The sequence below is a fragment of the Drosophila elegans genome, unplaced genomic scaffold (assembly GCF_018152505.1).
Source record: "Drosophila elegans isolate 14027-0461.03 unplaced genomic scaffold, ASM1815250v1 contig_149, whole genome shotgun sequence".
In the NCBI taxonomy this organism is placed as follows: Eukaryota; Metazoa; Arthropoda; class Insecta; order Diptera; family Drosophilidae; genus Drosophila; species Drosophila elegans.
In genome coordinates, this window is record NW_024545513.1 from 5844396 (window position 1) to 6091101 (window position 246706).

General features: G+C 40.9%; 37 protein-coding genes across 58 annotated transcripts; 20 read left to right on the forward strand and 17 right to left on the reverse strand.

Moving 5' to 3' along the window:
• Positions 1 to 10790: 10790 nt before the first annotated feature.
• LOC121467516 (C-type lectin 37Db-like) lies at positions 10791 to 17346 on the reverse strand. Its single transcript, XM_041708936.1, has 2 exons — positions 17233 to 17346; positions 10791 to 11310 (listed from the first exon to the last, which is right to left on the reverse strand). The coding sequence occupies exons 1-2, from the start codon at positions 17344 to 17346 to the stop codon at positions 10810 to 10812; spliced, it is 615 nt and encodes a 204-aa protein (XP_041564870.1). The 3' UTR covers positions 10791 to 10809.
• Positions 17347 to 28246: 10900 nt separating this feature from the next.
• Positions 28247 to 32789, forward strand: LOC108141589 (syntaxin-4). 5 transcript variants are annotated; one of them, XM_017265045.2, is made up of 8 exons: positions 28247 to 28472; positions 28567 to 28884; positions 29806 to 30042; positions 31178 to 31271; positions 31334 to 31576; positions 31699 to 31772; positions 32363 to 32611; positions 32678 to 32789. In XM_017265045.2, the coding sequence occupies exons 2-8, from the start codon at positions 28852 to 28854 to the stop codon at positions 32747 to 32749; spliced, it is 1002 nt and encodes a 333-aa protein (XP_017120534.1). In that variant the 5' UTR covers positions 28247 to 28472; positions 28567 to 28851; the 3' UTR covers positions 32750 to 32789. The 5 variants fall into 5 exon arrangements, with proteins under 5 accessions (XP_017120534.1, XP_017120548.1, XP_017120527.1 ...); XM_017265059.2 differs by having other exon boundaries at positions 28687 to 28884; XM_017265038.2 differs by having other exon boundaries at positions 28247 to 28884.
• A 446-nt stretch (positions 32790 to 33235) lies between these two features.
• Positions 33236 to 39269, forward strand: LOC108141088 (protein cramped). The gene is made up of 7 exons (XM_017264287.2): positions 33236 to 33322; positions 33512 to 34085; positions 34483 to 34686; positions 34757 to 36222; positions 36935 to 37343; positions 38171 to 38322; positions 38405 to 39269. The coding sequence occupies exons 2-7, from the start codon at positions 33539 to 33541 to the stop codon at positions 38504 to 38506; spliced, it is 2880 nt and encodes a 959-aa protein (XP_017119776.1). The 5' UTR covers positions 33236 to 33322; positions 33512 to 33538; the 3' UTR covers positions 38507 to 39269.
• On the reverse strand, positions 39152 to 47638 carry LOC108141094 (zinc finger protein 808). The gene is made up of 10 exons (XM_017264300.2): positions 47025 to 47638; positions 46100 to 46495; positions 45128 to 46037; positions 43714 to 43844; positions 43079 to 43613; positions 42849 to 43007; positions 41230 to 41918; positions 40948 to 41169; positions 40654 to 40887; positions 39152 to 40596 (listed from the first exon to the last, which is right to left on the reverse strand). The coding sequence occupies exons 1-10, from the start codon at positions 47484 to 47486 to the stop codon at positions 39967 to 39969; spliced, it is 4368 nt and encodes a 1455-aa protein (XP_017119789.2). The 5' UTR covers positions 47487 to 47638; the 3' UTR covers positions 39152 to 39966.
• On the forward strand, positions 42226 to 44369 carry LOC108141518 (mitochondrial import inner membrane translocase subunit TIM50-C). Its single transcript, XM_017264951.2, has 5 exons — positions 42226 to 42752; positions 42819 to 42990; positions 43106 to 43634; positions 43699 to 43822; positions 43880 to 44369. Exons 1-5 carry the CDS (start codon positions 42530 to 42532, stop codon positions 44068 to 44070), a joined length of 1239 nt encoding a protein of 412 aa, XP_017120440.1. The 5' UTR covers positions 42226 to 42529; the 3' UTR covers positions 44071 to 44369.
• Positions 47639 to 48180: 542 nt separating the features above from the next.
• Positions 48181 to 53629, forward strand: LOC108140996 (putative ATP-dependent RNA helicase SoYb). The gene is made up of 4 exons (XM_017264074.2): positions 48181 to 48617; positions 48979 to 51171; positions 51859 to 52176; positions 52768 to 53629. Exons 1-4 carry the CDS (start codon positions 48336 to 48338, stop codon positions 53086 to 53088), a joined length of 3114 nt encoding a protein of 1037 aa, XP_017119563.1. The 5' UTR covers positions 48181 to 48335; the 3' UTR covers positions 53089 to 53629.
• A 194-nt stretch (positions 53630 to 53823) lies between these two features.
• On the forward strand, positions 53824 to 56177 carry LOC108141031 (mitosis initiation protein fs(1)Ya). The gene is made up of 2 exons (XM_017264125.1): positions 53824 to 53931; positions 53995 to 56177. Exons 1-2 carry the CDS (start codon positions 53890 to 53892, stop codon positions 56080 to 56082), a joined length of 2130 nt encoding a protein of 709 aa, XP_017119614.1. The 5' UTR covers positions 53824 to 53889; the 3' UTR covers positions 56083 to 56177.
• Positions 56178 to 56263: 86 nt separating this feature from the next.
• On the forward strand, positions 56264 to 57690 carry LOC108140633 (RING finger protein vilya). Its single transcript, XM_017263557.2, has 3 exons — positions 56264 to 56747; positions 57066 to 57229; positions 57367 to 57690. Exons 1-3 carry the CDS (start codon positions 56337 to 56339, stop codon positions 57551 to 57553), a joined length of 762 nt encoding a protein of 253 aa, XP_017119046.1. The 5' UTR covers positions 56264 to 56336; the 3' UTR covers positions 57554 to 57690.
• A 490-nt stretch (positions 57691 to 58180) lies between these two features.
• LOC108141007 (activating signal cointegrator 1 complex subunit 2) lies at positions 58181 to 60886 on the forward strand. Its single transcript, XM_017264085.2, has 4 exons — positions 58181 to 58450; positions 58507 to 59282; positions 59365 to 59643; positions 59740 to 60886. Exons 1-4 carry the CDS (start codon positions 58334 to 58336, stop codon positions 60821 to 60823), a joined length of 2256 nt encoding a protein of 751 aa, XP_017119574.1. The 5' UTR covers positions 58181 to 58333; the 3' UTR covers positions 60824 to 60886.
• Positions 60887 to 61063: 177 nt separating this feature from the next.
• Positions 61064 to 65947, reverse strand: LOC108141016. Of its 3 annotated transcripts, none has more exons than XM_017264104.2 (7): positions 65827 to 65947; positions 65536 to 65749; positions 65368 to 65460; positions 64322 to 64423; positions 62806 to 63735; positions 62400 to 62742; positions 61064 to 61576 (listed from the first exon to the last, which is right to left on the reverse strand). In XM_017264104.2, exons 1-7 carry the CDS (start codon positions 65908 to 65910, stop codon positions 61219 to 61221), a joined length of 2124 nt encoding a protein of 707 aa, XP_017119593.1. In that variant the 5' UTR covers positions 65911 to 65947; the 3' UTR covers positions 61064 to 61218. The 3 variants fall into 3 exon arrangements, with proteins under 3 accessions (XP_017119593.1, XP_017119585.1, XP_017119600.1); XM_017264096.2 differs by having other exon boundaries at positions 64322 to 64432; XM_017264111.2 differs by lacking the exon at positions 64322 to 64423.
• An 853-nt stretch (positions 65948 to 66800) lies between these two features.
• On the forward strand, positions 66801 to 68915 carry LOC108140946 (WW domain-binding protein 11). Its single transcript, XM_017264018.2, has 5 exons — positions 66801 to 66967; positions 67026 to 67151; positions 67213 to 67310; positions 67376 to 68574; positions 68657 to 68915. Exons 1-5 carry the CDS (start codon positions 66904 to 66906, stop codon positions 68847 to 68849), a joined length of 1680 nt encoding a protein of 559 aa, XP_017119507.1. The 5' UTR covers positions 66801 to 66903; the 3' UTR covers positions 68850 to 68915.
• Positions 68916 to 69081: 166 nt separating this feature from the next.
• Positions 69082 to 73957, reverse strand: LOC108140937. Its single transcript, XM_017264009.2, has 3 exons — positions 72607 to 73957; positions 70853 to 71434; positions 69082 to 69820 (listed from the first exon to the last, which is right to left on the reverse strand). The coding sequence occupies exons 1-3, from the start codon at positions 73369 to 73371 to the stop codon at positions 69239 to 69241; spliced, it is 1929 nt and encodes a 642-aa protein (XP_017119498.1). The 5' UTR covers positions 73372 to 73957; the 3' UTR covers positions 69082 to 69238.
• Positions 73958 to 75124: 1167 nt separating this feature from the next.
• LOC108140968 (phosphoglycolate phosphatase 2) lies at positions 75125 to 77215 on the forward strand. Its single transcript, XM_017264039.2, has 2 exons — positions 75125 to 75695; positions 76369 to 77215. Exons 1-2 carry the CDS (start codon positions 75180 to 75182, stop codon positions 76894 to 76896), a joined length of 1044 nt encoding a protein of 347 aa, XP_017119528.1. The 5' UTR covers positions 75125 to 75179; the 3' UTR covers positions 76897 to 77215.
• On the reverse strand, positions 77066 to 79000 carry LOC108140957 (translation initiation factor eIF-2B subunit beta). The gene is made up of 5 exons (XM_017264028.2): positions 78833 to 79000; positions 78692 to 78778; positions 78178 to 78634; positions 77434 to 77819; positions 77066 to 77381 (listed from the first exon to the last, which is right to left on the reverse strand). The coding sequence occupies exons 1-5, from the start codon at positions 78886 to 78888 to the stop codon at positions 77309 to 77311; spliced, it is 1059 nt and encodes a 352-aa protein (XP_017119517.1). The 5' UTR covers positions 78889 to 79000; the 3' UTR covers positions 77066 to 77308.
• Positions 79001 to 79740: 740 nt separating this feature from the next.
• LOC108141172 (UDP-N-acetylglucosamine transporter) lies at positions 79741 to 82879 on the forward strand. 2 transcript variants are annotated; one of them, XM_017264412.2, is made up of 3 exons: positions 79741 to 80038; positions 80141 to 80260; positions 81203 to 82879. In XM_017264412.2, exons 1-3 carry the CDS (start codon positions 80026 to 80028, stop codon positions 82150 to 82152), a joined length of 1083 nt encoding a protein of 360 aa, XP_017119901.1. In that variant the 5' UTR covers positions 79741 to 80025; the 3' UTR covers positions 82153 to 82879. The 2 variants fall into 2 exon arrangements, with proteins under 2 accessions (XP_017119901.1, XP_017119892.1); XM_017264403.1 differs by lacking the exon at positions 79741 to 80038 and having other exon boundaries at positions 80077 to 80260.
• Positions 82880 to 83141: 262 nt separating this feature from the next.
• On the reverse strand, positions 83142 to 85690 carry LOC108141161 (histone-lysine N-methyltransferase 2D). The gene is made up of 3 exons (XM_017264392.2): positions 85400 to 85690; positions 84988 to 85309; positions 83142 to 84263 (listed from the first exon to the last, which is right to left on the reverse strand). Exons 1-3 carry the CDS (start codon positions 85589 to 85591, stop codon positions 83371 to 83373), a joined length of 1407 nt encoding a protein of 468 aa, XP_017119881.1. The 5' UTR covers positions 85592 to 85690; the 3' UTR covers positions 83142 to 83370.
• A 761-nt stretch (positions 85691 to 86451) lies between these two features.
• On the reverse strand, positions 86452 to 87880 carry LOC108149859 (fibrinogen-like protein 1). The gene is made up of 3 exons (XM_041710674.1): positions 87566 to 87880; positions 86823 to 87430; positions 86452 to 86762 (listed from the first exon to the last, which is right to left on the reverse strand). Exons 1-3 carry the CDS (start codon positions 87827 to 87829, stop codon positions 86618 to 86620), a joined length of 1017 nt encoding a protein of 338 aa, XP_041566608.1. The 5' UTR covers positions 87830 to 87880; the 3' UTR covers positions 86452 to 86617.
• A 1012-nt stretch (positions 87881 to 88892) lies between these two features.
• LOC108149879 (protein RFT1 homolog) lies at positions 88893 to 91786 on the reverse strand. The gene is made up of 4 exons (XM_017277773.2): positions 91580 to 91786; positions 91284 to 91498; positions 89288 to 90545; positions 88893 to 89222 (listed from the first exon to the last, which is right to left on the reverse strand). The coding sequence occupies exons 1-4, from the start codon at positions 91637 to 91639 to the stop codon at positions 89085 to 89087; spliced, it is 1671 nt and encodes a 556-aa protein (XP_017133262.1). The 5' UTR covers positions 91640 to 91786; the 3' UTR covers positions 88893 to 89084.
• Positions 91787 to 96630: 4844 nt separating this feature from the next.
• On the forward strand, positions 96631 to 112505 carry LOC108149874 (A disintegrin and metalloproteinase with thrombospondin motifs 7). 2 transcript variants are annotated; one of them, XM_017277761.2, is made up of 12 exons: positions 96631 to 97205; positions 103394 to 104049; positions 104477 to 104596; positions 104656 to 105212; positions 105704 to 105802; positions 105873 to 105986; positions 108850 to 108996; positions 109544 to 110109; positions 110790 to 110917; positions 110983 to 111357; positions 111913 to 112090; positions 112152 to 112505. In XM_017277761.2, exons 2-12 carry the CDS (start codon positions 103546 to 103548, stop codon positions 112448 to 112450), a joined length of 3087 nt encoding a protein of 1028 aa, XP_017133250.1. In that variant the 5' UTR covers positions 96631 to 97205; positions 103394 to 103545; the 3' UTR covers positions 112451 to 112505. The 2 variants fall into 2 exon arrangements, with proteins under 2 accessions (XP_017133250.1, XP_017133252.1); XM_017277763.2 differs by lacking the exons at positions 111913 to 112090; positions 112152 to 112505 and having other exon boundaries at positions 110987 to 111170.
• Position 112506: 1 nt separating this feature from the next.
• Positions 112507 to 125728, reverse strand: LOC108149875 (myogenesis-regulating glycosidase). Of its 4 annotated transcripts, none has more exons than XM_017277764.2 (6): positions 125272 to 125728; positions 121218 to 121408; positions 117374 to 117542; positions 117204 to 117299; positions 114045 to 115890; positions 112507 to 113036 (listed from the first exon to the last, which is right to left on the reverse strand). In XM_017277764.2, the coding sequence occupies exons 1-6, from the start codon at positions 125677 to 125679 to the stop codon at positions 112900 to 112902; spliced, it is 2847 nt and encodes a 948-aa protein (XP_017133253.1). In that variant the 5' UTR covers positions 125680 to 125728; the 3' UTR covers positions 112507 to 112899. The 4 variants fall into 4 exon arrangements, with proteins under 4 accessions (XP_017133253.1, XP_017133255.1, XP_017133256.1 ...); XM_017277766.2 differs by lacking the exon at positions 125272 to 125728 and adding an exon at positions 121701 to 121934; XM_017277765.2 differs by lacking the exon at positions 112507 to 113036 and adding an exon at positions 113935 to 113988.
• Positions 125729 to 130130: 4402 nt separating this feature from the next.
• LOC108149876 (sorting nexin-27) lies at positions 130131 to 144552 on the reverse strand. 2 transcript variants are annotated; one of them, XM_017277768.2, is made up of 6 exons: positions 143715 to 144552; positions 132946 to 133048; positions 132448 to 132530; positions 131540 to 132375; positions 130776 to 130954; positions 130131 to 130299 (listed from the first exon to the last, which is right to left on the reverse strand). In XM_017277768.2, the coding sequence occupies exons 1-6, from the start codon at positions 144035 to 144037 to the stop codon at positions 130231 to 130233; spliced, it is 1593 nt and encodes a 530-aa protein (XP_017133257.1). In that variant the 5' UTR covers positions 144038 to 144552; the 3' UTR covers positions 130131 to 130230. The 2 variants fall into 2 exon arrangements, with proteins under 2 accessions (XP_017133257.1, XP_017133258.1); XM_017277769.2 differs by lacking the exon at positions 143715 to 144552 and adding an exon at positions 133140 to 133266.
• On the forward strand, positions 138750 to 140961 carry LOC108149877. Of its 2 annotated transcripts, none has more exons than XM_041709493.1 (2): positions 138750 to 139779; positions 140256 to 140961. In XM_041709493.1, exons 1-2 carry the CDS (start codon positions 138828 to 138830, stop codon positions 140699 to 140701), a joined length of 1398 nt encoding a protein of 465 aa, XP_041565427.1. In that variant the 5' UTR covers positions 138750 to 138827; the 3' UTR covers positions 140702 to 140961. The 2 variants fall into 2 exon arrangements, with proteins under 2 accessions (XP_041565427.1, XP_041565428.1); XM_041709494.1 differs by having other exon boundaries at positions 138772 to 139785; positions 140256 to 140331.
• Positions 144553 to 146092: 1540 nt separating the features above from the next.
• Positions 146093 to 155339, reverse strand: LOC108149870 (integrator complex subunit 6). 5 transcript variants are annotated; one of them, XM_017277752.2, is made up of 3 exons: positions 155188 to 155339; positions 152543 to 152871; positions 146093 to 151604 (listed from the first exon to the last, which is right to left on the reverse strand). In XM_017277752.2, exon 3 carries the CDS (start codon positions 151522 to 151524, stop codon positions 147496 to 147498), a length of 4029 nt encoding a protein of 1342 aa, XP_017133241.1. In that variant the 5' UTR covers positions 151525 to 151604; positions 152543 to 152871; positions 155188 to 155339; the 3' UTR covers positions 146093 to 147495. The 5 variants fall into 5 exon arrangements, with proteins under 5 accessions (XP_017133241.1, XP_017133242.1, XP_017133244.1 ...); XM_017277753.2 differs by having other exon boundaries at positions 155235 to 155334; XM_017277755.2 differs by lacking the exon at positions 155188 to 155339 and adding an exon at positions 154851 to 155161.
• Positions 155340 to 156362: 1023 nt separating this feature from the next.
• Positions 156363 to 161650, forward strand: LOC108149878 (regulator of telomere elongation helicase 1 homolog). The gene is made up of 7 exons (XM_017277772.2): positions 156363 to 157486; positions 158131 to 158678; positions 159308 to 159971; positions 160041 to 160183; positions 160662 to 160791; positions 160870 to 161082; positions 161148 to 161650. The coding sequence occupies exons 1-7, from the start codon at positions 156440 to 156442 to the stop codon at positions 161358 to 161360; spliced, it is 2958 nt and encodes a 985-aa protein (XP_017133261.1). The 5' UTR covers positions 156363 to 156439; the 3' UTR covers positions 161361 to 161650.
• An 816-nt stretch (positions 161651 to 162466) lies between these two features.
• On the forward strand, positions 162467 to 163729 carry LOC108149880 (general transcriptional corepressor trfA). Its single transcript, XM_017277774.2, has 2 exons — positions 162467 to 162762; positions 162901 to 163729. The coding sequence occupies exon 2, from the start codon at positions 162916 to 162918 to the stop codon at positions 163723 to 163725; it is 810 nt and encodes a 269-aa protein (XP_017133263.1). The 5' UTR covers positions 162467 to 162762; positions 162901 to 162915; the 3' UTR covers positions 163726 to 163729.
• Positions 163730 to 163840: 111 nt separating this feature from the next.
• On the reverse strand, positions 163841 to 166090 carry LOC108149881 (protein lin-52 homolog). Of its 2 annotated transcripts, XR_005977217.1 has the most exons (5): positions 165928 to 166090; positions 165703 to 165873; positions 165526 to 165630; positions 164618 to 164878; positions 163841 to 164485 (listed from the first exon to the last, which is right to left on the reverse strand). XR_005977217.1 is itself a non-coding variant. In XM_041708199.1 (4 exons), exons 1-4 carry the CDS (start codon positions 165965 to 165967, stop codon positions 164724 to 164726), a joined length of 471 nt encoding a protein of 156 aa, XP_041564133.1. In that variant the 5' UTR covers positions 165968 to 166090; the 3' UTR covers positions 163841 to 164723. The 2 variants fall into 2 exon arrangements, 1 of the variants encoding a protein (XP_041564133.1); XM_041708199.1 differs by having other exon boundaries at positions 163841 to 164878.
• A 910-nt stretch (positions 166091 to 167000) lies between these two features.
• LOC108149873 (N-acylneuraminate-9-phosphatase) lies at positions 167001 to 172346 on the forward strand. Its single transcript, XM_017277759.2, has 3 exons — positions 167001 to 167380; positions 169855 to 170340; positions 171010 to 172346. Exons 1-3 carry the CDS (start codon positions 167237 to 167239, stop codon positions 171436 to 171438), a joined length of 1059 nt encoding a protein of 352 aa, XP_017133248.1. The 5' UTR covers positions 167001 to 167236; the 3' UTR covers positions 171439 to 172346.
• Positions 172347 to 172876: 530 nt separating this feature from the next.
• LOC108149872 (MAP kinase-activated protein kinase 2) lies at positions 172877 to 177853 on the reverse strand. The gene is made up of 4 exons (XM_017277758.2): positions 177746 to 177853; positions 175315 to 175895; positions 174311 to 174726; positions 172877 to 173731 (listed from the first exon to the last, which is right to left on the reverse strand). Exons 2-4 carry the CDS (start codon positions 175871 to 175873, stop codon positions 173624 to 173626), a joined length of 1083 nt encoding a protein of 360 aa, XP_017133247.1. The 5' UTR covers positions 175874 to 175895; positions 177746 to 177853; the 3' UTR covers positions 172877 to 173623.
• A 588-nt stretch (positions 177854 to 178441) lies between these two features.
• On the forward strand, positions 178442 to 208130 carry LOC108149864 (centrosomal protein of 162 kDa). Of its 2 annotated transcripts, none has more exons than XM_041707140.1 (7): positions 178442 to 179425; positions 202890 to 203544; positions 204005 to 204218; positions 204289 to 204965; positions 206817 to 207010; positions 207083 to 207302; positions 207366 to 208130. In XM_041707140.1, the coding sequence occupies exons 1-7, from the start codon at positions 178757 to 178759 to the stop codon at positions 207482 to 207484; spliced, it is 2748 nt and encodes a 915-aa protein (XP_041563074.1). In that variant the 5' UTR covers positions 178442 to 178756; the 3' UTR covers positions 207485 to 208130. The 2 variants fall into 2 exon arrangements, with proteins under 2 accessions (XP_041563074.1, XP_017133233.1); XM_017277744.2 differs by having other exon boundaries at positions 207083 to 207235.
• Positions 179912 to 185441, reverse strand: LOC108149866 (carboxypeptidase B). Of its 2 annotated transcripts, none has more exons than XM_017277746.2 (4): positions 185088 to 185441; positions 181630 to 182061; positions 181416 to 181569; positions 179912 to 180910 (listed from the first exon to the last, which is right to left on the reverse strand). In XM_017277746.2, exons 2-4 carry the CDS (start codon positions 182033 to 182035, stop codon positions 180133 to 180135), a joined length of 1338 nt encoding a protein of 445 aa, XP_017133235.1. In that variant the 5' UTR covers positions 182036 to 182061; positions 185088 to 185441; the 3' UTR covers positions 179912 to 180132. The 2 variants fall into 2 exon arrangements, with proteins under 2 accessions (XP_017133235.1, XP_017133237.1); XM_017277748.2 differs by lacking the exon at positions 185088 to 185441 and adding an exon at positions 182594 to 182611.
• On the reverse strand, positions 188629 to 192262 carry LOC108149857 (carboxypeptidase B). 2 transcript variants are annotated; one of them, XM_017277736.2, is made up of 4 exons: positions 191794 to 192262; positions 190807 to 191145; positions 189959 to 190322; positions 188629 to 189491 (listed from the first exon to the last, which is right to left on the reverse strand). In XM_017277736.2, the coding sequence occupies exons 1-4, from the start codon at positions 192197 to 192199 to the stop codon at positions 188702 to 188704; spliced, it is 1899 nt and encodes a 632-aa protein (XP_017133225.1). In that variant the 5' UTR covers positions 192200 to 192262; the 3' UTR covers positions 188629 to 188701. The 2 variants fall into 2 exon arrangements, with proteins under 2 accessions (XP_017133225.1, XP_041563075.1); XM_041707141.1 differs by lacking the exon at positions 190807 to 191145.
• LOC108149863 (fibrous sheath CABYR-binding protein) lies at positions 193081 to 198531 on the reverse strand. The gene is made up of 5 exons (XM_017277743.2): positions 196194 to 198531; positions 195935 to 196123; positions 194693 to 194834; positions 194098 to 194623; positions 193081 to 193475 (listed from the first exon to the last, which is right to left on the reverse strand). The coding sequence occupies exons 1-5, from the start codon at positions 198526 to 198528 to the stop codon at positions 193182 to 193184; spliced, it is 3486 nt and encodes a 1161-aa protein (XP_017133232.2). The 5' UTR covers positions 198529 to 198531; the 3' UTR covers positions 193081 to 193181.
• A 390-nt stretch (positions 208131 to 208520) lies between the features above and the next one.
• On the forward strand, positions 208521 to 210326 carry LOC108149867. The gene has a single exon (XM_017277749.2). It carries the CDS (start codon positions 208823 to 208825, stop codon positions 209876 to 209878), a length of 1056 nt encoding a protein of 351 aa, XP_017133238.1. The 5' UTR covers positions 208521 to 208822; the 3' UTR covers positions 209879 to 210326.
• A 1213-nt stretch (positions 210327 to 211539) lies between these two features.
• LOC108149865 (trichohyalin) lies at positions 211540 to 214076 on the forward strand. The gene is made up of 2 exons (XM_017277745.2): positions 211540 to 213708; positions 213767 to 214076. Exons 1-2 carry the CDS (start codon positions 211670 to 211672, stop codon positions 213816 to 213818), a joined length of 2091 nt encoding a protein of 696 aa, XP_017133234.1. The 5' UTR covers positions 211540 to 211669; the 3' UTR covers positions 213819 to 214076.
• A 13206-nt stretch (positions 214077 to 227282) lies between these two features.
• LOC108149861 (larval cuticle protein A2B) lies at positions 227283 to 228585 on the forward strand. The gene is made up of 2 exons (XM_017277741.2): positions 227283 to 227368; positions 227738 to 228585. Exons 1-2 carry the CDS (start codon positions 227357 to 227359, stop codon positions 228170 to 228172), a joined length of 447 nt encoding a protein of 148 aa, XP_017133230.1. The 5' UTR covers positions 227283 to 227356; the 3' UTR covers positions 228173 to 228585.
• Positions 228586 to 234563: 5978 nt separating this feature from the next.
• Positions 234564 to 237326, forward strand: LOC108149862 (proteasome subunit beta type-7). Its single transcript, XM_017277742.2, has 3 exons — positions 234564 to 234752; positions 234809 to 234988; positions 236399 to 237326. The coding sequence occupies exons 1-3, from the start codon at positions 234658 to 234660 to the stop codon at positions 237072 to 237074; spliced, it is 951 nt and encodes a 316-aa protein (XP_017133231.1). The 5' UTR covers positions 234564 to 234657; the 3' UTR covers positions 237075 to 237326.
• Positions 237327 to 243848: 6522 nt separating this feature from the next.
• LOC108149860 (dopamine N-acetyltransferase) lies at positions 243849 to 245027 on the reverse strand. Its single transcript, XM_017277740.2, has one exon. It carries the CDS (start codon positions 244960 to 244962, stop codon positions 244294 to 244296), a length of 669 nt encoding a protein of 222 aa, XP_017133229.1. The 5' UTR covers positions 244963 to 245027; the 3' UTR covers positions 243849 to 244293.
• Between the last annotated feature and the right edge of the window lie 1679 nt (positions 245028 to 246706).

Below are 246706 nucleotides of genomic sequence, written 5' to 3' on the forward strand. Positions count from 1 at the left end.
AAATGTATTTAAATTGCTGAACCTTTAATCAATTAATTTTTTCAACTTAATCTTTAATACTTTCTACTTTATTAAAAAGGCCATTAAATTGTGGTGTTAAAAAACAAATCGTATAAATGTGCACTAAACGAAAACATTTATCTACTTTTCGCTTTCATTTAGCGAATTATCCCAGTGCTCACTTAAGTCATAAACATCTCAGTGGCATATTCAATTCGCTTAGAAACTACCATTTTGCGTTAAGAAAATGTGGGAAAAGTGTGGGACTAAGTACTAAGCCCGCTAATTAGTCAAAGGAAAAATTTGTTTGCAAATGTTTGTCGCAAATAGATAATTGCAGCTGTGGCAAAGGGAAAGAGGAGGGGGAGAGGTGGTGTCGAGTGTGAATGCTGTGGCAACTTATGCCGCACACGTTCGCCAGGACACTGGCTTAATATGACATGTGGGCGGGTTCATTCCGCAGAAGTCCTGCCGCAGACAGAGAAGCCGCAAGTCGGCAGCAGGAGCAGCCAGGAGATGAAACCAGTCAAAAGTTGGGTGGGGGGGGGGTTGTTAGGGGGTCTGCCAGGACACCTTTGCATGTGACAGGCGCCCGCAAAAACCCCTACAAAACCACCACCCACGTAACGCCCTTCACCATCCGCTCTGCCACCACCCAACTCAAGTTTCCCGCGGAGAAAACCTGGATTTTTTCCACGTACAAAGACTTGTCAGAAAGCTGTCACTTAAAAATTACATTTAAAATGCCAAAGATTGAATTTCTACTTCATTTTAAATATTACAAATTATTGCAAACATACTATGGGGCCAGCGGATACAATAAGAACAGGTTTCTCTTTAAGAATTTCATTTTAAATGCCTCTGTTTCATTTCCTAATAAATACAAATAATTGCAAATACATTTTGTTGTCAAGATATATAATTGGACTTGGCATTTTCAGTACTTAAAATACATAGTTTAAAGTGCCTTCATTTAACTTTATATTTAATTTTCATTCCCTAAGATAGACAATTTAACCCATAAAATAGGGATTGCGACACTTAAGAAATTCATTTATAAAAAAAATAATAATATGTTTTCTGTTTTATTTTAGATAATCACCAGTTTTGCATCGAAAATTAATTGACAAGTTGCTCTCATTAAATATTTACATTCAATTCAATGTCTTTTTAATAATATTTTAAGTCACAGCCTAAAACTATTCCTTATAATGTTTTAAAAATGCCAAAATATATTCTACAATATTAAGATAATTTTTAGATCATTTTTAAAATGTGTATTTTTTAGGCCATAACTCTGAAGAGAGTTTTTTATTTTGGCTCTAAACAAAAGTTATTATTTTTGTTTACCTGACAATGTGGTTATGTTTACCCATCAAATCAATGTCTTGGCCATAAACGAGCTGAGTACTCAGCACCCACATCTCCTGCAGCGTCATGACCCCCTCTCGCTTTCGGTGGGGCCAGCAACCCCCTCATCTATACACATCCCCTCAAGGATCCTGGAATCTCGGATGCTCCGCAGTCGCTGTCGTGAAGGTGTCGTGTTGAACATGTTAGGTGTCTTGTCGCTTATCATGTTAAGTGGGTGCACCCACGACTACGTGCCCAGTATGTGAGCACGGGAAGGGGGCGGAGGCGGGGGCATGGCCTCCCCCACAACCCAAGATGGGGGTGAGCGGCGGCCATGTGTCTATGGTAATTTTCATGGAAAATATGTAAAATTTCTGAGACGCACAGACAGACAGACAGTTAAAGAAAAACAAAAAAACAAGAGCAGAACAAGTGGGGGAAATTAGCAACAACATTTGCCACTCATCTCGATACTAAGAGCACTGGAAAAAATAATTCTTTTGCGTGCAATTTAACATATACAAAAAATTCTTTTCAAAATGTATTATATATTTGACATTAAATAAATTACTCAGGAAATAATATGTCTTCGGTTTTCCTATAAAGAATTAAGAAAAGAAGAAAAAGAAAATTGGTATTTTGTCAAGATTAATATATTTAAGAATATAAAAAAAAAGACCTTTCCTCGAGTTTTATGGACAGTGTACTCTTGAGCTGGCTGCTCCTTGGATTCTCTGCCACTTGGCCTACTCCTGGCAGCTAATTTCTTTCTAAAGTGCGCGACTCTGGCTCCTTGGGCTCCACGGCTGATGCTGATGCTGATGCCGGGACAAGCTCATTTGCACCTCATTAAATGCTGCCACTCGACCCGATGACGACAACGAGTGGAACAAGAAACGACAGCAGCTAAATCAGTGCCCAAAGAATACACGGCATGTGGGCATATCCACATCTACTATACGACACCCCGAATGGAGGGGATTTTCTGACGAGGGCGCAACCTGAACCGGCGTTTACATCTCGCGGGCTAATGAAGACCTCATCCACGTCCACATGCCCAGCTTCATCCTTGTTTCACACGAGAATTGATGGCGTTTTTCGACGTGCCAAGAACAAACATAAATGGCTAGAGCAAACACTTATTACCCAAAACAATTATTCTTTTCTATTCAGATAAAATAGAAAGTAAACACATTTTGACACATATTAAAAAGAAAATATACATTTATTTTAACCCTTCTTTAACAAAAAAGTTCGAGTTAAGTTATCTTTGAAATATGGGAAATTTGATTGCATTAATAAATTATTATGATGCACAATGTTTAAGCATTTAAAAGTTCGTTAAAATTGGAGAATTGGATTAGTTCCTCTTTTCTTACGGAAAAATGTTACTTAATTAAAACTCAGCTATATAAGATTTCAATAAATAAATCAGCATCAAACAAAATTTTGTACTAAGTTCTGATATTCATGGGACATCCTGTGTAAAATATACATTTTTATACACATTTTTAATAACATTTATTTCACAGAGTAGATTAACACGGTTAATTTTATATAAAATATTATTAGATTTCAAAAATATAGAAATATATATAAAGGGATAGATTTTTATGGGATGCAAATGTAAAATAAATACTATTTTTAATCTAAAGTTAATGCTACTTTAAAGTTACCAAGATATGTGATAATATTCGATATGAAGATGGAATGTGAATTAAAGGATACTCAGCGGCAATGTGGATGGAATGCCGTAGCTCTCGAAATAGAAGTCGTCGGCAATTAGGCCGCGTTTTAATTGAGCTGCATTGTGGTGCTCTCGAAGATCTCATCCACTCACCCACCCACTCACTCGCCGTGGAACCCCAGATCGCTATTATTATCCGTCAGACGGGCTCGCGTTGCCCATTAAATCAAATTAAGTTAATTTGCCGCACTGCGCACACAATAACGTCATCAGAGAGCGGAGAGTGCCATGCCACCGCCCTCGAGTGTGTCTGAGCACTGCTAATAAACGTCATCGATGCATTGATGCATGCCAATTAGCAGGAGGAGCTGTAAACTGGGAATAACCATCATGGACATGGAGCCACTGTGGCTACCCCTCCACCTCCTCATCATCATGCCGCATCATCTTTGGCACAAAAACTCAACTGCAATTGCCGCATTAATTGCAACTGTCAACCGGCTGTGACCCGCTTAACCCTAGGCTGCCCGCCTTCGCCTCCGTCTGCCAGCATCCAACATCCAGCATCCAGCATCCTGTCATTCCAGTCAGCTCAGTCACCTCAACTCAACGCAGACTGCCTGGCAGCCATCCTTCCACGGAAATCCCCGCGGCCGGAGTCAATCATCCGGACTGGCAGCACGGTTTTCAGCAGTAATTATGGCCACACGGTCCACAGTACGTATGAGAGATAACTATAAAGTTCATGAGAAGGACAAAAGAAAAATTATAAGCAAAAAAACCAAATAATTATAATAATTGGCCAGGAATCACACTGAAAATATCTAAAGTACAATATTTACAAGCGTTCACAGTGAAGTCCTCAGTACGTATGCGTGATATCCCACTGAATAAATATATAAAATTTGTGAGAAGGACAAAAGAAAAAATATAAGCAAAATAAAAAACAATAATTAAGGCCATTAGCCAGGAATCACACTGGAAATATCTACAAGGTTTAAACCCAATCACATTCACTGTGAGTGTCCACAGTACGTATGATTTTTTTTCTTCATAAGTGAGATATTTTTAAATAAAGAATTAAATTTTTCAACATTTATCAACTTCAGCAAACAAATTAAACAAGAAAAATTATATAAGAAAAAAATAAGAACAATTTTAGCAAAATGAGATAAAATTTTAGTTTCTAAAATTACGTTTTTCATTACATATTTATAAAATGTACTCCTATTCGAGTGCAAACTGTATTGGCAGTAATTTGCTGAGCTAAATTACATGCCGCAACTTGCTGACATCGATATTAGAAACGTGTTAAGGGAAACCCAAAAGAAAATTAAGAAATTTGCTTACTGTCAGGTGAAGATAATGTGCTCTTTAAATTTTATTGTTTGTTTATCTTTATGAAAGTTAATTAATTAACAAGGCTTTAAGCTTAATTCTTCAATTTAACACCCTTATCCATTAAATATAGTTTATTAGTCTTCCTAAATGTTTTTGGAACTTAAGAAAATTGAATAGCATTTTTGTCTTGCTTTATTCCATTTCTGCCGGCTCTCCTTCATCCATATGGACAAGTTGACAATCTCCGGTCCGGTTTTGTGCCATCCAGGACGAGGATGAAATGAAGATCATCCATCAGCAAATCATTGACCATCAAGGAGTTATTGTCCGGGCAGAGATTGTGCCTTACTTTATGTCCAGGCCATTTCTTTGCCATTTATTCTGAGCCGGGCTTTAAGTGTTTTGCGATGGACGAAAAGGGGTGTGGCTGAGGAAGGGGGGGAGGAGAGGAAGGGGAAAACTTTGAAAAGCAAATTTCCCCGAGGATCCAAGAAGCCGGAGCTCCGGCTGCCGTCGACTATAAACGTCATCGGAATTCCCCAAAGCCATTAAGCGCAAATGTATGCAACACCCAAACCCAAGCCAACCGGAAAAAAGAGGAGCTGGAACTGAAATAACTGAAAAATGTGAACTGGCATGTCCCGCCAATATCTCACGCCCCCGACCACGCCCCCCAATCCTCCAATCTTGGCAACACTTCATTAGCAAGCAGCGAAAAAAAAAGCGCCAGGACCGCCGTCGTCCCACACTCAATAATTTCATTTTGCAACACTATTGGCTCGCCTTGAACTAAAAAGTAATTTCATTGATTACCAGCGAGTCCTCGCGCAGAAAGGATAACAAGCCAAGCCAGCTCCCAAACGAAAGCAGTACACTGCAAAAAATGCATTTGGCATTTAAGGCTTAAGAAAACAGTTGCACAAAAAAAGATTGAATTTATGTGTAACATTGGGTATTCAGGAAAATCTTGAACTTTTAAACAAAAGTTTTAAATCATTAAATAAAATTGTATATGTTGGATAATCAAGCAAATCTTTGCCAAAACACATAAACATAATTTATTAATTCAATAAAACATAATTTTTCTCTGTTCAAAAATGCTGTAAAAAATATTTTAAAAATTTTTTTTACAATAAATATTAAATATTTCTGCATTTTAAATATTATTCTCTACAATAATTAAATATTTCTGCATTATAAATATTATTCAAGCTTTTAAAGTGAATTAATTTTTGTCATTTTATATATGTATATATATATATAAAACAAAAAGAAATAAATTAAAATATCTATGCTTAATTAAACAAATGCCCCGTAGAAGCCAGCACTTTTTCGTGGCAGTGTAATCAGCCAAAAGCCAAGCATAACCAAACCGAAGCCAAACAGAAGCGAAGCGAGCAACGACACCAGCCACTTGGGATTTGAGGGGGGAATGGATATTGGTCCTGTTCCTGTTCCTGGTCCTTCCTCATCCTGGTATTGGCATATTGGAGAGGATTCTACGACGCCAGCTGCAGTATTCTGCTGCGGTTATTCCGTGGGTGGATGGGTGGCCATCGATACGGCATCCATTGTTGCGCCGTAAGTAGCACTTTCATAAGCAAACACAACGAGCGCAAATCAAAATCGTAACGCGTTCGATTTCTTAAGTAAATCAAATAAAAATAAAACAAATCATCTACAGATAGACTTCGAATAGACACTCGCACACTGGCAGCAGACTGTAAATACAGATTTAAAAATTGAATTGCTTTAATACTTCTGATTAAGTATATTTTATTTATTGTATCTACAGGCATGTTATGCTTAATTTCTTATCTTAATTTTAACAATTCAAATATTGATAGGTACGCTTAGCTTTCCTTTCCTTATTTGTTCATTTAACTCGTGAAAAATTTTAATAAAATTCTCTAACTTTTAACTTTTGTTTCATATATTCTTAATACGATTGAATTAGGCCAACACATTTTAATTCATACTTCATGCAAATAAAATTTATTTTTACTATAATTCCAAATACATAAGCATTGTGACTTTTATTTTATATTTTTTGTTTTTTTTTTTGTTTTAAACATTGGCAGCCCACTGTATTAAATGGATGGATGACTGACTGTCAGCCTTTGTCTGTCGGGTGACTTGCCCCATCCTTTTCCCACTTGCTGGGCAATCAAAAAGTCTTGCCCTTCGACCCCTTACAGAAAATGAATGATTGGATCAATGACGATGAGTGACTGAATGAGGGTTATTTTTGGAGGTCAGAGCGGGGCGAAGGTTGAGTCTTTGTAACTTTGAATGCCTCCCGTTTGTCCGCCATCCCCCCCACCCCTCCCCCCTCTAGTTTTTCCCCCTTTTCCGCCCCCTGCTGAACCATCCACACAAAAGCGCTTTAATGGCTTTGTTGCCGTGGGAATCCTTTTTGGCTGTGTGTGCAGACGATGAAATCGCTTCCAATGCCTTTAATGATAAGCTGGCAGATTGGCCCGCTTCCCCCAACGATTTCTCACCCCCCTCTTCTAACGGCGAAAATTAACTTATCAAACATACATTACCGAACCAGAGTTAACATTTAACAGCATTAACGTTAGCACACAAACGGCAACTCAAGTGGGGATTCCCCCCATTTTCTACACCTCTTTTCTTATATTTTTTACACAGTAAATATTTGGAAATATATAGATATACGAGTATTTTATATATATTTATAACCTTAATTTATTTATATTTATAGGTCTATTTAAGAATTTACAATTCTTGATTAAAGGCAAACAATTTCCTCTTGTACATGAAAACAAAAACCATTATAAAACATTTAAAGTGTACTTTCGTTGAACTAATTCAAAGCTATATATTATTTATTTTTCTGCGTGTGCCCCTTTCTTTGGCCAACAATCGACCTCAACTTTAACTAATGGCAGAGAACGTTCACTTCGAATTCCCCAAACAATTGAAAGTTGCCGAGATGCTGCGCCTGCCAGGATTGGAAATGTGGAAAAGGGGGTGGCAGGGGGTTCGGAAAAGCCAGAAAAGCGGGAAAAAAAAGAAAAACGTACACATAGCCTAGAGCTGTTGTTGGTCGCTGATTGAGTTGGAGCTACAGCTCCGATGGATAATGGATAATGGGGACCGACCCCAACCAAGAAATTAACTATACAAACAATAATACATTTCTTTAGTTATATTTAACTGAGCATTTGAAAAGAGAATATTAAATGTATTACTTATAATTTAGCTTAAGCTTACACTCAGTTCTACAGATCATGTTCATAATTATTTTTTTTTAAGCATTGGTGGTATCAAATGATGGGCATCATTAGCTTAAGCAATACATCACAGCTAATGTTAATGCCATTCGATTGACAATTTAATGACGAATTTGACGACATTTTCGGAGATTTGTCAAAATAAAAGACATTTCTTAAAATCTTTTTTGCATTTACATTACGATTTTGTGCGACAATTTTTAAAAGATAAACATTTTCAGTTGTGAATGCCCCTCAATTGGAAATTTTATGACAAATTCAAAGGTGTATGACATTCCAACTTTGGACCATTATTTCCCAGGGTTTTGACACAAAAACCAAGTTTTTAATGTGTTTTTTGGGATTTTTGGCGATTTAAAAAAAAAATATATTTTGAAGAGTCTTTTTGCTGTAACTTTTCCAAAATAAGACCCAAAGTCAAAAGAGTTCCTATTTTGAACAGCTGGCAACCTATGCCATCCATCCCTGATCAACGAAAAACAATTAATTTAGTTTTGACAAAAAAACCGAATTTTGAAAAACGTTTTTTGAAAAATTTATTTATGTCCAAATTTCTGACTTTTTTGTAAGGGGGTACATCATCATTTTTTGCAGAAATTTGAAAATCTGAAAAAAATTTAACTGTGAATGCCAATCGATTGGAAATTTTATTACGAATTCAACGGTGTATCACATTCCAACATTTGAGCATTATTTCCCAGGGTTTTGACACAAAAACCAAAATTTGAATGTGTTTTTTGCGTTTTTGGCGATTTTTCAAACAAAATTATTTCTGAACAGTCTTTTTGTTGTAACTTTGCCAAAATAAGACCTAAAGCCAAAAGAGTTGCTATTTTGAACAGCTGGCAACCCACACCATCCATCCCTGATTGATTAAAAACAATTAATTCAGCTTTGACGAAAAAACCGAATTCTGAAAAAGATTTTTTTAAAAATTTATTTATGTCCAAATTTCTGACTTTTTTGTAAGGGGGTACATCATCATTTTTTGCAGAAATTTGAAAATCTGAAAAAATTTTACCTGAGAATGCCATTCGATTGGAAATTTTATTACGAATTCAACGGTGTATGACATTCCACATTTTGACCATTATTTCCCAGGGTTTTGACACAAAAACCAAGTTTTTAATGTGTTTTTTTGGGTTTTTGGAGATTTTCTAAACCAAATTATTTCTAAAGAGTAATTTTGTTGTAACTTTGCCAAAATAAGACCCAAAGACAAAAGAGTTGCTATTTTGAACAGCTGCCAACCTATGCCATCCATCCCTGATCGATTAAAAACAATTAATTTAGTTTTGACAAAAAAACCGAATTTTGAAAAACGTTTTTTGAAAAATTTATTTATGTCCAAATTTCTGACTTTTTTGTAACATCATCATTTTTTGCAGAAATTTGAAAATCTGAAAAAATTTTAACTGTGAATGCCATTTGATTGTAAATTTTATTACGAATTCAACGGTGTAGGACATTCCACATTTTTACCATTATTTCCCAGGGTTTCGACACAAAAACCAAGTTTTTAATGTGTTTTTTGGGATTTTTGACGATTTTTTAAACAAAATTATTTCTGAAGAGTCTTTTTGTTGTAACTTTGCCAAAATAAGACCCATAGTCAAAAGAGTTCCTATTTTGAACCGCTGGCAACCTATGCCATCCATCCCTGATCGATTAAAAACAATTAATTGAGTTTTGACAAAAAAACCGAATTTTGAAAAACGTTTTTTGACAAATTTATTTCTGTCCAAATTTCTGACTTTTTTGTATGGGGGTACATCATCATTTTTTGCAGAAATTTGAAAAACTGAAAAAATTTTAACTGTGAATGCCATTTGATTGGAAATTTTATTACGAATTCAGCGGTGTATGACATTCCAGCATTTGACAATTAATTCCCAGGGTTTTGACACAAAAACCAAGTTTTCAATGTGTTTTTTTGGGGTTTTTGGCGATTTTTCAAACAAAAATATTTCTGAAGAGTCTTTTTGCTGTAACTTTGCCAAAATAAGACCTAAAGCCAAAAGAGTTGCTATTTTGAACAGCTGCCAACCTATGCCATCCATCCCTGATCGATTAAAAACAATTAATTTAGTTTTGACAAAAAAACCGAATTTTGAAAAACGTTTTTTGATAAATTTATTTTTGTTCAAATTTCTGACTTTTTGTAAGGGGGTACATCATCATTTTTTGCAGAAATTTGAAAATCTGAAAAATTTTAACTGTGAATGCCATTCGATTGGAAATTTTATTACGAATTCAACGGTGTATGACATTCCACATTTTGACCATTATTTCCCAGGGTTTTGATACAAAAACCAAGTTTTTAATGTGTTTTTTTGCGATTATGTTGTAATTCAATCTACTTTTATTTTGTATGACATTCCAACATTTGATCCCATTGCATCCCAGGGCTTTAATATAAAAAGCGAAACTCGAGCTGTTTATCGTAACATTGTTAATTATTCAAAATAGAAACAAATATCAACATAGCATATGCAACACATCTTTCTAGCCCGAAAGCAGAAAGGGATTCTTCTGTGTTCTGCCTTGTGCTCACCATCTGTCTGGCGTCGAAATAAAATGATTTAGTGGCGAAGGCACGAACAATAAGTCTAAGAGCGACCAAAATGCCAGCAGCACATGGACGTGGTGTCCTGCAACCCAAACACCCTTTCATTCCCCGAACCCCCCACCCCGATTTCCCAAACTTCATACCATCCAGCAACTGAAATTATTGGAAAATTCATTAATAAGCGAACGGGAAATGGGAAAATTGCGCGAACGCAGCTAAACAACAGAAACGCAAGGCGACACAGAGCGCACTGAAAACAATTGCATAAGATGAAGAAGTTTTTTGCAATTTTTGTTTCTAATATTTCATTTTAATGCTAAGCAATTTAGTTATATAAAAAACTATAAAATTTGATATCATAGTTTATAATAAACAAAGTATCATAATTTATTGAAATATATTATTTAAAAATACATCCCTAATGTATGTATTAATATAGATCCACATTTATAAATCAACATTTATTTCATATTCAAAAAGGATCATGACATGGCATTTATTTAATATTCAAAAATTATTCTATCCCTTAACTGAATTTGTATTTATTTTATTATGCAAGAAATTAAAATTAATATTAAATATTTTGTTTCAATTTCGATCTATATTTTATTGTCTGCCTGGCAAATAAAATAGGTTTTATAGTTGCAAAAAAAGTCATGCATTTCCCCGTTGGAGATCCAAACGCAGTTCAGCTTCTGTTCATAGTTTTTGGGATATCCTTGATGCCACTTCAAGAATTTGGCTGGCAAGCCGGAGGCAAGTGATTGAAAGATGCCGCTTTTTTCCCGATCATGGATGCCAAGCCAGTAGTAGGAATTGGGATTGAGTTGGGCTTTGATGGCATTAAGCTCCGATTCATTTTGGATTGCCGCCAAATAGCCACCCATTTCACGACACGTGGCTGCTGCCTCCGTCCAAGTTTGAATACTATATGTTTCTATGTAAAAGAACCTCGAACCGATTTGCTCGAATTTCGGCGGTATAACTTTGGGATTCTTTTTGGAAAGATCTTTGTGAAGGGTTTTGTTGAGAAGCGCTTGTATCTTCAGAAATTGCACATCCAAGTGGGTCTGTAGGTCCTTCAGTCGCGTCTCGAGGTCCTATTTAGTAATCATCGCCTTCAATGATTCCCGTACTTCTGTGCTCTGCTCCCCAATGCCAATCACCTTTCTCTGGACTTCAGGAATTAAATCGATCATCGGTTGCACTTTGGTGAGACAATATGCGCCACACTGACTTGGAGGATCGTTCAGTAGACACACGGACTGGCCATTATCCTGGCTATCAGCCAAATTAAGGACCAAAACGGTACACAGAAAATAGCTTACAAAATGAAACATTTCTTTACTTTCAAGACTTAACCACTGAAGGCGAATGTTTCCAACATACTGAAATAATAATTTTGTTGAAGAGACTTTAAAGTCTTTAAAATAATAAGTGCGCATTTATATTAAAATATAATAAGTATTCTAATCGCATATTTTTTGTGGCTTGGCAAAATATGTCTTTGCTTAAAGATATTAAGCAGCCTAACAAAAAAAAACAATGCGTTTTGAAAACAGTGATTATGCGGTCGTTGCACTTATGACAAAATAAGTAATGATAAAATAGTTCATGTTAAAATAAGCTACTTTAAGCAAGTCATATTTTTGGCATTAAAATATGTATTCAAACTAATATAACTTTTCTCCATTTTCTTATGAAGGTATTTTTATATTCCAATAATTGCTTTTAATGTTTAAAATTTACAACAATTATAACCTAAAAATATATCAATAAACCTATGTTTGTTAAAATACTGTAAAAAGCTTCTTGTCAGAATTATTTAAAGCAATGTACTTCAAATATTTATACGAATAGAACGAATTTTTTCGCAGTGTGAGATGTCGGAAGCGGAGATGAGATGAGGATGCCAGATGGACAGACAGACAGTTTCGTTTAATTGCACCCACATGGACTGCCTCGCATGCACACACACACACACACACACACACACCCTCCACACAAACAGCCGCACATACACACACACACGCACACATAGGCAGCTTCTGTTTTGTGTTTAGGCTGCATGAATAATTGCCAAACTGGCTTCGCAGGCCGCGAGGTGCATTTTACTGGGGAAATTGAGAGGATGCGTGGGGGGCTATATGGTGCTTCAGGGACTACAGGGGCCACAGGACCCCACAGGATCGCACAGGATTGCCGAAAGTCGAAACGGCACTTAAATCATCAATGAATGAACGAGTGAAATGCGAAGCGGTGAAAGGGAATTGGGCAAATGAGCGAGCAGATGGCAAATTAACATGAAGAAAATACAGTCATGGGATGAAGACTTCCATAAAAACTGCGTACTTAAATACAGATGTATTTCATATCTTCAAATCTACGTTATTTGTGTATTAAATGCGCCCAACCACGTCATAATCACTACTACTCAAAAACGTATGACATTTGAAAACATAGAAAAATTATCATCGAATGAGCTTATAAAATAGAAATACTAAATTAGTTTTATTCTGTACCGAAATATTATACTTAACATTCTAATCGATCATTTAAGGGAAATATCTGCGAAATATCAATAAATAAGTAGGAAAACATGGAGTTAAATGCAGCAAACACGCGCCAACTTTTAATGCACCTAATTGGCTGAAGGCTTCCTACTGACCAACTGGACACGGACTACCAACTGCCACTGACCCAGACACGGAAAGTCCTGCCCCACTCAAGTGGGGCACCTCAAGTTGTTGCCACATTCTTTCGAATTTGTGGCCAGCTTTTGGCCCGAAGGCGTAGGGCAAAGGTCACGCGACCGCAGAAGTATCACAATCCCCAAAAGCTGACCACAGCAGCGGACCCGCTTCGTTTCGGTTTGAGGCGGTCTGGTTCTGCGTCTGACTCCGGGGACTTGCCCCCAACCCAAAGCCAAGGAATCCACAACTGACTACGTGATGCCACACGATGCACTTAAAAGAAAAGAGCCTTAAACAAAGTACCTTTTAATAGAAATTATAATGATCAGACACAATTTCACAAAAAACTATTTAAAGGAAAACAAATGGTAAGTCAATAATATTGCAGTCGAATAAAAATTGGTCAGCAACTGTCGTTAAATGTTGGGCAAAATCAATACCATAGCACTATAAATATAATTGAATAAATATAACTTAATAAAAACTAAAAATACTTAAAAATTTAGATAAAATGACTTAAAAATACTTTGTTTTGAAATTTAAAGGGGGTTATCAACGTTTTTAAAGCTAATTTTTATTATAATAGAAACTTTAGCAATAATTAAGCTTGCATAATTAAATTATCAATTAAATATAAATAAGAACCAAAGGGCAAAAAAGCTAGCATTTGACTTCGAAATTTGTAGAGTGTATCTTTGCCGCTCGACTGCAGATACTCCTCTATATATTTTATTTGGTTTTATTGATTTTATAAAAAGGTTATATCTATGACTCCAACAGGGAAAGCTGCTTGATCGGGCGGTAGATATATATATATACATATATAGAAAGAGGGGAGGGGAAAATTGGGAGCAGCCAAGTTGAGGCATTTTGGCTTTTAATTTCAATTTGACAAGCAAAACAGTTGGCACTTTTTCTCTCTCTTCGACTACGTGCAAATCGTTTGGGGAGTCTGGGGAGTTTTCCGTTTTCCGTTTTCCGCTTTTCCCGCATTTCCACTGCCACTTTCCGCCCATCGCCGATATATTCCCGTCCGCATTAGAGTCGCAATTGAAGAACTCGACGTTTTACAATAACTCACGGCATTTGATGACGGCTTCTGGCATTCCCTATCTTTCGGTATGACTGTAAGGTACGGTACGTAAAGATATGGCCGAAAATTCAACAAATTGGAGCTTTTTATGAACATATTTAAATGAAATATGGCTATATATAACCAGCTTTTCAGAACTGTTAATATAATTTAATGATTTACCTAATTTTTCGTGACTCTAAAAATCTTTATTTTATCGGAAAATTATCTACTTTAATTGGAGCTTCTTATAGAATATATTTAAAAATAAAAATGGCTATAAAATATAAGCTATTCAGAGCTGTTTATAGAGTTTTGTAAAATTTATATACAATTAATGATTTACTTAATTCTTTAAAGCTATAAAAATCGTTACTCTATTAAAAAGTTATTTACTTTAATCAAAACCATACAATTTATTTAAATTACATAGCAAGTTAAAACTAATGATCTAGAAGCTTAGAGGGTTGTTTAGTGACATTTCCCTTTTAAATAAATTTCCCCATCAGTTGGGAAATTATGAGTTGAGTGAAACGCACTGTCTGAGTTTTCCTTGGCCCCATGTACGTGCGTTTAAATCTTCGATAACTTTTCTGTCGCTACGTGACTAAAATGCAATGCGACCTATAGAGACTACCAAATGTCCAAATGGCTGGGATATGTGTGCACATCCCTCGGTTTATGTGTGTGTGTGTTTGTAGGATATGATTTCGGAATTTTCCGAAAAATGAACAAGCAAAGGGGCTTTTTCTCCAACGGGGGAAAGGAAAAGGCAAAGAAATGGAAAGAGAGGAAAAGGAGCTGGATAAACCGGAGTCGAAAGTCTGTCCCGTAACCTTTGTTCCTGCATTCCAAAATATATTCAGCTTTAGCTTTCGATTTAAAGTTGCCCCAGAATTAAGTGCAAAATGTCTGCAGAATCATAAAACATTGATTTTTAGTGTGCGGCTGCAGGATATTACATTCCCTTGTCGCCCAATAAAAGCGATTGATAAACGTGCGCAGGTGAAAGGTGATTAAGTGAATGTGAAAAGGATCAATGGCAGGACGATTGCCTTATGGAATGCCAAGTGCTTGTAAAGTTTAGCCATTCAAGTTTCCTTTTCACAGTCTGTGATACTGGAAATGTATCGAGAATTTGACCAACAATTAAATTAGTAGCATTATCCAATTTCAGTTTCACAATTATTCCGTAAATGTTGTTGAGTTTTACTTTTAATTACCAATAAAATTGCACAATTCCTTGTTTTAAATTTTAAAGCCTTTCCTATGTTTTTTTGGATTCACAACTATTTTGCTCAACATTTTAACTTCAAGCAATTTAGCTTTTTCCATAAACATTTTCCATACAATATGTATTTGAATGCATCTATCAATGTGGCTTTCTCATTAATTAAAAATAATTGTACTCTAATTGATTACATAATCAGTGAGGTATGCCACTATTTCAAATATATTTGTGGCTTGTTTATATCTACTATAGTCACTGCCTAATAAATTATACAAAGTATGTAAGACACATTGTGTACATAACACAAACAAGAATTAATTTAAATTGAACTTCTGTTTGCATCGTTTATCTAATCAATCAACGTTAGCAAATTATTATTTTGTCAGAGCCAAATTCCTTATTGAAACATGCACTTAAAATTCAATTTGGCAGCCAAGAGATAAATCATAAACATTAATTTAGAGCAGTTTGGAGTTTGGGTAAATACCACCAAAATGCAGCAGATTATCAATAGACCGATTTTGGCACTCGTGGCAGGCGCTTAAATCCTTTTGAATTGTGGTGAGGACATATGTTTGCAGCTAAAAAGGCGCACAACTTCCGTTTTTCGAATCGAACATTTTTCGTAGAAACTTTCCAACTTCCTAACTTGTTTCCGGATCCAAGGACCAAACCCCTTTGCCCCCGAAAAAAATGCTCTGGACACAGCTGGCCATTAAATGCAATGCTCTTCGTCTTTTATTTCTAGCTATCCTCCTTTTCTGATAAGTGTATTCACTGCCAAAAAGGTTTGATTTTGTTCAATACTTCTTAGCTGTTTTATGGAACACGTTGGTAATAATAGGGACATAGATATATGCAAATACGAAATGTTTTTTAAAAACTCATTCTTGTTAAACGACAAAACTTTATCAAACTTTACAAAATAAAATTGTTGTGCTACTTTGTTTAAAGTAAGAACGAAACAATTTTTTGAATTTTTAAACACAATCACGTTGCGAACTATTCCTTGACTTAAATAAAAATAATAGTGTTTTTTCCAGTGCATTTATCCTGGCCAAGGAGCAAAACTATTGAAGATGGCCTGCAGCAGATGTGGGTGTTGACATCTCTGTCCTTCCATCTGTTTGTGTGTGTGTATTTGGGTGTGTTTGTGTGTGTGTTGCCTGTGGGAAAATGTGCAAGGAAAATGCAATGACAAATAGGCGACAAAACGAAATGAGAAATATCCAAGGCGGAGAGAAAGGCGGAGAAATGAAGAAATAAAGAAATGCTCGAAGAAGGCAATGTTCCAGCTGAGATTAGAAAAGCATTTGTTCCAATCAAAAAGCCAACAAAAGGGAAACACAACACAGAGTGGGGGAGAGAGAGGGGGCTATGGGTGTGCGAAAGAGACGGGTGGCAAGGCCACCAAGGCGGCGTGTCCTTTGGCCCGGCCAAACAAAATGAAGGAACAAAGGACAAATGTGTGAAGATAAACTGCCGAGGCACGTGAATGTGGTTGACTCGCTGATGGAGGAGGATACAACTGGGGGGTGTTTGGACTTGCAAAATGGGTGAAAAGCGGATGGAGAACAAGTGAAAAGGGGGCGGCGTAGGGTGAGGGCAGGGCCAAGTTTCAATTAGTGTTGCAAAACTTAATTAAGCCATAATGGCCGCAGCTATTCCACACTTTTCTCAAGCCATTGCATAAATAACAGGGACAAAAAAATAAATGTGAAAGCAACTGAAAACAAATATGATGGAACCACTGCTACCATTGTTAATGGAAAAACAGCTGCAACACAAGTTCTTAAGTAACCAAAAAATAAATTATATAATGCTCTTCTTGCAAAAACCCAAATAAAAGAATAAATAACAAATAATATAAAGTAATAATAATAATAGCTGAATGATGTATTCCTGCAGCAAAAACAGGGTATTAGTCCGTCAGTCCAATCAATCGATAGATGAATGACCAGTTGACTGAATGACTGAGTGACTGGATGACTGACTGGGCGAGCAAGTCAATGGGTGAATGGCTGACTGAGTGGATGAGTGGATGAGTGAGTGGCAGCGGACAGGATGCGGCTGGCGGTGTCATTGGCACTCCTGTTCCCAGTCCCCAGTCCCCAGCCCTCAACTGCAACTGCATCTGCATCTTAGCCTGCTCCCATTGTTAAATGCATGAAAAATTGCCGACACGGCGACGGGATGCTTCAAGGATGTACGGTTGACTTTCGCCTCGGCTCCTCGGTGCCTCGTTGCATCGGTTCCTCGGACCAGGTGCCGTAACTCATACGACGCGTTGCCCGGCAATTTATGGCCACCGACTGCAAATGAACAAAGCCGATAGACACCTTCTCTCCAGACCTTCACCAAAATGTACTTAGAAAACAGAGATTATTTTAATCAGGAGTAATACTCGCTGCAAATTTATTAAATTAATTGCAGAGTAAATAAATTTTAAAGCAAAGCAATTGTAAGTTAAGTAAATTGCTAAATCAGTAAAAGCATACTACTGATTATGATAAAATATATTAATAACTATATTCAAAAATTTCTCAAATTTATTAGTTATAATAAATCGCAAAACATTTTTTTTCCATTTTTTAAAACACTTAAATTGCAACACTATACAAAAAAATTCCAGCATAATTTTATTATCTAAATATTATTATATTATTATTTAATTATTAAAATGCTGGCCAACATTAAGTTCCTCGTTTTATAAAAATTATATATTTTTTCCTGAGTGTAAGATGTTTTTTCTTGCCAATTCCACACAAATTAAATTACAAATGGGCAGGTGAGGAACAGAAAGGGGGTGTTGTGGGTGAAGTGGGCGTGGCAGGATGCTGCCAAGGATGTCGCCTCATCAGCTGCGGCATCCACTACGGTTTCCATGGTCAATCGCCCTTAATTAACCAAGCGACCAACGAATTAATTAGCTGTAATGCGAATCCTACACTGCTCCAAAATATGATTGATTGTGTAAATTGTAGTTCAAAACTGGGTTAAAGCTCTAAAAACAAACTGTTATTTAAATTTAGCAATGGGAAAACATTTTTTTAAATCTTAGATTGTGTTTTATGGTTAATCAATTCTATGAAATAACATTTTTTTTATTTAGAATAATTGCTAGCAATCACAATCATAAAATCTTATATTGACTTAAACAAATTTTAAAAGAAGTAGCAAACCTACTAAGTAAAAAAAGATTTAAAAGAATACATAGTTTTTCCTTCATGCTTATGCTTGTAAAAATTCTAAAAAAAATTAATAGCTGTCATAAAGCCCCTTTTGCAGACCCATTTTCAGTGTTTACCAGACAAGAGTCCCCCATTTTTTTGTTGCTCAAATCAATTTGCCTGGCCTAACACGCTGTGAACAATAGCGATTTGAGTTTAATTAGCGAAATCGACTGCTAGAAAGGGGATCGGGGAAATCTGGGAAATCAGGGAAATCGGGGAAATCGGGGAGCAGGCAACTCCACGGTCTTCGATGGAAACAAGGAGCCTCAGGTGGGACAAGAGCCATTTGCATTTAATGCGCCACATTTGTTCGTGTCTGTTCGCGTGGCCAACTCGATGGAAAGATGGATGCGAATAACGTTAAGGACTTAGCCTAAGGATGAAGGATTAAGTACGAAGGACCAAGGATGATGCTGACCACTACGCAGGGAAACTATGGAGATTAATTATGACTCCAGAAATTTATGACGCCCAATCTAAGCATATACATCATAAAAAATACAATACAATACATTTTACGAATTTTTTTTAGTGCAGTTTTTGAACAGTTGCAAATCATCATAAACAAATCATAAAAAATCATGAAAAATACAAATTAATGAAAACTTTAGAATAAAATTATTATTATATTATATTTTGAATAAACAATAATTTTAAACTGGTTTCAATTAATTATTTTGTATCTTCATTTTAATAATAGCGTAATAATACACTTTACGCTTTTACACTTACATTACAATTGCATACATTATTAAATTATGTTTTAGTATTCGATCAAATAGCAGTTATTAGTATCATGTTAATCCTCCCAATCGGCTTTACTTAATTGTCCATCCTTAAACGCCAATTTGCTATCAACTACATCCAAACCCAAAATCTTAAGAGAACAAAAGGTTAAAATCGGTGGTCTATTTTCGGGCTGCGTGTGCTAAATCGTCTTTGCGAAAAGAATGCGGGGGGAAATGTGAAAATTGAGGGCTCAACAGCCAAAAATGACTTAATAACCAATAAACTTTTGTTTTCTTTATTTGCAAATATAGCGTTAAATCATCATAATAAGTTTGCGGTGTGGAAAACGCCAACGACTACTTTGCGGTAATTGAAGTTTTTGAAATAAGTAAATAAGCGCCTTGTTTAGCAAGTGCCACGCCCCCTTCGAGCCAACCACCGCCCCCAATTGCTCATTGTTTTTGGCCACGACTCGGTAATATATCAGAGGTCAGTCCCAACTGTCTGACTTGGCTCGCTTTTCCACGCATTTCCCCCGTTTCCATGCCCCAAAAATAGCAACAAATAAAGTAAAGTAAAATTAAGTGCTTAAGAAACGATTGACTCGAAGAAATAATACTGTAGAAAATACATATTTATGAATTGATTTATTTTAGATTGTTTGTAATTTAAATGTTTCAATGAGAGTTAGAAATTTGTGTTTGGCAAAAATAATAATTAAGTATTTTATAAGCAAAATATAAATACGTAATATATGAATTTATCAAGATATTTTTGTATTTTTTGTATTTTAAACAAAATATTTACAGAACATTTTTGAAAGCTTTAAATTTTGTTTTAAAGTTTTTTATATAAAATAAGATAAAATCTAAAAAAACAGAATTGCAAATATTGAACTCTAAAATGGTTTTCAATTTAATTTATTCACTTTTTGTATAGTTTTATGACTTTTATTTCAAGTATAAATTATCTAAGAAAATCTGGCAAATATATATTTATACAAACTAATTTCCAGGATACGTTTGAAATAGAATATTTGTTTTTTGGTAGGTAGGTAGCAGGCATAATAAAAATATTTGCACAAAAGTTGAGGCCGAAAGGTGGAGCTGCGCTGATTGTGTGCGGCTCACGTAGTCGGACCGCAATAAATATTGATGAGCACACAAACACAACATTAAAACATTGTGCGTAAAACGGTCGAGGTCCTGCCAACAGGACCTTATATCCGCCGGCTTCCCCTAATTTGTCTGGCACCCGCAGCAACAGTTAAAGGCAGTAAAATTTAATGACAATAATAATGCTAGTCCAGGAAATTCGAGGACTTCGCTTTTATTTTTATGCCAATTGCTGTTTGGGCGTGGGCCTGGGGATTACTTCCTACTCCCCGGAAAGGTTAGATGCTAAGGTGAAAGCTTTACGGGAATGGCCGGGAAAATATATTAAATATTTACAGCCACAAAGAGGGGAATATGTCTTAAATTACACTCCAGTCAAATCATAGCAAAAGTGGGTGGTCTTATGTGTTTTAAGATGTGATACAAAAAGTCTTTTAACGAAAGCAGACATCTATAAGTTTGGCTATTTCTAAGTTTTCGAAGGCTTGCAAAACAGCGAGCCAAAAACTCACTTCCATTAGAAACACGATTCTGAAGTATTTTAATTATTTTCTATTTATTCTACACAAAATTTTAGATCCACCCTCGCTTTGTAGAGTAATTGAATTGACCCCGCTCAGGTGTGTGTGTGTGTGTTTGTGCTTAGGGGTTCATTTAGTTGGCAATTTATCTAATAGGTTTACACTCAATCTACGAGGCCACATGGTCCACCCTAGAAATGTTTCCAAATCAAATTGCACAGAAAAGAAGACGGCACTTTTTTGTGCTCCTTCAATTTGGCAGGATTTTCGAGAGTTTTCCCCTCTAAAGACATTACTGCGGAAAACGAGGGGAAAAGCGGCGGCGAAAAACCGGGGAAAACGGGGGAAATTGATAGAAGAGCTGGCCACAATTAATTTGCGGCCAGGCTGCAATTGATAATTATCGAAATAATTCATGTAATTGCCCGCGTTTGAACAAATCGAATCCCACAATCAATGTCGCCCCAACCGCACGCTGTGTGGCGACAGGAGTCTTCTTATTATGTGCACTGAAAGAAATATTTGGTTAATTAAATAGGGAGTGCTTTTTTTTTAAGCATCAGAGTATCAGAGTAGTAGAAATTTCCCAAAAAAAAAACATAGATAAAATCCCTAAATACACACATAAATAGATACTAAAAATATAGATAATAAAATCCCTAAAAACATTAATAAATAGTAATAATATTTATATTCATTTCTTATAAAGCCAACATATCAATGAACACTAGACAAATCAAAGTAACAAATAATTATAAGCTAACATACCAATGAACAACTCTAAATAAATATTGAATAATATATTTCCATTTATTCAGTTTTTTAAGTACCATATTTTTTAAACAATGCTTTCATATTTTCATACTAATTTTCCCCAAAATTTTAATAAATATATAATAAATGCTTACTTAATTTTTTTCCTGTTTATTGAACGGGGTGTTAATTTCAATTTCGATTAGATTCTGCCTTCTCAGCAGTTGCCCTAGTGATACAAGCGGTAATCATCGCAGGATCCAGCATAGGGAGTGTGTATGCGAAAAGTAAAAGGACACTGCCACACACTTAACATTCAACTTGCGGTCGGTTGACACTTGTCTCCGATGTCTTAACTAGAACATGAAGGCTAGATTAAGACTCAAAGTCCTCAAGTAACAGAGTTAAACATGATTGGTAAGTCGAATGTGTGAATGTTGAATGCCTTAATGAAACTAAAAAGTATAGAAGTTATATTATTCAGAATTCTTCAACACTGTCTGTAGTTTATTTTTAAGACACATTTGTAAACTAAACTTTCAGTTTTTTTTTTGGGAGTACTCTAAAAAGACATTCTATAAAATTACAAAAAAAGCTATAAATATTGTATAATTACAAATGGGTTTAAAGATGCATTACCAAATCTTAAAAACCAACTTAGGTTTTTCGTTGACATTTCATATGAGGCAAAAGGCATTTCCAACCTCAGTTGTGAAAATCTGCGATAAATCCGTCGGATGCTCTTCAATTTTTAAGCTGGCAAGTGCAATCCTGCGCCCCATCGCCCCCAAACCTTGTTTAAATGCATTTTGCAGCGTTTTACTAGCATTTTCCTCTCCATATGCGAGTGATTTTGCCCGGCGAATAAGGCAAAATAAAAGAGATTTCAGTTAACAAGTTTTAGTCTCTTCATATGCTTTGACAAATCCTTTGGCTGTGGCAAGGACTAAGAATGAAATTTGTCTTCGGACAGGACAATTGCTGGCTGAGGCGGCAAAATAAGGAAAAATAAGGAAAAATTTAGGGGAGCGGGTGGAGCGAGTTGAGCGAGTTGAAAAAGGCATTGAGTGGAAAGACGTGTTGGCCAAAGGGTCCTTTCTAAAGATGGGGGGGGAGGCTAAGGGTTAAGTGTGGCAGCATCAGGACAACATGTCCTTGCAGCACCAAATCCGGGGCTCTGATTACAAAGTAAGCCGTTTACTTTGCTGTATTTTGCTTTATACAATCAAGTTGCCACGAGGCCACCATAAATATAGTCTGCTAAAGGAATGAATAAAGTTTAATGGGATATAAGCTGCAAGATACAGCAAAAATAAGATTAGGAACACCTATATTTGTTGTGCTGGAGAGAACAAATCTTTTCATACTTAAGATTTATTTAAGTATCGAATTGATCGAATTTCTTACATTCATATTTATACTTTTAACAAATTGCAACAAGTGTTCTCCCAATTTAAATAGCCTGCAAACTTTTTCGTATCTGGCAAGTTAAGTAGACCTAGTTTAAGTCTGAGTTCTGCTGATTTAATCCACCTTTAAGACACTTTTGGTAGTCTTGCTGCTTATTGCGTTCCCTTGTCGTTATTTTCGATTTTTCCCAGTACTGCGAGTATCCATCGGCTTGGCGAACGTGTCACTTCCTGTCGCCGTGCATCACTGTCCCGCATCCTATCGGCGAAGAGTGCTTTGTTGTCCTTTTGTGACTTTATTATAAACAAATAGGAGTGAAAACTTCCTTGGCTCTCAGCGAGCTCCTATCGCCTGCTCACAGTGACAAGGCAAAGCACAGGATGCACACACAAGAGGAGTGCACTGACAAAAATGTAATTGTCTTAAATAGAAATAAATACTCTTTATACAAGATAGATGTAATATACAAGTATGATCGAAATAATATTTATTAAAATATAAAATTATACGAATTACGAAGATATTGATTGTTACTTAATGATTTGTCCGATATTTAATCAATATTTTTCGCTGTCAAATTGAAATTTATTAAAATATTAAATTATAAGAATTTGAAAATTGTAAAGATAAATTGCTCTAAAGATAAGGAGATATTCTTGCAATTAATCGATAGACACTTATCGAATATTTTATGATTAATTGTAATCGGTATATTGTCGCTGACATAGTTTGGTCGATAAACAATATTAGCAATAAGCCATAAAATATGGTCTTTTACAAGAAATACCCTTTGGTTAAACCCTTAGATTTTGCTGTAAAAGTAGTTTTCAGTGTGTGGCCAGTGGGCGGTGGCGGGGTACGCAGTGGGCGGGGCCAAGGCGCTGAGATGGTGCAGGGCAAAGCAAAATATTGTCGCCTGCAATAAATGCCAAGCATCCGCTGCGACAAGGAGAACCGGAGCGCCGACGGAACGACGACAGGAAGCGAGCGAACCACCAACCGCCATTATGAATGCAGCGCCATTTTGTTTTGCCCCCATCCGCTCTATCTTCCCAATGTGTAAGTGTGTGCGAGTGTGTGTGTGTGTATGTGTTATACTCCCCCCCATTGCGTACACGATAAATAATGCGACTTGGCAATTTTCATTGCCTGCTCCGGATATTATGTCTTTTTTTGGAGTCCCAACTTAAAGCCACCCGCCACTTAAAGTTATCTTAAAAAGTTGCCAAGATCTCTCAAGTCATATGAAATATTTTAGACCTGGCTAAATGATAAATTTATTCATAATCTATGGAATATTCTTTGTGCAATATGCTAAATTTATAGTACATTATTATAATTTACAAGTATGATTTTGAAATAAAGTAGAATTAAGAGAACAAATAACATAAATGATATTGCGCATACGCACCATGCTTCAATTAAATGTCCATAACTCGTACTTCTTTATCTTAATTTGAATGTACAATAAACAATCATAAGAGCTGCGCAAATATAAGGGGAGAACCCCTTTTCTGAAAAAGAAATCAGAAAAGCCGTGATTTGGGGAAATCTGTCACACTTCGCATCACTCATACGCCCCATCGGTTCATGCAAAACCCAGCAGCAAACAACTATGAATAAAAACAGCCCCCCCGGCCTTGTCATATCCAACAAGTTTAATTAAAACATAAACTAAGAGCATAAACAAATGAATAATTCACATTATGATGAGGTGCACGCCCCACGTGAAGGACCCTCTGCTGAAAGCCAAACCATCGAAACCAAACACTTATCCTGACCGCAACTAGACAAAAATTTGCATTAGTAACACAGAGCAAAACCAAAAAAAGACCCAAAAAATAAACCAACATGGAAGTGGGAAAGGAAACTTTTGGTTTTTGGTTTCGCTGGTGTGACTTTTATGCAAATGGAAAAGAGAAATATGAAATTTCGTTGCATAGTTTTGGGCGCGCATTTAAATTGGTGCGGATCAACCTTCTCATCCTTTATCCCCATCGTCCTGCACTTGCAGCATGCCTTAAAGGCTTTAAAAGCAATTTGTCTACAGTATTTTTTTGGCACGTGAAATATTTGGATATATTTCGCCACCAATATGGTGAGTATGCTTGGGTATATCGACACATTTCGAAGATTGTTTATAGTATGTGGGAATAATATTTAAATGATTATTGGAAACTAAACATTATACAACAAATTTTGGAAAGACAAATTTCTTATTTGTTATAGTTAATATCTTGGAATTGCAGGATATCTCCTAGTCCAGCCCATTCAGCCCAAGCTCAATTATTTATTATCCTTTTTTTTTGTATCATTGTACGTGGCCGTGTACACAAAAATATATATTTTTTAGTTTTTTGACGCGTGCGAATTTAATCAAAAGTCAAAAAGCGCACACACAACCTCCCCCGCCGCCCCTCTGATTTTCCCAAAGCTATCGCTTTCCCCCCCAGCTCCTCCACTTTTTCCACCAGTTTTCATTTCTCGTTTCGTGCGTGAGCCTCTGACCCAAATAAAAACAAACAAAAAAATAGCAACAGAAGTGGTAACTAAGGTGGGGACAACGCACAAAAAGACTCATCAAAAACTCATAAATTTGCAATTTTCGACACATGACAAAATAAATTGTAAACAAATGGCAAGCGCGAAACCCGAGAAAACTAACAAAACAACCAGGACAATAAACTTGCCTACCCATGGCCACATTTCCCCTTGTTTGTAGTTAATCAATGAAACAATGTGCAAAAAGGTGTTAAACGTAAAGTTGCCATGAAATTGGGACTCAGGCGAAGGTGTTCCTAAAACGATATGTTTTGTTGAGGAAAGATATGATTTTAAATAAAAATGAATAGAAGAAAAATAAAGAACATAAATTGTTAAGGTTAGAAACTGAAATGAGGAAAAATATAAATGGCATTTCCATTGTATTAAATTATCAAACGACAAAGGAATTATTTATAGTAATTCAACTTTTTTTTTATTGTAGCTTAGCAACTCAAATAATAGTTAATATTCTGTCTTAATCACTGTTGTATCATTATTAACAAATCTTAGCGGCACCTTTCGCATCCGAATGGATCCCACGGATTGATAAAAATAAACAGCTTGCATGGAATTGCATTGTAAAGCATTTCTCGACACTCTTCTTAAATTGAATTTAGCTTTGTTAAAAATTTTTTATACTAACATATACATACATACAAGTGAGTATAAAATACAATATCTCCATTGAGTCAGAGTTGCATACATACATATGAATTCACGACTCTCGAGCAATTTAATGACTTTTAATAAGCGTTAAGCGAAAAATCGTCGATGAGTCAGAGGAGAAAGAAGGGAACAGGGCATTTCCCAGGTAAATGACTTATAAACGTCACATTATACTCCAAAGAACTTAACTGATAAGCGATTAAAGGTTTTAAATTCCAGAAAGGGGCGAGAAATTCAACTTGAACTTGTTTACAAATTTTTGTAGAACTTTGAAGGTAAGTACAATTTTTTGTATAAGCTCAAGATTTATGCTAAAATCATAAAGCCATATTCTTATAACTCATAAATACTTATTAGTTGAGTAGATGTTACAGTTCTAAATAATTGAAGTTAAAGTATCTTTTGGTTTTTATATTGGAAAAAAACTAAATTTATTTTTATTTTAACATTAACTTTATATTTGGTTTAAGTCTTCAACCATATTTTGAGTTATAAAACTCAAGTTCAAATAAAAAGTATATCGACGAATTCGCATGGCTCACAAAATTTTTTATAAATCAATTTAAATTTCTTAACCTTTTGGCGTTGCACGCAGTTCAGTTCACAGTATCAATATATCATGTTTATCTACTCTTTTTGTAGAATCATTGGAGAGAGAAGAATTATTGTTGCTATTCTTTTGTGCCGTCTCTTTCTATGGCATGGCAACTTGAGAAGAATTGCGAACCGAATGAGAAATGGAAATTCGCAACTGTCTGGTGTTGATGGTTTTATTTTTTTTTTCTTGTTGTTGTTGACGTAGTTGAGGGCAGTTCATAAGCTTCGTTTCGCAACCGCAAAAATAGAAAACAAAAAAGACGGTACACTATGACAATACCCTTGAAGTAAGCAGTACTTTTAAAAGCTAATACCAGGCACCCCAGAAAAAAAATAGTGTAAATACATAAGTTAAACTATTTTTTAAATGCTTTTGTATTTAAATATTGTCTTAACAAACGAACAATCCAAAATACTTTCAAATTAAAGTATTTATATTTAAATAGTATTTTTTTATTACCTTTGAAAATAAAATTTGTACGTAACCTGGTAGTATTTTTTTTTATTCGAGTAAAAATAAGTAGATATAACATGAGAGAACAATTTCTATCTAAAACCGGGATAAAACGGCGTTGGTAAGTAATTAGCTTTTGGTATTTTATAAGATTTGCATTTCGCTAAAAATGTGGCAATGAACAATGAATACACCCTTGACCTACATCAATCCCACCCGTTGATACCCTGTAAAATGCATATGCTGGTATTATAGCAAGCGAACGGCAATAGAAAAAAGTTCAACTAATTAGCGCAAGTGACTTTTGAACGTTGTCGTCGCAGGTTTATTTTTATTTATTTTTTTTTTCAATTGAACAGCGGCATGGAGCGTGAAAATACTGCAACTACAACAATGACAGAACAATGTAGAAATATTTACCATACAACACAGTAATAATAATAATAAAAGCAATTAACACATTTTTCTTCGCCGTCAACCAGTTTTCATTTCGGGGGCAAAAGACGATTTATTCATTTTATTCGGAGACAACAAAAAATGTAGATCGTAACTAACTACACATAATATAGTACGAGTCTCCATCTTTATCGCTCTCCAGCAAAAGCACACGAACGTATCAAATACAGTCGTGTTCAACAAAGTAGTAGTAATAGTAGTATTATTTTCGAAAATTAAAAAAAAAACAAACAAAAAAATTTATCTCAATTTTGTTATATTTGTACAATTTTATTGAGAAATATTAAATGATGAGATCATACAGTGTTTGAATAAGTACAAACGAGAATATAAATATAATATTATTATATATTATTGAATACTTTTTCCTGTTATAATGAATATATGCAAATATAGTATAATTTTTGCATTGTTGATTGAAAGTAAGGTCTTTATTGCATATAACTACTATTGTTATACACCCAGCTGTACCCAGAGTGTTTGCTGTCTTTAATCTTTTTGAATTGAAAGAAATCTCGACGCGACTTGGAGGCTCTGCGTTTTTTGTGCCGGCGTCAATTTTTTAGTTCGAAAACGAATGCGGCGCGGTCAAGACAAAGGAATCGATTTCCAATAAATCGAATAACAACAGAAAATGTAGCGGAAAAATATACAAAAAAAAAAATTGTTAAATATAGAAAAGTTATTTCCAAAAAATTCATTTTATTTTATGTGTTGTGGAAAAGTGTAGTGAAACGAGGACAGGAGAGGAAACTGAGTGAAAAGAGCGGCAAATAAATGGCAAAAAGGTGATAAGTGATACTAGGGGCTTTGCTCTCTCTATCACTCTCTCAATAACCCTCCCTCTCTTATTTGTTCTCCCCTCTCTTTCTCATTGTGAAGGGCATTCCGTAAATATTTAACCGGTCATTATCAATTCACCTGATAAGCTTTGATAACAGATAAAGCGAAAAGTTTCGCTCTCTTTTGCGCTCTTCATATAGTTTTCTCATTCGCGAACAGCTGTTGGAGCCAACAACAACAACGACAATTAAGAACAAAGCTCAAAACCGCAGCAAAAACTACGTTAAACGCTTGAAAAAAGGACAAAAAGAAAAACAATTAAACAAAACATTTGAAAGTTGAAATAAATTTCAAATCACATAGAAGTCAATCCAAGAAACCGAAATGGGAAAAGATCGACTACCTGAGCTTTTACAGGTAAGTGAAGCGGCAATAAGAAAATATAGGATTTGTGGGCGGTGGGAAGTGTGGATGAGGTAACTGCTAATTACCTTGAGGCACAGTGGTTAAATAACATTTAATTAAGCGTTAAAAAATAAAAAAATAATTTGAAACGAGATTCCATTTTTACAAAATCCTACTACACGATTTTTTATTTAAATATTTAAAAAAAGCTAAGACTGAAATTTAAATTGTAAACAAATATTGAGAAAAAAAACAAATTGTGTTTTTTAGACAAAACTGTCGTTAGTAAAAATTACTAATATGTATTATTATTCTTTTATTAAAATAAATATTATTTTGAAATGTTGTTATTTAGCGTTGTAATGATGTACAAGTTTAAAAAATGATATCATCAAAAGTTCTCCCAGATTATTGTCACATCTGAAATGAAAATATAAAAATATTACCCTCCTTCTCTATAATCAAACGTAAGATATTAAAAGACAATATATATATAATTTGAATCATTTGATGACCACTGTTCTGCCGTCTCCTTTGCAATTCGCTCAATTTCTCACAATTTTGTGGCCGCTTTTGGCACTTTTTGAGTTGAGAACCAGCAAAGAGGGGTTCTCTATGGTATTTATCAGATCGGCCAGAGATAACGGCGATAATGTGGCCACACATCACACTTTCGGGGCACACACACACCCCACACCCATCTCACGTTCCCCTCCAAACTTTTAGCACTAAGTGAATTTCAGTACCGAAGTCATTTTTATTGTTCATTTACACCGCGCCAGATTGTGAACACACAAACGTAAATAAAAAAAACTCAACCAAAGTTGGTAGTTTCTATTTAGTTTTTCTCAGTTTTTCGCTGCAGTTCGTTAAGATCGCATGGACCCATATTGAATTTATTTGGGAATTTTTTTTTTTTTTTTTCGATTCCAGCGCTCGTTGACCACGAACTCAAACTCGAATTCGTCGTCCAACGGGTCACTGCTTTTGAACGTGTACAGTGGAACCACGGAGTTCATCATCAACAATACCGGCGGCAGCAACAATAGCTACAGTGTTATCAGCCAAACCAGCAACAACAATAATAATAACATTAGTAGCGAAGCCAAGGATCGGATCAGTTCGAAAATGGCACAGTATGGATCGAACGTGGACGATATACTCAATCCGGTGAGTTTAAAACAAGGATTTGGGATATATTTTAAAATCAACCAGTGATTTAAAATCATCGGTTTAATAATTTAAACACTGCTTTTAAAAGTGAGTTTTTATGAATTTACCTCTGTACTAAAACAATAAATTGACAACTTTGTTGGCTCAACTTTAGAGCCATTATTTTGTGAATAATTAAGTGCTGAAGCATTTTTTTTACAAACAATATTAATTTATATTTGAAATTATATTTAAAATTTAAAACTGCATATTATAAGTTTTCCATGTAGTATGTATGCATATCTGCAAGATACCCTTAAATCCGGAAAAGAGAAGCGTATAGATAATCATAACAAAATCCGTTAATATCCAGTTAAAAAGTATGACATTTACTCTCTATGAGAACTCAAGAACAGAGAGCCAGAGAACCAGAGAGGGAGAAAAACTCTTTTTTAGTGAAGGTTTGTATATGAATCAGCTGTATTACTCAACCTCAAAAACTCGTGATAAGTGTAGAAATGAACCTTTTCCATTGAGTATATTAAGTGTGTTTTGTTGTGGTCACGGGAAGTTGGGAGAGCTGTGTAGAGAGAAAAGTCCCCCCCACTTTGTTTTGGGCGGTTTCTCAACTTTACGTCAATGTAAACAAATATTTTGCACTTGGCAACCGGCAGAAAATCTTATGGAAATAAAAACAAAGACGAAACGAAGAAGAACAAACTATAGATTTTAATACTCTCATTTCAATAAACTCTATTAAAAATTAGAATTTTTATTTAATTTTGTTTTTATAAATATTCTAGTACAACAAGATTAATATATATTAAAACCGCAGTTTTAAATGTTCTAGGTATTTACTATCAAGAACATATCTAGCACCTTTTTAGAATTTTGGATTCATAAAAAAAATGTTAATTTCTCTAAATCTATAGAATTTATAAAATAAAAAAAGCTTTATTAATGGCTGGCTGGAATACATATAATTTTAAAAGGATTTTTTTTACATTTTAGTTTGAATTAGTTTGAAGACACAGATATAATATAATCTTTTAGAATCATATACCAATGATTTTGGAGGCCCATCTGTATGCCTGATTATAAGCTTTTTTAAATATATAAAAAATAGTTAGTATATAAACTTTTTCGTTTTTAGTACACGGAGATTCGACAACAACTCGCACAGATAGCCGCCAATTTTGAGGCGATGAACCGCATGTCCCAAACCATCAATCTGCGTACTTTCAACGGTGAGAATGGGGTTCCCAAGAAATAAGATTGGTTTATCTATAATACTTAGCCTATTTTCCAGAGAACGAAATGGATGAGCTTCAAAACAAGAACCTGAGGCTGGGCAATACGCTGATGACGAGATTCAAGGACTTCAAGACAAATCTGCCGAAGGAAAACGATTACAGTTTGGAGGCGAGGATGAAAAGGACACTCTTCTACGGCCTCCACCAGACTTTCATAAATCTCTGGCATAAAAACGAAATATTCCTACAGAACTACGAGACCAAAGTCAAAAAAAATCTGAGACTGCATACAAAAATCAGTAAGATTGCTCAGTAAATATATATAAAGTTATTTGATTTTTTTTTAAATAAGCACTTTCCTGTTAAACCTTAAACTTAAATGTCAAGCGATTTTGTTTTTAATACTTATTCATCCTTTTAGTTAACTCAGAAGCCAGCGAACAAGAAATCGAGTTACTCATCGAAAACAAGACAACCAAACTCTTTGTGGATAATGTAAGTACATAACAAACTGCGGGAAAAGAAAAATAACAATAGCAACATCTGTTTGATAATATCATCACCACTTAGAAATGTTGTAAACATATGTGCAGAGTAGATTTAAAGTTTTGATTTCTATAGTAGGCAACAATTAAAAATTAATTTACGTTTACTTATTTTGTTCCTTCCTTAGAACTTTAAATTTGTTTTTAGACATGTCATTAATTGAAATTTTTCTTAAAGTTTAATTTTTAAGTTTTATTATGTTGAATGCAAATTTATTGGTTTTTTAAAGAAACATTGTTTGATAATAATTAGAGTGGTCCAAATTTGTATTAAAATGTCAGGAAAAGAATTTTTTTAAATGCATTGGATTCATAAATGTTTTTTAACTGGCATTACGTATCGTATGAGTAATTTTACGAGAAATTTGAGACCTTTGCGCCACGACTAAAACTAGAATAAAATGTTTTGCTTTTCGAAAACATTTTTTGAGAATCACAATCTACCGTGAGAGTACAATTTTTTTTGCACAACTCTTATGTGCATTGATATGTATTTTCAAATATAATATTTTAATTTAAATTACATTATTTTATTTTCAGTTCCTGCAGGAGACTGAAAAGGAGCGACAGACGCTACGCGCAATGATGGATAGGTTCAACGAGCTGCGCCGCCTGGAGAAGTCCATCGAGGAGGTCCACGCCCTGTTCATGCGCATCCAGACGCTGGTGATGGAGCAGAGCGAGGTGATCCAGCGGGTGGAGTTCCACGCCCAACAGGCCACCCTCCACGTGGACAAGGGGGCGGACGAACTGGACCAGGCCGAACAGCACCAAAAAAAAGCGCGCAAGGTGAATAAAGTCTCCCCAAGTCCCCAAGACAATCGCAAATTCAAATCAATACTTCTCTAATTGCAGAAAAAAATAATGCTCATCTCGATACTTGTGGCCGTTTTGTTAGTATTACTCTTTGTTGGTATTTATTTGTGATCCATATAAGACAATTTTAATTTTTTTTGCTAATTTTTAAGTCTTTAATCTAAGAAAATAAACTGTAAAACAAATAGAAACGGGATTACGTTTTCAATGACTTCTGTGATTTGTCAACTGGTAAGCTAAAAATATTTTGCTATTTTAAAAATATATTTTTATAATTTCCCTAAAAAAGAATGAAGTCATTATCATTTAACATTTCTTAACGGTTTTCTTCAATTCTTTAGCTATCAAAAAGCTAATATTCTTAAGATGTGGCAAAAACCATCTATATTTAGCTTGAAACTAGCCAATAAATGTAAGCTATATGGCAAGTGACTAGTTACTAGCTAGACCTAGCTAGAAAAGAGCTCGGTAGTCAGAACTGGGCGTAAACAAAACAAGTTAACAGCACGAATTTCACTGTTAACGGTCCCCCGTTAGAGATGGCAAAACATGGATGATGCTCTGCCCAACATCGCCAGTGCCGATGTTTTGAAATCATCGATGAGATTTGGCATCGATGTCCACCTCTAATATAGCATTTTTAATATAGCCATATAGCACCGATTTTCCATGTCCGATTTTTAGGTGAGTGCCCGCGGGAGCCAAGCAAATGTTCGGGCTCGTTACGGTTTAGTGAAGGAGCAATCCGTACGCACGGTGCGGCAAGAATACCAAACAATCCGCCACTCCGGCGGCGGCGAGCGCCATTTATGCCCACCTCTCCCCCAAAGACTACGCAGTTTAATTGGTATAACCATTGGTAATCCTGTCCAGGCGACAAGCGGTTGTGGACTGGCCAACATGGAGGACCTGTGCAAGCCGCCGCTAGCCGTTCCCGTCGAGGAGCCCTTGCCAAATGCCAATGCCAATGCAAATGCAAATGGCAAAGGAAGTGGAGGTGGAGGTGGAGGTGGCCAAATGCACTTGAAGACGATCCAGCTGCCCAAAGAGGAGGAGCTCCTCGGCTCGGTGACCACGCACAATTGCCCGGGAACGCGGGCCAGTGCCCGGGTCATCCAGAAGATGAAGCAGGACCAGACGCGACCGATGACACCGCCGCCCAGCGAGCGGGAGGTGAGCAAAAAGGAGGAGAAGGCCGCCCAGAAGACGCCCAGCCAGCTGAAGACGGGCAGTGGGAAGACCACCTGGACGAACGTGGAGCGCAACTGCTTCTTTGACGCCCTCAACGAATTCGGCAAGGACTTCGAGGCGGTGGCCAACTGCATCAATGCCAAGCTGAAGCGCCGCAACGCCAGCAGCGACTACAGCTTCAAGACCAAGGACCAGGTGCGCCAGCACTACTACCAGACCTACCACAAGATCTGCAAGTATGTGCGCTACTCGGAAGGTAAGCCAGCTCCTCCAGGATTCTTCTAGTCGCCCCCAAACCATCAAGCTTTCGTAAATTGGGTCAACAAATCAAAAAGTTCTGAAAGGGAAACATGCAAAAAAAAAAGCATTCGCAGAGGTTCTCCTATCAATAATGATCCAAAACTTGCCATATATGTAACTTTCAAATGAATGAACTTATTAAAGTTATATTGGTTTTGAAATGAAAGTTGTTAATATGGATAATCAAGGTAAATTCTAAGAATTAATTAAATACACAACTAATACCCTGCTTCCTTGTTAAATGCCTTTGCCTTTTAAATGGTTTTTAATAGGTGATTGACTATAAAACCCATGATATTAATGGAACAAATACAACTTTAGATCGCATTACTGATGATTTGTGTACTTTTCAGAGCTGAAAAAGCCCGCCCAGGAGTTGTACACGCTGATCAACTACGGCGAGATGCGGCGCAAGCTGCAGTTCCTCACCGAGAAGCACTTCATGAAGCTGAAGCAGCTGGTTTACCAGGGCCAGATCACGGTGCGCTGCAAGGGCAAGAACATCCGCATCAAGACGCCGTCGTGCAAGGCGCTCCGACGCCTCAATCAGCTGGATGGTGAGTCTAAGGTCTAGGGTCTCCCCAAAATATCATTGTCTAATGACAACTGGTGGCCAATCATGAACAGATTCCCTTGAGGACATACGGCTGCCCAGCAAAGTGGAGGTGCTGGTGACGCCCGCCAACATGGAGGCCTTCGGTCGGGTGCAGTCGCTGGCCCAGAATCCGCGCGGCAGGATCATAGTGCCGCTGCACAAGAAGCTGATCGGCCTGATCAAGACGTTCGAGTTCAAGTGGCGCAGCGCCGACCAGCGACTGCACGAGGAGAAGGCCGTCTTCACCACCGTCGCCGCTGCCGCCGCCGCCGCCAATAACAACAACGAACCAGAGCCGCCGCCGACGACGACGACGACGACTACCAGTGCCGCCTCGCTGGACCCATCGCTGTGCTTCCAGCCGCGGCCGGGAGTGGCCATCCACCGACCGCTGCTCAGCATCACCGCCTATCTGAGCAGCATCAACATCTGTCTGGGCGCCTACGAGGAGCGCATGGGCTTCAAGGTGCGCAGCGAGACGCTGGGCAGCCAGCCGTTCATTCCGTCGGCGGCCAGCAAGCGACCCCGCACGGAGAGCGGCTCCGAGAAGCGTTCGCCGGAGGCCAAGAAGTCCAAGTCGGGCGCCAGTCCGCCGCTGGAGAAGAGTCTGGACGATGCGCTGCCCTTGGAGGGCAACCTGTTGAAGCTGGAGAGCAGCAGCGGCGATGAGTTGGGCGAGGAGATTCACGAGTTTCTCGGCGACATTGTGGAGGCCACGATTCAGACGGTTCAGACGGCTCTTGCCCCCGTGCCCGCCGATGACCAGCAGCCCGAAACGTTGGCTGATCCGGCTGCACCGACAGTGGCCAGCGAGCCGGCGCCACCGGCACCTGCCACCCCAGCAGCTGGTCCGCCGGCCGCGCGCTCCAAGCGCAAAGAAGCCAAAGAGGCGGCGGCCGCGGCCACGGCGCGCAACTTTAAGCCGCTGCTCAGCGACGAGATACTCAAGCGCATACGCAAGGGCTGGACGGAGGCCAATGCGGCGGACATCACCATTGGCGACCTGTACGTGGTCTTTGGCCAGGACTCCAAGCTGGAGCTGGAGTACTTCTGGTGCGAGACGGAGAGCAGTTCGCTGGCCGTGGCAGCCAGCAGCACCTCCTCCACCTCGTCGTCGGTGGCCACGCAAACGGGCAACAGCCAGGCGAGCAGTGTGTCTTCCAACTCCAACTCCTCCTCCGTCGTGGCCGCCGTCTCGTTGCCGTACAATCCCAACGACTGTGATAGCGTGGAGCGCGTGAGGGCCGTCACCACATCGTCGGTGGGCAACAAGCTGAAGCACCTGCTGCTGGTCGCCAATCTCAGCGAGCGCGTGCGCAAGCGGCAGTGCACCTGCGGCCACACCTGCGACCGCAAGCGGGACCTGACGAGCAAGGCGCAGCAGCTGGCGGAGGCGGCGGCCGCCGGTGGCGTCATGGAGGGCACCTTCCGCACCCCGATGCTGCCGGTGCGGCGGCCCATAGCCAACATCATCGATCCCGTGCGCCAGCTCTCAGCGGTGAGTACTGCCCGCTATGGATTAAGGGGGTGTTCTGGTCGAGAAGCCCAAATTTTAGGCATTTTTTTTTTTTTGAGAGTTAGATAAAGAATTGAAAAATATGCACAGGTTTTTTTAATGGTTTTTATTGGCATTTTAGGAATACAAAAAAATATTAAATATTATTTAAATATTTGCCGAGATATGTGGATCGGGGTATTAAAATCGCTGCGTCCTGGTTGACCGCATTACAACCCTTGTAGAGATCGGAAAGCAAAATCTATATAAGTAAAGAGACCCACATTAAAAAAATAATAATTTAAATTAACAACAACAAATTTTTGTTTTTTTTACCAAGATCGAAAACCTTTTAGAATTTTTTAAAAATACTTATAGTCAAAAATTTTTCAAGTCCCAGGCAGACGCGATAAAGAGTAGTATAAACAAGATATATACCAAATTTCGAAGGAATCAGTTCAGTAGAACTTGAAATATCATATCAACCTTCTCAAAAAAAAAAAAAAATAGTTTCGAGAAAAACGCATTGAAGATTAGGAAACATTTATAATGGCTCGGACGCCACGTCCAATTCGAATTTTGAAAAATCCTTTTAAGATCAAAACTTTCAAAATATGAAAAAAAAAAAAATCGTTTCTTTTCTTTAAATTTCTATACCAGAATACCCCCTTAAATCCCTCAACTCAATCACTAATCCCCAAATCTATACGCTCAGCTCACGCGCCAGAAGATGAGTCGCCAGGTGCTGGTGCAGCGTCGCCTCCTGCCCCCCGCCTCCATGGGCGGTCGTCCGTACGATCTGCTGAGTGTGCGCCAGCTCCACAGCGGCCTCTTCGAGCCCATCGAGCGCCTGGGCGACGGCGGCGGCGGCGTCGGCAGTGCCAGTGGCCTCGGCTCATCCGCATCCGATGCCAGCGGCAGTGTGGTGATGCCCCCGCAGTACCACCAGCAGCAGGTGCACCCGCAGGCGATGCAGCAGCTCCTCGACGAGGGATCCGCCCAGGGCGGCGCACGGGACATGCCCAATCTGGACTTCTGTGTGGCCACCAGCACCACCGGCGGTAGCGGCGGCGGCGGCGGCGGCAGCAGTTCCCTGACCGAGGCGGTCCAGGATGAGAGCACAAGTAGGAAGATCTTTGTCTAAGAATGGTTTCGGTTTTGCCTTTGAGTTCACATCATCAATCGAATTAAGCACTTGTCTGGGCAAAGCCTACATTAAATGCACTTCTGTATTGCATACCATTATTTTGTTTGGTTTTTGTTCACTTTTTAACATATTTACAACCATGTAGATGCTTAGGAGCCAAGCTTTGAATCATTTATCATAATATTTCGCTAGTAAAATATTATCTTTTCCCTGGCAGCACACAATTTAAATGTTTTTTATATGGCATTTAATTATTGATTTAGTTTTTCATCAATTAAATGCTTAATCATTTATATTATTTTTTCGCATTGCAATGTTATCTTATTCCTGGCAGCACAAAATTACTTCAATCAATCAGATTAATATTTTGCCAGCATTATTTTGTTTATCATTAAATGAATTTTTCTTTAGTACATTAGAATTATTTATAATATTTTTTTCTGGTAGAACACAATTTCTTCACATCATTTGAAAACATATAACGAATTCATGTTTTTATCTTCTGTCTTTCATTAAATGCAATTATATTGTTTGTTTATTCATATTTAAACATTTTTACATTTAATTTAGTTAGATATTTGGAATATTAAACCTTTAATTTCACTATTACAATGTTTATAAATCATTCAGCAACAAGAAACGAATTCGTGCTTTTAATATTTGTCTTTCATTGAATTAATTTATTTTGTTAAATACAATTTTTCTGTTTCTTTATCTTTAAACTTATTAACATTTAAATTAGTTGACTATTTAGAATATAAATCTTTTAATTTCACTATTAAAATGTGATCCTTTCCCTGGCAGCGCAAAACTTCTTCCACGGCAACGTGAGCCCGATGCACTTGCTCAGGGATTCCACTTCCAATGCGCGCTGGCTGGAGGACAACATCAATGACTTCTCGTTGACTTCGCTGCTGGGGCATCTGGACGAGATCGATGCCACCCGGGACATACTGGTAAGGCAGCCCTTGTTTTGGCCACTCCTGCTCGATGATGAAGAAATGGTGTTCACTTCTTCTCCCTCTCGCCCCCCAAAAGGATCCCTCGTCGAGCATGTCGGTGATCAGCGAGAGCAGCGTGGACTTCCGGCACAAGTTCCAGGAGATCGCCGCCCTGCTGCAGCAGCAGGAGAAGGATTAGCAGTGGCGAGGAGTCTGCCTCGTTTGTTCACACAGATCCGGAGATCCCTGAGAGGACGGGGCTATCAGCTATCTACTATCAGCTATCAGTTATCAGCTATCAAGTCTCATGTCCCATGTCTCAGTCTCATTTTTATTTAACTCACTGATATTATTGATCATCCCACATGTTATATGGATTAAGATCTGTTTTTACGCGACTCCTTGTGATCTATTCTCATTTTATGTCTGCCAAGTATTAGCAAGCACTCACATTGTCTAAACATATATATATATATTGATATTTATTTATGCATTAACTTTATGTGTATCCACGCGATAGAACGCGAAGGCAACTGCAACTGCAACTGCAACTGCAACTCCCATTTTAATTAATTCTCAGCCCCTATGTTTGTCCATTCGCTCGCACACTCGTTCCGCACTCCTCTAATTGGTTTCTCAGCATGTAAGATCGGTTCAGCATAGTTATTAAGCATGGGAAACACCAATCCCAATCGAAACTTCCAGTTGTATGATAGAGATTCTCCGCATGAGAGGCAACCAAAATCCCGAAACAAGACTCGAAAGTTTTACAAGTCGGGGAAATGTTTTTCCCTTCCACGGCCCCGCCCCTTGTTAATATATATAATATATATACAATACATAATTAAGTTGAGAGCAGAGGAACAACATTTAATCCTAGAGCGTATTTTGTGACAGTAACACTCAAAACTTGTTATTATACAAAGGCAAATACCGAAAATAAAAGCAAACTAAACTAAAAACTTGACTTTTTATTCTCTCTTTTCTATGGTTTAATGAAGCAAGGGGAATTCAAATAATTGTTGGTGACTTTTAAATGGACGGGGAATAATTAAAAGAAATTAAATAATTTAACATATAACATACTGTTTTTTGGTGTCGCATTTTAAAAATATAAACTAAATAATAATTTTCTATATGAAGAGATATTCAAATATACACAAAATTAAATACTAAATTATTTATGCTTTAGAGAAGCAAGTGAATTTCGTTTACTTCTTGGTTATTTTACTTTAAAAGTGACTTAAGTGAACTGGGAATAATCCAAAATAATTAATTCTTATTGAAAATTAAGAACAAACATTAAGCATCTACAGTTTTTCAGCAAGCAACCAGCTTTTTGGTGTCGAATATTAAACATAGTTATAACAAATTAAAAAGTAACTATGACCTAATAACTATTCTGTTTATGAAGAAGTATAGAGATATATACTGAACTAAGAACTAAGAATATTTATGGTTTAAATAAGGAAGGGGAATTCGATTGTTGGTTATTTGACTGTAAAACAGACTATTAAATGGACAGGGAATAATCCAAAAGAAATTAAATAATAATATAATCCTCTGTGTTTCAGTAAGATGCAACTAATAAAGTAACTATTAACTAATTAACCATTCTGCATATAAGGAGATGTACGAGGTAAAGTCTAGGTCTAAGGATCAGGTCTCTTCGTGGCTGTCCAGATGCATGTTCAGATCGTCCTTCTTCCGCTTCCTGCCCTCCTTGTGCGACTGCAGGTGGATGCCGAGGGAGACCTGCCGCTTGAAGGACTTACCGCACTCGTCGCAGCCGAACGGCCGATCGCTGCTGTGGACCAGCATGTGGCGGTTCAGCTCGGAGCGACTGCCGAAGCTGCGCTTCTGGCACACCTGGCAGTGGTGGGGCTTCTCCTGGCTGTGGCACCGCTTGTGGGCAATCAGGTTGCTCGAGTACCGGAAACTGCGGCCGCAGATGTCGCAGCCGTGCGGCTTCTCGCCCGTGTGGGTGAGCATGTGCTTCTTGTAGCCGGACTTTTGGGTCAGCCGCTTGCCACAGAGGCTGCACTCGAACGGCTTGATGCCGCTGTGGATCAGCAAATGGGTGCGCAGCGAGGAGGCCTGCCGGTAGACCTTGGAGCAGGTGGGGCACCTGTTCGGATTGTTCGCATTGTGCAGCGTTACATGGCCGTCGTGGGCGTTGCGCGTCTTGAAGGACTTGCCGCATATCTTGCAGGCGTACGGCGTGGCCGTGCCATGCAGCTGCATGTGGTACTTGAACGAGTTGTTGGTGCTCAGTTGCTTGCCGCAAATCTTAAAAAACACAAGAGTTAACCACCTTTTATGGTCACATCTGTTTAGCCAACCAACCTGACACTGCAGCGAGGGATTATGGGGTTTCCCTTGCCGGCTCCTGCTGGCCAAAAGCTTCTGCATCGCCAGTGGTTGCTCCTCTGGCTCCTCCACAATCTGGTAGAGATCGTCGCCAGCTTTGGCCTGCAACTGGGACTCTTGAGGGCTGTTTTCTTGTCCATTGTTAAACGGACCATGGAGTTTTACATGGTTCTTGAAATTCCGGTTGCTGCTCAGTTGCTTGCCACAGACCTTCGATTAGGAAAACACAATTAAAAAGCTTTCTTAATACTCCTCATGCAGCCAACCCACCGGACACTGTAGCGCGGGATTAGGACAGTTCGCTCGCTTTCCGTTGGTGGCTAACGCCTTCACTACAGATTGCACCGGCTCATCCACAATTTCATAGAGATCTTCACCAGCTTTGGCCTGCAAAAGGGGCTCTATTTGGAGGGTTTCTCCAACGCTTTGCGGGCAATGGAGCCTTAAATGGGACTTGAAGGTTCTGTTGCTGCTTAGCTGCTTGCGACCGACCTGCAGAAAATGTAGATACCATTAATATCTGTTGGTAATTCTCGATTTAGTCAAACCCACCGCACACTTAAGCAAGGGATTGGGAGTTTTAGCTGGCTGAACTTCCTTGGTTTTGCCTCCCAGTCGCAGCACTTCAATGGTGTGATGCTGCTCCATCTCTGCGATTGCCTCCTGGGCCTCCAACTCCAGATCCAGCCTCTCTTCCTGCAGAATAAGCTCCATCTCCTGATCTGCCTCCAAGTTCAGGTGTTCCTCCTCGTTTGGGCTAGATTCCTCTTGATTTTTCAGCTCCTGCTGGGGATCGTCTGCCATTTCCTGGTCATCTAGGTCAAAGATAAGGTCCTCGTTGATTTGAGGCGACTTCCCAGCCTTGGTATTCGGTTCATTGTTTCTTTGGTTGCGGCAAAACTCCAAATGACTTTGTCTTAGAAGTTTGTCCATCTGGTGGACCCTCCGCTTGAAATCCACCGCCAGCCATAATGTTTCCACGCATCTCGGGCAAATGTGGTGGGGCAGGAAGAGCTCCGTCTCCAAGACCTCCAGGCCGGTGCAGAACTTCAATATGTTGGCCAAAGTTGTTAGTCTTCCGGAAACCAAATTATCAAGTGGCTTGAAAAGGGGCAAACAGAGTGGTGATGAAATGTGGCAAACGCGGCACAGGGCGTCCATTGGGGATTGGGGACGACTTGGCAAGGGACTGCCCAGCAGCTCCATCGAGTCATCCAGCGACATGGCTGCCCTTGGTAAGACTGCCATCAAAATAAAACTGATTTAAGCGTCTTAATTTGCCAGCTTATTTTGTTGTGGTTGTTTGCTTGCAGCTAATTGGCAACCAGTGTTGTCAAATGGTTTCGGCACTCAGCTGACGGACCAGTGTTGGTAGGTACAAAAGCCCAAGTCAACCACAGCAGCTTAAAAAAAGCTACATTTGTACGCAGTTCATGACAAATTAAATATCACTGAGATAGTGGTCAATACAGGAAAAAATGTTTTTACTAGGAAAATATCGACATTCTTTACATATACATTTTTTTTGAGCAGCCCGCAAAACTTGTTTAAAATTTATTGTGCACAGTCTGCATAAAAGCAATTGTTTTAACGAAAGGTCACAAGACTCAACAATATACAAAAGAAAACAGCCAAATTTGGCTTGCAAAACTGCAATTCATAGCTGGCGCGCACCACGTGCTAAATGTACTAACGCCTTCTGAAGACAGCCAAGCCAAAAAAACCCTAACGCCATCACCGTGCCGGTGCGAGGTCGAAATTTTTATTGGAAATTTTGTAAGAAAAAAGTCGCGGCGAGCGGGCAGGACTCGTAACCAGCGCAAGGACACGAAATCGGGAAGGGAAGGGAAGCATGACCATGGCACCGGCCACCGTCCTCCAGATGCTGCGCAGCCTGAGCACGCCGCACATTCTCACCCGAATCCACCAGCACCGCGCATTGGGTAATCACCACCATAACCAGCTCCACCGTGCTGCATCGCGGCTATCCCACTCCACATCGCTGCCAGTGGCTCCTCCGTCGCTGTCCCCGATCCTGCACACTGCCCGCGGCTACAGCAGCAGCAGCACGGCCAGTAAGTGATCCGCTCCAGAAGCCCACCGAATGCCCCTCCAATCATGTGTTTTTTTCCCTTCGACAGAACAGGAAACTGGGGGAGCCACCGAAGGACCCGCCGCAAATGCCCCGCTGCTGGCCAAACTGTTTCCCCAGACCGCTCCGGAGGTGGACAGTACCGCCGAGCAGGAGCGCCAGAAGCGCGAGGAGGAGGAGGCCAAGGAGAATGAGCGCGCCTGGAAGCGCATGAAGCTGGGGTAGGTTCTCGCCAGGACTGGGATCTGAGAGGGTGTACAATGGGTTATGCCCAAGCCATCCACCACTTCCCCCATTGCAATTACTTACCCAAAATTGAAACCCCTTCTCCGGCAGCTTCGCAATCTTTGGCGGCGGCGGCGTGGTCGCTGGCCTGTGGGCCGTCTACGAGTTCGGGAAGCCCGAGGTGGATCCCAACGGGCAGACCATCGAGGACGAGTTCACACACAAGCCGCTGGTGCAGCAGTATGTGCAGCGCATGTGGAAGAGCATCCACTACTACCAGCGCATGATCCAGGAGCCGTCGCGGGCCAAGCTGCTGCCCGATCCGCTCAAGCCGCCGTATGTGCAGCCGCGCTACACGCTCGTCCTGGAGATGAAGGATGTGCTGGTGCACCCGGACTGGACGTACCAGACCGGCTGGCGCTTCAAGAAGCGCCCGGGCGTCGATCACTTTCTGGCCGAGTGCGCCAAGGAGTTCGAGATCGTTGTCTTCACTGCCGAACAGGGCATGACCGTGTTCCCCATTCTGGACGCCCTGGATCCCAACGGGTACATCATGTACCGCCTGGTCAGGGATGCCACGCACTTTGTGGACGGGCATCATGTGAAGAACCTGGACAACCTGAATCGCGACTTGAAGAAGGTTCCATTACGCCGCTATCCCCCGTTTTGCATTGAAATCTCTAACTGAACTGAGTTTGTTTTAGGTGATTGTCATTGACTGGGATGCGAATGCCACCAAAATGCATCCGGACAACACATTCGGTCTGGCCCGCTGGCATGGCAACGACGACGATGGCCAACTGCTGGACCTCATTGCCTTCCTGAAAAGTGAGTTTCTCCGTTTCTCCATCTATAAGCAAACAATAATGAAAATTTACTCCGTAGTCATTGCCCAGAACAATGTGGACGATGTGCGCGAGGTGCTCCACTACTACCGCCAGTTCGACGATCCCATCAACCAGTTCCGGAACAATCAGCGCAAGTTGGCCGAGCAAATGCAGGAGGCGGAGCGCATCGAGCAGTCGAAGACCAAGCCCATGGTCAAGCAGTGGTCGCGCAACATTCTAGGGCGCTAGGAGGCTGGCCAAACCGCACAACCCGTTCCATATCCATACCTTAACCTTCCGCCTGCCGCCAAGGCCACGTCCAGCCCAGAAACCAGAAACCGCAAATCGCAAATCGGGATTGGCAACGATCACTCACCCTCGGAACAGCACACTGGCCATATATTTTTTGTCGATCAAGGAGCAGGAGTAGCAGGGTGGCAGGATTGGAAGGCACGCTCCTTTTATTACCTTCTTGGGTTACGATAAGGCGAATGTTTTTGTTTAAATAAATAACTAAACTTGCTTGTTTTTGTTGTTTGGCAATGTAACCATAATAATATTATTATAAACGGATGACCTTAAAGCGAAACCAAAAACAAAATATACAAACCCATATGTTTTATTACAAAAGTGGAGGGCGAATTTGAAAAGTATTTTATGCGCTATCTTATCAAAGAGACTGGATAAGAGCACACATTATCGTTAGTGGCTTCACCAAAATAAGTTTCTTTAAATTCCATGTACATAGATGAGGAAAATATTTAACGGACAAAACTATAATATTCTCCTGTTGCTTTAAAAAATTAAAATTAATTATAAGAACTTTTATCTAAAATGCAGTTGAAGCCATGCATAATAAATCAGAGACCATAATAATTGTTATTAATTTGATTGCAAACAAATTAGAGTTTAATAATTATTGTTTTGAGTAATATTTTATTGTTCAAAAACTAATTATTACTTGAAAAAACTGACTCCAAAAATAATTGTTATTTGAGTGATTAAATAATACTCAATTAAAAATTATTAAATTGTGATTTTGTATTATTTCACATGTAATGTTAAGTGTCCTTGTAATATATAAATTATATTTACTAATAAAATAATAAATATAATAAATCTTTATACACCCCGCTAGATTAAAAACAGACTGTTTTGTGCGGGTAAAAAAATACATGTACATGGTACAATGTCATTAGCGTTTAATCGATTCCTAACAGCTCCAAGTAATCATAAATGTAGATGTAAAAACCTTAGGCTAGTCTTAGACCCTAGAGCCGCACCCTCCGCCCGGCAGACGCCGCTCAGAGCACCACCACCACTTTGGAGGTGGACACCGGCTGCTCAGGTACTTCGGTCAGGTGGTGGCCAGTCGCTGCTCCGCCGCCGGCTGCTCCGGTTGGAGCGGCGCGCCGGCGATGATCGATGCCGCTGGCGGTGGAGGTGGCCATCACTGGCGTCTCCTTGTTGTGGACCCGCAGGTGGCTGTTCAGACGCTTCTTGGTGGGAAAGGCCTTCAGGCAGACGTCGCACTTGAACGGCTTTTCGCCGGAATGCAGGCGGACGTGGGCATTGAGGTTGCTGGTGAAGGTGAAGGCCCGGCCGCAGATGTGGCACTTGTGCGGCTTGGCGCCGGAGTGGACCAGCATGTGCTTCTTGTAGCCCGACTTCTGGGACAGGCCCACGCCGCAGATCTCGCAGGTGAAGGCCTTCTCGCCGGTGTGGCTGATCTTGTGCTGGCGCAGCGAGGACGAATCGTAGTACGCCTTGTCGCACAGGTCGCAGGCGTAGGGTCGCTCGCCCGTGTGCGTCAGCTTGTGGCGCCGCAGGTGATCGTAGGCCGCATAGCCCCGCCCGCACTGATCGCAATTGTAGGGCTTCTCCTCCGCGTGCGTGCGCTTGTGCGCCGCCAGACTGGAGGTGGTGCGGTAGAAGCGGGCGCAGACGTTGCACTGGTGCGGCTTGACGTTGGTGTGGGTCAGCATGTGCTCCTTGTAGTTGCGCAGGTGCTTCAGCCGCTTGCCGCACTCCCCGCACTCGTAGTGCTTCTCGTCCACGTGGGAGCGCATGTGCTGGTTGAGGCGGCACTGCTGGCGGAACGCCTTCTGGCACACGGTGCACACGTGCGGCAGGGCATCGCCGGCGGTCAGTTGCGTGGAGTCCAGCGACTCCTCCAGGAAGTCCTCCTCCTCGCAGACATCCTCCGTTTCGGCCAGCTGTGGTGGTGGGCAATCAAATGCTTGGATTGCTTGTCAATACTACCAACTCGAACACTTACCAAATGCTCCTCGCGCTCGTCCTCGTCCAGTTCGAGAGCCTCCTCGCCGATCACCTCGTCCATGGCTCCCTCCGCCGGTATCACAATCAGCTGGCCCTCGATTATCTCGCCGTGTGCGCCTGACTCGTCCATCACCTCGATCTCGTCCTCCTCGGTGACAATCGTTTCGTATTCGTCCTTAATCGTCACGTACTCCACCTCGGCGGGCTGGAACTCGTGCACACTCTCCATGGTGATGTGCTCCTCCTGGTTGCCCACCAGCGTGTGCTGGTGGTTCTCCTCCTCCGTCAGCTCCTCCTCCTGTTCGGCCACTTCCTCGATGACGAACTCTTCGTCGTCCTCGTGGTTCGAGTGCGAGTGCGGATGACGTTCCGCCTCCGCGTCTTGTTCCTCCACCTGCAAGATACCAAAGTCATTATAGGTTCTTGTTATGAAATTTGTGTCTGTAACTTAAGAGGAGAGTACCCTGAAGTTGATTTCATATATTTTTAGGACAAACTAAAGAGTCGGATTATTATGCTTTTAACTAGGATTGTCTAACTGCCTAATTCAGCTGCAAAGATACCCTTTATATTGGTTTCTTACACTTTGTGGCTTCTGCTCGTTATAGCGCATCTGCATATTAATAATAAGGCTCCTTTTTTAAGGTTGTCACATATCACATTAAAAGTTGTATATATAGAACACCTATATATTGGCTTCCTACGATTCTTGGGTTCTGTTTCTTATTGAGCATATGTATATTAATATATTGATTTCCTACAGTTATGGGTTTTTGAATAAGGTTCTTTTTAAGGTTGTCACAACTGTCCCATCCTATCATAAAGTGGCTCTATAAAATAGAATGTTACAGTGCATAAGACACTTCCTGCCACTATTACCACCCCGTTGTAAGTTTAAAGACCCGTGCATACTGGGTACGTACAGTGCATGACTCCTGCTCCTCGTTGAGCATCTCGATCATGACGTATTCCTCGCTGGGATCGGCGGACTGCAGTTGTTGATGTTGCTGCTGATGCGGGTGGTGGTGCTGCTGATTCTGCTGGTGGTGGTGGTGGTGCTGCTGCTGCTGCGGCTGCTGCTGGTGGTGGCCATGCGCCTCGTCCAGTCCCAGGCGGAGCAGCTCGTCCGAATCGATCACCATGCGCTTAAAGTTGAACGCCTGCTCCAGGAGCTGCAGGCAGTTGAGGCAGATGTGCTGCGGCATGGCGGCGCCGTCCTGCGGCTCGAAGGAGAGCCCGGCGCAGTAGTGGAGCATGCTGGCCAGCGTGGTGCTGCCCTCCGGGCCCAGCTCGATCTCCTCCTGCAGCGGCTTGTGCTGCTTGCAGGCACGCGTGCATGTCCGGCAGTTGAGCACCACCACCCCGCCCGCCTTGCCACTCATCATACCGATCCTGTCCGTCTTCCTTTTCGTTTCCGGGCTTGCTTCCGTCGGATTACGCCGTGTACCACAATAAAATGAAGTTTAGCTTGCTTTTTTTGAAAATTAAAACTAAAAACTTTTTTGATGCACTGCACTAGAGGTGGCCAAACATCGACACTTGCATCAGTGTCATCGATGTCTTCAAAAACATCGGTAGTATCGATGTTTGTCAGGAATCATCGATTGATTTTCCATCTCTAACTAACGCTAAAAAATGGTCACCCGAAAAATAAAAGCTCCACTTTTTGCGCAATATTAACGATTCCACTCCATTTCTTAATTTAAAAAAAAATACTTTCTAAACAAACAAAAGTCAAGAAAATAGTAAATAATAGTAAATAAATAAATAAAATAGTTAATTTTTGACAAATCTAGCCAAAGTGAAAAGCGCTTGGGAGAATATCCAAAATAAAATATTTAACGAAAATGAACAAAGGGGAACCCCAAAAATCATCACATAAAAATGACTAATTTTTCATCTTTCACAAACAAATATTAGAAAAAACGTTTAATTGATTTAGGGTGGTGATTGAATCGAAGTATATCGAGTACATATTATCGATAAGTATTCAAATTTTAAGAGTATACATTATCGATTAGTATTCAAATTTCAAACTTACATTAGACTGTTCATTCTTTTTGTTTTCGGCTTGCAAGCGGATGTCACTTGCTCTCTTCTCAAGTGGCTGCTTGGCCATTAAACTTTTTTGATTTGTTTATTTTCCCAAGTGCTTTTGGGCTCGTGCCCTCGTGTTTTTTTCGGGTTTTAAAGTCTTAAAGTGCTGAATCGGATAAAAAGGGTGCATCAAAGCAATGAAGCCGCTGCAGAATGTTGAGGTTCCCAGCTTTACGGTCGAGTCCCACGGATCCACTTTCACTTACGCCAGTCCAAAATCCGGAGAAGCATCCATGGACTTTTTAGCGCACACAATCGGGGGAAAAGACCCGAGCAAAAGTAGAATTATTTTGATATGTCAGCAAAATTCAGAGAGCGAGCGTCTGAAATCGGAGCTTGCCATTCGCAATGTAAACACAATTAGACTTTCAGCGGATGATCCAATGGCCCACCAGTTGCTGCTCCTCTGGTCCAAGGGCGTAAGTTCCGACCAATCTCCGATTTAAAAAAATAAATATGGTAAAAAAAAGAACAGGATAATACAATCGTTATAAATTTGCATATTAAATTGAATAAAATAAAGTGCTCAGTTAACTTAAAAAATATAACAAATTATTTAAAGAGCTAGAAGCAAAACTTGCATTAAATTATTTTATTTTTATGTTTATTTCGCTTATTAATTTGCCTTTTTCATGTAATTAAATGCAAAAATAAGAACAAATTTTAAATACACAGAATATAGAAAATTATGATGAAGGTGTTATTTTTAAAATACTCCACTTCTTAGTCTAGTTTCAAATTGCTTTGCATTTTTTGGTAACCATTTGATCCTATTTTCAGTACATTCAACAAGCTCTGATCCTTTGCGATGGTATGCTCAAGTTTCTTGAGGGGATCGAGGTGCATTTTGTGATCCATGCTACACTGCCGCCCTTGGAAAAGTTCGAGGAACGTTTGGCGATGCTGAGCAAGTCGGAAATTAAGACCGAAATGCTGGTTATTACTGGCCACAATGAGATGTACAATACAAATTCAGGCAACGATATAAACAATTTTGGCCCGGAAAACGCCATAAATGTGGTGGTTAATCAACCAAAACTAGAGAACAAAGCGTTGACATCCCAAAACATGCTTTTCGAAGATATAAAACCATTGGTCAGTGCAGAACCTACGCACTTAAGGCTACTCCATTTGAAGAAGAGGGTGTCCTCCACGGATCCTAAAGGCTTGGAAACGCCAGTTAAAGTTTCCGATCTTCAAAAAACCGAGAAAGCAAGCAAACCCTCTTTTGGCATCGCAGACATTAGAGGCGCCTTGAAAGATCTTCGAGAGTTAGTGGAGACAATCCCAACACCTCTGGATAGTATTGAACTTGAAGACAAGGAGCAGCATTGGAGTTCCATTGGATCTGCGAATTCGGGCAGCTCATCTTCAGCCATAGATCAAAGCATGACGGATACGGATCCCGACGAGAGCACCTCGCTGGAGTCGCACGGTTCTGGGGAAGATCCCCCTCTGGCGAGGGCTTCCTCTCCGGCAGCTGGAGTCCGACATCACTTCGGCGTGCTGGCCTGCAGCCGCCACCTGCTGTGCCCCTGCTACTCGATGAGCGGAGTGCCGGACATGAGCATGGCCGTCTGCCAGGCCATGCACAAGCTGGGCCTGCTGGACGAGCGGGCCCGCGGCGTCCAGCGATTCGCCTGGCCACATGTCGCCTCGGGCAAGTCCCTCATGGTCGTGGGCAACATGCAGACGGGCAAGACGTGGTGCTACCTGCCCACCCTGTGCCAGCGCAGCCATGCGGATCTGCAGCGCCGGCCGGCGGATGACCAAGGCTTTGGACCCACCAGCATCGTTGTGTGTGCCAGTGCCGCGCAGGGCAGCAAGATCGAGCACTGGGTGCGGCAGCTCCTCGGCTCGCTGGCGAGTGAGACGGATGTGGAGGGCTTGGAGGGCGTGGAGGGCGTGGTCGCGCTCTGGGAGAAGGGCAGTGTGACGGAGATCGCCTGCCGGCTGTGCCAGCCCGTGGGCATCCTGGTGACCAGCGCGGATCTGCTGCTCCAACTGCTCACGCAGCACCACTCGAAGAGGGCGCCCATCTTCGATGCCCGGGCACTGAAGTACCTGGCCTTGGATAACCTGCACGACATGGTGCGTCTGCTGCCGGTCATCACGATCAAGCTGCTTAAGCGGTTGCCCCAACTCTTCGACTTTGGCCAGGGCAGGTGCCAGCTCGTGGTCTCCGGACGCAACTGGCACGGCGGCCAGGTGATGGACCGCCTCCTCCCGCTGATGACCGATGTGCTGATACTCTTCGAGGATCCCCTGGAGGCCAGCGTCTCCAGGGGCCTGCGGCTGGATGCCCAGCTGGTGCAGGCGTCCCAGAAGTGTGCCCACTTGGTGGGCCTGATCCGGGGCACGAATCTCGCCGAGCAGCGTGTCATTGTGGTCTGCTCGGACAGGGCTGAAGTCTTGGAGCTGCAGCACAAGCTGGGGCAGATGAATGTGGAGGCCTTGAGCTGTTGCCTCGCGGCGGAGGGCCTTTCCCAGGTGGCCAGGTGGCGCGGGCAGTCCAGGACCTCGCTGCTCCTGGTCACGGACGATGTGGTGCCGAAGCTCAAGTGCGGCCCCATCGATCTGCTCGTCCACTACAGCTGGGCCAGCAGTTGGATGCGTTTCAAGCAGCGCTTCACTCTCTTCTACGAGAACTACAAGGCCACACAGTCCGCCCAGCTGGGCCACCGGTCCGTGGTCCTCGTCCAGGAGACAGGAGACGTGGACAGCATCTGGCTGCTGGCCGACTTCATGCTGAAGCACCTGCTCCCGCGGCCAAGCCACCTGCTGGACATCCTGGCCCACCGCCGCCTCGCCGACCAGTCCAATGCGCAGGCGCCCAGGCTGTGCCGCCAGCTGACCGCTTTCGGGGATTGCCTGCGGCATCGCTGCTCGTACCGCCACGTGCTGGGGCCGCAGGAGCTCCTGCCGCCGGATCACTATCCCGGCGAGAGCAAGATTCGCTTCACCGTCACAGCTGTGAGTGCTCTGAAAACAAAAATATACTTTATTTTAAACCATTTCTACAAGTCCATCAACTTTTTAGTGATACATTGCATGATTATATCTATGAAGATGGGAATGTTTGTTAGTCTTGTTAATTGTAATTGTAATTCTACACTAAAGGGTATTATTAATTACATATACTTATATTGGTATTTGTAATAAATAATAGCTGGCAATCTTGATAAAAACGATTTATATTATTATATACAAGATATATTATTATATATAAATATATATATAGGCATTAATTACATGTGTTACATATGCCAAGATAAATAATAATAAAATGTTTATCTGGATTTATGTGATAAATAATCACTGGCCATCTTGATAATTGTAGTTGATTTTTTAAACGATTATTATTATATATAGTATTGCTAGATTACGTAACAGCTTGTATAATGTTCCTATCTTCATAGATATAATAATAATACAAATAATTAGCAATAAAAATACTATAGCCTTTTCAAAAATCTGTAAAACACCTTTTCTTGTCGAAAATCTTTTGATCTACTTAGTTTTCAACTAATTTTTTGATAAGCTACTATATAAGAAGGCCTTGTCTTCGCAAAACATTTTTTTTTATTTATTGTATGTATCCCAATTTATTTGATGGGTTTCTTTTTTTCAATCGAACTCACATTTCAATCCTCTTTGCAGTGCAACAGCCCCGCCAATTTGGCAGTTCGTCTGAGCGACCGATTCCCCACGACGACCTACTTCCTCGGCTTTCCCATGTCCCAGCTGAGCGAGCAAGTGCAGCGCCACTACGAGGTGGATGCCAACCGGGTCATACATCCCAATCCGATGCCCGGGGAGAAGGCCGTGGTCAGGAACCTCAACCGCTACGAACGGGTGCTCATTTTGGACGTGGAGAAGGAGAAGAACGACAAGGTCGTGGCCCGTCTGCTGGACTCGTCCGTCGAGATTCTCACCTTCAAAGCCAGCCAGTTGTACATCTGCGAGGAAACATTCAAGGTATTAAATATATTTTATATTTAATAACTGCATTGCAGTGTTTAGGGTTTGATTACATTCTACGATAAAAATACATTCTAATAAAATAATCAAAAATCGATTCTATATATTATCAAATTCGGGGATAAGCTTCTTTTGACTATAACGATGTCTTGGTAGATCTATAAAATCTTTTCAAATTATTTTATCATAGATATTATATAATTTTGGAATAAACAATTTTGACTATCCTTATATCTGATTTTTTTTCTGATAATAGGTTTTTCTTAATTACATTCTTTTTCATATTATATTATCAAATATCGATCTTAAATATTAGCAAATTTTGGGTTAAACAACTTTGACTATACTTATGTCTGATTTTGTCATGATCAAAGGTATTTCTTAGGTAATATTATTATATCTTTAAATTAACATTTTTTCAGATTATCTTAGCAGAGATCGATCTTAAATATTACCATGTTGTGTGATCATGTTTTAACTATATCATGGGTATTTCTTAAGTAATGGCATTTGCTAAATAAAATTACTATCTGGTCTAAACAACTAGTAACTCTTATTGTAACCGATTAAAACCCAATTTCTCGACAGGATCAACCCGGGGAGGCGATGGAAGTGCGGATCCTTGGCCTGGAGCCGGCCAACCTGGAACGCATTTGGGGCGAGGATGAGCGCCAACTGGTGCGCAGCCAGTTCTTCAGTCGGACGTCCAATAAGCGCGGTCGCCTGTTCACCGCCCACGTGCAGTTCGCCATCCACGAAACCATCTTCGTTGACAACGTTTACGACAATGAGGGCAACGACCTGCTCGGCTTTATTAAGGGTCGCTTCAACTTTTACCAGGAAAATCGTTGCCTGGGCAAGCTAAAAAAGATAGTACAGGTCACCAGATCATGCCTGAATAGCAACTGATTTGATTTTGGAACTTACTCAACTTTTACTGAACATTTACATAATGGATTTCCTTTTCCATTAAAACTAAAAACGGTAGTGTTTTTGCTTTTAAAGTTTATACAATTAACCTCACCAATCGTGAACGTTGCTCTAATTGTTAAGACAATGTTTGGGTATTTCTATACTTTCCACAAATTTAGTTTAAGATTTTTATGCCAATTTGCATTGTGCAAATGTATTTTATTTCATTATTCCTGCATTTTAAAAATATTTTGTTGTGAAGCAATTATTCCAATTTTTACTCGGAGAATCAATATACGTTTCTCTGATAAATTTATTTTTCTGATTTGTAGTATTCGATTAATTATGATACCTAAACTTAAATATAATAACATTTTGGAGTCAACCACTTTGACTTTCCTTATGCCAGATTTTTTTCTGATTACAGGTATTTCTTATGTAATGGATCTTTATCTTCTTAAATTCAATTTTTTGTAATGAATGTTTGCTTATAATAAAAGAAGGTAACTCAAAAAGTTCAACCTTTGGAATCTTGAAAGATAGAGGTTAATATTACAATCATAACATTGGGAAAATCACTTAATTATTGGGATTAGTTTGGGTTGAATGGTAAGTCTTCAAAACATAGCTATAAATTTAAAACAAGTCTTGAGTTTAAATGCAAAAATACCAATCGATATAAGCAATACCAATTTATAGCACTATATTTACCATATCTATCCAAAGAACCGTTGCATTTTCGTGAGAGTGTGTGTCCATATCTGCATACGTGTGTAAGAATCGCAGTTTCCGCATTTGATGTCTTTTTCCAATGTCTTAACCATGCGACAGCCCGACGAGGTAGTGCATCCGTCCGAACATCCGTGTGTCCATGTACCTTAATGATTGCTCTCCGTTTTCCAGGGCAAGTGTCACTTTTGTAAGCGCGTCTTCTGTTGCGGCAAATGCCGCCAGAAGCATCTGTTCAAAGCGCACGCCATTGCCGTGCGCGAACCATTGGGATTGAGGGCCACCGGCGGCGGCGTCACCGAGCACCGCCAGCAAATGGAGTCCGGAGCGACCACCATCTACGTGTTCTGCCCGATTTGCGAGCGCCGGCCACTGCTGCTCCGCGAGGAGATGCACGGCGAGCTGTTGGCCCACATCGAGGCGTGCCACCTGCCGTTGAGGTGCCGCAAGTGCCAGCGCAACTACACGCGCGTCGACGATCTGCGCGAGTTCAGCAAGTGTGTGGATCAGCAGCAGAACTGCACGGGCACGGGCACGGACATGGGCACGGGCATCGGCAGCGGCAATGATATCACCGGCGACACGGAAACATCGAAGGTGACGGTGCGCAAGGCATGCAACAGCACCGCCATCTCCACGCAAACGTCGCCGGTCGTAACGCCCATTTCGCTGATCAACATGCGCTGGAAGGCCAAGAGTCGCATCGCCCACGAGGAGTTCATCAGCGACAGCGTGTCCTCCATCCGCAACCTGTCGTCGATCAGCAACAGCTCCATACGCCGCTCCATTGGCCACCTGGGCGTGAACAACCCGCCGGAAACTGTGGAGAAGGGGAAGGTCATACGATCGACATCAACGCCGCTGCAGGTGGAATCGGTGTTCGCCAAGCCCAAGGAGCCGATCACCTTCAATGCCTCCAATGGCGGCCATGTGTCCAGCATCTACCAGGAGGAGCCCAGTCCAGCTGTGGACAGCAATCCCGTCCAGCAGCAGCCGTTGCATCAGCGCAACTGGAAGATGGGCGCCCGCAACAAGATGAGCGCCGCCACGCCACTGCGCCAGGTCATGTCGAAGAGCATCCAGAAGGCCTTCGTGGAGCATGGCGGCATGCTGGTCCACCAGCCCGCATCCGGCGTTATCCAGCGTCGCGTGCGCCTCGATCTCAGCGAGCACAACTCGACCGAGGCGGCCGGATCCGGATCCGCCGCTCTGGACCTGCGACTCTCGCCAGTGGTGCGGCGCACCCAGAGCGAGTCGAGTAGCTCGGAGGTCAGCGGCTCCTCCACGCAAAATCCTGATCTCTACCAGCGGCCCTTCTTGCTGTCCGCCCAGAAACTCACCACCGAATCGATCGTCATCACCCGCATGAACTCCAACTCGCGGGAGAGCTTCTCCACGGTGTTCAACTCCTGCGAGAGTGTGGAGATCATACGCTCCTCCTCGGAATCGGCCGAGGTCCATGTGCCGGCCATCACGCCCATTCGTGTCACTGGCGGCGCTCCGATCAACAAGAAGCAGATCAAGTTCGAGACGCCGACGAAGAGCTGCCAGGAGCTGGTGCTCAGTGGCGAGGGCGACGGCGATGGCGAGGGTGACGACACCAAGGATCAGTTCTTCACTCCGGAACCTGGGTCGCCGGAACGCCCAGAGCGGCGTCGCCAGGCGATTGTGCCGCGCCAGCTGAGCGATCAGTTTTCGCCCAAGAAGGACAAGTCCAAGGAGCAGGAGCTGAAGCAGGCTCTGGCCCTGATCTCCCCGCCAGCGCAGCGCCCCAGGGCACGTCCTCCGTTGCGGGAATGCCGGCAGAAGAGAGTCTTTAGCGGCGTGCAGGATGTGGGATGTGGACCGGAGGAGGAAGGGGAGGAGGATGAGGAGGACGAGGTGTTCCGGCCCACGAACGCCTCCACGCGAAATGACAAGAAACAGGAGGGTGCCTCCTCCGGTCGCCTGTGGTCCTTGATGAGCTCCATGATGCGGCTGCCGGCCAGCCTGCGCAGCGAAATGGACAGGGATAAGGACAAGGATCAGGATAACAAGGAGAACGCTGGCTCGGGATCCCTCATCCGCCGGTGCGCCTCCATCGCCGGCTCCCTGGTGCGTCCCAGCGCCAAGGAGTACTCCATGGAGGACAACCAGACCCTCAAGCGGAAGCGCACCCAAACGCTGGACAACCAGTACTGCAGCCCGTTGTCGCCGTCCAGCTCCTCGAAGCGGTACCGCATCCGGCCCAGGGAACCCATCGAGCGCATGCGTCGCCACTAGAACTTGAGTTCTCATTTTATTTAATTGCAAATTTGTGTTTTGATTGTGAATTTAGTTTCTTTTTTAATAAATGTTTGGTATTGCATTCGCCGTTATCCGGGGCGTTGCCAATTGGGGGGAAAAAAAGCTATTCTTGCGGTATTAAGATGCCGGAGTTGCCAGCTTGACTTAAAGATCCTGTGGCAAAGAAGAGAGTGAATTTTGTTTGCGGCGTAATTACTTGGACTTAACCTGAAAACCACAAAAACCACGGGATGTTCAAGACGAGACCCGTTTGCGAAGTTAAAGACGATCAGGAGGACACCTCCGCCTCCACCTCCAATGCTCCGCAAATTGGCGAAACCGAAGCCCACAAGCTGTGGATCCACTGCAACTCCTGCTGCGAGCTGTTTTGCAAAAAGAAGTTCATATTCTTCCTGCTCGCCTGCCACCACGTGTCTTGCGAGCGGTGCGTCAAGGTCGCCGCAGGACGCACGCCCAGCGACGCCTCCATCTACACGTGCCCCGTCTGCAAGCGGAGCGTCCGTGGCCGCCAGGTGAACAACGCCATGCCCACCAACTTCAAGAACTTCTTCCACCCGGAGCCCTACGCCCTGACCAACGACTTCCTCGAGACGTTCCAGCGGGCCAACCACCGCCACTTGGACAAGCACAAGGAAAAGAAGGTGCGATTGAAGGATCTGGAAATATCTCTCAAGTATTTTTAGGGTTGCCATGCACATACAAACGATTTTCCATCATCAGAGGATTCGAGTTGTATCACGTCCACTCCTTAAATTATTAATTAATTATTTCGCCAGAACACATCAAGTTGAAATATAAAATAATTTGTCATCTTCAAGGATAAACACGAGGATCTACACGACCTACAAGTCTCTTCAAATATTTATAAACTAACTAGGAATATCTAAGCATTTTTTAGATGTGTTTTTTAAGGCTCTTAATTAACTTAAACTGTTTAAATTGTTAAATTGTTTTTGCAGGAAAATGAAATGGACAAAGTGCTCAAGGACATTGAACTGGTGAAATCCGTGTGCCAGAAACGCTACCTGGAGTATCAGATGCTGCGCGTGGAGCGCAAAAGGATGACTGAGCGGACACGGCAATTGAAAGTGCAATTGGCTAATGAAAAGGCGGAAAGGCAAAGGTTTATATTATACGCTAGCGACTTCACTCACCTGAAAGTCTTATTAACGATTTAAATTGATTTGTTATTTATAAACTGGACAGAACAACTGAGGCTTTAAACTAACTAACTAAATTATTATTGTCCATTCCCCTTAGGATTGCTCAGGCCAAGATTAACCGCGTCGTGACATCGCAGAAACCCACATCTTCCACTCCTGATCGTGCAAACTCGCAAACCTCTCAGAAACGACGCAGTTCAAAGGAATTGACTCGCAGCACTTTAGTCAAACGAAAGAAGGTCACCAGCTTTAGCCACCAGCCAAACAATTCCTTCAATCTATAATCTACATTAATCTTCAAAAATAATGTGTGACAATTTGAAATTTTTTGCATTGAAAACTGCATTTATGGTTTTTGGATTTTCTTTTTTGTTAACAAGTCTCCTTATGTAAATATATAAATTTACAAAAGTTAAACTTAAAAGTTGCATTCTGCAGAATATATAAATATATAAAAACTTTAATTAAATGGAACAGCAAATAGTTGCAAAAAATAAAATGCAACTAAAACTTTAAATGTTTAAGCTGCATTAATATTAATTATTGTACACCTTTTTATTTTAATTGAAGGTTTTGAATTCTAAAGTGTTTAATTTAAATATTAATTGACCATGATAAAGTTGTGAAAAAAGTTGTTGCTATTATTTAAATAATAAATGAATTGGCCTTATAGTCATAATAAGTAAATAATAAATGATGTACTAAAATAATAAGTATATAATGAATTTTTTATGTCGACCCAATTTCTCCAAAGTAGTAGTTTATTATAAGTATGCGATACTTTTTCCAAAAACTCAAAAACGTAACAGAAAATGAATTAAATTTCTTATACACTTTGGCTTTTTTAACGCTAGAAAGAGCTTTTTAATCGCTAATTTATCTGGCAACTCTCTTCCCAACATTCGACGTCACAGATTGGAGTTTCGTGCGTCACCCCACCGAAGTGTGGCCACCTTGCGCTGCCGTTTTCTCAACAATTCGCATGAAATTCAATATTGCAAGAGTGCACGTTCCATTAGACCAATCCGCATAGTTAATGGTTTAGTTAAGTTAAGTTAGCGAACATGCTGGACAACGACACCAGCAACAACAACAACTGCAACCCACTGAAACTGCCACTGGGCGACTTGAAGTTTGCGCTTTCTGGAAAGGATGGGGTGCGCAGGCATGTTCCGGCACTGGTAGGTGGTCACCATGGTCTTGTCGCCGATACATATATTAATGCATTTCCCGACAGGACGAGCATTGGGTGCGTCGCGAGAAGCCCTTCGGCAGCTACCTGTGCCAGATGAGCTCCTACGGTCGCCTGAAATCCGGAGCAGCGCTGGAGGAGTGGAGCTTTGCGGCCAACAACTGTCGCCAGGACATGGAGTTCCTGCTGAGCCTCAGACAGCACGAGTTCTGGTCCTACATGGTCTACGAGGAGTCGGCCATGGCGGCCATTGTCACATTCCTGCAACGCGCCAATCCCTACTACAGACAACAATCGGAGGCGGAGTCGTCCGGCCGGGACAAGGAGCTGGAGCAGGCCCACCTGCTGTACGGCCAGCTGCTCGATCTCGTCGTCCGCCTGGTGATGCGGCTGTGCACCGCCGAGGAGTCGGACACGGAGTGGATCAGCCCGCAGCAGCACAGCAGCCTGCTGTACACCAACTACCTGGTGTCGGTGCCCATGCTCTTCGATCTGCTCATTGCCGTGGGCGATGCGGAGCCCGCCAATGTGGAGCTGCTGCGCCAGATCTTCGAGAAGGTGCTGCGCCAGCAGCCCGAGTACCGCAAGGATCTGAACGAGGCGCTGGCCTTCTACGAGAGCGCCTTCCTCAGCATGCAGATCCAGGTGGAGAACGAGGGCTGTGAGGGCGCCGGCGGCGGGGCGCCCCTGGATGCGGACCTGGAGACGCCCTACGACGACGTAGTGCTCTTCGCCATGGACTGCGCCTACACGCTGCGTCTGCTGCTGCTTCTCTGTCCCGAGCTGCTGGAGACCATCGAGCAACTGCGTTTGGCTCAGAGGTGAGTTGCGTTCGCCGCTGCCAGCTGTGAGTTTGAATTGAATTGAATTGAATTGAATTTGGCATCTCTTTCGGTTTCGCAGCATTGCCAATTTCTATGACATGACGGTGCCCATGCTGTACAAGAACATCTACATGGTCAATCCGGGGGCCAGCTCGCTGCGCTGGCTGAACGAGACGCGCCAGCAGTTCCTCAGCGTCGTCCGTCGCCTGGTCAGCCTGCAAATGGAGGCGGGACGCGGCCAGCAGCTGGTGGAACTGCTGCAGGAGTGCCTCTCCGCCCAGACCTTCGTGGTGGACTACCAGCGGCAGTATCCGCTGGAGCACGACATGGCGATGCTACTGCAACGCTGCCCGAATATGTGAGTTGATAGTTGATAGTTATGTGAGCTGATAGCTGATAGCGGATAAAAGATTGATGAGAAAATGTAACCCGTGCATCTTCGGCTCTTCGGCAGCAAGAACTACAAGGTGGACTTTGTGATAGCCGGTTACCAGAAGGCGCTGAGCAGCTGTCCCGGCGGCATCATGGCCGACGACATGGCCCTGGACAACCTGGTGGACACCGAGGAGGAGGACGACGAGTTCGATGACGAGGACTCCTCGCGCACCTCACCACTGCCGACGATGACGACGACGACGACGACGGCGGCCAACGGAGCCGCCAGGGACCTCGACCTGGAGGTGACCGCCGTGCTGGACGTGCTGCCCGATCTGGGCAGGGGCTTCATCCGGCGCCTGCTCACCCGCTACGAGAACAGCGAGCAGGCCATTGCCGCCATTCTGGACGACAACCTGCCGCCGGATCTGGCCCAGATGGACCGGCAGGAGGTGTACGTGCCGCCCGATCCGCAGGACAAGCTACAGCGTCGCACGGGCGTGCGCCACTTCAATGTCCACGACGGCGATCGCTACGATGTGCTGACGCGCGACCAGCCGGAGTGCATCATAAAGCAGGGCAAGGGCCTGCCCGGAGCGCCGCGCAATGCGGAGCAGCTGCTGGACGACAAGCGCGACCTGGAGCAGCTGAAGGAGCGCTACCAGCAGTATGCCATGGTGGAGGAGACGCCGCTGGAGAGCGGCGAATATGACGACGAGTACGACGACAGCTACGAGGCCCTGAACGAGGGTCAGGCGCCGCCGGTGAGCCTGCTGCGGGCCAGGCTCCAGGGAGCCGCCTCCAACTCTGCCTACGAGGCCCAGGATCAGGTGGAGGACGACGACGACGACGAGGAGAGCTCCGGCAGCGGATCCGAGGCGGAGACGGCCAAGCGCAACGGTCGGGACTTTTGCGAAAATCCGGAGGTGATACGCGCTCGTTACCAGCAACGCCAGATGGCCAAGTACGGACAAAGAAATGGTGGAGGAGGAGGAGGAGGCGGAGGTGCTGCTGCTGCTGTAGTGGGAGCACCCAAGGGCCAGGGCCAGTCGCAGCAGACGCAACGCAACCGCGGCCAGAAGGAGGCCCACAAATCGTCGCGTGCCAACCACAATCGCAAAGCTGGAGCGGCATTCAAGCGCAGCAAGGGTATGATAGGCTAGAGGAAATCCAGTTGTGGAGGAAAAACAAATAAATAGATATTTATACTAAGTATATTTCACCAATCGGAGTTGAGTTTGCTTTGGGTAGCGTTGAATTCAAAACACCATCTATAGTTTATAGTTTAAAAACTAGACACCAGAGTAATTTAATTTAATTCCGTAGCGTTGAATTCAAAGAACCATCTATAGTTTTATTATTTTTTTTAATGTTTTTCCTATTAAAACTAAAACTTGCAATTATTTTTGGTTTTAAAAACTAGACACCAGATCAATTTAATTTAATTCCGTAGTACGGATGTAATACAGCTTGTAGTAAATAATATGTAACATTTGCCGCCAGCATTCCTTAGGGGACTTAATATAAAATATACAAGTTCAAACGTAACAAAGGTGCTCTAGCAACAGGTCGGATGGACCGGATGGACATGGACCTTCGAGTACTGCTCATTGAGCAGTCGCATTTTGGTGCTGTGCGTGGTGCCACCCATCTCGCCCAGCTTCAAGTAATGCTCGCGCACGAAGTTCCTGAACGGAGTCATCGTCGGATCTGGTCGCGATCCGGTGAACAAGTCCGCTTGGCAGTACTTCTTGACGCCCACCTCAAACTGGCAGTAATGACAGCGCAGCTGCTCCTTCGGCAAGTCGATCCTGCCGTACGCACAGCGGGCGCACAGGGAGCAGGTGTACTTGAACGTGGGCTGGCAGTCGGCGATCGCCGGCAGCTCCGGCATCGCGTGCTTGGCCTGGTAGGCCCTACAAAAGGAGGGAAAAACCGAAATCGGGAATACCGGTAAGTAATGCAGTATGCAGGTAGCAAACAATATATTCATAATTGCCACTAAAAGCTGATTGGCTTTATTTTAGTGTTTCAAAACTACGTTTTTAAAGTTGCTGCCCCGCAAAACTTCAAAACTTATGCACCGATCGTTTTGAAGTCTTTAACACTGTTTCTGTACAAATTGGTTAATATTTAGAATTCTAAATTAACAAATTAACCAATTTTCCCTTGAGTGTTTAAAAAAAAGATATATAATTTTGAGTTTTTAGGTTCAATTAAATAAGCACCGCAAGAGCAAGAACTAAGAGGATTTTTTTTGTAAATGACTATAATATTTATATACTATAATATATACTATACTATATATATATACTATAATATTGATATTTTTGTATAATATTTCATAAATGTGTTTCTTTAAAAAAAAACTTCAAAACTTATGCACCGATCGTTTTGAAGTCTTTAACACTGTTTCTTTGCAAATTGGTTAATATTTAGAATTCTAAATTAACAAAATAACCAATTTTCCCTTGAGTGTTTAAAAAAAAGATATATAATTTTGAGTTTTTAGGTTCAAATGAATAAGCACCGCAAGAGCAAGAACTAAGAGGATTTTTTTTGTAAATGACTATAATATTTATATACTATAATATATACTATACTATATATATATACTATAATATTGATATTTTTGTATAATATTTCATAAATGTGTTTAAAAAAAAAAAAAATAATCAATTATTCTACGAATTAACCCTACTCCCCCGTTAATGAATAAACGAATGATCTCGATCTTACCATCTGCGGCAACTGTCGCCGTGTCCCGTCTCCCGGTTGAAAACAAAGGCCGCCGCGTGGATCATTTCATGTAGCAGCGACTTGATGAGCATGCACGGGTGGCTGATGTGCTCCCAGAGCAGGATGCGGGCGGTCCGCTTGCCGTTGGCGTCGATGGCCAGCTCGGCCTTGCAGGGTGTGCCAATGCCGCGCTTCCAGAGGATGGGGGCCACCAGGCCGCAGCGGAAGATGGCGTGATTGAAGATGTTGAAGAGCCGCTTGGCCAGAGCCACTTTGCAGCTCTCGAAGTTCTTCTGGCGATAGTCCAGGGCCAGCGGATGGCAGAAATTGATCGAGGTGACCGCTGGAAAGGCAGCAAGAGATTAACGCGTCGGCATTCAAGCTCTGCGACTCTGGCACAACTCACGATCGAGCGACTCCACGAAGCGGTAGAAGTCGGGATGATTGTCGAGACAGGGAACGCTGCCCTTGTGGCGACGGCATATGATCGCCCGCTGGCGATGGCTGGGCAGCTCGCTCAGATCGATGGGCTCCTTGAGGAAGTCGGGCGTCTCCGCCTCGAAGGAATTGGCATTGGCCAGCAGCACAAAGTTGTCGAACATCTTCGTCTGGCGCTCCTTCTGGGTGGGCGGGTTGAGGTGCGACAGGTTCAGGCTTGCCCACGAGGAGCTGGCCGGTGTTGCTGGCGGCGCATTGAGGCGCTGGACTGACGATGGCGATGGCGATGGTGATGGCGATGGCGATGGCATTGTGCCTGGTTTTGCGGGCGAGCAGATGGAATTGATCAGCAGGCAGCTGAGCGATAGGTTCGCCACCTCCTTGCCAATTTGCGGCGGTTCCGCTGCATCGCCGTTCTCGTGAGGATTGTACAGCTTGCGACGGTGCGCCACCAGACCCAGAAACTTGTGCACCTTAGTCTTTAGCTCGCCATCGGCCTCCAAGTCGAGATCGGCCTGCGGCTCCTGCCGCACGATGGCCACTGGCAGGCCCAACTCTAGGAAGATGATGGGCAGCACCGGCGACTCCGGCGAGGAGTGGCTGTCGTCGGTGCTGGAGGCACTGCTGCTGCTGTTGTTCCCAATGCTGCGTCGCTTGCGACACGGCCACTGGCTCCCCAGGGGCTCCTCGAAGGTGGCTGCCAGCTGGTAGTCCGCGTCACCCTCGTCGTCGGTCTCCAGCGACGGATCGTCCGACTCGTCCGCGTCCTCTTCCTCGTCCTTGCCCTGCGAGGAGGTGTAGTCGAACTGCAGGTCCTTGCGCAACACAACCGCTCGTCCACTGCGTGTGACGACCAAGCGATTCGATGGGGTGGCCACGACGTCCGGATCGCGATGAGCTGCGTTATGATAATGATAAAACATAATGGTTTCCGTTAAAAATGGGTTTTCTAATACGACATTCACATATACTACATATTCTACTATTCTAGGTTCACAAGTAGAACTAATTTCTCACACGGATTCGTCTTTGGCCGGTCAATCAATCTTGTGACGATTTCAAATTGTTAAAAATGTTAGACGACTCACTGCCATTCAAATTAGGCAAAATATGCTTTTGGGATATACAATCGGGCAAAAACACATAATTGGATTACTTAACCATGATATATTTCCTCGAAAACCACATTTTATTTGTATATAAAACAAATGTAGAGGAGATTATCAATGCATTAGAAATTTACTGCTCATGCGTTCGCATTTGAAAGAAATACATTCATCAGCTTTATGGATCTCTCAAATATTTACCTAGTGAAGCGTTAGAAACTTTTTGCTTTTTATAGCGCAGTAGTATTAGTCATTATCCGTAAAAACGAGTAAGAAGGCAATGGCATAGACTTGAGCATTAATTTAGTTTCAAAAATACTGTGTTGCTGTGTTGCTGTGGTTGAATGAGCCGGTATATATTCCAGCATTCCAACTCACGTTTCTTAACCGAAGGACCATTCCCATCGTGGTTCGCGGAGCCTCGCTTCAATGGAGTCCTCATTGAGGACACGACTTCGGCGGCAGCACTTGTACTGGGACCTAAGGCAACTAAAATATATACATATATACCCCAGGAGTTACTTAATTATTGATTCAACAAGTATTCTTCGTCCGGGTTCTTAATACTTGTCCAGTGATACAAAAACATAAAGTCAATTCAAAAACGTTGGTATTATTTTTGGTCTGCAATTAGTTAATGGTCAACTTAAGCTCCACCAAAATATACAAAATCTTTTAGGAGTCAAGTATTGTGCAATAAGATTAAACGAGTTTGCAATGAGGCTTAAGTAACATTAAAATAAGGCCCTGTTCATCATTGGTCTTTCATTTCGCATCCCAGTACGATAAAAAAATTCTATTTATTCAACTAGAGCATCATTAAAACTACTGAAACCTGTGGATAACATTAAATTCAGTGATTTTGCTCATGCTCTCAAGTTAAGAATATTTTGGCTTATAAATTAACTGTGGTTGAAATATGTTCCTGTTTGTCATTTAGAAAAATTAGTTTCAGAATATTTCATTTTAGGACCTGCAAACGAATTATTATTATTAAATAAAATAGAAAATACACTTGAAAATGGAAATTCCAGTAATGTTCCATAAACAAGATTTGGAGTTCAACAAATACATAATAACATATAATGTACACTAGGTTGTTTTTTGAAAAACACTGACGTGGTGGAATATTTTCGTAGCCTGATTGGGATTAAGGACAAGGCCATATAAATTAGAAAAGTATACATTTTATAAACGAATCTTTTAGTTTGGCAATGAAAGGGCCGTTTTCTCGTCCACATGATACTGCAAAAAAGGTTTAAAACTGAACGAAATGTATCAAAATGTGCAGTTTAAAATCCACTTTTGGCTTGGCATGAGCAGGAGAAACGCGCACAAGGATTGCACATGCTATCTGGCCTATGGATGCCCAACATTCACCCAGATCACCATCTCGGCAAGAGGCCAACCGGCTGTCCACTTACGTTTTTTGATCTCCAGATCATCGATCCCGGGATCTGGGGAGTGCCGCTTCAGAGAGGTGCTGGCACTCATGCCGACGTCGGCGGAACCAGGACCTAGGACAATCGATATGGAAATGTGGGTGTTACAACCGGGCGTGTTATTGTTTTGACGCGGGGGGGGGAACTCACGGCTGGCGGACAGGGCAGCTTCGCTGTCCGTGGTGGTCTCCTCTATGGTGATGGTTCCCTGGGACACTTCCGAGGACGAGATGAATTGGGATGTGTGCAGGTAGCTGACTATTGACGAATCAATCGACGACACCGAAATAACGCTGCTACTTTCGTCGGCGTCCATGGATGAAACACTGTCGTTGGTGTTCATTTCGATTTGGGATTGGGGCGCCTTGCACGGCGACACGAAATGATTGGGATTGGATTGGTGTTTGGTTTGACTCGGCTGACAGAAAAGTCACAACTTACCGGATCGACATGGCTCTCGTCCAGGTGACAGTTCATGAGCATCTCCGTCAGACTTTTGTCTGGATTATGGTTTGAGGACGACATCGCATGCAAAACCAATTTCTTGTTTTTTGCGGCTTCATTCAACGGTCAGTGTTGGATAACGGCCGCAGGTGCTGCCGCCGGGTAGCTCTGTTAACGGCAGTGTTGGGCAGTATTGGCTTATAGCGGGTAAATTAAAACCAGAAAATATAGTATTGTTGAATAATTTAAGCACTTAAATAGACATAGCAAATTAAATTCCGATTAATTAAACAGTGGTATTTCTTAAATAAGACATTATATGTAAGTGAAAACCAAGTGTCATAGTAAACGAGGAGACTAAAGAGTTTTAATGAGGAGAGAATGGTACCCAAAAAAATATCTTTAAAAGCTGGCTTTTGGCAGTTCAATGTGATAGAATAGCCAAATTGCTTAGATAGGAATCAAATACCTCAATCCTTCATATGTAGTAAACTCTGTTGGGCAATATGTAAAAAAAATCCTTTTTCCTAATTCCTTTCAATTATTTCGCCCGGCTTTTGTATTTTGAATATGAAAGTATAAGAGAATTTGTTGGATGGGAACCCGATTACCGATTAACGACTATTTGGATAAGTTTAAGTAGACACCTTTTGGACAAAAATAACAAATAAAATGAAATAAACACGTAATATATAATATTATTTGTTAGTTATTTGCTTTGCGCGCTACCTAACAATTTCGGCACGGAATTGGTCAGCGAAAAAAAAATTCCAAATTCACAAGAGGTTACGAAAACACATATATTTTAATTAATTAGTCAGTTTAGTTTTAGTTTTTTAGTTTTCCAACTAGCTTGTACTAATTTGAATCTAGTGTTTTACAGCTTAGCTTTTTTTCTGATGGCAATTAGCTATTTCCCGACAGTTTTTGAGTTGCCATGTTTTACCACACTGAGCACATGACATTTTCCAGCACTAGACTACTGTTTATTTTTACTTGGGCACCAAAAAACGCCGCCGCTTAGGTTTAAAGTTATATTTTGCTAATTGCCAGCCAATATAACTCGCCGCAAAGATGGGGCGCCGCTCCATCAACACCACCAAGAGTGGCAAGTACATGAATCCCACGGACCAGGCGCGTAAGTACGATAGTTGGCCCACGGCGAAGTGTTGAACCCACCAGGCGCTTTCTTTCAGGCAAGGAGGCTCGCAAAAAGGAGCTCAAGAAGAATAAGAGGCAGCGCCAAATGGTGCGGGCGGCGGTCCTGAAGAACAAGGATCCCTCACAGATACTCGAGGAGATGGAGAAGATCGACGAGATGGGTGGGTAGCCGGGTAAGCAAGCATTATAACCATTCACTGATGCAGTGCCTCCGCTTTGCAGAGTACAATGTGCTGCAGCCGTCGCCGCTGAACGAGAAGGTGCTGCGCGACAAGCGAAAGAAGCTGAAGGAGACCTTCGATCGGGTGATGCGCCTCTATGTAAGATTGGCCCGAGTGCCTGTTGAAATAAAGCCCCCTAATCAGCCCACTTATCACGCTTCCAGCACAACGACGAGCCCGAGCACTGGGCGGACCTCAAGCGCAAAGAGGTGGAGTACGAGAAGAAGCGTCTGAAGAAGCAGCAGTACTACGAGAGCGTCAAGCACGCCCAGAGCGTCCAGATCGATGAGATTCCCCTGCCCGCTCCGGTGTCGGCGGCCATTCCAGGCGGTCCCGCCGGTCCCACTGGCGGACCCGTTGTCGGCGGATTTGGGGCCGCCGTTGGCATACGCCTGCCCCCGCCGCCCATGACCATGGCCCTGCCGCCCTATGCCCCCGGGGCTCCGCCAGGCGTGGTCAAGAACAGCGATGCAACGGCCAGCGAGGCGCAGGCGGAGAAGTCCAAGGAAGACGAGGAAAAGGATTGGTTGGGTGTCCCACCGGGACCGCCGCCAGATCTGTTTGCCCTCTCCGAACTCGACTCCGATGCCGAGGGCAATACGGACTACGATGGCGAGGCCGAGGAGGAAGAGCAGGAGTCGCACAAGAAGAGCAGGGACAAGGACAAGGAGGCCAGCGAACCGAATAACCAGAACATCGATGACTTCATGAAGGAAATGGAGCATGTGCACAAGCGCAAGCATCGCAAACTGGCGGCCAAGGAGGACGAGGCGGATAAACAGCGGGACCGGGACGAGGACGATGACGACGAGTCCGAGAAGCGGCAAGAACGCAACTCTAGCTCTGATAGGAAATCCGACAGCAGTAGCGACAGCGACGCCGATCAGGATGAGGATGAGGATGAGAAAATGGCCGAACTGTCGGCCAAGCCAGCGCCAGTAAAATCCTCCTCCGCCTCCTCCTCCGTTGCGCCATCACAGCCAACACCAGCTCCTCCGACGGCGCCCACTCTGCCGGCTATTCCACTGCCACCAGCGTCGGCGGTGCCAGCGCCACCCCAATTGCCCCAACTACCGCCCTTGCACAGCCTTGGGCCACCGGGCATCATGTACCGCCCGCCGCCCATGCGGCCACCGCACGCAGGCTCCGGCTTCGGCCTGCGCATGCCGCCTGGACCGCCGCCGGGAGCCAGGCCGCCTCATGGACTGGGACCGATGCCCCGCATGGGCATCAGGATGCCACCGGGTCCGCCGCCGGGCCTGCCACCTCGTCTCGCCCACCACAACAAGCAGGGAGGCGGCGGAGGTCCGCCCAAGGAGTCGGCTAAGGGGGTGACCACCATTACAGCCAAACCACAAATCAGGTGGGTTGTGACTACCCTTATTTAATATATGTATATGTTATATATATATGCACCACATAATGGCAACAAATTTATTTATCAGGAATCTGAGTGCGGATGTCACCCGCTTCGTGCCGTCCACGTTGCGCGTGAAGCGCGAGGATCAACGCCGGATGGCGAGGCCCAGGCATGCGGCCAACGATGGCCACCACGCCCCCTCGGAGACGCACAGCAAGCCGCCCACCAAGGACGACGCCTATCTGCAGTTCATGAACGAAATGCAGGGCTTGCTGTAGCCCCAGCTGCGAGTCCTGTAAATTGTGTAGTCTAAGTCCTAGATAAAATGAGTCATCCAAACCAAATACCTAAGGCGTTTCACTAAGTACTTGGGCACAGGATAAGGCAAGTAATTGAGAACAATGTTTTTTTTTTTTGACAGCGACAACAGGCTCCATTTTCATTCGGCCCACTTTAATATTTTGAATAGTTTATTTTCATATTTTCAGTTTGTTACAAAACAGAAATATGTAAATATTTTAATTTACATTTTATTATGTTTTAAGTACATACATATGTCATTAGATTTAAAACATTTGCTATATTTACATGCTTTTATGTGGAGTGTTAGAAAATTGAATAAGTTACCACAAAAAAAAAAAAAAGGAGGAAAACACGTATGGAATCGCTAGTTGCCATTAGTCTGGACTGCATTTGGGGATCCTGCTTTGACTGGCTTCTTGCTGAACGGCCGCATCTCAACCAAGTCCGCCTTGAGGGCCCGGAAGCTTCTCCTCAGCGAATCGGATACCTTTTTCGTGTAACTCGTGCTGTTGCTGCACTGGGAGAGCTTGTCGTCGCCATGTTCGTTGCGCAGATCGCCGGCCAGAGGACGCAGTTCGTCCTCCAGGGGCGTCGAGTCGTTCAGAGTGTTTCGCAGATATTTGCGATTGAAGTGCAGCTGCGGAGTGCCCCACTTGCGCTCGAGTTCCAGTCCCCCGGCGCCATCTCCATCGCCATCGCCGCTGGCCACCACATCCTCCTCCGAGTCCGGACTGGCCACCTCTGCCCTGTTGGCCTGGGCAGCCGTCGCCTCGCCAATGGCCTCCTTATACGTGCGCGTAATGATCATGCTGGTCGGCACGCTCTTCCCATTGACTCCGCCGTTCGCGGTCTGCTCCAGGTCTACGGGATGTGGCAGACTCTGGCGAGGAGGTTTCGCCCGGCGCGGTGACTTGACCGCCAGCACACTCACGCGGTAGTGGAGAACCTGCCAAATGGCAAAGGGCGTTATTTAAGATCGTGCTATGGTTTGTCTTTTTACGCTTTATATGCCAATAATGCAGATTAATTTAAATTAATTTCAATAGAAATACATTTGTATATACAAATATTTCTGATTAATCACAATAAGGTTCTCTTTCTTTTTTAGTTTCCACTTACTAAAAACCTATTTAAAAAATTTAAAAACTCGCAATTTCATCTAAAAGTTAAAGATTAACATATAAAGGTTAATATTTGATATTTCGGATTAATCACAAAAAGGTTTTTTTCTTATTCAAAACCTATTTAAAAAATTATAAATTAGCCATTTCACTCAAAAATTTAAGATGAGCAAAATTTTTTTTTTGTTTAATTTTTTTAAACGAAATTATATCTTGAAAATAAAGTTTGAAATAGGTTTGCTTTTAAATTCCACTTTATATTTTTAATGCGTTTAATAGGCAACGTATTGTAGGTGGTAAAATAAATTGCTTTAATAAGCGCATATAGAGTTTAATTCTAGAAAACTAAATTCGAAATTATTATGTGTGATATTTTATATCATATATACAATGTTTTTAATGCCCGAATATTTGCTTGGATTGAATTTGATCTGTGCTTATAAATAATAATGTTTTACATTTTATATATATTATAATTATAAAATAATTTTGCCATATAAGAAGCTGGTTAAAAAAAATTGCACGTTATATGTGCAGATAACTTTTAGTTGTTAAAAACGAAATTCCAAATGATCAAATTTAGTTTGTATTTGATAATTGGGACTGCGTTTTGTTCGTGTGTATATAAATAATAGGATTGTCAGTTTGTTCTATTTTCGGTTAAAGAAGCCATAAAACGCTTTTCGAAGCTAGTGAAAAAGCGCAGATAAGGTTTGATAATATATTCCAGCTAACGGGCGATAAGAAAAATTCGGGGAACTCTGATCGTGAAAATCAAATACTTACCACTGTGGTAAATTTAACCAAGTAATACAGCAGGGTACAATAATAGAGTACAAATCCTGCACAGAACTCACCTTGTCCTGGTCCAGGAAGCGGTTGAGCTCCGTCAGCGGAATGCTGACGCAGGTGCCCTCCATGAGGATGTCCTTGTCGTACTCGCTGTGCACGGGGAACTTCTGGGTCATGGAGAGGGCCTCGTTGTCCGGCTGGAGCACGGTCACCTCGTAGGCGTAGTTGTACTTGCTGTCCCGCCGGTTCGAGGTGCAGGTCATGGTGAACAGGATCCGCTGGCGGTCGTGGATCTCGTAGAAGTTGAACATCTCGTCGTGCGCCTGGAAGACGTAGTAGCCGGTGAGCGGCTTCCGGCGCGTGGCCAGATTCCATTCCAGATCGGCGCTGCCGGCGCGGAACAGGCGGTCGCCGTGCTCCCCCTCCAGATGCTCCTTCCACTGCACCTCGCGTCCCTGCCAGCGGCAATCGCCCCACACGCGGCCCATGAAGCACTTCATCGGCTTGTACATGCACTGCTGTTCGTGCCACGGCAGGAGCACCACGGGCATCCGCACCTGGCAGCCGCCGGAGGCGTGTCCGCACCGGAAGTGCGCCTTGGCACAGAGCGCCTCCACGGTCAGCGATCGGGAGGAGGTGAAGGGTTCCTAAGGCAGCAGGACATGGCATTACTAATTACTAATGGGCAATTATATACGAAAAGCATTTGTTTTTATAGAATGAAGATGGTATGAATGGTGGCCCAAACACCACAGATCTATATAATACAATACTCAGGTTTAATGTTTAATATTTAAGGTGTAATTGGGTAATTATATGTAATGCATTTGTTTTTAAAGAGTAATGATTATGTGAACTTTTCTGTAATTTAGTACTTATTTTAGAGATCTAACTTTGATAAATTATTATAGATACATTACTCATAAATAAGACTTTTTGACTTTATCTTCTATTACCGAAACTTAAAAGGATTTATAAGATAAATATGTACATATTTGTAGTGAAGAAGGCAGATACTTAGTTAGGGAACAAACTTACCAAAATAATAAAGACCTTATATAATTATGTATGACACTTTAGAAATCAGATAAAGTTTCCTCTTAAGAATTAAAAAATTAAAGGCGTATTTGAAATTTCAGCAAATAATAATAAGGAAAACAAGAAGCTGCCGGACAAGACCTATTCGATTATAATAATTTGTATTATTAGTAGTAAGGAGTATATTTTATAAAAAGCTCTATAGTCAGTTCATAAAATATCGAAAATATTAATATGGCTCGTCTTGAGAATTAATTGAGCATCCTTCTCCCTTAAGAAAAAACGATATTTAAAATTCGAGATAATAATAACGAATATTAAAAACTAACGCACTAGACCATAACATTTAAATACTTTGAATTATTTATAGGAATGGCTAATAACTTATTTAAAGTAAGTAATATAGCCCATACAAAACTTTATAACCACTTTTAAAAATTCCTTGTAAAAAACTCGATAGTCAGTTGCTGAAACCCAGTTGCTAACGGACAAACGGACAAACGGGCAAACGGACAAGGTGTATTTATACTACTTTATAGAGCAGATAGTGGCTCCTCTTGAGAATTGATTAGAGCACCCTCCGAAAGGCAATAAAAGTAATCGCAACCGGAGATCACGATCACTCTGTCCTGCGCCTGTCGATGATATGATGGCAATCTGCGTCTAATTTCTCAATAGTTTCCACCTACAATATTTGCACGTCACTAGATAAGGAAAACATGAGGGCGGGGGGGATGTTGAGATATTGATAACGACCGGGGCTGACGTCAATTTCAGTTACCTTGCACAGTGGGCACATGAGCAGAATCCGGGTGCACTGTTCGCAGACACTGTGGCCACTTTTGCAGAGCAGGATAGGTGCCTTCATGGCGCCGGCGCATCCGGGACACCGCAGCTCCTCGATGAGTCCCTCGTAATGCCGGGCGGACACGGTGGCGGGTGCTTCTTCTTTGGGAGTGGGAGTGGGAGTAGGAGTTGGAGTTGAAGTGGCTGCGACTTGAGTTGAGGGAGACTGGGGCCTGATCTTAATCACGCCCTCGGGAAAGCTCTGGCGGATGAGGGAGTTGTCGGTGCCGTGGCCGGTGCCGTTGCCGTTGCTCTTGCCATCGCCGGAACCTATGCTCCGGGTGCGACCCAACATGGGCGGCTTGGGAGGCGGCGAGAGCGGGGATCGCAGGGTAGCCACATTGGGACTGGGAAGGGTGGCGTATTTCACATTCAGGGCGAGCGTGTTGGGGGGCTGCGGCTTGGACGGCTCCCCCTTTTCCAGCTCCTTCTTTGGGTCCACCTCCTCTGGGGGTGTTCTCTGCTTCTCAGCCTCGTCGTGTGTTTTCTTCGTCTCCAGCTGCTCCAACTGCTTCAGATCCTTCTCCAAGTCGTCCTCCTTCTCATCCTGGCTGGTCGCACCATTGGAGCCCTCCGAAACCTCCTCGGTGATCGTGCCATTGAGGAATATTCGGCGCTGCTCGTTGATCTGCTCGATGCTCCTCAGTTGGCCCAGAATTTGCAGTTCCTCCTCCTGTCCACCGTTAGCCAGCGCAGACATTTTCCAGAATTTTTTTTTTGCAAAAGGGTTGTATAACCGGCGGAAACAGTTGCTCCAAGCTCAGGGACCACAATGTGTGCTTTTCTTCCAGCGGAATTCTCCGCAACTCGTACTCGTACTCGTACTCGTAGTCTCGTATCTTATCAGAGAGACGCCTAACTAAACTAACTTGCACCGGCAATCGATTTGGACTTGTGACATATGAATACACATATGTATAGTCAAAAACCAAACCAAACCGAACCGAATCCAAAGCGACACACACATATCAAGTGCCCGCCCCGTTGGCCAGTTCTTTGCCTTTTTTTTTTTTTTGTTTTTGCCTTGCCTTGCCTGCTCCGCTGTGGAAACAAGTGTCTTCCGGACACCACCAATTGGAATGCTGCATTTGAATTTGAATTATTGGCCATTTGTGGTTTCCTCTGTTTCGGTTGCACTTTCAATCCTCGTTTTTCGCCGTTTTCCGTTGGCCAAATGCCGCAGCAATCAATGTCAGGGTGTTAACGTGTGGCCATGGTCTAGGGCACGGTACAGTACGCCATCTGTAAGGTGAACCGATTCGGTTGTTGAAGGGACAAAAATTCACCTGAAAATATAGCATATTTCAAAAACAATTACTTATAAATTATGTTTTATTTCTTGATGATAAAGTTTAATTTAGTCTATTTATTTTTTTGGACAATCATACTTTTTTTTTGTATTTTGTCTCTCGGTCTATATTTATAAAGAAACACAAGTAAATAAGTTGTATTTCTGTTTTTTGGGAAAGTACTCGTAAGCAATTTAAATTAAAATTTCAAACCGATGCACTTTTGAATTTTTTCTCTTTTTCATCCGGGAGCTCACTGTGCATGTTTGTGCATGCAATAGTTATAAGCTTGAACAGAACAACAAAAGCAATAGGCAATACCTTTCAACGGTGTAAACAAAAGGCCGATGCACCGATCGATATTCCTGTCAATCGCTTTTAATCACATACATATATCGAAGTGGTTTTAAAATTAAAGGAATATTTAGTGGACCACCGTTTGGAATAAACATGCATTGCAATCCTTGGCATGTAAGTGAAAGCATGGTTAACTAAAACTAAATTACTGGTTTTCAAAATTTATAAAACAGTAAAATTTGACTCTTTTAAACGATTACATTTTTAAAATATTAAGAAGCTGACTTCAGCCAATCATTAAATATTTGAGATTATTTCAAACTCGATACATTTGAGTGAACTTTACTATCGAACTAGTTCTATTAAATTCAAAATAACATTTTGGAAGATTATTATACTTTAATGTTAGTGAAATATAAAAAATATGCTCTATTCTTAATCAAATAATACAGTAAGTTTGATAATGTTTGATAGTAAACTTTGAAATCGATATATCTTAATTGTATATATCGAACCAGTTAAAGTGCTACTGCAAATACCGCTATTTTCAAACAAAAAATAGAAGTCAAGTTCAATAAGACATTGAGAATACTGGAATATAATCTTCTAGATAAAGGTTAGGAACTCACGTTTTAGCTGCTTGTCGATGCCAACGATAGCCAGGAAGCAAAGGAGACATTTTTTGTGTTGGTTTTGATTTTCTTTACAGATAATAAGACTAGGGAATAAGCAAAGCACGCGTCTTTCACGTCACGTCCCACACGGAAGAGGCATCTATTTACATACAAAATCTTATCGGACGAGGCACTCAGCCAGTCGGTTCGCTAAATCGTGTAATAAAAGATACTTAACATATATATATGATATTTCGGTGGCCGGGGAATCGGGGGAACAATGTCAATGCGTTGACATTGAAGGTTAAATGCCGGCAAAGCCAAGTCAGTCGGTTGTGGAATTTCCATGCGCGCGCAACCAGCATCCGTTGTTCATCGTTAACCATATATTGCCATATATTGCCATTTATTGCCATTTATTGCCGCCTATATCCATGTCGCCGCCACGTCACATCCTGAAGCTGAGCCTGGAGGAGCAGCGCCAGTTCATCGACTCCTTCGACCTGGTGATCAGCGACTGCGATGGCGTCGTGTGGCTCCTGGTGGGCTGGATCCCCAACACCGGTCCCGCCGTCAATGCCCTCAAGGCGGCCGGCAAGCAAATCAAGTTCGTGTCCAACAACAGCTTCCGCTCCGAGGAGGGCTACATGGAGAAGTTCCGGCACATTGGGGCCAAGAATGTCCAGGAGGACGACATCGTGCATCCGGTGAAGACCATTGTCAGGTACCTGAAGAAGCACAAGCCGGGGGAGCGGGTCTTCTCCCTCATGTCCTTGGAAGCCAATGAGACGTTGCGTAAGCACAACATCGAGTTCGAGTCGCTGGTGAGGAAAATAAGTTATTATTAGCTTGCAGTCGAAGGACAAACAGTAACGTAATTTAAGGAGCTTTTCGATGACTTGCAATCTGAAAACTTGGATTAACTACCATTGATAAATTCATAAAACAATATTTTATTTGAAAATATACGCAACTAAAGTAAATTTCATTAAAGATATAATTCAAATTTTTACATTTTAGTAAACAAGCAAATGTTTTAAGCTAACTACAAGTTTTTTGGCCTATTAATATTATGATAAAGAACGTGAAAGTGATATTATAGTCTATTCCTAAAACTAATATCTACATCATAATTTTAAGATTAAAAAAAACTTTTAAGCTAATTATTTTGAATATTATATTTAACAAATACCTTAATCGTTAGCCAACTACAAGTATTTTTAAATATTAAGATAAAATACTGACTTGTTTTTGTAAACATACTTACAGTTCTAGCCAAATTCCTTAAAGAAATAATTTAAAAAAAAGTTCCACACTAATTATATTATGAATATTTAAATAATACCTAATATTTGTTCAACTACAAGTTATGTTGCAAGCTATTTATAAATACATATATATAAATATTTAGGAAACACTAATTATTTTACTAACTACAAGTTTTTTTGCCCATAAATATTACGTTAAAATACGGACTTGGACCTTCTTACCTGGCAGCAAGTCAAGGAACACCTGACGGCCGCCTCGCTAGTGGATCACCTGGCCATTGAGAAGCCAGTGGGCGCAGTGCTCTTCGACATCCACTTGGATCTCTCGTACGTTGAGCTGGCCAAGGCCATCAGGCATCTGCAGGAGAACGAGGACTGCCAGTTGATAGCCGGTGGCAGCGATGTCGTCATGCCCCTGGCGGAGAACCTCAATGTGGCCGGGTTCTTTGACTTTCTGGAGCATGTGAAGCGCTACACCCAGCGGGAGGCCACCTTCCTGGGCAAGCCGTCGCCCATCTTGGGCGAGATGTTTGGCGAAATGTTCGAGATCCGGGAGCCCAAGCGCTGCATCTTCATCGGCGACACCCTTGTGCAGGATGTGCAGTTCGGCAAGGCCTGCGGCTTCCAATCCCTGCTGGTGCTCAGCGGCTGCCTGACCAAGGAGGACATGTTGAATGCCCCGGTGGCGGCCCAGCCGGATTACTATGCTGATAGCTTGGCGGACTTCACGCAGCTGCTCAACAATGTTCAAAAGTAGGTTCAAGAAATCAAACGAGACAAAAAGCTACCTGGAAGAAGCTATTATATCACAGGGAGTGGAATTTAATATGTTCCTAAAACGTAAACCGATCCACCGCAATGTTTGATGTTCTGTTATTGCTTTCAGGTAAAATCTAAAGAAAACTATTCAATATTGTTAAACATTGTTTTGTTGTTTTGTGAAATAGGCATTTACTTTCGAATGCACATAAGGCGTATTTAAAACGAGTTTATAAATGTTTACGATCAGGAAGTTTAAATAGTCTATGGTGTTGTGAGAAGGCCGTGCAAACGAAATAAAATTAGACTAAAATCGATCAAACCCGAAAAAGATCGGCTTTTAGTTTTAAGATTTTCGGGTCAGCGTTTATTGGGCGATTTTTTGAAATGGTAACGAGTCAAACTCGGTTTCAAATCTCCAGGTCCTCGGGATGATAAAGTTCCGTGAGTAGGCGGTACACATACGAGGGGGCGTGCCCACCGCTAAAGGATAACACTATAAGTAGTTGTGAGACATATTAAAATCACTACGTACGTATTGGATATGAACAGGGTGACCAGTTCTGGTGGCACGTAATCGAACATGGGACTGTAGACCTTGGCCTCGCGTGCTGGAATCGAATCGTAGGAGATCACATCCTCCGCACAGCCGACCATGTTGAAAGCGTCCTGCTCGCACAGATGCAGTGGGGACAGTTTGTACATGGGCGCCAGCACGATCACCGGCACGGAGTAGTGTTTGGCAGCCAGTGCCACCGTGTAGGCGCCACAGGCCGCTCTCAGTCCGCCGTTGGCCAGCACACTGTGTGTGCCGATGATCACCTTGTTGACTCGCGACATCATCGCGAAGATGGCCGCATCCGGAATCACAACAATCTCCACGTTCTTCTCACCCGCCAAGCTGGCAGCCAGATTGTGACCCTGCAATAGGAACGCGGAAGTTATTAAGGCATATAAACATTAATACAACGAAATCCCTAATAGTAAGCTAACAGAAAATCTATAAACTATAGAAAAGGCATATGCAAATGGAGTGGTTCAAAAATAAGGACATGGGAATAAGCTTAAGGTCTGTCTTAATCTAGCATTCTTAACTACAAGATTATCACAAAAAAATCATAGTAGAAATAGAAACATAAATGACATTAAAATGCTTTAATTTTGTGACTTTAATGATGAACCATATAGCTCAGTTTCCCACTTTAAGACAACCAGAAGAATGCCCCTTTGAAATATTCTACTATTACAAAGCGGAATCCCCTGGAGGCTCACAACTCACGCGACAGGCAGGCGCACACTCGGCCACGATGATGGTGAGAAACTGGCGCTTCTTGATCGCCCGCTTGAGGAAGCTCTCGACACTGCGCGAGTGGCCCAGGGTCAAGATGATCTCCGAGGAGTGGATGTGCTCCTCGGCCTGCACACAAATGTTCTCCGAGCTGGTCTCCAGCTCCGTCTCCACCTCCTGCAGGTGGTCGAGCAGGGCCTCCCGCAGTCCCTGCTGCGGAACCGAGTAGTCCACGCTGACGTTGCTCTCGCTGGTCTGGGTGACCAGTTTGTGGAGCGACAGCGAGGCCTGTGAGTCGTCGGCGAAGTGCTGCACCTTGGCGTGCAGCAGGTCGAACTCCTCGCGCGTCAGCTTCAGGATCCTGCGGGCAATATTTGAGGTGACCGTCTCCTGGGGCAGAGCTGCCTGGAGGATTTTGCACTGGGTGCGCACAATCTGCATGAGGGCACTGCACAAAGGGATTAGTCCATGGGTTATACTGGCCGGGGGCACATGTTCAACTCACTCGGCGTTCTGCCAGCTCTTGCTCATGATGATGTATTTGAAGATGTCCAGCGTCTTGTTGGTTATGCTGTAGGATCCCTCTACCATCCTGCGGGAGATTGCCCATTTAGTGCGTGGCCAGAACGAATTTCAACCCACTTACCCCACTTTGATGGCGTGGATCAGCTGCGTGACCTCCTTCAGTGGCTGTTCCCGCATCCTGTCTCCTCTGAGTTTCACAATTTCCCAAAAAGTTACCAACTTTTTGTAAATATGCAAACCAAATCGCCACACGGAAATGTGTTATCGATAACTGGGTTGGCGAAAGCACTGGCTAGTGATGAGCAGCGCAGTATCGATAACAATCAGCTGCGTTATGCAAACAATAAAAGCTATACAATTAATAACGGCCTAATATTTGTTTTGTTTACAATTTTTTAAATTCTACTTTATTTTGTTGCCATATGAAAATTTGCAAGGACTTTCATATAAGTTTAAGGCACTATTTTAGAACTGACTTATCAAACAAATACATATTTTCTGTAGTTTTATGGCTCGTCAATTTTGTTTACCATTGACTGGTTAAAATAGCTTATTTTTTTAATGTGACGTATATATATCAGCACCTGAATAAATAAAAACAATATTAATTCAAACAAAGCACATTATAAATTTTAAATCTTGATTTTTGTTTCTATGCGTTTCGCCTAGGAAATGAGATAACAAAACAAAAACAAAACAGGCTGAACAACCACTAGAGTTGAAATTTAAGAAATTTGTACTCGTTTGATTAACTTCTGAAATCTAAGACTGATTTCTGAATTGCTAGTCTTATAAACAGTGAAGGGTATGAGAATAAACCAAACCGGGAAATCGGAAATGCATTTTCCAACTATAGCTTTTTTTGAGCATATAGCCAATTTTAGCTTTTTTTTTGTATGCAACTTTAGCTTTTTTTTCGCATGCATCGAAGATTGTCGCGCGCACTGGCCATCACTGGTGGCTATCGAAGTGCCGGCCGCTGCCGCAAAAGCAACAATAACAACAACCACATGGACGGCGCTGCGATAAAAAAGTCGCCGATGGCAGAAGCTTGGGGCTCAGATTGTTGTTTACGTGTCGCGATCCGGTGTCGTCTTCTTTTCTCCTCCTCCGGCCAACTTGAACGCAGCGATCCGCCACCGCCGCACAGAACGCTCCACCGACAACTGAACGATCTTGGCCAGAAACGGAGGCCGTTTGTATAGCAAACTCCCGGCATTTGTTTGCCTTTGGTTTTGGTTTCGGTTTCGGTTTCTGTTTCTATTGGTTTTGGAGTTTTTGGAGTTGAAGTTGCGCGACTAACAAAAGAGCAGCATGAACATACACAGTGAGTAGAGTATTTGGCCTTTAGTCGAGTGGCGTTGCTCCAGCCGTACTGACATGGCGCTCCTGCCCGCACCCGTCACCTATTCCTATTCCCATCGCCAAGTGAACGCCAATACGCTGAAGTACATCAGCCTGCTGACGCTGACTTTGCAGAATGCGATCCTGGGTCTCAGCATGCGCTATGCCCGCACCCGGCCGGGCGACATCTTCCTCAGTTCCACGGGTGAGTATTAGTTGTGCCCTCCAACGGGTTGTCAGCTTCATTGGGTTCATCCAGTTCACCGGGTTCATTCAGTTCACCGGGTTCATTCAGTTCACCGGGTTCTTTTGGTTCATTCGATTCACCCTGGTAGTTCCACGAACCCTCGACGTGGGTCTGTCCACGCAAGCAGCAACATCAGCAGAAAAAGCAAAAAAAAACAGTAGGAGGAGGTGGAGGTGCAGAAAAAGCAGGCAGGGAATGGCCGTTCGGGTAGATGTGAAGCGGCCGAGGAAGCTGATAAGCAGCCACTTCCGCATGGGGCACCTAATAGTTAGATAAAAGTTGTTTCGGTCTTTCCCAACAGTTAGAACAAAATTGTAGATTCCCTATTGAGTTTATGGAATTCCAAGTCTTTTAATCTTTTAATTTTTTTGGTTTTAGGCTATCCACAAGTTTTTTTTAAACTATTCCTAGGCTTACACCAAGTGTTACCATTTTTTTTTATTAGTTGACCTTATGCGTTATTAGATTTAAAAAAAATGTACCTTTATAATACAAGGTATTCCTAGTTTAGTATCTAATTTTCTATTCCATTTCATTAGTCACTCGTTTTTAATTTAGAAAATTTTTACACAACCAAATATTTTATTAATATTTTGTAAATTTGAATTTAAATTACAATTCTTAGAGCCTATAGGTACAAAACCATTTAAGTGGGATTGTAGATAAGCTATCGTCGCCCGTAAAACTGTTAGGGTTACTTTTTACGCCTTTGAATACCCAAAAATATAACTCAGTGATTAAATATAAATAACTTTTTAGTTTTTTTAATGGACGCTTTGGTAATAAAGGTAGTGTTTAATTGTCATAAGCCCAGAATGGTTTTTACGCAGTGCCGGCAGATCTCTATCGCCCTCACATGAAATTGTACCCACTAATTGCTTTTACCGCCCTCGTTTGCAGCCGTGCTAATGGCCGAGTTCGCCAAACTCATCACGTGCCTGTTCCTGGTCTTCAACGAGGAGGGCAAGGATGCCCAGAAGTTCGTCCGTTCGCTGCACAAGACCATCATTGCCAATCCCATGGACACGCTGAAGGTGTGCGTGCCCTCGCTGGTGTACATCGTCCAGAACAACCTGCTGTATGTGTCCGCCTCGCACTTGGATGCGGCCACCTACCAGGTGACGTACCAGCTAAAGATCCTCACCACGGCCATGTTTGCTGTGGTGATACTGCGTCGCAAGCTGCTCAACACCCAGTGGGGTGCGCTGTTGCTCCTGGTGATGGGCATCGTTCTGGTGCAGTTGGCCCAAACTGTGGGCCCGTCGAGCGGTCCAGCCGATGGAGCCGGAGCCGGAGCTGCGGCCACGGCCGCCGCCTCCTCCGCTGGCGGAGCACCCGAGCAGAACAGGATGCTCGGACTGTGGGCAGCACTGGGCGCCTGCTTTCTGTCCGGATTCGCTGGCATCTACTTCGAGAAGATCCTCAAGGGTGCCGAGATTTCCGTGTGGATGAGGAACGTCCAGCTGAGCCTGCTGAGCATTCCCTTCGGCCTGCTCACCTGCCTCGTGAACGACGGCAGCCGGATCTTCGAGCAGGGATTTTTCCATGGCTACGACGTATTCGTCTGGTATCTGGTCCTGCTGCAGGCCGGCGGCGGCCTGATCGTGGCCGTGGTGGTCAAGTATGCGGACAACATACTCAAGGGCTTCGCCACCTCGCTGGCCATCATCATCTCGTGCGTAGCCTCCATCTACATCTTCGACTTCAATCTCACGCTTCAGTTCAGCTTCGGAGCTGGCCTGGTCATCGCTTCGATCTTTCTATATGGCTACGATCCGGCCAGATCGGCTCCAAAGTCGAGCATGCAGGGTCCTGGCGGCGACGAGGAGAAGCTGCTGCCGCGCGTCTAACTCTGGATGAATCTGGATCTGTCATCAGTATTTGTCGACAACCCGGAGACCGTTCGATGATTGTATCTAGTGTTCTTGATATTCCCCACGTTGTGTGTATATATGTTAGGGTGGATATTAATGTCTGGACAATTCGTAGCACTTTCCGCTGGGAAACGATAGTTTTAATGTATAGGAAACGAAAAACGATAACAATACTTAATTATTTAAATAATATAAATATAATTAGGGCGTTCACCAGCTACTTTAAAGTATAGATATTAAAATGGTAATACATCGTTTTGATAAATCCTTTATTAAAGCTAAGGAATGCCAAACAAATTTTGTATTGTTTTGTAAATATCAACTTGAACCTGAGATTAGGTTGAGATATACTATTTTCATACTAAATTAGTTTCTTGGGCAATTCTCAGCAGTATTATTCAAGTATCATGAATTGTGTTTGAGTATATAATGTTCATTTGTTTCAAAGCCCTCTGAATAACTTATCATCCATCCTGAGCCTTATGGAAAATGGCTTCGAATTGTCCACAGAATCTTTTTTTTTCGCGTACATAAAATTATATTTTCGGACTCTTCCCTGATATTTGTACTGAAGTCGAATTAGTCGCCAAGCGTTACAAGTGTGATTCCATATCGAGTCAACGCAACTCTCAATATTCTGTCATTTTGTTTAAATAAAAATATGCATTTAACTTTGCGAAGTTATTTCAAATGCGCATTCAAAGTTGTGTGTACTTAGGATTCTCGATTTATTTAGAGTTTGGTAAAATTATAAAAAAAAAAAAAATATTAAGAAGAACGATTTTCTATAGTTTTAACTCAGAAATTCTTTGTTTGTTACTTTTTGATGAGACCGTTCCAAATGGGTTTTCAACGAGGTTAGTTGCCCACAAAAGTGTCACGTGCCTTGGTTTATCTATCTTTTTGATACCTTCCCGTCAATAAACTAGCGACCCCCTGGCTTTCCACATTTGAAAAAAAATGTATTTGAATAAAAGTCATATTTGTTTTGCAAATATAGCAGATGCAAGTGTAGAATTACAGAAGAACAGCTTAAAAACTGGAGCGCAGGCCAGACCATCCGCCGGAAGACTTAATATAAGCTTTTATTGGTGGCCAGCATACAAGGCCACGCTCCAGACGAGTTTATTAGATTAAAGTTACAGTGCGGCGCAAGGATCTTAGGTGCTAAGGAGGTGGCGGTTCTACTCGATGCTACTCGAACCAGGCGAGTCTCACGTCGTCGGAGCGACTCTGCAGGGACATGACGAGTTCAAAGACGCGCAGCGCCGGTCCCAGCTTCAGGCCGAATCCGTTCATCACATCCTGGCGGGTGAGCAGCAGCAGGGAGGCGCCATCGATGTCCTGGTAGCGGAACACGTTCGCCTCCTTCGGATAGTGCTTGGCCACAAAGCCGACGACCTGCTCCACGGACCAGCTGGACACAGGCTGGCCCTTGATGTCCACGGGGCTATCTGCGGCCGCAGGAGGCGGTGGCGTTAGACGTGAGGGATGCTCTGGCTGCATGTGCTCATGCTTATTCTCCCCATCATCTTCCTCCTGCTCCACCTTCTCCACTTTGACCACCACCACTGGCTGCTCCCGCTGCTCTTCCATCTTCTCCACCTTCTCCTCCTTGGCCACCTCCTTCCTCTCTTTTTTCTCGTCCATTTTCAAAGGTGGACTGCGTTTGCCCAGTTTCTCAATCTTTGCTGGTTTCTCCTGACCCGTGGGATCGGACTGGACGCGCTTCTTGCGACCCGCATTGGACTTTCTGGCCGCCACCACCACCGTCACTGGCTGCTCCTCGCGACTTGCGTTGGACTTCCTGCCCCCCGCCTGCTCCTCGCTGGAAGGGCTGGTGTTCTGGCCGCTATTACTCGCCTCGCATCGGAAGCACTTCCACTTGGGATTGGTGTCCACTGACTTGGCCTGCTTGATGGTGGGATCATTGCAGTCCGCATGGTAGGCGTCCACGCAATTGCTGCAGATGGCCAGATCCCGACCCCTCACGTTGCACACCTGGCAGTAGCGACACTTCTCGCACTTGTACTTCTTGCGGGCCAGGCTCTGGTTCTCGAAGTTGATGGGCAAACAGGGAAAGTGCCCTGAAAGAAGACAGGAAACAGGTGATGAATATATATGTGCATGTAAGTGTGGTCATATTATGATTTCCAGATATAAATCTTTACCAAACATACCTATTTAAAGCCTTTAAAATGGTTTGAGATTACTTGAACCATTCAAAACTATTTGAAATCCATAGGCAAATTAGAAAAAAAAAGTTAAATGATATTGATAATGAGCTTCGTGAACTGTAAGCAGCATTATCTTCTTATTATCTCTGTGAAGATATAGTAATCTAATAACACTTACAGATATCAAATTTTGCTTTGAAAACCTAAATTAATGTATAGTGTGGGTAAATATGGGTAAATTGACGAGCATAACGCCATTAAAAGGTAATATTCTAAATTTAAGGGCGTTTATTTTTAAATCATTAACCCAAATCTTCTTAGCACCAAAAAGTGGGCCTTGTGTAGGTATACTTTATACCTGTTGCAAGCATTTGATCTGGTTGCATAAAATAGCTAAATATATGGTAATTAATATTCGTAGTTCAAGAATTTGGCAAAGTACCAGGAACTAGTAGGGTAGCAGTAAAGCATTGACAAACTGGACAAATGTGTCCATAACAGTGTAGTGGTTTGGGAGCCCTGCTTATCTAGTGAAATCTACTGATCCAATACTTAAAAAACATAATTGCCTTGACAAACTGGGCAGATCTGGGGCAATCTGCCAAAGTACCAGAACAGTTTGGGGAATATTTACATTTCTGCATGCAGCCCTTGCAGGTGAGAAAGTTGCTCTTGTGGCCGGATCCCCGCTTCGGTTCGCTCTTGGAGCACTTCTGGCACGTGTCGTAGTTGCGATTCTGCGCCGGCTGCTGCTCGGAAACGGCCGTATTGGGTATGGAGTCCTGGGAATCGCTGGCCACCAGCTCTTTGGCTGCATCCTTGGCAGGTGATGACTGCTGGACACCGGGAATGACAGTGGCAGGAGCTGCAGCGGCTCCAGCTGCGCCGAGGGAACTGCGATTGCTGCTGGCCCGGGACACATAGTTGTCGGAGGGATCGTACACCAGTTTGGGTTTCTGCGGCGAGCGGATGGATGGTTGGGCAAGATGAGCCGGGATGTTGCTCGGGGATTGGGATTCCAATGCCAATTCCAATCACACACTCACCTTCACGCGTCCCGTCGTGCGAACGGAGGCTCCAGAGGCCGAGGCATCCGGAACGGCGCAGGAGGTGGCCGCCGGCGCAGATGTGGCCGCCACCGGAGATGGGGCGTCGTGGCCGTTGCTGCCGGCGCTGGAATTGTGGGTCACCGGCTGGGACGGCGACTCCTCCTTGTCCTCGTCCTTAGTGCGCTTCATGGTCGCCGGTGTGTCCTCGGAAAGCAAAAAAAAATGAGCAAAACAAAATTGTTGTTACTTGCGCGCTCGGTTGTAAAGTGTGACCGTCGGTTTGAGATTTAATACCAGCCCGGTTTTGGTGTGGCCGTATTTTGTTCGCTGGTATTTTCTTGCTCTTCTTCAAAATGTATACATGCACGTTTCCGTTATTTAATAAACTTGTTCTCATTCAAAAAAAAAACAATTTTCTTAAATTTCTATAGCTATATTTTTTGAGGGTAGTTTTAGTTTTACAATAAAACACGTTGGTGCATATTTAAGCTAAATATAACACATTTAGCTTTTGGTATTATTTTTATTAACATTGCTTATTATTTTTATTTATTTATAGTTGTTTATAGTAATGTAACAAAAACTATTTGCTCAATGATAATACACAATTTTTGTTGGAAGTTTGTTTTCAATTTGTTTAAAGTATACTAACCGTGTTCAGTAAATTAAGTGTGTTATTTCAACCAGTAAAGAAAATCGAATGAATAGTTATCTACAAAATGGTGTAGAAATCATGGATCGAAACGCTGTAACAAAATAAGTAATTCCCCCTTTTTTGACCAAAATTTCGGCCTTAAATTCTTTATAAAAAAATATTTGTCGGTATTTAAGAAGCTCGTCTTAAAATTGGACACTAATCGGTTTTGCCGTTTTCGTTAAAAGTTTGTATTTGTACTTTCAAGCACTTTAAAACGCCTTTTAAAATTTGCGTGTAACTTCAAAACTATTCCCCTGAACGATATGATATTTTTTGTGTGTAGCTTAGAAAATAAAATAAATAAAATCGGATATGTAACCCCTTAAGAAATCAATGCAATGAAACGAATACCTTTAGTGAGCTTCGTTAATAGGATTTAAAGTTCCTCAGGAGCAGCTCCACACACAAAATTGTGGTACGACAACTCCATTTTATCTATTGCAAAATAAATTATATTCGTTTTTCTATTCAAATCCTTTGGATTAAAACTATGATATTTGATCAATAGCAACTGTGCTTCATAAGGACTTAGGTCTTATCATCATTTCAACGTAGGTGAGTGATATTTTCACGTCGTAGTTATGCCATGAGATCCAGTATATTCCGTTTCTTATGCCTTTATTTGTTATTTGGCCATCTTTATAGTATTTTCCATTGAGCTGACTGTAATGTTAAGAGGTTAATTTAATAACAATGAATTAGATTTTAATTGAACGTTTATACCTTATTTCCCAAACGCCATGCCACCAACCACCGTTTTCCAGATCAGCTAAATTTGCATACCATTCGTCATTATCCCGATCAAATGTAGAGAACTTTTTGTTCTTATTGAATTTAAGGGAGTCTCCGGCTTCACCGGAATAAATCCCAATGCTCTTCAGCTCATACAATTCGTCCTCACTGCCAATTTTAAAATCGTCATAGTGAGCATAGCTGGTGGATCCATCAACCTTCCCAAGCTTAATGTAGAGTTCGTGGTGACCTGCCTTCGTCATCTGATGCAAATTTTCCAGGCCAATGAAAAATTCTCCCTTAACGTTTCCAAATCCTTTTTTGTAATCATCCCAGTTTCGATGGAAGTTCTCGGATCCGTCGATCCGTCTCTGAATTACGGTCCAGCCATGTGGAGACGACGAACATGACACCTTAAATGGTTCCATCTCATCGAGCTTTAATCGGCATTCCGAAAGCTCATTAGATTGGTTAAGTTTTGATGTTTCAATCCAATTCTTTAGGTCCGTGATTTGATCATCTTTATCGATTAGTTTTTTTTGCGCATTGATAAGATCGTCTTTGGTTTTGATTAGATCTTCAGATATTTTTAACTGACTCTGCAAGTTTGTAATAGTATTGTTTTCATGGTATTGTTCCGTTTGAGTTCATTTTTGGCATTGAGTTGTACCAAATGATTAGGGCATTAAAACAATAATCATTCAAGTCCGTCTGTAGATTTGTCAGCAACTTACCGCTTTTAGGTGGTTTTCGATTCCGGCTAATCTCGCCTCGTAATCATTTTTCATCTTACAGGAATCTAGCCCTGCTTCGATGCCATCCAACCTGCTTCGAATATTATCAGTATCGGCAAAGAGCGGATGTAGTGCGCTCAGGCAAAAGGAGCCGCACTGCGTTGGCGCATCCCGAAGGACGCACACCGGATGATCCTGAGATGCTACAAGGGATCCTTGTAGAGAAAGGACAATACAGACTGTGTACAGTGCCAGCCTCAGCATTTTGAATTGATATTACCGACGGAGTCTAAGTTTGGGAACGTACTGAAATCGAGGTATTTGTTGAAGAAACAACGAAGTCTCTAATATTGCTGATAACTAAAATAAGCCCCACAAGCATATATGTACATATATAATAGAAATAGCAGAATTGAACTGGATTGACAAAATATTTATACAGTGACTCAGAGTTTATTTCGATCGGAAATATTCGGTTCTCCAGTTAAAGGCTTTGCATTCGAATTACTTTTGGAAAACTACTGAACCGTTCTTTACAAAATTTCTCTGGCTTTTTAAACACCTGCAAATGTAGTTTTTAATCGTTCAACTGTGTTAATAACAATATGGTGTTATTTAACTGAATCTTTTGCCACAATATCTAGTTCTCTAGAATTTCGGTCACCGCAAAACAAAATCAATAAAAGGTCACATATTTATCACAGCCTTTTTACATAACAACTCAAATATTTTTTAATAAACAAATTACCCAAGAGTATTTTTTTTTTTAATAAAAAAAAAGTTTTTTAAAAATAGCCTGTGACTTCGATCTGCATAGTGGTCGAAAAAAGTCTTGACCCACTGTATATTATTTGTGTATGACATTTTAAGTATCTCAAATATTTTTCCATACCAGACTATGTTTTGGTTTCTTTCATATTATTTTATTTTTATGATTACTTTCTAAATGTATGTATATATGAACAAAAGACGGAGGTCAGACATCAGGAAAAAACTGATAACGTCTAACGAGGCCAGTTTTTCTTCTTAGAACTAATATAACATCCGTTTGAGTTTTATTGTCTCTCTGGATTTTTTCCAGTAAAGATAACTATTTATGTGTACATATGTATGAATAAATGCAGGTCAAAAGTCGAGTTACAAATTATAACGTGATGTGTGGCCACATTTGGGAATCACCAAAATTAAAAAGTGATTCTAAAAGCTAACCCCTCCAATCCACTGACCCACAAACCCACAAAACAATCCCTCAGATTTTGTTGACTTGCTAAGAAATTGAGATACTCTCATGCAAATAACTTATTCGTGGCAAAGAGAAAATGAAACGTTAACAGTAATCGTTGTCTTTTAATGCATGTCTTAACAATAGTAAGCATTCAAGGCTCTACAAACACTCGGTAAGTACATAACTTAATTTCGGAATTAATTTACAATTGTCAACTATATATAAATATGTCATAATGTCTCGAACTGTGCGTTTCATTGAATCGACGAGGGGTCCATGCGGTCCATGCCCCAGCTACTCGATCTTGATGCGGCGGCCATAGCGCCAGGCCAGTCGCACCAGATCCCGATGGGCCAGTGCCCAGGACAAGAGGCAGGCGAGGCCGGCCAGTACACCCACGCCCAGATGTGTGGCGAGGCCAGAACTTTGGTACTGCAGGAAGTAGGGATAGGAATAGGCCTCACTAATGAAAAGAGAAATAGCGAACGCATACTCACCCAATAGCAGACGATCCCGGCCAGGAGGAGCGTGCCGCCGAAGAGTTTGCCCGGCCAGAGGCCCAGCAGCGGATCCAGCGACAACGGTCGGTACTGAGCCCGGATGTAGTACGTGCTGTAGAGGATCCTGCTCAGCATGTTGATGCAGTTCGCAAAGATGAAACCGACCGGGCCGAAGATGCCCGTCAAAATGTAGGAGAGCACCAGGAAGCTGACCGAGAAGATGGCCATCAGGTAGTTGTACTTGTCGATGTCGCGACTGGTGTTCGTGGCGAACATGTAGCCCTCGCTGATCCCGTTCACGGCCAGCAGATAGATGGCCAGGCAGTGCCACTGCAGCAGGCTCTGCGGCAGTCCGCCGGCCACGAAGTCGGGGCCGCCGTAGAGCAACAGTACCGGGTACGAGTAGCTCTGGCCGAAGGTGAACGCAATCAGGCCGATGGAGCTGACGCCCAGGAGCAGGTTGTTCAGGACGCTGCTCGCCTGGCGGACGCGCTCCTGCGGCTGCTTGGCCAACTTGATGTCCCGGGACAGCGTCTGCGTGAAGTAGAAGTACGAGCTGTCCTCGATGGGGCGGAAGATGAAGCGGGCGGCCATGCTGCCCAGATTGTTGACCACATCGTAGGTGGCCTGCTCGCCGAAACTCAGCACTGGCGACACCGACATCACGTACTTCTCGCCCTCGGTGAGGATCTGCTTGAGCACGCCCTGCTTCACGAAGCTCAGCGTCAGCGTCTGCAGCTCACGGTTAAAGTGCTTGCCATTCGGATTGAACATCACGCCGGGCAGGAAATCGTTTAGCTGCTTGAAGGGGAAGTCATCCATGTGCTCGTACAGCGACACCTGCCAGGCCTTCGCTGCCGGCGGCTTCTTTCGCGCCTGTCGCGCCACAAAGTCCTTGAAGCCCCTGAGGTAGAAGTAGAAGAAGCCATACTGGCCCACGACAATGGTCACTGCGCTGGAGAGTTGGGCCAGCGCGAAGGCATTGATCGCCGCACTGCGGTCGCCGGTGACGATCCACAGGAAGATGGCCGAGCGCACCAGGATGTGCAGCGTGTTCAGCAGGATCTTCAGCTTCACAAAGCAAAACACCTGGGCCACGAACACCGCCGACTCGGCCAGCAGTTCCAGGACGCAGGACAGGGCCACGGCATAGCAGGCGAACTCGTATTGCGAGGCGTAGATGGCGTCCACCGCCGAGAGCCAGTTCAGCCAGATATACAGGCACGGAGCACACAAAACAGCGCAGATGGGCACCCTAAAAGAAAAGGTCTATTTAGTCAACAATCGGGTGGAGTTTTAACACAAGATGCAAGCCGATTTTCAACTGACTAGTTCACTTGAGTATGCATTATAACCTATGCCGATTTTTTAACTTAAGTCATTTACATTTACATTTCGTTCGCAGATGGTACCGGCCATGAACATAAGAACTTCAAAGCGGCAGGATACTATGAGTGAAATTAATACAACAAATGGAGATGGTAACAGCTATACAAATTCAGAAAATGAAGAAGGTATCCGCATTACTGATTTGAACAATAATTCACAGGTAGAGCTAAGAGCTAAACTAATTAGGATACCTAAAGGGTATTGACTGTAATGTTCTGACAATTTTGAAGATAATAAACAAAATGGACATGGTAAGAGCTGTACATATTCTTGCAAATTCAAAGCAGGATATCCTGACCACTTCCATAGGAAGTACAAATCTCCTGTGGAAATGGTAAGAACTGTAGGGGTGAAAATTTCACAGGACTTCAAGTTGAACACCATGAAGGAGTCCTGGCTTTTTAATGTCCTGGCAATTGGACAGTTAATGAATATAATGGAGGTGGTAATAGCTAAACATTTTCCAGCCAATTTCCTGATTTCCTGACCACTCATTTCTTGTTGGAATGGTAAGAACTGTAGGGTCATGGTGGAGACCATGAAGGTATCCTGCCGCCTGGCTTCCCAAGGACCAGGCAATCGACTTGCATCATGGAGTATTTACGTGAGCCACATCTGGTTGATCAGCTGCGCCCAGGAGCAGCGGTCGCCCTGCTGGGCATTGGCGCTGAGGGCCGCCCGGTTGATGGCCTCGCGGGACAGGAAGAGCAGTGTGCTCTCCAAGAGCAGCAGGCGCACGTTCATGATGCCCAGCACCTCGCGGCCCACATGCCGCACGATGTACGCGTTGATGCCGAAGGTGAGGATGCGGCACAGTATCTGTGGGGCGATAAGATCGGATCACACGGCGGATGAGTAATGAGTGCCCGGGCAGCGGACACAGTGGAGCGGCGCGCTCACCTGAAAAATGATGCTGAAGCCGGCGCCCAGCAGGCTGCTCTCGAGCACATTGCGCGCCATTGGACCCCGCTGGCCAGGCTCCTCCTCCGAACCGGGTCAAAGTGCTGGCCTCCAAATGGCAAAAAACTGTAGGAACAGGGCCTAGTTTGTTGGCCAAAACAACCGAAAATTCTCTAGCATCTGGATTTGCCTGCTGCCTATCGATAGTCCGTCGGTGGCTCAGGTGCGATAGCCTGGGCTATCGAAACAGCTGTTTTGCTTTCGCATTTCGCGCCCTCTGGTATCGAAAAGTGGTCGTTTGAAGTCCCAATTTTAAATTATTTTTAATAGTTAACCAAAGTTAAAAGAGGAAGTTATCTTCTTTTGGACTTGTTTATTTTCCAAATGGGTTTAAGCTTCGTTTGTAAAACTGTTTAGATCTGAAGGCCTTAAAAAAGTGTTTACAAATATATTTTAAAGAATAACTAAATTAATGTGATTTACTTTTTAGAAATTTGACAAAAAAAAACACATTTTTTAAGGTTTTTTTTCTTTTTGAAGTGACCAAAATAAGGCGGATAGCCGTAAGACTGATTTTGATAAATTAATTTTATGACCCATTTCTTCAATCAAGGGGTTACCTAAAACATTTTCCTGAAAATTGGCATACAAAAACAATTTTCTTTAAATAAGGTATTCCATCTTTTGACCATTACTTCCCAAGGTTTTCATACAGAAACCGCATTTTTTGGTGTTATTTTAGGGTTTCTGAAGATTTGTCAAAAAACTAAACTAACTATAGTCATAACAGGGAATGTTTTGTATAGTGGGCGACCTATGCTACCCATCCACAATCGGTTTTTATTAATTTTGATTTGATGCAAAAACCGATTTTTAAAACTCGATTTTTTTAAGAATATAATTTGTTGACCAGTTTTTGCATTTTTAATAAGGGGTTACATCACCCTTTTTGCAATAATTTACAAAACTGAACATTTTTAACTGTGAATGCCATTCGATTGACAATTTAATGACGAATTCACCGATGTATGACATTCCATCTATTGGTCATTTCTTCCCAAGGTTTTAATACAAAAACCGATTTTAGGCGCTTTTTTGGGTTTTTAGAGATTTGTCAAATAAAAAAGCGTGCTTTTGTTGGGGGGAGAATATTTAGATTGAAATTTGTTCGCTGAGTAACGTGTATCTAATAGTCTGGGTATTCGACTGTAGCGTACTTTCTTGTTTTTATTTGTTATCCTATTACCTTTTTTCCTATTATTTGGCGACTTGTTTATCCCAAAATACTTTTTTTTAAATTTATTTGTGTAATTCCCACACTAATGAAGCTTTTAAGCTGGGACACGGGCGGCGTCGCATTGATGAGACCTGGAGACTTGGAGATCTGGAGACATGGAGACTGACGCCACCAGACTAGTGAGATCTGCCAAAGATCAAATCTTGACATGGGAGTCACGCGAAAAATTACATAGACCACATCCACAGCTGCAACCAGAAGAAACAATGCCAACAGCACGGATGACGGACAGACGAGCAATGATGTTGTTTCAGTCGCTTGGAGCCGCCGCAGATACAGAGATACAAAGATACAATATCTGTAGGTCGGGGTGTGTGTGTCGGGACGGACTAACGCACGATTCTGTTGGATTTGTGGGATCTGTGGGACCTAGCTCCCATTTGGTCCCTGGCCACCGGCGCCACTGCCCGCCATTCAGGCTTCTGTGGGTGGCAGCGTGACACGAGCAAAGGATCACATTATTCGATAGTTTTAAATTAGGGAACTGTATGTTATATACCACCTTAACCAAAGGGTTAATGTATCATATATTTAAGAAATTAAAATACGAATAAAAATATAATTATTCAGTCTTTAAATTAATTTGAAACCTTTCATTGATATTTTTTCTCGGAATTGTTTGCGATGAAACCATTTTAGTGTTACCTACTACTAATGCTTCTCCATTAAAGTTAATGTATTAAACTTAAACTTTTTATTAACAATAGTTAATTGCTTTATATTAAAGATTTAAAGTAACAAATAAATTAAATCGTTAGTCATTTTTACGATTTACGATTGATTTTAGGAACCTTTTTATCCATTAAATGTTAGATTATTGTTTTAAATTATTAAGTATCGTTTTTGATTACGGGTCCACCTCTAGTGCGCACCGCAGCCAGGTAATCAGATAAAAATATATTATGACGTACCAGACCGACTTTTCATTGTTAATTGAGCGGCAGCGGCAGCAGCAGCTACGTAAACGCAAACCTTTCCCGGAGCCCGGCCCTGAATGATTGAGATTGAGACGTGCTTGATATCTGTTGGCATCGCAGCAGCAAAGCCACTGATACACCTAACAAAAATCCAGAGTCCTCCTGTCCTGTATCTTTTCATTTATTGAGATTCGAATAGGAAGTTTTACTCGCAAAGTTATCCCAGGGATACGTTTGTAGTATTTGTTTTTGTTTCTTGATAATAAGCTTTAAAGTAAGTTTCAGGGGAAATTAAGCTAACATAAAGTTGCCATTATAGATTAAATAAATTAGCATGTTGAAATATGGATCCTGATCGTTTTCTTTTTTCGAGTGTATAGGCGATGCTGCGTCTTCGCCGGCGTCATTGTTGTTGTAGTTGTTTTTGTTGTCTGGCGTCTGTTGGCTGTCTCTCTTATCTTGTATCTCTATCTCGGTTGCTCCCTCTCTCGCTCGTTCTCCTTGGCTTTTTTTCTCCTTTACCTTATCTCTACTGTATCTGCTGCTCATGTGTGTGAATGTGTGCACCGAGCAAAATAATAATAGTACAGGTGATAGGTGTAAAGACAAATGTATCTAATCCAAACGAAATTAGTAGTATTTTTAAGATTTAAGAAATATTTCCAACATTCCATTGAAAAGTAAATACTTAAAATATACAAAATATTTGCTTGACTTAAAATATTGAAAAAGGTAAATAACAAATATTGGTGTTAGTACTTAAGCATAGATGGACAACTTCTTTGAATCTTTTTACTAAATAATTCTCAAATCATTTAAATTTAAAGTTCAATCACTATTACCTTTTAATATATTCAATATAACAACAATGTGCAAATACACTATCCAGTGATTTAAATATAATCATTGATTTATAGTTTTTATTATTTCGTTTACAGATGTCTTCTTATTGGGCCTAATGGCTGGTTTGATAATTGAAAGTTGTACAATTTATTTTTGTGATCTCGATTTGTGCTTTTTTTTGTGCAGTGTACGGCTGAATGCTGCTGCCACGCTCCAGACGTGTCGCCGCAATTGCAATTTGCAGCCAAACGCCGGCGACATCGGCTTGGCGCCTAAAATCAAACGGGGGCCGAACGAAACGAAAAATTTTAAAAATAACGTGCAACAACGACGGCGGCTAATAATGTGATTTGTTTTGTTTCGTCTTCGTCTTCGTCTTCGGAGGAGATGGTGAAGGAGCAGGAGCAGAAGCAGGAGCATGGGCACTCCCCCTGCTCCTTGTCTCAATCGCATCCTCGCGGCGTCTTTAGTATGTGATAATTTTAAACAATTTACTCCCCTTTTTTTTGTGCAGGTCCGCCGGCAATTGTCTGCATTTAACGGTGTGTCCTTGGCGAAATACAGCGCCCGATCTTGAAGAGATCCCGCCCCACTCCACCTCCATGGACTCCTCTCCCTGGACATTCGCACAGTTTCTGGAAGCACTATATAAGATAAGACAGCAATTTCTGCGGATCGACGCCATAAAGCAGATATGCATGATACGATTATAATTATACGGCAAGCACGCATGGCAACAGTCTGCACAGCCACAGTGAGGATTGCCTATAGGAATTAGCCTTTTAGGGGGTGGAAGTCGAAAGAGAACAATTTTCAAATAGCTATATAAATTCATAAAATAAATTGTATTTTTCATATTTTTTGTCCCGTTTTTTAACGATTTAGATATTTCATAGGCTAGTCTTATCATTTACCTTAAAATTATTAGCCTACTTTTAAGCATCAACTACAAAGGAAGCTATTCAATGAATAGTTAAGGACACCAAAATTACTTTTCAAAAAACTAACGAATAGCAATTAGAAAAATCATAAATTTGTGTACTCCAAATAAGAAAAACAAATAAGAAGTCAGAATTAAATTTTTTGGGAAAATAGTAATATTTAAATAGGTTTCTGATTGTTCTAATTTCGAAAGGTATAAAACAATTCCCGTTTGAAAAATAAGATGTGTATAGCTAAGAGTTTTCATTTGGCGAATGAGTTCACTGTACCAGGCAGCAATATAGTTTGGATACAAGAAGATTTTACCGAAAACAATGGTAGAACTTTGAAACCCAAACTTGATCGTAAACAGAAATTAGTTTTCTAAATTTGGTTAAGTAGCAGATCATTTTTTAATAAAATCTGATAAATTGCAAAAACAGTAGTTCGTCCACAATTTAATGGGAATTTATTTGTTGAGCTTTTCCCCCCAACTGTTAAGCCAAGGACACATGCCGATGATTTTCACTGTTGACAAGAAGAGCTCTCTCTTTCTCGGTCAAGCCAAGTTCGATATCGAACCCGGCTCGAACCGGTTGCGAGAGATCAAGCTAGTGCTGTCGCAACCATTTCCACAAAAGCGGATAATTGGGATTAAGAAACAATCACACAAAAATCTCTTCAAAATATAGGTATGCATTTTTTTATTTCTTTTTATATTTTTGTATATACAAAAATGAAAAAACCTATTTTCTTTGTAAAAAGCTATAGAATGAATGAATAAATATCTAAAATATCAAAAAACGCCAACTTTTTATTTGTTGTTTTTAAATTGGCTAGCCAAATATAGCGCGCTAAGAACTTGCCAATACAAGTTCAACCAGTTAAAATGATATTTTGCTGTTTTAAAAAGATAGATAGAAAAATAGATAGGTACATATGTATATAAAAAGTGCTAGATCGGCAACACTGAATCAGGTTCGACGTCGAGCCGGCAGGTTCGAACAGATCGAGACCAAAATCTATTTAAGCAACACACAACTCTCGAAACTTTGTATTTGCACGATATCTTTTCAGCCGCGCTGCTTGTGTTTCGCTTTCGATTAAGAAAAGAACCAATAAGAAAACCTCATCCATATATTAGCCCATAGAACGCCGAAATTAAAAAAAAAAAGTGTCCAGTGAAAAATATGGATATGTTGTTTTTTTAGAATGATCGAACAGCGTCTGCGCAGAGCTCTCTCTTGAACATAGGAATACACATGCAATATATACGCATATACATATACAGAGGTCGGGCTTGTGTGCGAGTGTGATTGATTCGAATCGTAATATCTGTGTTTTCAAAAACGCGCTCTTTTTTGTTGCCTTTTTTTGGGTATTTCTTTTTTTACCAGTGCCTGTGAACCGAAGTTCGCGACTTGTGAAATCTTCGGCCATTGTTGTGAAAGAGCGGTTGTCTGAGTTCTCCTTACCTGGCGTTATAATCTCGCCGCCCCTAAAAAAAAAGCTACAACTGCCGTCGGGCTCTTGATTTTGATTTTTATTTGATTTTGCCTTTGTTTGCGGTTAAAATATTTGCGGGCTTCATCAGCGGCGGCTTTCGGAATTGGATTCGAGATCGAATTGAGGATCGGAATCGGAATCGGTAAGTCGCGGCATCCAAGGAATGTGTTATGTATCCCAGATACCATGATGGTATCACAGACGCCCTTTTTCTATATTGAAAATAAGAAAAACTATAATCATGTATTTTTAAAATTGGCAGGCAACATGCAATGGGGTAAACCAAAGAGCCTTTGTACATCTAGATAGTATCTTTAAAAACTATAAAAAATGTCAGATCTCAGTGATAAATGAACCCTGTAAATGATCATAAAACCCACCGCATATCTTTGTATTTGGTATCATATCAACACCGTCGATCCTTGACTTTTAGGGCATTTGCTATTCCCACTTCCTCTGCCTCTTTCGCTCCACACTCAATTTCCTGTGTGATCTCAGCGTGGCGACAAAAATAAAAAAAAAAGTATTTATATATATAAATATATATATATATCTATATATGTATATATGACTCCCAAAAACGGTAAAAAAAAACAAATACAACTAGTCATGTATGGTCACAAGCGACGAGATAGCAACAATGTCATGACAAATAAACCGAAATTAAATGATGTGCTCTGAAGCATTCTGTATTTTGGCCGGGACCAGTTGGCCCATCCGATCCGTCGACGGACCATAAAAACAGAGAGAACATCCCCAAGAAACGCTTGTGCAAAAAAAAACAAAAAAAAAAATGAAGATTAAGATAAAGACTCTTTCCAAGCAGACATGTGTGTACTCGCTAATAACACAAACAGAAAACAAATGAACTAATAAATCGAACGACGTTGCCATAAAAATACATTTTCGGCCCACATGCGAATGCGCGAAGCCATAGAGATTCAAATGTGCCCCGAGATAGGAGCGAAACCATCGGAGTAACGTGGATCCGGCGAGGGCGGGGCCCCCAGGTTTTTAGATGGGGGGCTTTTCGGGGAACGGGGATCGGAGACTACGGGGATGTACGGGGAGCTACGGGGAACCCAACCCAACCGTAGCCAAGCGAGCAATTTGGAATCGTCGTTTTACGTGAAAAGTTTCATTTCATTCATAAAAAAACGCCATAAACGAAAAAGAAACTAGCAAGAAAGACAACTTTGGACAAGTCGAAGCTTCTACACCCTTACAGAGTGCCAAACAAAATTAATTGCTCAGTAAAAAAAAAAACAATTGAAAACTTAATTCGTACAAAGCCTGCATATGTATGGAGAATTTTTTTTTTATTTCTCAAAAGATAAGTTTAAATAGAAACAATTTTATGACTATTTTTATAATATTAGTATATATATTACTAATATTATTTTATAATATTGAAACATTTTGTTAAAGACAAAATTTGTATAAACCCTCAAACCCTACAAAAACAAAGTTAGGAATGTAGTCGTTTTTTTCTAATCCCACTGAGGTCATAATAAAATATCAGTTTTATTTTAATTGATTAATTTCAATATTAGTTTAAGTAGAATCATTGTTCTGAATGTCAGGCCGTATTAATTATCTATTAAATCTAAGACTCAAGAAGTTTGAAATAAAAACCAAGATGGCTTATATGTAAAATCATGAAATCAAATCTAAGGCTGAAATGCCCTATAAAATGTTTATTAGCCGTTTAATCCTCCAAAATATTATTAGTAGATACTGAAATTTAAACAGTATCGGGCTTACAAATGCTTCTTGCTTCTTTCAGCCATATTCCCTAATAAATCGTAGGTAATAGGTGATAAAGCGCTGATACCCCTTTTAAAGGGTATCGAAAAATTGAAATTGTGAGCCAGCTTCATGTGCGTCTGTCTGAGTTTCTCAATGAAACTACAACGCATGAATGGCAAAACATATGAATGGAGCTTTCAGCCAAAGAGGCCTGCCCTGCTTCACTCCAATCCCCCATCCACATCCACATCCACATCCACATTCACATCCAAATCCACATCACCAGCCCGATCCCCGAAATCTACACAGCTAGCCAAGTTGGATCCATTTTGGTCCGGTCTGTGGCCTAGTCTGAATCCAAAGTCTTGGATACTGGATACTAGAGTCTGGGATCCGATCTAGCCAACTGGTGGGCGTACAAATGGCTTCGCCTCTCGGCTGGAGGCCTCCACAAAGTGAAATCGGAAATTCGCCAGACCCAGACCCTCTCGGTTTATTTCTGTAATATTTTTGTCTTTCATTTCACACATGTAGTCGTGGTCGCCAGGAAAGAGGAGGAGTACGTGTGTATTCGATCTTGATTCGGCCTTTCATTAGCATAAATATTCGTCACCGATGATCGATGGTCCGCTTGATCAAAAAACCAGAGGTGACAAATCTTTTCATAAATGTTGAAAATCGCCTAAAGATAGCCAATAAGCGAAATAATGAAACGCCAACGTTGGATTAAAACGTACAAATGGGAAATGCGGAGGAGGAATGACGACTTTACCAACTGAAGGAAATGGATATTTAATTCAAGTGAAATTTCCGAAACGAACCCATCCATCCAAAATGGAGAAACAAACTCACATGAGATCATGCCGCGTTTGTAGGGGGACATTTATAAGAATTTTGATCACACCCCATGTGACTCTCAATGAATTCTGTCTTTAAGTTATTCAACTTAGTCAGTTGTCAATGGAATATGGGGAAGTACCTTAATTCCTTTTCGAATTGGAAGTTATATTTGTTGACATTTAGGAGGTGGAAGTCTGTTCCAGAAAACCTCATCAGTACTATTTAAATATTGTCTTGAAAACAGTTTATTTTATTATCATTTCACAGATCCTAAATATTTTAAAATTATATAAAAATCATTGAGCTTATATGGGGTTGATTTATATTTATTATATTTACTTGACTATCATATCAAAATAAGAAGATTTTAAGATTATATGATAATTTATATTTAACTTTAATCTCTAATTTAATTTAATTTAATTTTATTTACACAAAAAAATTTAATTAACAAATTTCAATCTCAATTTTGTGTCATTTTCTTGGAGACTTAAAGGCGGTGAGCCTTTAACGATAATTTGCCAATTATTTAAAGTTCTCAGTTTTGTAGTGCTTTTTTTATAATGCAAGAATTGAACCCCGCAACTTTGAGTTTTCGGTGGCATTTGGAGAAATTTTCATGAAGATTTAAAGGAGGTCAGCCGGTTGTAAAATGCAATAATTGTCAAAACATTTAAAGTTATTTGTTGTTTGATGGTTTTTTTATACTGACTATGCTCAAGTTTAACCCACAAACTTAGAGCTTTCTATGGCATTGCTGATAATTTATGATTACCTTATAATCTACATATGATTCGATGATTGATCGTATGCGCAAGGAGGAGTCTTCGTCCTGTTTCCCCTTTTTTTTATTCGCACCCAATCAAAATGCAGCCAGCGAAGCGCCAAAGAAGTTGAATACGACTAGGTGGGGATATATGTGTATATATATGCTAAGATCGGGCGGAGCGGAAAGGGATGTGAGGGGTGTGGCAGACAGTCTGCAAACAATTGGCTGACATTTAATGGAGGGAGCCGTCGGGCGGCAGTGATTGATTGATTGATAATTAAGAGTGGCGCCTACTGGCATCCACTATTCGATCATTCGATCATTCGACCATTCAGCCAGTCAGTCAGTCAGTCAGTCACCCAGTCAACCAGTCAACCGGCGGACTGGGAGGCACTGCAGCATAATGGGACAAATGGACAAGTGGACACACGGATGGATGGATGGACAATGGCAACATTTTAATATATGTACGATCATGTGGCGCTTGCTAATTTAACTGGGAAGTCTTTCAAGTTTCGCCGCGACTCGAATTCGATTCACAGAATAAATAACGAAACAGGAATGGGAGTGGGAATTTCGGGTATTGGGTATCGGGTATATCCAATATTTAAGCGCATATTTTATTGCCATCATTATGGCCACGATGATGAGTTCGCATTGAATTCGGAATTAAGAACGGCACCTGCCCGAGGCGCCATCGCCAAGGTCATTGTCGTTAGACATATAATATGTTATGTGTATGTGTATGCTCTGTTTATAGCTGGTGGGGTAACTTCGAATCACAATCACTACAGAGATAGCGAAATATAATATAGCGAAATAGCCAATTGATGGGATTTCTTGAACTTATTTCACAATTCTGCAAGTAACACATATTACGCATATTATTAAACAGTTCCGGAATTTTTGAAATATTTCTGGAATTTCTATATATATTTACAAATAGGTAAGGTCATTTTATTCTGTCTAATCGTTATCACCAGCATTTTTATAAAATTTGAATATACTATCAGAATTTATTACCCCCTGTTTCCATATAAAAATTATATTATATATATTATTATATATTTAATAATGTTTCTTTAAATCTTTAATTTTAAGGTGGACCAAAATATTAACTGATAAAAAATAGTTTATTGCTTTTACTAATAAATCTATTATTATTATTATGACTTATTGGAGTTATCTAGGAATAATACAAAAATAATCAGCATTTAACGATTCTTAGTCTTTATAATTTAATACAAAAAATATTAACAATCAACGATTCTTAGTTCATTATATTGCCTACAATTGTCCGAAAATTACCATTAGAAAAAAAGATCATATTTTGAGTAATTGTTTGTGAGTAATTAGTGATAATTTCGATTGACGCAGAAAAAATGTGCTAATCTGGATTGTGCGTTCATTGCCTGCAATGTGCGACCAATAGCGTAACAATTGTGAAGCTGGTCTTTCACAAGTTTGCATCATTTCATGGGTGGCCAGTAAATTGAAATAAGAATTATAGAGCCAGACTTAAAGAACTTTCAAAGCTACCCACTTGCAGGGTATATTATGCGACTTTCTTGAGTGGCAAGGAGTCCGAACTTTTGCTTTTCCTTCGACTGCAAATCGGCTTTGGAGCTAATGAGCTTTTGTTTAATTTTATTAATGGAATTGCCAACATTTATCATAAATTACAAATCGTGATCGTGATAAGAGCGCCGTTGAATGCGTCAATCTTTTGAATAATTAAGTTGTCGTGTTGCTTTGATAATGACCATACAGTGTTGTTGTTTCTTCTCAATGTTTTTAGTTGTTGTTGTTGCTGTCTTTGAAGCGCCGCATTGAAAAAATTTGCTTAATTTTATGGCCCGTGTGTTATTTTTGGGTTTTTGGCCCCTCACCATTGTCTCCGTTCCATCTGGAAAGTGTTTGCTAAAAAGCCAAAAAGCAAATCACCTTTTATTTATTATATCTGGGGAAGTGGTCTCTTTCTTTTTATGGCCTCCATATGCCATAATAATAATACGCATCCAGGGGCTAATCCCAGCCCAAATAGGACGGTTAAGATCGGATTGAATCGGTGCGGATCGAGAGTATGAATTGCCATAACAACTGCTTGTGGGTTGGATGGCGCCAGGTCCCCAGCGAAACCACAATGATCGGCGAAAACCACAACAATAGGCAGAGAGCACTCCAAGATTGATTGCCTCATTACTAACCAAAAAAGTGAGGCACTTCAGATATCGTAAATAATTATAATCTTCAGTTTGCTACTGTCATAGGGATCACGATTTCATTGTGATAAATCCACATGTTTTGTTTACCCAAATTTAGCGGAAATGATATTTCTTAGAAATAAGAAACGATAGAAGGCTTAAATAAACAACATAAATGTTTTAAACTTTGCAGATATAAAATACAGCAGAAAAGGTTTACAAAATAAAATATTTTAAATTAAATCTGTTCAGTTTAAGCCATGAATTCAATGCTAATCGTGCTTCTTTTTTTTGTAATTTAATATTGTTATTAATAAACGTAAACTTTTATTAGTATGTATGTAAAAGAGTTCTTTTTTTTATAAATAATCGAATATGTATTAATATTTCCTGTTTTGTTTTATACTTTTAATTAAAAAGATGATTGTAAAAAGGAATAAAAACAAATTAAAATTCATTCAAAAAAGTGTTACTGGCGTTGCCACTAGAATTTGTATCGTTATGAAACATAAACTATAAATATTTTATAATTTATATTTTCAAGAGCTCGAACAAAAATTATTTAGATTTAACCAAAATATGTAACCATTAAAAAAAGTACGAAATATATTTACGGATAAAAAAAATGGTTCAGGCTTTCTATATTTAAGATATTATACCGCCTTAAATTGTCGGAAAAATTACCCTTAGAAAAAACGCATATTTTCAGTAATTGTTTGTGAGATTTAATATAAATTAAATTAAATAATTTGTCCCCCTAATTTTTAGCCAGAGCTGATCTTGAGCAGGCCAAGATTCGTAGTATGCGATCGCTGCCATGCTGCTGAGACAACGCCTGGACAACGGCTAGGGCTGTGGACTAGGATCGGGATCGGGATCAGGATCAGGATCAGGATCACGATCTGGATCAGGATTGGGTGATGGACGGCAGCAAGATGCGGATGAGGAGTCGCTGGCTGGGCCTGCTGCTCTGTTTTTGGCTGGTGGTGGAATCACCTGGGGGAGCAAAGGCGACGTTTCGTGGGCGACTCTACGGTCTCCACTCCGACGAACTGGTGGCTGGGGAGGGTCAGCTGGTGGTGCCGCGACGGGTCCATCCCGATGGTGGGTTCATGACCCACCGGCTGGACTACGCCCACGATAGGGATCATCGGTGGCATCGCCAGCGTCGCAGTCTGGATGGGGGGCAACTCGAATCGGAGACGGCGGACTTGCACCTGCAGGTGCCGCTGGAAAACGAGACACTGCATCTGGAGCTGACGGCGCACAGCTACTTCCTGGCCCCCAATTTGGTGGTGGAGCGTCATCGCCGGGATCTGCGCACGCGGTCACCTTTGACCCCGCGCCACCTCAACTGCCACTTTCACGGCAAGGTGCGGGGTCAATCGGACACCAATGTGGCCATCTCCACCTGCTCCGGACTGGTGAGTGGCTCAAATTGTTTATTAACTTGGTTGAATATATTACGACTTTATCTTAAAACATATTTCTACGACTTTGAGAGCGCAATTCTTTATTTCATTTATTTAACATTTTTAAACAAACATTATTTTCTTAAGTAACCAAACTGTATTTAATTTTGTCTAAAGATATTTAGTGTCATTTTAGTTTAAAATTAATTGTTCGTTTACTATCTAAGTATTACAACAAATTCCTGTTTTTAAAGCACTAGTCACAAACATTATCTAAAAAAAATGAAATTTCTGGAAAATACAAATGTAAAATGCGTTTGAGTGCCTCCAATTAAATTAAATTACAAAATTAATCTTAAAGAATTGATTATCTTTAACTGAAATTTGGAGAAAACAATTCCATACACATACAGTTTCTAAACCGATTCCTTTTTGTCAGGTGGGTCACATCCGGACGGCCAGCAATGAGTACTTCATTGAGCCCTCCAAGGAGCACGAGCCGCATCCGGCGAATGGCCATCCGCACGTGGTCTTCCAGCGCTCCTCCGTGAAACCCAAGGTGAGATGGGGGAAATTTACACCTTTAGATGCCCAGTTTTACAGCCATTCATCCACTAGCATGCAGCGAGGAAGCGGAACAAGCGCAAACGAGGCGGTGGAGGAGGAGGGGGAGGTGGATTGGGAGGAACCGGAGCGGAGGTCAGCAACTGCGGAACTCGGGAGCCTCGCCGGCGGATGGAGACCAGGCTGGAGTGGCAGTCCAGGGGCAAGGTGAAGATCCAGGGTGGACGCCAAATAAGGCGCCACCACAGGCACCACAAGCACCATCATCATCAGCAGAAAACCCGTGTGCCGCACACCAAATTCAAGTACGAGACGCAGTTCCAGACGGATCAGGATCATCCGGAGATTCCACGTAGGCGTCGGTCCATCAGCAGTCCCCGGCATGTGGAAACACTCATCGTGGCCGACGCCACCATGTCGGCATTCCACAAGGACCTCAATGGCTACCTGCTGACCATCATGAACATGGTATCCGCCCTGTACAAGGACCCCAGCATCGGCAACTCCATCGAGATCGTGGTGGTGCGCATCATCCAGTTGGACGAGGAGGAGTCCCAGCTCCAGCTGAATCTCACCCAGAATGCGCAGAAGAACTTGGATCGGTTCTGCAGGTGGGTCTGCAAAATAGTAGCCTAGCCTCCATTAATGTAAGCCTTTGCTAGCCAAAAATGGATTATCTGAAAAATTTGTAATGTACATGTACATATAAACTAAAAGTTAAGTATTAATAAATATGTCTACAGAAAGTATTAAAGTATAAGTATTAATTCAATATAAAATAATGTAACCCCTACAATTTTTTGTAAAATTGAAAGGTTTTTTTATTTTGATCACGTAAAAATGTTGTATTTAGTATAAATACTTTTTAAAAACAATTATTATAAACAAACGGAAATTTGAAAATACTATATGGAAATGGTAATTTTATTTTGTTTTAAATCTTAGTAATTTTTTTATTCAGAACATTATTAACCAATATTTTCAGTCCCGGTGAAAAGGTTTAAGAAATCCCCTAAAATAAGTTCAAGAAAAATCACATATATTTTATGAAGAAAAAGAGACTAATCCTTGAAAATACCCTGTTTTTTTTTACTTTTCAAAGCTGGCAGCACAAGTTGAACAAGGGCAGCGAAAAGGATCCGCACCACCATGACGTGGCCATCCTCATCACGCGGAAGAACATCTGCGCCAACAACTGCATGTAAGTCCTTGTGGAAGAGGTGGATGTGGGGGTTCCAAAGCTATAATCTCCCGATCGGATTCATCCGCAGGACACTCGGCCTGGCCAACGTGGGTGGCATGTGCAAGCCGAAGCAATCCTGCAGCGTCAACGAGGACAATGGCATTATGCTCTCCCACACGATCACCCACGAATTGGGTCACAAGTGAGTCCCTTACCGAAATATATGCTACTGTGGTGTTTTTTCATATGATTAAACATGATTAGGAAAGCAATAGCTTTTTTTGGAAATTCCAAAAATATTTTCAAGTTTTAATGGCTGTGTTTTCATTGGTATCTGCAAATTCAATAATAGGACAATTGAGAGAAATGTATCTTTAAGAAGGTACAGTAAATACCTAAAACAAAAAAATTAGTTTCATAAAAAATAGGCTTAAATTCCTGTTTAAAAGATAAATTCTTTAATAAACTATAGCACATATTTTAAATTGGTCTTAATGTTTTAATAACCAAATGTAAAAAATCATTTCCAATAGTAACATTTTTAAACATATTTGATTAAGCAAATGCAGGTTGTTTTAAAGATAAGTTTATGCAATTGAATGAGGTTACTGTTTGTATTATTTAAATACATATATGTTTTGATGCAATTTAATGTAAAGAATGATTTCCCTTTAAGCTGAGCCAGTGTACTGTTCACAGTTGATCTTTAAAAAAATAATAAAAAATAATAAAACAAAGTATTTAGCCAGGTGAGCTAGACAGGTAGCCGGCAGCGATTTGCATTGCCCCCTGCGGCGCCAGACGTTGGCCAACGCATGCCCCATGCCCAATCGATCCCCATCCCCAAGACAAGATTTATGGCCAGCCCAATTTAATGAATGAATCGAACGAAATACAACCAAGACCAAGACCACGACTACGACTACGACCACGATTTTCACGTTTCCACTGAGGCGGCTAAGTGGACGCGACGGACGCTTTGACACCTGCGTTTGCCTTTCTGTGACAATGATCGCCTGCGTTGCACGCCCACTTTCCATTGCAGTTCCACCTGCCAGTTGATGGTTTTACAGTCGATAGTTGCATACTGAGATCAAGATTGAGATTGAGATGGAGATTGAGATCACCTCTCGGTGGCCCGGCTTCCTGCTCGATTCAAACTCAATTAGTCGAACGAGACACCAAAACGCCAGCGGAGATGATCGCCCAGTCACTGCGATCACGGCGACACTGTTTCAATTAAATCAAATACAATACAACTTGGTCAAATTCCATTTGATTTTTGTAATCTCACATTTTACAAACTATATTCCTATTAAAACATGTTACGAAAAGACGAGTTGCTATTTGCAAAACATATAAATGATTTATTTCATCAGTTCATTAGGTTGTATGCCATATAAAATATAGTCTATTTGTTGCTGTTATAATTTATTTTCTATGTAATCGATTAGACTAGATCTTAGGTAGCAGTGCGCTAATTACCATTTATATTAAAAAAAAAATATATATATTTTTCAAAGGTACAAAAATTATAACATACAACTGCGATTTTATGAAAACTCTTACTTTTTCTGATCAGATTAAATAGTGAATTCCTTTTTTTTAAGAAGAATTGCAAACTTTTTATTTTATTTACAAACAGAAAAAGTTAAGTATTTTAAAATAATTACAGAAAGAGTATGTTTTTGTATTTGTAACTCTTTGATACCAATATGTGTTTTCATATTTAAGTAAAATGTTTACAAATTACACCAATGGCGGAATAGACTTTTCAACTAACCTATGAACCTTAAATAGTTAAATGATAGGGGAAAAAAAGTAGCTCTCAACTTAAATTGTATAATTGCCCACAACCCATCTCCATTGACCCTAGCACAATATTTTAAAGGGAGAATGATCTATTACCGGCAATTACCCGAACCCGAGTGAGTCACAGTGATCACAGCATCGGCACACCCAGACACTCCGACTCATTCCAACTCAATCCAACTCACACCCATTCGACAGCCGGGTCCGGTTTTTGCTGGCTATCGGGGGAGCTGCGGATTTGGATCGGAATGGATCCGATCGTAATGAATCGGATCGAAATGGAATGGATCGGATCGTTCGATGTTCGTGCCAAGTTGCCAAGTTGCCAAGTTTTCAAGTTTCCAAGTGGCTGGCTGTGATCCGCCTTCTGTGCCGGTCCACACAGTGAGAAAATTAGGAAACAATTGAGAAATATTTCAGTTCTCATATATAGCACATAGATCTTCTTAAATCATCAATTCTTAAAAAGTGATTTGCTTAATTTAATGTGTTAAATTCGTCCTTTCAATTTAATGCGAATTTGACAAATTCAAAATTAAAGTCTTTTTTATTTTACTCTTTTTTTAATATCATAGAATTTTTTTAAATAATTAATTAAATATATATATATATATCCTGATTATTTCAATTAAAAGTCTTTTGATAACATTTTTTAGATTAACAAAAATAAAAAAAATGCTTTATTTAACATAAAGTTTTAGGTAACTTTGTTGTTTTTGAAATTTAATTTTGTGTATTTGATGTTGACGCCGGAAAAGATGTTTTTTTTTTCCTTTGCCCCACTTCTACCACCCATTTTTTTCGAGTGCAGCCCAGTGGCCGTCAGTCAGTCTAGCGTGCTCGGTCCGCGATTGACTCAGCGCCCCCTCTTCAGCTGCGATCCCTCCGATAGGCCAAGATATAAAGATATAGCGGCGATGGGTTGTGTAAGCCGACCGGAATCGGAATCTCCCTGGGCGGCAACAACAGGTGGTTTGTTTTGGTTTTGGTTTTGGTTTTTGTTGCTATTGCTGTTGCTGTTGCTGTGCCACAGGTACTTAGATATTCAAACACTCAGACACTCGGGTACTTGTTTATATGCTTTTAATCGGATGTATCTGCTTGTGTACATGCGATTTGCTCCGAATTGGCTATTAATTCTATTCAATTAATCAGGTTTTGGAGTGGCGAGTGGGTGGGGATTTCCTCAACGACAATTTGCAACATTGTTTTGTACTGTTATTTTGTTATTAAGTGCAATATTCAACCCACAGCTTCGGGATGTTCCACGACACTGCCAAGATTGGCTGCCATCCGCGGGTGGGTCCCATTGTCCACATCATGACGCCCACTTTTGGGGCGGACACCCTGCAGGTTTGCTGGTCGAACTGCAGCCGCAAGTACATCACGCACTTCCTGGAGTAAGTATACCATATAGATAATATAAACTGTATGTTTGCACATTTCTTTGCCATTCAAAAGCCACTGATGTTGCCAGGATACAACAACACCTATACTCATTTGTCTTTTTTTTCTCAAAAAAAAAATAAATTGATGTCAATTTTTATTATAAAAACTAAAATTGCTTAAAATTGTTCAAAAATAAACAAAGTCCGTTTTGCTAAGAATCCCTTCAATAAGTAATATAGATCATATAGAATAATATATTTCATATTTTATCATAAAACATAGCAAAATACTAAAATTTAGTCAGGCTTTAAAATATTTATTTAAATCTCCCTTCTTTGAAACTCTCCTTTAAATTTAAAATAAAAGCAAAAAATAAATAAATCCTCTAATATTTAGTTATGGATTTTGCGAGTACTCGACCTTTGAATTTTTTTTCGTTTGTCTAAACAAATATAATAAAAATTAAAGTACGGGATGGCCGGGAAAAAGAGAGACCAGAGGGAATTGATATTTATTTTATACCACATACATAGAATAACCGAATGTCCGAAATTTCAGCCAAGGATTGGGCGAGTGCCTGGACGATCCGCCGACGCCGCTGGACGAGTACAACTACACGGGCGAGCTGCCGGGGATGCGGTACAATGCGCGGGGCCAGTGCCGGCTGCAGTTCAACCTGACCACCGACAGCGAGGTGGGCGCCTGCTCCGCCCCCCACGAGTTCTGCTCGACGCTGTGGTGCAAGGTCAACGGGGAGTGCGTGACCCACATGCGGCCCACCGCCCCCGGCACGCTGTGCGGCCGAAACAAGTGGTGCCAGAACGGCAAGTGTGTGCGCCGCGAGGAGCTGGCGGCGGTCAACGGCGGCTGGGGCGACTGGAGCGAGTGGAGCGAGTGCTCGCGCAGCTGCGGCGGCGGGGTGTCCACCCAGCAGCGCGAGTGCGACAGCCCGGTGCCCGCCAACGGCGGTGTCTTCTGCATCGGCGAGCGCAAGCGGTACAAGATCTGCCGCAAGCGGCCCTGTCCGGCGGAGGAGCCCAGCTTCCGGGCGCAGCAGTGCGCCCGCTTCGATAACGTCAGCTACCAGGGGGCCACCTACAAGTGGCTGCCCTTCTTCGACAAGAGTGAGTCACTGCCCATCGATTTATATCTTGTAGAATCCCTTAAATATATATATATATATATATACATAAATAAATATACATAAATAAATATATATATATATCTATATATATATATATATATATATATTATTGTTCTGCTAAAGATAAAGAAATGATTAAAACCACAAGAGTCAGTCATTGCGGTCTAGTAGATTCTGTTTAATTTCCAATTTTTCTCGGAATTTTCTTGGATCTGTATAAAGTAAAAAGTTTTAAAAACATAAATAAATATAAATATAAAATCACAGTATAATATATCCATTGCTATTAACAATTGATATTCGTGTCTAAGCCATTTGAAAGAAGTGGAAATGAAATAAAATAGATTTTTATTTAAGATGATCTTAACTTTAGAGGCTATAAATGGTTTTAAAAAAATCATATTTGTAAAATCACTTTATTTATGTATATTTGCTTATTGGCTACACCACTTGCCTATAAATAAATATATATATATTGCCCCAGATAATAAATTCTAGTTTATCATATCTTTTGATTTGCATACCTAAACAATAATATTAAAATTGAACTAAAATAGATTTTTAGTTGACTTTTAAGTTATTCTAGACTATAAATATTAGGTATATACATTAGACAAATATAATATAATATTTTTTATGTTATATATTGCTTTCCCTTAGACAATCCCTGCCGGCTGTTCTGCAGCGACGTGGACGACACGATAATCGCAAACTGGGGCTCCACGGTGCTGGACGGGACGCCGTGCACGCTGGGCACGAACAACATGTGCATCGACGGCATCTGCAAGGTAGGGTATCCCCACATACCATTCAATCGATAACTGAGCCCTGAGCCCGATCGCGTTTCGTTCAGAAAGTTGGTTGCGATTGGCTCGTCGACTCGGAGCTGCAGGACGATCGGTGCGGTGTCTGCGGCGGTGCTGGCGATCAGTGCCAGCCGGTGAGGGACACCTACGCGGACGCGTTTGCGGCCAAGGACGGCGCCTACGTGGAGATCGTCACCATTCCGGCCCGGGCCCGGCACATCCTCGTCCGGGAGCAGGCCAACTCGCCGCACTTCCTTGCCGTGGCCACGGCCCAGGGCGACCGCTTCTACCTGAACGGGGACAGCCTCATCTCGATGCCCGGCGAGTTCGAGATCGCCGGCGCCGAGAGCCTCTACGATCGCGTCGACGAGCAGGAGACCATCACAATACCTCAGCCCATCCAGCATCCCATATCGCTATATGTAAGTGGAACTTTTACCCAAACATGTTATACACTACTCCCTTTGCCATACCTCAAACACTACATCTTTAATTGCAGACAATCAATTCTAAAGACCTGCTAAGATTATTTGTCTTTTTTTTTAATCGAAATAAAACATACAAGTACTTACTTACATATATTTAAACAGATAAACTTTGTATCATCATAGCTTTACTGCTTAATATGAATAAAAATCTATATAAATTTGTTATATTAATTTTGCAATAGCTGCAAGGGTATATAAACTTCGGCTTGCCGAAATTTGTTTCATTTCTTGTTGGTTCATCATATTTAAAAAAAAATAAATAACTTTTATTATAATTAATAAAAGAGACTGATTATTAAATAACAAAATTATTTTTTCTGTAGGAGCTTGCAATAATATTCCTTTAATTTTCCCGGACGATAGCAAAATATTTTTATCTATTTGAACAAAGAAACTATGGTTTATTTTTATTTATCTGCCCTTTTCAGAATGAAAAGTAAATATTATTTAGTCCTGAGAATTTCCACTAATTTCCCTTTGCTTTTCCAGGCGATTGTGCGCGGCAATGAGAGCAACGCTGGCATTTTCTACGAGTTCACGCTGCCCGCGCTGAATGTGAGTGCCGGCAGGCAGTTCCTGTGGCGGCTGAGCAACTGGACCTCGTGCTCCGCCAGCTGTGGCGGCGGGGTCCAGCACCGGGAGCCCATCTGCCAGGAGAACGGCAAGGGTGAGTGCCTAAGCTTCAACTTAAATTGGGAGTAATTAAAATATAATTAAATTTATTTCAGGACTGGCTGATACGCTGCCCTGCTGGACGCATGCCAAGAATAAGAGACCGCTGCGGCAGTCGCGCGGATGTGGCGAACAGCCGTGTCCTGCCCACTGGTGGCCAGGTCCCTGGCAGTTCTGTCCCCTCACCTGTCGTCCGGCGGGCTCCTCCTCAGCGGCGCCGCCACTCCGCCGGCGATCCGTGGTGTGCCTGGACCAGCACGACGTGGTCGTGGCCGATGCGGAATGCGACCTGCTGCCAAAGCCCCCGGAAACGGAGCCCTGCGGATCCTCGCTGCCCGACTGCAGGACCAAGTAGCACGCAGATACAACCATACCCCTATTTATTGACAGTACCGGTACAGTACTTTGTAATTGGAACATACACATATTTATTCAGCGAGTAAGCGATCATCCCAGATGTACTTAACATAACTAATCATACGCACAAACAAACAAACAAACAAAAAAAAAGTGGAAATTACATACGCTAAGGATATAATAATAGTGCTTAAGCAGCTAGCGATAAGGCATCTTATGTATTACGATCGCGGGCTTATCGATATATATATAGTGTTTAAAAGTTTAGTGTTTAATATTTAGTATTTAGTATTTAGGTTACTCAATACAGATACAGATAGATGTATGCGGAACTGCCGGCTCTCTTTTGATCATATCACATGGGTGGGAGAATGGATGACTGGTGGTTGATGAGGATCAGGTGGACCAGGTGGACCAGGTGAACCAGGTGGAGTGCATCGAGCACTCCTAGAACCGAGTGTTGTCCGGCATCTTGCGAAAGTAGGCGATCTTGTCCTTGGGCACCCGGTACCCGTGCATCCAGCGACTTCCCTTTCGCAGCGATCCATCGATGCCGTCCTTCCAAACGCCCTGCGGCAGATAAACTAAAAACGGAAGACGAAACAATGTTTAATACACAATTAACCAAGTCTAATAGTGTTTTATTGGATTGGCACATATTGTCTGGTCTGTCCCATAAGCTAGATTTCAGTGCAAATTGATTGAAAATTAACCAAAATATTTTACAAATAAACCATCTCAAAATCGGATGTCTGTAAGAAAAGTTATGGATTTAAAACTGCAGGTTATTGGTCACTTTTCAGCAAAGCCATTTTTCGAAAATTTTGAAAGGGGTAACATCATTAAAATGACAAAAAATCGACCTGAAATTACAAAACAACTTTTGAATGCAGATTTTTAGAGAATTAAACTATAAACTCTTACAAATAAACCATTTCAAAATCGGATGTCTGTAAAAAAAGTTATGAAATTAAAACTGCAGGTTTTTGGTCACTTTTCAGCAAAGCCATTTTTCGAAAATTTTGAAAGGGGTAACATCATTAAAATGACAAAAAATCGACCAGAAATAACAAAATTACTTTTGAATGCAGATTTTTAGAGAATTTAACTATAATCTGTTACAAATAAACCATTTCAAAATCGGATGCCTAAAAGAAAAGTAATGAAATTAAAACTGCAGGTTTTTGGTCACTTTTCAGCAAAGCCATTTTTCGAAAATTTTGAAAAGGGTAACATCATTAAAATGACAAAAAATCGACCTGAAATTACAAAACAACTTTTGAATGCAGATTTTTAGAGAATTAAACTATAAACTCTTACAAATAAACCATTTCAAAATCGGATGTCTGTAAGAAAAGTTATGAAATTAAAACTGCAGGTTTTTGGTCACTTTTCAGCAAAGCCATTTTTCGAAAATTTCGAAAGGGGTAACATCATTAAAATGACAAAAAATCGACCTGAAATTACAAAACAACTTTTGAATGCAGATTTTTAGACTATAATCTGTTACAAATAAACCATTTCAAAATCGGATGTCTGTAAGAAAAGTTATGGAGTACGGTTCCTGGTTGAAAATAGTGACTCAGACTCACCCTCTCGCTCCTCGCGTCCAGCATGGAGGATGGGCGCCACGATGAGCTCCTCGCCGACGGAGAACTCGTCGCTGACGATGAGGCAGGCGGGGTCGTGGGGGTCCATCATCCAGAGCGGCCGGACCAGCGGCAGGCCCTCGTTCATGGAGGGACTGAGGTACTTCTTGAGCAGGGCGATCACAACCGTCTGGCGCACCTCCTTCAGCTCCTGGGCCACGCGGGTGACCAGGTCGCTGCGGTACTCGGACGGCAGGTGGCTGAACTGCATGGCCGGCATGAAGGTGGCCAGCTGGAGCCAGCGAATGAAGAGCTCCGGATCGGGCAGCGGTGGCTGGGCCATCGCATAGAAGGAGACCATTTTGGAGAGTGGCCGCTGCAGCAGATAGTCGCCGCCAATCACGCCGGGCAGCACAAAGGGATAGCCAATGACGCCATAGTTGAGCACAGCTCCCAGCGTTTCGCGCAAACCCTCCCACGTGGCATTCGCCGGCGGAGTGCTGAGGAAAGTGGGCGGCTTGGGCACCACGCTGGCCGTGGACACGGCCATCAAGCCGGCACCCTCCAAGCTGGCCGTGAACAACCTGGCATAGGTATCCGGATTGTCCAAAGTCTCCCGGCACTGGTAGTAGTGCGGTAGATTGTAGCCCGTGCCCAAGTCTAGGTAGAAACTCTGCACCCCGTACTCCTCCTTGAGGCGCTGCAGCTTCTCCAGCAGCCAGGGCACCGAGGCATTGTTCGTGATGTCCAGGACACCCGCACTGGAGCTGCTCTTGTACCTGGTCAAGGCGGGAATGCTGCGCTCCGAGTGCCTTTCGTAGATCAAGAGCTTGCGCCGCACAGCATCCTTGAAGTTGGCACTGTCCGTGCTGATGAAGGGCTGGATGGTGAGGACCACTTTGAAGCCCCGCCGGCGCAGCACATCGATGGTGTCCTTGAGGGTGGGAAACCGGGCCTTGTCCACCGTAAAGTCACCGATATTCTCCTGCCAGAACTCATTGATCAGTATGTGGCCCAGACCCATGGCAATGGCACTCTCCGAGTAGTCACAGATGGCCGTTTCGTTGAGCGATTCGGGTGTCTCGGCATGGGGTATCCGCCACACGGGCTCCTCCAGCAGCGAGTGCAGCACCTTGAACTCCTGCTCCTTGAGGCCATCCCACAGGCTCTGCTGGGTCATCAGCATGTGCAGGCTGCGCATGTCCTCGGTGGTGCAAATGCGGTAGTCCAACTGCGGCAGCGGGGTCAAATGGTTCACGAAGGTGAACTCATCGTTGGCCGCCCGCAGGCAGAAGCGATTCTCCGTCCGGTTGACACCCAGCTGCAGTGGCGTCCGCTCACTGACCTGCATGGCCACGCCAATCGAGTTGATGAAGTACCGCTTCACCCCGTTGCCAAACTGATGGATCTTGCTGTCGCCCGAGGCGTACGGCGCAAAGTCGAAGTTCGCATAGCTGAGGGACCATTCCTGACCCTTGGTGACCCCGCCGCCGAACCACAGGCCATTGTCGCGCTTCAGTTCGTAGCAATCGGTGGGCAGCAGGCCCGGCGTCAGGGCCTGCCACTGCAGCGTGTAGCACCTGAAGACGCCCTTGTCCTCGAAATTAAGATGCAGCCGGGCTATCCCGTTCCACTCGATGCACACGCTGCCATCACGGCGCCGATGGTCCTCCAGGCAGTGGAACGGTGCCGTGTCGAAGCCCAGCGTGGTGCCCAGCTGACCCGAGATCACCTCCTTGTCCTCGTGGCTCAGGATGCGGAAGATGCGGTCGTGCGAGTTGAACTTGATCTTCTGGAAGTAGCTCTTCGTCAGCACCTGCTGGTGGTAGGCCACATAGGCGTAGCCAATCTGCAAGAGGGGGTTTTAAATAAGCCAGTGATATCTATAAAAAGAACATATTTAAATGAATTAGCTGCTAAACAACCCAACACTTTCCAGTCTATAGATACTTACACCTACTTACACCTGTAGACTAAGGCCCTATTTTTAAGCCACATAAGTTTTATTTTGATAATTTCATTTAATTTAATAGGCATCTTATTGAGAAATTTGCTATACCCAATATTTAAAAACTCATGTAATATATAATACGTATGGAGTACAATTAACTAAAACCTTAACTATTTATATAGCTCATTAAAAAGCTGAGGTGTTAAGGTACTAAAGTGGTTTCTGGGAGGTTCATATATTTGAGTGAAGATGCTTTATCACCCAAGATTTATTGGGAAGTATCTATATACTTACACCTACGTTATATTATATGGTACTTTTTACCTTACCTAATTATAAAAAATTCTCTTAGCCATTTCTTAATATTAATATACCTTATGAAAAAACTGAGTGAGGTATTTAAGTACTGTAATATTATATATAATTTATTTTCGTTTTAGAATTTGCTTAATACCACTAAAGAAAATATATAAAATAAGAAAAATTCTATTGTGGCTGTTTAATCTTATATCTTAGATATCGCATTCAGCCCAGTGATTAAAAAATAATTATTTTGTTATGTATTTATTCCAATAATATAACTTAGATAGATTTGTTGGTTACAAGTTGTAAACGATTACTTTCTGATGTATAATACGCTAATGTCTTAACAAAGAAAAACAGAATTATTTTTAATTTTATTTATTTCTTACCAGGATCCCCGCAAAAATAAACTATGAATGAACTTTAAAGGAATTTCCCAATAGATAACTATATCTGAACATAAAGTTCGTTTATGCCATGTGATTTTGGGTAAAAGCCTTGTCAAAGTGTCAAACAAAATTAAAAGCGATGTGATAAACTGTATAAAAGGGAGCTTAAATCATCAAATTACATTTTTGAGAGCCCATAAAACCCATTTGGACATGAGTTGAAATTACTATCTAAATGAAAAAAAAACTTGTATCTTGCAAAGCCAGTTCAATGCCTTCAGTATGCTGTGACAAGCTTAAATCAGCCACGAAAATATTAAGTCGTCGTCTTATTTGTACTAGAAGTTCTTCCATTGGTTTCCGTCTCTTGAAACTAATATAAAGTTTACTATTGAAAAACACTCTTATGTTTATGATCTCCGACTGGTGCTAATCACTCATTATGCTAGTGATCTGAATTCACTGGGTGAATGATGATTGAGTGAACAAATAGCTGGAACTGATTTTTAACCTGCTTACCAGAAATATGATCATGAAAAACATTATGATGACGAATATCTTGATTTTGTAGTCCTTTGTCTCCCGCTTCTTTTTTCTTATCAGCTGTGGGAAGGCCTTGGTAGATAAACATGGTAGTTGTTATTACAAATTGACCTTTGAACTTTTGACTATCAAACGGCCACACTCACCTGCATCTTCTCGCGAAGCAAACTGGCCAACGAATTGACGCTGGTGATGGAGGCCTGGTTGGAGGCCACACTGTGGCTATCGAAGTCACTGGCCAACATCTCCTTGCTGTTTAACCGCAACGCGGGCAGGGGGGCAATCGAGGCACGTCTCCGACTGCGGAAACGATCGCTGCAATAATATAGTAGTTTTACATAAGTAAATAAAGACAATTTAATCATGTTACTATATTGTACTTTTAAAATAAGCTATAACTTTTAGCAATACAAGATTATAAATAAGTTATATTCAATTAAATCTTAACTACTTTAATATTTCTAAAATTATTTTCATTAGGTTTTTGAAATATTCTCTAAATATTAAATAGTCTACTTCATAAAATTTTTTTTTGCTTTTAAGAAAATTTTACACTAAAATTTAAGGTTTGATTTATGTACCTTAACAATGTTGTACCTAATAATTGCTCTTTTAAATAAACAAGATATATATGTAATTGTAAATTGACATAGAGTGTTTATACATTTTGTTGTACTGAAATCATAAAAAACTGAAGAAGACCTACGCTTGTTGTCTCTTTGACATACTCCTATATATACCTACATAAAGTACAAGTGTAGCAGTGATAAGACATTGATTTATTTAGTAGCCCGATAAGTAAAGCTGTCGTATATATTCCTATGTCGGATGATGCATTGCACATGGCAAAAATATCAATATGAATTAAAACAAAAATAAAAATACTAGTATTTTATGGATATCAAAATATCAGATATATTTTAGCAAAATACTTATTTAGCTAGATATTTTGAGATTGTAACAAGTTGACATTTATTTACTTTATAATGATTCTAATTAAAGCTTATAAAAAATCAAAAAATTAAACTTTTTACAATATTTAGATTCACCTATTCACCTTCCTTACGAATTTGCAAAGATGAAATTATTTCCTTTTTTTTGTGCTGAAGTTGCAACATGTCGAAATCGTATTAAGATTAACCTGTGGAAACATTATAGAAACGAGTAGATGCAACTAGATGAATCGTAGATAATGGACCCTGAACTTGCAACGCAATGGGGGCCAGCTTATCGCCCTTATCGGGGACGGAAGACAGTCGTTAAGCTATTTCTCGGGGCCCCGAAGTAATTTTTGTTTGCATAACACACACACTTTTTGCTCTGTTCCGTCTGTATGCAAATCGCGCGTAAACAAATCGCACAACCAAAAAAACGGCAACACGAAACACGAAAATCTGGGCAGCTGATATTGGTGCTCTATAATTATATATACATAGTATGTGAAGTATACATACTTGCTTGGCCTGATTTATTTGCAGTTGATAAGCGGCTTGGCAGCTCTCAAAGTCGCAAACACTCCCCGAAGCCTATAGCCGATATATATACACCATATATGGTATTATAGTTTTATACATATAATTGCATCTCTCGAGATTCAGATACTCCCCACTGGCATGCGGATATGCTATCACGCCCAATCACAGTCATCAACTGAGCCGAGATCCGTTTATGTCGCCATAGCCCAGCCATAGAAACAGATACAGATACAGATACAGATACAGCTACATATAAAGATTCAGATAGAGCTCCAGATCTGTAGAGTCCGTGTCGTCGGAGCTTCCTCCAAATTAACTTATCATCGGCGAACAGATTGGAGACCCGTCAGCTTCTCCGCCCGTAATGTGCTTAAGCACTTAAATTGGCCTCATCGCGTGTGTGTGCCGACAAAAGCTGTATGACACTGTACTTTGGAGAAATCTTGGGGCGATCCATATGTGATTTTGGGTATTACTTTGATGCCCTTTCTATCTTCAGGAAAAAGAAAAGACACAAGACTTTGAAAACGCCTGATTTTTTGTTGAATAATAATTATATCCATATCCATATGTGATTTTATGTAGTACTGAAGGGGAAATTAACTCTATATCTTAAGGAAAAACAAAAAGGATGAATCACAAATGATTTTTAGTATTGTATTAAAAATTTGTACCAAAAAAATATACCTTTATGTAAAAAAGTGAAGTGGAACGTTGAAGTTGCCATGCTGATTTGTAATCAATTGAAAACTTATATTGCAATTACTGATAAAAGATCCCTTGACCAAAATTATTGTAAGCACTTAAAACAGCTAGTTTTAACTACTTCAAATTACTATGAAACCAGATAATAAATCGTAAATTAATTATATGCAGTGTCAATAAATCAATTCTTTCAGGGGGATTTTCATTTAAATTAAATTACATCTTTAAAATATGCTTAATGATTCAAGGGAATGCCCATTATAAAACCACACGGAAAATGTTTTGATTTAAACACATCCGACTGATTCTACATTTATATTATTTAAAGCATCCAAACAACAATAATTTTTGTGTCTAATATGAAAATTTGCTGGTTAAAAATAATAATAATAATAAGCATTTTACATTTTTGTTTAGTTTATTTATGACTTTAATTTGAAGTGCAAACAAAGCTTTCAGATAAAAATATTATAAATACTTGTTAAAAAAACTAAATATACCCCAGACCTAAAAGAAATGTATATTGCGGTTTTCTTTCAAAATAGATATTGTTTTGCCTGCTTTCAAATAGCAGTGTAATTGTTTTGGGATTTATCACTTTATTAATAACTGTTATTCGACCAACACTTGCCAGTTACCAAATGGGTAATCATAGGAATTCATAGCACAACTCAATTTAAATTGCCGAGGCGGGGAAAAATCGAATGAAAATCGTAATGAAATTTACATGGAAGTGGGCAGTAGCTGTAACCCATATAATAAAATGGTATGGGGGGGTGGGGGTTAAAAATCGGGCGTTAATATGGGGGGAATGTAGGGAAAGGCACGTTCCATTCAAAAGACGACGCCACAATTGAATTACTGTCGTTCGGAGACAAAAGGCAGCGACTTTCAATTAATTAATCTAATTGCCCGATGAATCAAATGGCAAATGTGCCGAATGACAGCGTGAGCTATGATTCAAGCATCTCGATTCGGGATGGTAAATGGCAAAGAATGGAGGTATCCTGTCGGCAATCTTTTATCTTCAAGGATCTAAAGAGCGGCCATTTAGGCTAATCATCATTATCACGGATTGACTCATTATCTATTTAACACAAATTGTTTGGCACGAACACTTTGTTTGGCATATCAACGATGAGAGAACAATTTGTAATTTGTAATCATATAAAGTGTTATTGTAATTCTTACAAATACTTAGGAACCTACAAAAAAAAAATAAAACACAAAATAAAATAAATCGCTTTAATTAACTATAAGTTCCTAGCTTGTAAATAATTAAAATCCTTCATTAATTAATATTTCAATATTAAACCATAAATTAATAAAAAAAAGAAAAGGTAACTATTAAATGGATATTTATAGATGCCAAATATATTAATATATATGTGAATGAATTTGTTCATATAGAATAAAAATGCTATGAATTTAAAACCTTAATGAGTAATGTAATAACACTGGTAAAAACAAAAAACGTAGCAAATACAAATACTCTTTACTCAATTTAAATTATTAAATTATTATTAAAATATATAATAATATTGAATCATGCAATTTTATATGCAATTAATACAATGATTTAATTTATTTTCAATATTAAACAGAAAATGTTGAATGCAATAGTCAGATATATATATTTACTATTCCATTTTTATCACATTAATACATTGTAACTGGCTAAAATGTATGCCTATAATTTGTGTCTACAATTTATGTCTCTAGTTTATGTCTTTAGTTTATGTATATAATTTAGTTTATAATTTGTGTAATCAGGACATATATAGTATGTATAGGTAGGCTAACTACTCACCGGTGAACTGGTCTTCTGGCGTTCCCGAACTCGTCATCGCTGTCATCGTTGGCGTTGGCGAAATTGATGGCCGTACCGCTGACAACCTTATCCGTATCCGGCGTATTCGCCGATGTCGTTGGCGCCGTAATGCCCGGAGTAACCGGAGTAGTCGGAGTGCCCGGAGTGCCCGGAGTTCCATCGTCGGCTATCTGAAAAACAGGAATTTATATAGCCAATAGTCACTATTTGGTTTTCTTATTTAATTTGTTTTTTTTTTGTTACACTATATAGACAAAGCAAACAGCAAGCAATTGTAACTGAAAAAGTGTGGGGTTTTGGAAGGGGGCATACTGGATGGGCTTTTGGCACCTGCCTACCTTGAGTGCAATTAGCACGAAGGCGTCACCGCAGAGAACCCACCTCAAGGTTCTTCAATATAACCGCAAATAATATCAAGCATTTGAATACTATATTTAGCTGCAAGCCACACTTAGTACCTGCCTTATCCTTATCCTTATCCAAATCCGCACTGATATCCAGTATAATGTCGTTGTCTATGTCTATATCCCTATCGGGAGACTGATCTTCACTAGAAACACTCGACAGGATATAGCGGGTGTTGGGTGAGCTCATTTTTGGCACTCAATAATTATATCACACAATGTTTGTATTTTTTGCACTTATTTTTTTTAAACTAAACTATCATGTTTTTAAAATTCCGTTTCTAAAAGTAAGTTATTTACTAGAAAAAAAAGTAAAGTGCTTGAAAACTTAGTTTTTATTATAAAATTGTACAACAACACTTAAAAATTATTAAAATTGTAAAATAATTTATAAAGATTATTATTTAAATCTGTTACACTAATAATAATATTGTCCGAATAAATTTGCATTTAACACACTTTTTTATTATAATAAAAAAACACAATTATCTGGAAAATTCTTTATTTTGTTCAGTGTGGCCGAAAAAAACAGAATATAGAGCACCGATCCGAACGCTATTAATGCCGCGATCGTACTGTTAACCGTTGATAATTGTCGGATTGCTATTGCCTGTATATTGTTTTTGAAGCCTCAATTTATGCGTTTTAATCGCTCTGCCTCTGTTACCGCCTCTGCCGCTGTCGCAGTCGCAGTCGAAGTCGGCAGCGCAGTCAGAGTGGAGAGTTGAGTGGAAATATTGACACCCACACTCAGAATAACGCTAGCCAAGTTGACTCGACTCGAAAGCCAGGCAAAAAACCAAGTGAAAAACCAAGCGAAAACCCGCGAGTGAGAGAGAATTTGATTTTGATAGAATTACCCGGCAGTCGTAAATTAATTGTGGCTAGCCTGATTGGTTATGTAGTATGGCTTTTGCTTTTTAGCGCCGAGCGGTGGCGCTCGATTTAGCCTTTAATATTGTCGGCTGGCCGCAAATAGATACACTGTGAAAAGGGCAAATTAAAAAAGGTGCAAATCAATTTTTAAATAAAAATTTGTGTTAAATGTAATTTTGTTAAGGAATCAACCTAATTAAAAAAATTATAGTATAAAGAGTTTAAAAAGTTATTTTTGAATCTCTAAGATATTACAAAATACGAAATACGTTATAGGAAAATGACTAATGAATAATCATTGATTTTATTGATTTCTAAAAAGGCAAATCAATTTTTCAGTGCAAGTAACTGTTTTTCAAGTGTCACGAATTTCTCAAAATTTTCGCATCGCATCTGATGATGCTTTCTTTACAGGTGTGCTCCCATTCTGTAACCGGTCGAAAGATACGTTAACTGAATCGCTTTATATCCAGCTAGCACCCGTTTCGAGTTGATTTTGGACGGCTTACTTTAATCAACACATGAAAAAGTCTTAATCAAACAAAAATATGTATTATCTTTTTTAAAAACTGTGAGCAAAAAATATGTTAAACATTAAAAATTAAACATTGTCGCAGCTAAATGCTATAATTTTATATTCTACGTCTTAAAATCAAGTTTGACAATTATTTGAAACCAAATCGATATTTAGGCAAATTCTAACTAATAGTTTTCTATAATTTAAAAGCATATTTATGAAATTTTTGGTGTTTTTATTATAAAAGAAACAAATAGTAAGTCAGGAAAGTCAATTGAAGTATTTTTAACACACAATTATTATTAAATTGTATTATCTTTTCATGTTGTTGAACATTATTTACCAACCTAATTAAATTGAGTGAAAATGGCGTTTTGATGAAAAACCATTGCATACTTGCAGGCAGCAGCAGCAAAGACCACACTGCGTATGTGTGATTTAACTTTGGGTGACAACTGATTGCTTAGGTAAATCACACATACGCCGCATTGGCCGGACCACGCCCCCTCCGCCCGCCCGACGGCTTATTTGCAGCTCCATGATTAGCGCAAGTCATACATCTCTTCTTTCTGACATCAGTAATGAGTTTGAGTGCTAACTCATCAAAAATAATAGACATAATCTCCCACGGCAAAAATATGGGATGCGCTAAAAACTCAAGTTGGATATTCTAGTTGGGGTGGGGCCGGACTAATTAAAATATTTGTGGGAAAGATCAGTAATTAAAACATAATTGCATCACTGCTTTCAATGTGTAAACATTTTTTTATACCACAAAGATATAGGTATTTTATTGTGAAAGACCAATAAACATGTTTTAACTTCGAACGCGTCTTAATTTTGCACTAAATTAAATTGTTTCAGATAATAAAATCTTATTTATGCTAATTTCAAAACGATTTGGAAGCTATTAATTCGTATTTGGAGCTCTATGCATATATTAATGGAGATTTCATTTGATATATTATAATTTTCAATAGATATTTAATGGGCTTTTTGGAAATATGGTAATAATTTAGATTGTGAGCAAGTTTTTAAAATGTATTTGATTGCTTGGGATATATTTTAAAATAAAATAAATTGTTTTGTTCTTTGTGGTTAACCAAAACATTTCAAGCCCTTAAAATACATTATCAAAAATGAAAACGATTTATTAATACCCATTATTGAAAAGGGGTTATTATATCGTACAACTAAAGTGCTAAAATAATGGTGCCCATTTGTACCTTAGGACCATCATGTGACTATTAACTGGATTTCGGGTGTTTTGTCACATGTGGATTGCTTGCCAACTTCGTATAATTAAAGCTCAATTAACGGTTGGATATTATTTTGGGGAATTTGGCTGTAAGCCAGCGAGAATCGCCGACAGCGAGAATCGCCGACTGACTAGAGGCGATGACGCTTCGCTTAATTACGCATTGTATTTTAATTTTGAATGGGGCTCAACTGCTTAACTGGTTTGCTGCAATTATAAATTTAAAAAACAAAATCAACAAAAAAATTCAAGATCACTTTAGCTGCATCGCTTTAGTGAACGAACTATAAGATTCCCTATTAAATTAAGGTGGATATTTAAAATCAAATAAGTTTTATATAAAACAAATAGTGTGACTGGCAAAATCTTTTATTTCTTTATAAAATATGTTTAAAAATTAAAAAAAAATGGGTATATGTTTTCAACTTGTACTCCATGTGAGTTTAAAAGTGTACATGTTCAATATGAGTTTACGTATGCGTCTATTTTGTAAAATGAATTATTGGCAATATTTTAGGGTTTACATATCCAATTCAATATATGTACATTTAATATCAAGCTCTTCCAGTTTTAAAAATGTGTATGAAGGTTAACTTTTATACGAGTACAACTTCCCAGCTTTAAAATTAAAACATAATTAGACATTTTTCAAATAAAATTGTATGACATATGAATTTATATATTCCCATATTTATAAAATATGTTTTATGTTTATAAGTTTATGTTTTTCAGAGAAAATTCCATTTTCCCAATAATTCCATATGAAAGGTTTCGAGTTTTCAAAATACAAAATAGCTTCCAAAACAAAAATTTCAAATTAAACTTTTAAACAAATTAACTTTTTATATGGACCAGTATTTAAGCTACCAAAAAGGCTTCTAAAACAAAAAATTAAAATCCATATAAAATGTTAACTTTTTATATGGTTCGGGGAGAGATTTCAATTTCATACTTAAGAGCACATTTGATAAAACTCACAATCTCCTCATGCAGGGCATCCTGTGGCTGCATCTGATGTCGCAGACGCAGTGCCTCCAGGTCCAGGGCATTGATGCCCGATGGCATCGAAATCGAATTCCGCCGCAGTCCGGGGGCGAAGGCCTCTGGTGAGGGCGTGGCCGATTCCGGTTCCGTGTCCTTTTCGTTGATTACTTTCAGCAGCGGGAGCTCCACATTGCGTCGCTCGCTGAGGGACTGCTTCCTGGCCATTGAACCCAGGAATGGTTTCTCCTCCGGCACTTGGGCGCCCCACTCCCGTTCCCGTTCCCGTTCATCCTCATCCGTATCCGCGTCCGCGAAGGCCAATTCCGGATGCTGGCCATTGAGCGCCTGCGCGGCTCCCGATTGCGAGGGCGATTGCGATTGCGATGGCGAGGAGTAAGCCATTTCCAGCGGCTGCGTTCCAGACGCGATCGCGTTCCACTGGCGAATGAAAGGGTTGAGCGCCAACCGGAACCCAAAATCGCCAGCAGAGCGAAAGAGAGCGATAGAGAGAGATGAGAGGGATAGGAGAGGGAGAGGATTCGATTGCCATCGCTGTGTTTACCTTTAATCAGCGCTTATCATCGGTCAGCGATAATCGCACACCGACCAAAAAAGGGTATCAAAATAATCCTATTTTTAGATTGATCAATTATTATTTATATATATATTGTAATAAAAAAAAATCAACTAATGATTTAAACCAAAAAAAAATTCTCTTAGCAAAAGCAAACGTTATAACTTTTGATTTTCGTTTAAAAAATAACAAGCTAATTATAACGACAATCAATAAATTTAAAATGTTAATATTTGTGAAAAAAAATTCACATGTAAATAGAGTTTTTCTTAAAAATTTAAAGACTTTTAAGCTGATTGTTAATTTCAAAAAAAAAATGTCCCTTTATAAAAGACCTTTTTTATAACTAGGAAGGAAGTTGTTTAAGTTTTTTACTAAATTCTAAAAAATATAAACATATTTAAATACATAATGTACAAAGCACTTCCCTCAAAAAAGATTAAACTGTGATGCTTAGCTTAGAAAGGAAGTACACTTCAATAAAAAGTAGATAATTCTTTAGAACTCCATAATTCTTAATTTCAAAGCGTAGTTTTTAATCGCAGTGCACCGGGTACGTAGACATGTCTGATCCACATCCCAACACCCCCCTTGACTGCTTTTTCTCTTTTGTGAAACCTTTCCTGTCGCTGCTGTTTGAACTCCGCAACTGCCCTCTTATTGATTCAGTTAATTAAATTCGCTTCTCAGCCATAAGCCCATTTCGTTGATCGCATTTGTTTGCCTAGCTAATTAGGCGTAATCTCGCCGTGGCTCTCATTCGCACTCGCGACCGCTCCTCCCCGTAGAATTATCGACCTTGTTTCAGCAATAAGCGTACACAACAAACAAAAATCAATCGCAAAATTAATCAACGGACAAAGTCAAGAGCTAAAACTCGTTCGTTCGTCTGCCGATTCGATCAATTCAATCGAGCAACGCTAGCGGTCGGTTTTTTCTTGATAATTACATGTGTTACCTGATAAGGTAAACAAAACCAACCCACCCACCCAGAACCCCCTCACACCCCCCGTCCTTGTTCCTGTCCCCTTTCCACGATAAACATCCCCTTCTGCTCGGAATAATAATACTAATTCGCAATATTGTTTAACAAATTGCACCCATAAATTCTCCCGAAGTGGGCAAATATTTGACGATTGAGCTATATTTATGATTAACGCATTAATAAAGAGAAGAAGAGGAAAAACTGGAATATATAGAAAAGGTGAACGTTTCCGGTTTAGTTAGTTACTTCAAGAAAAATTCTTTTTCATACAAAAAAAATGTTTATAGATTTATATTTTTTTAATTATGATAATCAATTATATATAAATTTGTTGTAGAAACAATGTGACTTGAAAAAACCAAATATTAATTAAATGTAGATTATTACTATTTACTTACTCGAGTTTAAAATACTATAATAGCCAGTGTTCACTGTACCTAAAACGTACAAAGGCAATCAGACAGAATCACATATTTGAGGCGGTAATAAAACGATTTAATGAACCAAAAAAAAACCGCCAGAACCATTTAACTTTTACAGCTCCTGATAAAACCCTGATACAGTGAGGCTTAGAAATAAAACCCCAATCCATCAAATCTAGCGGAGAATACCCTTAACAAAAGATTAAAGTGAAACATATAAATAAGTTGAAATAGGTTTGCAGTAAATGCTATTCAATCAACTTAACATTTTTTTAAGTATTTATCCCCTAACAGGAGTTTGTACTGTACCACGTGAGAAGCCACTAGGCTAGCACTCTACCAACTGATGTAAAAGCGGATTGCAAAAAATCAATTTCGATTGCCATTTAATAATCACTTTTACGCCCTTTTGTAATGCCGTAAAGCGATGCCCGAGTTCAGAATTAATGATTGTTATTAATTAAAATGCAACTCGCGATTCGATGACAAAGTCACATCAAAGTTGGTCAACTCTTGAAATATGTGCGGAAATTTTCAATAAGCCAATAATAACATCATTTGCAGCACTTAACCATGGATTTTTGATGACTCCATACGGATTTTACCACTGATAGTTTTACCAAAATTAAATTTTAACTTCTATAACAAAAAAGAATCCCAGTTAAACAAACCAGTATTATCCAAAGAGTATAATTTAAAAAGATTATGCCATTCTTAGCTGCAAACTATGCAAAAGAAAAGTACTTCGAATAAATAGTTTTATTCGAATACTTTTAGTTTGTTTTTAAAAGATAAAGTAATTCCATTTCACATACTCACAATTTCGACCTGAAACGCTGAGGATGCAGAAGAAATTCTTTGAGTAATTTTGAAAAGGGGAAAAATGCAATTTTTTATTATTATTTTTTCAATAAGTTTGTTAAATTTGTTCATTTAGTTTAGTTGTACACTTAAACGTTTTATGTTTTTTTCCCTGTTCTTATACGCTTTTATTTTTAACCTGTCATTTAGCTTATTTTGCCGAGTTTTGTTGTTGTATTAAATGTGTTAGAAAACATTGATAAATATTTTCGTATTTGTTTTAAGGAATGTATCTTTTTTTATTAGCGTATATATATTCTTCGATATATGTTGCCTCTGTTTTCGCGGTTCCGAGACGCCCAACACCATTGTTTTGCTCAACAGCCACAAGACAGAAAAACAATAATCAAATAAATAACGACAGAGCGGAGTTAGTTGTATAGAATAGTATTATTAATTATTATATGGAATACACACAAATCTAAAATAAGCGCTCGCTACATGTAAATGGCCAAAAAGAGACGAACAAAAAAAAAACAAGAGCAATAATAAGAATAAACATAATTTTAAATTCACATTATTGTAGGACTATAACTAAACATAATAAATACATTACGTGGACTACACACATTAAGATATTAACAAATCCAATACAGATACGAAAGAGATATGGAATCAATTAAATAATATGTAAAATTAATTGTAATAATTGTGTAAATTGTAAATATCACAAGCAGACGTCACTTGCATCGTTGATAAATGTATGCCTATATATGCCATTTCTATAAGTATGCGGGTGTGTAATTATGTTCTGCCTTAAATCGTGTGAAATTGTTTATGTTTTTGTTGTTTTCAATGTGATTTTTGTGGGTTGCCGTCGTGAAAGAAAGCTCACAATTTTCGCAATCTGTGTTCACTATCTCTCTCTCTTTCTTCTGCCCGCCTGCCGTCTCTTTCTAGGTTCGATTTTGAGTTCGGTTTTGAGTTTAGTGGAGTTTTGAGTCTCGTTTTCGCATTTGTTCAATAACTATTAACGTTACCTTAAATTTAACTAACAATTTCTATAGAAAGTTTTCGAATGAGTACAATATTTTCAACATTACATCGATTTAGTTTACTATTAAATGTATATTGTTTCGTTTAGCGTTTGCTTGCGTTTACTCTAGGCAGAATTTTCTGATTTTTGTTTCTGATTTCGGTTTCTTGCGTTCAGTTGAGTTCGTTATAGGCCTTCCTACGTGTACATACATACAAATAAATAAATGACCAATGTCTGTTGATTTGTTTGCTAAACATTATAATTAAAATTGACTTTTTACAATTTATTTTTCATAGATATCCTTTAAAGCCGCTGCTTTCCTATGAGCAAAATATACAAACAAAAACAGAAAAGGTATTTGGAAAATGATGAATTAAATATTACGTTGAGGTTGGCTTAAATATACTCTTCGATATATTTTTGTTGTTGTTTAATAATAATGTATGCATGTCTGTGAGTGGTGTATGTATATTTATATATATATATATATTGTATAATGAGAATCGTCGGTTCTGCTTGATCTAAATTGGTGCCTGTGTTTGCTCTAATGTGCTAAGTGCCGAAAACATTTGAAACATTTTTGTTGCTGCTGTTAACATTTTCCAACTCCGTTCATATCCATATCCACCTCATCTCATCTCATCTCATCTCATCCGCATCCCAAATTGAAGCATTGAGAGCCAAGGCGATTGCAATTGCTTGTACAAATTATATAAATGTATATATATCAGTGCCAAATATACTTTACAATATATATGGGTGGCTTGGGCGAGTCTGCAGGTGCAGCAGTTTGGCAAGCACGAATCTGAGCTCCCAGATTCCAGTGCCTCCAAAAAAACCGACCAGCCGGAATATGGCAAGCTAACCGAAGGAGATGTGGTGGTGTTCTTGGGCTTAGAAGCAGTATAGTGGGTGGTTGGATCCACCTCACTCCACTCCCACTCCACCGACCAACCAACTAACGAACAATGTGCAATGTCTCGGCCCGCCTGGTGATGTTTGGTATGGTGCTGGGCTGCTTAATCTGTACTTCCTGCCGTCGACGGCGCCGCTGCTGCTCCTTCTGCTCCACTGGCTGCTCCACTGGCTCCTTCTGCTCCCCCTGCTCCTCCTGCAACGCCTTCCGCCTTCCCTAGTCGCCGCTGTCGTCCCACTTGCGCTCCTCCATGATGCGGTCAAAGCAGTCCGCAAGGAATGCATGCTGCAGGATGAAAAATAGCATTAATTAAATGCACATCATTTGGGAATGACATAGATTTTGAGCTTTATATAATGCGCAGCTGAGCTCCTTTCGTTTAATTAATGAATCATATGTTTGCGTGTTTATAAAGGAAATTATCTGCATTTGTAATTAAAAGTAAAATACTTTTGTCCAATTAAGTATTTAAGCTGTATTACTAAAGCGTGTTTTTCTAATCGAAGATCTATTATTTGGTAGAGGGAAAACAATACAGTTTGTTTTAAGAGATTCGTTTAAATACAATCCGAGCTTGCTGAATTTTAAAGTGTTAAATACCTTCATTGAACTCTTTTGAATAAAATAATCTCGTATGAGCAAGTAAACAAGAAACTCATTATCAAAAACTATGCTTTAAAGTACCTACAATTAAATTGTATACTAAACTAGAGTTAAGCAGCGCATTATATACAATTTTTGAACAATCCAATTCAACGTACATATGGCGTGTAGACTTTGACCCAACGTGCTGGCTTATCTGGACGATTGTACTGAAAGCAGAACGACATGGACTCCTCGTCGCTCTCGGAGCGCGTGATGCTGTCCCAGGTCAGCTCGACCATTTGCGCCTCCAGTGAGCCATCCTCACGGCAGGCGTGTAGCCGAAAGCTCTTCATGCCTGTCAAAAAATATTGGGTGTGTTAAAAGTTAAGTTCATACTGAATAATCTTATTGACGCCCCCACAAAATATCAACCAAAATTGTAAACTCTTAAAGCGCATATGTATAAAAATGATTTGTTTGTAAGGAATGTGTTGTGATAATTTTAGGGTTCAGTTTTTCTTCCGGTTCTTCCGGTTCTTCCGGTCAAGAATGGGAGTTTCTATAAAATTTACTTTTCTTTACTTTACTTTTCTATAAAATTTACTTTTCAAAATACATTATTTATCAACAAATGAAAGAAAAAACCAAGTGGTTTTTTAATATTATGCCTTTGATAAAGGTTGGATATTATATGTGTCCCAATTAGTTTATAGTATAAGCTTCATGAAAATATAAACAAACTGCAGCTGAATGTATTTTTGTATAATGAAAAATGTTCTTTATATGTTTTTGGCTAGTTTAGTTGTTGTTTTTTCTTTTAGCATGCACTGTAGCCCTATCTCCATTAGTTATCATTCGAATTAATCACGCTCGGTTGCCTATTTTTTTAAATTGGTTTAAGTACAACACAAAAAACGAGACGAGATGAGACGAGACTCACCCACGGCGGGCACCACATGTCCCTCCTTGCGACTATCACAGGAGCAGTGGGGGAAGACGACGTCCCCGTAGCCGGGCAGTGTGCGGGCCAGTGCCAGATAGTCGCCCGCTTTCTTGGCGTCCTGCAGCGCCTTCAGCTCGTAGAGTCGACCGTCGGCGCGGATGTTGCCGCGATTCACCTCATCGACGGCCTGGTAGAAGATAAACCGGCCGGCCTGTTCGCCATCGGGCAGCGTCAGCTCCTTGGCAACGGAGAAGAGCCAGCGGCGGACGCAGAGGCAGGTGGATGAGGCGGTGCTGTAGTTCTGCACGTACAGCTGATGGGGGATCTCGTGCGGCTGCAGCTTCCGCTCGAAGTTATACTCGACGATCTCGAACAGGTAGAAATACTGCTGCGTGTAGGCGGTGAGATTGGCGCGCTGCACGAGGATCTCCCACACCACCTGGGCGTTGGAGGACTTCTTCACCGACACGGTGCTCACCTCGTGGTCGGGCAGCATCACCTTGATGTCCACCGGCGAGGCGGATATGTCGTCCTCGGTGTCGGTGAGAAAGTCCTGAACGGCATCGCTCTCCGCGATCACCCGCACCGCGCACACCTTCTCCAGATACTGCTCCAGTCCTCGGCGCCGCGTGTCCAGCTGCTGTTCGCTCAGCTGGAAGGGCCACTTGCCGGGCAGCTTGGGGAAGTTGAAGCCGGAGAACTCCTTGCGCAGCAGCGAGTGCAGGTTGGCGAATTCCCGATAGCGACGTGAGCACAGCTGCCTGCCGGCCATATGTATATTGAAGACTATGTACCGCTCGCCGTTCCGGTTCACAATCCCATAGTCGGGTATGCTACAAAGAGCGTGGCGTTTTTAATAAAGATTTTGCCATTTTTTTTCTTGTTACCCCCACAAATTGACTCACCTAATGGGCAGCGAGCGCTTGTCCGAGTAATCAATGTAGGAGTAGCCGCTCTGATCCTCCTGCGGCTCCAGTCGATCGGCCTCCTATGAATAAGAACGTAAAAGTATATTAAGAAAATTAATGAATAGAATTAAATTTTTTTTGCTATAGAAACTGATAACTAATAATATTTAAATATTATTCCAAGCTGTCAGTAGCTTAAGTAATTAACAATTTCATAATCATTAAAGCCAAAATTACTTGTTATGTTTGCTTTTCAAATATTCTGTATTTTAAAAACAAAGCTACAAAAAAAAGTACGCTATTTAAAATTAATATTAAAATAAAAAAAATAAAATGCAAAAAAATATATGCATTATAGAAAAAGCGAAAAGGAATTTTATAGAACGTTTCTTTAATTTAATTAAATAATAAATAATTTCTGGCTGCTTTATAGAGATTATATTTTTTAAAAACTATGAAAAACCAAGAGATATGGTTAAAAACATTTTCACTCACCTGTTGTGTCACCGATATCACCGTCAGAGTTAGGCAGTCACCGCCGGATTTGATTAGATCCACGACCTGTTTGTGTGTGGCTCCCTCCACGCTGACGCCATTTCTGAAAAAAAAAAACAGAAGAAAACGTCCACAATTATAATATGCTTGATATAGGGATATGGATATACAGGATCTAAATGGGAAAAGCCCACCGTTTGCACCGTTTCTCTAAAGCAGTCAACTGCGCAAACTGAACAGAATGAAAGGGCAGCATTCGGAGTGAATTGAAAATCAAGAATGGAATCGGTTCTCAACGATCGCCTCAGGCGAATTGAAGGCGTTGCCAACGACCACTGATCCATTTAAGCGAAAATAATAACAGTGGGAGCCCGGAGATAGCGCCGATAATGGATGCATTGACATCGGCCAAGTTGTTGGCTTATCAGCCAGGCGGCGATTCTGGACCGTCACTCGATTCGATTCAATTCGATTTGATTCGATTCGATTCGATTCGATTCGGGTCAAGTTGGAATCACGTCCGAGTGCTTTATCGTATCTATTCTAGGATCGAAGCTCTCAACTGAACTTGAAGGTTGATAGACAAGAGGAAAGATAAGAGAAAAAAAGACAAAAGGGATTTTGTGCAACTAATAAGCCCATTTTAGTGATAAGAAATTGATTGGCATGTAATAAAAATTACAAGCAAAATGAATTAGAATTTAGCCAATACAGAAAAATATGATTAAAAAGGATTAACATACAAAATCTAACGAAAAACAGTTATAAAACAGTTAATAAACCAATTTACAACAATAATAACAAGCTTCAACTAAAGACATTGCAATCATTAAATCACATTACTTATCAAGAACTGATATAAAAGTCTTAATGAAACAGAATGGAGTACAGGATATAAAATAAAACATTGATTACATTGCATAGAACACAACAGAATCAACGCAATTAAATGGAGCACAATAAATTGCAGTCGCGAAAATGAAATGGAACGACAACAAGTAGCACAAATGTTATTTGCACGACCAAGAAATCAAGTGGGTATTGCAATAAAAGAGGGCAACGAATGGCCTTTGATAAGGGCAAAGTATCCCAGCCCACATTGACATCCATTTCGCGAGCTCCTCCACTTCTCCGCCGGAGTCTGTGTCGTCTTTCCGGTTTGCAATTTGCCATCGCCATCGCCATCCGTAAGTAAGTAAATAAAGTAAATAAATTGCAGCAGATATTGCCGCAATGTGACGCACTCGTTGTGGAACGCTCGAAAAGCTGCGTGACGCGTGACTCACATAGCGACATGTCAGAAATCCAGAAATCAGAATTCAGAAATCCAGAAATCAGAAATCATAGGGACCTGGTTGACTGGCAGGCATACCATAATATACACCAAGCATTATTATATATATAATGGCCGATAAAACGGGGACGAAGTGGAGGAGAACTGGGGATGAATTGCAGGAGAAGACAGGCGTAGACAGCTGAAAGCCTGAAACAGAAACAGAAACAGAAACTGAAACTGATACTGATACTGAAACCAAGACGTGGAGTGACTTTACTCCACTACGGAAACCTGTTTGCAATGGTAAAAATAGTTAAAAAAAAAAAAAAAACAAAAAACAAAAAACAAGACAAAAACACACAAAGGCAGCAAACGAGAGAGAAACACAACACAACACAACACTAAGCTATAGCAATAGCTATCTATGCATTTATTTATAGGCAAACGCAAATGCAAATGCCTTTCCCTCTTAATTGTGTCCGAGACAAAATGCGGCAAATGTTTTCTGGTTTACGACCGACTACTACTACTACTACTACTACTACTATTACTACTACTACTACTCATTTTGCATTAATTGTTGCGCCTTCTATTGTTGCGAAGTTTTAATTTGAAACATTTTGCACTATCTGCAACTACACAACATATTTGCAGTGTGGTCGTCTCTTGTGGGTGTGAATTGTGGTAAGACGACGGCTAACAAAGTAAAGGCCAAAAAGAGGCGAGAAAAGCGTGCAAATTGACGCACAGTGGGACAAGGTGGCATCGCTTGTCGACCGCACAGTGGGCGGCCACCCACAAATTGTGACATGTGAAACAACATCTGGGGGCGTTGTGGTTTGTATTGTTATTACCAACTCCTGGGGGCATTTATTCTTTGCTCACCAACCATATCGATTTGCATTTACTTGCTTAATTTTAGTATTTTTCAGTTTGCCAACCTGATACCTGTCAAGTAGTTAATAATTTCTAGTCATACCATTAAGCTCAAATTATTATCCCCATCATCTGGGATGTGTAAAGGTAATAAAATGTAAGTTTAAGCTTGTTATTAATAATAACACATTCTCAATGGATTATAAATCACTTAATAGACAACAAATAAGTAGTATCATACTATCATTTCGCAGGGTACCGCCAAATTGAATAGGACAAAGCAACTATCTGTGGCAAATAATGTGATTTCTATATTCATTTCGGAGAATGTTTATTCGCGATTTGTGTGTTTCCCTCCAGCACTAATTGGACATGAAAAATGCGACTGTACTGTGGCATTTATGGGTTTTACGGGGAAAACAATTGTTTAAGTTGAGCAAATCGAATAAATATTTGCAGGCCACCGAACAAATAATAGAATCAAAAATTGTTTACATACAGATTTTTACTAGTTGCGGGCGAATTGAAACGATAGATAATTCGCATATATAGGATGTAGAGTGCTATAAAGAGGTTTAAATATCTAAAAATATGCAGAGAAATTTGAAGAGCAATGTATATGTACATATGTATATATAATTTATCCACATATATCCCTCTGGATTCGCAATGACCGGCATTCTGCATTCGATGTTTATATTTAATTTACCTTGGACACGTACAACGCTTGCAACTGAAATGTAATTCCATTAACGGGAATGGAAATCGAAAATTAATTAAGCCCAACAGGGATTCAGTGGAGGACTTGACATGAGTGCTTAACAAGTGTCCTTCCATTGCTTAATTCTCGTTTTCTGTTACTGTTTTTGTTGCTTTTTCTGTTGCTTTTGCTGTTGCTGTTTCTGTTTTTTTTTGTCATTTTCCCCCTCTCCTGAATTCGAAATGGGCCCCCCCTTACTCATTTTCCGTCATGTTTATTTCTGGCTAAGTCCGAATGAAACCGAAAAGTGAAACCTGAAAACATGAAAACCTGAAAACCTGAAACCGCCACCGACCGAACCAACTAAACACGGGGTCTCGAGGAAATGCGGAAATGTGGGCCAGAGTCACAGCCAGAGCCAGGCGGCAACCAACCAACCAAGTCGAAACAACAACGAACACACCACCCCACACCACACCACACCACACCACACCACACCGCACTCCCCATCCAATCCCAATTTGAATCCATCCATCCAGTGACGTAAATCTATTGATTATTGTCGGGGCATATGCCACAAACCACCAGCAACAACAGTAACAACATTGACACAGAACCAAACCGCAAACACAAACTCGTGGCGGCATAAAAACACATGCAGGACGAATTCGAGGCAAAGGTCTCGATCTATAAATACCTAGAAATGGTTTAGTCTTTAGCTATTTTTGTTTTGTTTAATTATTTATTTTATTTAAAAAAACAATTTTTTTTTATGAAAATTTCATCCTGTTAATTATTTTTGTTGTAAAATTGTATAGTTAACCAATTAACATATTTACCTAATTTCCTATATTATATTTATTTTAATTATTATACCTTTATTTATAAGTTTAAGAAATTTCAAAAACTGAGTTTTAGCAACATAAATCTGTCTATTTAATTAAATATATAGAATTGTTTAGACAGATAAACTAAAAAAAAACTACACTTTGGTTTGTTTGATTTGTATTTTCGGTATCACACAAGTCAATACCATGTAGCCAAGTTGGAAACTCGATCTCAAACACTATCCGCCTTCTAGGTGGTTCATATGGTTGGACAAAGACGTTTATATGGTGGCTACAAATCAGCTAATGACCCTTCAATAACTCAAGCCATATGCCACAAGAACTCATTCGACCCGTGCGGCAAGTTTGAGTTGGGAATTGTCTGCCACTCGCCACTTGCCACTTGCGTGTTTAAAGGCTTCTTAACACTCAATTTAGTTTCAGCCCGAGAAGATGAACTTTAAATTGTTTGCTTTAACTTGTACATACGAAATACGTACGTTCGTATATATTTGTAAAGGGAAAATACCTGGGGAGTAATAGGATGAAAGCGCAGGAGCTCAAAAAGAAGAAAATAAGGACAGAAGTGAAGGAAATTTCCGGCTCAAGATGCAATTGTTCCTCTTCGTTTCAATCAAGTTCCCTTCTTTTTTTATGGTTTGCAATGCCTGCAAAGTTATTCTCGGTATTCTTTGAATGAATTTGTTCATGTATCTCTTGGTATACACTGGAAGATAAAACATTTTGCATAGTATAACAAGGTCAAAAATTATAGAGGTTGCCAATTTTTAAGCCTGCTTTGTGCGTGCTTTCAAAAAGCTATTTAAAAAAAAATCCCTGTACTTTTTTCCGCTTTGAAGGCTTGCGAATGTCACGTTCATTGGGAACTGAAATGGCCATATATTTTCTCATTTTATTTTATTGCTATTAATTTACACTCTTATTTTAATGTCTCTATTTTTATTTTTATGTGTGTTGCGGCATGGCTGTTGTGGACTTTAACGAGTGTAGTGGCAAGAAAGCGAAGACACGAAAGCCGAGCTGAAAATAGTTCATAATCTCCATTGATTGAATCGCACAACCTTAGAACAACCTCCCACGACCAAGTACAATGTCAAGTGGACTGAGAGACGACCAAGTGCAAGACGTGCACAAAAGATGCAGATGGAATATGGCTAAAAAAGACTGCCTGGGGTCCTTGGGGTGCTCAATTATGTCATGCAACCAGAAGTGTAGCCATTCAGTGTCCCGTTTCCCAGAGATGTCTCAAAAGGTGGCTGTTAGCGAAAGGTTTCAGCAATTCATTAAACCCCCTTCAGGATTAACCCAAGGGTCAATGAACTCATCCTTTTCGTCCTTTGGCATTCCATAGTTCAGTGACAAAGGGACCGTGAACAGGGGACAGTGGACAGTGGACAGCTACTTGACAAGTCCAAGTTCAGTTGAAAGTGCATTATTTAGTTGCCGCATTAAATCAACCGCAAAAGTTCAACAACTTTCAATTATTATCATGGCAAATACTAAGTGACTGCCTAAGCGACACAAGTAATTGATGGCCCATTTTCTCGTTGAAATGAATTAGGTTTCATGTATGAGTTAATTCAGTCAACAAAGTTGAGACGTAGCGAACACACAAATTGTCCAAGGAATTTATTTATTCAATTTGAATGCACAGCGTGGGGGTGTGAAACTTTCTCCAAAGCCATATGGGTTAAATTCACAGGCAAATTGTATTTTCTTTCAGCAAAATGTATTATTTTTAATTGCCTAATGTTGCGAAACAAAAAGAATCGATACGTTTACTTCACCTACAAAGTGTTAATTCAAGTAGTTTGCCCAAGTTGAACTCAAGACAAATAAAATAAACGATACCATTAATTTCTCTGAATACCAGAATGTTATTTTGATTTTACTCTTAATCTAACAATGAAATTTAAGTGATGAGATACATTTTTACATTATTATTTATCAGGTTATCGAAGACCAAATCTCACAGTCAGCACTTGAGCCATGGCAATCTGCTGAACTTTCGGAACCCACATAGAAAGAAATACCCATGCCAAAACTTATCCTGTCCCATCAGTGCGAACTTGGAACCACTTGAGACTCAAATGCTAATCTAATCGCAGTATAGCTGCATTATTCTTAGCCAACTAGTTCTTTGTCCCAGCAGTCTGGCCAGCAATTCGAAAGCGACTACACGATGGCCAAGAGGGGAATATTGGATTCCCAGTGGCTCCTACTTGTGGTAGGTGGACTGCTCATAATGGGATTAGCTGTAGTTGACTGCCTGGAATGCTATGCCTGCGATTCCGCCGAGGATGTGGAATGTGCCACCCGACCGGGTCAACAGCTGGAAGTGGAGGAGTGTTCGCTGGCCGGCGACGAATGTGTCACCTCCATTTCGGCGGGACTGACGCGACGCGGCTGCCTGGCCCGCCTGTATCCCAACGGCTATTGTGCCGCTCCGTGTGACAGGTGTAACACGAGTCTATGCAATCGGCACGTCTATCCCACGGATCGGCTGCGATGCTATCAATGCAGCGGATCGGAGTGCATCGATGTGACCAGCAGGCCACAGTATCTGCTGCCGTGTCCGGTTTATCGGGAGGATGACAGGTGCTACACGAACGTAGTCCACTTATCCAATACCCAGCGTGGCTGTGAGTACACAAATCTTCCCACAACCTGTCCGCATGTTTGCTTAAAGTGCAACTACAATGGTTGCAATGCGGAGAAGACCGTCACGGAGACGCGTTGCCTCCAGTGCGTTCACAATCGATTGGCCCCAAATCCCGATTGCCTGAGGGATCAGGAGCCCGAGGATCGGGTTCCGGAGGATCAGCCAAAGTGCTCGTTGAGCAACACAACCGTCTCGCATTGCGCCAATAAAGTGATGTACGGACATCGGGAGAATTGCTACAGCTATCGCAATACCCAAACGGAGGTATTTCAAAGGGGTTGCTCCACAACGATGGGATTCTTTCCCACCGGCGAGCTAAGCGAATGCCACGGTGAATTCTGCAATGCCAACTGCCAGGATATAGTCTGTGCTGTCTGCAATTCCACAGCGAATCCGGGTTGTCGGGCCGGACGCAATCTGCCGACCGAAAAGTGCGCAGCGGGCACTACGGCCTGCTATTCCTGCGAGCAAGGTTAGGGTGAGTGGGTCAGTCAATCAGAACTGGGGATACCCTTTTAAAAAACTCACTGAGAGAATAGTATCTACCGCAAAACCTATCCAAATCGATCAATCATTAGGACCTTTTAAAATAAAATTTGATATTATACCAAAAATTATCCTTCGAAAGAGTTTTAGTAATTTGGTAAAAGATTATATTCGATACTAGAAATAATCTTTAGTAATATTAATTTGTAGGTATTGAACTACATAACTAAATTTAGTTTTTAAAAATGCTAATTACGTATAACAATATCTTGGGCTATAAACTAATTTAAACAGGACGACGGGAAGTTTTAAATTTGTAAATTGAGTAAAATATCATCTATGGTTCTATTTCCATTCTTCTACTACAAAATGCACCATGTCTGAAAAAAGGTTGTTTTTTTTGTTGTTGTAAAGTTCCAGACTTGTTAGATACCTATATAACAATTCCCCGTATTTATCCAGATACCTTCCTGCGACGTGGCTGTGCGGATGCGGATTTTGCGCCTGCTGCACTGGGCGACAGTTGCCAACTGTGTCGGGATGCTGATTCCTGCAATCGCTACTCCGTGCGGAGCTGCTATCGCTGCAATGCGCAGGATGCGGATACGGATTGTGCGGCCATGGATTTGCCTCCGGCGATGACCATCAGTAATTGCACTAGCTCCACAGAGCTGTGTGTGAGCACGGTGGTCAGTCGACTGGACGGCATCTATACGGTGCGAGGATGCGAGTCTCAGGTACCGGAGTGCTCTGCAAATGATCCGTATTGTGTCCGGTGCAACGGAAGTCTGTGCAACGATGCACCCACTCTCTGGAGGCAAACGCAACTCGATCTGGTTGCAAATCAGGATTTGCGGGATAGCTGGTGGTCACTTCTTCAATACTGGTGGTCCAGGAAACTCCGATAAAGTCACCCATATAAAGTATACCAATGAAATAAAGAGTGATAAACTAACAGCTGATGTTAATGAATGTTTGGCCGGCAATATACAAAAAACCGAGAAACGCCCCCGCAAAAAGAAACCAAATCCACTCGGATAACCAAGCTGACTATAACCACGGATGACTTATCGCGTGAACTGCCGAATATAGTACTCATCTTAGGTTCAAGTTGAAAAAGATCTTCTCAAGGAGGTTTACAAAAAAATTTTAGGTTGAAACGTGTATACATTACAATTAATTAAAAATAATTACAAGATATGACTTCTCGTAATTATTTTTAATTAATAGATTGTAGATTTTAATTAATAAATTGTAATTTTTTTGACATATGTTTTAAAATTTCTGATTTTAGCTAATTTGCCGGTCTTTCGTATCTAGTTAAGTATACAAAATTAGGGGGATTTAAGCGCTTGATTCCAGTTGAAAACTGGTTCGCAAGAGGCGGAAACTAAATGCAAATTTGTTTGCTTTTGCTTTTTGCTTGCCCTCTGCAGTTTGTGCTTTTTTTTGTTGCTTTTGCTTTTACTTTTACTTTTGCTTGTGTTTCTGATTTTCTGCTTTTGTTGGCTCACGCGCAGCCAAATTATAACGGCTGTTCGTCATTGTTGTTGTTATTTTCACTGATAATGAAATGATGGACACTGCAAATAGCAACAACAAGCCGCATAATAAACGAGCATCCCCCCTTCCAATCCCCTGAAATATCTCTTGTTTTCACGTCACACATTCTGTGTGCAGTGGAAAAGTGTGGAAATTTGCGAGTTTATCGTTGCCGACGAGAAGGGGACAATGATAATTAAGTTCTTGGGCGCTAGAGCAACGAAACTTTAGCAAAATTTATTAATTGAATTTCATCTCCGAACGGGAATAGTTGGATAGAAAGAGAGAGTGAATACCGCACCCACAATACGACGAAAACGAATCTTTAAGAGTAACAAAATACAGTAGGCGCTATTTTACGTTACATGTTTTTATACTTTAACTATTTTATGAGACGGGATTTTATTCTAGATTCAAATTGTCTGACACGAAAAAGATTTGATTTGATTGATTTTTACAAAAATTCAATAAGTTATAAGCAGTAATTAAATATTACATGGATATGCATCGCTTAAGAAAGCGGAATTTGGATTTTTTTTTAAAATATTTATTATTATTATCATTATATACTGATTTAAGAATGATTTTTAATAATTGAAATATAGTAAAAACATGTATTCTCTTTGGTTCAATATCTTAAGCGATGACTGTACATAAACGGAATAAAATAAAATGATTGATGGACAACCTCGAATGTGAGGAAAGGGGGAGAGAGAGAGGAAAGCGAGAAGGACTGATAACGGGTATCGAAACTGAAATGTCAAAGATGCTTAACAAAAGCTTTGCACGACAGAGAAATAGCATACGGAAAAAGAGCAGAGTGAAAGAAATACAAATGAAAAAGAAATAGCAAGTGAGAATTTGAATAAGCCTGCAAATAGTATTGGAATGAGAACCCATGCATGTCATAATACTATGCCATTCAGGAAAACATAACAGCAAAAAAACACAATAAATCTATTTTCATATCTACATTCCACTGACTCATAGTTCTAAATCGTCATAGTTCCTGATTGCAGTGATAACGGGAGTTCCCAGGAAATGGTAAATGAATTAATCATTCAATAACAAGAAAGAAATATGAGCTTTGCTCGACATGATCCTAAAACAATCATGTTTAATAAACTGTTTACAAATTATACTTTCTAGAAATGTCATATATAAGATACCAATTGTGTGCCTTTATTCTCCATTAAAATCCCTGTTCAAGCTTTTTTTTTTGTTCAAAATTTCGATAACAACCCTCTAAACCGAGTGGACAAAAATTTTTCATGAAAACAAGCAACTAACCACCTCATCCACCCAAAAGCAAAATAAAAACACAGACACATACAGACGCAAAATTTATTGATATTCCCGGGCATTTTGACCCACTACAAATTCATTTCCACTTCCAACTTTAATTCCAATTCCCTCGCCCACCCAAACTGCACGCCCCTTCCAGCTCAAAAGTGGGCGGGTTCAGAGGTTGAACATGCAAGCCCTTTGAGGGGTTAACTTCACTTGCTTAACCCCTGTATACCCAAAAAAAAACCAACTCCACAAGCCCAGCGCTTAAAAAGCTTATTCTTTAGATTGCTTTTTGAGTTTTGACACACTTTTTGTTTAGAAGTATTTTAGTTTATTTACAACATACTCAAAACTATAATTTGGGCTATAATTTGATGAAAGAAAAGTTATAAACTACGCACAAGTTTCAATGAAATTACTGACAAACTCAAAACATGAGGGAACATATTAAAACATTAGGCAACTTTTACACATTATTCCAATTGGTCATTTACATAGTTATAGCATAATCAATGAACTTTAAGTTTCTAAGTATGTCAGTGTCAATATGGATTCAAGTAGTAGTAAAGTAGATGCAAACAACTAAAACTTATTTGCAGAAGTCAAAGGATGTTATCTCGATAGTAGAAAGATTTTAAAGACTGAATGAGACCAATTTGTTATATAAATCACTCTAAAACGGTTAAGCGGTCAACAAAAAACTAGCTAAAGATAAATACATAACTAATGTGAATCTCAAACCGTTGATACCAGGGATATGAATCTTTACAAAATTTTTGATTTGAAAGCGGAGATTGAGAATATTCAAGTGCCCCGAAAGTGTATTCAAAGAAATAAACCACTGATTTATCTTAATAAAGTTTCCTTAGGAATTATTAGATCGGTTCTATTTAATAAGTAGTAGTAGTATCATTAAGCAATAAAATAAAAAGAAACAAAAATGAAATTATAAAGCATGGCGCTCTTTTAAAATAATGTAGGTAAACTTCGACCCCGAATGCCCCTAAAGCGGATTAAACAAAATATGCAGCCGTGGTAAATGAACCACAACCTCGTTGTAGAATGTAATATATCAAGGATAATACTTACACCTCCAGGATGCGGTCTCCTTTTTTGATACCCGCTTTTTCGGCCGCCCCATTCTCAAGGACGGCGCTCACGTGCTGAAGGGGGGCGTACAATTCACCGTTGATCGAGCGCAGTTGACCCCCCTCGGAAACTTGACCACGCACATTGAAGCCGAATCCCGTTTCCGTTTTGTAAATGGTGACGACACGGGGGCCATTTGCGGTGGTTACGCCTACGCCCATGACCCCGCCTCCGCCAACCCCTCCTCCTGATGATGCGGACACCACTGTGTTGGTAGGGCCTGTAGGCGGGGGGAGGGGGTGATTCTCGCCAACGATGCTCATTGCGCCGGTCGTTCTTCCTCGCTCGCACTCACTGATTTACAACGGGGGCTCCTCTTCCCCTCTCGCTCGCTCCTCCTCTCTGTTCACCCCTTCTCCCTCCTCACCACCTTCTTCGTTGTTTGCACAATATCTTTTGTTGTGGTTATTTCTCTCTCTTTTATTTTGCGTAATGTTTTCTGCAACTTCTTTTCGGCACAGGCACACACACACGTATAGAGACACCGCCACTTTTACTTTTTCCCCTCCGCTTTCTCCTTCGCTCCACCGAAACTCCTCTTCCTCTATCTCTCTCACTCGCCTCGGCTTCTTCGCCTCACACACGCACACACCAAAAAAAATATATTTGTGTGTTTTATTTAATTTTAACGCGCCGCTTGTGTTTCCGCGCTGCGCATTTTGTTGCTAGCATCTAGCCAATGGTATTTGCGTTAATTAATTTACACGTAATTATGCGCAATTTAGCCGCTTATTTATTTTGTTCCATTGCAATTGCTGAAGTGAATAGAGGTGGGGAAATACCGATGCCAACGCCATCGGTCATCGATGTTTTTTAAACATCGGTCATCGATATTTCAAAACATCGTTGACATCGATGTTTTTCCCCTCTACAAAAGATGTTAGTCGATACCGACTCTCTTATTCACTCCTCTCTTATTCATTTAACATTTCTGATAGAAAAACGACGATTCAACAATGCGGTTACAACAGCGAAGATTTTGAATTTCGAGCAAAACTGATCCGGGCTATGAATTCCGGCTCAATGATAGAGGAAACTGTCCTGATCAGATTTAATGCCATTTAAATATAAATTTTTTTTGGAACATCAAATTTAAATGAAAACTTTTAGGGGCCAAGCAAACAACAAAAAAATCTGTTGAAAAATTGCGGGAATATAGACGACCGACAGCACAACAAACCTTCTCGATATACAGCGCGTACATCCAGATGGAAAAGGACAAAGTTCAACTACAATGGATATATTTGTCAGGAAGTCGCCTTTGATGTAATGTAGTGACTCTATACAGCAGGCAGTCTGACCAACTGAATTTTGACCGTCGCACAAGAACATATAAATAAATTAGAATAAAAGCTTTGTTAAAAATTATTATTTCAAATATCCCACCAAAAACATCGATGCTTCCACCGCTAGCAGAAACAATCAGCCAGAGTGTCGACTGCTGTCTATCGGCCGGAGATCAGCTGACCGGATTATCGATAGCTATCGAGGCTTTGCCTGTTATCGCCGGCCGGGAGTGTAACGAACGCAATTTTGAGCTCCCAAAAAGCTCAGTATATAATTTTGTGTTTATTTTAATATTGGTAATATTGTTTTGAATACAAATATATTTTTATAAATCGAAAATGGTATTTCCATAAATAAATAAATAAATAATTTCATTAGTGTGCATCGTGACGAACGCCCATGTGAAAAATAGAAACTCTGCTTTAAGTTATAACGGTACTTTTTTGGGGCTTGCTTTTTTAAAAATCAATTTAAGTCTTGAGGAGCCAAATCTTGTTTAATATTATAAATAAATATAAAAAGGGTCTTTAATTTGTATACAATTTATTTTGTTTTGATAGTCATTATTTTCAGTTGATACATGTTAAAAGAAATATTTTTCATAAAAAATTAAGTATTTTTCATGTTTTTTACTTTTATTCCAAATCAAATTTCAAAAGATTTAACGGTATTTATTATAATGCAATGTAACATTTTAACGCTTTTTCGAAAAGCTTTTAAAGCTCTTATTTAAAAATTCTGTTCGATTCGACGTATTTATTTTCAAATTGGTAATTAGTTTAAGAATTGTTTCTCGACTACCCAAGTTCAAAATATGTCTATAAATATTTCCCAAAACCACATTTTGCTTCTAGTTTGAAATTCCCCAAATATTATACAATAAATATCATAGGGTTCGGGGGGGCGTGACTGCGACCATAAAAAGGGATCATTCATACATGGGCATGGTCGTCGGCGCTTTTGGGCTAAGAATGGGGAAAGGGAATGGGGGTGCTGAAAAAGTAATCCCCTCCCAAATCATGATATTCGAATGCAATGCTTCCTCTTTTTATTTTCGTTTTGATTTCGTATTGTTTTACTGCTGCTCTGTTGTTTCTGTTGTTTTAGATGTCTTATGAAATTTGTTTGATACGCACACTCTAAATTGTACATATTTATTTAATCCTGAAGCAGTCCTAAAATCACTGCCCTCCGCCTAACTACTAGTAAAGGTTTCCTTTTTTTGTTATTAATCAATTACTCACAGGCAATGCATACAAACATACACGTAAAAAAATAGTGCAAAAATGTATTACTTTTTTGTTGTTTTTATATATATATATAACAAACGGTACGTTTTTTTTTTGCTTATCCTTTTGCCTGCCTTTCAAAATATTATTTTCTGTGTGTGCTTAAAGGCTATGCGCTCACATTACAATTTGCATAATTATTTAAGAAAATATACAACATAAGAGCAAAAAAGAAAAAAATAGAGGATTGGTGGAAACCGAAAATACATGTTAATACGATTATTTTAGATAATGAAACGCTGACCCGATTTAGGCAATAAATATATGTATATACTATATAATGTGTGTGTGTGTGTTGTGTTGTGTAATTTTTTTGCATTTTTTTTACGTTCCCTATTCGTTTTGGCTAAAATCAAAGCGAAGTTTTCTTGAAACAGGTCCAACAAAAATTGGCTAAAATGTGTGAGGCTCAAATAAGCTCAAGCTTTTCCTAAACTTTCCCATTTTTTTATACACATACAATATACACTTAAATTGATATATGTCTAATTTAAATAATTCCTAAGTTCTTAGGCGTAGAAGAGAAAAATATATTGTATATTACTAGGTAAAAAAAAAAAAAAAAAATATTACAACTGAAACGGCTGCTACAAAATCTTTTAGTTTTTTCTGGTTTTTTCTGTTTTTGTTTTGTTTTAAGTTTTATCGTTAACTAATGCCTATACTTAAGTATTTATATTTAGTTTAATTACATGTATCTTGCATGCTGGCGAGTGGATTTGTATCCGCATCCAAACGCACGCCCTACAAAAAACTCCTACTAAACTTCTTAACTAACTAAGAAATCGCCCCCAAAAATGTGGTGTTTTCTTTCTGCTTTAGAATTGTTGCTGCTTCTCCTTGTCGTTTTTGTTGTTGTTGGTTTTGTTGTTGCTGATGTTGTTTGGTATGCGATATAGTGGCTATATCCCCCGGCATTGATCCCGATCCAGATCCCGATCCAGATCCTGTCCTGGCATTTATATACAGTATATTGGAAATTGACGAGAATTCTTGGCTGCCGTTGGGCTGCTTTTCCCTTTGTTTTTTTTTTGATTTCGATTTCGACATCGACTTGGATTTCGATTTCGATTTCAAATTTGTTGACATCACAGACAGATGGATTGGATGACCCCGCGGGCTCAGTGGTGCCACATGAGCCATCGTTAACTCTTGGCGACGGCCTGCTCCGTAATGGTAGCTGCTGCTGCCGCTGCTGCTGCTGCTGCTGTTGTCGTTGCTCCATGAGGTGATCCCAATCCCAATCCGGATCCGGCTAACTGCTGCTTGCGATCCCACCACTCCTGGATGCTGGACACCATGCGATGACGGCGGAAGCGCAACGTCTCCCCGATGCACATCTCCACGAAGTCCTGCTGCATCTCGTGGTCGCCCTTGACCAGGTTCATGTGCTCCAGCAGCAGGCTGTAGTCGCGTCCTGGTCGCCGGATGTCCCGATAGATCTGCATTCGCAGCTCAATGTTGTGCAACCGGGCCGCCTCACGCTGCTCCTCGCTGAAGATCAGGGGCATCGGCGATTGTCCCCGTGGACTGGTCGTCATCTCCCCGTTGTTGTTGTGCGTCGGCGAGGAGCCGCAGCTGGAGGAGCTGCTCTTGAGCTCCAGCTTGCAGGGGCTACTGTTGTTGTGGCCGCGTTGGTGATTGCTGCCCGCTGGTCCTGGTCCTGGTCCTGCTCCTCCAACACCACCAACACCACCACTATTGTTGTTATTGATGTTGTGATGATTGAGACCACTGGCCCAATAGTAATGCGGATTCCCCGCTCCAGTGCCAGTGCTGGCGCCCGCCAGTCCAGCGGCTCGCTTCAGGGCATCAAAACTGTTGCCGCCGCCACCACCCAGCGTGGCATGGTCATCGGATGCGGATGACGTGGATGATCCCCCAGCAGCCCCCATCTCCGTGCTGCCATTCCCATTGGTTGCCCCCGCTCCGGTGCCGCCGCTGGTGCCATTGTGGCAGGTCTGCAGGATGCGCGAGATCTCCGAGGCATCGTTGATGTCGTTGTGGCTGAAGTAGGCCGAGCTGGAGGTGGACGCACCCGTTCCCAGCGACGACGGAGGCACCAGGGAGAGCGGCGACGGCGGCGAGATGACCGAACTGTGCGGATGTCCATAGCCATTGGCCAGGGGCAGTGATCCCGGCTTGCCGCCACTCAGCAATCCACTTGCTCCTCCTCCTCCTGCTCCGACGCCCGCTCCGCCCAGAGAGCTCAGGTTGTCCAGCGGAGAACTGAGTCCGCCCAGATTGCTGCTGTAGGCCGCATGGGTGGTCAGGCCATTGAGCGGCACATAGAGCACGCCCGAGGAACTGGCGCTGGAACTGTGAATGGAACTGGAGGAGCACACATCGCTGCCATTGCTGGCCTGGATCACAGATGCCGCTGCTGGCGTTGCTGCTGCTATCACTGCTCCTCCTGCTCCCGCTGCTCCTGTTGCTCCAGCTCCGCCTCCAGTTGGTGTTTCGCTGGCTGGCGGGGAAACGCCAGCACCTGGCAAAGATTCCGTTTCGCCCGATGCCAGCGCATCATCGCTGATGCCGTTGATAAAGTTGTGCACATAGCCATTGAGCGGCGTGTCCTGATCGCTGGTCTCCTCCTCGTTGAAGTCGAAACCGATGCCCAGGCGATCCGTGTGCGAGATGGAGGACATGCCAGAGTCAATCGACGATGCCTCCGATGTGGAGCTCACAAAGCTGCTGTTGCTGTTGCTGTCCTCGTCAAAGCAGCTGGCACTGGGACTGCCATCGATGCCGCCGATGCCGCCGACGCCGCCTCCCTGGACGGAATCGCAGCCAGCCAGGGATGTGGAGGTGGCCCCCGGTAGCGGGGAGCCCGGCGCACTGCCCGTCGACGAGGAGGAGACCGAACTGGAGCAGGAGGATCGCGAGTCCGTGGACATGCGGCGGAATTCAAAGCCACGTGGCAACGGACCGGCTTTTCTCTTGCGCCCCCTGGACGTGCCATCGAGTTTCTTGGAGGAGCCGCCACTGCCACCGGCTCCCAGCATCAGTCCGGACATGCCGCCGCCCATGCCGGACATACCGGGACCGGGACCGCCGCCCGGCCCCGAACCCGGCGCACCCGACGGACCCGCTCCCGTGGGCGAACCCGAACCGGATGGCGAACCAGGCGGCGCACCGCCCGGGCCGTTGCCATTGGGCGATTTCATCGGCGCCACATCACTCAGATCGGCCTCGTCCACCATCACCATGTGCTTGTCCTTCTTGTAGGGATTGCCGAACATGTGCTGGCGCACATTCGTCGGCTCGATCTCGCGCAGCGGATTGTCCTTGTTCTTGAGGTACTCCTGGTAGTTGCCCATCTCGGCGATGGGCAGGCAGTGGCCCGAATCCTTGGCCACCACCGAGGCGGGTCGCACGAACGTCTCCCGCATCCGGGCTATCTCCTCCACCAGATCGCGACGCGGTATGTCGAAGGGATTGCGATACGTCTTCGCAGACGACTGATGCGTCAGCTGCGGCACCACAATCGTATAGTTCTCCACCGGCTCTATTTCCGCATGCAGCTTGGCAAACGTTTCCCGCAGCAGTGGATGCCGCACCAGATCCCTGCGCAGGGCCGCACCCGTGCACAGTTTGGCCGTCTCCACCTGGCGATAGGGGGGCTTCGGCTGCTTCAGCTGCTTGTAGACCTTCAGGCAGAGATTCTCCTGGTCCTGCTTGGCGGTGTTCTTGATGTGCTTCAGCTGATTGGCAATGGTCGGCGACAGATAGTTGTCCACGTTCTCCGGCAGCAGGAACTGCAGCAGCTGGTACGGCACATTGATGTTGACCAGCGCCTTGCGCAGGAACGGGCAGTAGTACGGCGGTATGGAGCGCACATAGGCGTTGAACTTGTACATCAGATCGTTCGGCGGACTCATGTTGTACTTGTGGATGAGGTCGTGCAGGATGGGCAGCAGCGCCGGATAGTTGTAGGCCAGCACATAGAGGTGGACCTGCGAGAAGTTCGGCGCCGCCTTCAGGTAGCCAAAGGGCAGCTCGAACCCGTGCATGCCATTGGTCACGATCACCTGCCAGCACTTGTTCATCTCGCGCTTATTGAGGATCTGCAGCGTCAGCGGACAGCCCTCGATCTCGTACTTATCGACGGGAAAGCTGCGCACCAGCTGCGGCTCATCCACCGCCGGCGTGAGGATCTTCAGCTTGGGATGGGCGTCGCGCGGCGGCAGCGTGATGGCCTTCGAGTCCGGCCAATAGGGCTCCGGCAGTGGCCAGTAGCCGATGGGGAAGGTCTTCTGCGTGATGTGCTTCTGCACGTAGATCATCTTCTTCACCGGCTGGAAGACGATGTCGGGCGGCGGTGGCTCCACCGCGGTCGTCAACGAGGATACCAAATTGGAAACCAAACTGTTCAGCAGGGTCCTCTCCGCCGTCACACTGCCGCCGGCAGCCCCAGTACTGGCACCGGCACCGGCACCAGCCTCCTTCGGCAGCAATGGCTCGAACTGCAGCACCACACCCGGTTGCACCTTCTGCACCAGACTCTCGATGCACTGGTTGAGTACATAGTGGCTTCGCACGCGATACGACCGTCCGCCCGTCACCTCGCACATCCGCTCGATGGGCGAATCGTCGTGCGGCACCTTGCCGTCCACGCGCTCGTCAATCTTGTTGCCCGGCATTCGGAGGACCAGCGAGAACAGACGCTGGTCCCAGCGGAAGGGCTCCTTGGTGAATTTGGTGCCCGGTATTTGGTTGCTGAGCGGCAGTATGATCTCCTGGTGGACACCGTTGCGGTAGGAATACCGCCCGCCGTCCGTAATCACAATGATGACCGATGGCTCCAGGTAGAAGGGACACCTGCCCTGCCCGTACGTATCGATGCCCGACTGCATGCGGTTCAGGTTGAGCAGATCGAAGGCATTCCGCAGCGATTCACCCATGGAGGTGAGGCCGTGGCTCTGCAGGTTCTTCAGTTCGTTCATGAAGGTGGCATGGTTCTCCTTCCATCCGGCCTTCACGTTCGCCGGCGGCTCCTCGAACGTCAGCAGCATGTAGCGATCACCCAGGCAGTCCTGCGTCCGCTGGCGATACTTGAGGAACGTCTCCACGGCGCCCTTGGCAATGTCCAGATACGTCTTCTGCACCCCATTCACATACGCCTTCTGGCACATGGACGACGAGGTGTCCACCAGGAAGAGTATGATTGTCATGGCGGAGATTGATCCTGCGTTCCGATGACCACCTCACCGAACTCCCCTTTGCCGAACTGCTCCTTGTAGTCTGTGGTAATCTTGAAGAAAAGAAAAATATTCCAGGATTAGCTCAGAATGTTGCGATTTATGTTAGGGTTGCAAGTCGATTTTATATATATCAGGTGTAAGGCTTGTAGGGCTTTGATTTTAGGACACCTGATAAAAAGGATTGATTCACCTTATTAATGTTAATATTAAGTGATTAATCTCTTATCATCATTTTGAATTTAAAGAATTTTAGATGAACTTATTTACTGTCGAAAAATATAACTATTTTGTTGTCTTCAACAAGTAAATTTAAATAAAAGTTTTATAAAATTGATTTAAAATTAAAATTTATACCCAAAAATGACAAATAAATTTTATCCATCGTAGAGTAAGTAAATGTCGTCTTAAACGGAACAGTTTCTTGGCACTTCTATAACACAAATATTCACACAAAATCAAATTAAAGCATGACGTAACTTAATTCTAAGACAACAATTTAAAATCTCAACGGAGTGATGCATAAATACAAAATGAGTAGAGTTTGAAGCACAAATAACTTAAAAATAGACTTTAATAAATTTGAGACATGAGGAAATACGGGTTTAAAACCATTGTTTATAAATAATAAGAAGTAGCCAAAACAAAGATACTTAATTAAATTGGTCACTTAACGCATTTGCCAGTTAATTTTGTTTAAATTGTTGCAAAATTAGTCTATAGAATGTGTTTAATTTAATTTCAACAAAATAAGTAATAGCTTTTTTAACTTCACAAATGTTTGCAAATGTTTTAGTTTAAATTTTCGGAAAAGGTAATGATTTTACCTTAAAACTATTTGGTTTTAGAAATTTGTTTGCAAAAGGTTCAAAATAATTTATTTTAAACAATTATTTTTTTCATTCCACAATGTTTTGAAAATGTTTGCAAAATTATCGATAAGTGTTTTCGAATCGGTTTGCATATCAACAAAAGATCTTGTTTTACTTACTTTATCTGTTATCGTTAATCTTTCTATCTCTTTTCTCTGTATCTCTTTCTCCTTCTCTATTTTCACTCTCTTTATTCTCGCTGCCTTCTTATTATTGTTGTTGTTGCTATCTCTTTTTGTGTGTTTATATGTGTGTTTAGTTTTTGTTTACGTTGTTAGCAGCTCTTTTTCTCAGCTTGTTGTTGCTGATTCTCTTGCTCTTGCTTTTGTTGTTGTTGTCCTGGGCTTGATCGATTTGCTCTTTTTCTGCGTTTCGCTGTTCCGCTTTTTTTATGGTTCATGTTGCGTGAAACAGCTGACATTTGGACTGGATAAAAAACAACAACGAACTGCAAATAGAAACGAAACGAAATGGTAATGAAACTGGCATGCAACTGGTTGTTCGATATCAATAGGTTGCGCATACGCACTGTGTGCAATCGATTAAAAGGGGAGCCTTCATAGTATATAAAGATAATGGAACTGCGTAATCACCGCTATCACACACAAATGTTGAATAAAACAAGTGCTAATTAAACAACAAAATGGAATTAAATTCCCAGGGGGTCAGTTGGTCCTCGAGAGCTATGTTTTCTGTGAATATTTATGGAAGGGGAAAAGGGGAAATCGCTTTGACACAAATCCAAATCCACTCCACTCACTGGCCATTATTGCTCCTCTCCTCTCGCTCCTTCCAACTCGTCTATGTCTATGCCCCCTCATCTTTCTCTTTCTATTGATGCCCCACTACGGAGTCATTCACTCGACGCCACTGCCACCACTAGCACGCTCTGCTGGCGTCGCCCAGAGATGTCCGCGTGAGCCAGGTAGGCGAGGCTCGCACGAGAGGAATAGTTTGGTGGTCAAGTAAACTTCTTCAAAAAATAGCTTAATAATTGTAAATTGTATCCATTTTCTGAATACATAATATACGGATTATCTAGGCCATTTACTTATTTCCCTAATGAGTAAAAAAATTGCTGACTAAGATTTCAATTAAAAAATAGTTGTAAGGACTGTGGAATTATTTTTTACCAAAATAACAAAGTTATAACTTGTATGAAAAAATTGTTTAATTTATATCTATACAATTTATGTATATCAAAAACTGAGCGATATAAATAACTCCTCTGCGGAAGGTAACCGTAAAGTAAATCGATTACACAATACCAACGCTCACGATCGTGACTGTGTGTGCGGGAGAGTGGCACGACCTACTCATCTCTGATAAAGAGAGCCAAACAGAGTGGGGGGGGAAAGAGTAGGGGATGCCAGGACAGGAGGAATGCGGGAGCCAAAGCCGGGTTGAAGATAACGATCACTCGACGATCGCACGCTTAACCCATATCCTTACACTGGGATTTAAATAGAATTTAGGGCAACTTTCCAGTTAAAGGTGTTTTTTTATTACCAGGGGAGCCTGGCCGTAATTGACTTGAATTTCGAGTGCTAAACATTCAATTTCTATTTGAATAAGAGCGCAAATACACGTACACTCGCGCACATGGACATGAACACGACACGAGCACGCACACACATTCGCGAGTTTAGGGTTACCAGATGTGCCTGTTGTTTACAGGTGAAAACTGCAGTTTCGTAGATTTATTTAAATTAACTAACATTTCTCAAGCAAAAATCACAAATTCCGGATTAAACTAAATAGTGCGTGATTTATCGTTGATCTGGCAACCCTATCACCCGTGTGGGTGGAGAGGGGTGACTGCGGGGGAGCAAGTCGGCCTATTGTGTTTGACGGCAATCCAAATCACACACACGTCTTAAAAAATAATGATATGAGGCCGACGAGCACTTGAAGTAATCGAGTTTTTGCGGCCAATTAATCTTGACGAAAAGATATTTTGGCCAACAATATAATGACACGGCTCTTCGTCGGAATTCACTTATGCAGCCGCAGCGCCAGGGTTGCCGAAGCAACATGCACACAAAAAAGGGGGCGATAAAAACACACAGCTTTTCTATGTTTGGCGAAAGGGGGCGCAAAAAGGCGTACAAAGCCTTTGATTGGTGGTCATTTTTCATTTCGGATGACCTTAATTTGCATGTGATAATGCTGATTAGTGCAGTCGTGTTATCGCCCGCGAATCGCTATCGCCAGAGTTGCAACGCGAACGCAAATCGATTGCCCGCCAAAGCTTTCGAATTTTTGAATGGGGTTTTTGCAACTTTAAAGGTTTATATGGTTAATAATTAAGTTGCTTATTAGGTGCGCTCTCTAAAAAAAAAAAAAAACACTGGAACACATAAACACCGGCAGTCATTTGTAGAATGTCCCGGAAACTCTACAACAAAATAAATAAATCGTACTAACAACAGGAATTTCTTTCATCTCAATACTTGCAATAATTTTCGATTAGCTCCTATATGCCGCGCCACGATTTTATATTCTGTTATATTTTTACTTTGTGCCAACAGAAACAGAAATTTATCACCACCGCGCGAGAGCGAGAACACACACACGGGGGCAGAGCGAGAGAATGAGTTTTATTTTTTATGTGGCGCCCTCTCTCTCTCTCTGCCTTAGAGGTGCATGAGCGAGAACGACCGACAGACGCGACTAACAGTCGAACCGACCGAACGACCGTCAGTATGTCCGTCTCCTTCTCGCCCGTTGGTTAGTGTCGGGGAGTTGTTGCTGCTTCGCTTACACACACACACGCCAGCGCACTGCTCCCGCACACACATTCGCACGCACACTGTTGTTGCGCTGTCGTCGTCCGCTCCTGCTTCTTCTTCTTCGTCTCGGAAATTTTGCTGCTCCGAGCAATAACAACACAACACAATTCTCAAAGTTCGAATGATTCCGACGACGATTTTTAAGTGTGGCCAGATGGTGGTTGAACATAGATGCCAGCATCGATATCATCGATATTTTCAAAACATCGGTTTCATCAATGTTTGGCGGGGGCAACATCGATGTTTTCCCAACTCTACTCTTGTTTCCCTTTTGCCCGCAGCGCTGTCCAATATTCGTTGTTTTCTAACGTTAATGTTAGGAAAACGACGAACCAACATAGGAATGTTAAGAAAATGACAATTTTTGCAGTTCGATTGATTCCGACGACGATATATAGGTGTGCCCAAATGGGCCGATTAGGTGCGGCCATTTTCAGGTTATTCGAAAATACTCTGCGCAAAGATTTGGGTTTGTGGATTTCAAACCGAAATTGTCGGGTATTTCTTTAAGAAATCACAAACTTTTATTTATAAACATAAGAAAACCGAAATTTTTAAAACATTTTTAGTTCTATGAGGAAGGTTCATTAATATGAATATCATTTCGAGACATTTCTTATCCAAATTTGAATTTTAAAATTTCTACAAAGTAATTATATTCCTTCGATTTTATATTTTCAACAGAATATCAGAATATTTATCAGAGACAAATATTTATTTTGCATGATTTTTGTTTTATCCACATCCATTATCCATTTACTTAATAAATTGCAATGTAAAGTCTGATAACAAATCTGTACCAGCACAACGACAGTATTCACTCGAAATATGAAATACATATATACCTTTTTTTTTCATATGCATTTAGTTTCATCACAAATGATACCATGTTTCAATTGTTCTCATTATGAAAGCTAACTCTTATGTTATGGGTTTATAATTAAAAATTAAGATAATAACCATAAGTGTTCAAATAAATGGCGTAACTTTAACTAACAACAAATAATTTTTTGCAATTTAAAATTTTTTGTATGTGATATATAAGTTGTTTAATATCCAGACTAGTTCCCAAAATCGGGAGCTTACTGTAAGATTGGCTTGTCGATAGCGATGACAGTCTATCGGCACTGTTGTTATCGTTATCGACCCTGAACACATGTTCTCTCCGCTTTGGCGCGTAAGCACGTAAATAAAAATAAAAGTCCGGAAATTCGCACTCAGAAAATGCCGGAGAGCCTGATCGCCGGCATTCCGGTGCACTTCCCGTTTGAACCGTATCCGGTGCAGCGGGCGTACATGGAGAAGGTGATCCAGTGCCTGCGCGACGGTACAAATGGAGTCCTGGAATCGCCGACGGGAACGGGCAAAACCCTGAGTCTGCTGTGCTCCTCATTGGCCTGGCTGCGTACCCGCCAGTCGGAGCAGCAGCAACAGATGACCAAGCTGGAGAAGGGCGATTTGCCCGGTCTGGGTGGAGCCCCGGGCTCGGAACTCTCCGAACTGGCCAAAACGGTGGGCAAGGCCAACAATTGGGGCATACCAAAGGTGATCTACGCATCGCGCACCCACTCCCAGCTCACACAAGCCATGCGGGAACTCAAGCGGACGGCCTACTCCAACATGCGGTCCGTGGTGCTCGGCTCGCGCGACCAGTTGTGCATCCATCCGGAGGTCATGAGGGAGCAGGGCAACGCCAACAAGACGAACATGTGCAAGCTGCGGGTGCACTCCAAGACCTGTTCGTTTCAGGCGCGTGTGGAGTCGCGCAAGGATCATCCGGATCTGCGGGGACCCACCATCATGGACATCGAGGACCTGGTAAAGGTGGGCCAGCGCCTAAAGATCTGCCCCTATTTCGCATCCCGGGAATTGGTCGCCCAGGCGGACATTACCTTTATGCCGTATAACTACCTGCTCGATCCCAAGGCTCGCAAGGCCAACAAAATCGAACTGGGTAACACCATCGTCATCCTGGACGAGGCCCACAACATCGAGAAGATCTGCGAGGAGTCCGCTTCGGTGCAGATCAAGTCCTCCGACGTGGCCATGGCCATCGAGGATGTCACCCATGTGATGAAGGTCTTTGCCAGCGGCGAATCGCAGGATATGGCCGGCGATGAGCCCAAGGACTTCACTCTGGACGATCTCACGCTGCTCAAGGAGATGCTCCTCGAGCTGGAGAAGGCCATCGATGCCGTGGTGGTGGAAAACCCCCTCGAAGGAACCACCTTTCCCGCCTCCATGATGTACGAACTGCTCGGCAAGGCGAATGTAAGTAAGGGTTCACAAATGGACATTTTGATAGTCAAAAAGTGTTCAGTTTTTAATTAAATTTATATATTATTTTTCTTTTATTTTTTTTTGGTTTTTTTTATGTTTTTTAAATAATTATTTTTGTGTATGTATAAAATGTATAATTTAAAATGGGTTCGGTGTTTGTTTATTATTTTAATCTTTTTTTTATATATATATTTTTAAATTACTATTTTCTGTTAATGCTTGATTAATCTATAAAGTTTTATTAATCATATTTAGATACAGGTTTCTGAAATCCTTTGGCTTAGAATAGCTATATAAGGATTATTTAATCCGTTAAATTAAGAAAGAATTTAGAGATAAATACCTTAGTGCTGGTGCTAGTGCTTTGTAAGCATATGTTGTTAAATACTTTCGATGTTTTTGGTTTCTTTCTAAAAGTATTTCATAATATTGTGTTTCACTTAAAACCAAAAAACATTTATTTATTTGTATTATTGTACGTTTTAATGGAAACCTTTTCTACAATGTAAAAGAGTTATCAATTATAAATATGCTTTTAATAAATGTGCAAAAGGCACTTTAATAGGCACTCAAAGGGAAAAGATAAACGCCACCTTATTGGATATTTAAATGACCTCCCGTCCTTCCGTTTTCAGTTCACCTACGGCAACGTGGCCACCATAGTGGCCCTGCTGGACAAACTGGTGCAGTACCTCCTGGTGGCCTCGCAGCAGATGAGCATCCGCAAGGGCGGCACCTTCATGATGCTCAGCGATCTGCTGACCATTGTGTTTGCCAACAAGGCGGACGTGATGACCAAGGTGCACGCCAGCTTCAAGGTGCACGTCCAGGTGGAGGAGTCCAAGCAGCAGGGCCAGGGAAAGCAGCAGGCTGCCAATAAGCAGGGTTGGCTGGGCAAGGGGACGATTGCGGCCGCCAGCAGCTCCAGCAAGGTGGCCAAAATCGTCAACTTCTGGTGCTTCAATCCGGGCTTCGGCATGGAGCAGCTGCTCAACACCCAGGTGCGCAGCGTGATCCTCACCAGCGGCACATTGGCGCCGCTCAAGCCGCTGATCGCCGAGCTGGCCATTCCGGTGGCTCAGCATCTGGAGAATCCGCACATCGTCGACCAGTCGCAGGTGTACGTGAAGATCATCGGCACCGGACCCGATCGCCAGCAATTAATATCCAACTACACAAACCGGTGAGCGCTATTTACAGCCAAAGCTTAAACAAACCCCATTCGATAATAAACAATGGCTTACCTGAATTCAGCTGGTTGAAATGAATATAATAACTCTAGGAAATAATAAAGCTACTCAAATTCAGATTTTCTTTGTGAAAACTTAAATTTTCTTACGATAAATCGTAACTTACTAAATGGTTATCAATTTAACAAATAGTTAAACCATTTACTTCTTATAATTTCTTATAAATTATGAATGTTTAAGTCTATTAGCTTTAATAGCTTTTAAGTTATATTAATTGCATTTATAAGACTTTAATTTTCTTACCATTTTCTAACTATATAATAAATAGTTTAACAGTCTCGTTTTGTTAACTAAAATTTTTTTTGATTATTTTTTATAAATTTCATATTTAATACATGTATACATTAGAATTAATTTCTTATATCAGTTTTAATAGCTTTAAAGTTATGTTAACATTATATTCATATAATTAAAATTGAGTAAAATAAACAAACGAGAAAAAAAGTATTTCATAATCGATAAAAACATTTTCAAATGTTACATATGTTAAGTTAAATAAATTTGTAAATTAATCACACATAACATATTAATATATTTTCCCTTTTCTGCCCACTATTTGCAGTGATAATCCAAAGTACATCAGCTCACTGGGCCAGACGATCCTGAATGTATCGCGGATAGTGCCCGATGGCCTGCTGGTCTTCTTCCCCTCGTATCCCATGCTGAACAAGTGCGTGGACGCGTGGCAGGCGAGTGGCCTGTGGGCGGACATCTCGGCCAAGAAACCGATCTTCCTGGAGCCGCGCAGCAAGGACCAGTTCACCAGCACGATGGAGGAATTCTACCAGGCGATACGCGACTCCAAGGGCGCCGTCTTCATGGCCGTTTGCAGGGGCAAAGTGTCCGAAGGTCTGGACTTTGCCGATCGTAACGGGCGGGCGGTGATCATCACGGGTCTGCCCTATCCGCCGCTTAAGGATCCGAAGGTGATACTGAAGCGGCGCTACCTGGAGGCGAACAGGACGCGGGAGAACCAGCTGCTGAGTGGCCAGGAATGGTACAATCTGGATGCCACGCGGGCAGTCAATCAGGCCATCGGTCGTGTGATCCGGCATCGCAACGATTATGGCGCCATTCTGCTCTGCGATTCGCGGTTCAAGGACGCCTCCCAGGTGCAGCAGCTGTCCAAGTGGATCCGTGGCCACCTGGGCGACCGGCCGCAGTGCTCGCCCTTCGGTCCCATCGTCCGGGAGCTGCGCCAGTTCTTCAAGAACGCCGAGGCCAATGTGAGTCTTATTGGGCACTTTATTTGATTTAATGATGTTAACTAAAAATTCTATTCTCATATGGCCCAGATGAAGCAGCCGGATGAGCGGGAATCGGAGCCACCTTTGGAGACGGTTTGCAAAACCGAGGACGAGCCACTCGCCGCCATTCCCAAAATCAAGCGGGAGCCAGGCTCCAATGCCACCTTTAAAGCAGCCAACGAAAAGGCCATGTAGGTACCATTCGATTTGAGATTAGCATGCAGAGCGTACTATATCTATTATGCAGTTTAATAGAAACTACTATTTTAAGAAGTTAATGTTAAAAGCCCAAAAACAAATAATATTTTCAAACAATGTATCATAACTTGTTAAATCATTGAGTTCTTTTATCTATTACGAAAAAACGAACTCAACCATAAACTTTTAGAGGTTTTTCTTTTTGAAATCAGATTTCAATAGCCTAATATATAAGTGAGAATTGTTGTCCTAACTGCAAGGGTTTATATAGGTAAAGTTAACAGCCCAACAAAACAGATTCTGGAACCGACAAAATCTTGCATATGGTTTACTTCTTGAATTTGGTACCAAAAAAATAAAATAAAAATGTTAATCATTTAAAGATTATATATATAGAGAACTAAACCACAAACTTTTACAGTCATATTCGCTTTCTTAAATGCATAACTTATTTATTATCCTTCCTTACAGGCAAGTGGAGATGGCCAATTCCATAAGAACGTGGAGCCCAGCCGATTATGCCAGTGCCGCTGGACATAAACTGGGTGGTGCGGCGCCCAATGCCATGGACTTTATGAGCCGTCTCGACTCGAATGTCTCGGTATGAACGGGATTCCCAAGAATCTGCGTTTACTTTCTGTTTACATAGTTGCTTACGAAATTTCAATCTCCATTGCAGAGTATCGATTTCAATTGCTGCACGGATAGCAAAAGTAACTCATCTGGCTTGGTTAAGATTCACAAGCGGGAACGAAGCTCACCCACGCCACCGGAAACGGGAAACAGCCAGGTGGCCAAAAAGCGTTACAAACTGGTGGAGAACATCAAGCAGGAGCCGATCAGTTCGCAGGTTAAGGAGGCACCCGAATCCAGGGCCGATTTTCTGCGAGAGGTGGGATAATCCTCCCTGTTAGAAATGATCCCTTAAGTCTGTATTTTGTATATCTTGTGTTACAGCTTCGCAGCTTGGTTAACCAGGATGAGTTCCGGCGCTTCGGCAAAGCCCTCTTGGAATACAAAAGCGGCACGGATGAGAGCTTCCAGGCCCTGATGAGTGTCCTCTGGGAGGTGCTGGCCGCACCCAAGATGCGTTACATGCTCGTCGGGATGCGAAAGTACCTGAAAAGCGAGCACAAGAGCGATTTCGATCAGAGGCTGGCCAAACTCTAGGCACTTAAGTGCTCTCCTGTTTTGGTGACTATTCAAAATAGTATCGGAAATTACTCATCCCAAGGATTTGCCTATAAATGTAAACTAGGCTGTTTTTTTCGTATAATTATATGGGCGGTATAAATATATATTTTTTTACAATTACCAAATAAATATAAATATAAGGGTATATAGCATTTGTATTCGAATTTTCTCTAGTAAAGTGTATATTATAGATTTAAGTTATAGTTTAACTTTAAGATAAACAAAGGCTTTTTTTATATTTTATGGTTAATTTGGGCTTTGAAAACAGTTTGTTATTAAATTAAATAAAAATAAAAAATATATTTTAATTTATAAATAAAAAAAAAGAATATATTTTACATTTTAAAAATTACATTAAATTAAAGCTTTCCATGAAATCAATGGTTGTTAAAATAGGGTGCTTAAATAAGTTTTGTATTTATGATTTGAATTTAATTTAAGTTCACATCTACAATTACTGGACTTTTAATAAAATGTTTAAAGTGTTTGAAAATTAACTTTAAAAGTAAAATGTTTGTCTTTTTTTTAAGTTTTATGTTTGTATGTATAGGATTGTATTTTTATTTTGTCTTTATTTATTAATTTGTACTTAGGAAATATGTTTTTCAATTCCTAAATTTTTTAAAGTATTTGAAAAATAACTTCTTGTTTTGTCAAGGCTTATAATTGTTTGTATTTTTAATTTGTCTTTATTAATTATTTTGTACCAAGTAAATATGTTTTGCAATTTCTAGTTGCTTAAAAGTATTTCAAAATCATTTTTAAACCGTATTTTCTTATATTTTTGAAAGTATTATGTTAAATTTTCCTATGTTTTTCTTAGCTGAACATACGAATGTATATGTATATATATATATAATCACATTAGAAGTTTATTTATTATCCTGTCCCTAAGATATATTTTAACTGGGCTGTCAGTTGACTTGGCAACAAAACAAAATCTGCAAAGTGCAGCCAGCGCAGAGCGCATCCAATAAGTTCATTGCCAAATGGGCCGACCCGAGTGCCTACATCTCCATGCACTATGTGCACTATATATCCACCTTCCCATCGGGTTTTCGCCACCGAGTGCGAGTCCGAATCCGAATCCGAAAGCGAAACTGAAAGGGAAAGGGAAACCGATACCAAAACCGAAAAACGAGACTGCAACGAGTGCTGCAACTTCGGACTTGGGGGGAGGCATGCCACTCGCACTCGCACTCGCGTGGCAACAATCGTCCAGGGCACACGGCACTCACGCAGAGCAGCCGGAGGAGCAGATAACCATAGCTTCTGGAGGGGGGCGGTGGCGCCAGAGTCATAACCCGAACCACGTCCAGACCCGCCGGGAATCCTCAACCGCCTCATCTAATTTACACCGCTTTGATTGGGGCACGCAGTAAGTTGATTACCCACAGCCCTTTGCCGTTTGCCATTTGCAACAAGTAACAAGAGTGGGCGGTGGTTGGTGTGTGGTGGGTGACGACCTTGGCCTGGTTTAGACACTTGCCTTAATTGCATTTCGTCGTCATTGCAGCGCAGCGCAGCGCACATGGTGGAGGAGATTGGTTGCCAGAGACAGACGGGCATTGTGGTCGCCATGCCCAGCCAGGTGGCATCGAGCACCGGAACTCCAGCCCCAGCCGCCGGCGGCATTCACCAGCAACAGCAGCAACACCAGCAACAGCAGCAACATCAGCAACAGCAGCAACATCTGCAGCAGCAGCAACATCAGCAACAGCAGCAACACCATCAGCAGCAACAACAGCAGCAACACCATCAGCAGCAGCAGCAACACCATCAGCAGCAGCAACACCATCAGCAGCAGCAGCAGCAACACCACCAACAGCAACAGCAGCAGCAGCAACAACTCACCAGCAATATGAGCCTGCTGACCATCAAAGGCGGTGGTCGTTACCTTTGGACCGATCGGGAGCTGCTAATGCATCTGCAGAACTATACGCCGCTGATCCTGCTCATCGATTTCGTGGAGAAGACCCGCACCAAGCGATTCTACGAGAGCTCCGAGCGCTACGAGATCCTCATGCTGGTCTTCATCATGCGCAAGGGGGCGCCATTCTGTGAGAACAAGCGCTTTCCGGCCGAATATTGGGTGAATCTCTCAGTGGGACCCATTGCCGAGGCCTTTGATCGTCTGCAGGCGGCCATCGATATACCGGATCCGCAGCTGCCCATCCACATGAGCGTCACCGATTTGACCAGCTGGAAGCAGATGTTCGACCTGGCCATGCTGGACATCAGGCGCTTTGCCTACTACACCGATCCCTTGCAGCTGGCCGATGCGGGCGTCTTCAATCGCATCACCTTCGAGCAGCGATTCGGAATGCAGTGGCAGGAGTAGTGGATGTTGGATATGAATATGAATATACAGGATATACAGGACATATAGGTCACAGGAATATAAGCACAACCCCAGCACCGACACACAGTTCCCCACATTTTGATGGATCGCGAGGGAGGGTAAAACATATATATATTGAGCTAATTACCATCGTTTTTTTTTACATGCATTTGATTTACTAACATATATATTTTACAATTCTTAAGACAGAGGTACAAGGTATTTAGTTATTATAAATATTTGTATGAGGTAATTGCAAAAAAAGACATTCAAGCCGAAGTATTCCCTTTCATATTATTTAAAAAAAAGAATTATCTTTAAACTTAAAAATATACTGTCGTTACGAGTCTACAATGTAACTAAATATGCTTAAAAATTATGCATTGCATGAACAGAGTATAAACTGACATAATTAGTTTTTTGGATTACTCTTTTAACAACGAACAAGAAGCCGATAAATTTTAAACTTGCAAAAAATGCTCTAGATCCAACTCTACAATGTAACTAAATATGCTTAAAAATTAGGCATTGCATGAACAGAGTATAAACTGACATAATTAGTTCTTGGATTACTCTTTTAACAACAAACAAGATGCCGATCCATCCCCTTCCACATAGACAGAGTTATTTGTTGCGTTGAAGTCCCTGCATAGCGATATCTACGGTGCCTTCTCCACCACTCCTCGTCCTCCTTTTGCGCCACACAGCTTCACTCGCATTCCAACTTCATCTCTCCTCCGCTCCGACTCCTCAAATGTATCTGTAATACAAAACCAATGTACTGTCAACGTAGGACCCAAAATGCTTTAATGGAAATAAACGTTAGTTACTGTTCAAACGACTATTTATCTCTGTAAAATTGTGATAAATCCTCTATGCGCGCAATACTTACTTCAAAAAATATCTTTATATACAATTAAGCTATGGCTAAACTCTTAATTACACTTCGGCGACCTCCTCGACAGTCCCATTGCACTGGGAGATCAGGTGATCCTGGCTCATTGCTGCCGCTTGGGCATGCGTTCCCGATCGAAGATGCCCAGCAGCTTCCCGCGGGTCATCTCTTTGGCCTCGCGGAGTCCCAACTGATAAATCTCGTCATGCATCGACTTTATCTTCTCGATCAGCTCCTCGGGTCTGAGCTGCGATAGTTCTGGATGAGAAAATATAAGGTTTAAACGGATATTCTTCGAATTTTATAGGTTCCTCTTAGCTAATATTTTCCATTTCCTTTGAAACTAAACAAGTATCGTCAATACTTTCTATCTAAATTATTTAAATAATTTCTATTATATATTTTCAAATACATATTTTAAAATTTTAGATAAAAACCTTTATAGAACTATCCAAATAATATATTATGTTATTATTATAATTGTATGGAACCCAAGCCAGAACTAATGTAATAAATATAAATTTCCAACCAAATGGCTATAGGTAAAACTATCCAACATTTTTTTTTTTGTGGAACAGAACCCCAGGAACCAAAAATATGTATTCTTGTCCTCCTATGAATTTTACTTATACTTGGTATAGTTCTGGAATAGATAATACAAGTATTAACAGGTTTCTCATTCTTAATATTTTACAATTTTTGGAACTAAATAATATCTACTGTGCTGCATATTAAATACCTTTATTATCACAATTATAATTATAAATAATTTATATTATAAATTTATTAGAATTCTATGGATCACAATACAGGTATATATAAAACCCAAGCAAGGAATAGTGTGCCATCTATGGTGTACGTATACCTGCCCCTACAAGGCTCCCTTGGACTTGGTAGTTACTCACGATTGATCTTGGCCATGTCCTCGCTGGTCAGGTTGTTAGAGTAGTCCGTGGTGCGCGTATAGATGGGCGTATCGCTCATGGTGAGGAACTCATCCATTCCAGGAACTAAAAACACACACCGAAATAGACGTTAAAAATGGCGCCAAATTTGGGAAAACACACGTTTTTTACACTCACATCGCTCCGGCCACTGGACAGGTGAAGCGCGCAACGTTTCCAGCGAGATGAGCTCGTCCTCCGGCGTGTCCGGCTTCCTCTTGGCCTCCGGCTGTTCCTCTCCGGCGGATAACCTGCTTCTTCCGGACGCCGTAGCCTCGGCCACTTCATCGTCTGTTTTCAGAACAGTTTCTACAAGATAACCAGTATTTAGTGGGGCTCCCAGACTTCGTAAGCTTTACGCACCTGGCGCATATAACTCCGCAGCTGGCTCGGCTTTGCTCATATTTAAGAAGTGCAAAAAACTACTACAAAAACTAAATAAACAGAAAAACGCAATAATGTTGTGGCTAAGTTAATCACTTGCCATTAGGTTGAATAAACAATGCAGCGTTACCACCCGATAGCTATCGCATACTATCGATTAACACTACTGTCAGTGCTGCAAAATTCCGGGATATATAAATCAATTATATATTTTTAGTGCACAAAGGACTGTTAACTTTGCTTATTTATATCTTTCTTGTTATACATAAATAAAATGCAAAAATAACAGGAAATTAAAGTGAATTAATTAATTTAAATTGGGAGTGGAGAGCAGGCAAGTAAAGCAACGGTACCCTACCCCTTCCCTCCCACAACCACAGTCGTGCTCTCGTTCTTTCTCACGCTTCGCCAACGGCGCATAGAGACAACTCTGCGCGAGGTCGACTGCTCTCATTCGCTCTCACGGTAAAAAGCATTTGGCACACTGCGCACAGTGACCCCTAAAATTATATGCCCGACAAAAGCACATGTGCCCCAATTGTCTAAGCAACAGATGTTTTATTAGTTGTAGAATCTAGTTTACTTGATAAACTTTATTTTCTTATAGGGCACAAAAATAGGGCTTTGGAGAGCGTTATTTATTCTAAGCTAAGCAGATATGATTTAGTTCAGCTTGATATAGATTTTTAAAAACGTGCTTGATCACAATTGTTTAAATTTATAAATGGAACGTGCTATAAAATAGTTGTTAAAAACGTATGTTTTCTTAAAATCTTAGATCCTGTTAACTAACTACTATTACCTAAACTAACTTAAATAAAATTTAATAAGGAGATGCAAAATTTCTGTAAAAAACTATAGTAGTTACTTTAAGAACCTGCATCTGGTCACACTGTACGCGGCGCGCAGACTTTTGGTCGTCACTGTTTTCCCATGCGCTCGCACTTTCTTTCAGTCGCTCTCACTCTGCACACACACACACACCTGTTCCGCTCCCCCGCCTTCTCCCCTCTTTGGCGACCTTAGTGCGACCGCGACCCGTTCCGTTTTTATTTTTTTTCGATTCAGTTGCCGTTTTAACTCCGCCGCGCGCGGAAACTTTTTCAGTCCGCTTTAAATAAAAAGAAAATAAAATACTGCAGCGCGCTGCACTTTCGTGTCTTTGGCGCCAATTTCAAAAAACGAAATCCGCTGGCGGATTCAATTCAACTGTGTGAAGTTTTCCTATTTCTAATTTCTCGACCGCCCCGCCCCCCGGATTTTCCCACGCCCCCGCGCTGCGACTCCCATGGCAGCTAGCAAATTTAATTGCGGCAAGCTACCGACAGCCACACATTTCGATGCGACATGTGCGAAAATCAGCGCCTTTTACTTTGACCTGGACAACACGTTAATTCCGACGCGGGCCGGCGATTCCAAGGCGATCAGAAAGGTGAGCCACAGCCACCACTTTTTAGCCCCCTTTTCCGCCTTTAGTTTTTAGCTTTTTTTTTTTTTTGGGGGGTGAAAGTGCGCAGCGCAGCTAGAAAATTTTCCACTGCAGCCCGCCGCCGCCACCGCCACCGCCTGTTGTTACGTGGTCGAAAAAGCAAAACCCGGACGCTCAGCTGATAGCACGCGCCCGAAATTCGATTGTTTATTTGCGTTCCGTTCCGTAACGTCTCATTTCACCCCGCCTCGCCCCTCCCCTTCCGGCCCCAAAATGCAAGCACTAAGTGCACTTCCACAAGGTCTTAACTTAAATATAACCACGGGGGTATATGCACTCGAGAAGGTTATCGGCATGTTAAAAGCCGAAAAAATATACGAGAATACTCGGTCTATATCTCCTCAAGTTTACTTTTAACTTTCAAAATCCTACCAAGTAAATAGCCCAGGAAAGGTGAATGACATTTTATAGGATATACGATATAATTGAAATATAAATCCTGGTAAATGCAGTACAATGAAATCAAATTATTGTTTACTTTTCAAAGCTTTGGGTTAGTTTTTTAAATGGAATTTTACATTCTTAGAGATTGCAGCAAACTTTAAAAGAACCGAACGGCTTAAATCTCGAAACTTAATCACTCATTTTTAATATATCACCGAAAACTGGTGGCAACAATTTACAAAATAAAATATCTTAACTTAAATGCCAGTTTTCAAGATCCCAATAATAGAACCCAACAAAGTCAAAGATTATAACTTAAACCATGGGTATATGAACCTTAAGGGGTTATTGACATCTTAGCTATGATAATAAATAATACGACAACAAAGAGCTTTTTATTTTGAGTCTTTGAATGGTGTTCAAAAATATATTGCCAACTCACCGAATTTCAAACGTAATTGAAAAAAATTACAACATACAATTAACAATATTTTTAAGGCTATTTTCGAAAAGAGTCTTTTAATGATAGGTATCTTACCTTAACGATTAAAATACCTTTGCTTAAATACAAAAATAAATTAAATTTTATTTTAAAATCGAGAGCTTTTTGGTTCGAATAAATCGTCCCAAAACCCTTTATTTAAAATGCTTACTTAGGTATTAAGAAATGTGGGTTAACGTTCAGTAAACCAAAGCATTGTATTAGCTTTTGAAATAGCGAAAATATTTGTATTGTTGGCCATAAACATCTTGTTATCTCCACTTTACCTTTAACGATGCTTAACTTATAAAAAGAAAGCGACGCGTTAAAACATTGAGTATGTCACGTACATTTTCGTACTTATTGCATTCCTGATAATTAAATAATAGTTTAAGCTGTGCCAATAATGATATCACATTTCTGTCTGACTACGCAGTGTTCAGACCCTGAATTAAAGCCATGGTTAATAGGCAGTTTCCTTTCTTTATTCAGTTGTTTTCAATTATTATCAGACAGAAGAACCACACCCATTTGATATTTCTCAAATTCACTTAGCGTATCACGTTACGCGTGTCATTTAAGATGGGATCAACTTTTTGCTGATCAAACTGAACTTTCTGCTTCGGCAATGACTTATTTTGTCGGTTTGCATAAACTACGTGGGGAAATCATACGACTCTTAATGTAAACGTATTTATCCAGAATCGTTTAGGGGGAAATATGATAACTAATGGAAATTTCCGTGCTATCATTACGCCCATAACTGTGAGTATGTATATATGTATGTGGTATATATTATATGACAAGTGTATCGGCGGCAATTGCAGTTTGATGATCAATGCACTGATAGGGCGGCGATGCCTTAATGATTACGGCATTAAGTACGATTAATCAATTGACTCCGATTCGATCGGATGATTGAACAAACTATATGAACGTAATAGTTCCGATTTGCGTATTACTAAATATCCCTGAACATCAAAGTTTTAACAATTGTTATTTCAATGCGTAAAAAATAAAGCGTAAACATCTATATTTTTGTAGTCTTCATGAATCAATCTACACAAACGCGAGCATCTTTATTTTCAATTGATTAATGTTATCTACGTTAATCAATATATATATATATACATATATATAAATATCTGTGTCAACCCCTAAAAATAAACATTTTATTTTCTTCTTAAACATTTAAAAATACTTTTGTTTTGTTTTCGCTGGTAAGATTGAAATACAAACTCTATTCAATTTTATTAGTACATGGAAAATAATAGAAATAATTAAAGAAAATGCTTGTGCTATCATTATTTTTTTAAAATGTGATTCACTTTTAACTAGAACGTGAAAGTTCTTAGCTTATCTCGTAGCTATAGGCTTATCACTTTCAATGTCTGCGGTTTTTATAACTTTATCATATCTTCAAACCGGAAAAAATTAATTTCACCTTAAAGTTAGAAATATATGAAAAATATTTCAGATTATCTGGCGATATTATGGCATACATACATACCTAAAAATGAATTTTTAATAAATATATTTAATTTATTTCCAGCTCGCGGACGTTTTGGAGAGTCAGTACCAGTTCAGCAAGGATGACGCCGCTCAGTCCAGCCAGAATTTCCTAAAGGCATTTCGCCGCTGTCCGGACAACTCGCAGACGTCGCTGGACTCGTGGCGCACCCACCTGTGGCGTGAATCCCTGCCAGCGCGCCACAAGCACCTGGCGGAGCAGATCTATCCGCAGTGGCTGAAGCTGCGGTACCGCTACCTGGCCGTTCCCGCCGACTATGTCCAGCTGCTGCTGCGGATGCGCCAGGCGGGCTACGCCCTGGCCCTCATCACGAACGGACCATCGAATGCCCAATGGGAGAAGGTGGCCAAGCTGCATGTGCGCGGCTACTTCGACTGCGTCCTCGTCTCATCGGACCTGCCCTGGGAGAAGCCGCATCCGGAGATCTTCTACGCCGCCTGCAACTTCCTCAATGTCAAGCCGCATGAGTGCGCCATGATCGGCGACAAACTGGAGACCGACATTATGGTGGGTCAGGGTTTTATTGGGCTATTAAGATTAATAATATTAGATTATATTAAATAGCTATATAGTAACTAAGATATATAGCAACTAAGATTATTAGTAGCAAACCGTGACCTTTTTTTGACAAAATAATTGCATGTAAGAGAAAGATGACAATATTAAGTTGTATGGATTAAAAACAAATAAATTATTAACAAAGCCTTAGGAATTAGGTATATTTATTAAATATTTAAACTTTAATGTTGTATTATTATTATATTTTTTTATTTTGTTATATAAAAAGGTTTATATTTCATTAAATTTTTAGTAATGTATTTAAAGTAGTTTTATTATAATTATTTTTAACTTTGATATATAAAAGTTTTATATTTCATTTCATTTAATATATCATTTGATAGTAAAATTGCTAAACCAAGTTTTTAATAATTTTGTATAATATGAAAATTATGTATGTTAAAGATAATTTTATATAAGATATTTTTAAAAATATCATTTGCTATATGAAAAATATCAATTATAGATTTAAAACAATTGTTTTTAACGTTTTATGATAATCTAGTAATTTTTATGTTACTATATTATATGAATAGGTATCAAAAATGCCCTTTAAGATATAATAGTTTAAATGATTGCCAAATAGATTAACTAATCATGTCTCCGTGTTGTTTTCAGGGTGGTCACTTGGCCCAACTGGGTCTCACCTTCTGGACGCCACTGAGCAACAGCAGCTCGGCAGCTCAATCGCTGGAGGATGTGGAGTACAAGCCGCACGTGAAGCTGGGCAGTCTGCTGGAGATGTACAAGTACTTCCCGCGCCTCAATGCCGTCGCTCCGCCGGACACGGCCTCCACCTCCCGGCGTCGTGGCAGCCACATGAGTCCCACTGGCCAGAGCTCCTCTAGCAACGGGAGCGGGAGCGGTAGCAGCTCCAGTTCCAGTTGTGAGCCGGGAGCTGGCCACGGGTACCATCATCTCCAGCACCAGCACCAGCACCAGCAACAGATGCAGCAGAGGCAGAGGCTCTATCGACGTGGCGTTTCCCTGCCCGCCATGGATTGCTCCAACAGTGAGGCGGAGAACAGCTGCGACAGCTTTCTCTAGACCCAGACAGAGAAGTCTAAAAGGATCGATCGCAAGGATCAAATACAGATCGGGAGATATTGTTGAAAAATGTACCTTCAGTTTACAAAACTATAGCTAAAGAAAAGGAGAGATCGTTGGAATGGTAATGGAGTAATAACCACAGATGGACGAAGGACAGCCAGGAGAATTGGAAACGAATGCAGGAATTTAAAGTTCAACTATTAGCGGGAGGAGCCCGGTGCAGCACGGTGAATCTCGATATCTGCCATTAGACTAAAATTAGGACTAGCAAAACAAACAGCATCAGAGCACACACACACACACTCACACACACACAAACTACAGCATACAAATACTACAAGCAAAATAACTAAGAAAATCGAGGACAGGAAGCAGAGCAAACCAAATGTATTTTTCTAAGCGAATTTTCTGTCACATATTTTGTAAATTGATATAACACGCAACTGAAAGTACGTCAAGGTAACACAAAAAACACACAAAAAAAAAAAAAAAAAAAAAAAAAAGTGAAAATGAAAATGATGAAGTAAACCAGACAAAAACCACATTAACAAACCTTTCGAGACACTAACGAACAAAAAAAAAAAACAAAAAAATAAGAAAAACCGAGGCACTAACAAATCTGTAGTTATAGCATGACGATGGATGTACGTGAATGTTAACTATTGTCTTAGTCTTAGCCTTTAGCCGGGTTCGAATTTGTGTGAGCCCCACACTCTGTTGGCAAATTGTTATTTGCAACCACCTCCTCCCCATTTACCCACGCCCCAAAAAAAAAACCCCTGGTTATTCCGCACCCACGCGAAAAGTTGATGATATATATGGTACATACATATGCCAGCATGCGTATGTCGAAAGCACTGTTGATCATGGATATGGAAAATAAATGACACTGCAAAAGCTAAAAATTATGGAGTGTTTTCGTTGGTACACCCGGGGGGCATAACTAGTCATACATCTCTTAGTTATGGAAGCTTTTAGAGGTATTCCACTTTACAATTGAGTTTTATTGTGCCAAGTTGCAGGCTTTTAAAATTCTTTCTTGCCACCCATCGGAAACTTAGAATGGCTATAAAAATTAGCTAATTTCAATGCAGATTAATGGTAAATTAAAGGAAAATTAATATGACAAAATATGTAAGATATAATTAAAAGTTTTTAAAGATTAATTGATTTATACATGCATATGACTAAATGAAAATTAATGGTATACCAATAAAAAATTGGATTTAAAAGGGTAAAGTTATTTGGAAACAATAAGTATAGAGTTTAAGCACAAAACAATGATATATATAATTAAAGATTTTAAAAGACAAATTGCTTTATATATGCATCTCTTTCTAAGACATGCAATATCAAATAATCCAATCATAATATTCCAATTCCCGCCATAAAATCAAAAGAAAAATCGATTCCTTTTAATCATAGTAAAATAAGCTTGATTTTGTTTTTATTTATTTGGGGGATTTTGTTGTTTATAGACTACAAATACGCTATACGGTAAAATGGTATATCGCTTGCAGAGTCAGCAAATAAAAGTTATAACCAACACTGAATTTTTCGCAGTTTAATGCTAACGTCAACTGGCTGTATAATTGTTTGTTTTGTTTTTTTTTGTCTCCTCACATATACCATACATACATATACACACGGTTATACATATACATATATAATTATAATCAAAGTCACGTACACGTAAAAAAAAAATCGGTTACAAATTACACGTTTTAAAAAGATCGAAAACGGAACATTTTCACGCGATACCGAGGCATATTGAAAATTCGGCTGGCTAGCTAGGCTTGCTCTTGGCTTTTCTTAAGTTCGTTATTATTACGCATTTTAGTTTCTTTTACAAAAGAGCACTTTTCAGACTACAAAATACCCTAAGAACCTTTTACTGGAAATGGATTATACATAGATAATGGACAAAAAGAGTAGGAAAACGTAACGTTAACGTAAACGTAACATAACATGGAGTAGTTGTTTTGTAGAGGTTGTTGTTATCGTAGTAGTTAATAGCAGTTGTTGCTGTCGTCGTAGTAGTAGTATATAGTAGTAGTTATCGTTTTTTGTAAAGCATTGTACAACTTTTCCGCTTAAGTGTTAAACCGATGGTTCACCCATCCTACGTCCTACGCCCATCTCACTCCGGAATTGGCCGTGTTGGTTGCTCTGGCTTATTAGCTTAGTTGCGTGTCGCACTGCTTGCATAGATCTTCTCGATCTCCTCGATCTTTTTCCTGCGCTTCGTCAGCAGCGGATTGTTCGACTTGTCCAGCGCCTTGATTTGCATCTAAAGAATAGGAAATAATACGTGTTATTATAGTAAAATATTCAGAGGGACTTCAGATAAATTACTATTTCGTGGGAACACAAGTGCATTTTATGAAGATTGTTTTAATTGGTTGGAATATACAATATACAACGAAGCTTGAGTATCTAGTATTCTAGGCGCATTAACCTCCGTTTACCTTGTTGGTTTTTATAATTAGTGACTTTCTAGAACACGATTAAAACAAAAGGAAGGAAAAAAGCTTGCTAATTGCCAAAGCATACGCTATATCGATTGAAATCTATTTTCCTAATATATAAACAAGTGTACCGCAAAGGTGGCACACAATATATTGTTAAAAACAAATGAGTAATGTTATATAATAGAATGAAATTGGAAAGAAAGCAATTTATATTATTGAAGCCTTATGCCATGTCTCATGATAATTGTTTAATCCTTTAAGTAGGCTTTCAGTTAAGACTACACTTTAAGACTACTCTTAAGACTTACAACTTTTTTAAAGATTGACCCTCATTCAAAACTAACTATTATTTAAATCCTGAATTAAAATTATCCATATATTAAAGCCTAAATCCCCACCTGATCGTAGTCCACGCGCATGGTGGCCAGTGAGCGCGTCATCTCCTCCTGCACTTCCGGCCAAGTTTCCTCGCTCTCCTTGAGCATACGACCCGTGCAAAGTGGCGTCTGTGGAACGGCATTGAATTGGGCGATCCACTTGTTGCGGATGACGTCCTGGATGCGCAAACGCTTGCTGGGATCTACGTTGAGCATGCCCTTGATCAGGTCCTTGGCCGCCGGGCTCACGTTCGTCCACTCCGGATCGGGAAAGTCGTACTGGCCGGTGCGGATGCGCTTCTTCATGCCCGGCGAAATGGCCATGCCGTTGTTGCTGTAGAACGGCGGGAATCCGCACATAATGATGTACATCACCACGCCCAGCGACCAGATGTCACAGCTCTTGTCGTACTTCTCCGGACCCAAAACCTCGGGAGCTGTAAAAAATGTTTACGATTAAAATATGAATATTTAGATAGAACAATTAAAGTAAGAGGAGTAAACTAAAACAATAACTGATATAGGAAAAGTCAGGAAGTTGTTTACAAAATAAACTAATGTATATAAGGTTAGTATAAACAATAAACTGTCTACACTGATGTGTAAATGAATAGATATACCATTTCATAAGCTTATCAGCAATCTCGTTAAGATTTCTTGCAAATTAAGTGGGTCGCACGGTGCAACTTTCATACAACACTTTCGCAAGTGGAATTGAGAACAAGGCTGAATAAAATTAGAGAAACTATAAGGAAAGTTCACCCAATAAATTATGCAACGAGGTTGCATAGAGAAAGAATCTCTGGTGATTTAGAAACACCAGTTAGATGTGTGACATTGCATTGTACCTATTCTCCACTTTACAATCAGTTTTGTGGCACAGAAATATAAATCAAATTAGTGTCATGCAATTTCCGGCCTGAAAAATGCAACTGCACAGTGAACAGAGGTGTTTTAACAATTTTAAAGCTGTTTCTCGTGACTAATGCGGTGTTTGACATGATTTTAAGACTAGGAACACTCACCCACGTAATAGGGAGTGTAGCAGGGCGTCTGCAGTGTGTCATTGGTAAAGGTCTCCTTGGCGAAGCCAAAGTCCGTCAGCTTGAGGATCGCATTCGGCTGCGAGGTGGTGTACAGCAAGTTCTCCGGCTTGAGGTCGCGATGCGCGATATCGCGACTGTGCAGATAGTCTATCGCCACGCAGATCTCGTGCATTATTTGGGCCGCCTCGCGCTCCGTGAAGGCGCCATCCGCCTTGTCCTGGATGCGCTGGAAGAGCTCACCGCCCTCCATGCACTCCATGACCACCAGCAGGCACTTGCGGCCGCTGTACGTGTTCTCGTACACATCGATGATGTTCACAATGTGCCGGCATCCGCTGACCCGCCAATGCAGATCCACCTCGCGACGGGCCTTCTCATTATCCAGCAGCACCTTGAGCGCATAGTTCTGTTTGGTGCGGCGGTTGGTGCACTGCACCACCTTCCCGTTGATCCCCAGTCCCAGAACCGTGTCCGAGATCTCGTAGTCGTCCACCAGGGCGGTGGTCTTCGGTTGCCGTTGGTTCTGCAGCGAAAGCATTCTGGAATCGGCTGATCTCTAACTGCAAAAAGGGAAATGTTCAGTAATATTATCACTCTCTGTTTATCATTTAAATAACTCAGATAACTTTGTATATGTTTTATTTGTTTTACTAAAATTGCAAACATATAATTAAACTTTATTTGTTAATATTAAATAGCTTTTCAACTGATTTAAAGTTGCTTAAAAAATCAATCATAATCAACATCTGAAAAATCTGTTCATAATAAATCAGTTTTCCAACGAACACTTTTTAAATGCTTGCAGTATTAAACATTAAGCTAACTGCTTACAATGTATTTGTAATTATTCAAAACCTAAACTACTTCTTATTAAGTTTTACATTTATTTTAGGCCTGGTTAATTTATAAATAATCTCTTCCTGATTCGAACATGAATAGAAATGGAATATTTGTGCAATTTTAACAAACTATCAATAATAAACATTTTTAATGGCCATACCCTTTCCACATATTAATGGTTAATACACACCCAATTATGGTTAACAATTTATTGGCAACTTATTTGTTTAATGATTTTGTGGTTAAATTGAGGGTCTCAAAAAGTAGCTGCTCTGAAGCAATAAATTGTATTTAATTATAATCTTTTTTCAAAAGTGAAGTTCATTTAAGCTAGGTGTGGGGCAATTGACTATTTAATTACTAACAATTAAGTTTGCAGGGCGAAGTGTTTTGGGAATCCCGCTTTATTTCCGGATTTTTAGCCCGCGTTTCATTTAAAATAACCATTTGCCACAAACAAACCGTTTGGTTACTACTTAAAAAAAAGAAAATTATCCTGTAGATAACGATAAGACAATCTAAAACCAATAGAAAAGAGAGGGAAAATAGGCACCGAAAAAAAATTAAGTTATAATCCTAGGAATAACATGATGCTTAAAAATATGTATCAGGGTCTGTTTTATGTGGTTTATTATATTTTCTTATATTTAATATCCAAAGATATAAGAATTATTATTATTGAAAATTTAGGATTTGGGATGGTACATAAAATAAAAAAGTTTTAAAAGTGAATTTAATACAACATTTTTAAAACCCAAAACATGTTTTTGTTTTTTGTTTTTTTGATAATACATTTCGTATTACCGTATAAGATATTTATTTAAGCGTGTAAAGCTTCGTTTTTTTTTTAGTTATCCGGCCTTATATATTGATATGCAGATCCAAAAAACACTCGAAGCGCTCCGATCTCTCGACTTGATTCAAATTGCATGCAAATAGACTTACAGGAAAACAGAAAAAATATCAAGAAAATCAGGGGACGGGGGCAGTGGGTGGGGTGGCTAATTAAACCCACTCTCGCTGCATATTTCCATGTTTTTCCGGGGAAAAAAAACTGTTACACAATTTTTTTTTTACGGGGAAAACATTGCATATGTTCGACATCAGTAATCGCTAAATATCGATAGGCGCTACAGGGCAATTGTGTGCGTGCGCGGTGCTGATGAAATTAATGCTTCATTTTTTTATGTTTTTGTTTATTTCTGGCACATTACGCATTGCCGAAAAAAAACCATTTTTTCTCTCCTGTAAAATTGGTTAATTAACGCGTATTTTACTACCCACACACACACACACACACACACACTTGCACCGAGCAGCCCGCGCACACACATTCACGGATATCTATACAAATGCAAACAATGCGTCATGTTTTCTCACTGTTTAACTAGCATTTTCTATTTTTCTGGTTTTCACTGTACACGGCAGTACATTTTTTTATCTTGTTATCGCTTTTCGATCGTTTTCAGGTGGCCCAGATTTTTGCTGGCCATGCGATTTTATACGCCTGCCGACCGCTCTACTGAATATATCCCGCTTTATCACCTGCTGTTCAGCTGATCGTATTTACCTTTCGGGTATTTATTGAGCGTGCTATGTAACCGAACGAAAAAAAAGAACAACAACCCGAAATTTATAGTTATTTATGTGTAAATGCCAAGTAGTGTGACCAGGCGGCTCTGAAAGGAAAATACTAAAAAGTGTCGTGAGCGACGATTGTGCCGTCTCTAACGAATTCAATCGATGGCTTGGCTTAAAAAACGTATCGATTAAATCGAAATGGAAGTAAATTATTTGTATTCAATTGAAATATGTTTTAAAGTAATATTGAATTCTTGAAATCGTATAATTAATATTGTCGGGCAAGATATTATTAACTATCTTACTAAACCTGGAAAATTTTTTGTAAATTGAAAGACATTTCTATTTTCCATATAAAAGATTACAATTTCCCATTATAGATTCATTGTTTTCTAAATCTATACTTTTTGCAGGTAAACACTTATTCATATGTTTATTTTTTCCATTCGGATGATTCTAAAATGTTATGTTATACTTTTTTGAAAACTTTACATTGAAAGATAGATAAAGAAACAGACCGAGATGTTTATATCAATTTGTCTGGTAATGCTAACTACTATATATTCTTTTAATAGTTGGAAATGTCAAATATAGTGCATTACAAACTTCAGATCAAAGTTATTAAGCCCCCAGAACTATCGATACATTCGATTTTTTTCTTGGCAAGCCGTCGTGGCTATCGTTGCCCTCCCATCTCTACTACCTGCTGTCTACAATTAAAAAGTGGTAAATGTTGTTGCCACGGCCAAATTGACGATGCGTCGCGTCCGCTGAGCCTCGTGTCCGCACCCGTGAGGACCCGTATCGCATCCCCGAGATCCGTGCTCTGGGACTCCGGAAAAGCCACCAAAAAACCCAGTATTCCAACATTTTTCGGTTCCCTTTTTATTAGTTTGTTATTGGCAAACGTACTCGCCAGGATATACCAGGCAAAATAAGATAAACAAAAGGTGGAAAAGTATACATCTCCTCGCCCGATTTAGTTACGGATAACGACGATATGTCGCAGGTGCTCAGCCCCCACAAACAGGGCGTGGCAGAGGCGGCGGACGGGCTGGACTACACGAACAGCAGCTCGATCATCGAGTTCCTAGCCAAGGAACAGGACTGCGGTGGCATACTGACTGATCCGGATCCGGAATCAATTTTCCAGGAGGTGAGTCGCCTATCGGACAACACGGACATGCGGTCCGTGGACGAGCTGTTGCAGGAGGCGGAGCGCCTGATCCAACAGCAGTTGCGTCTGGGCGGCATGGTCCCGGAAATGCATACCCCCCAGAAACCGCTTGGATGTGAGGATGCCGTTGCCCCCGGCGATGGCTCCTCCTCATCCCCGCAGTCCTCGCCGCACAGCAGCATCCGACTCAACACACGCTATACCCATCGCATCGAGCATTTGCCCGCTCCCTTGCCGCCAAAATCTGCCGGAATCAATGGGAAAATCCGGCCAAGATCCGGTTCTAAATCCTCAGCATCGCCCACATCCGTGCAGACGCCATTGGACAGCAACAATGGCTGTGGCTTTGCCGCCTTCGTGGACAACCTGCCCTCGGCATCGGTCATTTCCGAGGAGTCCACGCCCAAGGACATGAACATGGAGAACCACACGGCGGCCATGGCCCAGCTGCAGATCCAGCTCCAGGATAACACGGATGACGACGAGGACACGGTGAGTTCAAAGGTTTTATTTCAGAGTTCACCTCACCAGCTTTTGTTTTTATTAAATCTTATTGGTTTGGAAATGGTTTAAATCCATTCATATTCCAATTCGATCGATATTTTTGGGGGGAGATCTGCATTTCATATAAGATTTGAATGATGGATTTTCCCAGATGTTTAGAGATGGTTAAAATCCATTTATATTCCAATTCAAGGCTTGAATTGGGATTATACATATTATTGGGGATATCCGCTGATCATATAAGATTTGGAGATTTCACATTTAGGATTTATCTGCGATCTCATTCAACAAATACCAATTTAAAATAAAATAAACTTTAATTAATGCACCGTATTTGTCAACCTGTTTTGTATTTTTCAATAGAGAAAGGGTAATTAGTCTGTATTGTTTGTTTAATTGATTGATAGAAAGTATATTTATTGAGATTTCCGTTATGAGAACCTCTAAAACCGCCAAAAAAATTTCCAGTCGAACTATAGTAATAAATAGCATAGCTTCCGTTTATTGTCCGCCGTACGAATTCAAAGAGTACAGCAGCCCACCCAAAAATAAACACACTCTCTCACAGACCCAAACACGCAAACAAACCAACATAAATAATCCTTCAGGCACACATGCAGTTCAAACATACAAGGTGGGTTGTAAAAAAAACGTATTACAAATTAGACCAAGATTTGGAGAAGATTGAGCCGTGTTCAAGTAGATGAACTGGGGCCAATTGCCTGGGCCACCGTTTCCGTCACAGTCCAGCCCTCGAGAGCTGTGTCCTTGATGAAACGCGGCGGCAGAACGAAACCGTATGCGCCACGATCCCTCAGCTCAATGGTGTACACATATTTAACGTTTAAAGCGGCACGACTCCAGTCGTCGGAGCCACCGCCTGCGATTCCCAGTACCTCGTGGGTAACGGCCGCTCTGTATGCCGTGCCCGTCTTCTGGACAATCCGCTCCGCTGCCAGGCTGGCCACCCGCTGCAGGACACCCGCATCCTTGACCTTGACGGCCTTGTAGGCCCACGGATAGACGATCATCTGACCGTAGCTGTGGAACGTCAGATATGCTTCCAAATTGTACTTTCGCTTCTCCAAAAACTCGGCCACCGCTCGCGTTTCCAGCTCCGAAGCTGGCGAGGATCCGCGGTAGGTGTCGCTGCAGGGATTGGTCGATGACCCGTAGCCATTCCAGCCGATATCGAAGTTCCGGTTGAGATCCACACCGTTGCACTGGGCGCGTCGCGATTTCGAGCGATTCTTGCGCCACAGGCGATTGGTCGTCCGGCTGTACTCGTAGCCATCCGGGTTCATCACCGGCATTATGTACCACGTCAGGCCACGGATGTGCTCCGGCTGGTTCTCCCAGTTGGACATCAGTTGGTACAGGATGAAGGTCACCGTCGCGGGACTGATCCATTCGCGGGCATGGATGCCGCCGTCGATCCACACCTTCTTGTTCTCGCGGGGATTCTCCGAGATTCTGGGGGGTTATATAAAATATATTAGATGTTTTTTTTTTAGCAGAATAGTGGGGTGAAATATTTTGGTTATTTTTTTTAAAGTATTCACAAGCGGTTCGTTTTCACAAATTCCTAATGCCTAAAAGTAGACCTTAAATTTTTAAATTCGCTTTAAAATACTTTATATATTTGAATACTTCTGGGCTTTTTTTTTAAGTTATTAAAAAAATTTGTTTATTATTGGTTAAGCCACACATGTAAGGTGTTTAATATAAATATAAATATATATTTTTGTTGATAAATATTACTTCTAAAGTGCAACATTTTAATAAGATAGAAATTTCAAGCATTTCTTGTCTTATAACGTAAAATTTAAATTATAAAAAAAGGCTTTCATATTACTTTATATTCCTAAAGAACCTGATTACAGCTTAAAGCCATATTTTTCAATAGCTTTTTTCTTAGCTAAATAGTTTCAACAGTGCAAAAAAGGTGTTTTTTGTTAAACTAAAATGAAACACCCACCTGAGCACTTTTAGGTCGCGACCCTGCTCCGTCTTGCCAATAGTATACAATCGCACAATGTTGGGAAACTTGCTGCGGATCTCCCGCATAAAGCTATATATGGTGTCCAGATCATGATAGTCCTTCCAGTGCATGCTGCTCCTCGCGGACTTTTCTGCGGTTCGTTAAGTATTGATAGATATTTAAAATTTACAATAAATGACCCTTCACTTACTCGTTCGACTTCCGTGGACCATCGAAGTGGCATCAATGCCTCCAATCAGCTCCTCGTCGATCATGGCTTGGACATTGTGGGACAAAATCTGGGGATCCAGACGGTGGGCGGACAGAAAGCTGCGTGCCGCCTTCAATTGATCCCTGGCAATGGAGATGTCCAGAAACTTGGAGTTCTCCTTCCATATGTTGCCCCCGAACTTCTGCTCCAGCATTTGTCCCACGGGCACGCGGTGCTGCATCGCCTCCGAGATGTTGTAGATCCTCCAGAGTTGCGCCTCATCGTATCGCTGGGGAATCTCATTGACATCCAGTTGGGTGAGGTTGGAGGGCAACTCGTTGGCTAGACAGGCCGCTATCAGTCCCATGAGGAGCAGCATCAGCAGATGGGTTTTTTGCGTAATCATCTCGTTGTGTCTATCAGCAGGTTGACCTGAAAAAAAATTCCGTAATCAGTAATCAGCTAATGAGATGGTAACCACACAAAACAATTCCATTTATTAACTTCTGATCAGTGTTGAATGAATAACTGACCTTGCAAAAACCCCTATTCTTTTACCATAAACTTGGCTTATTATGAAAACATTGACGATCACGATTTTTATATTGTTTTTGGTGGAGTCTATTGAGCCTCTAGTTGCTACTAACAAACAGTAATGACCATTGGCAGCCGATTGTTAAACTCTAAAGGTTAAAATAGTACACGCTTGTTTAGTTTGCAATAAAATCACGCTATTTATGGCCAAAGTACCTGCCTTTTCAGACTCACTTGAGCTGGAAAATAAACAAACCTTGGCTAACTTAGTAACAGTGAAAATGTCACATCTATTTGAAACATTTCTAGAGCTCATTTGCATATGTTAAACACTGCTAAGTGAACTAATAAAAATAGTTATTAACCTACAAATTTACACTCAAATTGAAATTCCTTAAGTAAACTATTATAAATGAGTTTTAAATCTGACCTTGTTGATAGTTATGATATACGTTTTACAGCAATTAAAATGGAACCAATTTTACATCCAACCCAGTCGTTCAGGTAGCGAGAACTGAATGCAAAACGAAACTAAAAGCAAACTCCAACTGGTATCAGTGAAAATAATTGTTACAGAAAAAGTTCGTCTAATTGCCGGCACAAAAAAAAAATATACAAAAATGTTTCCGTTTCATTGTTAATGGTTTGGGTTATCTAGATAGATGAATTACTCCTCGTAACCCTGCCATTTTGTGTGTGTTGCCATTGCCAATAAGTAATTAAAAACAGTAGATAGCGTTAATGGTATTGGAAACAATTTTTAATAGAGAAACACATATGTGATGGGGAATTTTCTTGCCTCATAAAGGTGTTTTTAGCTTTTATCACAATAGCAAAGAGAAAGGAATAGATACAAGAATTTCTTACTTTTCTGTTGTAATAGCATTCTAAATTTATTTTCACAATAATAGAAATAACTTTTCATTTTCAAAATATAGAAGACCTAGATACAATATACAATATTTGAGAGGTTTTAATAAATATCTTGTTTTGTGGGTGTATCGAAACTTGCATTCCAGACAGGCAACAACCATTATTATCAGTATACAGCCACTAAACGAATTTGCATTGTTTTATGGATTCTAGCGGCGATCGATCAATCGATCGTTTGGATCGTTCGATCCGTGGGTTCTCCCTGAATTCTCAGAGTTCCGGGGGCGTGGGGCTTATTTTGTTTTGTTGACTCAACCAGAGTTTCGTGTTAATGTCCCCGCTGCTTTGTATGCACAATGATAGATGGGATTTACTCAAACTGCGTCTTAGTGACTGGTCCCTAAGATCTAGATTATGGGCAAAGAAACTTTTCCTGGTCTTCTTACGGATTTCGAAACGTCGTTTTAACGCTTCTGTGCTAATTTCCCTGGCCCGTTTTTTTTGTTTCTTTTAGGTTTTGTTTTCATTTTGGTTCTTTTTTTATGGATGCGTATTTGTATTTTCGTGTTTATTTTCTTTTTATTGCCAGGCAGAAAGTGGCACTTGAACGGTGGAGAGGGTTGTCTCTGTTTCACTGAGTATCGTAGTCTCCGAACTCCCAGAACTGGTTCTCGGCTTGGATCTGACGGGCCTCGAATCTCGAATCTCGGATCTCAGATGTCAGATCTCGGGAGTCGAATGTGGAGTACGAACAGTTTCGGATTGGGTTTCGCTTTGTTTCGGTTTCAATTCGCTGCTGTTCACCTCGACCTTCGTGCCCCCCGTTCTCCTTCCATTAACTCAGTCATTTATACCTGCATGTCATTTCGAAATGTAAACAGTTTAAGAATACATTGTAAGATCTGTATCTGAAGCCGTGCAAGTAACATTTTGCTCCTAAATCTACTTCAACTTTGAACCAATGTCAGACCCACATTTAAGTTTAAGTTAAGGCGACAAAAGAACTCACTTCTTCAATCTTATTTATGTTGTGTCTGTTATTTATTTGTTTACACAAACTTTTTTTCAGTTTTAAAGAATTTTTTCTAATTTTAAAAAGCTTTTTAAATACGAATTTTCTAAATTCTTACCGTAGGAAAATATGTTTGTCAAATTGTATTTTCTACATATTGGTAAATACAAAGTTTCTTTTACTTATTTCAGTTAAATCGTTGACTAAGAGGCATATAAGCGCACTTTCCGTAAAAAAAAAAAAAAAATTAACAAAAGACACCAAAAAGGTAAAAACCTGTTGAAAAATTATGCAGTTGCATTTTGGACTTCCGCATTGCAGTTACAGCTTTAATTACTCTTTTTTTTATATAACGAGTTTCGTTTTTTATGATTACACTTTTTAAGTTTTTAGAAATGTTTGTAACATTTGTTATTCTCTTTTTTTTCCAAATTTCTTTTACAAATCTTTCATTCCATTTTATCTTATAACTTCAAACCCTTTTCCATTTTCCAGCATTTCTTTACTGCAACAAAATCTCGAACACTTTTTCGTTTTTTTTATAGGTGTAATTTTTTTGATGGACTACTCCGGTATTTTTTTTAATACGGCAGCTTGTTCTAAAATCTAGCAGATTTTTCACTTTTATAGCGAATTCTTCATCAATTATGCTTCTTATTCTCCATTTTTATTTTATTACAATCTCCACCCTCATTTTCCTGTAATTCTTTTTTACTTACCCAATCTATATACAATCTTCACCCTATTCTACATTCTTTCACCTTTTTCATGTGCAGTCACTCAACTTTCTTCTGCAATCTCAATTGCAATTCTTCCTTGTTATCTTCAGGCTCCCTTTCTTTTCTTCTCCCATTCTCCCCTCCCTTTTCGTCTGTAATCTTCGCACTTTCTTTGATAAACTCCTCACTTTCTTTCGAATTCTTCGCCCCCTTTTGAGTTGATAACCATTCTTTTTACACTTTTGTTAAATTGATTCAATTTGTTATATATTTTTGCGTTTTTCACTTTTGTATTTTGTTATTGTCTTTTTGTCACTTACTGTTTGTTGTTGTTGGGGATGCTTGCAACGCTCTTTCAGTTCTTCTTCTTCCTGCTGCCGGCTCTTCAAGCGAGAGAGTGAGTGCAATTTACGAATGTGTATGTGTGGGAGAGTGTTCCCGCTTTATTCGACTTCAAACTTCGACTAAATGCTGCGCTTGTATGCGCTTCAATTTTATATTGCCGCTCTGCCCGCGCAAGAGAGCCAAAAAAAATAAATTTAAAAAAAAAACACCAAAAAAAAAACACAACAATCGAAAACGATAACAAAAAAAGGGGAGCCCCAGTATGCTGCAAATTTTGCGCTGACCGACGACCGATCTTAAAAGCGATCGTCGCGTAAATGGAAATTGGAAATGGAAACGGCAGCGACGTCGGCAGCGCAGCAGCAGAGGTGGCGGCAGAGAGAGAGAGAGAGATATAGAGAGTGAGAAGCTCCAATGCTCCACGCATTTGCACTGTCTCCCTTCCACCCACGACGACATTGACACTTTGGGCGTATTCAGCAGAACAACACAATCACTGATCACTGATGGATCTCTTACGATAGTTCTGCTTAACGCGTGTGATCACTGATCATGATAAAACAATTCGTCCATCATGATCAGCAAAAAGGGAGCGTAAAAATAGTATACTGCCTTTTCTTGATAAATGATAAAATATCTGCTAGCGTACATCTATGTATATCGATAAGAATAAACCGAAAAAGGAAAACGTAAACAAAGTAGATATTTTGCAAGAATTTTTTGATTTTGAAGTATAGCGACAATAGAAGTTTTGTGGCCTCTTTGGGCTAGATATTGCTTTCAGCTGTACAAAAAAATTAAAATAGCCACTTTATCTTTCTTAATACAAAAATATATTCGTACATGCACTTGTCTATTTACATTTTTTTTTTATTAAAACCTAGTACTCAGTTTCATCAGAGTAAAAAGTTTATTTTAGTTAGTGTGACGGAAGTTTTGGTCTCACGGTCTTACTGTCAGTCAGCTGGGCTTGTTGACAAACGGAAAACAATTCAAATTTAACCCGCCAGCTTTCAACTATAATCAATCATTATCAATACTGTATATGTAATATTTTGCAATGTAAAATTATGAATAATTTTTACGACGCCGCTTCCGCATCATGAGCGTTCAACAATAAAAACTTGATTACTGATTACTGATTTATTGGTGATCAGTGATCATGTTGTTCTGCTGAAAACGCCCTTTGACTTGACCAAGTAATGAAAAAAAGAAACGAAATTTAAACGCCTTTTAAAATTAAACCTGAACATAACTATACGGTCAAAGCGGGTGTTAAATCTAACAGTGCAGTAAACGGTTAACACCGACGGGGCTGCCCACTTGTGACATATTATGTCACGGGTTCAGTCACAGAATTATTTTTCTCTACTCAAAACTTCCAGCAATAAAATGTGGACTTGATTCCCATTTAACTTATTGTCAAACTGGTTTTTTCGATTTCCTTTTACGAAAACAATTTATGCAGCATTGACGTACTTTTGCTAATATATCTTTGAACTACGGTGATCGGAAATTCCGGGATTTTGTTTACTTATTTAATATTCCCGCCCGTCATTCTTTCTTGTTATTATAAAACAGAAACTAAAAACTTGCTGTGGCAAGTTCAAAATATCCTATATTTGCTTTTTTTTCCGACTGCAGTTTGATTTTTGAACACAAGTGCGATTGTAAATTGGATTTACAATTGTGTCACAAACTTAAAATCACTGCGTGAGTGTGTGTGTTTGTTTAATGGATTGGTGTGATTGTGTGACGGGGCGATTTTGACCCACTTGGCGAGTTTTACTTTCTTTTGCCTTTGATCATCTGCACCGCCCCCGCCGCCCACACTTCAATTTATTTTGTTTGTTTTTTTTTTTTGCCGCCAGGCATTATTTATTTTTTATTTGTTTCTGGGTTTTTTGTGGCGCCCAGATTTTCACTTTTAACCCTTTTTTCGAGAGTGTTGGCCACAATGGAAGATTTTTTCAGGGCACCTTTTTGTCCGCTGCTGGTTCATTGAACAGTAAATGCTTTATACACCAAAAAAAATTAGAATTTTTAAAAAAATAAAAAGTTTTAAAATAGTATTTATTTATTTAATTTAATTTCTCTAAAAAATTTATATTTTTATCTTCTAAAACTATCAAAACAGTTTCAGTTTAAAGGGGTAAACCAATAATTGTCCCGTTGGTATCAGATTAAAAATTAATTATTTAAAATGTTTTTTTTTTCTTTTAATTTATAAGTTTTAAAATATTCGTATTCTTTCTGTGTACAATTTTTTATTCGTTCTCCCATGGTTTTTGTTTGGAAAGTTTTTAGTTGATTCATCTATACATATTTGTTTAATATAAAATTTTTAATTTTTAATTTTTTCATATTTTTGGTTTATTTATTTTATTTCTCAAATCACTTTCTTCGGAAGCTTTGACTTTGACTTTGGCGGCAGGCGGCGATGGCCGCGGGCCTTTCGCTTAATTTCTATATGCATGCACAAAATAAATCCAATCAAATATGCAACAACAAGACAAAACTAAAAAAAAATAAATTAAATAGAAAAAAAAAAATAAACAAAGCGGCAAGAGCTGAAAAACAAAACATCGTAAGCGTTGTGGTTTGAGCTTACTGGTTTTTAAAACGCGATTGAAAGTGAAAGTTGGCGCTTGCTCCCGCACTCTCTGCCGACTCTCTCTCCCTCTCTCTCTCTCAGCTTTCTATTTAATTTGCTTAGCATTCTTTTTAGTTTTATTCGCCTTTTGGCCAGGTTTACATAAGATCGTTAATGGATAATGCCGTTTACGATATGCGCGATTGCGAAATCATTAAACGAAAATGGCAGCGAATCAAACACGTGGCTAACGGCTCTCTTTTCATCGCCCACCACCCCTCGCAAAGAAAGGGCCCGAAGAGAGTGGAGAAGATAGTTGTTCACACTCTCCGGAGAATTCCGCATTTCAAACTGTTCTACGCGGGAGCTTTGCTTACCCATTTTAGCCTAAAAGTAGGCAGTTAATATTTGAGAAGAAAATATTTTAGGTGCGCTTACGATTTATGTATTTTCATCACGTATGTGGTTTTAAATACCTTTAAGATAACCTCTTTATAGATCGTTTTAAAAAATGATATCTAAATAAACCTAGTTTTTCTCTGTTCTTAGGATACAAGAACATATTTGTTCAGTTTAATGAAGATTTTATCGCCAAAATTATTATATATATTTTTAGGGGAAATTTGATTAAAAATTAAATACAATGGATATCCCCTACACCAATTATTATTAGTTCAAAAAGAAAAAGTTAATATTGTTTCAGTTTCATAAAGATTTTGCCGCAAAAAAAAAGAAACAAACATACATAACATATACTTGTAAATAGATAAATAAATTTATAGAATAAATTAAATACAATGGTTTCTGGGGATATCCTACCCAACTATCATTTAATTATTAATTAAATAATTACATAAATATAACCTTTTCCAGAAAGATATATATATATTTATAGAACAAAATAAATACGGTGGTTTTTAGGGATTAGGATAGGCTATAACATTCGGGTCCTGACCAATGGACTAATATATAAAGTGAAGTTGTAAATGTTTGCTTTTACTGCAACTGCTGGGCGATGGTGCGCATGAATTCGAAGACCTCCTCGCCGGATTCCACGATATAGTGAGGTGGCAGCAGATAACCGTAGCGTCCCTGATCCTTGAGGAACATGTTGAAAACCATCTGGGGTCCGATGCGATCCTGCACCCAGTCGGCGGAGTTTCCGGGCCGCGCCAATTTCTGGCGATAGCTGGTGCCCGCCGAGTATTCCGCCTGGTTTAAACGCCTCAATGCGAGAACTGCCCTCCTGGCCGTCAGCTTCAGATCCCTCTGGTTCTCCGTCACGTAATCCGCATCGCCCCAGGGATAGGTGATGGCCTGGCCATAGCCACCCAGGGATACGTAGGCACCCAGATACTCCCGCATTCCGGAGAGGAAACTTCGCAGGGCTCGGCTCTCCGGCTCGGAGAAGCTTTCGGCGCCGCGATAGAGATTCTTGCACGGATTGCTCGTCGATCCGGTGCCGCCCCAGCCGTACTCGAAGTTCCGGTCCAGATTCACGCCGTAACAACCGCTTTCACTGTCGAAGGCCCGATTCTTGGTCCACAGGCGATCGGTGTGGCGCGAGTACTGGTAGCCATCGGGATTTGCCAGTGGCAGGAAGTACCAATCGATGCGGCGCATCGCCTTCTCCGCCCTCTGACCCTGACCCTTAACCTTGGACCTGCCCCACAAATGGGTGAGCTTGGAAATGGCGTAGGTGAGGGCGGCAGGACTCAACCAATCCCTGGCCTGCAGTCCTGCATCCACAAAAACGGCCCAATTATCCGGATTGCCATTGGAGACCCTTAAAAACAAATAGAGGTGGGGCAAAATTGGTAGAAAAAAAATAATTTGTTGGCTTATGGAAATAGCAGTCAAAACTGGTTTTTAAGCAATTTTATAATTTGTTTGTGTATTTTTATCAAGCTAGTCCTATAAACTAAATAGATCAGACATAAAAAATAATTGCGTTCTCAAGAATTTTAAATTATTTTTATAAAGTTGATGAAAATTATTTACTGCAGCTTTTTGCCAAATGAATTTTAAAGAATTATTAACAGTTTAAATTTGTCCTGAAAATCTAAAACTATACCAAATATATTTAAACCTAATTCTGTTGATTGGTAACTAAACATTTAGGTAAATTAAAATACAAGTTTTCCTATGCCTATATTTGCAATCCAAAATTTAGTTTATTAAAATTCGTTTAATAAAGCTCTTTAGCACTGCATAGACAACCTTTCCAGTGATTTAAATTTTTTTTTAACCCACCTGATGACCTCCAGTGGTCTCTTGTTGCGCGTTACACCGATCTGGATTATTTCCACATTTTCGGAGTACGTTTCGAGCAGCGTTTGCAGAAACTGCTGGATATCCGCCTGATCGTGATAACGACGCCAGCTCATCAGGGATCCCGGTCTTTCCATCCACGGCAGCGAATTGTTACGCACGGAATCCAAGGGATGCTCCACGGCCGGCACTTCCACATAGGTCTCATCAATGGCCGACTCGATGTCGTCGATCATAATGTTGTAGCTAAAGCCCACCTTTTCCATAAACTTCCGAGCATCGGCCACATTGCGCTGCTCGATGAGGATGTCGATGCCATCCTGGTTGATATTCCATACCTCGCTGCCTGAAATAAGTTGGGTAGCATTATAAGTCATTAAAATAGAGGTATATAAAATACTCATTGCAAATTTAATGCCATTTATATATTTGATTTTAAAAATCAGACATCAGAAAGTCCATCTTAAATGGGTTTTCCACGCCTAATGTTATTATTTTTCTTATTTTCTTAAGCCCTAATGTCTTATTATTATAACAAGTCGAACTCCCTTAAGAAAAAGTTTTAAATTAGGTTAAATGAATATTTACAAAAATTTGCAAATGAGAAAGTAGGAAATAGATTTTGCATAATTATGAGAGTCATTTTGCAAAAAGTTATATATACAAGTATAGTTCACTAAGTTTTGAGAACAGATTGTGTTATGCTGAATTTACTTTCGCAAATATGAAGCGATTGGAAACATGAGACAGGCCTTAAAAAAAAATGTTAAAAGACCTATTTGATGACTAATATTGTTGATATTTGATATTCTCTCGTGCGTTGTTTATACCAAAGTGCCGCCAAAAGGCCCTCAGTTCGGGCAGTTCCAGTCGGGTTTCATGGATCTTCCATAGCTGAAAGCCGTAGTATCGCTGCACATGGCTGCCATTTCGGTAGCGTCTGTTGATCTGGAACGAGGAGCCCGGCGATATAAAGTCGAATCGCCGCAGATCCAAGGGCGACAGCCACTGAAGGCCCTCGAAAGTGGACTCGTAGAGCTCGCTGCTATTGAGGGTCAGAAGGGCGAGGGGCAGGCCGGAGATTCCGGATATCTCTGGCACGGATACGCTCCTCCACAGCAGCAGCTTTTGGCCAAAAACTGATCCGATCAGGGCCACAAACGTGAGCGCTTCCAGCGGCTGCATCTTCGAACTAAATCTAACTCGGTTCTGGATTCCGAACTTCTGGACTAGCGGTTCTCTGATTTATGCCAAAAGCCACAAATTTATTCGTGCGAATGCGTGCTCAGGTGGCCGAGTTGACCTGACCTGCCCTGACCCCTCCCTAAAACCCGCCTCTCGTTAACACAGACGGGGTCAAGACAATAGCTCTTAGTGTGTTTATCAGTAAATATGAAGGAAATATTAAAGATTATAAGATCTAAGCAGTGGAATTACATTTTATAAAGAGTAAGATACTATATTTTCAAATAAGAAACAAATTTTAATTTTAAACAATTATTTTAAATAAGCTACCGTTACTCGGTTATAAAGATACATTGTTTAAAAATGTTTCAGATTTTCAAAAATGAATTTACCTAAAAGGGTTTTATTTTTGTTAAATAAAATAAGGCCTTTGACCTTTTTTTTCTAAAAACCGGAATGAAAGTCATTTGAAAACGAATTGGGTTTGAAAACTAAGATTATCGAAGAACTAAAAAAAAACAACTATTTTCCCCACCTCGAGTGTGCTTCTAGGCTTGACAATTTCTCTTCTTTTGTGCGGCTTGGCAGACTTTTTGATAGCCCCTCCAGGGCATTTTGTTTACTGGACTCACCGAAAAGAGCGACCACCTCGTTGAATTGGGCATCCGGTGAGTCCACCACCTGTCGCTCCTCCCCAGCGTCCTCCTCCTCCTCCTCCTCCTCTCGCTCCGCCATGGATGAACCTCGGGTGGCATTAAAGTTGAGCTTCCACAGTTGCGCACCTCGATACCTCACATAGTTGGCATCCAAATCGCTGCGAAGCTCCGAGATTCTACCGCGTTCGGATGCGGGATTCATGGTCAACGGGTGGAGGTATCTCAGCAGGTGACCCACACCGCCGCCAAAAAATGGTAGCCTCGTTAACCGATTATCGGTGCGGGCTAAATCCAGATAGTTCCTACCGCCAACTTGCTTCATTTTCGCGGCAATTAGCAGCACCAGAGGCAGCCACGCCCACTTCCAGAGGCGGAGTTGCATTTTATAGATATAGTTTAAGAATTTGTAGCAGATTTCGTAGCTTGTTGTGTGTGGTGCGATCGATTGAACCGTTGGTGCGCATTTAATGCGTTCGCAAATCGATTTGTGAGCCGCAGCCTCCGGCTAACGGCTTCCCGCGTTCTCAATTCTCAAATCTCTATTCTTCGTTCTCTGTTCTCCATTATCCAAGCAACCTTCTCCTCCTCCTCCGCCATTCTCTATTTTCTCATAATTCGCCCGATTCCCCAATTAAGGCCAACGCATTTGCATATTGACGGAATGCCGCTGATTTTGATGCTTTTCATTTCGGACTTTTACTTTGGGTGAGGTGAGGCGTGAGCTACTGTCATACTGTTATACTGTTATAATCCCTAGAAGAGGGTCGCTTCTAAATCTTTGAAAAGTAATTAGTGTTTATATCAGCTATTAAAGTTGTGGATTTGATGTTACACCTATTTTAAGGAAATATGAATTTCTTGGTCTTAAATACTTTTTTTTTTTTTTTTTTTAAATGTTGTTTTTTTTTTTCTTTAATGCATATTGATTGTCTTCTTTTGTTTTGATAATAAAAAGCTTTAGACGGTCTTGAGCTAATTAAAAATCTTTTGAACGAATAAAAAAAGGTCTTTTGTTTTTAAACATTTGTTTTTTTAACGATATAAACAGTATTAAACGGAACAAATTTGCAGTCTGTTTTACTGTTTTTTTTTCCAGTGTTTGAACTTAACGCCTTCCCATTTGAATAAAAGTATGGTTATTAAATTTTTAAGTTTTTTAATTTTTCACTTCTTCAATAAACATTTTTCAGTCCATTTTGATGAGTTTTTTGTTTTGTTTTTGTGTGGTGTCTTTTGTGTGTGTGTTCAATTTGTCTAGTTACAAGTAGAATAAATAAATAAATAAATAGTATTCATATAAATAGCAAAAAAAAAATCAATTAGGCTGATTTACAAAAAAATCGCATTGAACTAAGTGGGCGGGACTAGTGGCGACGCCTCCGGCCGCCACTGCTGTTCCTGGCCACCGCCTTTCCGCGTCCCTGGGCAATGGCCCTGGCCACGGTGTCGGCGAAGGTCACTCCATCCTTGCCATTGTACTGGATGAAGCGTGCCGGCAGGACGAATCCGTACCGGCCCGTGTCGCCCATCTCGATGGTGTAGGCGTACTTGATGCCCGCAATGCCCTTGGCCCAGTCATCGGAGCCACCGGCAGCGGGATACAGAGTGGTGGCGGAGGAGCCCACCGTGTACTTCACTCCAGTCGACTTGGTAATGCTCTGGGGAATAAAGAATTAACGAGTTCATTAGCAGGAGGTTTTTTAAGTTCTTATTAATTGTTTTAATCTAATTGATCAAAATTAAAAGCCAAATTAAATTAAAAGCTTAAATTTTGCATTGATATGCATAATTATAAAGAAGGTTCTCATGTTTTAAATTATACAAATTATTTTGATTCGTAATTGTTTATAAAACATCTTCTTTATCAGTGGAGGAATTTTGATAAAAGCTCTTTTTTTTTAAATTCGATATCATAAATCATTAGATAGAAAAGGGAAGCTGTTTCAAATATTTATATAATCTTAGACTTTTTTTTAAGTGATGTAAAAATGTGTTGGAAATGTCGAATGTTTTTAAATGATTTTTCAGATTTCTAAAATGTATAAATATTTTGAATTTTTAAAGAACTGATTATTGAAAATACCTTTGCAAATGGATATTTAAAATTATTTAAAATTTCCATTGGTTTAAGTGGAAATGAGTAAATGAATATATAAGTTTTAAAATTTTTTTTTGCTTGCTAAACCGGAAATAAAACACTTTTTTTTTAAATTTTGAAACAAACCATAGAAGAATTGTCTAGCAATATGTGAGATTTGATGTGTGATTTCGAAAACTCACCGTTCCCGCCTGTCGCGCCACGCGATCGAGATCGGCCCGATCCTGGGTTAGCTGGTAGTCGTAGCCCCAGGGATAGAGGATGTACTGGCCGTAGCTGTGGAATGAGAGGTACGCTTGGAAGGTCTCCCGCGGGAAGCCGCTGATGAACTTGGAGATGTAGAAGGTCTCCGGCTCGGAGAAGGCCTTGCTGCCGCGATATGTCTGGGAGCAGGGGCTGGCGGAGGTGCCCTTGCCGCCCCACTTGTAGCCGAAGTTGCGATTCAGATCCACGCCGGGGCACTGGCGTCCATGGGCACGCATATTCTTGCGCCACAGGCGATCGGTGGTGTGGGAGTACTCGTAGCCATCGGGATTGGCCACCGGATGGATGTACCAGTTGATGCTGCGCATGTGCTCGGGCAGATCCTCCCAGCCCTCGACCAGCTGGTTGGCTATGTAGGTGACTGTGGCCGGACTGATCCATTCGCGGGCATGCATGCCGCCATCGATCCAAACGCCGGCATTACGGGCATTGCCATTGGAAATCCTTAAGGGCGATTATATATGTATATTATATATAACATATTGTGTGGCTACAGTATTTGCCTGCACTCACTTGAGAATCTTGAGGGGTCGCTTCTCCACCGAGTAGCCGATGATCTCCGTGGAGCAGATATCGGGATAGGTCTTGGCCATGTAGTCAATGAAGCCGTGGATGTCCTCCAGGCGATGGTAGGCCTGCCAGGTGAGGCGGTGTCCTGTAATGCAGCAACAGAAGATAAATATGATGCACTAACCCCTGGGGTTCATTCAACCTGCTGTTAATTAAGGGGGGGGACGACTATCCATGACCCTCAACTTGAACCTGAACCCTGAACTCTGAACCCTTAACCCCTAACCCCCGAAGAAGGCATCTCCGTCTTGGCGTCGTCTGGCATTCCCTTATTTCTCGCCGGCTATCGATTAAACAATAGCGTCTTGCAAGGACCCAGGTCCTTTTCCTCCGGGTGCGTTTTTTATTGGAGCTCATGGTTCATGGCTCATGGCTCATGGCTCATGGCTCATGGGTTGTGGCTCTTGGCACGTGGCACGTGGCACATGGCACGTTCCTATGGCAAAGCCACTTTGCGCTTGATGACTTTTCACACGCCCCTCGCCGAGTGCATTAAATGCTCGTTTGCGGCGACACCTCGCTGGCCTATGCACAAAAAAGGGGTGGCATCGGCCCACCGCCTGATTGCACCACCTGTCACTCACAAGTCCTTACTCCTCCACAAAATAATAACACAAATGCAAATATCCCTTTGGCCGTGTAAAATGTTCTTATTTGCCCTGAATATTACAAGCAAGAGTTTTTGAAGCTTTGTTTGATATCTATAACTAACTCTTTCTATTTTAAGAGTTTATCGTCTAACTATAATTAAAAAATCGGATTATTTCAATGTAAAAGTTTTGATTTCTAACTATAGTTCAGAAATCTGCTTATTTTTTAAAGCATTAATTTGGATTTCTTTGAGTGTTCCCCTTTTTAATATATATTTAGCTTGCTTAATAAATTTACTTATCCTGTATTCACCCTTTTTAATTTGAAATACCTTTTACTTCACATTTTATTTAATTAGTTGTGACATATTTGTAATTTTTTTTATCTATTGGCTATTTTCACTGAATTCTTGCCATTCTTTCGAAATGTGTTTTATTACCACGGATATTTTTTGACTGGCTTTAAATACTTTTTGATATAATATTATTATAAAATTATGTATTTCCCACATCATTCTGGTGTCTTTCTAACTTAATCCAGATTAATTGCTTTCTGAATCCCCATAAACTGCCAACTTTCTGGCCCATCACTTACCCTTTCGGTTCTGGAGCTCGGCAATCTTCTCCGCTGGGGGATTCTCCTTTTCGATGACATGTTGCAGGTTGTCGATGAGCACAATCCGCGAGAGATTGGCAGCGCGAATGTGACGCTCGGCAGCGGCCAACACTTGGGGCTTCAGCAGATAGTCCACCTCCTGCTTGACCTCCTTCCACAGTTGGCCATCTGCATAGGTTAAAAATGTATACAATTAGCCATCCATAGTTGTATTAGGGATCATTAAGTGAGTACCCACCGTATTTGGATTGCAGCTCGTCGGCCATTCGCTTGTCCTTGTCGGTCTGGACCACAATGCGCCACACTTGGGCGCCATCGTAGCGACGCAGATGGGCATTGAACGGGGACTCTTCCTCCGTCTTGGGCAGATCCGCCTCCGATTGCTGCTGATGCAGGAACGAGGCATTGACGTAGTTCAGCACACTATCCTGCACCTGGATGGTGGGTTGTGGCGCAGGCACCACCATTGGAATGGGCATGGGTATGATGGTGGTCAGCAGGGACGACTCCACGGGCTTGGTTTCCTTCTCCACCTTCTCCACTTCGGTCTCGGTTTGGGTAGAATCGGATTGGATTTCATCTTGGGTTTTCGCTGGTTCTTCGGCTGGGATTTCAGCAGGAATTTCAACTGGGATTTCAGCTGGGTTTTCAGCAGGGATTTCGGCAGGGATTTCAGCTGGAGTTTCAGCTGGTACTTCAGCTGGGATTTCAGCTGGGATTTCAGCTGGGTTTTCAGCAGGAATTTCAGCAGGAGTTTCAGTAGGAATTTCAGCAGGAATTTCAGCTGGAATTTCAGCAGGAGTTTCAGCAGGAGTTTCAGCTGGAGATTCAGCAGGAATTTCAGCAAGGATTTCAGCTGGAGTTTCAGCAGGAATTTCAGCAGGAATTCCAGCAGGAGTCTCAGCTGCAGTTTCCTCAGGTTTCTCCTCATGTACAATTGGCTGAGACTCGGCATCAAACTGGGGCTCCTCCTCTGGCTTGGCCTGCTCATCCGACTTGATTTCCTCCTTTGGCTTGGATTCCTCTACCGGCTTAGCCTCCTCCGGCTGCGATTCCTCTTCAGGCTTGATTTCCTCTGGCGTTTCAATTGGAGCTTGGGCCATCTCAGCCTCTGGCTCATCGGCCAACGAAAGTTGGGGTTCGGTTTCGGGTTCCTCTTCTTTTTCCTGCTCGGAAACCTCGGGAATTGCCTGCTCTTTGGTGGCTTCTGTAACTGGCGACAGCTCCTCATCGTTTTCCTGCTCCTGCTCCTGCTCCTTGTTCTCTGAAGCCTCGGCCAATTCTTCGGGCACCAGGTTGTCCATGGCGGCGGTGAGACCTTCTTCAATGCCCTCGACCAGGGTTTCCATCAGAGATGCCTCCGTGGTGTCCACCTCGTTATCACTGGGCTTTGCAGCCTCGACTTCTGGCTGGGATTCTGGTTCTGGTTGGGATTCAACTTCAGGTTGGACTGCCACCTCTGGCTGGACTTCCACTTCAGGCTGTGCTACAACTTCTGGCTGGGATTCAGCTTCTGGTTGGGCCTCCACTTCTGGCTGGGCTTCCATTTCAGGTTGGGCTTCCACTTCTGGCTGGGATTCTACTTCTGACTGGGCTTCCACTTCTGGCTGGGCTTCCACTTCTGGCTGGGACTCAACTTCAGGTTGGGACTCAGCATCATTCTGGGCTTCAGCCTCTGGCTGTGATTCCACTTCAGGCTGTGGCTCAACAGCTGGTTGAGCTTCAGTTTCAGCTTCAACCTCAGGTTGTGACTCATTCTCCGGCTTCTTTTCCGCCTCAACATCAGCTTCGATTTGTGGATTCTGTGATTCCTCCTGCTGCACTTGTTCCGGCTGCACCTGTTCCGGCTGGGGTTCCGATTCCTCGGGCACCTGATCATCCATGTTCGGTTCGGATTCCTTCTCCGTTTCCTCATATTCGGCCGGAGATTTCTCATCCTCCGGCAGATCATCGTGCAGGATGGGAAGTGGTGCCGCCTCGGTGGCCTGGTCCACGGCCTGCTCCAGCTGAGCCTCTTGGCTGAGTGGCTTCATCAGCACCACATGCTCCTCAATGGACTCGGACTGCTGCTGGGCATCGTGCTCCGTTTCTGGCTGGGATTCGGCCACGGTGATGTCGCTGGGCAGCTCCACCAGCTGCATGGCCGGACTGGAGTCGCTCTCGAGCATCAGCATGTCGGTGGAGGCGGGCGATTCCGATTCGGGATTGGCTTCGATGGTGTTGCGATGCACATGCTCGGTGTCCTCCAGTTGGCTGGCCACCGTTTCGGGCACCAGCATATACATGTCCGAGGAGTCGGCGGATGGGATTGAGGTGAGCTTCATATCGTCCACGAGGACATCCTGCTGCTGTTGCTGCTGCTGCTGGGATTGATCCGCCGGCAGCTCGTTCCTCTCCAGAGCCAGACGATCCAGCGACATGGAGGTCGCCGGACCAACAAAGCCAAGGATTAGGAACAGAGAGCCGATGGTGAGCAGTGTTTTTTGTGGGGAAATCCCCTCGATGGCAGCGCTGCCACGCGATCTCGCGTTGTACATCTTAGCGGGATCTGACTGTGAACCGTAATGAGACATGTCCCATTGGTGGAGTGGCGCTTTTATACCAACGCTGGGAAAGTATTGCCATTTCATTTTCGATATTTCTCTCAGCCGCTCTGCTGCTCTGCCGCTGCCGCAGTCGGCGTCGCTGCCCGCTTACACTGGCCATCACAGAGTGGAACTTGTTATGTATGTTAATGTTTTCAGTGTCTCGGGTCTGTGGCTCTCTTCCTTGTGAGAAGCCACCAGTCCAGCGGTCTCATATGTTAATCCCCCCACTCCCCGAACTTCAAGCAAATGTCATCGGCATAACCATAACCATGACCATAACCATAACCATATGTCGCCCAGCATTTCTTCCATCTATGAACCCACATTTCCATATCGACGGGTCACTCGCTCTCGCTTTCTTTCGGGATCAATGCAAAGCATAACCAGAAATTGATAATCAAAATGTATGCAGTGCTATAACAGATCTAAACTCAAGATATACGCAGACAACCCCCTCAAAATAACACGAGAAACTAATCGAATTCGAAAACAGTTATAGGAACTGCGTTAAAAAAAAAATATAAAAGATATAATTATAATTAATTATAAATATAACTACAGTATCTCTAAATTTATTTACAATAATATTTTTGTTTTAGGAAATTGTAGAATACAATTTGTACTTAAAAAAATATTTAATTATTTATTTAAACAATAAAAGTGAAGTATTTGTATTTTAGATAATTTATTTCTAAATCCTAGAAACTAGCTGAAATGTATAACTACAGTATTTCCTCATTTTATTTATAATAATATTTTTGTTTGAGGTAATTGCAAAATACAATTTGTATATTCATATAATATTTAAATTAAAAACAATACAACTGAAGCATTTGTTTTATAGATTATTTATGTGTCAACCTGCCGACTCTATCATTTAATAATAAACGCTTGGCTTACGCTTAAAAACTGTTTCGAGTTAAATAAAGTTAAACTAAACACGTTGAAAAAGCGAAGAAAAAAGCGCATGTTTTACACTTCCTCTTAACAATTAAGTATTGATTCCATAAATAACTTTTTCCCATTTAAATATTGATAAACATTAAATGTAGCTCTCTGTAAGTGCCATCAAGTGTCACAATTATCGACTGCACGACTTTCTATATGCACAGCAAGAGCAAATCATTCTGAAGTTCCATATTTTCCATATCTATATCTTGATCTCGATCTGAATCACTGAATCAGCGGGAGCCTCAATTGACAATCGATGTCAATTGGCAATTGCGTGTTAACTGCAGTTATTGTCATTGGAATCGGTTGCTGGACATGTTAATGGTTTTATTCATATATATATATATATATAGATTTATTTACCGAGTGCAGCAGGACGCACCCGTGATTCCTCAGATTTGGCACACGAAATCATACGCAGATCGTCTTATTTTTTATTTGTGTTGTGATGGCGCGCTTTAAAAGTTTCCAATTTGCTCATTGACATGATTTCTGAGTAAGTTGCTCTGCCGCTCTGTTTTTTTTTTGTTTGTATTTTGTGTTTTTTTTACATGTGTTTTGTATTGGTATTACCCACGCTCTGCTCTCTAATCAACCGCACCTCGTCAGTGGCCAAACAATTGCCGGTTCCATTGCTGTTGTTACCGCTCCTTTCACTTTATAAGTGGAGTTTATCAAATGACAATTGAGGAAGAGCGAGAGTTCAAGTAATTGCAAAGCGGGCAGCGCAACACACACATTGAAATCGCCATTGCCTGGGTCAAGTAGTGAAATTGTCCTTAATAGTCCGCCATAAGTATTTATAGTTTCTCGATCAATCGACCGACATCTGGTGGTTGGCGAGTGCCCACTCTTTAGCCTACTCTTTAGCACCTGACTGCAAATAAATCTAATGGATTCCACAAATTTTCGCGGCTATTTCGCGCAATAGTGCTAATTAATTGGCAATTTAAATAAAATCACAGTTGAGTGTAATTTGATTTTTCTTATAGTTATGTTAAAGTTCGTTGTCTAAGTCTTTCGTTTTCAGGCCAGAAAAGATTAAATAAAATATTTTAGAATATAAGAAATAATTTGGGTTTTAAAAAAAACCGATCGTAAATATTATTTATTTTTGAATAATTTAATTTATATTTATTTATCATTTCTATTATTTACAAAATCTATGAAACATTTAAACAACAATTATTACAAAATTTAAAAAAAAAACAAATATGAGTAAAATTAATTAAGTGTAATATGTATCACTTTGTTCAAAAAAAAAATATATTTGTATTAAGTTAAGTACAATAAAAATAACAACCAAACAAATACATTTTTTAAAAACCTTAATACTTTTTTTTTTTTAAGTTAATCTATTTTCTAATCAAGCTAATATATCCTAATTTATTGAACCAAAACTTTTGGCATCGCAATATTCACACATTTTAAGTTGATTTCAAAGTGGAAAGTGGCAGCTCCATAAAATTCACAAAAGTATGAATGAAGTGAATGGTGTGTGGTGTATGGTGTATGGTGTTATGGTGTGTATGTGCGCGATGGAGGTGTACGATGCTTTTCAGGTAGATTCTACTACCAAGTGGAGTGTCGATGAAAGCGAGAGTGGGCAGCAAAATGTCAGTCAATCGCTGGCGGGTAAATGCCGAAAAAACAAGCAACTTTAAAACCGATGCACACAAACACATAAACGTACATACATATACACTCATACACACTCAGTTACTGTGGGACAATGGGCGATGGTGGGCGGTTGGGGGAGTGGGAGGTTAGGGGTGGAGGGGGGTACGAACTTTCTTTCTTCTTCAATATTTCGCTGCTTTTTTTCGAGTGTCGAGTGCATTGTTGTTTTTGTTGCTGCTGCTGCACGCCCACATCATCCCAATTATCTTCTTATGGTTGCGGGTGACCATAGTACCAAGTACCACTTGACAGTCGATAACGTTTGACGAGGGTTGCGACTGCGCACAGTGGACTGAAAAAACGCATGGCTAGTTCGCTGCCTAAGTCTTTCGTTTTAATACAAAATAAAATACAAAATAAAATACATTTTTCAATTGGCAAAAATCTGTTCAAACAGAATATATAGCATATAACAGAATATATACATACAATAGATCAACAAAAAATTTAAAATAATAATAATAATAATAACTACTTGTTTATTTTAATTACGTTATTTATTATTAATTGTATTGCTTAAAATATCTTACTCTTAGTTCGTTGCCTAAGTCTTCGCTTCAAATACATTTTCATACATTATAAAAACTTTTATAAAACACTGTTAGTTCGTTGCCCAAGTCTTGTGTTTTGCATTGACTTTTCTGTAAGCTTGTATAAAAAAAATATATAAAGTACACTTCATAAATAGCTTATCAAACTTTTTTAAACGGCATTTTTTAAATCATTATTATTTTGAGTTTTAATATTAGCAAGATGTTTAATTAGTTGAGCTACCTTAAAATGCTAATAAATATGCTGCACTTTTATTAAGAGGTAAAATTTTTGCTTATCAATAGAAACCCCCATTATTTGATTAATATTAAGAGCAACCAGTTCCACTGTGCGGCGGGACATGAAGTTGTCATTGTCGTGTTTGATTTTATTGTACTGCCTGACTGGCTCTGTTTTTCTACTGCTCTGCTCGGCTCTGCTCTGCCTATCCCGGCATAGGATGGATGATGGAGGTGTTTGGGAAAGAAACCGCCAAGCGACGACAAGTATTAAGTATTATTATTATTCTCGCAGCGCGCACCATCACATGGCTTTTTGTGGCCCATTACCGTTAAGCTAAGTTGCCACACCCCAGGAAAACACCTCCCCTGCACTTTCACATGTCCCCGTGGCCCCCATAACTCATCGAACCTCTTCATCTTGCACGGAGTCTGGAAAAGAGATGTTAAGTTTGGGCCTCTAAGTTTGCAAAGATAAAAAGTACCATTTTTTACGGCGGGCTTCTTCTTCGAAATGCTTTTCTAAATGATAGTTTGGTGGAGCATGAGTAAAATGCAGAAAATGTGTTCAACTTTCGCTAGTATTCTAATAAAAATAACTTTCAATGTTTGTGATTTCAATATTGTTATTATAACCATTCTATTTTAATATTATATATGTTTAACTAAATTTGTTCTTCGTTTCGTTTTATTCTTTTTTATATGCTATATCTTTTTATAGTTTTTTTAAGAGCGACCTATGCAATCAAATAGGTATTCTAAAAAATACCACTTTAATATATATTTTAAAATGCAACTTATTCTTGATGTACTTATGAATATTTGAAGATTACTAATATAAAAGATTAATTTTTTTTTAATGCTCCATTACATTATAACATTACATTATTTTTAATAAATAAAAACATATATATTAATGGATGAATTCGTATTATTATTTTTCAGATGGAGGAGATCACCGAGGCGGAGGTGGACGCCCCAGCAGCTGCTCCGCTGGCAGAGGACGTCGGCCACTCGGTGAGGAGTTCGCCCGGTGGCCAAGCGATGGGCCACGCCCACCTGTACAACCAACCCATCCGCCCGATGGCCAACTACAGCGAGAAGGCGGTGGGCAGCTCGCCCAAGCACCTGGTCAGCACCCTAAGTTCGCCCATCGAGCAGATCGCCTGCAGTGTTTCGCGCGAGCATGCGCTCAAGCTGGAGATCGAACAGCTGCAGGAGCGGCTGAAGGACACGGAGGAGCGACTGGCCTCCGTTCGCCTGCAGAGCGACTCGCTGTCGCAGACGCAGCGTGCCCTCCGCGAGCACAATGGCCGGCTGCAGGAGGAGTCCGAGATGCTCAAGCTGGACGTGCAGCATCTGAACGAGTGCGCCAATGTCTTGCGGGCGGAACTCCAGGCTGCTCGTCGAGATCGCACCGAGGCGCTTCAGGTGCAGCGATCGCTGCGAGAGGAACTGGAGGAGGCGCACCAGGAGCGCCGGCGGACGAGCGAGGGCAAGGAGAAGGACGGTCGAGTAATCCAGGACCTGCAGCGCCAGTGCCGCGAAATGGAGCGGATTCTCATGCGCAAGCATCCGGACTCGGTTTCCGCTCTGATAGGTGCGTTTGGATTAACCCAAATAAACTCCAAATACTTGGCAAAATAAGAAAATATTAGATTGCTTACGAGAAGGTTCTTTGAACATTTTTTTTAAACCTGAAATTAGACTTTTTCTTAAGGGTTTTTTTTTTTTGGTTTAGCTTACCTTTTTATTGATCCTTAGATTTTGCACTTCAAATCTTGAAAGTTTTCTTAAAGAATTTTTGTATGGCTTAGCAAAGACCATTTAAAAAATCCTTAAATTTTACACCTTAAAGCACTATTACTTGCTTGTAAATTCAATTAATAATTTAATAATTGTTTAAAAATATTTATTAAATACTAAATGTTGAATTCAATAGTTGGATATTTATTTTTACTATTCCATTTAATTGTCAGTGTAATTGTTAATAACTTTGTGAATACAAACTTGGGCTTATTTTTGTATATTTTTAAATAAAATATATTTGTAACCCACAGTGGCTTCCAAGAGTCCGGGCATGTGTCCGCTGGGCGACCAGAAGAGCGCCAACAGTCGCAAGCTGCTGGAGCAGCGCATCGCCCAGCTGGAATCGGATGCCAAGGAGCAGGATCGCAAGGCGCAGCAGATTCTGGCCAATGTCCAGGCGCGCTTCAATTCGGTGCAGGCCAAATACGAGACGCACATTGCGGACCTGGAGACGCAGGTCCTAAGGTGGGTCGTCCTCCACTTTGGGTGCTTCTCGATTTCGGGATTAATTTCTTTGCCTTTTTTACACACACAGCCTGCAGGAGATCAACACGAAGCTGAATGAGCAGATCGAATCGCAGGTGCGCACCTTGGATCGCTATATGCAAAAGCGTGCGGATAGGTACTACAACAATTGCACCCAAACGGAGCCGGTGGAGGGTGAGGAGCAGCCGGTGGGCAGTGGAGTTGGTACCGGCGGATTGGCCAGCTCGATGACCACCACGATGGGGACGCAGACGCAGTCGGCGAACGGTACGCGGGATCACAGCACCAACACCATTGGCTGCCCCTCGCCGGCCCTCGTCTACCATGGCCATGGCCATGGCCTCCATGCCCACCCACATCCACATGCCCCATCCGCTAGTAGCAGCACCAGCAGCACGGCCAACTCCACGCCGAACACGTCGCGTCCGAACTCGAAGCAAAGTGGCGGTGGCCAAAGGCGCTCCCCGCTGGTCACCGCCGGTCCCTCCAAGCTGCCCATCTCGCAGTCCGACTCCACGCTCTCGCTGCTCAGCCATGGTGGCGGTGGCGGAGGCGGTGGCTCCAAAGAGGAGGCCCAGCTGCTCAGCTCCGTGAGGAGCATGCGTGTGGACTTGGCCATCAAAAACAAGGCCATGCAGCGACTCACGCGGGAGCTGGATGAGTGCAAGAAGACCATACGGAAGCTGCAGCGGGACAGGGATGGCAGTGGCTCCAGCAGCCAGACAGGTGAGCAGCCAGCCCCGTCCTAAATCCTTAACTCACTAGCAGATCCATTAAACCAAAACAGCAGATAAAACCAAAAACCAAAAAGCATAAACCAAAAACCAAAAACCAAAACCGAAACCCAAAACTGAAACCGAAACCCATCCCATGGCAGCCCCCTCTCTAATTTCGGTTGTGTTTGTGTCACTCGGTCGCCGATGGATGGCTGGTAATTTATGGACTTTCTCTGCCCGGTCAGCACGTACACTTGGTAGCACCTCCCCCACTCCCCCACTCCCCCACTCCCATACTCCCCTACCTACCCCCCCTTGCCCACTGCACACCACTTCTAGTAGAGACGGCAAATAAATTGCTGGAATAAATCATTGTACGGCTGTCGACGCTGTCGGCCTTTTGACCACTTTTTGCACTCGTTTCAAACGGCAATTGCAGCGCAACTAAGCGGCTAAGCGGCCAAACGCCATCGGCCAATGGCCAAGACAAACACGTTTCGGCCGGGCCAAGACGTCTTAACCCACTGACAATCGTGGCTTTATGGGGCTCCCATCAAATGATCTTGTTTAGATGAGCAATATATACATATATTATTTTTATTTTATTTTTAGATTTATTTAATATTTTATTTAAGCTATGTTAAGCTGCAATACCGAACCTAGCTAGCTAGAGGTCTTATTTATATCTATTTTATAATCTTATTAAGAACATAAACTTTAAGGTTTATTGATCATATTTTTAAAAACAAAAAGCTATTAAAATATTTAGACATTTAAAACACTTTTATCTGAAAATGTCAAATGTTAAATTTATTAATTTGATGGAGAATAGATAAATGTTATTAACATTTTTCAAATGAAAGGTAAACTATGTGTTAGAAATTTAAATTTGATTTTGCTCAATATTGAGTATTTCTTAATTCAAATCAGAATTATTTGGTTACTATGTTAAGAAAATTGGTTTTGTTAGGGTTAAGCGGCCAAAACGAAATTGAATTCACAGAGTCGAAGGCGATTTATGTATGTATGTGGAGGCACGGCGGGTTGTGGGCGGGAGGGCGTGGCGGGACGGTACGGGAGACCCCATCTCGGGCAGTTGGTTATGTCACCTGTGCGGCCTGACCACGCTTGTTTATTTACCTTTTGTCGATTCGGAATTGAGAGTCTTGTTGCTATTGCTGCTACCATCGGCTGCCATCGAAAAAGAAAATTCGAAAGCGAAAGTCAAAGTCAAAGACGACGCGAGTTTGTTTTGGCTGCGGGTCGGTGGACGCTGCTGCCGGGGATCGACTTGGATTGGATCAGGTCTTTAGTGGCCCCACCTCTTCTATCTCTAAGCCCCCATCCCCCCATCCCCCCATCCGCCCATCCCCCCAAATAAACGTTTTATAATGCCATGACTTGTTAGCCGCCTCTGCCCGTTGGCCGTTTTATTACTTCTTTTTCTGCGTTTGTAATTTTGTTTCGTTTTTTTATTCGCTTTATGTTGTATGTCTTGTGCGGTTTTTGTGGCTAATTAATGAGCCGTCGCTCCGTCAAATTTGTATTGTTAATAATTGTAAATGCCAAAAGCGGACGACGGTAACCGTATAAATAGCATCATCAGTGTATGTTTTAATTTCGTACGCGTGTGTAAAAAATGTAAATCGCTCTTCATAACTTTGCCGGATTATGCAATATAGCTATGCTTTTTGTGAAAATTTCGTACAAAATTTTGACCAGACGAAGCTCAATGAACCCCGAATTAGCTTACATAATTAAATATGCTTAGCGGTTCGTCTGTGATTTCTTATTGTGAATTTCTTTGCATATTTACTACGTTTTATTTCTGATAAAATACATATGCTTCTGTGTCTTGCAGGCAGCAAATTGGATCTTAGGTCGCAGGCCAGCGGTGGCTCCCTGCAGAGGCGCTCCAGTGGCTATGATCACCACCACCACCACAGTGACCACATTCCGGCGGCCACCGAAAGCCAGGCTCTGAAGGAGGCTCAAAACAAATATCGTCTGCTGGAGGCTGACTATAAAACACTACACGATAAGCGGCTGCAGGATGTGAGTATTTCAACAGTTTTCTTGGAAAATATTTCAAGCCATAACTTTTAACTCTTAACTCTACAACTTCAGTTGAAGACCCTGCAGAGTGCCCACGAAAGGGAGCTGGCCTCCTGCAACGAGACTGTGCGAATTCTTCAGCAAAGACTCAACGAGCGGGAGGAGGCACTGACCACCCAAAAGCGGCGCAAGGTGCCCGTGGATTACTATGCCCTAAAAGCCAAGGTACAGAGACTTCCGGCAAACAATCAAGATCTATTTGGAGTTCAAGAACAAATCGAGAACAAGTCAAGTAGAGATTTGATTGTTTCGATCTAACCCTATATTGCAACTAAAATAAAAACGCACTTTTAAGGTATCACTATTGGAAAGGAGGCACTCGGAGCGGGAGGAGCGACTCCATATGCTGGTGGAGGCCCTGAGCAAAGGACGGCTCAACGGAGCACTCGAGGATCTGATGCAGGAGAACAATAACAAGTAGTGAAGTTCGTAGTGTTGTCGTAGAGATGATCTAAGAAACATTGCCATGTTCAATGCCAGCCAATTTCGACTAGAGTCCGTCTAAGCAGAAAAAACATCCAATGAAAAAACATACAATTTTAGCCAGGTTCCCAGGACAGCACTTGCTGCCAGGTTAGATTGTGGCTCCCCGATCAAACGCAACTCTAACTGACGCCCATGGCGATTTTCTCAAAGCAAATTCAAATGTGTTCAAAGTGGAAACAATAAGTATATATCGACCGGTGATCAGTTAGCCAACAACTTATATTTAGGTTTAAGATTTCTCCCCCGCAAGCCAGCTGCAATCTAATCTGGTACTCAAGGCTAAACCAATCCTGGGGCCTTTGTTCTACAAGGATAGATATTTAAAAACACAGAACATGATTAATGTTATTGTAGTTCTTAGCGAGAAAGTATTTTAAATATCAATGTTTCGATGTAGAAATTGAATTGAACCATTCACACAACTTAGAGAGAGATGGCGACAAAAGAGCGAAAGAGTGGGCGCGTCATGAAAATGAAAGAGAGAGAGAAAGAGAAATAGCTTGGGAAATGAAAGTTGTACTAGGAATAAGTATTTTATGTATATAGAATATCGAAGTACAGAAATTCGAAGCGATCTCAATTTGAATATTATATATTTGATTTAGAAGAAAAGCGCTTTTGGGGCACTATTAATTTTACCAGTGTAACAGTCGATTTTTTTTTACCTAACCCAATTATTGTGCGTTTAAGATAGAAAACTTTAAAAAAGTTGAAAAGAAAAAAAAACTGAGAACCAGGGACCGTAAATACATTTTATTTATGTTGAATCCCGTAAATGAGATACTCCAAATAGCCTAGAATTATACAAATGACAATTAAAACAATATGCTAACTTTTCGACCACCTACCTTTACGTAATAATACAAATATTAAAACTCTTTTGGGGTGCTGCTGTCAGTTCAATAAGAAGCTAATCCATAGAGTGGACAGTATGGCTCTGCTATTTATATTTTTAAGCAAACTAAAGCCCAACCCAGTAATCATTGTCGATGACTTTTGTTTACGCTGATATTATTTTTGAAATATTTTTTCAAAATAAAATTTAATCACAATGATTACTGCGTTGGTTTTCCAAATACTTACGGTCCCTGTTAAGAACCGAATGGAATAAAATAGATCTCCCCAATTAAAAAAAAACTCAAGCAGGCGGACAACTAAGACAGAAATCAAATACAAATTCACAGTATTCCAATACACAACTCGTATGATCTATATATGCGTACATATATATAGTCAAAAAAGTAAACTTATCGCTTCTTTTTGGAGATGTTTGATAGCTTTGGTGGTTCCTTGGTCGCCAGACGCCAGAGGCGACTCCAGCTGAGTCGCTATAGGTTGTACCTGCAGCGCCTGAGGAGGGCCACCAGTTTGGTGGACCAGCGACCGCCACTGCTGAATGCCAAGACCCTGGGCGGATTCGACGTCCTGCAGCAGGATACCCGCCACATTCTGAACCGGACCAACGATAATGTGCACCTGCTGTTGACGCTGTCGAAGATTAAGCGCACCGGCGGCCAACTGGACTCGCTGGAGGCTCCACCGCTGGTATCCCGATCGGCTCTGCCGCACATGCAGCGAAGATTGGACCTGCTGCAGCATCGGAACATGCAGCTGGGCCACCGCCTGATGCGGATCCAGGGCCGGAAAGGTAGTGAAGGTGCTCAGCGGGAGCGGCCCAACCAGCAGTCCCAGTCTAGTGGACGGTGTCCCAGTGTGATGACCAATCGATCGACTCTGGCAGAGAGCGAGGTGTTCGCCAAGTACGATGGCTGGGATCTGGACCTGCCGCTCGACAACTACGATCTAAAGCGGCTACTCCGGCCCAGGATTGTCCTGCACTTTGGCCTGATGGACGGCCGGCCGTTGGGCCAGGTGGTGGTGCAGCTGTACACAGAGGCCGCTCCGCTGGTCGTGCTGCAGTTCGTCCGCACCTGTTTGGCCCAGCGGTCGCATGAGTTCGCCGTGCGCCGCATCTTTCCGCAGCTCTGGCTGGAATGCTATCTGCTGGGCAGCTGCAAAAATCCGACTGGCCATGCTACTCCCTGCTTGAATGGTCGCATGGAGTTCGATGCACGGGTGATGAACCACGGACGCCATGGCTACGTCTTCTCCTGCGCCAAGGAGTACTGCGTCCATGGATTCCCCGGCGGGGCCATCAACTTCAGCATCAGCTTCAAGCCCCTGCCGGTGGCCAATGGTCAGCGGGTGGGCTTCGGGCGGGTGATTCGCGGCGACAAGGTCATCGAGTGCATGCAGGCCCATGGAACGAAAAACGGCAAGATCAGCCGGCCACTGCTCGTCACCCACTGCGATATGGTGTAGGAAAACAAGGAGATCGGGTCCTAGCTGGATCAAATCAGGAGTTATGTTATGGAGGAATGTTAAGATAGAAATCAAGGTACTTTCGCCAATTTCATCTGATATGGGATCTTACTCAGCTGGATGAAACCAGAAGTTTCTCAGAAGCTCTTTGAATGTTAAGAAAGATCAATCAAGGAGTTTTTGGTGTACTTTTGGGTCCCATCCAGCAGAGAAATTTATCTGATATTGGAAGTGATTTAGCTGTATGAAATCAGAAGTTCCTCAGCTGCTCCTTGATTGTTAAGTATTGATTTAAGACTAAAAAGCTCGGAGAAAATCCAAAGAAACGCCAGTTTTGAAGTAATTTTTGCTAAATACAAGTATGATTGCTATTGCTTTTTAAGCATATGCTTCCCAAAAGATTTCCCCTTCAATAAAAAAATCAATTTGAATTTTGCTCAACGTTTGATTAAAGTACGAGTACAATTTATTTGGTATTTGGTTAGTCATACGATTGGATGGATAACTACCGATGCTGTGGGCGATCCCCATAAACGAACATTGTATTCATATGTGCTTCTTGTATCGTGCCTTTCAGCAAATGCATTTATATTCTTAGCATTATATTTTCGAATCAGGGGTTTGTTATAGAAGTTGCATACATATATACGAGTAGTTTCTATATGGTTAGACATCGACGAGTAAGAGAAGAAGCTGCTCAAATCTTTCAGCTCCATGACAATACGATCCCAAACAACAGCAACATTTAACTGGCTAAGTTTAACAGTGATTACGATTACGATTACGTTTAGAGTTAAGTGGTCTTCTACGGATACAATACCATTTCGGTTAATATATGAATATATATATATGATGCAGATATATAACGAGTTTGGTTACTTAGTTAGTTGTGATACTTGGTTAAGCGATATTCTTAGTTGTGGTGTACTCCATTTGGAAGGTTGTCCGCTGAGGATGCAGAGTTTGGAGCCGGTTTCCTTGGGTCCAACCTTTTGAAGCCGCCGGTTCCGAGGCCAACCGGGGATTTTGGGGGACCGCTCTCCTCCGGATTATCCAGACAACTGACAGCTCTGCGAGCTGCTATCGCTGGCTTTTATACCCGCAATGGTTTCACGGTCATGTCCGGGGGACACAGTTGCCAAGTCGATGCGCAATTTTACGCCCCGATGGTCATCTAAGGAGCCACAGGAGTATCCGCAATTATTGGGTTAGCTCCTTGTGCTCGATGCACTCTAATTTGATTTTGATTGAATTGCGCTTATCGCAGTTGTGCACTCGCTTTCGAGAAAAGTTGGAGTTTGAGAATCCCCATATTGACGTCACCACGACGAGTGCTTAACGCGTTTCGCCAATCGATTCCCTATTTTATTTATTGCCCATACATATCGGCTATATCCCTTGTGACGTCACAGGCTTGGCAATTTTCTACTTCATTCATAAAACAAAATTGGGAACAGGCGCATTAGGCTCACACGATTGGACAGCGGCGTCTGCGCCACTTGGTCGTCATCGTCGTCTTCATCATCTTCATCATCTCGGTGGTGCTGTTGCTGTTGCTGGTGCTGGTGCAGTGGTGCACATGTGCGATAAGCGGAATTCAATCAATCAGCACCACAAATTGCGAGTAGGAAGTGCTATCCATTAAATGCTTGCCCGTATTCTGCTATAAAAGCGGTCACAATCCTCTGGCCAAGTCATTCCAGTTGCACAGCCTGCTGGTGAAACAGCAGCGAACTAAATCTTCTAACTTTTTTTTCTTGTGTACCTGAGACTAAACAGTATTTGCGACCAATGATGATGAGGCTTCGGCTCAGCGTCCTGCTCCTGCTGCTCCACCTTGGCTGTCTGACCTTGGCACTGGCAAGCAGTAGGATATCCTGCGGCAGCTCCATCTGCGGTGGCCGCCGCTGGGATGTCCACCATCGGCTGGATGACTACGACGAGCACATGGTCTACAGACAGAGCACAGTGCCGGTGGAGTCAGTGGCACGCGATGATCGTGGGAACGAGAGGCGCGAGGAAACGACTGTCAGGTTTGACTCATCTCCTCGTGAAACTCGTGAGGAGCGAGTAGAGCGACGGGAAGCTCATGATGAGCGGGTAGAACCACGTGAAACTCGTGAAGAGCGAGTAGAGCGGCGGCTTGTTCGCGATGAGCGAGTACAGCGAAGAGAAGCTCGGAATGAACGAGTACTGCAAACTGAAACTCGTGATGAGCGAGTACAGCGAAGTGAAGCTCGTGAGGAGCGTGTAGAACGCCGTGACAATCGTGAAGAGCGACGTGAGAGTCGGGATGAGCGAGTACAGCAACGTGAAGATCGTGAGGAACGAATGAATCCACGGGAAGTTCATGAAAAGCGAGTAGAGCCTCGTGAAAATCGTGAAGAACGCCGTGAGTCTCGTGAAAATGGCGCAGAACGACGTGTGGTTCGTGAAGAGAAAGTAGAGCGGCGTGAAATGCGTGTTGCACGCAATGAACCTCGGGAAGCTCAAATGGATCGCGTGGACCGACGGGAGGATCAAGAATTCAACAAGCGACTGGTCGAAACTCGTCGGGAAACAGCAGACGAGAGAATTGGTGAACGCCGAGTACTCCGTGAAATTTCCAGACGTGAAGAACGCGATAATCGTATTGATGCCCGAGACAATCGTCGTGGCGACAGAGCTAACGTAGAAACGGAACTCTCCAGGCGTATGGAACGTGGACCAGTTGAGCGAGCTGAACGAGAATCTGAGCAGCGGATGGAGCGAAACAATCTTCGGCGAACAGAGCGAGACATTCGCGTGCAAGATGAACAACCAGAAGAACGACGATTCGAACGAAACTCTGCCAGACGCGAAGAGCGAGAGAACCGCGTTCGATTTGAAATTCGTCGATTGAGCGAATCACGCGATAATCTTCGCAGGGAAGTTCGCGAAAATGATCGCCGAGAAGAACGTAGTGATCTCCGGCGGGAGGAACGAGACTCAGCCAGGCGGGAGGAGCGTGAGGAAAGCCGTAGGGACGAAGGTCTCGACAGGCACAACATGCAGCGAGTGGAACGTGTAGACCTTCGTCGACAAGAACGACGCATCGAGGAATCCACTGATAGGGATATGTCCAGACGACAGGTTGAAAGTGAATCTCTTCGAAGTGATCGTGGTGTAGAGCTAGACAATCTGCAAAGGGTTGGAGTTGAGCGAGCAGAAGCCAGGCAATCACAAATCCGCCGCGTTGAACGGAGAGCAGAACGTGAAGAAGTACGAAGGGAAGAACGTGTAGCAGAGCGCAGGGTGGAGCAAAGCGAGGAGGAAGATCTCTCAAGGGTCGAACGTATTTCCGTCAGGCGGGTGGAAGAACTACGAGAGGAGCGAGAAAACCAAAGGGGAGAGGAACGCGAGGATATTCGACGTGTGGATCGAAGAGAAGAACAAGAAGTGAGGCGGGAAATGAACGAGCGACGAGAGGAACGAGAAGACACTCGTCGAGTAGAACGCTATAACCTACGAAGAGTCGAGCGAGATGTTGAAAGAAGAGAGGAACGTGAAGACACTCGTCGAGAGAGAGAGGAAGTAGCAACTCCACAAAGGGAGGATCGAGTGGACCGTGATGATTTGCGAAGAGAAGAGCGAACAGTTCAAAGGCGTGTGGACAGAGATTTCCAACCAGTGGGACGTGAATCTTCCAGGCGCGAGATCCGTGAGCCTTTGGAGGAGCGTGAACTTCTGGCTACCCAAGTTAAATCCAAGGGCTGGTTGAGCTACGGCAAGCGAGAGCTTCTGATGACCGGACAGATTCTCCTCCTGGCAGCGCTCTACAAGAAGTCAACAGCCAGTGGCAAGGGATTTGGGTAAGTATCTGCTGCTATACACCTTAGAAAATCTCTACTAATCAACTCTTTTCCTTAGCCATGCTTTGAATGAGCAAATTCAGGGCTATCTGCAGGCCATCGGCTGCTAGGCTTCTAATCCCCAACTTGATAGAACCAAAAACGAGTAAATGGATATGGCACGACTAACCCCGGAAAATGCAAACGGACCCGAAGGCGAGCAACGAGCAGAAGGATGGGACATAATGCTCCGCATGAGCATTGCACAATTTAATCCAACTGTTACTGTAACCAAAATCCTTTTTCTCCTGTTATAGCCGACAAAAGCATAACGAAAATATATGATGGGATGCTCTCGAGTAGTCGAGCATCTGCAAACTGCATTGCAATCCGTGAGTTTCGATTCCGGCGGTTGATGTGGGTCACCCCCATCATTCCATTATCCCGTCATCCCATCATCCCGTCACCCCTGGATAATTGGTGCGTTCGCATCCGAGAGACCGCAACTGTCCACTCACATGGCTGGGCATCCGCATCCGCATCCGCATCCGCATCCGCATCCGAATCCGCATCCTTGGATGCCAGCATCCTTGAGGCGGACACACATGCACACACTGGTCTTGTTCGCAAGCCACACAATCCACCTTCTTCTTTTTCGGATGCCACAGAAACCGAAACCGAAGCTGAAAGGCAAAATTATTATTGCGATTTTCCATGCCGTTTGCCTTCGTCCTTGCTGCTTCTGCATGGCTCCTGAATATCCTTTCTCCCCCTTTCAGATTGTGTGTTTGTTTGTGTGTTTTTGTGTGTGTATCGAGGCTGATAAATTTCGCACATATTAGATGCTGGCCTGGTCTATTCATCTTTTTGGCTTTCAAGAGATTTCCCCTGATGGGGGGGGGAGTCGACAACCAGCCAGTAAGCCATCCTTAATCAGTGAAACCAACACACAAATTTTACACAATTTTCATCTTTTGGGGATTATTCTTTGGCATGTGGATGTGGGCTGTGGCATGTGGACTGTGTGGATTGGATTGGATTGGACTGGAGTGTATGTCTGCTGGAGTGCGCACTTGTATCCGGATTTGTGTGGAAATATCCCTACCTTGTCTGTGATGGTTCCGAGTTGCTTTACTTTACTTTACTTACTCTTACCAGGAGATACGAATTTTATTGGTCGGTATTCAAAATGTGAAGAGTGCACACAGAGATAAAATCAAGTGTTTCGTACTTGAAACATTGAATTCCGAACAGCATATTCTCAAGGGGGCTAAAGTTGTTAATTTCAAAAAGGGCAGGGCAATGTGTACCTCTATAGTGGATGCTTTCTAAAAAAGCTTTACCAAACTAGCAAGTTTTTGTAGACACATTAGTTGAACTTAAATTAAAATGGCATATACCTAATCGATTTATTTTCTATAAATCAAAGTTAACATATTTTGACATTGATAGTTTTAGTTTTTTAAAAGTTTACCGAACTTTAAATGTATTTAGTAATTAGCTCAAACGAATATTATAAATAACCTGTCACAAAGACCCTTTGGGATAAGATATCTCTTTTCTATTGTATTTCTACTACTATAATGATTCAATGGATTTTGGTCTTTACTTGCTGTATTATGCCAAACCAAAGTTAATCAAAATAGCTCTTGAATTACTAATAAAATTCCCAAAAACGAAGGTAACTTTTGAAAACCTTAATTGCTGGTTTCGTCAAAAGCAAACTTTTTATTTTTGGTCAGCTAAAGGGAACCCATTTTTTTGGCAGAAAAAGAATTAAATACACATCCGGTCTAAAGCTAACCTGAAACATACCCTTTTTGTGCTGATATATTCACAAAACCAGCGGATGTTAATTTTTGTTCGATTATTTTTCTTGTTGTGCCATCGCCCGCTGAGTTTATTCATGGGGATTTTCACGAAGGATTTAAATTCAATGCGAATTCTTCTTATATTTTTTGCTGGCCACGGAAGTGTGAAATATCAATACGCAATGTCTCTGGCAAATACAGCGGTTTGCAGATGGGGGATCCTGTGGCCGGGGCAAGTTATGCGATATGAAAGCGCCGCAAAAGAGCAATAAACCAACGGGAAAACATCATAAAAAATTGAGTTTTCAATATTTATACGAATTAAATAATTCACTGGCATTGGTCGGGACCAAAGAGAAGCTCCCAAATACCCGGATACCCGGATGCCCGGATACGGATACGAATACGAATACGTATACCTATGGGGTATGGGTATATGTACTATATAGTATATACCATATATACAAGAGGGCTAGGCAAGGCGGAGGGGATCTGGAAAGCAAGGAGTTCGAGCCTGGGTGCCTGGGCATTTTACGAGTATTTGAGGTTTATTTTATGCCCCCACCAAACACTCACACACACACTCCTCGCCCAAATGCAAAACAACATAAATTCTGTGTCAGAAATCATAAATTTCAATAAAATAAAAGCAGCGAAGCGCCAAATAAATACGTGGGGTGGAAGTTTGGCGGTTTGGGAGTGCTAACTTAAGAGGGTGAGGCTATGAAGCACAAATTTACAGCCGTGGTGAAAGAAATATATAGCACAATGTATATTTAAATGTATGCATAGAACAATGTAGCTATTAGTGCAACTCAAAAGAAAACTTTACCTAAATACAAATATATATATATATTCATATACAATCAAATAAAAAATAACTGTACTTGTGGGTTTTTTTAAAGTTTAAGAATAATGTACATAATATATATAAATATATTTATATAAGTAATTTTACTAATTCCAATTAATGCTTCAAATATATGTACATAATTTTTAATGTATGCAATGATACATTTCAATTATTTTTAATATGCTTTAATAGGCACTTTTAATCACAAATTATATTAGTTTTAGAGCAATATTACTATTTGTTGTGCAATGTTGTCTTTTACATAATTATAATATTTAATACATTTTTAATTATTAATAATTTGCTTACCTGTTTATGTCTCTGTTTTTTGAGGTCACCAGTTCTTAGGTGTTAAATGAGAAAAACATTTTTATTCACGCTTTTGAAATACTTTTATTATTTTGCCCTGAGCTGTAGATATGTGTGTGAGTTTGTATGCTTCACTGGGCTAAGTAAAAGCAACAGCCAAGTGCAAAATATATTTTCTTTAAAGCGGGGCGAGAAAAAACAAGAATGAATCGAAAGACACAAAAGGAAAAAGTCCTTGGAAAGTGTGTGTGTGTGTGTGTGTGTTTGGGAGTGTGTGTGTTTTGCATAATTTAATGCATGACAGGGGGGAGAGGTGTACTAGGGACCAAGGATGCAGGATACCCGCCATAAAGTGGCCACCAGGCTGCCGCAGGATGCTTTCTATCAAGTCAAGGTAATGGCCGAAACTTGAGAAATATTTCATGAGGCAAACGCGGCAAATGTGCTGCAGCACACGCCACTAAAAAGGTGGCCAAATGGCTGCCTACTTCGCCTTTTTTCACCTGTTTTTCATTTCTTTTTTTTTCGTTTTTTTTTCTTTGCCATTTGCCAGCAATTTTATAAATTATCAATTTCACTCGCTCCGACAGAAAGGCTAAAAAAGCAAAAGCAAACGCAAAGCAAAGAGGAGGGCGGGCGAGCACAAAATAAATAAATGCAATAAGCGAAGGCAAATGGAAAATTGTGAAATTGGGGAAAATTGGAAAACCGCAGAAATTGCAATCGAAAATCCGCCACAAGTTGCCATTAAATGTCAATCGTCGGAAGGGGGTGGGGGGAAATGTGCAGTTAAATAAAAATCAAAGCGGTTTACGTTATCAACCAGCGATTCTGCTGCCAGTCGAAGAAGTTGCGTTGACAGAATTTTTCCACCGCCTTTCTACTTTCTACTTTCGAATTTCAACTTTCTTTCCCCTCCCTCACCAAAAAAAAAAAAAAACCCATTCGCCCTGGGGGGCATCTGCATTTGGTGGCGAAGCAAATGCGAAATTGGTTTATGCAACAGACTTTTATGGTACTGATCAGGAGACGAGCTTCAAGCTTCGAGCTTCGAGCATTTGCCAAATGCCAAACTCCGAGTGACGGAGGCCCGGATTTTCCGAATGCCAGCCCTAGTGCATTCAGAAAAAAGCATTCTTAAGTCTCTTGAATGCAAACTGGGGTATTCCCCAACATATATATCAATTAACATATCTTATTATCGACCTGCCATTAAAACTAACAACATAACAAAGAAATTGCAATCATATAATACTTGAAAAAAAGATTCCCTAACTTAAGTTGCTCTGAATTTTAGAAAATAATCATTTTATTTTACAAACATTTTTTACCTTATAAGTATTTAAAAAATTGTATATCAAATTTGTTTAAATGTTGATCATGAAGTGTAATTTTTAGCTGATTTGTTTAATTTTCAAACAGATTTAAGCAAACGAATTTTTGCTTGTAAAAACAAATGGTGTCTTAGCATAGAGAAAATTGTGGAGTATTTTATAAAGTCATTTATATATTTTAAAATATAAATTGCTTCTTATTATTTTCTGTTTGAGTGTTAAGTTGCAGTTTTATTTTTTTCAAGCCTATTATTAACTTTTATCAATAACAATATAATTTATTTTCAGCCTTCGTCATAGAAAATGTTGTATACTTGTATTATGTCTAAATACCCTTCGTATTCCTCTCATTGCTAACTGAATTAAGTTCTCAAAATATTAGATGTGGTGCTAAACTTAATTTAAATGTTTTGTGCGCAGTGTGGTAGGACTGGTGTATGTGCAATGCCAGCATCAATCGCAGTTGTGCAAATAAATTTGCCGTTCACGTACATGAAAGCCGCTTGCACAAGCATGCAATCATCCTCAAATATTGTCCCAATCCCAATCCCAATTGCAGCCCGTCGCCTCCTGGATTTTGGATTCCTATTCCTGGCAGCCCGGTGCAATTGAAAGGCGACCGCACTGAGGACTCCGATTTGGGTTCGAATTCGGATTTGGACTTGGATTTGGATAGGCGCAGCAAGCAGGTAGCAGGTAGCAGGTAGCAGGTAGCCATCCTCTCACCTGTTCGATGGCCACAATACCAATGATGACATTTGCTGGGTTGAGCTGAGTTTTATGGGATTTTAGATATTTATAGATTGCCAACGCTCTGTGTGCAAAGTCTGGAGGTGTGGGCAATAGGAGGACCTTCCTGCGAAAGTGGCATCGAAATGGATCCATCCGGGGGACCCTGGGATTCGGAGGATTCTGGGCTGTCGTTGCCCAACGGAGCATAAAAAATTGCTGCACTCAGACTCAGCACTCTGGCAATGTTTGGGGCGTGGATGAATGTGAATGTGAATGTGCCTGTGACTGTGGGTGGGTGGGTGTTTTATATCCATGCTGCACCCTAAACGATGGCAGGCAAAGTCAATTTAGTGAAAATGCGAGGCAGCAAGTGAAATGTCATAGCCAAGTGGGTCGTGCTTGGCGGGCGACCTTCGGCAGCCGCCTTTTCCCACCCATTTTCTCCAAACCAACCCAACCCAACCCAACACCCCCAACAGCTGTCATTGTCAGTGGGCCACATGCCGACTCTTCTTCCTCCGCAAGCTGCAAGTTGCGAGTTGCACTCTTGCCTTAAAGACGAATACTTCTAAGAATGTTTAACTTGGTGCCATAAACACACTGCGCCTAAAATAGTAAAAAAAAGGTTCATAAATAATGTGTATTATTTTAAACATTTTCAAGATCGAAATTTTGAAAGGGAAACTCCCAAACTTTTGTTTTAAATTAAACATACTTTTGTATCATAGTTTCTGAACACAGCATTTTCTATATTTTGTATTTTAAGTTCTTGTTCAAACACCAACATTCACAAAAAGATCTTTAATATAGTACATATATACTTATCCTTTTCTTTTTCTAAAATGTAGAATCTTATAAAACTACTTTAAAACAAACAAATAATTTTATTGAATTATAAAAATATAAATAATTTGTAAATAAAAATTTACAAGCTAAAATCATTCCATAAAATATCTTCTTTTTAAGTACCCAAAATGATTTTGTTAAGACTTAAAATAAATATTTAGAAATAGATATTTCCCCTTTAATTGCTATATACTTTAATGGTACTTAAATAAGCAAAATAATGTTAATGATCAAAATGTCTTACCTTAAAATCAACCTTTAAATTGTAAAACTAATATAATAAACATATCTATTGGCAATAAACTTACAGAGATATTCGTAACACCTTAAAGTGCTTGCCCAAATTTTTCTTTTTTATGCCCGCGAATATTTATGAGCAGGTAGGTTTTTCCAGGTGTTTTTCTTGGCTGGCATCGAAGTGCGACAAACACTCGACCCAGTCATTTCCCACTTGGCTTCGACTTTGACACTTTTCGGAAACTGCAGCTTAAAGCCACATTTGGCAAAAACTTTTCGGCTGTAAGCCGGAAAACTCATGTGTCCTGGCAGCTCGAAGCAATCAGTGGGAAAAATGGAGCGCGGAAAATGCTTTTGCATGCTGGGTGCATTCTGCATTCTTTATAATTGCCATATCATGCTGCATTCGGGGTATCCCCCGAAGCCTGGCCTCGCCCCCTTTAACTCGCTTTCCCTCGCTTTCTCTCGCTTTTCCTCACTTTTCCGCCGCTCACCTCTACGAAGGGACAGTGATGAAAATTCAATTTGAAATGCGCAAACAGCAAACAAACTGGCCACGCCCCCATCCACTCGCACTCCTCAATTTCCCACCCACTACGTGACCTGCAGGGGGCGGTGGGTGGTGGAAAGCGGCTGGAAAATTGGGGAGGGGAAAAGCGCAGAACGAACACCAAATGGAATTGTCTAAGCACGGTACGATGGCCAGTTGTGCTGGCCAACAAAAGTCCTGTCAATTCCGCAAAACAACAGAAAGATATCACGGGTACTTTATGAGTTCTTCAGTTGTCGATATAACCAGGGGCATTTCTTAAATAAAAGCTCACGAGACTAGATTTTATAAAAGAGAAAAGATTTTCTATTATCTGATTATTATAGGATATTTATAAGTAATTACTCAGAAAATATTTGTATTTACTCCAACTCGATTCACTATTATTTTAAATACAAATTATAGCTATATATCCTAAGCTAAACATTTTTTTGTACAAATTTTAAAAACATAACTATTGAGTTTTTACCTTAAAAAGTAATATAATTAAATAAGCTAACTAATAACATTTTATCTAAGGCTTAAAGCAATACATTATTATTATGATGTCTTTATTTAAGAACGCACTTCAGATTTTCGAAAGACAGTTAAACACATATGAAAATAATGTTAACTTTAATTGTAAATTCACCTAGGATAAAAGAACTATGCTAACATTAAAACATCCATTGGGTGTGGATATCCAAAAAGGGGCCACAATCTGCCTAATGAACTTTGTTTAGTTACTCCCTTTTGGATTGTTTGTTTCAGCGCACAGAAAAACCATGGATCAACATACATAGTTCAGGTGTCAATTGCAATTTATGCAGGGGGACTTGGAGCGTTAAGGGGTTAAGGGGTTATGGGGTTACGGCCGGGCGTCCGGTTGCAGTGGCGAATAAAAAGGTGTTGATGGACTGCGACATGGCTGCACAAATTGCATCGACATGGGTTTGGCATATGGCCAGAATCCAGAATTCAGCATCGAATAAAACAGGACAGCCAAAAACCTCAATGGAGATGATAATGGGCGGGCGAAGGGGCGGGGGTCGTGGCCACATTGCAGTTGCAACTGCAGTCGCAGCTAATTAAACGCGAAAAATGCTGCGGGGGGCGATGTTAAATTGTTGCCAATTTTACAGCCACCGAAATTGGAGTTGGAACCCAAGTTTTACCTATACTATACAATTTATAAAACAAAGATGTATGAATTTTAATATTACAAAAAAAAAAATTTTAATAAACTAATCTATTGGGCTTTACACCTATTTTATATCCCTTACTTTATGAATTTTTTTCATAGACTTAAAAATGTAATCAAAATTTATTCACCAATAAATGCTTAAATCTTAATTCAAAAATATATTATATAAATATTTTTTTTTATACATGTTTATTTTAAAATTGAATCATTGTATTGACAATTTATTTTTTAAATATAAATATTAAGAACTTCACTTGTTCTTTTTCATAGCCATATGGTATAAAATATTGCTCAACACTGAGTGTACCCCATATAGCGATAAAGGCGGCTGTGTGAACATGGGGGCGTGGCAATAGCCGGCCATTTGGGCAAATTACCGTACCCGAAGTATCCAACGCTATCCATTCGATTTCGGTTTCAATTGGAATTCAATTCGAGCCGCTTCACAAAAGCAAATTAAATATGGCAGCCAGGATCTGCGGATCCTGTGCGGATCCCGAAAGTTTATTTCCATTACCATTACCAGTACCATTACCGTAACCAGTACTATTCCCATTCCCCTTCCCCTTCCCCTTCCCCGAATCCCAAATCACTCCACCCGAAACCCATGTGGTTTGCTTTGCCCGCAGAGGAACTAGAATTAGAATGGAAAATAATTGCAGCTGGTGCCGTTTCAATTAGATACGTTGCATGAATTTGCTAATGCAGCTGATTCTCTTACGCCATGCCACCCAAACCCCAATCCCAGTCCCAATCCGAATCCCAACCAAAGTACAACCCAATTCAAAGTCTAGACCCAGATCCAGATTCCAAACCCCACTGTTTGCACTTTTATTCCAGTACATCCCCCTCAATTTGTTGCTAATTGCATGGCGTTATGCACTGCAAAAAATAAGTAAGTTCTGAAGTGGTGAATTATGCTTTGGTTAATAACAACAAAAAGAAAAGAAAATGAAAGTTTTTCGTCGCGGATAATAACAATTAAATTTTTTTTAAATTTAAAAAATACACTTTTTTTTGACAATTTCGTTTCCAATTTTTTTGGCACAGTGCACGCCGCTGGCCAGCACCGAAATTGAGTGGCCACAGCGGAGCAGAAACCGCCTTAACCCCTGTTTGCCAGTCGCCAGTTGGCAACTCATTCCCAGCGACGTTTCCCGTGCAATTTGCCAACTGCACTCGAGGGATGCATTCTGCTGACCGAACCAACTGATGTTTCGCCCTTTTTTGGCCCAAAAGGCTGAAAATGTTGAAAATGCCAAAGGGCCAGGATGTAGATGTGGATGTGGATGTCTAAAAATTCAACTGGATACCGGGGTTGAAGTTGCACTCGCTTTCATCGACTTGGAAATGTGCTTGGCCATAAATCAAGCAATGTCCTTGCCATATTGCCCGAAACCGCAATATATTTCGATTTGCACTTTCATTCCCAGTTCCAGTTCGAGTTCATTTCGGGGCCATTAGTTCGCATTCGATCCACAAATAACTCACATGAAATCGGCTCGGAATTGATAATTGATTTGGCCATTATGATGTGGCACCGTCGTGGCAGAATGCCACATCATCAAATGGCCCTAAGTCCGTCCACTTGTCACCCACGCCCAGAGTTCATCAGTTGTCCACTCTCAGTGAATCAAAGAAAATCGCAGAAAGATGAGACTAACACGTGGCCAATAATGACAGAAAAATTTGGCATGCACTGAGCCGAATAGTTCTTAATTTTTTTAAGGTAATCCGTAATATTTAATTTAAAAAAGAAATTGTTGTTTGCTTGAGAATTAAATAATATAATAACCCAAACTCTGTCTTGATATTAGCAAACATGTTATATTAAACTTATGATTTTATTAACTGTTAAATACGTATACGGTCATACAAATAGTATCTGGTATAGCTATTCAAACTATTTTTGATTATTTTTTTTTTATTTATGGTTATTTTCATTACCTATTTAAATCATTTTCTTTTCAGAATAACAACAAAAAAATATATATATATATATATAAAAAAACATTTGAGTATTTAAACAACAAATAATATTTATTTTAACTTTTAATATAAATAAAAGGTTAAGATTTTCCATATTTTGAAAAACCTCTTGGCTTTACTTTTCGCCTTAACAAGTCCTGCGGCGAATTCGGAAAAGCTTTGAAACGGATACGAGTTTGGAGGAGAAGGGAGAGTAAGGGAAGGGAAGGGGGATTTTCTCCCCCACATTTTGGATTTAAGTTAAGGGGGAGATGCCGTCTATGTCAGAAGTTGGCAGCATTTACTTCATTGTGCTTAACACTTTCCGGCTTGCCAGACGCCGCTCGACAGCTCGCCCCCTTAACCCACTGAGGCCTCACCACCACCAGCACCACCAGTCCAATCCGCCCAGCCCCAACCCCTTTTAACCCCTCGACCTCGTCGAGTTTAGGACTTCCTGCGGGTGTTGCAAAGTTGTGCGGCATGGCTGATGTATGCTCATATAACTTTGCCACTAACGATGAGCTCATGAGCTGCATAATAATGAGCCCCAGCTCGGCAGGCCCCACTATTTCGGGGCTTGTAATCCTCTGGGCTGGATCTGGATGCCCCAAACTTTCAGTGCACCCTAGTGCGCAGTCGATAAGACTCAATATGCCCGGCCATCAATCGTCTGGTTATTGCCATGAATGCCGCACGATTAATCTGCCAACTGATTTCCTGTTGACGAAACAACAATACCGTCTAATGCGGGTCAATTATTCATATTTCCATTTGGCAAGGCCCAAAAAACACCTGCCGGCGATGGTGGGTTAAGGGCCAGGGAGCGGACAAACTTATGAACCTGTCCTGCCAAATGATTCGCTTTGATTAACATTTGCATACGCATGTCTGGCTGTTCCTGTTTCTGTTTTCGCCTCTGACCTGCATACAAAGTGCTATTGTGTCCTGCACTGAGGAAAAAAAGGGGCTTATTTCGTATAAAATATATAAGGGAACAAAAAAAAGTGCCTCATTAATAATCTAGTAATTTTAAAAATGTTAATAAAATATATAAAAAATTGGATTGTGGATTACAAGCGAACATATCATTTGAGATCAATTTAAATTTAATTTTATTTAAATTTCTCTCTAAATCGAATGTTGAGAGTTCGGATATGCATATAATCAAATGTTATATTTAATATAATTGAAAATCACTTATATATTTCATATATGATATCATCTTATTAGAACCAATACAAAATTATAAACGAAAATATCTTTTATTTATCTAACATTTTAAAATCGCTAATGCCTTAAGTGAAACATAGAATTACACTTCGTAAGTTAATCAACAAATCTTAAATTTAAGATATAACTAGACTTTTGGTTTTTAAAATGATTGAATGCTAATTAGTGTTTAAATTCGTAAGAACTCTAAGTTGGCGCCTTTAATTTTGAGATAGCCATTTACGTTTCTCCGCAACTTTCAAGTGCTTCATTGCAGTTTGTGAGTGCTAAATACTTGATTTATTTTTTCTGCGTACACATGGCCGATCTGCAGCTACTTGGGGCTGTTTAGCTGCGAACTTTGAGGGGGCCAAGGGATGTGCTGCTGGCCATCGTCTTTTCAATTAGCCTGATGCAACCCACCCCCCTTCCCAAAACGCAAAAACCCCTTGGAAAGCCGCCACCCTTGAAGGCCTCCACTAAAACTCAGACCATTGCGTTACAAGTGCAAATTAGTCGAGAGTGCCAACAAATTTAACGAGCAAATTTACACTCAGCGAGCAGCAACAGAAGGGCAGTTTCTGGACGGGGGATTTGGCCGGGGGTTTTCCAGGGGTTTTCCTGGCGTTTTCCTGGGGCCATGACCCGAGTGCATGTCCCTGGCCCGATCTCTCTCACAATTGCCCCGGACTTTCCATCCAAAGGCATTTGCAAATTTGACCCCCCTCCCCACTTCTGCCTGTGTTTTAATTTAAGCAACATAGCGCCGCAATTGCCCCCCAAAAAAAAACGAAAAAAAAAAGAAGGAAAACAGTGAAAAGCCTTGTGGCAGAACGAAACCTTTTCCCCGATTTTTGCTCCGCTTTTCCGTTTGCCTTGTTACGCCTGGGCGTTGGCCACTTTTTCTTTTGCCGCCGTAAGTATTTCCTTTGATTCGGTAGGCCGTGTGTGTTTGTCGTTGGAAATTGATTCAAAAATTGGATTCTTGGCTTGGGAGTTAGGGGGCGGGGAGGGGAATTCAAGCCAACCTGACCTGACCTGACAGAATCCGGCTCCCAAAAACCCAAATACAGTTGCAGTCCCCGGGCCAGCTGTGAACCCATGTCAACTTTAATTGAATTTGATAGAACGGATATTTAGCCAAGGCTGCGCACCATTTACACCATTAGCAGAGACCTCCTGCTGGCAAAAGGATCGTCATCTCCATCTCCATCCCCAATCCCCAATCACCAATCCCTATATCCCATCAGAATCCACCACTCATATTCGTAATTAAACTCGGAGTGGGCGTATGTTTTGTTTTTCGTCAAGTTTGCCTGTCTGCCTATTCCAATAAATTCACAAAACTCACAGACTTGCTGCCCTAAAATTCAGTTTATTTTCTTTGACCAAAATGTAGGTCATAGGTAAAGTGTAACAGATATTAGAGCATGCAGGTATTTACTTAAGATTTAATATGCTGCACAAAGAATTTTCAGAAAAACCTACGTTTTATTTTATTTAAAGATTGAACTTAATTCAAATCTGCTGCAAAAGTATGCATTGCTGGCGTAAATTAAAAAAGTTTTGGGGCTGCAAAAAAAGATATGTCTTAAAAGTATTTAAAAAAACAAAACAAATATTTGTCATGATATGTCTATATTGGCAGAATATTTTGAAACTGTATTTAAAGGTTTTAGTTAAATAAAATGTTTATAGTTCTTTTTAGAGTACATTAAACAAGTTTTAATGTCTGTAAAAATCAAAGTAATATTTAAGTTTTCTGACTTTCATTAATTATTACCCCTTTCAGAAATTGGCAGAATATATTTTTTAAATTTTATTTAAACGTTTAAGCTTAATATATGATATATAGTTGTGTATACAGTACATTTAACAAGTTTTTGTGTCCATAAATACCCAATAAAAATTATATGCCTGACAATTATTGGGTATTTAAGTACTTACAACCCAAGATATATTTTCAACTTGTTGGCTGCTCTTGTAAACTTCATTTGATGACTCCAGCTGCAGCAATCACTCAAATTCTCAGCCATGACTCGTCTTTTCTGGATTGCCCAGCTGAAAATGACAGGCCAAGACAAGTGGGATGCCCGAAGTCGCAGGGTAATGATTAAAATATTACATTGGCTAGTTGGTTGCACGGAGCTGGCTACTTTGTCAAATCTGTTTCGATTTATGTCATTGCTAAAAGCAAAATGAGAGAATTGTTGTCATTAACTTGGTTGGACAGTGGTTGGCCAGACCGGTTTGCCAAAATATCCACACTGGTAATGAACCAGCGATAGCTCATATTTTTTCTGAATGAATGTCATTTTAACTGGCACATACTATACATGTGGTATTATTATTATATTATTATTATTTCTTGGTTGCCAAGTGTGGCCGATTGCTTGATTTGCCCCACAAAAGGTACAATTCGGCCTTGGGCGCTACTTTGTTTGGGTTGGGTTTTTGGTTTTCGGGTTTCGGGTTTTGGTTTTCGGGCTTTGTGGGGATTTGAGTAATGAGAGGTAAGTACGGTCAACCATTTTGGGTATAAAGGCGAATCGTCGGCTGTGTTTCTTATCAAACAGCATCTAGCGTTCGACTCTTAAGCAACTCCACTTCCAGTCTTCAAATCAAGCTCCTAAAATGGCATTCAAGGTGGGTTTACTAGGATCATAAGGAATATTTTTGAAGGATTAATTAATAAGAACTTCAGTATACAAATAAACTTAATTCAAGATGGGCTTTCCAGGGAGTATATTTAAAAGAAATTATAAATAAATTAGAACTTTAATATGAAATAAAATAAAATAAATAAAAGGGGTAAATAAAATTTATATATTAAAAAATATCACAATAAACCATTATTATTAAAAGTCCTTAGACTACAGTTATAGAAATCAAACTTAAAAGCCTAAAGGTCATATATTTAGTATTATATTTATACCTATATTATCGACTCCTTATATACAATCCCACAAGTCAATGAGTATCTAGTAAATATTTTTTTTTCGTGAACCCTCGCAGTTTGTGGCCCTTCTCGCCCTGATCGCCGCCGCTAGTGCCGGAGTCGTCCTGCCCGCCGCCCAGGTGTACCATGCTGCTCCCGCCCAGGTGGCCACCTATGCCGCCCCTGCTCCCGCCGTCCTGAAGACCGTGGCCCATCCGGTGCTGGCCAAGAGCGACGAGGAGTACGATCCGCATCCGCAGTACAAGTACGCCTACGATGTGCAGGACTCGCTGTCCGGTGACTCCAAGAGCCAGGTGGAGGAGCGGGACGGGGATGTGGTCCGCGGAGAGTACTCGCTGATCGACTCCGATGGATTCAAGCGCACGGTCCAGTACACCGCCGATCCCATCAACGGGTTCAATGCCGTGGTCAACCGGGAACCGCTGGTCAAGACCGTGGTGAAGACCGTGGCTCCAGTGGCCACCTATGCCGTTCCCGCCTACCACCACTAAACGTGGCCTGATTTCACCCCTTTTTGTTGACCTAGTTGTATGTTTAGTTTGGTGTTGAATCACAAATATATGTATTTTTGTTTAAATTGAAAAAAAAATATCCCCTCTATGTGGTATCTTAAATCGCAGGAAGTTTTGGGCAGTAATAATTAAAAAGTGATTCTTTATAATCCTATAACCAACAACGCGCTACAAAATACGTTTCCCTTTCTCAAAATTGTGACCTTAGATATTTATTGCCACTTTTAAGAGTTAACATTATTTGCAAAGCCTTTTATTATCTTGGTAAATATTTCAGCAAGACAGGTTTTTAATTTTCAATTTTATAAAGATTATATGCGTTTAGATTTGTTTGCAAATTGTAAGGTCCTAATCCCGCACTACCTTTAAACTTTGAGATTATGCGTATTTGAGTTTTCCGGCTTAAATGTATTGAGAATTAAAATTCTCTCATTTATTGTTCACCCTGAAGTTTATTTAAAAAACAAATATATGTTAAGCTAGTATATGTTGTATATTATATACAGTGTTCAAGTGTTCTATAACTGTTGGTATGTAAATTGAAAGTAACAAAAGAGTGATTATAACAATTATATTCAAGTTAGGGTGGTCAAAAAAAAAATTGTACTTCACTGTTTAATGTGGTCGATTTTTGTGGGCAACAAAAATGTATTTGAATTTTAGGTAATCGTCCCATAGTTTTTGTAAAAATGACTCATATATATTAGTTAGAATACATTTTTTGATCTTAAGTGATTTGCTTTGAATCCATTGCGCAGATCATTTCCAAGAAAAGTGCTTCTAATGCAGTAAAACTCATACCTTGAGCGACCGAGAGTAGGATCTTAAAATTTTCACACAAACTTGGTCCACTCTAATGTACATACAAACATTTGTTATATATTGTATACATTTATTTCCTGTGATCTGGTTTTTTCCGATCTTTGGTTTGGTTTGCAGGAATAATTTGTCGATTCTCAGGTTTGTGCTTCTACTAATCACTAAAAAAAGATACTCTCGAGATTCCCAAATGTATAATTGTTTTCAGATGACAGCCCTTTTTTATTATTTAACCAAACTAAATAGCAAATGTCGTAAGCAAAAGCATGGCTTACCCACGAATAACCATTGCGTTTAAAGGTGCACTTCCGGATGACCCCAATGCGCTGGAAACCGTAATGGAATCCTGGCAACATTTGGTGCACTTGTGGAGTAAATCAAAGGCACTCCCTTTGCAAACGGAGTGAACATGGTACCCTCTGGATTTCGCTTTACTTTTTATTCGGATGCCGTTTGCCTTTGTTATTAAATTGCCAGCCACATTGCGCACACTGGGGAGTATTTATTAAGTCATAAGCTCCCATGTGAGAAATATGGGCGGGGATGTTGGAGAGTGGGTGTAATTGTGCCAACAACACACGCGCACAGATGCAAAAGACGTGCAGTTTGCACCTACATTTTACCCACAGCCACAGCCACAGCTCAAGGATAGGTAAACTTTCGCTGGCAGAAAGAAAGTGCAGAGAAAGTAGCATCGAGAAAAGAACAGGAGAAGAGCTTGCCAGAAAAGTACTATTAAAAGTCCTTTGAATTTTATTGCTCAATCGAATTAAATGTTAATACCATATTCATTGTCCGGGCAAATAAATTAATATCCTTTAAAACTACTCTATTACCAAAGTACTTAAAATGGTCTACGACATATAATGAAATAAAACACTCAATAGCAGAATAAATATATGTTATAACTTATAATTCACAAACATTTTGGCTTAAAAAAAAAACTGATTTGACATATTAGTAGGTTGTAATAATTACGATGTTTATGATTGCATCCAGTGAACCGAATTGAAGTGTATTTTTTTCCCGGCTCCTTGTTTGTGAGTGTTTCGGTGGCCAACTGCCTGCAATTGTACGGTGAAAAGTTTGCCAATCTTAACGATTTGCTTATTGTTCTTCCCCGTTATGCATTTACCGAGTACATATTTGAGTTCCACTCTCGAAGACTGCCTGCTGGGTAAACAAGTTGCTAAGTTGCTTGGGCAAGGACACAAAATACAAGCCCAATGGGGCACGGTGGGCTTTAATGGGTTAACTAGATTTCGATTGTGCCTCAACAGTTGGCAATTTGAATCGAACATAGGGAAAAGTATTGCATATGTTGAGATGAGGAAATTTATTCAATCGATCTCTTAATAAGTCTTTAATGTAATAGTGTAAATTGAAGTCTAAAAAATTTAATAATAACTATTGTTGTAAAATCCTTTTAAATCAGAATTAGTTTAATTTAAATAAAATTTAATTTTATATATAAAACTTTTTTTATTATATTTAATTTTAAAAGGAAAAACTTCCTATAATTTTGCTTAGAACACTTATAATAAATTAGTTTATTTTTACTTCGAACCAAATAGACTATTTAACTATATACAATACATTTCTTCAAATGGTGGGTAAATTCCAGTCGACTGATGTGCAAGTTTAAAGCAATTGCCATTTTCTTTTCGACTTTCATGTTGCACATGGCCTCGCCAGCTGATGTTGCTGTTGCTGCTGTTGCTGCTGTTGCTGCTGCTGTCGTGGGTGTTGCTTCTATTGGTGTTGCTGCGGCAACTTGCCGTCGCCGAAATGAAATTCCCGTTTAATTGCTGCAACAGACTGCTGCTGCCACACATGTTGCACATTCCACGGGCTTTGGGGCAAAGGATAACGGGGCACGGGCATAGTCAGCACGACTATAACTAATTGAATTATGCGGTTGCAGCTCCAGCCCTCATCTCGCTTCATTTCAGCTCCTGTTCCTGGTTTCACTCCTTCGCCAGTTGTTCCTGGCCTTAATCGCGCTTCCAGACCATTGACTCCCCAGGAGTTTTTCGCCCAATTTTACTGCAATCCATCGACCAGTATTTAACTCAACACAGCACAACACGGAAACTTATTTTTTAAGCAATTGTTTTTCACACTTAACAAAAATGTACGCAATCGACTAGATGGTAATATAACTTAGTGTTTTGTGCACTCTGGAAAAAAGTATTCTTAGACTTATAAAAAAAGTTTAAAAAAATAGCAACCGCATATATCATTTGAAATTTTTTGATTATAATATTAAATACTTGTATGTATTTGTATGTCTTTTTCATATATTTTATTTATATATATTTATTTTATATTTATATATATAATAGATGTTTAATTATTACCAAACTGAATAATTGATTAGTTGTAATTGTCTAAATTTCAAATCAATGATAATAAATTATGATATTCGGTTGAAAAATAAATACAGTGACAGCTCCGAATCAAGTTTGTGTGAATGTACAAAGAAGAACATATTTACTAAAAGTTTTCAGCAAGCTATTCAGTGTTTTATCGTAAATTTTAGATTTTTCGGTTCATGCAGACTTCACCTCCGGCTTGATGTGTCCATTATCCTGGTCGCGCTTTGACGCTCAACTGCCGCATAAAAGTGCCAACTGGATTCCGCACAATGGCTCAAAGGTCGTTTGCCCTTTGGCAGTGGATGGATGAGGATGTGGATGTGGATGCGGATGCGGATGGATGTGTGCTAATAGCGAGTGCAGCGGTCCACGAGGATGCAGTGGTCACCCGACTGGGAATAGCTTTTCCTCGACGGCCGGGAATTGAAAAATGGACGGCAACATCAAAGGACTCGTCATGGCGGCATTTTGCGGAAAAGGGGGCTCTGCCAATCCAAAGTCATCAGCAAATGCGAAATATGAGAGCGGGTAAGGCAAAAATTTTCTAAAATAAAACGCTCTCTGATTTTGAAACGTAAAATTAAAGTCTTCATCCAAAGCAAAGAAATTTTTCAAGTGGAAATAGCTAAAAGGTAGCAATATTACCAATCGATTGCAGAGCAAAAGACAAGTTAAAAGAAAATCAAGAAGGGAAGAATGGCACTTTAACTGTTTAACTTCTGCCAATATTGGGAAAAAATCATGATTAAAAAAAATTGTTGGTAATATACTGGGGGTATATACTTTATACAGTCGGAAATGTCTCCATTTCTGCATTGCTAACTTCTTACTGAAATTATAAAACCCTTTGCAAGGGTATACAAAAGTAAAATATAAATTCGACTTTTAATTTGCTCGTTATTATGAATTTTACTCATAAATTACATCGGACTACCAAGCAATTGAGCTGTTTTATAGACGTTTGAGCTAAATCAGATGCCCTTTTGGAGAATCAATCAATAGCCAGCCATAATCTTAATTATTTATGTCCTTATTTACGACGAACACCATGCACACCCAAAGTGCCAGATACAAACCCCAATAAACATCGAAGCGACAAGCCCGAAATGACTTTATAATCTTATTAAATTTTAATCTCCCAATCAGCTAAGGACGCAACCTTTGTCAGAAGCTGGAGTCAAGCCCCCATAATTATTCTGGGAAAAGTTACAACCGCAAAAAAGGGAACCCAAAAAAAATCAAATAAAAGGGATTCCGATGGCGGGTAAAACAACCTGTTCGATTTTGTGTTGCTTGTTTTTTTGGCCGTTCGTTTTTTTTGTTTTGTATGGGTAAAAGAGGTCGTCAAACTTTTCCAATCGCTGTTAACAAAACAGAAATCAAAATTGATTGCCAACTTTTTGATTAGTTCCCCATTTTTAGGCCTCCAATCGGATGTCGATTGTCGCTGAATTTTCCTGGCCAGGTGGAGCAGTCTAATTGAAAAGCCAACTGCTGTCCGAATGCGAAAACTCTAAAAGCTAAAAAAAAAACTAAAAAGCCCAACCCAAAATATTCCGAAAAGCAACGCTAAGCGCCAAAAAAGAAAATTGTTCCAGCTGCATTTGCATTTGTTGCAAAAGTTTTCTGGCCCCAAATTGCTGAGGAAAAGTTTTTCGAGGCTGGAAAATGCAGCGAGAGAAAACCCGACTTGTTTTGTGCACACTTAAAAAAAAGTTTACTTTCTTACTGGCTAAGTAAGTAAGTGAATTGTTTTTTGGTTATGAAGGTATTATTTTGGGACATAAACGAAAAATAAACGATAAATTATTAATTCATACTTCTATTGCGTACAGAGTAAGCCAAAAGCATAAATGAGAAATTTGGCTGTTAATATTTATAAATAAAAAATTAATGAACACATTATTTGCGTTTTCGTTTTAGTTGCCCAGAATATTTTTTCTTTGATATTAAAAAATCTATATTAAGCTACAAAGTACATTTTTATTTTTTTGTTTACAATAAAAATGTATTTGTTGAAATCAGACAATTGTATTATTATTTAGTCGGCACTTTAAAATTCACTCAAGTGGCAAACAATTTCACTGGAGCTTGATGCGAATTATTCCAAGCGAAATATACCAGAAATACTTGTACAAAAAAAAAAAAAAGGTTTAAAAATGTTTATTTATATTTTTCCGTGGGACAAGCGGTCTGTGGAAGTTCTCTTGGTCCGCCCACGCAATTGAGTTGCCAAAGTTGGTTGCATGATTCGCATGATTCGCATGATTCGTTGCAAGTGAAATCACAGCTTGAAGTGAAAAGCGCACACAGTGAAACATTCGCTGCAGTTTCAGTTTACTGGCCAAATGTTGATTAAAATATAATTGGATTCTAATTAATGCTAATTGATTTGTGCGACATGTGCCGGTGTCAGGATATCTGACCAAGTTACAAGGACCCCTTCCCGTGGCTTAAGTGTCCATGTCCTTGGATTATACTGTAGAGCGCCCATACACATACAAAGCCACACACACTCACACACACACCGCACCACTGGGCCAAAGGACAAACACATGCATGTATATGTACATCCTGTCAGATGGACAAACTTTCGACCACACACACGCATGCAAATTCGTGGGCTGGGCAACCAATTAAGCTCTGTCAAATTGTTTGGCATTTGAAATGCAGTCGGAAAACGGGTGGAGGCTGCCCCTGAATGGATGATTTTCCACCGGCCTCTCATATTTTTATGATAGCTTTCCACCTCACTGCACATTTTCGCTTTCTTTTCGTTAAGGCCCATGCTCAATTGGTCCAAAGAATGCCGTTTTAAAATTATTTCCTTTTTTTAAGTACCACATTTTATCTACCAAGAGAGACAATTAAACTCATTTTCATAAATAAAAAACTGATTCTCTTCATTTAAAAAGGCAAACAATTGCTGTGTTAAAAAAAGGTTTCAATTCTTTGAAACATTTTTTGGCTCATAGACAAACTTTTTAAACTTAAATTATCAAATTATCAGAGAAAAGAGATTTGAAAGGACATAATAGCATCAATATGTCATATGTGCATTAAATAATTTTGAATCTAAATTGGAATAACTTTTCAAAAATCTTTGACTAAAATAAGAATATGTAGCATTATATGTTAAGTTAAGTTTTCGTAGATTTTCTTGTCTAGTTAATCGCAATTTTCCTCCCATTTTATTCAGTGCTACACATTTTCAGCTACAAAACTTTGGGATTTTCAGTAATACTTCAATTAGACATAACCGACGCCATGATTTTCCCGTTCTCAGCTCCAAAAGCGGCTCCAAGCCAGTTGCCGGATGTTCATGGAACACGATGCGGATTCAGTTTCGTCAATTGCAGGCGGTAAACTGTTGTTATTCATTCTGTCCATAGTTCCGAGCTAAGTTCTTAAATTTCAGAAACGCTGAACTCCTGGCCCGGGGATTTGAGCCCCCGAAAGCGGTGCGCACGGGCACCTCCATCGTGGGCATTATCTATCAGGATGGCGTTATCCTGGGCGCCGACACACGCGCCACCGAAGGACCCATTGTCTCCGACAAGAACTGCTCCAAAATTCACCACCTGCAGGATCACATATAGTGAGTGGTTTTTTTATCTAGGCATGGTATTACTATTAAGTTATTTTTAGTCCTCTTTTTTTATACCCTTGCAGAGGGTATTATAATTTCAGTCAGAAGTTTGCAACGCAGTGAAGGAGACGTTTCCGACCCTATAAAGTATATATATTCTTGATCAGCATCACTAGTAGAGTCGATCTAGCCATGTCCGTCTGTCCGTCCGTCTGTCCGTCTGTCCGTCTGTCCGTCTGTCCGTCCGTCTGTCCGTCTGTCCGTCCGTTTATATGCAAACTAGTCTCTCAGTTTTAAAGCTATCTGCATGAAACTTTCCCAAAAGTTGTCTTTCTATTGCAGGTAGTATATAAGTCGGAACGAGCCGGATCGGACGACTATAGCATATAGCTCCCATAGGAACAATCGGAAAAATAATTGAAAAAAAATTATAACTTTGCTGTTTTTTAATTTTTTGTTTAGTTCTTCGACATATAGTAATGGTTAACTATTTCCGATTTACGTTTTAAATTTCATCAAAATCGGTCGACTATAGCATATAGCTCCCATAGGAACAATCGGAAAAATAAATGAAAAAAAATTATAAGTTTGCTGTTTTTTAATTTTTTGTTAAGTTCTTCGAGATATAGTAATGGTTAAATATTTCAGAATTATGATTAAAATTTCATCAAAATCGGACGACTATAGCATATAGCTCCCATAGGAACAATCGGAAAAATAAATGAAAAAAAATTATAACTTTTCTGTTTTTTAATTTTTTTTTTAGTTCTTCGACATATAGCAATGTTTAATTATTTCAGAATTATGTTTTAAATTTTATCAAAATCGGACGTCTATAGCATATAGCTCCCATAGAAATAATAAAAATATATAAAATAACTATCTAATAATTGAGCTGCAAATCATCATAGTTTCAATGTTTTTCAGCATATACTCAAGTAAATCATAATTTAAATGTTTTCAAAAGTATTTAATTCATGCAATAGCTGCAAGGGTATATGAACTTCGGCTTGCCGAAGTTTGCTTTCTTTCTTGTTTTTAGTTTAGATTTTGCTGTAAGACATTTTCGTTTAAAAAGTTTATGGAAAAATATAGTCAAGAATGTGCACACAAAAACCGCATTTTAAAAATAAGTTTTATTATCATCAAAGAAAATAAAAATAATTTTAAAATAAAACTTTTAGTGTTTACGGTCCCTGAAAATTTAAGTTACTCATACTTGGACTTCATCAATTTTTTTTTTATTTTCAATAAAATTGATTAAAAATTTAAAACTTAAATAAATACTTTCTTTGTGCTCATTCGTTTAATATATGGATTTTGATGTTTTTTTTTTTTAATTTTAAAACTTAGGGGCACAAATTGGGAAACTTTGGAAATTCCTAGCTACAGATTTCAAAATATCTAATCCCGTTGCAGTTGCTGTGGAGCTGGCACCGCTGCCGACACGGAGATGATGACCCTGATGACCTCCTCGGAGCTGGACCTGCATCAGTTGAACACGGGGCGGCAGGTGCCGGTGGTGTGCGCCAGCATGCTGTTGCGGAGGACCCTGTTCCGCTACCAGGGGCACATTGGAGCCGCCCTGGTAATGGGCGGAGTGGACAAGACGGGTCCTCAGATCTACTGCATCTATCCGTGCGGGTCGAACGACAAGATTCCGTATGCGGCCATGGGATCGGGCACCCTGGCCGCGATGTCCGTGCTGGAGCACAACTGGCGACCGGATTTGAATCGGGAACAGGGCAAGCAGCTGGTGCGAGAGGCCATCTCGGCGGGGGTGTTCAACGATTTGGGCTCCGGATCGAACATCGATCTGTGTGTGATCACCAGGAGGGGGGCGGAGTACCTGCGGACGGACACGATTGCCAGCGAGAAGGGCGAGAGGCTGGGCAAATATGGCATCAAGCCGAACACCACCCTGGTGACCTCCACGTCCGTGCTGAGTCTCGAGGTCACCGACGAGCGCACCTACGGAGTGGGTCTCTTTCCCTCGCAGTCCACGGTGGAGGTGGAGGTGGATCAACAGAGGGAACCTCAGCAAGCGGAGGAGGCGGACAACCTGTCCGCCGGATCGCAGAACAAAGCTCCCTAGAGTGTATACCTTTCACATTCATTTCAGTTGCAGCAAATTAACCGTTAACAAGCCACTTGACTCCACATAAATGTAAATGCATTTGCGAAACGCAGGGATTCCCCTTGAATTCTTTCATCCTGTTGTTGGTCCTGCGGGAATGATGCCAGGAGCATCAAGCATTTTTCCAAAGGGGATTAGAATGTGGACTGGGAATGCCTACTAGCACACTCGAGGAAATATTACTGTTTACGCATAGATATTGCTTGAAAAGAGGTGTTTTTTTTTGGAAAAAATCATATGTCAATAATCCACATTATTAAATCATGGCAAAAAAAAAATATATTGTCTTTTTAATATAGCATCCTTTTAATAATTTTAAAACGTACTAGCACTGGTAGAATTTAAGAATAGATACTGCTTAAAAACAGGAGCTTATATCCGACATTAATAAATCATAAATCGTATTCATAAATCGTATTTTTAATATAATATTTTATTAATCATTTTATAAAGAATTTTAGCACACATGTAAAACCTAGTTTCTTATTTTATGTATGTATGTATATTATTAATTGAAATAATACTTTCAGGCTTTCGAATGTAAAAGAATATGTGAACTAAAGAGATACCATTTTTGTATGCAAAATAATGCGAAAGTTAAGTTCCTTAATGGATCGTGGCATTTAATGTTAATATTAAAACTTATTAATTTAAATAGTGATCGAAAATTCTTGGTAGCGCACTAAAAATCACATATTTTTTGTTGCAAAATAGGGCAAAAGTGAAGAGCTGCAACAGTGTTTTTTCCAGTGTACCTGAACTCGAAATGGAGTTGGTTCTGCCGCAGAGACCAGCATTCTGCTCGAAAATTGTTTGAATCCCTGGCAGCTCCTAATAGTTGAACGGGGAGTGAGAGTCCTGCTGGCGGAGAAGAATGCAACGAAAGGATGCTGGAGGGCAGGTGTGTGCCTGCCTGTAATCGGGACCCAACTTCACCGGCCTCTGGCATCTGCCATCTGGCATCCCTTCAAGCGATAAACTGCGAGGATGTGTAAATAAGGCACCGGAATTCGAGGTGGAGATACAGAGATACTGAAACTGGGACTTGGGAACTCGGGACTTGGAACTGGAACTCGGTCGTCGGCGACCAGCATCATTATAAGATTAAATCGCAAGTCCACTCCACTCCGCACATGAGTATCCTTCGAAAGCGCAAAGGGTGACTTTGATTTTGTTTTGTCGTCTGCTAGCCACGGCGACCTTTGGCTCTTGCCAAGCATGCACAGGTGCTCCAGAACGCCCATCTGTTGTCTGTCGCTGAACCTTTGACCCCTCCCCCAAAATCCACCCACCACCGCCCAGGTCCACATGTGTGCAGATTTTAAATTAGATTTCTGTGTGCACTGCCAGCTTCCTTCTTCATACTTGCCTTAACTTTCGCCACGCCCCCTTTCTTTTGGTTTCTTTTGCTGGGAAGCCCGGTTATTGCGGATTCCATGTGGTCCCCTGATTCTGCCGGAGATTCCTGCTTACTGAGTGTTCGAGGATAATCTCGTTTAGTTGATGGAACTATTTTATCATGGAATTGGCTGAACCCAAATTGAGTTAGACGATGACCAAGGATACTTAACAGAATTATTTTCCGAGGGCTTATTTATTTTTCCGCAAACGTATTTTTCCGAAATATATTTATTGAACCGTGGAGGGTTCTTCTTCATTTTCTACAAATTTATACAAGTATGGGCAATTTAACTATTTGATAAAATAAGTGCTCTCTAAAAAAATAATCATTTGTAGATTAAATCAAAATTGTTTGATTGTTAGTTAATTTTTGCTTAGAGAATGTTTTTAAAAATATAATTCCATTTGAGGTTGATAAAATGTGTTTCTTTTGCATGCATCTATAAATTATTTTTAATAGAGGCTCATTTTATTATCTTAAAATTTATAGGATACACAATTGAATATTTTTATCATAAGATGTTCTCTTAAAAAAACACACAATAATTTAAAACGAAAATCAAAGATATTTAATTATTTTACTAATTTGTGCTTTGACATTTAATTAAGGTCTTCATTTACAATAGCTATCTATTTATTATTGTTACTTTAACGCTTTTCTTATGATTTCCTTCTATTGATTTGCCCATTTACCAGTTTAACCTCCCATTCTCCCCATTAATTTTCCCAGCCATAGGTTTTTCCGTCCATTGATCCATTTATCCATCCATCCATCCTGACCTGTGATCTCTGCTGGTTCAATGACCCCGACCGACGCAATCCTTTCCTGCTCCACCCATCCTTCATGGTCCTGCACCTGCGATGGGTGTTGGATTACATTTATTATTTATTTACGGCCACTTGGCCTCCAGATGGCCAGGAAGCAGTGCCACGGAGGACCAACAGGAGCATCTGGCCCCGACCTAGGCGCACTAATTGAATCACGATGGGAGGTGTGGTGCATGAGAGTCCCATGTCAGAGGGCCGTGTCTCTGTGGCTCCTGCTTCGCCAGCTCCGACAGTTCCTCTTCCTGCCGGAAAATGCGTCAAGTGCAATTTAATTTAAATCGTGCGTAGCCAAGGGCATCAGAAGCGGGAGCAGAATGGACATCGGTGTTAAGGGTCAGGAGTGGGTGCACTCAAAAAAAATTGTCAAAGAAACGAACCTATGGCTACATCAATTTTAAACTAAATTTCATCATACGATTAGTAATAAATGAATGCCACAAAAGTATCAAAATTAAACATATGTGGTTTAAAAATAAGTATTAGTTCATAACTAAATATTATTAGTCCTATACGTTTTATTTATATTTCTATACCGAAGAGTCTAAAACTCTATTTAGAGTCGAAAACTGTAATTAGACTACATTTCTATACCGAAGAGTCTAAAATTGTAGTCGAATTACATTTTTAGACTCTTCGGTATAGAATTGTAGTCTAGGTTTAGAAATTAAACTACAAATTATAGTTATGTTATTTAATATTGAATTAATACTTATACTTATTAAAACTAAATTTGCAGTTTTTATTCTGGGTGTAAGGGTGTGGCGCCCAGATCCCTGTGCTCGGGGCCACTCGAGGCAGTCATTTCATATCCTGTTGTTTATGGCCACACACACACACACACATCCTTAAGGTCGGATCATGCAACACAGGAGCAGCAGGAGCAGAGAGAGCAGAAGGAGCGACAGGACCTGGCTGATGGGCCACGTGGGAGTCAAAGGTCAGTGTGCAAAGTGCCTGCGAATCGGAGGCCCAAACGCAGACGAATATGCCAACGGATGCGGACACGGATATTGACAGCCGGGCAATAAAAGCGACAACGACAACGACAACGACAACGACGGCGACGGCGACAACAGCGACACAAGTACACCAGCAACATCAACAGCAGCAGCAAAAACAATATAAACAGGAGCAACAATCAACGCAAAGGGATGCGGGAACATTTCTTATTTATACAACACCCATGCAGAATGCTCATCTGCCATATGCACGGGTATATATGGTAAAAATATCGAATATAAAAAGCTCTTTGTGAGTTCACAATCCGGTGACAAACGCAGCTTGAACATGCCACATAAAAAACTCTTAAATACATTGTTGAACTAGAGCATATTTACTCTACAAGCAAAAAATAAAAAAAATAAAATGATATTAAATTTTTGGTTTAAAAATATATACTTTTAAGTTTTCCTGCTAAGAAACTACATTTTACTTCTCAATTTTGGACTGACTATTTCAATAATTTATGAGTTTTAGCTAAGATCTTTAATTTCGTGTAGTTTTTAATATTATTCATTTTGAATTTGATAAAAATGTTTTGCTTCTGACCAAATCTTTATTTTTTCTAAACAATTTTTGTTGTTTCTTTGTTCAAGTGGTACTGCATGGTCACAAAAAGTTTTCAAACTCGATGACGACTTTAAAATAATAACAAATACAAACAAAGAAAACAAATTATATTAAATTGTTGTTTTAAAATATAAACTTTTAAGTTTTCCTACTAGGAAAATACCTTTTACTTGTCGTTCTTCGTATAAATAAACTCAAATGAAATTGAATTTTATAAAATGTGTATCTTTTGCAAACGTCTTTAATATTCCCGAACAATTTATGATTTTTCTTTGCTCAAGTGTTATTGCTCGAGCCCTAAAAGTTGTTGAATTCGATGGCGAGCCGCCAGTGTGCTCCAGTTTTGAGCTGATGTCATCCAGAATGCCATTACAAACCCCGTGCCTTTGATCTGGTGCCGCAATCAGGCTGCTGATTCTTTGCCAGAGAAACTTCTTCGTGTCCCTTAGTTCGCCTCTTCTATTTTCTTTTCTAATGATTTTCTTTATTTTTTTTTTCTGCTTTTTGACCAGAAAGGAGAAACTTGTGCTGCCGCACTTTTGTTACTTGTTACTGGGTTCTTGGTTCTTGGTTCTTGGCCGGTTTGCCTTTGGCCGGCAGCAAAGTTTGCACGCGGCCATTTAGCATCGCAGCTGGGGGAGTGTGGAATGCATGCCACGTCAGATGGCCACGGCTCAGAGAGGACGTGCTTCACAGCTTAAGCAGGCTGCCCCTTTCCCCTTTGGGTGGGCGTTCATCGTGCCCAGACGGGGTGGCAGGGTGGGTGTGGCAGCCGAAGCGGCAGCATAATCATATAGCTTACAACTGCAAAAGCTGCAAGCAGAAGCGGCTTCATTATCGACAGCTGCAGCAGCTGCAGTGTCTAATTAGCGCGTCCAACGCGTCGTATGCGCAATGAATAATTGTCGGTTACCTAGCCGCTGGGCCACCCAACCACCCATTACCACCCACCCACATCACTGCGGTTGCAACTGGTCGGCATTCGGCAAAATAAGCCCAGGGGTGTGGAGTCCAAAGAGCGTACGCACATACAGATACAGAAACAGATACAGTTACAGATACAGATAGAGATTTTGGCCATGCACGTGCCCCATTCGGATTCAACATGGATCGAAATCGAACGATTCCAAATTCCAACTGACCAGTCAGTCACGCGCCAAGGACCGACACTTATTACATAATATCCAAGAGCATCGCACCAGCAAATTGTCCAAAGCCGGAGATGAAACCGAAACCGAAACCTTTTCTAGTCGCGCTCCCAAAGCATTTGTCCTTTTCTGGATTATTTTCGTTGGTCGAAAAAAAATTTAAAACCGGTGTCTATTGTACATGTTTTTCAAATTTAATCACTGTTATATAGTAAACGCAAAAGTAAAGGTCAAAAGATGGAATGTCATATATCGGCGAATTCGTCATTAAATTGCCAATCAAATGGCGTTCTCAGTTAAAAATTTTTCAGATTTTGAAATTTTAGCAAAAAATGATTATCAAAAATGCAAAAATTGGTCATAACGTTAATTTTTCAAAAAGTCTATTTTGAAAAATCGATTTTTCTTATTAAAACCAAATAAATGACTCTAAACCGATTGTAGATGGTAGTATAGGTTGCCAGCTGTCCAAAACAGTCAATCTTATTGCTCTACCTCTTATTTTGGCCAAGTTACAACAAAAGGACGCTTAAGGTATTTTTTATTTGTCAAATCTCCAAAACCCAAAAAAAGCTCTTAAAATATCGGTTTTTGTATCAAAACCTTGGGAAAAAATGGTCACCAGGTGGAATGTCATACATCGGCGAATTCGTCATTAAATTGCCAATCAAATGGCGTTCTCAGTTAAAAATGTTTCAGATTTTCAATTTTTCGCAAAAAATGATGATGTACCCCCTTATCAAAAATGCAAAAATTGGTCATAACGTTAATTTTTCAAAAAGTCTATTTTGAAAAATCGTTTTCTTTTATTTAAACCAATTTAATTGCTCCAAACCGATTGTAGATGGTTAGTATAGGTCCCCAGCTGTACAAAACAGTCACTCCTATGACTATGCGTCTTATTTTGGCCAAGTTACAACATAAGGACTCTTAAGGAATTTTGTTATTTTACAAATTTCCGAAACCCCAAAAATAACACCTAAAAATGCGTTTTATATCAAAACCCCGGAAAACAATGGTCTTAAGTTGGAATGTCAAACCTCGTTAAAATTCGTTATAAATTTCCATTCGATTTTCGTTTCCAGCTAAATATGAGAAAATTGGCCAAACATTTAATTTTTCTATATCAACCGTGGGGATTTTACAATAAATAGGTTTGCATATCCAGAAGCCTAATTATTAAGTGCATGCCATTAACTCAATACTTTAACAAATATATAACAAAGCAAAACCAACTATGCAGCTTAATTTGGGCAGGTACTTTAGGATTCATTAGGGATTATTAATTAGAGATTTATTCACCGTAATCCACATCTGAGATCTGGGCTCGGCACCTGGAATGTGGCGTCCTCGGAGCTCGGGATTTGTCATGGCAACAGTCCACATGCTCACACACCCAATTCCACCGTAAGCAGCGCACAAGTGGCGCATAACAGCAATTGAATTTTCAGTTAACATCACTAATTAGTCTCAAGACACTTATGACTCTGGCAATATGCGGATAATTACACTTAAAGAAACTTTATTTCGTGTTTCAGAAATGTAAACATTTAGGAGCATCTTAGTTAAGTGTAACAATACCTTTTAAGAAATTGTTAAGCTACTTATAAGCTTTACATACAATACAAAATTGCTCTTCCTAGTTAATTAATTTGTTGGAAACAAAAAACAATTAATTAGAATGATAAGTATTATAATTTTAACTTTTAAACTTGCCGCAAATTTTTTTTGTTTCTCGTAAGTAAAATGGATGCTTAATACATTATTTTAATAAAACAAAACTCTCTACATGTTTGTTGTAGCTTTATTATTTTTACAGTTTCTTTAAAGCTTGTTAGCTAGTTTATTTATATTAACAATTTAATTTGTAGTTTTTAGAAAATATAATATACTATATATAATATTTGTATTTAAAATATAGCTTTAACTCACGATTAACAAGTAGACAATTTTAAAATGCTCATCTACGAGTTATATGTACATTTAAATTTCATAAATGCTGTGCGCAGTGATATAAGTTAACTTATAAATAATACATTTATATAGTATAAATATAATTTTGGTTTAGAAATATATACTTTTTTTTCCAAATTACGCCCATTGTAATAATCTTTTACAGGCACATCGTTTGTCATTTTTTTGTACAGAGTTGGTAGGGTTGATATACCTCCGATAAGGAATTGATATGGTTTATGGTGGCTTGGTGATAAGGTTCCCCCAGCAACAAGTTCCTAGAGGTGCAGCACGAAGGTCTGGACACTTTCGTGTGGCGGCGGTGGACGGATGACCTGCTGTCCACTGGCGTCCAGGTGATCCACATACCGCAGGGTGTTGACGAGCTGGTAGCCCAGGCGCTGCACCAACCGGGCGGAGTAGACACTGGTGCAGTCGACGGAGACGAGCAGGTGGCCCAAATCCCGGGCGCGCTGGGCAACGGCCTCCATGAGACGGGCACCGAGATTGCGACCCCTCATCTGGGGATCTACACCCAGGGCATGGACATGCACGCAGCTGGGCACATTGAAGCGCCGGCACACATCGGTGGCACTCTCCACGGCGGAGAGAAGGTGGAGGATGCGTCCCCACTTGCTGCCGGCATGCTTCCTGGCCTCCTCGGCCACATGCTCCGGTTCATGGGCGTCCTTGGGTCCGGCCACCACGGCAGCCACTATCCGGCCGCCCTGCAGCGCCATGAAGCAGGTGCCAAAGGGCACGTTGGACAGCAGGAACTCCTTGTCCGCCGGCTCCGGTTCCGGTGGACTGGTGCCCGCCGTAAGTGGCTCCTCGCGGTAGTAGTGGACCAGCAGGAAGGCCATTAGCTCCTCCGTTTCCCCTTCGCCCACCTGTCGCACCTCTATGTCACAAGGTTTCTGTTCCTGTTCCTGTTCCCAGTTTTTCATTTTACAAGTTGTTTATGGTTCCGCGATGCCAAACACGTGGAGACTTCACACGCAACTGAAACCGATGATCAGCTGGCCAAGATAGGGGGGCTTTTTCAATCAGATGGTGTATGGATGGCATGTTGGATCCCAAGCTCTGGCAGCTGGATCGCTTTATTGTTGAGGTAGGTCGGAATTGTGTGGATGGTAAAGCACACTGTGGAACGGCAGCACTAGCTGAGCCATTTTCCAATGGCTATCTATTGTTTTACTAGTTGGGTAAATTAAGGTTAGGGGTTTGAAGTCTAATCAAGTCGTATCTTACATTTTTAAATGTTATTTATTAACTGATTTTTTAGTTTATTTAGTTTATTTAATCATCAAATAAAACTAGGCAGTATTTAATTCTTTTTGTAACATTTAATTCATAAGTAAATTTCATAAGTAATAAACTAATTGTTTAGATGGTAAGTTAAAATAAACAAATCAAATAATTGTGTTACTTTTTGAAAACGTTTAGACAACCTAGTCATTAGTTTCATATATTTGATCCGCAATATTTCTTGGTGCCCACACATAATGGGCGCATTGTGTAAGGCATTAGCGGGTCCATTGTGTTGATGAGGTCCGGAGACTGCGATGTTTTGCATTGATTAACCAATCAACCCGGGGTGCCGCACATAACAGAACAGAGCAGAACAGCCGATGTCGCATGGGGATGGGTCTCCGACTCCGACTTTGACCACCCACCTACCCTAACCAACCTATCCAAGGACTACCCCACTCTAATGCCGTCGAGTAGGTCGCATTTCCATTCGGACTACGTGTGGCATTAAGTGGCGTCCAGTAGCGCTAATGGAGAGCATTGGAGCCATTAGGAAAGGTATTAGGGCGGCTTAAGATTGGATACTTGGATCCTTGGATCCGAATGCGACACAACATCTATGGCGGCACCACAACAGCGGACTCCTGGCTGGGCAAATATATGTGTATATTCCGTGGTAGTGACACCACGAACATGGAATGCCCTGCCCCAATTTGCATGGGTGTTTCGATTGCCCAACTATGGATATCCCTACTGGGAAAGGGTAGTAACCGGACAAGTGTAATCCTTAAACTACGGAAACTACACAAACGACATCGACAGGGACATCACATGGAGCTGCAAGTGGAAATGGAAGTGGATGTGGAAGTGGAAGTGGAAGTAGAAGTGGGGCGGATATGGGGCTTGGCCAGGGATTATGCCACTGAAACTTATGGAAGTGAAATCGAGCGCGTGAAGTTCAAGTGGCAGCCATTGTCCACCTCGGGAAACACACACAATTCTAATTGGAGTGCTGGGCGGGCGGTGAACAGTAGGTGATGGGTGGTGGGTGATAGAACGGCGTGGGTGGCAAGGTCAGACACAGACGGAGAACTAACCGAAAATGTCCAAGCAAATCAACTAAAAATAAAGAATTGCTGCACAATGAAAGCATTAAGAGTCCTTGTCCTGCCCCCCATCGCCATTTTTAGTTGGCGACATGGGCTTGCGGGGGGGGTCGTACACATAGAGAAACTCGGTAGTGATTATTAAAATTAAAAAAAAAATTATTTATAAATACAATACTGTTAAAATCGAAACATATTTAAAGATTATTTTGTTCATTACTCGGTTCATTTCAATCTTACCGGGTTTTTATGTTTTTAGATAGATTTGTCTGAAAATATGAGATATATGAGATAATATTTTTATTTTTGGAGTTGGGAGTACATTCAGAAAGTT

What these genes read in the sequence shown, in the direction of transcription:
- LOC121467516 (XM_041708936.1), bottom strand. Translation starts at nt 17,346, where the DNA reads ATGCAGATGCAGTTGCAGTTGAGGGCTGGGGACTGGGGACTGGGAACA. An exon ending in CTCATCCACTCATCCACTCA is followed by an intron (nt 11,311 to 17,232) that starts GTCAGCCATTCA and finishes ATTACTAAATAG; the next exon opens with GACCTCGAGACGCGACTGAA.
- LOC108141589 (XM_017265038.2), top strand. Translation starts at nt 28,852, where the DNA reads ATGGGAAAAGATCGACTACCTGAGCTTTTACAG. An exon ending in CAATCTGCGTACTTTCAACG is followed by an intron (nt 31,272 to 31,333) that starts GTGAGAATGGGG and finishes CCTATTTTCCAG; the next exon opens with AGAACGAAATGGATGAGCTT. An exon ending in GAGACTGCATACAAAAATCA is followed by an intron (nt 31,577 to 31,698) that starts GTAAGATTGCTC and finishes TCATCCTTTTAG; the next exon opens with TTAACTCAGAAGCCAGCGAA.
- LOC108141088 (XM_017264287.2), top strand. Translation starts at nt 33,539, where the DNA reads ATGGAGGACCTGTGCAAGCCGCCGCTAGCCGTTCCCGTCGAGGAGCCC. An exon ending in ACGCCTCAATCAGCTGGATG is followed by an intron (nt 34,687 to 34,756) that starts GTGAGTCTAAGG and finishes AATCATGAACAG; the next exon opens with ATTCCCTTGAGGACATACGG. An exon ending in CCGTGCGCCAGCTCTCAGCG is followed by an intron (nt 36,223 to 36,934) that starts GTGAGTACTGCC and finishes CTATACGCTCAG; the next exon opens with CTCACGCGCCAGAAGATGAG.
- LOC108141518 (XM_017264951.2), top strand. Translation starts at nt 42,530, where the DNA reads ATGACCATGGCACCGGCCACCGTCCTCCAGATGCTGCGCAGCCTGAGC. An exon ending in CAGCAGCAGCAGCACGGCCA is followed by an intron (nt 42,753 to 42,818) that starts GTAAGTGATCCG and finishes TCCCTTCGACAG; the next exon opens with AACAGGAAACTGGGGGAGCC. An exon ending in TGGAAGCGCATGAAGCTGGG is followed by an intron (nt 42,991 to 43,105) that starts GTAGGTTCTCGC and finishes CTTCTCCGGCAG; the next exon opens with CTTCGCAATCTTTGGCGGCG.
- LOC108141094 (XM_017264300.2), bottom strand. Translation starts at nt 47,486, where the DNA reads ATGATGAGTGGCAAGGCGGGCGGGGTGGTGGTGCTCAACTGCCGGACA. An exon ending in CAGCGGGGCATTTGCGGCGG is followed by an intron (nt 41,919 to 42,848) that starts GTCCTTCGGTGG and finishes TTTTGATGGCAG; the next exon opens with TCTTACCAAGGGCAGCCATG. An exon ending in ATCCCTTGCTTAAGTGTGCG is followed by an intron (nt 41,170 to 41,229) that starts GTGGGTTTGACT and finishes CATTTTCTGCAG; the next exon opens with GTCGGTCGCAAGCAGCTAAG.
- LOC108140996 (XM_017264074.2), top strand. Translation starts at nt 48,336, where the DNA reads ATGAAGCCGCTGCAGAATGTTGAGGTTCCCAGCTTTACGGTCGAGTCC. An exon ending in TGCTCCTCTGGTCCAAGGGC is followed by an intron (nt 48,618 to 48,978) that starts GTAAGTTCCGAC and finishes TCCTATTTTCAG; the next exon opens with TACATTCAACAAGCTCTGAT. An exon ending in TCTGCGAGGAAACATTCAAG is followed by an intron (nt 52,177 to 52,767) that starts GTATTAAATATA and finishes ATTTCTCGACAG; the next exon opens with GATCAACCCGGGGAGGCGAT.
- LOC108141031 (XM_017264125.1), top strand. Translation starts at nt 53,890, where the DNA reads ATGTCTTTTTCCAATGTCTTAACCATGCGACAGCCCGACGAG. An exon ending in CCATGCGACAGCCCGACGAG is followed by an intron (nt 53,932 to 53,994) that starts GTAGTGCATCCG and finishes TCCGTTTTCCAG; the next exon opens with GGCAAGTGTCACTTTTGTAA.
- LOC108140633 (XM_017263557.2), top strand. Translation starts at nt 56,337, where the DNA reads ATGTTCAAGACGAGACCCGTTTGCGAAGTTAAAGACGATCAGGAGGAC. An exon ending in ACAAGCACAAGGAAAAGAAG is followed by an intron (nt 56,748 to 57,065) that starts GTGCGATTGAAG and finishes TTGTTTTTGCAG; the next exon opens with GAAAATGAAATGGACAAAGT. An exon ending in GAAAAGGCGGAAAGGCAAAG is followed by an intron (nt 57,230 to 57,366) that starts GTTTATATTATA and finishes CATTCCCCTTAG; the next exon opens with GATTGCTCAGGCCAAGATTA.
- LOC108141007 (XM_017264085.2), top strand. Translation starts at nt 58,334, where the DNA reads ATGCTGGACAACGACACCAGCAACAACAACAACTGCAACCCACTGAAA. An exon ending in GCAGGCATGTTCCGGCACTG is followed by an intron (nt 58,451 to 58,506) that starts GTAGGTGGTCAC and finishes ATTTCCCGACAG; the next exon opens with GACGAGCATTGGGTGCGTCG. An exon ending in CTGCAACGCTGCCCGAATAT is followed by an intron (nt 59,644 to 59,739) that starts GTGAGTTGATAG and finishes GCTCTTCGGCAG; the next exon opens with CAAGAACTACAAGGTGGACT.
- LOC108141016 (XM_017264096.2), bottom strand. Translation starts at nt 65,910, where the DNA reads ATGTCGTCCTCAAACCATAATCCAGACAAAAGTCTGACGGAGATGCTC. An exon ending in ACGAGAGCCATGTCGATCCG is followed by an intron (nt 65,750 to 65,826) that starts GTAAGTTGTGAC and finishes TCGCCGTGCAAG; the next exon opens with GCGCCCCAATCCCAAATCGA. An exon ending in GGCGACAGTTGCCGCAGATG is followed by an intron (nt 61,577 to 62,399) that starts GTAAGATCGAGA and finishes CTCCTTTTGTAG; the next exon opens with GGCCTACCAGGCCAAGCACG.
- LOC108140946 (XM_017264018.2), top strand. Translation starts at nt 66,904, where the DNA reads ATGGGGCGCCGCTCCATCAACACCACCAAGAGTGGCAAGTACATGAAT. An exon ending in GAATCCCACGGACCAGGCGC is followed by an intron (nt 66,968 to 67,025) that starts GTAAGTACGATA and finishes GCTTTCTTTCAG; the next exon opens with GCAAGGAGGCTCGCAAAAAG. An exon ending in ACAGCCAAACCACAAATCAG is followed by an intron (nt 68,575 to 68,656) that starts GTGGGTTGTGAC and finishes TTTATTTATCAG; the next exon opens with GAATCTGAGTGCGGATGTCA.
- LOC108140937 (XM_017264009.2), bottom strand. Translation starts at nt 73,371, where the DNA reads ATGTCTGCGCTGGCTAACGGTGGACAGGAGGAGGAACTGCAAATTCTG. An exon ending in TCATGTGCCCACTGTGCAAG is followed by an intron (nt 71,435 to 72,606) that starts GTAACTGAAATT and finishes CTGCTGCCTTAG; the next exon opens with GAACCCTTCACCTCCTCCCG. An exon ending in GCTTCCTGGACCAGGACAAG is followed by an intron (nt 69,821 to 70,852) that starts GTGAGTTCTGTG and finishes GCCATTTGGCAG; the next exon opens with GTTCTCCACTACCGCGTGAG.
- LOC108140968 (XM_017264039.2), top strand. Translation starts at nt 75,180, where the DNA reads ATGCCGGCAAAGCCAAGTCAGTCGGTTGTGGAATTTCCATGCGCGCGC. An exon ending in ACATCGAGTTCGAGTCGCTG is followed by an intron (nt 75,696 to 76,368) that starts GTGAGGAAAATA and finishes CTTACCTGGCAG; the next exon opens with CAAGTCAAGGAACACCTGAC.
- LOC108140957 (XM_017264028.2), bottom strand. Translation starts at nt 78,888, where the DNA reads ATGCGGGAACAGCCACTGAAGGAGGTCACGCAGCTGATCCACGCCATC. An exon ending in ATCCACGCCATCAAAGTGGG is followed by an intron (nt 78,779 to 78,832) that starts GTAAGTGGGTTG and finishes AATCTCCCGCAG; the next exon opens with GATGGTAGAGGGATCCTACA. An exon ending in AAGAGCTGGCAGAACGCCGA is followed by an intron (nt 78,635 to 78,691) that starts GTGAGTTGAACA and finishes CCCTTTGTGCAG; the next exon opens with TGCCCTCATGCAGATTGTGC.
- LOC108141172 (XM_017264403.1), top strand. Translation starts at nt 80,092, where the DNA reads ATGGCGCTCCTGCCCGCACCCGTCACCTATTCCTATTCCCATCGCCAA. An exon ending in CATCTTCCTCAGTTCCACGG is followed by an intron (nt 80,261 to 81,202) that starts GTGAGTATTAGT and finishes CCTCGTTTGCAG; the next exon opens with CCGTGCTAATGGCCGAGTTC.
- LOC108141161 (XM_017264392.2), bottom strand. Translation starts at nt 85,591, where the DNA reads ATGAAGCGCACTAAGGACGAGGACAAGGAGGAGTCGCCGTCCCAGCCG. An exon ending in GCACGACGGGACGCGTGAAG is followed by an intron (nt 85,310 to 85,399) that starts GTGAGTGTGTGA and finishes CGCTCGCCGCAG; the next exon opens with AAACCCAAACTGGTGTACGA. An exon ending in CAAGGGCTGCATGCAGAAAT is followed by an intron (nt 84,264 to 84,987) that starts GTAAATATTCCC and finishes GTCTTCTTTCAG; the next exon opens with GGCACTTTCCCTGTTTGCCC.
- LOC108149859 (XM_041710674.1), bottom strand. Translation starts at nt 87,829, where the DNA reads ATGCTGAGGCTGGCACTGTACACAGTCTGTATTGTCCTTTCTCTACAA. An exon ending in TCGAAAACCACCTAAAAGCG is followed by an intron (nt 87,431 to 87,565) that starts GTAAGTTGCTGA and finishes ACAAACTTGCAG; the next exon opens with AGTCAGTTAAAAATATCTGA. An exon ending in CATGGCGTTTGGGAAATAAG is followed by an intron (nt 86,763 to 86,822) that starts GTATAAACGTTC and finishes TTAACATTACAG; the next exon opens with TCAGCTCAATGGAAAATACT.
- LOC108149879 (XM_017277773.2), bottom strand. Translation starts at nt 91,639, where the DNA reads ATGGCGCGCAATGTGCTCGAGAGCAGCCTGCTGGGCGCCGGCTTCAGC. An exon ending in GCTTCAGCATCATTTTTCAG is followed by an intron (nt 91,499 to 91,579) that starts GTGAGCGCGCCG and finishes ATCGCCCCACAG; the next exon opens with ATACTGTGCCGCATCCTCAC. An exon ending in ATCAACCAGATGTGGCTCAC is followed by an intron (nt 90,546 to 91,283) that starts GTAAATACTCCA and finishes CTTTTCTTTTAG; the next exon opens with GGTGCCCATCTGCGCTGTTT.
- LOC108149874 (XM_017277761.2), top strand. Translation starts at nt 103,546, where the DNA reads ATGGACGGCAGCAAGATGCGGATGAGGAGTCGCTGGCTGGGCCTGCTG. An exon ending in ATCTGCGCCAACAACTGCAT is followed by an intron (nt 105,803 to 105,872) that starts GTAAGTCCTTGT and finishes ATTCATCCGCAG; the next exon opens with GACACTCGGCCTGGCCAACG. An exon ending in GCATCGACGGCATCTGCAAG is followed by an intron (nt 110,918 to 110,982) that starts GTAGGGTATCCC and finishes CGTTTCGTTCAG; the next exon opens with AAAGTTGGTTGCGATTGGCT.
- LOC108149875 (XM_017277764.2), bottom strand. Translation starts at nt 125,679, where the DNA reads ATGGCTTACTCCTCGCCATCGCAATCGCAATCGCCCTCGCAATCGGGA. An exon ending in TTTTCATGATCATATTTCTG is followed by an intron (nt 115,891 to 117,203) that starts GTAAGCAGGTTA and finishes CCCCTCTTGCAG; the next exon opens with ATTGGCTACGCCTATGTGGC. An exon ending in TGGACGCGAGGAGCGAGAGG is followed by an intron (nt 113,037 to 114,044) that starts GTGAGTCTGAGT and finishes TTCCGTTTTTAG; the next exon opens with TTTATCTGCCGCAGGGCGTT.
- LOC108149877 (XM_041709493.1), top strand. Translation starts at nt 138,828, where the DNA reads ATGGCCAAGAGGGGAATATTGGATTCCCAGTGGCTCCTACTTGTGGTA. An exon ending in CTGCTATTCCTGCGAGCAAG is followed by an intron (nt 139,780 to 140,255) that starts GTTAGGGTGAGT and finishes GTATTTATCCAG; the next exon opens with ATACCTTCCTGCGACGTGGC.
- LOC108149876 (XM_017277768.2), bottom strand. Translation starts at nt 144,037, where the DNA reads ATGAGCATCGTTGGCGAGAATCACCCCCTCCCCCCGCCTACAGGCCCT. An exon ending in GGAGACCGCATCCTGGAGGT is followed by an intron (nt 133,049 to 143,714) that starts GTAAGTATTATC and finishes TTTTTTTTTCAG; the next exon opens with AAATGGCGTCAGCGTGGAGG. An exon ending in TCAAAGTCTACACGCCATAT is followed by an intron (nt 130,300 to 130,775) that starts GTACGTTGAATT and finishes TTCATCCTGCAG; the next exon opens with CATGCATTCCTTGCGGACTG.
- LOC108149870 (XM_017277752.2), bottom strand. Translation starts at nt 151,524, where the DNA reads ATGACAATCATACTCTTCCTGGTGGACACCTCGTCGTCCATGTGCCAG.
- LOC108149878 (XM_017277772.2), top strand. Translation starts at nt 156,440, where the DNA reads ATGCCGGAGAGCCTGATCGCCGGCATTCCGGTGCACTTCCCGTTTGAA. An exon ending in TCAAGAACGCCGAGGCCAAT is followed by an intron (nt 159,972 to 160,040) that starts GTGAGTCTTATT and finishes CATATGGCCCAG; the next exon opens with ATGAAGCAGCCGGATGAGCG. An exon ending in GCAGCCAACGAAAAGGCCAT is followed by an intron (nt 160,184 to 160,661) that starts GTAGGTACCATT and finishes CCTTCCTTACAG; the next exon opens with GCAAGTGGAGATGGCCAATT.
- LOC108149880 (XM_017277774.2), top strand. Translation starts at nt 162,916, where the DNA reads ATGGTGGAGGAGATTGGTTGCCAGAGACAGACGGGCATTGTGGTCGCC.
- LOC108149881 (XM_041708199.1), bottom strand. Translation starts at nt 165,967, where the DNA reads ATGAGCAAAGCCGAGCCAGCTGCGGAGTTATATGCGCCAG. An exon ending in TGCGGAGTTATATGCGCCAG is followed by an intron (nt 165,874 to 165,927) that starts GTGCGTAAAGCT and finishes GTTATCTTGTAG; the next exon opens with AAACTGTTCTGAAAACAGAC. An exon ending in GGACATGGCCAAGATCAATC is followed by an intron (nt 164,879 to 165,525) that starts GTGAGTAACTAC and finishes TTTCTCATCCAG; the next exon opens with AACTATCGCAGCTCAGACCC.
- LOC108149873 (XM_017277759.2), top strand. Translation starts at nt 167,237, where the DNA reads ATGGCAGCTAGCAAATTTAATTGCGGCAAGCTACCGACAGCCACACAT. An exon ending in ATTCCAAGGCGATCAGAAAG is followed by an intron (nt 167,381 to 169,854) that starts GTGAGCCACAGC and finishes ATTTATTTCCAG; the next exon opens with CTCGCGGACGTTTTGGAGAG. An exon ending in AACTGGAGACCGACATTATG is followed by an intron (nt 170,341 to 171,009) that starts GTGGGTCAGGGT and finishes TGTTGTTTTCAG; the next exon opens with GGTGGTCACTTGGCCCAACT.
- LOC108149872 (XM_017277758.2), bottom strand. Translation starts at nt 175,873, where the DNA reads ATGCTTTCGCTGCAGAACCAACGGCAACCGAAGACCACCGCCCTGGTG. An exon ending in CTACACTCCCTATTACGTGG is followed by an intron (nt 174,727 to 175,314) that starts GTGAGTGTTCCT and finishes CATTTTTTACAG; the next exon opens with CTCCCGAGGTTTTGGGTCCG. An exon ending in TGCGCGTGGACTACGATCAG is followed by an intron (nt 173,732 to 174,310) that starts GTGGGGATTTAG and finishes CCTATTCTTTAG; the next exon opens with ATGCAAATCAAGGCGCTGGA.
- LOC108149864 (XM_041707140.1), top strand. Translation starts at nt 178,757, where the DNA reads ATGTCGCAGGTGCTCAGCCCCCACAAACAGGGCGTGGCAGAGGCGGCG. An exon ending in CTCGGTTTCCGCTCTGATAG is followed by an intron (nt 203,545 to 204,004) that starts GTGCGTTTGGAT and finishes TGTAACCCACAG; the next exon opens with TGGCTTCCAAGAGTCCGGGC. An exon ending in ACAAATCGAGAACAAGTCAA is followed by an intron (nt 207,303 to 207,365) that starts GTAGAGATTTGA and finishes CGCACTTTTAAG; the next exon opens with GTATCACTATTGGAAAGGAG.
- LOC108149866 (XM_017277746.2), bottom strand. Translation starts at nt 182,035, where the DNA reads ATGATTACGCAAAAAACCCATCTGCTGATGCTGCTCCTCATGGGACTG. An exon ending in GGTCCACGGAAGTCGAACGA is followed by an intron (nt 181,570 to 181,629) that starts GTAAGTGAAGGG and finishes AACGAACCGCAG; the next exon opens with AAAAGTCCGCGAGGAGCAGC. An exon ending in CGCGACCTAAAAGTGCTCAG is followed by an intron (nt 180,911 to 181,415) that starts GTGGGTGTTTCA and finishes ATAACCCCCCAG; the next exon opens with AATCTCGGAGAATCCCCGCG.
- LOC108149857 (XM_017277736.2), bottom strand. Translation starts at nt 192,199, where the DNA reads ATGCAACTCCGCCTCTGGAAGTGGGCGTGGCTGCCTCTGGTGCTGCTA. An exon ending in CGAGGTGGTCGCTCTTTTCG is followed by an intron (nt 191,146 to 191,793) that starts GTGAGTCCAGTA and finishes AGCCGCTGGAAG; the next exon opens with CGCTCACGTTTGTGGCCCTG. An exon ending in GGCCTTTTGGCGGCACTTTG is followed by an intron (nt 190,323 to 190,806) that starts GTATAAACAACG and finishes AACTTATTTCAG; the next exon opens with GCAGCGAGGTATGGAATATC.
- LOC108149863 (XM_017277743.2), bottom strand. Translation starts at nt 198,528, where the DNA reads ATGTCTCATTACGGTTCACAGTCAGATCCCGCTAAGATGTACAACGCG. An exon ending in CGAGCTGCAATCCAAATACG is followed by an intron (nt 196,124 to 196,193) that starts GTGGGTACTCAC and finishes TAACCTATGCAG; the next exon opens with ATGGCCAACTGTGGAAGGAG. An exon ending in CGACCCCTCAAGATTCTCAA is followed by an intron (nt 194,624 to 194,692) that starts GTGAGTGCAGGC and finishes ATCGCCCTTAAG; the next exon opens with GATTTCCAATGGCAATGCCC.
- LOC108149867 (XM_017277749.2), top strand. Translation starts at nt 208,823, where the DNA reads ATGTTTGATAGCTTTGGTGGTTCCTTGGTCGCCAGACGCCAGAGGCGA.
- LOC108149865 (XM_017277745.2), top strand. Translation starts at nt 211,670, where the DNA reads ATGATGATGAGGCTTCGGCTCAGCGTCCTGCTCCTGCTGCTCCACCTT. An exon ending in GCCAGTGGCAAGGGATTTGG is followed by an intron (nt 213,709 to 213,766) that starts GTAAGTATCTGC and finishes TCTTTTCCTTAG; the next exon opens with CCATGCTTTGAATGAGCAAA.
- LOC108149862 (XM_017277742.2), top strand. Translation starts at nt 234,658, where the DNA reads ATGATTTTCCCGTTCTCAGCTCCAAAAGCGGCTCCAAGCCAGTTGCCG. An exon ending in AGTTTCGTCAATTGCAGGCG is followed by an intron (nt 234,753 to 234,808) that starts GTAAACTGTTGT and finishes CTTAAATTTCAG; the next exon opens with AAACGCTGAACTCCTGGCCC. An exon ending in CACCTGCAGGATCACATATA is followed by an intron (nt 234,989 to 236,398) that starts GTGAGTGGTTTT and finishes ATCCCGTTGCAG; the next exon opens with TTGCTGTGGAGCTGGCACCG.
- LOC108149860 (XM_017277740.2), bottom strand. Translation starts at nt 244,962, where the DNA reads ATGAAAAACTGGGAACAGGAACAGGAACAGAAACCTTGTGACATAGAG.